At 40.1% G+C, this 288358-nt stretch overlaps 11 protein-coding genes, 1 long non-coding RNA gene and 1 pseudogene across 14 annotated transcripts in view; 6 read left to right on the top strand and 7 right to left on the bottom strand.

The window, feature by feature from the left end:
* Nucleotides 1–22019, top strand: part of LOC133443954 (uncharacterized) — a 135824-nt gene extending 113805 nt beyond the window's left edge. The window contains exons 3-4 of the long non-coding RNA XR_009782700.1: nt 6200–6258; nt 21424–22019. This is a non-coding gene — a long non-coding RNA (uncharacterized LOC133443954). The remainder of the gene's footprint in view (nt 1–6199; nt 6259–21423) is intronic.
* A 37477-nt stretch (nt 22020–59496) lies between these two features.
* On the top strand, nt 59497–81518 carry ccnd2a (cyclin D2, a). Its single transcript, XM_061721313.1, has 5 exons — nt 59497–59908; nt 61269–61484; nt 63928–64087; nt 71865–72013; nt 77326–81518. Exons 1-5 carry the CDS (start codon nt 59714–59716, stop codon nt 77497–77499), a joined length of 894 nt encoding a protein of 297 aa, XP_061577297.1. The 5' UTR covers nt 59497–59713; the 3' UTR covers nt 77500–81518.
* Nucleotides 81519–85222: 3704 nt separating this feature from the next.
* Nucleotides 85223–95988, top strand: tigara (TP53 induced glycolysis regulatory phosphatase a). Its single transcript, XM_061721314.1, has 6 exons — nt 85223–85408; nt 87357–87394; nt 87523–87644; nt 88507–88584; nt 88724–88834; nt 93426–95988. The coding sequence occupies exons 1-6, from the start codon at nt 85335–85337 to the stop codon at nt 93813–93815; spliced, it is 813 nt and encodes a 270-aa protein (XP_061577298.1). The 5' UTR covers nt 85223–85334; the 3' UTR covers nt 93816–95988.
* Nucleotides 95851–98122, bottom strand: LOC133443951 (fibroblast growth factor 23). Its single transcript, XM_061721315.1, has 4 exons — nt 97988–98122; nt 97639–97900; nt 97164–97267; nt 95851–96886 (listed from the first exon to the last, which is right to left on the bottom strand). The coding sequence occupies exons 2-4, from the start codon at nt 97847–97849 to the stop codon at nt 96467–96469; spliced, it is 735 nt and encodes a 244-aa protein (XP_061577299.1). The 5' UTR covers nt 97850–97900; nt 97988–98122; the 3' UTR covers nt 95851–96466.
* A 5061-nt stretch (nt 98123–103183) lies between these two features.
* On the bottom strand, nt 103184–113779 carry LOC133443952 (fibroblast growth factor 4B-like). Of its 2 annotated transcripts, none has more exons than XM_061721317.1 (3): nt 112955–113779; nt 112180–112283; nt 103184–107317 (listed from the first exon to the last, which is right to left on the bottom strand). In XM_061721317.1, exons 1-3 carry the CDS (start codon nt 113322–113324, stop codon nt 107141–107143), a joined length of 651 nt encoding a protein of 216 aa, XP_061577301.1. In that variant the 5' UTR covers nt 113325–113779; the 3' UTR covers nt 103184–107140. The 2 variants fall into 2 exon arrangements, with proteins under 2 accessions (XP_061577301.1, XP_061577302.1); XM_061721318.1 differs by having other exon boundaries at nt 107193–107313.
* A 1638-nt stretch (nt 113780–115417) lies between these two features.
* Nucleotides 115418–160972, bottom strand: slc45a3 (solute carrier family 45 member 3). The gene is made up of 6 exons (XM_061721312.1): nt 160898–160972; nt 132889–133254; nt 127731–127921; nt 125963–126626; nt 120050–120315; nt 115418–119957 (listed from the first exon to the last, which is right to left on the bottom strand). The coding sequence occupies exons 2-6, from the start codon at nt 133034–133036 to the stop codon at nt 119511–119513; spliced, it is 1716 nt and encodes a 571-aa protein (XP_061577296.1). The 5' UTR covers nt 133037–133254; nt 160898–160972; the 3' UTR covers nt 115418–119510.
* On the top strand, nt 140933–142840 carry LOC133444870 (uncharacterized; annotated as a pseudogene).
* A 6834-nt stretch (nt 160973–167806) lies between the features above and the next one.
* Nucleotides 167807–187558, bottom strand: ferry3 (FERRY endosomal RAB5 effector complex subunit 3). Its single transcript, XM_061721311.1, has 14 exons — nt 187474–187558; nt 186292–186480; nt 184852–184997; nt 182926–183107; nt 182443–182542; nt 182118–182242; nt 179129–179235; nt 178812–179009; nt 178430–178558; nt 177794–177862; nt 177481–177683; nt 173210–173267; nt 170615–170682; nt 167807–169171 (listed from the first exon to the last, which is right to left on the bottom strand). Exons 1-14 carry the CDS (start codon nt 187487–187489, stop codon nt 169079–169081), a joined length of 1683 nt encoding a protein of 560 aa, XP_061577295.1. The 5' UTR covers nt 187490–187558; the 3' UTR covers nt 167807–169078.
* Nucleotides 168177–240283, top strand: elmo3 (engulfment and cell motility 3). Of its 2 annotated transcripts, XM_061721308.1 has the most exons (21): nt 209763–209985; nt 216747–216858; nt 222603–222643; nt 222816–222888; nt 224057–224107; nt 225363–225532; nt 225777–225876; nt 226112–226263; nt 226469–226547; nt 228626–228676; nt 229360–229482; nt 229593–229715; nt 229806–229910; nt 230528–230636; nt 230747–230883; nt 234539–234702; nt 236381–236493; nt 236600–236704; nt 237608–237687; nt 237779–237859; nt 238727–240283. In XM_061721308.1, the coding sequence occupies exons 2-21, from the start codon at nt 216781–216783 to the stop codon at nt 238937–238939; spliced, it is 2148 nt and encodes a 715-aa protein (XP_061577292.1). In that variant the 5' UTR covers nt 209763–209985; nt 216747–216780; the 3' UTR covers nt 238940–240283. The 2 variants fall into 2 exon arrangements, with proteins under 2 accessions (XP_061577293.1, XP_061577292.1); XM_061721309.1 differs by lacking the exons at nt 209763–209985; nt 216747–216858; nt 222603–222643; ... (1 more) ...; nt 224057–224107; nt 225363–225532 and adding an exon at nt 168177–168180 and having other exon boundaries at nt 238727–240282.
* On the top strand, nt 192271–208176 carry e2f4 (E2F transcription factor 4). The gene is made up of 11 exons (XM_061721307.1): nt 192271–192683; nt 196668–196777; nt 200260–200421; nt 203491–203534; nt 203642–203706; nt 203802–203990; nt 204561–204624; nt 204805–204951; nt 205176–205223; nt 205933–205977; nt 206139–208176. The coding sequence occupies exons 1-11, from the start codon at nt 192519–192521 to the stop codon at nt 206252–206254; spliced, it is 1155 nt and encodes a 384-aa protein (XP_061577291.1). The 5' UTR covers nt 192271–192518; the 3' UTR covers nt 206255–208176.
* Nucleotides 240272–248325, bottom strand: fbxl9 (F-box and leucine rich repeat protein). The gene is made up of 11 exons (XM_061721310.1): nt 247971–248325; nt 246243–246344; nt 246010–246144; nt 244961–245140; nt 243873–244178; nt 243498–243714; nt 243025–243182; nt 242723–242938; nt 242411–242623; nt 242110–242327; nt 240272–242033 (listed from the first exon to the last, which is right to left on the bottom strand). Exons 1-11 carry the CDS (start codon nt 248022–248024, stop codon nt 241865–241867), a joined length of 1968 nt encoding a protein of 655 aa, XP_061577294.1. The 5' UTR covers nt 248025–248325; the 3' UTR covers nt 240272–241864.
* A 2382-nt stretch (nt 248326–250707) lies between these two features.
* LOC133444869 (cyclic nucleotide-gated cation channel beta-3-like) lies at nt 250708–275971 on the bottom strand. The gene is made up of 36 exons (XM_061722767.1): nt 275968–275971; nt 275766–275811; nt 275560–275665; nt 275087–275109; nt 274872–275004; nt 274485–274509; nt 273539–273632; nt 273346–273440; nt 273199–273262; nt 272403–272478; nt 272264–272288; nt 268919–269267; nt 268412–268561; nt 268262–268327; nt 264540–264607; nt 264057–264406; nt 263671–263701; nt 259283–259388; nt 258949–258963; nt 257994–258029; nt 257704–257802; nt 257460–257614; nt 256009–256197; nt 254837–255045; nt 254584–254634; nt 254411–254497; nt 254193–254257; nt 253832–253954; nt 253519–253660; nt 253201–253360; nt 253020–253117; nt 252796–252879; nt 252560–252678; nt 252326–252472; nt 252003–252201; nt 250708–251916 (listed from the first exon to the last, which is right to left on the bottom strand). The coding sequence occupies exons 1-36, from the start codon at nt 275969–275971 to the stop codon at nt 251704–251706; spliced, it is 4002 nt and encodes a 1333-aa protein (XP_061578751.1). The 3' UTR covers nt 250708–251703.
* A 7050-nt stretch (nt 275972–283021) lies between these two features.
* LOC133443942 (matrix metalloproteinase-14-like) overlaps nt 283022–288358 on the bottom strand; it is a 19763-nt gene continuing 14426 nt past the window's right edge. The window contains exon 10 of the mRNA XM_061721306.1: nt 283022–285699. Coding sequence (XP_061577290.1) covers nt 285233–285699 — 467 coding nt within the window. The 3' untranslated portion in view covers nt 283022–285232. The remainder of the gene's footprint in view (nt 285700–288358) is intronic.

The raw sequence follows: 288358 nt of genomic DNA, 5'->3' as shown, positions 1-288358 counted from the left end.
AGGAATTAGTACATCAGAGGGGAAAGTTAATGTTAGATGTTTTGCAGAGGCCAGACTGAGATGGTTTGGACATGTACAGAGCAGTGATAGTGAATATATCAGTAGAAAGATGATGGGGTTCAAACTGTCAGGAGAGAGGCCGAGAGGAAGAGCAAAGATGAGATTTATGAATCTACTAAAAAAGGACATGAAGTTAGTTGGTTTGAGAAAGTAGATACAGAGGATAGGGTTTAGATGGAGACGGACGGTTTGCTGTGGCAACCCCTGAAGGGGAACAGCCGAAAGAAAAAGGAGAATACAGAGACTGTAAATAAATATGGTCATTAAAACCTTTAAAAAAAAGTAACTTTTGTGTGCTAGCCCATGTTTGTGTGTGTTCATGGGCAGGTGTGTTTGTTTGTCTCAAACACTTGCACTTGCAGTTCCTGTTCCTGAGATCCACTGGTCCTGGCAAACAGTGTCTGGTCTTATCTCTTGTGTTTTATGTTTCTAGCAAGCCAGGGACACAAGCAGCCCTTTGTGGCCAAGAGGTTGCTGGTCTCACTCCAGACAGATCCACGCAGCTGTTCACCACTGTTGGTCATATCCATGTGTGTGCATGCTTGTGTGAGGAGACATCTTTGTGTGTATTTGACCGTGTGCTTGTATGTATCGTGTGTGCATGTTTTAATGTGGTGGCACCTATGTACATAAAAGAGACTTATTTACATTTGTGCATGTAGCCAAAATATGCTATAGATTCAAGTTCATTTCTTTTGATATTGCTTTTTGACCAGAACTGGTTTGGGTTTTGTTTGCCAGTTCTGATGAAATACAGAACCAGTTTAAAGTGAAGCAAAGCAACACTTTTGACTGCAAAACAAATCCAAGTATATTCTGTATAAAATGTCTGCTGTTCAAGAAGAGCCTTCACGCTTTATTCTGCAATTAGACAAATAGTTTTTTTCTGATGGTTTTAGAGGTATAGCACACATGATAATGTTTGGATCATTGCTGGGAACTGATATTGTATATTCTGGAAATGGTGCATGTAGTCAAATTGTGATGTAGTCATATTTGCCGATGAAGACTATTCCAGTGTGGCTAAAAATTAAATAAATAAATAAATAAAAGGAAAAGAAAGCCACTCCTGGAGAATTGGTATAACCTAAACAAATGGAGGATCTCAAAGTTCTGTAGGACTAAAATTGTGAATGCTAGCCCAGTATGTCACCAACTCATTGGTCCCTCTCCCTCACCTGAACTCTGGTGACACCACAGAGCTCCTCGGTGGACATTCCCTTCTCAATAACACAAAGTACATTGTGCTTGTGACCCATTAAAAACTCCTAAATGGAGCCATTGCCGAAGCCAGCACAAAGCCACGTGCTGTGTCTGCAGTTGAATGCAGTGAGGGCAAGAATGTGGCCCCCAGACTCAGCCTCTACTTATCCAGTTTGAGAGAAATAGAGACAAAGAGAGAAGAATATCAGACATGCATTTAGGCATTAATGATGCTTAGAGCTCAATGGCATATGGTCGGACTGAATTCTCTTCAAATCTACTTTCATTTCACAAGGTTTTGGCAGATATGTTTCATGTTCAACAGATTTCCAATTAATCACTGTAACCGGTAGTATCAACCTTTTCGGGTTAAGTGAGAAGATTGTAAAATGTGATTCAGTTGTCATCAAGATCAAACCAAAATGATATTTATTCTGGATCTTCTCCACGTCTATAGCTCAACACTAAATTCACATATTCTGCACCCTCTCTTCTCTGCCATCTATAACATAGGTCTCTGCTGGTGTTGATTGTGTTTTAAATGATCAAATGTTTGTTCATGTTCAAATTATATCATTTGTTTGTTTGTCATGTGCAACATCATGTGCAGCCTCTAAAAGACTGCTGGTCAATTTATCGTTTGTGACCCATGATCAAATTTCCTTTTATGTGTCTAATGACTAATGTGTCACCTGACAGACCCACAACCCCACCCATGGCTAAAATGCTGCTGTATAGGACATGAAACCATACATTAACCCCATTTTGCCATCCACTAAAGGGTCACAAGCCAATGTTCTCATAGTTCCCAGATAAATGGGGAGGGTTGTGTCAAGAAGGAGCATCTGACATAGAAGCGATGCCGAATTAAAATGTGAGACATGATGATCCGCTGTGCTTGGTTGAATAGAGATCTGGTCATTGTGGAGCCATTTGGGTATGGTGACTTCATTTCTAAAGAAACCATTTTAAAATATTTGACCTTTGTGGCATGGGGTGTCATCCTGCTGCAGGTTGTCATCAGTAGATGACGGTTGTTATTAATGATGGACATGGTCAACAACAATACTCAGGAAGACTATGACATTTAAACAATCCCAAGAAAGAACCAAGAAAATATTCACCACATCATTACACCACCAACATCCTTAACTGTGACAGGATGGATCCATGAATTCATGTTGTCGATGCCAAATTCATCATCTTAATGTTTCAACCCTTAAACAGCAAAGACCTGGAGGACATCTTACGTCAGCTGAACTCCTCCTCTTACTGTTTAGACATCCTGCCAACACACTTTTTCAAAAAGGTCTCAAAGATTTTGGAGTCAGATCTGTTACTAATCATGTCCATAATGTCAGGTGTGTTTCCAGAGCCACTAAAAACAGCTATAATTAAACTTCTGCTAAAAAAAGACAATCCTCACAAGACACAAATGAAAGCACAGGCCAATCTCAAGTCTCCAATTTTTAGTAAGATCATTGAAAATGCAGTTTTTCAACAGCTAAATAACTTTTTAACACAAAATAACTGCTATGATGTCTTCCAGTCGGGTTTCAGACGACATCACAGCACTGAGACGCTCTGACCAAAGTGTTTAATGACATACAGTATGTCTGAATACAAAGGGTGGAAGCACATCAGTCTTAGTTTTACTGCATCCCAGTGCTACATTTGATACAGTTGACCACAATATTTTAATCAAAAGACTGGAGAACTGGGCAAGTCTTTCTGGAACTGTACTAAACTGGTTCAAAACATACTTAGAGAAAAGAAGTACTTTGTTTCAATAGGTACATTTAAACCTGAGCAGACAAGAATCATATGTGGGGTTCCCCAAGGTTGCATCCTGGGACCTCTTCTGTTTAACATCTACATGCTCTCACTTGCACAGATCATAAAGAAAAACAAAATAGACTACCATAGCTATGCAGATGACACATATATATATATATATATATATTACAATGTCACCAGGAGACCAAGGACCTGTGCAGCCTCTTGGTAAATGCATTGAGGATATTAATGACTGGATGTGCCACAACTTTCTCCAGTTAAACAAAAACAAAACTGAGGTAATTTTCTTTGGAGCCAAAGAGAAACAATCACAGGTCACCACAGAGCTTCAATCTATACAACTAAAAACCACCAACCAGGCCAGCAATCTGGATGTAGTGATAGATTTAGACCTAAATTTGGAGAAATGCATTAAGGCAATAACAGAGTCAGCCTACCATCAGCTTAAGAATATATCAAAGTTAAAAGATCTGATGTCTCAGCAGGACCTGGAAAAACTAGTCCTTGCATTCATCTTTAGTAGCTTGATTATTGTAACAGTATCTTTACAAGTTTACCTAAACGGTTAGACAACTGCAGCTCATTCAGAACTCTGCTGCTCAAGTCCTCAATAAGTCCAGCTCTGAGGTCTTCACACTGGCTGCCTGTCCATCAGAGGACAGACTCAATTTCTGATGCTGGTCTATAAAGATCTGAATGGTTTAGGACAAAATATATCAGTGACCTCCTGATCCAGTAGGAACCTTCCAGACCCCTCAGGTCATCTGGATCCACGAGTTCACATAATCACCCTTCAATCAGAGCAAATGCTACCAACTTGAAAAACAGGACAGAAATCTGTCCCTTTGATCTGAAGTAAATTCATCTTTTACTATGTGCTGTCTTTCTCTCATTCTTTCTCCTTCTCACTGTCTTTATCCTGGCTCAATTGTTTAATGATGTGAAACATCTCTGTCAACACGGTGTCAGTGTGTTTTCATGCATTTCAGTGTTTTCAGTCTACGCATTGATCTCTGTGTATGAACATCTGTGTCGTTGTGTTAGCAGGGTGTAAAGACTAAGGGCAAATTCTTAACAGGCTCCCAAATATATCATTTGACAAAAGAGAGTGGAGAGGACACTGGAGTCTGCCGATCAACAGGTCTTTTTTCTATTACACCTTTTTTTTTCTTTTTTAAATTAACCTGAGGTTGAAAAGATAGCTGAATGTCCTTGAACAAATGATTGGGAGACCAAAGAGTTGACTGAATGTTACTTTTGGTCCTTTCTTGGGTGGCAATGGGATAGGCTGTTTACTCAGGCTTAAAACTGACTCACAAATCAAAGTGTAAGTCAGAATGGAGAGATTAGAGAGCCAAGATAGGTCTGGGATTCTACCTGCACCGTTGTGCCTTTGTTAACAGCCACCTGGATGAATTGTTAACATTGTATAACACATCCACACACACAAATAGATACACAGACAACAGAGTAAATGCATAATACCCTGATAAAATACTGTTTCTGTCTCCTTCAGAGAAAAGGCCCCTGTAAAAGCTCTTTGAAAAACTAAAGAGTGTTGCGTTGTATAGAAAGGGAGATTCCCCTTCCACTTAAGCATTCACTTGTCAGTGTGGCCTGTCCCTCCAGCAGCTGTCATTTCAGGACATGAATCACACCCTAAACCAGGTAGCACACTGTCAGCATACTTGGGTGTGGACCTAAAGTGAAAACAGACAGAAGAAAATGCCCGAACATGATTAGAGTTTCGAAAAAAAAGGGGAAGTTGCAACTGCGCAGAGTCAACTGTTGTACATATGAGATGTGTGAGATGACAACTGGTTTGTTGGTTGTTCGTTTGTTGTTGTCTGGTTGTCAAATCAGATTTGACTGAATTAAACCTCCACTCTTCTCATTCTCGTTAAAATGTTTGTTTTCCTGTTTTTTTATGGTGTACACAATGGTGGACCCATCAGTATTTGCCTCAAAAATATGAAAAGGAAAAAATATATATATACAAAATGAGGATCACTTTGCCAGCCATAAGAAGTAGATCATTGTATTTAAGAAAAAGAAAATTGTGGCTTTAATCCGTGCATGGTAACTAAAAATGTCCTGGTGTTTCTGTCTTACATGAATTTATCAAGAAGTGTGGAAGTAATGTGCTCAGCCTGGAGCTCGAGTTTCAAAGACGGCTAGATAATGGAAGATATTTAAAAAGCCATCTCAGATAATGTAGGATCTTAAGTACTGGATGCCTCACTTTTCGTTCATCTGATCCCTTTTCCTGACTTCTAAAGAATGAGGGATCTCATTGAAACCTCTGTTTTTCACCTGCTTTGTGTTCTCCGTGTATTCACTCTGCTTGGAAAAAAAAGGAAAAGAAAATTGTTTCGACAACTTCACATCTCGGTGGCTTCCCCACCTTCACTGCTCCACCTCTCCTTCATTCCTCTCCCACTCCTTGCATCTTCTTCTGAATGAATTCAACCTTGTCCAGCTTTTAAATGAAGGGAGGGGAGGGAATTACCTGTCGGAAGGGAAGCTAGCTGTCTGACTGGCTGTGGTGAAAGGACCTGTGGCTTCGCTCACATGAGATAAACTTTATAAGGAGAGCAGGAAATTATGCTTGATAGGAAAGAAAGTTTGAATAAAATCAATTGGCTTAATTGTGGAATAATCCGCTCCTCACGTCCAAGTCATTGTGATGAGTGATACGACCTAAATGAATAGAGAAAAAAACAATATCTACAGTAATCTGTTACTCCAACTTCTATACTCACTTTGCATGAAACCAATATTGTGAGATTTAGATTAACATAATGAGGCATTTTCTTGCTGCGATTTGTCTTTCTTTTTTTTTAATATATATATATTGCTGGTAAGATCACATTTGGTCAACATTGGATCCATTAGTGAAGAGGTCACAGGAAAGTATGACACACAAAGGATTTTTTTCTTTTAGTTTTGCTTTTTTTTTTTTTACAGAACTCAGAATGTGTCATTATGTCTGACTGTCAGCAAAAGGAATTTCCAGTTAGTTGACAGTTGTATCAGTGTAATTATCAATATCACTGCTCAGAATGTTAACAGCAAAACTTAAGTGTTATTATATGACATTGCTCATCCTTACCATTTCACCGTGTGATTTGTCTTTAAGGAATGGGATCCCACCAGTGGTGAGGATTGGGAGTTTTTTTTCCCAAGAATGTTTCTCAGGTAAGATAAATTTACTTGTTTTTACTGTGATCTGCTGATTTCTATGATTCAGATTGAATGTTGGAAATTTCTTCAATCATTGCCTCCCAGTGTCAGTGGGTGCCCCTGCTTTCCCCAGATGCAACCGTTCCTGTTAACAATATATCCGTACTGCCGTGTTTGTAATGTGTCTCTTTAAACCAGTCTCATTCGGCCATCTGTCTCCTCCAGGAGCCCAATAAGTTTTCTTCTGATTGTAGATATCCTCTCTCAGGGTTGTCTCTAAAAGGAGAATGTCTGAGGGAGTAGTGGAAATGTTTGCTCTTTGCAGCTTCTGTGATCTTATTTTAGAAACAAAAATGAATTTGTAATTTGTAGAAGGGATTGTACTACCCAGAGCTGGATTGATTTTGACACTAGTTTCACAACCACATGTTATATGTTTCCTCAAAGACTTTCTGCTTCGTCTATTCAGAGTGTGCTGGGTCCTTTTGACATGCATCTGTCTATTGGGGTGAACAATTCCCTGAAATAGCAGTAGCTTTCAGTAAAGTTAAGGACAACACCAAGTCTTTTATCGACCTTGTTTCTGTCATTTTCAGTATCACAATGATCTGATACTGCTACAGTGTCTTTCACAGCCATTGAAACCCCATTTGGATTCCTGTAAATTAGCTTTAGGTGTTTTTTTCTTCTTTTTTCAGCTTCCGACTCTTTAAACACATTGATTTGTTTCATTTACAATCAGATACAGTAGTACAGTAGAGTTTACTTTCATGAAATAAGTTTGTTTTATAGATAAAGGGAATGTTGTTTTCTGAGGTGGGCTAATATATTTTATATGGCCTGTTTGTAACTTTCTGGAGATAAAAAAGAACAAAACAAAACTACATATTCGTGATGTTATGTGTAAGTTTTGTGTTTCCTCATATAAAAGTTGCTCATACAGTGATCAGAAGCCCCAAAGTGGACTTGATGTGTGATAAAATAATAGACCAACTCACCTTTCTGAAGTCTTTCTTACATAGATGACTATGTAATCACTTCTTTTATCGCTGTACCTTCACAAGCATCAAAGGATCATAGTCCAACAGGACAGAAGAAGACTTACAGTGCAGTTCAATGTGATTATGCAGTCATGGATCAAGTAGCTGCTCTCAGAGTAATGTGGCAGTTTTGATACATGCTTAGCTGTTCTGCAACATCAACAGCAAAGGTTATCTCTTTGCAGCTGCCTTACTCCTCACAGCTATCCAAGCCCGGGGCTAGTATGATAGAGGTCGAACACAGCAGACTTCTTTGCAAAATTTGCAAAAGTTGTTCTCTGTCATTCTCTTCCTGTCTCTGGCTCTCTCTCTCTCCCTCTCTCTCTTGCTCAATCTCTCTCTCTTTCCCTCCTTCTCTCCTATATACACAAACATAAAATGGCAAAGATTTTTTGGAATTAGTGCAATAGCATTGTGCAAACTTGCAATGCTCTGTGTTTTATGCTGACTTGATATAAAGTGTTTCATGCATTGTCTTTCACTTTGAACATCACATCTCAAGTTCAAAATGTGATACAGTATTAAAATGTCATGATTAATCAGTATTGCTTAATTTTCAAGAATCATTTTGTAGCAGGGTGGATGCTACGGGGGCCCGCCCGAAGGATGGAGAGACACAGAGTTTCGTGCAGACCCTCTTTATTTACCCAGTTCACCAACACCACACACAGTGCTGAAGCACACACAGCTCCTCAGCAGCAGCTCCATCGGCCCCTTTGCTGCTGTCCAGCTCTGCCTTATGAAGGCTGGCAGGGTGGAGAGGCTGATTGGGCCCACCTGTGCCCTAATCAGCCTGAGTGGCTGCAGCTCCTCCAACCTGCCACACACCCCCAACGCCAAACTCGTGCTGGGGTCTGTCCGGCCGAGCCTACTCCCCCCCCGCCCCCCTCGGAGCGGGAGAGGAAGTCCGGAACCCTCCGGGCCTTCCTGGTCGGGGGGTCGTCCCCGGCGTCGGCCTGACCAGCGGAACGGTCGCGGGGGTCGCCCCCGGCGTCGGCCCGCCCGCCGTGGAAGACGCTCTCGGGGCCGGGCCCATGGTGGCCTCGGGCCAGACGGCATCCGCGGCCGTGGCCGTGGTGCGTCCAGGACCACCCCCTCCTCCATGACGCGGCCCTCCGCGGGCTGCTGGTCCGCCTCCAGGACCGCCTCTTCCCCCACACTCTGCTCTGGCCGCAGGTCCGGCCCCGTCTCCGCGGGACCCGCTGTCGCTGGCGGCTGCGCCTCCGCAGCCGCCTCCCCAGCCAACTCCCCCTCCGTCACCGACTCCGTCCCAGCAGCCGTCGCCTGGCGGCCCACAGCGACTGCCTCACGGCCGGTCGGCTGCAGCGCCGCCAGCGCTGCCGCGGCAAACCTCAGACGGGGTGCAGGGATGGGTCGCTCCGCAGGTCCCCCCGCCTCGGGAGCCGTCGCTTGGCGGCCCGCAGCTTCTGCCTCCCGGCCTCTCAGCTGCGGCGCCGCCAGCTCCTCCCGCGTTGCTGCGGCGGCCTTCAGACGGGGTGCAGGGGTGGGTCGCCCCGCGGCCACCAGGGCTTCTATGGCAGCCAGCTGCCGCTCGCCCTGGTCCCGGAAGGCGGCCGCCATGCCCGCCATGGCCCGGGCGAGCGCGTCCAGGGCCCGCTCCGTGCCTCTCTCGTCCATTCTTCGGGCCCCACGTTGGGCGCCAGATGTAGCAGGGTGGATGCTACGGGGGCCCGCCCGAAGGATGGAGAGACACAGAGTTTCGTGCAGACCCTCTTTATTTACCCAGTTCACCAACACCACACACAGTGCTGAAGCACACACAGCTCCTCAGCAGCAGCTCCATCGGCCCCTTTGCTGCTGTCCAGCTCTGCCTTATGAAGGCTGGCAGGGTGGAGAGGCTGATTGGGCCCACCTGTGCCCTAATCAGCCTGAGTGGCTGCAGCTCCTCCAACCTGCCACACATTTGAACTAAGATATTAATTAAATATCAATGTGATCCTTATTTAGTACTTGTAGATGTAACTCTAAGGCAATTTCTATTAGCGGGAGGTCTGGGTAGATTTATCAGGGATGGGCCGTTTGCGCGTGTCTCCATTACCAGGAGTGGCCCTGTAATGTGGCTTTCAGGCCTTTACCATTTTTTCGGCCTGGAGGGGCTACCTGGTGGGTGGTCTCTGCTGATTGGACCAGAGACATCTTGCTATAAGTAAATTTGATACAGTTAGAGTACATGAAAAAACAATGGATGGACCAACAAGTCGGTTCAGGTCTTGTTGTCATATTACACCAATATAGAAGTCCAGTGGGGGCATTTCATTTAATCTCAATTACTACGATTGTGGTGTATGTTTTTTTTTTAAACGCAAGTAGCATCGGTTGTTGACGTGTTTTTTCTTCTCCGTCTCGTTTTGTGAAAAGCAAAATATGCTCATCACTGCCACCTGGTGGTCATCTGTGCTATTTTTCAAACAAACGTTCTTGTGTGGCGCTACAGTGTAATAAGGTGCGTTTCCACTAGCAGGAGTTCAGGGTAAATCTGCCGGAGAGGAACCTCTACAGGGCCGATCGTCTCCTCAGCCCTTTCAGTCGGCGTGTTTCCATTACACTGTAGCGCCACACAAGAACCTTTGACTGAAAAAAGAGCGCAGCCAACCACCATGTGGCGGTAATGTGCATTTGTTGCAGTTCCCAAATGGCCAGCAAAAGAATAAAGACAATAAGAAACACATAAACAACCGATGCTACTTGCTTTTTTTTTTTTTTTAAACATACACTGCTGTCGTAGCGATTGAGATTTAAAGAAACCCCCCCGCCAGACCTCTATATTGGTATCCATCCTTTTTTTCGTATGTTTGTGCATTTTCAACTGCATCAAATGTACTCATAGCAAAAGGCTTCAAAACGCTTTGCAGTCACATGATTAAAGTTCACGTGAGAGGGCTGAGCGCAATTTCCTGCTTTTACAATACCCAATCAGCAGAGACCACCTACCAGTTATCCCCTCTAGGTCGAAAAAATTCCCTCTCCTACTACAGTAAAGGTTCCAAAAGGCCACGTTACAGGGCTGTTCCTGCTAATGGACATATGCGCAAACGGTCCGGGCCCGAAAAATCTACCTGGAAGTCCGACTAGTGGAAATGCGCCTATGGAGTAATGCCGGCTGAAGGGGCCGAGGAGACAGTCGGCCCTGTAAAAGGTTACTGTCTAGCAAATTTACTCGGAACTCTTGCTAGTGGAAATGCTCCTGACCAGCCCTTACAAGCGCTCTGACGCTTCAACCTATTATCTATCTATCATGTACCAACCAACATATAGATTTCATCATAAATCAGCCCACTGTTACTGCTCATTCATTCCAAGTTTCATCTTCATACATGTTGGCTTTGTTGTTGCCTGTGCCGTTATGTATGCCATAGGAGATTACTATTTAACATGCCTTGTTTAGACTGGTGTTTCAGTAGCTGTACAATGTCGTTTTCATGACACATTTTTCATGATCAGAGCAAAGCCAAGTTAAACTAGCTATGAAATATACTTTCTTTGTTATCCCTTAACTTTAATAAGAAAAGCACTTTGGTGGCATGGACTTCGTTATTTGTGCAAAGCCCATCTTGCCCCACTGAAGTGCAACAATGTCTCTTAAGAAATTCTTGTGATGTAAGGAATGCTTGGCTTACTCAGTCTTTAAGACCCCCATTATGGTCTCAAGGGTTGAAGTCAACCATCACTGTGAAGAAAAGTCCATTATACCCGGTGCTCCATTGGTCTTCTTTGGTCTTCAAGTAGTTCATACAGATCTCTGAGGTGTGTCTGGGACCCCACAGGGGTATGAATTCTTCCACATAAAGACGCAAATCAGAGGCTCTGGTAGGTCCAATAGTAGTACAACATATCCCGATTTAGCCAGCACCATGTGTAACTGTGGATGTAATTCACCACTTCATCCTTCATGCTGCCTAAAACTCAGACATTTCTTTCTTGAACATGACAAAACTGGTTTCTAAATATGGCAGGTTTTTCATCTTAGCCTCAGCCATTGTTTCACTGATGGGAACCAGGACTACATTAGAAACCTTTGCCCTGTAACTTGGAACATGAAACAGCAAATTTCTATAATTTCCAGACTATTTTCCTTCGGTTTACTAAATTAGGCTGAGAATTTTGACAAGATTAAAAGAAACTGGCACTGACTTGTTTTTTGTCTAGTGGTGTCGCGGTGGCATATAGTTGTTTTGTTTTTTTTTGTTTGTCTTCCATGAAAGGTTAGTAGTTTCCAGAAACTACCTTCAGAGTTATTTGCATTCGTTGGGCATTGCCATCCTTTACGTGAGGCATAAAGGCAGAATGAGAGGTCGAAGTTGATGTTCCTCTGAGCTGGCAACAAGATGATTTGGAGGGCAGTCAGAGGCAAACTGGTGTGCATGAATTAAGTGGGAGGTGTCACATCTTTTACAGCTGTTGTTGTCCCTCAGCAGATTCTGTGATGCTGGCTTTCAGTTAATGAGCACACACTTGATATAGTACCAATCTGCCTGTAAAAATTAAAACAAGAATGTCTTTGTGTGCTAATTTAATTCAACCACTGTTTGAAAAAGGGCTGCTAATTCACACATCACACAACTGGACGTTCTTGCCATGAAGACATTAAATTAAGTTTAGGCAAGTAAACAAGTAATGCTGTTGCGTTTGGAAGTGTAGTGACAAATTATGTTTGGACTGATTAACAGTGGATGGATTAAGTCATCAGGACATCACCTTGTAAAGTGGAGGCTAAAACAACAACTGTTTGTTGATGCTATACTGGATAAGACTGATTCTCCGCGGTTACAGAATTAGCTCTTGTGTCAGCCCTTCCACATCTTTAAAATAATAACCATCGAAAGGGAAAAGGCAAGGTCTATCCTTCCCAGGGATTATGGTGGGAAGAATCGATGACTTCCTCCATATTTTCCCCTCATGGGACATGAGGAAGAAGTCTCTGTTGTATTAATAGTATTCCTCTGATAAGCCAGCCAGGACTGTGTTGTGGTGTCACAGCCTGCTATCTCTTTGTTGTGAGAACCTCCTCTTATTGTATCAAAGATATCTTATGGAATATACATTTCCTGCCTTCCTGTTTTCCTTCAGCTGTTTGTAAGACGTAGAACTTTGGCACAGACAGCAAAGGTGAGGGTTAGGACTTGACTGTCCCATCAGTTGCCTTTCGACAGTTTTTGGTATTTTGTTCTCTGCTTGGGCTGGGATGCTGCCCGCTGTCCCACAATTGTTTTACTACTGGAAACCCCTGTAATAAATACTAAGGGCAGAAGTGATATTCCTGTCTGACTGGCAAGGCTGTTAATCTAAATGGGACATTTTATGTTTGCCTCAGGGCCAGAGAAGCCATTCACTCCGACACACTGTTCACAGAGGCTGTAAATGCTGCTATTCAGTTATCTCATTGTTTCTGACGTCACAGGAAACTTCATGTAACACTTCAGTGTAGTCAGAAAAACAGAGTTATGCTTAGGGAGGCTTGTTTAATAAACAGGGTTTTTCTTAAAGTCTAATACAAAGGCATTTGTGCACTTCGAAAATAGTCTGGTTAAATTGACAAAGATAATTTGTGCCTGTTCAGTTGCTTTACATTGTGTTTGCAGCTTATTATCAAAGGCTGTTTTCTTTCTTCTCAGCTGGTTTGATAGCCTAACTGCCCCAAATAGGACCTCTAAAGGGAGAGCATGGGAAAAATACTTGTTGTGGAAACTGCTGGGAAAAGTTTTAGTTCTCATTGGTAGCAGTGGAGGGCATTGTGGGATGTGAGTGAGCTTAGAAACTGTTTTACTCCCAGTGAGAAGGAGAAAACATAGGCACAAATTACAGGAGATTGAGCAGAATTAACTCTGAATGGTCAAAGCTCTGTTGGCTCCACTTTACTCAAGGATGGAATGGATGGTCAGTGACGCTGACAGAAAGCATGGCAAGATGAGCTATAGTCTTGTCTCTCAGTTCAGCTCTGGGCTATTTAAGCCCACCCCCGCCCCTGATGTCAACTTGAGCAGTGGTGGCCTGCATACCAACATACCAGGTTGATGGTGGCCAGCCCATTAGCAAGGCCCAAGCATTTTAGCCCACCCAGGGCTGCCGACCCTCTGCTGCCCACCTTCTGCCTTCCCTCCCAGCCCTGGCTCTGGATCAGAGGCAGGCCGCACGTCGGGGGACAAGGCTAATGAAGGTTGCAGCCAGGCCATCTCTTTCAAGCTCCAACCCAAGAGTACAATTTTGGCTAATGCTATTTCCTGCAGATAAGATAGACACAAACTTCTTTTACTTTGCTTTCCCCATCAGGGGTTTGGGAGGTGAAAGGAGGGTGAACAGTGGCAAAATACGTGATGTTAGCCCTCTCTCTCTTTCATCATCGGTTAGCTGCGCGCTAGTAACATCTTGCTCCCGTGATGGCTTTACATTGCACTGCTATTTAGGTGTTAATATGTGAAATTAATAGGGTGAAATAAAAAGTGGCTACTCCCTGTCCACTAAACTTAAACCAGTTAACCGTATCAAACCATTTTGGTTTCCATCAGTCCCTAAGTGGCTTAATCAAGGCTGTGTTACGTGATTATTGAACTCACCCACGGCCTCTAAATTGTTTCCAGCTTAAAACATGCTCAAGATTGTCCAAGATATTCATGTTGCATGGGACTGTTTTTCAGAAGACACAAACTTCGGGACTTTTGTTAATTTAAAAAAACTGGCCAAAAAGATTACGTCTATTCACAAGTTTTTAGAGCATTTAATCAATGTTTCATCATTTTCATGTAATACTTTCACACAATTTTTACACTACACTAATTTCTGCAGTTTGGCTCTGGAGTGCAAGAGTAAATTGATTGATTGTTGATTTAATATTTGTGGTGGGATTTTTAATTATCTGGCAGCTCCAAGGTCTTCAAAAGCTGAGCAAGCCTTTGGCATCTACAACCAAATAAGTTTGTAGGTCTTTGTTACTATTGTGGCAAGGCAAGTTTATTTGTATAGCACAATTCAACACAAGGTAATTCAAAGTGCTTTACATCAACATTAAAAGCAGCAAGACACAATTAAACAGTAAATAACAAATAAAATGATAAGAAAAGAGGTAAAATAATAAAAAGCACAAGTTGTTAAAAAATAAGGGCAGTAGAGTACAGTAGGTTAGTATTTAATTCAAGAGTACGCTTCAGTAAACAGTAATGTTTTTATCCTGATTTAAAGGAGCTGACAGTTGCAGCAGACCTCAGGTCTACAGGAAGTTTGTTCCACCGGTGAGGAGCAGAATAACTGAACGCTGCCTCACCTTGCTTGGTTCTTGTTCTTGGGACAAACAACAAACCAGATCCAGATGAACCTCAGGGGTCTGGGAGCTTCATAGGGAAGTAACAGATCCAGCATGTATTTTGGTCCAAGACCATTCAGTGCTTTGTAGACCAGCAGTAAGATTTTAAACTCTATCCTTTGACTCACTGGAAGCCAGTGTAGCGATTTCATGACCGGTGTAATATGGTCCAGTTTCCTGGTGTTTGTAAGGACTCTGGCGTTCTGCATCAGTGGGTCTTTATACCAGCTGCATTACTAACGTGTTTTGTTGTTATTGCTGTTGTTGGACAACTGGGCAAATCAGTGGGATGAAAAAACAGAACATTTACTAGAAACATGACAACCCCCCCCCCCCCCCTTAAACTAGCATTACCTTACATTCATTCTGAAACATTAGTTAGCACTAAAGGCTATAGATAGTCTTGTCACCCGTCCCTTGAAATACGGAATTGTTCCGTAATTGTGAATCAAAAGTTGCGTTCTGTATTAAACCAATACGGACACATATTATGCTCTTATTTATTGATGTCATAATATCCAGCTGAAGGTCGGAAAATTTGAATATATGGCAAAATGTCATTCGTAGTAGGTGAAACAAATACATTTTTTCCCACTACTTTCAAAGTGAGATATATATCAAGCCTTTATTTGTTATAATTTTGATGATTATGGCTCACAGTTTATGGAAACCCCAAATAAAAAAGCTAAAAAAATTTTAACAAAATTATAACAAATTAAGGTTTAACATATCTTGCTTTGCATGTAATGAGACTATGTAATATATTATTTTCACCTTTTAAGTTGAATTATTGAAATAAATTAACTTTTACACCATATTCTTCACTTGTAGGTAATATTCTACATCTTGGCTGATGGACATACATAGCATAGGAGGATATTTCAATTGCTATATGGTTGTCTGTCTGTACAGTCATGCAAGTTCAATGCTATTGAAGCACTTTAAACTTTAAATCAAAGCATTTAGTTTTTTCATATAAAATAAACACATTTCTATGCACTTAGAAGTTTTGTGGATGGCCCTTTTTTTGGCGCCTGCGCTGCTGAAATCAAGGGGTGTCCCTTATTTCTATTTCTGAAAGATGGCAACCCTAGCTATAGATTTGTAAATTTTTGCTATAAAGATGAAGATTTTAACATGACCTGCTTTAGCCCCTTGTGGTCATTAGATGAAGTACAACTTTCCTGACTTCCACAATGGCTTCAGCTTTTGTTTACAGATGAGTTCATAATATCTGGAGCATGTCTTGATATTACTCCCTCACCCGTAGTTGTTATCATAACATTGCCAATATTAAATATAACTACTACTTCTCCTTTGGTGCTCAGCGTATTTTGTTGGCATAACTGTGAAGCTAACAACATATTGTAGATTTTATTGAAACTTTTGTTTCAACTGGAAGCTCAGTCATGTGAGGCAGCAGTACAGAACTGTCCATGTCCACATTGTAATGCGTATTACAGTTCCCTGAACTCCAAACCACCAGTTTTTGGAAGAAGATAATGGAGGTTTTGGTAGAAAAACTGCGGCGGTTGGGCTGTGTGAAGTAATTCAAGTAATCCATTGTGAATTTATATCAGTAAAACAAGTCATAAAATACTTTCCCTCTAAAAGATATAGCCAGAAAATGTTTTGCCATGTCAATCAGGATAGCATTTATTTAAATGTAAAAACTGATTAATTAAATGAATGAATGATATTTTATGATCAGTTTACAAGTTGTTGAATATAAAAAGACAAAAATAAGGACAGAAACATGCTAAGTGGGCTTCCTCATCCAAGAATGTGCATTATAGGATCATGGCAGGTGTCCAAAGTAAGCTCAGTAAATGTGATTTTACATCTGTGCCCGAGTCGGTCTCACTTTCAGTTTTATTAAAGGCAGTGCTGACGGTGGAGATGCATGATGGTTGTCAGGACTGACAGGAGTGTCCACATCTGTGCACGTGCGCCTCTGATCCCAATCATTCATAAATTCACCCAAAAGACGTCGTTATCCAGCATCCGTCCTGCAGTCTTTCTTATCTTCCTCCCCCAGCTCCCATTGGCTATTATGAAAGAATGAGTTGTCAGGATACACGCTTACATAGCTGATGGCGCTGACAGCTGTTCCTCTCTTCCTGTCAAGCTCCTAATTTTGTCAAGTCCTCTATTAGCAATTTCATGTTTCACCATGAATACTCTAACTTAAGTCATCTTCAATCCCACTCTGACTTGATTTTCTTAGCTACAGTATCTCCAGTTTCTCACTATTTCTCTTTGTCCAATAGCCAGAAAATGAGAAGTGAAATTTCCCCTCAATCATTTAGCCCAGATTCAACACTGCAGGCAGGCTGTGCAGAGGCTGTAACTTAGCAGAATGTAAATAGAGCAGTGTTTTTCACATTACTTCACCATTTATTTTTAGTAACTGAACAAGAGCAGGCAAGGGTGTGCCTATTCAAGCCACGACTGTAAGTCTTATCAGCTGAATACACAGAAAAAAAGAGGCATAGAAAGTATAAATAAACGAAAAACAATAATGATCCAATACAGGAAGTGATGTGTTGATTTATGGTTTAAGTTTTTACTGTAACTGGCAAACACTACTGGTGCAGCTTTAAACACAGGGAAAGAATGTTGTCTCTCTGTCTCAGTTTTCTCTTTTTTACTGAGACACTGCACACACATTTTCATTTTGCTTGATGCACCGCATTATTTGGTGCAGTTATTTAGTAATAACAGATCAGCGAAGGTAGCAGACTCATTAGAATACATGTCCACGTCCAACTTTTACCATCTCCTCATGCTCAGGGAAGCCAATCTGTTTTAGGAGGTAAAATACATGTTGTATAGTGAACAGTGTGGCTCTTTTCCTCCCAGCCACCCCTCTCCTCACATCAGGAAATGTATTTTTCCAATTCATTCTCCAATGTACCTCCCTGCTCTCCAGCTACAAAGCCAAAAGTAAAGGAGATCAGCTGCTGGCGTTGGTTAGCTCTTCCCTAGCATTTGCTGTCTTTGCCACTGCTTGTACATTAGGATTTTCCTTTGCAGATGTTGTTGTTAAAAGGAAAGCTGCATCAGTACTTATGTTCTCTGTTGCTTTGAACATTGGACGACTAAGCCAAAACTACAGGGCCTTGCTTATGGTTACTCTTAAGGCTCAGTTATGGTTCTACGTCAAAATGGCGCCGTGCCTACGGCGTATGGTTTGGATCGACGCAGAGGACACGCCGTCACCTGCGCCGTCTCTGACGTGCACCTCCTGAAAATTGTAACTACGCGTCGAGGAGACGCCGACCACACGCAGACCGAGAGGGCTGTGATTGGTTCGTTTGAAAGCGAAGCATTTCCGGTTTCCGGTTTGAATCAGTAGTGAACTTCCAGGGCTCTTTTCTTCGTTTATGTGTGATTTTGTTTGTTTTTGTTTTTTGCACAATAGTTGTCCTTATTTCTTTGATTTACTGTGACCGGAAAAAGTCGGATAAACCATTCAGAAAAAGATCGCTAACTAGTGGCCGCGGGGGGTACTGCACCGCAACCAAATGGAGAGACGGAGAAGTCTGAAGGGTTCAGCACGGCGTCACGGCTGCGGCGTGTGCTCTGCGTTGGTTGACGCAGAACCATAACTGAGCCTTTACTCTGCAAAGATGTGCTTTTTTTCCTCTCTCATATGAGCGAAAGTCATCCAATTTTTCTCGGGCAAAAATGAATTAAAACGGTTAAGGTGCATGTGGGAGTGTTGATGTGCTGAACACTCCAGTCACTCCGAATGATGACTCAGCTGAATATCCACTGAGGCTACTGCATCACGTTCTGATGAACAGGGAACTGAGAAGCCCTGAGTCATGTGACACGTACAGTATACACTTGCATCACCAGTGTCTCCAACAGGTTTCTGTACCAGCAAGAATCATCTGAAAAATGTTTTGAATTAAGCCATCAACTTTCAACAAGTCTCTCTTCCCTCTTCGTGATGATTTTGGTCCCCAGCCATTGACGCACACACACTCTTGCGCTTGGCCTTGTCCCTGTTCAAACAGCCCTTCTATAGTAACAGGCTCCAATGAAGTGGATCAGCTCCAGCTAAGACACTCTTCCACACTTCCTCCCTTCCTTTCTCCAAAGCCCTCCCTCCTGTGTGACCGCAGGGTCTTCCTTCCTTCCTTCTAACACAGAGGCCTGGGGGAGTCACAGGGGAGTCAGGATGGCCGGATGCGCCCTGATCAGACAGACAGAGAGACATCCAGACAGGAGGATGCTGCTGCTACTGTGGACCTTGGGCTTGGTTTTATTCCCATCCGGAGCTGCAAGGAGAATGACATAATTCCTGTTTTGCTAGCAGGACAGCAGGAAGGTAGTGGGAGATGGAGTATGTGGGTGACAGCATGAAGCGGTATGTGGACACGAAAAGAGCTGTAGCCATGTCACCATGTCACTGGAAGTATTTTTGCCTCAGAACTAAAGAGGGCTTTGACTGGCTACACGGACGCTATTGTTTTCTTTTGACAGAAACATATACAACCCCAGTTCTAAAAAAAAAAAAAGAAAAAAAAAGTTACTTTGTAAGCATAAAGAGAGTGGAGTGACTTGCAAATCTCATAAACTCATGTTTTATTGGAATTTGTTCACCTGGGTTTGAGTTTGCATTTTATAATCAATCTCTTGAAAATACAACCCAGTAAAAAGAATCATTTCCAATTACTAATATGCACAATTTTTAGCTTTTAACACTTTGTAATGTTGCCATTCTTTCTTGTAACACCTTTGGCATCCGGGGATTGAGGATATCAAGGGATTTCAGTAGTTGTTTCGCCCTATTTTTTTATTTTTTACCCTATTTTTCTGCTGACACATCATTATGTTGTTACTACTGTTTTTTTTATTGGACATGTTAATAAAGGAGATTATCTCATTTACCTTATACATGTGGATGAAATCATGTAATTCTAAATAACCTGAGGTTTAAACTACACCATCTTTCCATCAAATACATTTGAGAAGTTAAAAATCTTCCTCAATTTGGGTGGCAGCTTGTCATTAAGGGGTGGTTGAGAACCACTGGTCTAAGGTATTGGGAGTCACAGCTGTGCAGGTCAGGCTGGTACCCTTCATCTTTATGCACTGAACATTCCTCCAGATTCTTTTGCACTGAAGAGGGAAAAGTGTGCAAATCCTTCCGTGTTTTTTGTGTAACATTGTTTTCAGCTGAGTCACTGATTTCCCTCATATTCAAAGACTCAGCCTTTATTGGTTTTATTATATTTATTGACTTGGTACGGAACCAAAATCCGTATTCTAACTTTTTTTGGATGCTGTTGCAAGGCTGAAATGCAGGGTTGGATGTATAATACAAACAGAACCGTGTGTGTGCGCGTTTGTGCATGTGTGTGTGTGTGTGTGTGTGTGTGTGTGTGTGTGTGTGTGTGTGTGTGTGTGTGTGTGTGTGTGTGTGTGTGTGTGTGTGTGTGTGTGTGTGTGTGTGTGTGTGTGTGTGTGTGTGTGTGTGTGTGTGCGTGTGTGTGTGCGTGTGTGTGTGTATATATATTTATATATTTATTTTACTTTAAACTGAACTCCAGTTGGATTTGCCTTGCGATAGGTCAGAAACAGAGCGTAGGGTTAGCAGGTGCAAAGCCTGTTCCTCGCACAAGACTCACAGCTACACAAAGCAACTTGATGTCACAGTGTACAGCCGCTCTGTATCCATCAGTATTATATGACTCGGGATCGTTTTAGTTTCACAGCACTTTTTTAGTACAGTTTATCTCCTCTGCAGGACAGACATTTCCTCTCCCATTCTCTGGGGGAAGAAAAGAAATGACTGCAAATGGCTGAAGGAGCAGAAGAGGGAAGAAAGACAGAATGAAAGAAAGGGGAGAATCACAATAATAGCAATCTCTCTTCTCTCCCCTCTTCTATTTTTCTTTGTTTCTTGGAAGGGGTTACAGTGAGTAGCAGCTGTGCTCTGCTGCTGCTGTACAGTCCACACTACTTCAGAGAACTCAGCCTCATTGCACTCCATCCATCCACCTCAATGAACTGCCAGCTCTGGTAATCAATTCTGAGCCTTGTGCTGTCACTGCAGGCCTCTGCACACAGCAGCTGGCTCCAGGAAGACAAGCGCTCTTCCACAGTCTGTCCAAAGATCAGCTGCACCCAGCTGTCTAGCAGCAGCCCCACTATTCAGAGTGCTGCTGCTGCTGCTGCTGCTGCTGCTGCTGCTGCTGCTGCTGCTGCTGCTGGAGAGGGAGGGAGGCCTCTTTCACTGCTGCCACCAGCCTCTGATGACCAAAGTCCCCTTCAACACACTTTCTTTTTCACTTCTTCCTTCCTAAAATCTTTAACTGCGCGGACACATCCGCCCCTTGAGCTGCACATATGTCTGTCTGGGCTCATATTCTGTCTTGCTTTTTCTTTTTTCCAAAGTCATACTGTCCATCTGTCTCTCCTTTCACCAGCCTTTTGTCCACTATTTACTTTTTTTCTGAACAATTATGATCTTGTCTTCCATGCTGGGCTCCTTCTTCCAGTTTTTTTTAAATTTTATTTCATTTTATTCTATGCAATTATAGCCTTTGCTTCTGCTAGCAGATACACATTGTGGTACCCGTTCCTCATTTCCAATGTGTTGCTTTTTCTCAGTTCTCCACTCCTTTCTGTTCCCATCTTTTTGCCACTTACTCTTATTTCCACACAATCCATCTCATTCTTCGTCACTCTTTTGCAATCTAAACTAGACCCCCTTTTTTCCAAATGTCACAATACTGTATCCTTTCTTCCCCGTTTTCTTTAGAGTAACTTCTTTTTCTGTCCCTTTTTTCTGTTGTATTTTTTTCACAGGTGTCTGTAAGGCGGGGATTTACATTTTCTCAGGACATGCAGCCCGTGGAGAGAGGCCTGCTGGCAGATCAAAGGCTCCGGCTGTAAAACGATCTGAAAGAGTCCAGCATTAGCATCCATCAGGGTACCTTGAAAGCTCCCTGATCAGCCGAAAGGGAAGCTGAGGGCCCCCCAAAGTGAAAGCCCAGTCTGGAGAGGGGTGGTGGGAGTGTGGGGGCTAAAATGAGGGTGGACAGAAAGGAAGAGGAGTGGAGGGAGGGAAAGAGAAGAAAAACTCCCATAACAAACTGCAAATGTTATAATTTCTCTATCGGCTTCACCCTCAGCTTGAGAACATCTCTGTCGCTGGTGCCCTTACATGCCGAGGGGATGTTGGATGCTGAAAACAAGTTGAGGATTCTGATCAGGAGGAAGCTAACTTACCGTACTTATTTGTTATTTTTTCCTAGCGGTCGACGAACAGGAGGCAGCAGAAGGAGGACGCTCCATCTATCCTGCTGTAGGTTCTTAACATGTGTGATAGGGATCAAAATTAGACCTGCATTCCTGGTGTGTTCCAGCACTGCAATGTTTGTCTCTTTTTCAATAATAAAAAGTAAGACCCATAAATCTTAAAAAGTAAGTCTACATCCTTCTCACCGATCTCGGGATAGAATTCCCTCAAGAAACAGGATTTATAGATAGAGAATCTCAACACTAATCTCCTTTTTTTTCCCAGGGAAGACTTTGAGCTCCATAGGCTCCACCAACATCCAGGAGTTTCATTGTTTTCTTATTTATAAAATCATATTATTGGTTCTTTTTGCTCATATCTTGGCCATATTATTTGACTTATGTCCAGAAAACCATTCATATATTCGATTGATACCCTCTCAGCATCATTCCTGAAGCACAACATCAGGTTTAAACGGTTCTATGAATGATATGATGGACTTCTAGAGAAGTCATGGTTCTTCCCTAATATCCCACAGCATAATACCGCTATTATTGATTGGTCCAAGTCCAGTGTGAGTTTATTGCTTAATGTGATTTAGGGAGGATGCCCTGCCAGGAGTCTTTACCCCAATAACATTTTAAATACAGGCTTTATAGTTGTCCACGGTGACACACTGGACGGGGAAAGAGAACCGAAGGAATGTTAGCAAATAATGATTTGCTGTGTGAAGGCACTGTTGAGGATGTTTCCTCAGTTGTCAGTCAATATCCTGTTGTAGCCACCTACACACAGAGGTTGAGGTATAAAGATGCACTGGGGATCCACTCTTTAGTCCACTTGTATACTCAAGCTGTGCGTTCACACTGATCCGATGGCAGTGCTGTATTCCCTTCCCGGTGTGTGCTTTCACGAAGCATTACAACTTTTTCCAATTTGAAGACGGAACCTGATGTCTCTGCTCACTGCTGTCATCACTAAATAAGGCACAGCACTGAATAAACTTAGACTTGAGTTAACGTTTCTTACTGGCTCTTTAAGTGCCACACACACACAGCCATGCTGGCCTTAGTTTGGTCATCACAGCTTGTGTTTGCGATGTTTCCGCTGCTGCAGGAGGGAGACGCAGGGCCAACCTTAGCTGATGGCGGCTCCTCCAAGTTGATAAGCACAGCAGAAGGGTTTACTGTCGAATCATAAGGTTCCTAATGTGGCCAGTCCAGTCGGCCTCCTCCTCCCCAACCATTGTGGTCGCAGATCTGGTCTTGTATTTCTTCTGCAGCATTGAGCTTGCCTGTCATTTTAGCGGTCCTCCTTATGCACTCACGCTTTCGAAGTGTTTAAGCCTGGCATTCTGACAACAGGCCCTTTCTCACTTGTCTCATGATGTGCTAATGGATTTCATCTTCTCTTCTGTGTTCGCAAGAATTGTTGTGCCGCTTTAATTCCTTTGCAGATCATTTCAAACATCGCTCTTTTTGCAGCTGTTACACCTCTTTTACTACAGAAAAGCAGCACAGCTTCAGTGAGACAAGATGTCACGCTGTCCCATCACCGCGTGTTTCACACAGCACAGCAAGCTGCGATAAAGAGGCAGAACGAACAAGCTGTATGAATGAGAACACTGATGTTAATGCACAACAGTTTATGCTGTGGCATCTGAACTGAGCAGACTTTCAGATCTTCCTCAGATCAATGTAGTAGGTTCTTTTGCAAAAAGGCAGGAAAAGGAGCAGAGTTATCGTTGCTCAGATTTTTCTATAACAGTTTAACTCAATTCTGAACAACTGAAAGTCAGAAAAAGCATAATATGGTGGTGTAAAGTGTTTTAGGAATTTTTTCGCCACTAATAAGAAAAAGGCTATCTCACATTGGTACCTGAAATTAGATATACAAGTATACAAGTACCTAAAGGTCATGGAACCATGATCCTGCATAGCAACTATGTATACATATTCACACACACACACACACATATATATATATATATATATATATATATATATATATATATATATATATATATATATATATATATATATATATATATAGATAGATAGATAGATAGATAGATAGATAGATAGATAGATAGATAGATAGATAGATAGATAGATAGATAGATAGATAGATAGATAGATAGTGGAGCAACAAGGCCTGAGATAAACAAAAGAAAACAAAAAAACACAAATACTTAGACTGCTCAAACTAAGATTAATTCTTAGACAATGAAGAATAAATAAAAATACTGGGATTTATCAAACATTTATTACATTTGTGAAAATTAAAAATAGGACAATTTCACTGTTAAACCAGGTATCAATTTTAGGAATATTTAAATATTTTGCCAAACCAGAATTATTTTCAAAATAATCCATCCGCTTCTTTAAATTTGTATAACCACAATGCTTCTTTATAATTAAACTGAATGTTTACTTTGAGGAAGTAGACCTGATGGTTGACAGTGCTGAAGATATCTTGTTAAAGTTTATTCCAAAAAAAAAGTTCTTTTTGGACAAAGTGTTTCTATGAAATTTATATTAAAGTTTAATAGTTAAGAAATATAGGTTTTTAGTTATTAAGTACCATGCTCATATTTATGAGCATTTTCTGTTATACCGTGTGTATATTAATGTATCAGTGAGTAACATTGATCATGACATTGATTGGGTCTTTCAGGGAAACCCAACAACCGTGTTTCCAGGTAGCTGCAGCACCTGACCTGCTCAGGTCTGACTTGAGCTGCTGAGTAGGGAATAGATTTTCTCCATGTCGTTGTCATTCAGGTCAGTTGGAGCAGTCATGACTCACCCAAGCTGTACAGTCACTGTGAAGTATGTGTCCCCTTATAGATCTCTGATTTTTGCATTTTTGTCACGCTTACTTAATATCAGACAAGGGTAAGTTGTCATTTAAAAACTGAATTTGAACTTGAATACGGGATGAAAGATCACTTTGAATATTTCATGGATACCCTTTTCTTGTATTAAAGGATTGCAAATTGTTATTTTCTCCTCTTAGAGTTCTAATAAATTCAAATATTGAACAGATGCAGGTTCTTAGATGTGTATGCCAACATGCCAATCTAAATCAATAACTGACTTTAATTCCTTGAGAAGTATTGACTGTGATCAGTCCCCTTAAATCAACAGACAATTGAAAGTGCGGCATGCCATTCTCACTGTGAAAGCACACATCCAAACGCATATTAACAAAGATTCATACTGTAAAACCCAGTTATGCAGATGAAACACGAAAACTGACTGTAACAGATGCAAAGTAAACCACACGAGATCACTGAGACAGATACACACACTCTTGGTGGTGTGCCTCAGTGTGCAGCCTGCTGACAAGTGTGGAGCCTCCTGCATGCAGGGCCAGGACTGCATGCCACTGTCTCGGCTCGGTAATGGATGTCCCGTTTGTTGTTCGCAGACACACTGTTGCACACACACAGACGGACAGACAGACAGACAGTGACGAGGCTCAGCTTGACCGTCCTGTCCACCCCAGGATGAGTTCCTTCTCTGTTTAGGGAAAGGATGTGATCTCATTCGCTAAAAATCCAACCTATGTCGCTTGCCACTCATGACTTAATCCAGGCTTCTCCTTTGTGCAGAGCACCCTCCCCTTCCCTTCTTCTCCTCTTACTTTCTCTCACTCTCTCTGTCGCTTCCTGTATCTCTTCAGTCCATCTATCAGTAAGTCAATTGGTCTCTTTTTCTCATCCCACTATTCATGATCATTTTTTTTAATTATTATTATTATAGATAGATAGATAGATAGATAGATAGATAGATAGATAGATAGATAGATAGATAGATAGATAGATAGATAGATAGATAGATAGATAGATAGATAGATAGATAGATAGATAGATAGATAGATAGATAGATAGATAGATAGATAGATAGATAGATAGCATATCTGCGATTTTTTTGTATTGTAGATATGATAAACCAGGTCATCATTTTTTTCTTGTTTTTGCAGATACTATAAATACAATCACTAGTGTTAAAAATGAAATAATTGAAATTTTGTTTCAAATACATGAGAAAAAAATGAACAAACACAAAACATTTTTCAAAAACTGCATGAAATATAACAAACATTGAAGTAACTTTGCATAAATATAAAAAGCAGCATCATTTTGTTGTTCGTCCTCTGTGTTAATCGGGTGACAGGAGCTGTTGTGTTTCCCTGCGACGTGCCGATCAGTGGGGCTGAGTTCACATCTTCAGTCTTTTGATTGTGTCCTTGCGTAAATGAAACGACACAACACAATAGTCCTGTCAGGTTTGAGGGACTCCAGGAGATCCCAGGTCTCTCGCTGCTTCTTGTCTCGGACCGTCCACTGGCGTATGTTCTCAGAATTGTTGGGATTTATAAGATAAAGGGTGGCCACAACCTATGGTGATTGGTTTCTGGTTTTTGTCTCAGATCATGTAACGTTGCATCATTTAGACCTCAACTAACTATGAATGCCTACATTTTTAAAGGATCCTCACTTCATGCCTGTGAAGATCCTCAGTGAACCAGGATAAGTAGATCTTGAGTGCTTTAAAAGATTAAAATGATCAAAATCAGCACATCCTAAACTGTACAACAGAACATTTAAAATAAAAATAGGGAAAGAAAAGAAGCACTTAAAGCAGCATTACGTAACTTTTCCACCTTAATATGATATTTCCAGAGTCATTGTGATGGTACATCAACTTCCAACAGGTTTAATGAACCTCTGTCATGGTCTGAGGGGTCTGTATCGCCTTCACTGGCACTATGTAACTTTGAGGAGCCTGGTAGGAACCCTTCCACACTACTGGTAAAGCACTACCGCTTTTGTCCAAAGGAGCCGCCAAACTCAACAAAAGCTGAAAGTTACGTTGTGCTGCTTTAACACTAAAATTTCAAGAAAGTCATTAAATCAGCGGCCGACAGAGTTTCACTTCAGTATGTGTAATAATATGTTGAATTATTGTGCAAAATATTAAGAGTTTCACAATAAAGGCTCAAAACTTGTAAAATACTTCCTGAACTCTAAAATCTTAACACACTTACTTCTGCCTTTTAAAAGCATGGCATTCCTCTTTTTCATGACACGAAACTTTCACACTCAGAACTTGTTTTTGCCACTTCACTAAAAAATCCTAATGATTATAATAAGACAAAGTCAGTTCACGCCTGCGTCTTTTCTTCTTAGCGTGTGTGATCAAATTGGTGTCAGCCACCTTCAGGGGATACGCGCTATAACTAACCACACTTAACATTTTATTCCAAAGGTTTTGTGTATAAATCCTGATTTCTTCCTGCCCATCTAAAACTTTTAATGCTGACATAAATCTTTTATTTGCAGCTCTAAAAGTCTCATTAGTGAATATGAATGTGTTGTTTTCTAAGTCCTCACAGGGAAAGACACAATCAGCAGCCTTAGAGAAGAAATTGTTGTTCCAGTTTGGAAAGAGTTACTTTCAATCTGTCTAGAGTTCAGTGTTTTACAGTGACAAAGATTATTCAGAAGTGGAAACCATTTAAGCCAATCTTCCCAAAGGTTATCCCAGCAGATTTACCTTAAATTCATACCCTGCAATGCTCAGAGGAAATACAAATAACAAGAGCTGCATATCAGACCCCACCGGGCCTGGCACAACTGGAAAAAGACTAAACAGGTATGGTTTGTTTAGAAAAGTTGCCAGGAATAGGCTTCTTGTGTCTAAAATTAACATTGAACAATGCATTCGAACCGACCACAGGGCTCCTTGAACAATACATGACAGATGAAACTAAACTGGACGTGTCAGGGCTTAATGCTCAGCATTTCAGTAGAAACACCTACTAACTATGATCATAGACCCGTGTATTGCAAAGTATTCTAGATGCAAATATGTGAGAACAACTGCTTAGTTGGGGCTGGATTTCTACAGGTGCAGTCACCACCCCCCAAAGCCGATGAGCATGAGGGGAATACTAATTGAGATATTGGACTCTTACCCCTGGGTTTCCCCGAGAGCAAAAGCACTGCGGTCCATGTATGCAGTGGTTTGGCTCCATCCTCGGCATGACTTCAAGTCCCACCACGAACATTCTCGCCTGCTCGTATGGATTTGTTGAGATGCAACTTTACCTCAAGGTTTCAAAATCAGGTACACATCATGATGTCACGCATGAGTGCATTGGCTTTTTGCTCTCCAGGTGCGTCTTTTCACGTGTTCTTGGTGTATATTGGCGCTAGGGCTGTTCGATTTTGCCCAAAATTAAAATCTCGATTTTTTTCTCTCAAAATCGGATTTTCGATTACGATTACGATTATTTTGTGAATTGACAAAAGGCAAAGAAATTATTTCAAATATGCTGTTTTTTTATTGAACATTTGCCCCATTGGGCTTTAAGTGCAAACTTTGCTCTTATTAAACCAAAAATTAATGAATAAAGTGCAAAACTCTGTAAAATAAGTTGAAAAAAAGTTTTAAAAAATATAATAAAATATAAAGTTTTATCTCTGGAAAAAAAAATCAGCAAATCAGCACTTGCAAACATACAGTAAATTATATTTCCAATTAAATAAAACAAGACATTTTCTAATTAAACTAAACTGGGTCTTTGCATGCTAAATAATAATGCAACCCATGAAGGAGGCTTGAGCATCTGGCTTGAGGGATGCCCGGTGGCATGTTACAACGCCCCCTCCTACACTAAAGAGCCTCTCCGATGGGGCACTTGTCGCAGGTATTGAGAGGTATTTCCATCAATCATTAATATGGTATCAATCATTAATATGTGTGCAGACAAGGTTAAAAAAAAACAAAAAAAACAACAAAAATTTTTTTTTTTAAAAGTGAAAAATCGATTTTACGATTTTCACGTTTTAACATCGTTCTAATTACATAATCGCGATTACGATTTAAAATCGATTAATCGAACAGCCCTAATTGGCGCACGTACCTTTGATGCTGGTCACATAAAGTATGTTTACAGCTGGCTGGAATTTATAAACTGCGGATTACATTCTGATCAAGCCATAATGCCGGGCTGTCAGTGAACTCCCAACCTCTGATATAGCAAGACCAGCGTGTTCTCTGAGGACTGCTATCAGGTCTGTTGCATGCTGCAGGCGCAGGAAGGAGAGGAAGCAGAAGCAGAGCAGGCCTACTCTGCAAGCTAAGGAAACGACCCCTAAAACGTCTGCTCCAGAATATACTGCTCACAAACGCCAGGTCCATATTACACAAAATGCATGACATATACTTGTGATTTCTACCAACAAATCAGTGCACAACTGCTGTGTTATGATCATCACTGAGACATGGCGACACTCCCAGCCGCTGCTGTGCAGCTAGCAGGCAACACATTACATGGCCAGCACTGTAACAGCGACTCTGGTACGTAATAGCAGAGTCTAAATTTGCGCTGGCTGGTGTTCACCATTTTACTTACCCAGAGGGCTAATAGCGGTGATTACTACCGCTGGTGTCATTCCACCGGATGCTAAGAATAGCATTGCTCTCAAACATCTGCGTAACGCAACAAATAAACAACAGAGCTAACCTGACACAGGTTAGCTCAGGTTTTCACGTTGAAAATTGAGGAACACATATCCAACAACGTCTCTTGATCAACAAATGTCACAGCTGCCATTAAAAAAGCAGAGCAGCATCTGCACTTCTTGCGAGTCATAGAGAAGTCTAACCTCGTTCACAGACTGTTGCTCTCATTCTACCACCCGGCACTGAAGCGTTCACTGACCTACTGTGTCAGCATGGCATGCAGGGTGTATAGTGGCAGATGAGAGGACTCTCAGTTGAGTACTTTGCCATCACCTGCTATTACAACAGAGCATCTTTAAGGACATTTCTCATCCAAGTCATCATCCTTTTAAACTTCTACCCTCGATATCGGTACAGGTCACTCAAAATGAACACTAAGAGACTTTTTTTTCCCAAAAAAAGCAAACCAGTCTCTAATAAGCCATTAAAAATAATTATTTAGGAATCGTGCAATATCCTTAGTTACTACTGGCAGTCATTGCGCTTCAAATCTTATATTAATGTCATTTTTTTTTACTCACTTTTCTCCTTTGGATGTTATTTTTTTTATGTATTTCTTTTTCTTTTTCAATAACAGTCTTGATATGTGTATGTAGCACAACTGTGTGTTTTCATCCTGCAATACCGTGATGGGCATTTGCCCTTTCATTGCATTGTTAGGACATTGACAATAAAGGCATCTTATCACAGAAGATTTATGCAGTAGTCTTGAATTTCCTGCTATGATATAATTAAAAAGGATGGTGTCAAATAAAATGTTCCCTTCAATTTCTGAATCAAACGTCTCCTCCTATATGGTTCATGTAATGGTTTAACATAATTTTGAACTTCAGTTGGATTCTCTTTATCATCCCTGTGTCTGACTTCTCCCCAGCTCAGATGAGAATTAATACAGATTTGTTGCCGCGGAGCAACATATGAGACTATTGGAGCAAAGCTACTAGGATGCTTGTAAATAGTTTCACTAGAAGGGGGGGGGGGGGGGGGGGGGGGGGGGGGGGGGGGGGGTCAGTTGTAGTAGAATAGTAGAAAATAACTCACCTCATGCAGGATATTCTCAGTAGCTCCTTTAATGACAGACTCCTTCACCCCAAGTATGAAGGAGAGATTGCAGCTCTTTCCTCTCTCTAACCATCAAACTGTTGATCAGCGCTACTCACACGCACACATTCACTTCGAAGATAATGTTGATTTGCAATTTGCATATTGTGACATATTGACATATTGTCCGTTGCTGTTATTATGTTTGTATTGTTTGTAAGATCACTGTTCAGTTTGACTTAGTGCAATATTTTCTCATTTTCTACATACGGTAACTGTTGCTGCTGCAGACGTTGCGACTTTCCCCATCAGGGGACTGATGAAGAAATTCTACTCTTATTTTTATTCAGAAAAGTAAGAAGAAGAACGAAGTACATGTAAAATAAAACAGTATCGGATGAACACTGGTGAAAGATTTCAACTTGTGAAAGTTCTGCTAGTCAACCTGCTTTTTCTTCCTTCGTTGACTTTAATCTCACCATATGCTCATGTTAGATTTGTTCAAAATAACCACAATTCCCTCAGAGAGTTACAGCATCTCTTGCAACGTGCAATTATTTAAAAATGACACGGTTTGGCAGCTGCTTGCACACAGTTTATTCTTATATAAAACAGGTAGCAGGTTTTTTGAGGGGGGGGGGGGTATTTTTTTTCTCTTGGAAAGAAAAGAGAGAATGAAAGTGGATGTATTTCAGACTCTATTAATGACCGGTCAATTTAAGTGTAACATAGAGGGTAGAGGACTGGCCCTCCGTATCTTTTTAAATTCACATTCAAGACTGATGAAAATATTTTATTCTGCAATAGCTGCATCAAATCTTGGGATGTATCTGAGAAGACTTTGATGTTTTATTGTTTATTTGCCCCTCTCCCGACGAGCGACTGATGGACAATAACGCACATTCAAACAAGTCACTTATCAGAGTGCTTTAGGGAACAAAAATCAAAAATAACAATGCTATTTATTTATTTATTTATTTATTTATTTATTTATTTATCGATGCCCCCCACCCAACTCTTTTTCCTGCTAGTTAGTACTAGAGTTATCGGATTAATGCCCATTTAAACTAACCAATCGGGTCTCAAACTGGCAATATTTTTAAAAAATTTAAAAAATATTTTAAAAAAAATAATAGTTTACAATTTTCAGTATAATTATATTCAGAATTTATCACCAGTATGTTAACCAATATAACCCACTCAGGCCTTATAAGAAAGAAGCATTTGATGCTCTTCTGTTAATCAGCCGCACAAGATGGCCTCAACAAGGGACGGCTCAAAAGGTGAGTCTTTACAGAATGTCTTCATATTAACATGTGAAACACGTTATCTTAAAGGGATACGCAATCCAGCTCCTGTTAGATCAATTGATATTTGATAATGAAGATTAAATATGAGAAAACTGATATACATATGGTTAATGTTTACCTATTTAGCTTGTAGCCACAGGGGGCGCTGATGTTTCCCCACAATCACCTCCTCCATTTGTATAACCTGGGGGATATACTGGCCCTTCCAACTGGCTTGCAAAGCCTCCGTGGGAACAAACTATCAGGCATTAAGAGCGAGCACAGTGCTGCCGAGCAGATTTCATCAGACAGAAACACTTGAGAAACTGGACCAACCAGAAAGAAATTTAAGTAGCACATGGACATACCTCCTGGGTTCCAGCCCAGCAGGTGTTTCTCCTGAGGGAACATATGTCGCATGTGTTAACATTAGCATTAACACTTTTATTAATCATATTCCAGATTCAAAATATGGCAAAATATGACAGATCATGAAGCACATATCTGAGCTTTACAATGATCTTTTCCATTTGTATTTATGGTTGCTACAATTAATCACAAGTCTGAGGTTTAACTCTTGGATTTGCACCAATTTCTCTGAACATGCACAGTCTGACCCTTGGGTTGAGGCTGCTGGGAAATCCACTCTTGAGAAGATTGGCAACATTATTGTTGATTTTTGGCTTGTGAATAATCTTTTAACTGTAGAATTATGGACTCCAAATATTTAAGCGTCTCTAAAAGGAATGATGATGTCTTTCCTCCTTGACATTGTGTTAACATATAACCAAACGCTTCAGATCAGCAAACTGCCAACACTTCTTACCCTCTTATCGCTATAAGCCATACATTGATACATGAATTTGTGGCATCATCTTAATCAAAAAAGGAAGGAAAAAAGTTTCATACAAACCAAAGAATTTACCTAATGTATTCATAATGATGAGGAAAATTATTATTTAGAAATTGTTTTATTATAAAATGTGAAGTGTTTTTTTATTCCAATACATAATTAACATTTCAAATAAAAATAATTTTGGGATTTTTTTATTATATCATAAGTCAGGCTGTAATGGGTTTTTTTTTTTTAAAGTATAAACTGCTTTGAATTATGAGTCAATCAATGTGTTTGAAGGGAAGTCCAGCTTTCTGATTTCTGGTGAAGTGCAACAACAGAGAAAAAACCCCTCCACCTGTGATTTCTGTACTTTCTGTGTTCATCAAACCACTGCGTTATTTAAATGACCATGACTTAAATCAGACAGATATCGACAGAAATTAAAGGAGAACAATACTTGGATTTTAATCCCTGAATTCAAAAAAAAATCAAATCCCTTTATCTACTTTCTGATATAAAGGGGAAAAAATTATATTTATATGTTCCTTACTTATGTATCACAGCTTTTAATCAACATTTGCGTACATTAAAAGGCAAAGTTTTGTCTACAGCACCTTATTTGCTCTTATTTTTTAACATCATGTCTTATCAGCGTCATATTTTGTTGCGAGCTCTCTGCAGACTGGTATCAGTCGTCGGTGCACTGTTGACCACACAGTGTGCCCTCATCAGTGCGCACACATTCAGCTGAGGAATGTCTCTCACATCACTCTTATCAAATGTTGTGTCTATTATGTCTGAGGGGCATCCGTCGAGGGCCTGGCATTACCACTGATAGGCTTTCCGAAATACACACCTCTCCTCTTCCTTTACTCATCTTCTTCTTATCTTGAACATGCCCTCCTTCCATCTAGCACTCTCCTTCTTTTTTCTCATACTTCTTGCTTCCTCACAGTTTCTATGAACACAAGTATTCAGTTTTTGAATTTGTAACGCTACAACTTCAATAATTCACTATGTGAACATGTGAATGATCTCTCCCCTCCCCCCTACACAATAGATACCCTATATAAAGACATATATTTACACAAGAAGCCTAACATAACAACATGTATTAATTTCATTTAATCTGGGATGATTGTATGTGTAGAAACAAAAACATGACAGAAGAGGGAAATAAAACTGACTGTCAGACTTCTCAGGTGTTTTCACTTTATTGTTTCTGTTCCTCTCAGTCTCACTGTGTTTTTTTAAAGACTGGACCTAAAGCTCAGACTTAAACATAGTGACTAAGGAAAATCAAACAACTCAATTTACATTCAATTTGTCAGATGCCCTTTAAACACTACAGTGATTCATCTCTTGTTTCATAAAGCAAATATTGGAAGACAAACTTCCACAACTCTCTCCCTGGTACTGTAATAGGTTGTCTCCTTCCCACCAGCTTTGTAACGATAAAAGACTTTCAAAATCTTCCAAGTCATCTATACACTAGATGGTTTGGATGACTGTCGGACTTGGGACTGTATACTTAAAAGAGTATATTTAAAAGAAATATGTCCTTGAATGGCCTTTGACATCCTGTTGGAGGTCAAATAAAATCGCTACAAGACTGAAACCTTTGTGATGTCACAATTCACAAGAGCACATTGATATTCCTTTTGAGATTGTTTCCCATCATGCTTTTGGTAGAAATTTCCAAGAAGAGAAGCTGTAGAAGAATAGATTTGAAAAAGAGGTATCATTTCCCAAGACGTACAAAAGCTGCATTTTGTTTGTCATGTGTAAAGAAAAAAAGAGGGCAGAAGTACTGTTGCATGACGCTTGTGCGCCTCTCTCGCATCTACTGTACCTGTCGACTTGCTGTTAGCTTTGGTACAGGTGATCATGTGATCGAACTTGACTGTTTGTGTAACACGACATTTACTTCAAAACACGAAGACTGAGTTTCACAATATTACCCCAGGAAGACGGGAAAGTGGCAAATCTTATGGCCAAGTGGCAAAATTCACATAATTTTATTCTGATATAGGAAATTCAATTTATTTGTGAAATGGAAACACTTTGGAGAAATTATTTGATTAAGTAATCTGTCGTACGGATGTTTTCAAGCCGTAATGAAATCTCATAATAAGCAGGCTAATGGTAGAGTCATTAAGACGGATCATGCCTGACTAGTGGCGCAGATGCAGATAAGAGGGAAAAAAAAGGTGGCAGTTTTCTGAGAGAGTTGAAAAAGGCAAACCCGAACTGGAGCATTCAGCTCCTCATTTGTTCTGTTTGTCAATGAACTTCATCACTAAATTCCTCTACATTTATCAGACATCTCACAAACCACACTTGTGATCAGACGCTAAAGTTAGACATTGAACTGCCTTACGTGTCCTGTGTACATTTGTTTAAAGATGATAGCTGTTACAGGAAATGAATGATGATGACTTTAAACCTTTGAATTGAGCTGCATACATGGTTATTGTCCCTGTTGGTACATGAGGAATGCATGAAATGAAAAATACCATGTATCGCTGAAGGCAAAATTTGTAACTCAGGCAAACATATATATATATAAATGTGCGTGGATCAACCTCGAAGCAAAAGACCATCAGCATAGACAGACTGCAGGACAGTCACCACCATCCACAGCATCTTGGATTTCTCTTTCACATTTCTTTTCCTTTTTTTGTCATTGTTGTTTGAACAAGAGTGAGCGACTTCTCCTCATTGTAAACTTCCCAATTGTAGAAATAAACTGATCATTCTTTTTCCTCTCTCCCTCTCCCTCTCTCTCTTTGTAGCTGATCAATACCAATTTTTTTATTCATTTGTTTCATAGATGTATATTTTAATATTCCATTTTTCTCATTTGGTTTTAGATTTGAAAAACACACAAAATAGTCTTTGTTTTCCCAATTTGGTTCTAAAATAGAAAAACCAAAGAACAAACAACTCAAGGATTCTCCATAAGGCTTCACTGAAAGAGTGGAAAGACTGAGGACAGATTAAATTCACATGGATGGAAAGTTTCAGCACAGCTGACCCATATTGTACTATGAATACATTTGGGTCAGCTTGTTTGGATTGTTCACATTTTCTTCCTTGTTTTCACCATTAAAACGCCTTTTTTCCCCTTTTACCATAATGTTAACGGCAGAATTATGGCTGTTAGTAGCTTTCTCTGTTTTTTCCTTTTACTACAGCGCTGAAGAGTTCATTAAACATTTTTGATGATACTTAGATTGGCCCAAGGCTATTCTTTTAAAGTGCTGTGAGCCAGTCTCTTGTTACCTTGTTCCCGAGCCTACCTCCTGCAGCACCCACACCCCTGACCCATAACAACCAATTGATTTATCCTCAGCTCCCAGGAGGACTCTGGTCCTGCATCTCAATTGGCCCCATATGAAAGTAGTGCCAAGAGGTCATCTATACCAATCATTTTCAGTTGCTCATTAGTCCCTGGCCAAATAACCCAAATACCCAATTTCCTACCACAAAGTTCATAAAAGTGACAGATGGCCAAAACCTGGAAAAGCTTTCCTATAATCGTTAGCCTCCTGAAACGGTCCATACAATGCTCTTTAGTATGATGAAGGTTGGATTTGGTTCCCACTCCTTTCTTGCACTCACCAACTTCTTCCACCTTCCCTATCCTGTTCATTTTTTCCAAGGTGAAGAATGCAAACGAGGAGAACTCTGTGTGTTTAATAGCTTCAGGCCATATTCCATCTAGTTCAGCTTTCCTTCTCTTCATATGGCTCATATTGTGGATCCAGCACAAATATATTTGCTAGGTAGTCTCTCTTAAGGTTCACTCTACCTTAAACACAGGACAGCACTTAAAGTCACATGAACAGACAGAGACCAAGACAAGGTCTCCTTTCATCCCAGAGACCTGCCACTCTCTGGTATTCAGGGTCATCTATAGTCACTTGAGCAAGCCTGCGCCCCTCCATGGCTGCCTGTGAGGCTCTTTTCTTGCTGGGGAAGTGCCTGGGTGATAAATGTGCGGCTTGGAACAACAGCTGAGAATAAAACTTGGCTCAGCCTTCCTACTCTCTGTTTCTGACACATGTGTGGTTTCCTCATATCTTGGCTCCTTTTCATGAATGACCTCTTTCATTTTTCCCCACCTCTGATAATAACCGAACTCCTCTAGTCAGCATTTGAGAAGAAAAAATAACTTTTTTTTTTCTTCTTTTTTTTGTCATATTTGTTTCCACTTCTGCCTTTGGCAGAGTGAAATGCTCAGTGAATTTGGATTCTGTTTTTACTGCATGGTAGCTGGTGGTGTGAGTGGTGGGTGGGCATACGCTTTAAACGGTCTTTAAACGATCACCCTCTTGCTGGTGAAGTTTGTCATTCACCATTTGTCCCACTCTTTTGCCTGATATCTATATATGGTTGTTACCAGTTTTTTATTACTCTCCAGTAGAAACAGCCTTGATTCAATAATGTCACAAAACTGTCATTGTACATGTAACAAAACTGACACTTTCGGCTTAAGTTTGATCTGTTTAATTTGTAGATCGTTTGTGGTGAATAAATCATCCACTTAAGTTCAGTCTACTCACTTGAACCACTTGCAGATTTACCTTCAGTTAGTTCATTCATTGTGGTGCCACTTCAACCACTGATTCATCTTATGAAAACAGGGGGCCTAACCCCCATCTCCTCCAACCATCTTTCATGCTGGTTTTGTGGCCCTCCCATATGTGCCTCTAATCTCTCCCTTGTGTCTCTGAAATGTCAGTGCAGAGAAGCGAACATGTACTTGCTCGCTATGGATTTCCCATGGAATGCACCATTTTCGGTTCACCCTGTGTACGTTGCCTGTTTTGATAGGAGGTGATTATGGAGTATTTATTTTCCTACTGGGTGTGGGAACCCAACCTGTTGGTACACTACCATTGTGAGGTGGGTTGCTGCTTCTTCTGAAGTTGTGACTCATACATGTTGACGCACACACTCTAACAATTAGATTAGATAGGATTAGATCATATCTGTAATTAACATTTAGGCCCACACCGAATGCTTCCTAAGGTATTTTGTTGACAATAGAAGATGGAAACCATGAACTGCACTGCTGGAAGCTACATAAATGGAGAGGGGTGAAGAGTAATCCAGATACATGATCCGGTGTATAAGATGTGATGTGTTAGTCCATTTTATATGGGAATAAGTTTGACTTTTCAAGGTCCTATTTGCATGCACATATGCATGCGTGTTTAAAAAAGTGTGTACAGGAGGGATTGAGGTTGTGCATGCCTTTTCCTGTTTGTTTGTGTTTAAGAGGGAAGAAAAACCTAGCAAGTCAGGGAGGTTAAGCCCAACTATCTAACTCTTTGGTGAATGGTGAAGGTCTGAGGCTGGCTTAGTGGAGGAGGGGTCAAAAGAAATGGAGAGAGTGAATGATGGAGGGAGGGGGAAAAGGGGAGGCCCCACAGGACAATTCCCTTGACGTTGGGTCATTCACAGACACAGGAAATGCTTGACCTCACACTCTGAGAAATATCCACAGCAGCCCACTTGTCTTAAAGGTGTAATTGGGCATAATTAGAAGCTGGCAGAGAGAGAAATAAAGATGGACATGCCCGCCCCACATGCCTTCCTTCCCCATGCCTGCCTCCGTCTGACAGCCTGCGACACACCGGAGCCAAACCCTCTCTGCACAGATTTACAGCAAACACCATCACTAAACAAGTGGAGAAAAAAAAACTTCACAACAACAAGGATCCTTTCAGTTCTGCTGGGGGGTTTTCAGCCAGTAGCACGAACTGTCTTACTTTTCAGAGTTTTTCCATAATATTTGCTCTCTATGCTCACCACAAGGGCACTGCAAGCATCCCTATTCTTTTACTACGCTGTAAACAAGAAATAACATCATCAATTTAAATGGCTTTGATGGCTTTCAGTTATGTGAAACATGTCAGAGATAAAGAAGTCTAAACCATCACAACTGAAATTAGCTCTTCGGTCTGACCCTTCACCTTAACATGGGCTTCAATTCCTCCTTTGTCCCATCCTGCAGTTCATACAAGCAGCAGCCACAGGTGGCGTGACAGCATCTCTACACATTTTCTCAGCACATAAACCTCCAGGGCTCCATTCCCTTCTTACAAATGTGCTTCTTCCTCTTCTCGCCATTCTTTGTCATATGATGCCTAATTCTCCTGAGTGGGACATGTATGTAAAACATGGACATGAACTCACCAAACGGGCCAGCTGCTTCCTTTCAGAGCTGAGGCAGGAATGCACTTTCATTTGGATCCTTCATTCATAAGAAATAAACCATCGACCCGCATGCCGGGGTTTTAGTGAGAGTAAGGGTCGTCAGCCATTGATGTGATGTGGGTGGGGGTGGGTTGTGTGGAGGCCAATTGGTAAGTGGGTGGGCTGAGTCTTAGGAATGGGAGCATGGTGCAGAAACATAAGACATTTTCAAATAGTAAAATAAATCATATTTGTCCTGTCAGAGATAAAAATGACAAAATAAGTAACATACAGCAATAAATGGAGAGAAAATAAAAGTATTGGTTATATTGGATGATCATTGTTGAAACTCAACGACTTACTGAAGACCAATGAGCCCTAACCCCAAAATATTTTTTGTGTTTTTACGGTGATTTGGTGTTTGTTTCAGAGTTGTGGCAGCATATTTACAGTATCAACCGTACTGTATTCAAAAGATGAGGATTTCAACTAATACAACGGGGACTTTGGTGCACCACTGTTGCCGTTTGAATGAACATTTTGCTACTTTCGTGTGGGAACCTGGAAATGGAAAAGAGCTGGCAGGGAGGAGGAATGGATGGCAGGTTTGTGGGAGAGCAGGGAGGGGGTTTAGCAGGGAAGTCAGAGAAGTCAGTGATCACTCAGGAGGTCTGAACCTCTGACCCCTGACCCCATAGCGGAACGGATGCCACCATGGTGAAAATGTGAGAGGTGAGGTATGTGAGCCCCCTGAACCCTGGCGGAAACCATTCCCCCTCATGATGAATGGGATGTTAGCATTGACACAAATTGGCCCATAATAATGACACAAGGCTGCTAAGCACACAGAAACAAGGTGACAGAGTGGGAATTACAGAGTGAAAAACTAACCAGACAGAAAGAGGAGAAGAAGACAAGGAGAGAAAAACAGAAAAAGATGAAAAAGTCCTGCAGGAAAACATTACCTTGCCCAGAGGGACAGAGAGAGAGGGGGGAGAAATAGATTTATGGCTGAGGGTGTCTTCAGTGTTTTCTCTCCACTTTCCTGAACGATGGGATTGTAGAAAGACCTGGTGTTCAGAACCAGCCCCCAGCCCCCATTCTGAGCTCTCTCTCTCTCTCTCTCTCTCTAACACACACACACACACACACACACACACACACACACACACACACACACACACACACACACACACACACACACACACACACTGTTCGCTTTGCATTCTTGCATGTACCACTGCTGTATATTTTTTCTTCTCTCATACTCTTTTTCTCTCCCTTCTAACCTAAGTCCAACAACCTAACAGTTTACATCACTTCCCAGCAACAACACACAGTATATGTCCTAAAAATAGATACCAACTTCCGAGGCTGAACCAGGAGAAAACTGTGGCATCCCTTTTTATAGCTTCTGCATGACACAGCATGTTGGTGCATGTCCCCCCCCCACCCCCATCTTGCCAAACAAGGCATCCCACTGTCTTTTAGGAAACACATGTATTAGATTAAGCATGTTGGGAGGCAAGGGTCACCCTCCTGTCAGTAATTGAAATGCGATTATGTATGAGCTAACATGATTACAGGGGTGAGGGGCTTGGGGGTGGGGGTGGGGGGGTGATTGAAAGGTGAATGCCACCCTGTGATGTGCGGCTGCTCCCTTAGTCCACTGTAGACATTCCAGAGGTAATGGAACATGAATGAGTCTGCCGCCTTCTTGCCAGTGGGAAATGAACACAAGTTGAGTGTATGTGTTCCTCACAGGACTTCCCAGCTCCTACGGTTTTGAATCACATACTGTGGAATTACTTTAGAGGGTATGGCTCTTGGAAGGAGAAGCTTTCGCGGGTTCTACCCATTTTCGAGAAACCAAAATTTGAGCCTCGACTTGAAACAGATGAGACCTAATAGACTAAGGGAGGTGTTATGGATACCATAATCTGTTGCATTAAAGCCTACTCCATATGAGCTGTGCACTATGTTTGCAGCTGTCTTTTAAATGTTTGAGGTCTGTCTATTCTTATCTTATGAACTACCTGTGCATGCACATATGCCATAAGCACAGCAGTGACTTCATACCCAATGTTCCCAACTACAGTACTAGAAACTAATGATGAACACATAAATGCACCAAAAGGAGGTCCCATGTAAACAGTTATGTTTCCAAGAAAAAAGTTCATATTTTTAGTCCCATTATGTTAACAGAGAGATAAAAAAATCTACTTGAAATGAAAGAGCAGGAGATTATTAAATCAATAAAAACTGTTTATAATAATGATAATGATGATAATCCTGTTTTTTTTTTAGTTGAACGCAAGTCAATTTGGGTATATACAGATCTTTATAGGTCACTCAACAAAATAGAGAAGAATTTCACCTTCTTGACATTGAGTCCCTACTGGAATGGCTTTGAAGGAATATAACTAATTTATTCATCTAATTTGATACATTTTGTGGAATAAAATCAGTATCTCCAGGAAACGTACCGAAGCTGTTTGCTTTGATTTGCAATAAAAAACTTGGACCAAAGTGACAGGCTTGAGCAGATTATGATGAATTGTTGGCTTTAACTGAAGTAAAGTTGAAGTTCCAGCTCTCTCACTATTTCATGTGCATGTAAACACAACAACAGTTGTAAGGCAATTGGATAATGCCAACTCCAATTCAGGAGCAGAAGATCTGTACCTGAGGAGCCTGAAGGCACACCACCAGCAACCCAGGTTATATTGCTCTAGATGTGGCTCAGAGTGCACTGTTGCTCATATCCGGTACTTTCAGGATCAATAACCTGTGCATTCACATGTTGCAGGTTTTCTAATTGGGTATAAACGCCGTCGCATTTGCAGAGTGCAACAGAGAGCATGTCTGCAGAGGCACAGGAGATAGTTTGATAAGAATAACTCATTATGGGCTGCCACACAACAAACAGGTGCAACCAACAAACACAGGAACTTGTCGTTTCTGAATTAGCCTAGAATGGGTTCCCCCTCACCAGCTGTTATTAGTTAACACTACCATGTAGAGTTGTGATCTTCTTCCAATCCATAGAGATGCCTCGTTTGTCAAGAGGAAATTTTTTATGCATTAAAGTTGCAATACATTTTATTTCAATTTCTATGACTTCTGAAAGTTCTTTTGGTAGCTTTAAAATGTCTTTCCTGGTTATGTGAAACCAAGGTTACAAAGCAAAACAATGTATTTACAAGTTGCTGCTTACCAAACCAATATAGCATAAATGAAATTACTATACTAGCAACTAAACTAACCCCAGTGAAGAAAAGGTCACACTAACATTTAGTTTGGCCAACCTCAGCTTTGATTACAGCACACATTTGCAGTTTCGTCATTTCCACAATTACATATGATGCCTCATCAATTATTTCTATTGTGAGTTGAAGGTTTTTTTCCCCACGAGATCTTGTATCACTGATGGAGGTGTCGGGGAGAAGAGTACAGCTCAAAGATTTACTATGAGGTTAACGTCTGGACTCTGTTGGGACCAATTTATGCGTGAACATGATGTTTCCTTCTCCTGGAAACATGCAATTAGAGCCAAGGTAATCCAGGGATTGCCATCTGGGAAGGTGCATATGCTTTCAGGATAAAAAAAATTAATCTATTGATGGAAATGACCTGTTTCTTCTGGTAGTCAGAGGCTTAATGCTGTAATGAGCATCTAATGCTGCTGAACCTCAACCTGACCAACTGAAGCAACCCCAGATCATAATGCTGCCCCCACAGGCTCGGACCATCCATCCCAGGCTTGATAAGAACATCACTATACGTGGAGTTCTTGATGCACCCATTACTTTATAACGGGGTAAATCTGGACTTATTGGACCACATTAGCCTTTTCCATTCCCGTAAAATCCACTGTTTATGCTGCCTAGAAAATGTAAGCTTATTATTTTATATTTCTCACTTTAATAGGTTGTTTTCTTAATACTAATTCATTTGTGTCTAAAATCACCTCTCCTCTCTACGCAGTGCTATTACCATTTTGTACTGCTGTCTTTATATGTGAAGAGAATTGTGACACCTTTCGTAGTGCAGTCAGGGTATCAATGCATCACAAAATAATTATAAAATAAATAAAATAATACATTTTCATGTGTGCAACAGTAATGATGACAAGAATGACAACTGCCAACAATATTATGGTGATAATGTCCAAAGGTTCGTTCTGCTGATGAGCTCACTTAATTGTGCCCTACATATATATTTTGAACTTTCCTATAAAGTGTACTTGAAAAAGTCCACTTTATAGTGAGTTTAGGGGCGGTGTGATGTCAGACATAATCTTGAAGTTGCCCTAATATTGTGCTTGTAGAAATATTTTCACTTTTGTCCTTAAACATTAGTGTGAACCCTGCTGTTTGTTTTTTAATTAGATTTCACCAAGTGAAAACCCATAATTTGAACCTTTTCAAGCAAAGTAACACAATAGTAGCTTATCAGCAACCACAGGATGTCTATGGGATGAATCTTGTGCCAGTACGAAGTGAATTTGAATTCTTTATATCTGAATCTAAATGGACTAATTTGAAATTGAATCTACTGGTTTGAATGTGTATCTCAATAAAATCAAAACTGTATTTCATTCTATTGAAAAGTTCACCTCCCTAATTAATTCTCCCTTTTCAGTTTCACTTCTCTTCATTCAGTTATTCTATTCAATTTTCTGTGCCACACATCCAGGACCTTGCATCAGGCAAAACTAGTCGAACGCAGATGGGAAGAAGTTGATTTTACGACAGTAACACGCATTACATTGTCTATAACTGGCGTTAATACCTGGAGGAGTGATGTCCAGCGACCAACGGCCCAACGCTCATGTTTGTAAATAAATACATAAAATGTGTCACAACATGTTGACAGGAAGAGTAATTGCCAAGGTAGCTACTTTCAGGAAATGACGTGCATAATATTGCAGGATAAACAGTCTGTGGACTTTAGCAGCATCAGCTGATAGCTTGGGTTTTATCCCATAGATGTTATTATTGGAAATACGCCGTGCACAGTGGTGTACTGGCCAACTGCCATACCGGGACAAACTCCTGTGGGCCGATGAGATCACTCCCGGCCCCTGGTGGCCAGACAGGTAAAGTTGGACAGATATTTACAGATTCCCACTTTTGCTGTCGATAACTCATAAATAAAGAGTTTTTTTATTGGTTTTTGTACATGTAAAAAACAACACTTCAAGAGAAGTTAAGAAAACAAAACAACAAAACAAAGAATGTCATCCTTTAACACTTGATATCTTAATTTGCATGTGCAAAAAAAAAAGCATGAATGTTGCCTCTGTCCAACCACTGAGACACAGACAGGAAGCTACAGGCCAATTGTGATCAAAATGAGACCTTAAGTGCTCAGGAACAAGTACTTGCATATCCACCGGGATGGAAAGCAATCCTTGCTTTGCAATTATATATTTCAACATACAAATAACAGCTGGCATTCTTTCTGGATGTACACCCACTGGATAATATAACCATACAAGCAAATTATACCTATGATGTGATAGAAAGCCAAGCTTAAAAAAAAGAAAAAACTCTTAAGAACGACACATTTTCAGCATGCTGAGAACTAGAGTATGCTAGGTTGTTTGTTTGTGCGCTAGTTTGGAAAGCAAAGAAGGACAGAATGATTTACAGGTTGGTGACGCAAAGCGTTAGAGATCTAAATGTATTGACAGGTGCCAAAATGTGATGGAAGGAGTGCTTTAAAGAGTTGATCAATGAGGAAAATGTAAGAAAACAAAGAGTTGAAGAGGGGACCGTTGTGGGCCAGGAGGAAGCAAAGACTAGTGAGGCTGAAGTTAGCATTGGAAAGGATGAAGAATGCTAAGAAAGCTGGTCCTGATGATGTACTGCACCTGTGGAGGTATTGAAGTGTGTAGGAGAGATGGCAGTAACAAAAGGGAGACATGCAACTATGGTAGCTATTCTGGGCAGAAGTGAGCATTTGTGAACGGCAGTATGGTTAGGGAAAATAATACAGATGCAATATCTAGTTTGAGGATCTTGATGGAGAAGTACAGAGATGGTCAAAGAGAGCTGCATTGTGTCTTTGTAGACCTTAAGATAAAGCATTTGGTCAGGTCCTGACAGAGGAGCTAGGGTATTGTGTGAGGAAGTCTGGAGTGGCAGGGAGGTTAGAATGGTGTAGACCATGTATGGGAGCTGTAAGACAGTGGTGAAGTGGGCTGTAGGCGTGACAACGGGGCTCAAGGTGGAGGGTGGAACTGCATTAGGGATCAGCTCTGATACCCTTCTTCTTTGCTACTGTATGTTGATTGGCTGAAAGATGATGTTATAGAGGACTCTCCATGGGCTATGATGTTTGCATATGATATTGTGATCTGTAGTGGGACCATGGAGCAGGTGGAGGAAAATCTAGAGGTGGATGGATGTTCTCCAGAAAGGAGAGGAATCAAGATTAACCACAGCAAGATGGAATACATGTGCCTGAATGAAAGGGTCTCAAGTGGAACCAAAAGGCTACAGGGAGCAGAGATAAAGAAGAGGATTTTAGGTACTTAGGGTTAACAGGGTTAACTTAGGGTTAACCAGACAGTGGTGGGAGCAGCAATGTTTTATGGTTTAAAGACGGTGGCACAGAGGAAAAGACAGGAGGCAGAGTTGGAAGTAGCAGAGGTAAATTGTTGAGGTTCTCTTTGTGAGGGGCGAGGATGGAAAGGACCAGGTATGAGTACATCAGAGGGACAGCACATGTTGTTTCGGAGAGAAAGTCAGAGGCCAAACTGAAATGGTTTGGACAGTGAAGGGATAGTGACAGTACCAGTAGATGGGTGGTAAAGTGTGAAATGCCCAGAGGGAAGCCTAAAGGAACACCAACTAGGACATTTATGAATGTAGTGGAATAGGACATGAAGTTAACTGGTGTGAGAGAAAAGGATGTATACAATAGGGTTAGATGGAGACAGAGGATTTGATATAGCAACCCCCTGATGCTAACAGCCAAAAAGAAAAGAACAATAAGAGGAAGTTCTCAGCACTCTGAAAACTGAATATTTTGTGTATAGAAGTACCACAATATATGTTCACCTGATTCTTGAGCCTATCCTCTTTTCCAAGATAATTATTCATCATAGCAATACTGTAGATACGTAAAAAAAAAAACAAAAAAAAAAACAGGTAACTACAGTATAATATGGCCACTTTAGAAAGAATTAAATACCATTGAAAATTATCACAAAAAAACATGTAACAGGTGTTAACCGACACACTCAAGTGGTTTTATGCTTTACTGTCAGAATTATGCACTGCCAATTGCACTGAAATGCACCATACACTATAGCTTTCCTGTGCACCACCCTGGAAATGTAACTATGTCACAGCTATCTATAGTGATACAGTTCACATTGGTTGACTTGCCTGTTTATATGACCCACTATTTTACTCCAGATATAATGTCCCTGTGCAACACGAACGTTAAATGCCAACATGCTCTAACGTAATCAGAGTATTCACCTGTTTTCTCATTCTAAAGTAGTTGAACGTTTATAGCTTCCTACTTTTTCATTGATTCACTTACATCAGCTTTGTGTTACGCTCAACATAATGGTGTGTGTGTGTGTGTGTGTGTGTGTGTGTGTGTGTGTGTGTGTGTGTGTGTGTGTGTGTGTGTGTGTGTGTGTGTGTGTGTGTGTGTGTGTGTGTGTGTGTGTGTGTGTGTGTGTGTGTGTGTGTGTGTCAAATCTTCATTTGATCATGGATATTTTATTTCATTTTTTACTTATTTATTTTATTGTATATTTTTTTTAATGAATGAATCATAAATAAGCATGCACATATGGAAATAATGGCTAGAACTTAATAGGATCAACAAGCAAATGGAAATACCATTTACGACCTAACTTTCCTCCCTTATGAATGTTTATACAAGAGTCCTTCCTTCTTTATATGCAAATTGTTTTGTGTGTTGAATGCTGTCTAAGACAAAACCACTGCACTTTGCAGGGATGTGAAAGGAATTCAGTCTAAATTTGATCTTAATTGACAAGTCCATCTCTTGACGTGAACTCTCAGGTGATTTTTCAGCAATATTTTATCAATATTGTGCAGACCTTTAACTGTTTCCCTCAGTTCTTGCCCAAAGTGTCATTTAACCAAGCCAGGGTCCCACTTACTACTTGTCCGTCATAGACTTGTGTAATATATAGATACTCTAACCTCTACCATTCACTGAAGACCAGAGATTACTGGCAGTTGGCCTCCTTCCTGCTCTCATTTATCTTTCTTTCACCTCTTCATACCCCCTAACCCACCCTTTCCCTCTTTCTCCCTCTGTAATGTCTCAGCTGTTCCCTGCAGGCAGGACTCTGACTGAGTGCCTGCTCTGTTATGGGTTCATTGGGCTGGTATGCAGTAGGAATCTTTGGATCAAGGTAATTTCACACTGTTCAACTTTTTCCCAGACTGTTAAGCTTCCCTTTACCTTTGTGCCACTCAGAGAGCTAGATAGGAAGCAACACATGTAGCCGTTAAACACACACAGCGGCTCAGTGGCTGACGCCACCACCGGAGCCAAGGGAAATACTTGAAAGTTACGCTCTATAAATTACAATCCCACACCTCAGTTTCCAAAAAAGGATCAGATTATTGCAGCTTGATCCTGAATGGTGGGGAGAATGGTGGACATTCACGTGTGGGGCTGTTTCACATTTTCTCCAACCCCTACATTTGTTTATATTACTGATCGCCAATATCAGAATCAGAGACCCTGCTTGTGTGGGTGTCTGAGCATCTGTCTGCTTTGCCTGTCTATTTTAATGCTTATCAATTTTCTGTGCCTTTTTATAAGTTGCTCCTGTTTCTGTCATTGCATCTGCATTTCCTCTGCATCTGATTTCTTCGACCTAAAACTGAGCTCTCAGTGTTATTATTAGTGACAGCAGAAATAGGTGAGCACCTGATGCTCAGGCAGCAGAAGGGGAACCCTCTGCAGTTGAAGTAATCGTGTTCTCATCTTTACTCGTGGGATTTAACCTCTTACTCTATGTACCATCTGTTACCACCTGTGGCAGGGTGCAAGGGCACCTCAGCAGTTTGTCTTAGTTTGAAAAACTGTGCCAACTTTAGTAACTTCTTTTTGTGTTAAATTGTGTATGTAAGCAGATGTTTTTGGAAATTATCGGGAGCACTATGTGAATCATAGATGTCAATGACCTGTTATTTGGTGAAAACCACCATCAGTGTGCTCTGTGTGCACTGAACTGGTTTGCATCCGTTTTGCAGAGCTGTACTTACTCAATTGTGAGTTAAGTGTGATCAGATTGGTCTGTTTTTCTAATTGATGTCATTATTTGAATACCAGCATGCTTTGTTGATAAGCTGCAAGATCTCTTTGACCTTAAGCCCTGTGTGTTTTAGTCTGAGCTTGTTGTGATCCCAGGTGGAAGTTCTCAGGATGTTGATCCTCCCAAAGCACCAACAGACACAATTTTAGAATTTTTCTTGCACAAAACGTCCTTGCATGCTGTATGTGTCAAGGTCTAAGTAGGATTAACAATGCCTTTGTTCTTAGTGTGCATAGCGAAAGAATGGGGGGAGCAATAGGCTACAACAGTGATGCAGTATCAGCAAGCAGCTGTTGAATGAGTGACAAAGTCAAGGGCTAATGATATGAACATGGGAAAATCCTGAAGGAGCCGCATGGGAAGAGACGGCAGCTGAGTCAGTCAATGAGGCAGCCTTCACTGTCGTTGTTGTTGTTATGTGTAAAATAATTGTGTGAGAAACTGAAAAGAAAGCAGTTCATTTTCTGTTAGGGAAAGGAAATATGGATTCTATTTAGGAGCTGGTTCTGCAGATCCACCTTTTACCCTTTTTTTTTTTTTTTTTGCTAATTTGGTTATGGATGTCCAAAACTGACATAATTCAAAATAAAAGCAGAAATATATATTTTTTGTTTTTCCTTGTACACGCATTTGTTGTTTTAACATTCCCTCGTCTCCTCTTTTTACTTTACCTTATGCATTTCTGCCTCATTATGCAAATGAGGAGGGCTGCCCTTCTTGGTCCAGCTCCTTTACTATTGGTCAATAAACATGAAGGAACAGGATCGAGCCACAATAGAGACTATTAGGACAACCAGCGGTGTCCACATCTTTGGCGCAGGAAGCTATATCCAACCCGAAGCCGGCTATTGATCTGATTACTGATAGGCCTGCACCGATAACTGAGCAGCCGGCGCTGGCAGCTGAGAAGACAACTGCTCACGTTACTTGGCCGGTAATTTTGGTGTCGAACCCAGCAACTCATCAGATCCCCTACTCATTCTTTAACTTTGCACTTACAAACAGCAGAACAGCCAGAGCTAACGAGTGCTTTTTCAATTTCTGGCAGTGTAGTTGATAAATGTCCTCAATATTGAATGACATTCTTGTCGATTCTACTCTACATTTCATTTAAGACTAAAACTAACAATAATAATGTCCCGATTTATAGTTAATATACACAAGCTTCTTTGTTTGTTTTATAATGTCCCTTTGACCACCCCTACACCACATAACATTAATGGATCATTTTAGAAATTCACCCATTAGACAATATTCAGTCTTCAGTGAGGCTGACTGGGTAAAGAAAAAGGCAGTGAGAGCAGCATTATACATGCACTTCAACGAATGTGAGGGATGTGTATGTTTATCCCAGTGTGTCCAGTTGTGCAACAGTCTTAGTTTTGGCCCGATCCTGCTTCTTCCTGTTCATTGACCAATAGCAGAGGAGCTGGACCAAGAAGGGCAGCCCTCCTCATTTGCATAATGGGGCAGAAATGCATATGGTCAAGTAAAAAGAAGAGACAAGAGAATGTAAAAACAAGGAATGCACGTATAAGGAGAAAGGAAAAACATAAAATATATATTTCTTCTTTCATATTTAATCATGTCAGTTTTGGTCGTCCATACAAGGTTGGATGAACATGTGCAATAGGCGATAGTTTAGCCTGTGAAAGAGGGCAGGGAAGAAGCAGGGAGGAAGGCAGGGATGAGGGGTAGAAGGAAGGTAAATGAATACCAGACGGTTTGTGTCTTCTGTTAACTGAAGGTTTGGCCAAAGCTACCAGACCTTATTGTTCCAGTGTCGCGCCTTCCACAATACATACTCTAGAAAAACGTAGCTGTCTCTCAACAAGCTTTCACCGATGTCAGTGATGGATTGAGACCTAGTACACGGCTGCTTTTCGTTATTAATGAAGCTTTCACCTTGCATTTTCAGCTCTTGTGAAACACTGGTTGTGTGTAAAAAGGTGGACTTAATCTTTTCAAAGGCCAAAAGAATGTAACTAGCTGGACTGACGACAAACAGCGAAGAGCAACAAGTCATCCAAAACTATTTTCCCACTGTCATCTGTAACTGCTGCATGATCGTTCTCAAAGAGCAGTGCAACACAGTAACAGCACCAATATATGCAAGTAGTTAAGCAGTTATTTAATTTAACGCATTCTTACTCTGTGTCATTGTGTACGGAGGAGGAGGGGGAAGAGGAGAGAACAAAAAACTCATATGCCTCACCAACTTTTGGACAAGACTTTTTGTCAGAAAGGCACTGAGGTCCTCACTGTAGTGCTAAATTGATGGCTTTTCTGGTTTTTATGGCATATTCTTCATCAGCAATCTCCCAAATTGGAGGTGGTAGTACAGAGAAAAGCTGAGTGCACATATAACTTTATACTTAACAGCAACTCAAAACCAGCACAAGATGACTTGTCCGACTCAGAAAGAGAGGGGCCCAATCTGAATATCATCATCTTTAATACCTTAGAGAGTCACTCAAAGTAATAACAATACGTGTCATAATGTCTTTGTACTCAAAGTGGTAGTCCAATACAAAAATACCACTTGTACTTTGACTCAACTTCCGATTCATTGTTGCTTGACTGAAAACACAACGAATGCTGATAACAAAAAAGCTTTAAACTTTAAAACTTTCATAGTAATTGATTTTATTGATATTGATTTATTGGTACTTGTTGCTACCAAAACTTAATCTGCACTCGCTTTGGTACTGTTTTTTTTCTTATCCAAACATAAAGACATGACATTGAAATATGTGAACAGTTTTACCACTTATACACGTATTAACTGCCTGAAAACATTTGCTCTTAAACATCCATTACATTAGAATAAGATCCTAGAGCACTAGAGGTTACATACATACATACATTTAAACGTATTTGAATAACCTCATCTGTACTTATTGCTCCCTGTTATTTCGTAGTTTTCTTTCTATTTTACTCTTGTCTGTTCATTTTTACCTGATACCATAATGCGAGCTGCAGCTACTGTTTGCTGATATGCAGGACGTCTGTGTAGTAAACAGCACAACAGACTGGGACCTAATATAAAGTAGGAAAAAGAAAAAGAAAACATTACAGGAACAGTTCTCTTACACTTGAAAATAATGACCATACCCAATACAAGTACTCAGTAATCATGTAACTGATGTTGTTAAGCAGGGATGGGAATTGATTCTGTTGCTGGTGGTGATTCTGCTTATCGATCCAATTTGTTATTATTAATTCCAGACTGAGCTTCAAAGAGTAAACAAATAGCCCTACACAGGTGTTAAGCCTCAACACAACTGCTTTAAAAATGACAAAAAGATCACTGCCAACAGTTCAGTAACGTGATATCTCTGCACGTTGCAGCAGTATCTCCACTTCAACTACAACTAAGTGCAGACTCACATGACTTTTTCTCATTCTATCGTTGCATGTTGTCAAAATAAATATCTTTTGTCTTATGTCCCATTGTCGATATGTGCTGTACATTTTTTATTGTTGTTTAATTGTAATATTCTGGTTCAAAACTTCATGTAGAACTGGTTGTCAATAGCTGCAGACCTGTTTTGAACAGATAATGTTTTAAGGTCAGAATGCTGCTATGTTTACGTCAGCGACACTTGAAGTCCCTGGAGCCAAGGGAAGGCTGTCCTGTACATGAAGTTGCAGTAGCTGCTTTAGTAAGTCAGTCTCCAGACTTTTTACGCTGACGTATTTGCAAAGGTTTTGATACAGCGTCAAGGCTCACAATCCCATGTCTTTTTAAGCTGGTTCCAATCCCACATAAATGCAGAGGGTTTTGTCAGGAAGGGCATCCGATGTAAAACCTATGCCAAACTAAACATCCGACTCACAGGACCCATGAACCCCATACCGGATTGGTTGAGGCCCAGGTTAACGACGACTGCCATCGCTGCTGTTGACCACAGGATGCTGATGGAAGTTGGGGTACTGTTGGTCAAAGAAGTAGAGGAGGAAGTCGTGTCAGTAGGCAGACAGAAAAGAGGAAAAGCATGAGGCTCGAGCTGGGAGTAGACTTTGAGTGTTTGCAGTATGACAGGAAAGGCTAAAGAGTCGGTTGACATGATGCAGAAGAGAAAGTGGTGGAAGATGAAAAGGGAAGAGTGTTGTGTGGTTTCTAGAGAGGAGTTGAGATAAGCTCAGGTTGGTCAGGAGGTGCTTCCAGATGACAGCTAATATGTTCAGGTAGACAGGTAAGAGAGTGCTTGACATGTCATCTGATGGGAAAGTAGATGAGACTTGGTGGTGGAATGAGGAAGTGTGAGGAAGTATGTGCAGAGGTTAGCTAAGAAAAAGTGGAACACTGAAGAGGACTGAAGAGAGTAGGCAGGAGTACAGGGAGATGCAGCATAAGGTGAAGGTATGGTGGCAAAGGCCGAACAAAGGGCATACAATGATTTGTATGCTAGACTGGACATCAAGAAGGGAGAGAATGATTTATACAGGTTGACGGGGCAGAGAGCTAGAGACGGGAAAGACGTGCAGCAGACTACGGTGATTAAAGACAGAAATAGAAATGTATTGACAGGGGCCAGAAGTGTGATGGGAAGAAGAAAAGTTTACTTTGAAGAGTTGATGAATGTGGAAAATGAAAGAGAATCAACTGGGGAAGAGGCAACCTTTGTGGACCAGGCATTGGACCCCCCATCCAACCCCCCCACCCCCCACCACCACCACCAAAAAGAGTACTACAGAATATTTTTCTGTAGGATGGTAATGAATAAATACAGAGAAGGTTAGAGGGAGATGCATTGTCTTTGTAGCCTTGGAAAAAGTATATCACAGAGTGTCGAGAGAGGAGCTACGGTATTGTATGAGGAAGTCTGGAGTATCAGAGAAGTAGTTAGAGTGGTGCAGGACACGTATTGGACCTGTAAGACAGTGATGAAGTGTGCCATAGGTGAAAGAGGAGTTCAAGGTGGAGGTGGGACTGCATCAAAGATCATCTCTGAGCCCCTTCTTCTTTGCTATGGTAATGGACAGGCTGACATGAGGTTAGACAGGATTTTCCAATGGACTATGATGTTTGTAAATTATATTCTGATCTGTAGTGAGAGCAGGGAGCAGATGGAGGAAAATCTAAAGAAGCAGATGGATGTTCCCTGAAAAGGAAATGAATGAAGGTTAGCAGCAGCGAGACAGAATACACGTCTGTGAATTAGAGGGTCCCAAGTAGATGAGTCTACGGGGAGCAGAAATGATGAAGATGGAGGATTTTAAGTTCTTAGGGTTTACAGTCAAGAGCAACTGAAAATGTGAGAAAGTGGTAAAGAAACATGTCCAAGCAGGTTGGAATAGGTAATGAAACGGTCGGGGGGATGTCTAATAAAAAGAGTATCAGTAAGAATGAACGGAAAGGTGTACAAGACGGTGGTGAAACTAGCAATGTTTTATGATTTAGAGACCGTGGCACTGAGGAACAGACAGGAGGCGTATTGGAAGTCACTGATGTAAATATGTTGAGGTTTTCTTATGGAGTGACTAGGATGGATATGATCAGGCAAGAGTATCAAAGGGACAGCACATGTAAGATGTTTTGGAGAGAACGTCAACATAGGGTGGACAGTGAGTTCATCAGTAGAAAGATGATGTGGTTGGAACTGCCAGCAAGGAGGTCCAGAGGAAGACCAAAAGATGAGATTGATGGTTGTTGTGAAAGAGGACAAGAAGTTAGTTGGTGTAAGAAAAGAGTAAGCAGACGATGGGGTGAGATGGAGACAGAGGATTCGCTGTAGCAGCCCTTGAAGGGAACAAGCGAAAGGAAAAAAAAGAAAATTTGTAAGATTTGTCAGGTTTATATCTTTTATGGATTGTGTGTGTGTGTTACTATATTTGGTTGTGTTTGGTTTGGGAGAGTTTAGTTAGAAATGTAGACCAGAATGTAAACATACTTTAAAGTTAAATATAACCAGCTGATGATTATATCTGCTGGTTATATCAGCTTTGTCATCAGTAGCGGATGGCTACAATGAAATTACAGTATATTCCATAAATACAAAGGGTGGTACTGTGTGTCGTGCCACCTGCCCACTGGTCCAGACCCAGTACTACTTTTGCTGCAGTTTTTCATTCCCGTCTATTTTCAGTTATTTTGAAAAGTACTCAAGGTAAATGTTCATAAAAGAGAGTATGTCATCCTGTTAACATTGTATCTAAATTATTCCTTTACCCTGGATATTTTTGCCTCCTGTCCAGTATGAGGACATGTCTCAAAGAATTTGGGAGGAAATGTTTGCATGAAGAATTTCTGAGGGAGTTTGCTAGCACTCCTTGCCAAGGTGAATTGTTATAACATTGTGCATGGAGGGGATTTACAAAATTCTCACAGGTGGTTGGTGGAGATGTCAGGGACAAGCCTCACACCCACCGCTGGAAGTATTCACATCTTACAGTATCAAAGCAGGGGAATGCTCACAACAGTGGGGGAGGTAGAAAGGAAATCCTTAATGGACAAAGATTCCCCTCTGCATTTTTAATATTGGCAAGAAATTCAAATTCTTTTTTTAATAGGTTTATGCTCAATTATTATATAATCTCCTCATTTTAGACATAGAGATTTATACATTTTATTTTATTTTTACATTTTAATTCGAATTTATCCAAGAGTCTTTGTCATTTAGATTTAGAATACAGCAAAAAAGATCTTTGTAACATTTTAAATTTCAGACTATTTTCTCTGATCAGTGAGATGCAGCATAAAAAGAGCAAGGTTGTATTAAAGTGCCTCAGTTTCAACAAAAACAGTTCATGATGTTTCAACTGGGTAGGTTTGGACAATAGTTTTTTCAGTAAAAGTTTGCATGAAGTCTGGTGTTTTTTTATCATGGCTGAGTAGCTTTTCACTGTATTGTTGTTTGGCACAGACATCTGCAGTTATTCAACCACAAAGAAAAGAAAAAATACAGAAAAAAAGATAAATGTGGGCTGGCATAAAAACATTAATTGGAATGAAATATGAGTGACATTTTTGTGGAAATTGAACTCGGATTTATCAGTGGACATAACTGTCAAGATTATTTTGAATGTGAAGACCAATTTGTTTTTTCTTTTTGTTTCTTTATATATATGTATATATATAAATATATATATATAAATATATATTATACATGTGTTTATTCAAGTGGATGACCAAATTACTAAATTTCTGCAATTAATACTTTAAATTTGTGATTCCACCTATTTTCCACCTATCTAGACAACATTTGGCATCTGAGCTTTTCTCATTTCAATGCTTAATACATTTATATGCCTTTAGAATCCCAATAAAACACAAATCCAAGGGATTTCTTTTTCAGAAAATCAAAAAAACACAGCTTGTTAATTTTAAGAATAAAATGTTGTATTTTATTCGTCTTGTTATTTTGAAAAAAATTAAATCTATGAGCCTATTTTGTTAAAGAAGCTTGGTTTTTCAACGGTTTAACAATAATCTAAAAAAATAGACAGTTTTATCACATTCATTCAAGAAATCTTGCAAAAATCCCAATAAAGATCAGTTTTTGTAAAAAGAATTATGATAATGCATGTATCATACTGTTAAAGCTTAAAGTTAGATATACATAAATATCTATTCAGGCTTTATAGACACTGGGGGGATTTTATGATTAATTTATCACATTAAAGATGTTAAAGATGTTCATTTGGTATATATATATATATATATATATATATATATATATATATATATATATATATATATATATATATATATATATATATATATATATACCAAAGAAACATATTCTAACATTTTTTTTACTTTACATTTAAAAAAGGAGTATTTCTTCTATAGCTCCTTCCTGACCTGTTGGTGCAGGTCTGTTGTCCTTTGTGTGTCTTTTCACATACCTGTGCAGATGTTATCTGCTGAAACATGTTTATCTACAAGTTTGTAAAATCTGTCTTTGGAAAAAAATAAATAAAAGGGTTTCCTTGTTCATTTTTAGTTTCACTGTATGGTAAATGGAATTTGGAAAGAAAGAAAGTCACCCTGGCTTGCAGTTGTTTAGACCTATAGGGACATTTTCAATACATTAAATAGTCACACATAATTAGAATATTTGCCTTTTAATTTTGATAATAATAGTGATATAAAATGAAAGTTACCACTGCTTCATAATAGAAAGTATAAGGTCCCTGATGTCAGTTAAATGGAAAATAAACTTCACAATGTATTTAATCTGAAAGAACGAGTTGTTTAACGTGTCAAATGTGTGTTTTACATCTCAACGTTGTCATACATGAAATGGTGTCATTTCACGACTGATTCTGCCTCACTAGAGGTCCGCCAAATTCCCCTCCGACACTTTTTTTGTCTTTTGTGAAAGTTTGTGACGGCGTCACATTCCCGTGCAGCTGTCGGTGTGAGATGAAAGCGGCGCAGAGGCGCTATCATGATCGGGACGTCGGCTGCTCACTTGTGCTGGTTTGAGCTGCTGGTCTGAGCTGGGAGAGGTGCTGATGACTCACTGGTCGAGACGTGGCTTTAAATCTCTCTCCCCCTCTCTCTTTTCTTTTTTTCTAAGAAGGCTGGGGGGAATCTACACGTGGGGGGTCACTTATTCTGCTGGTGTTGAGCGCTTTTCTTTGTTTTGTTTTGGTTCTTTCTTTCTTTCTTTCTTTCTTTCTTTCTTTCTTTCTTTTTTCTTTCTTTTTTAATTTTCTGTCATCATAACGTATAATAAATACTGATGTCATGGCTTTTAGAAAATGCAACCATTTGATGAGCCGAAAACAAGTGTTGTCGGGTTTTTCCTCCCACTTTTATCCAAAGATACAGTTTTAACCCTAGAAGCGGACCGACAGGCTTGTTCATGATTGGAAGGCTTCTGCACACTTTACAAAACTTCTGCATTGGGTCACTGTTCGCCTGCAGAGCGACTTAACTGCAATGCGCGAAGTGGAAATGGTTTTGAAGAAGTCGGGGTGTGTTCCGACTTGATACTGACGTGATAATTGAACGCTTCCGGGGACAAGAATGCGCTACTGCTGCTTCTGATCTCAGAGGAGCGCTTTTTGTCCCACCAGGGAGGGAAACTCCAGCCAGTCCTCTGGTCACTGCAGCCCTGAGCATGCTGTTATTATTGTTAAAGGTTGGATGGAGGATTTAGGTGCACTTTGTCCACTTCAGCTGGAATAGTTTCTTGACTTTGGTCTCAGTTTCACTTCAAGAAATTAAAGGCTTGAACACTGGTTAAATGTCTTTATTCCTTGGGCGCATATTTCACATATTTTCTTCCTTTGACTCCAATTAAGGAGCGGAGAGACCCCTCCTTACCCCATTTTTTTTATTTTATTTTTGTATTATTTATTCGATTTATTTATTCTAAATAAATCTTTACCTATAATGGCTCGTGCATGACTGCGAATCCTAGTGATACTGTTGAATCTTCAGAGCATCTTGACCACCTGTTACAAGCTGCTTAAGCCATGATATTTGGCTCCACTTTAACTTTGTCAAGTAAGGCTTTTTTTGTCGGTTTTTTTTTCAGCAAAAGTGCTGCATCTTTTATTTTTTTATTGAATATATTTTCTCTACCACACATCTGTATCATGAGAAAGGCGGTTGCCGACGTTTTGGAGCCTTAATGAGCTGTAAGGTATCCGTTTTAATGACTAATTGAACCCCGGGGGTGTATATCCATACCTTTTGGTTATGAGCATCCACAGTAGAACACTTTTTTTGTTTGTTTGTTTGGTTGGTTGGTTTTTAATTTTCCAACTCCAGATTTGTAGTCCTTGACCGAATTAATCATTTTATTGGTGTATGTTTGTTTGTTGATGTCATTCTATCTCCATGCAGGCGTTTGTTATTAAAGAAATGTATTTAAAATGTGTCCAAAAATGCGGTAAAAAAAAAAAAAAAAAAACTTTCATCCTTCATGATAGCAATCAAGACAGTCGAAAGGGGTTCAGGTTGGCTGTTGAGGCAACAACAACATCCTCTTAGAGCTAAGACTGACAAATGACCGCCACACTAAACGGAAGAGACACAGAGAGGAAGGTAAAGATGAAGTCTGCCCAGTAACAATCGCTGAGGAGCTATTGGCTATATGCAAATAGACCCACTGGGAGGAGGAAAGAACTTAAGACTTGGAGGGAAAAAAAACTTTAAAGAAACATTTACCCCTTCTTTTCTCACATGCATTGGCTCTCAAGCGTCGGGTGAACATGATGAGCCCCGAAAGCTGCGATGACTTTACAGTCCCCCAGTCTTCTCCTCACGCACTGATGTCTCGTTTTATTCAAGACTCTGCGAGTCTTTGAAGTTGAGTGAGAATGGAACGGGGATTAACATATTTACCCATGCAGATTCTCTTTGTGACTGTATGTGAAGCTTATTCATTCCGTAGTTATTTTTTTAATTATCTGCTTAGTGGCTCACACTCTCGGCTTCGTTTCCACCTGCTTGTTTTTCCATGAAAATGATACCAGAAGTCTGCTTAAGAAACGGAAACAAAGACTATTTAAAGCAGGACTTAATTGATATCATTTGAGTTGAGAAAAGCCTATGAGTCTCATCTCTGTGTTATCTTTGAGAAAAAATATTGCAAAAAAAAAAAGAAAAGAAAAAAAAACACCATAAAATTTCCTAGAAAGCTATCTTGTGTCACACGCAACATGTGGCTGCTATAAAAAGTAGATAGCGAGAGCATGTGTGTCAGTAAGTGTGCGCGTCCGCGTGTGTCATCGTGGGTTGATGTCCTCTGTGCGCGCGCTTGCACGCATCTCTGTGCGCTGACGTGCAGCACCTAAGGGTGCATGCCCACGGCTTCTGCATGTGTCATGTTTGCACTGATATTCACTGAAAGGCTTCCATGAGCGGTGAAGGCAGACAAGTTTAACAACAGACCAAATCACAACTAGTCGCTTCTTATCATTTAAATCAAATCTAATATACAATGATTGCTTTCATAAAGTTGTATTTTGAGTATAGAGCTGATCAGATCTTATCAAATGCCTATTGCGCTCAAATTCTGCATAATATCAGTAGGCTACTGTCATCAATAAAATGTTAATTCTTGCTTCACTCTTTGATGAGCATCATAAGTCAGTTGAGCGTCATCATAAAGAAAACCCTGCATAAAGGCAAAAAAGGCACCTAATTGTGCCATATTCTTATCAATATGAACTAATCCGGTACTTTGTCTGCTATAAACTTTATATCACTCCCCTATCGTCTGCGAATAACAAAAAAGTCTGTTCAGATGGATACAAGTGTCCACATTGTTCCATTTCTCTTCGAAAGCCTTTTGAAACACAGCAACTTCAGTGTGACTTGTGCGCACAGAGCTGACATGCAGCGGTGCAGCGCTGCGTCTGGCCTGCCTGCGCGGAGGTAATGAGGTGAATTGCGTCAGTGGCGCAGCAGGGCTGGCTTGAAATGCGCCAGGCGGATGAAAAGTAGAGGCGCACTGGGGAGAGAGGAAAAAAGTTCTCAACAAGGAGAGGCAGGACTACTCTTACGGAGCCCCTGCAGTCTCACTTTTTTATGCCTCTGAAAGACTTTCCCTGCCGTCTTCTTTTGCGTTTTTTGCTCTGCAACGCCACTTTTACGTTTCAGAGGGAGAAAGCTATACTTTTTTTTTACTTAAGCGAAAGCCACACAGTACCATGGAGCTGCTCTGTTTCGAAATGGAGACCAACATACGAGCTCGTCCAGACCCGAACCTCCTGTGCGATGACAGAGTCCTGCAGAGCTTGTTGACTATAGAGGAGAGGTTTCTGCCCCAATATTCCTATTTCAAAGGCGTTCAGAAAGATATCCAGCCGTTTATGCGGAGGATGGTCGCTACTTGGATGTTGGAGGTACATCGAAACGCCGAGTGCTGTGCTGACAAGTCTTTATTTCCGTGCCTTTAAAGCCCTCCAGACTTGTTGCTTCAAGCTCCTTGAGCGATGTTTATAAATTTTGAACAGCATATAACGATATGCGGATCGTATTTCCGATTGCCATTTCCTCATATTCATGTCGTTTATTTTTCTTTTCAGTTTTAAAGTGCGGTCCGGGGGACCGACTTTGTGAAACTGCGAGCTGTGATATTTGTGACACCAGAGGATTTCTTTTATGTGTCTCACGCGGTGTGTGTAGCCTGCGAGGCGCCTGTTGATTTTTTAATGTTATTATTTTAGATAGCCTGAATATTTCCATGCACACGTATGCACTCCCCAATGCAATGCTGCCTTGTATCGCCATGTTGGTTTTTTTTACAGGAGTTCTGGTGCTTTAAAGGGGATTTACAGTGTCACAACCGCAATAACAGCGCTTATAAACCATCGGCTATGACAGAATAGAGTCTTGGCTGTCCACAGAATACAGAAATGAGCACGAAAGTAGTTGCAAACATTTTAGATATCTATTTGAAATGTCGGAAGGGGCGAGGGCCTGAGTAGTTCTCTCTATCTTCCTCCCGTCGGAATCCCTTACTCAGGAATTATGTTCATTTTGGGACACGGCGTTTAATATTTGTGGGCAACATGTACATGTAAACCTTCCTTAGGCTTTCGGCTTTTTTTTCATATAAATATTGTCAGAATCCGAGCCACTGGATATTTTTTATTAATTTTTGAAATATATATATCGGGTCGGCGGTGACGCACCTTAGACCAGCCGCTTGCTACTCGTCTGACATTTTGACATTTTATTCATATTTATCCCCCGTTTATATAGATATGAATTGTCGGTTATGATGAGGAAGAGTCATCTGAACATTATTCTGCGAAGAAAATCGATCGGGGAAATTTATTTATATTTTTAATTATTTTATGAAAATATGACGACTGAAAAAAAGCGTGTTTCCGTGTGCTGCGCTGTCGGGGTGTTTTTTGGCTCGGCTGATTGTGACTTGAATTCATTTCTTAGTGAATGAGCTGCAGGAATGTGGCTCTATTGACAGTATGCGTCTGCGAGGTATTTAATCATATGGAAAATAATCGATTTCGAATTAATAGATGATGTCGCAACCATTTTGGGTAAGGCGCAAATTCTTGGCCGGGGCCCAACTATCGGTGTCAGTGAATTTATATGAGCTCTTTGTGCAATTAGTCTTTTATCTCAATCCACCATAAAACTCTAATATGGGCTCCAAGTTCTGGAAAATAAGTCATGTGACCGCAGTGGGCTGCAAATGCTCATCATTGCTGCATTGTCTGCTGTCTCTTTATTCAGGTTTGTGAGGAGCAGAAGTGCGAGGAAGAAGTTTTTCCCTTGGCCATGAACTACTTAGACAGATTTTTAGCAGTGGTACCCACCAAAAAGTGTAACCTGCAGCTGTTGGGAGCAGTCTGCATGTTTCTTGCATCCAAGTTGAAAGAGACTCGTCCGTTAACTGCAGAGAAGCTTTGCATCTACACAGATAACTCCATTAGACCGCAAGAGCTGCTGGTAAGCAACAGTTGGTTCAGCATCTTACACAAAATTTGCAATAACCTCTTTGGATTTATCCTCATATTATGAGCTGGTAAAAGAAAAAAACGTGTTCTACTTTTCATGTGTGCTGTTGAATGCTTTTGGTTTCATCACTTGTTTTAGGTATTGATTCACACAATCCCCATGTTCTGTTTTCATCATCAAAGCATGAGGTTACCATCCCCTCACAGAGTCTGCTGCATGTCCACTCTCCACTTTGGACTATATGGTCATCAAAGGTGCATAAAAAGTGAAAGCCCCACAGTGAATTATTCCACAAGGGGCTCTCTATACTGTATAAGACCTTCCAGGCTTGTACAGTATCCACTTCGTCTGTGCAGTGGTCTCTATCGCCATCAAGCGGCAAATATTTGCACAGAGCAATGAGGTCAGCTGAACTGCAGCCAAAGCTCTGTGTTCCTGTCAGCCAGAGAGAGATAGAGAGCCATAGAGAAAATCGAGTTTGCATTTTAAGTTTTAACTTTTATCTTAAAGCAACCATGGATGCACACATGTGTCATGCTTCACTATCCCTGATAGTTCCCATGACTGCACGTGGTTTAACACATATCCATATTGAAATGTGTAGATTTGTTGTCATTTTACAGTTAAAAAAAGATATATTTTTCTTTGTCCAGCCTATTTGATAAGACTTCCTCGGCATGATTATATACCAGCTGTTTTCAACAGGGTAAACCAATTAATTAGCCCAGTTTCACATCAGATAAGTATTTCCACACTGCTCTGTGGTGCTACATAAACATTCCTCAGTAAACAACAGTCAGTCCCACCCATGTTGTGAAACAGGCCACATATTATGATTCAGGCATGGATGATGGTTGCAGGCCGGCCTTTCTGCCTGACTTGCAGCTTTGCCCACTTAGCTGGTTGGCACAGTGTGTTCAGGTTCTCCAGAAGCAGCTGTTGGTTTTGTGGGTTTCTGATCATATTCTGGGGTGTTTCCTGCATTTAAATTGGGTGTCAGATAGAATCCCCCTTTATTAAAAACTTCAGCCAACCAATTCGATTGAAGTTTATTCTAAGCAGAATGTGCATATGAAACGCAACAGTGCAGCAGTTTGTCTGTCCTTTATGCTCAGACTGGAGAGTCCTTCAGTCCTTGAACTGGTTTGCTGAGGCCCCGTCTGTGTATCTGTATAAGGCAGTATTTTGGCTGACATGCAGATACAGGAAACAGAGATCAGCTGCTCAGGGCATGTGATCGTTTTCTGTCCTCATCTTTGGTAACAGTTCTTGTAAAAAGAACCGCAATCTTGCAAAGAAGGTGTGACCAGAGGAACTAGAAGGAAGTGGGTGCCTCCCTGATTGCCACTTTGTCAGCATAGTGTCTGTGTTGCAAGGCTTTGCACATCCTTGACTGTACTGAAGGCTGCCATGTTGCTTTCTGGCATTTATGGCAAAGGCTTTTGAGATCAGGAGCCCACCAGGGTGCAAATGAGCAGTCCTTTATCAGGAATCAGCTGCTGGGCGTTGGGATCTGTGTATGTTCAAATACTTGAGCATATAACTGCAGTGTTCCTATATTCTTTGTCATAGATATATCTCTCCTGTAAAACAAGTATTACTTCCACAGTTTCAAATTCCCCAGACAGCAAGGAGATCTGAAAGAAAGGCCGGCATGAAGTAGGTTACTCTGATCAGAAAACAGCTGGCTGGTAGGAGGCTCAGAGGTGGCCATGTTGAATTGTCTCATGACTGAGTTCATGTGGGCTCTCTCGCTCTCTCTCTCTCGCTCTCTCTGTCTGAAAGGGAAAATGAAGAGCATCTACGGTCCCAGTCACAAGACTGAGACGTTGAACCACACCAATATTATTTTCTTTCCCAAAATTAGCCACAAAATCTTCCATTAACCAGCTTCTCCTTTTGGAGGTGAAAGTCAAACAGCAGAACTTGTTACTCCCCATCCCACCTTGAATTACTCAAAAGGATTTCTGTTATCTTGCATGAGAGAGTTCAATCTGCCACAGTATACAAGGATGATATTTTGAACATTTCCATATTGAGAGATTGGTATGAGGGATAAAAATTGTTTTGACTTTTAAACATCTATTCTGATCCTACTTGAGTATACTCAATCATCACAGGCCTTCTGTCGCTATGAACCTCTACCGCTGTGGGGAAGTCACCACGTGACAGACAGCAGTGTGAGGTCACCTGGATCAGTGGCATTGCTGGCGTTAACTCTCCAGACCCAACCACACAGAGAATAACCAAACAGCAACACGCTTAACCTTCAGGAACAGCTTTTATTGTTTGATTCTATTTCAGGATGAACGCTTATAATAAAAAAAAGTGCAATATTGCCACTGTGTGCGAAATGCCATTGTTAAAAAAAAAAAAAATGTGATTTTACTTTGTGACTCATATTTTAGTCATTTCATCTGCTCTCCCTCTGCAGGAATGGGAACTGGTGGTTTTGGGGAAGTTGAAGTGGAACTTGGCAGCAGTAACACCAAACGACTTCATCGAGCACATTGTGAGGAGGCTGCCGCTGCCCGAGGACAAGCTGGCACTTATACGGAAACATGTCCAGACCTTTATCGCCCTCTGTGCCACAGGTAGGACACACTCCAAATCATGCATGTGTGATCTCCTACATCAGTGAATCCTGGCGTTCAATCAGAAATACACAAATGAACCTCCACGCTGCAACATCATCTCAATGACATCTTTTTTCCTGTGTGACACGTATCACGGATAAGCAGCCAAGTCAAGCTGAGTAATAACGGCTCATCTCAGTATACTTTCCAAAACAGAGCTAAAAAGTATGATCTCCACATTCTTCTCCATCAACACCATATCAAAGCCCTCTCATCTCAGTAACATGCAGCGACAACTGGTCAGAGGACGGCCATGGGCTAGTCTCAGCTAGCCGTAACTCTAGTCCGATGACCACTTGTGGGAAAATATTGCTCTTAAGAAAAACGCGTCATCGGAAGACATTTCAGCACCAGACTGTTGTTCCCAACGTCCATCACCCGCCTTCTCCCAGACTCGTAGCTGGTCGTGTTTTCGAGGAGTATCAGTAGCGTCCAGAGCATCCAGTAACACTTCAAAGCGGACTCAGTCTGGTTGAGAGGCATTCCCAGTCGAAAAGAGGATTGGACACGGGTGAAGGCCGACGAGGCCATTGTCTCTCTGTTTTGTTTAGTTTTTTTTTCTCCAGATGTGAGTTGTTCCCTCAATATCAACCATCCAGTCACTCGCATGAGCAACGGTGTCTTTTACATGCATGTGAAGAGATGGTGAAGTTGTCGTTGGTGGAGAGGATGCAGGATTGACCAGGGGAGTGAGGGAAAGGAGTGTTTTGTGTTTGTACTGCCAGTGCTAAGGCATGTCGTGTTTTCATATCTCTTTCTCCCCCTGCCTTCCTCTCCTCTATCTCTCCCTTAACTTCTCATGCCTCCCTGTCCATCAACTGGAGGGCATAGTAGTTTTCCCATGCAGAGATTTGTGATAGGGCACATTCGCAGCACCTCCAGCTCTACATTTTAAAGAAAACATGCTTGATAAGCAAGAAGCATAATAGAGCAGTTTTGTAATCCTTTCTCGTTAGTTTTCTGGGTGACCCCCTCCAGCGGTTTCTGCAGATCAGAAACAGGAATGCTAACGATGGCACTTCCCATGGGAAACGGCTTTTTGTGCCGCGTCACCCAGAGGAGTGTAGATAGTTAGATGAATAGATACAAGGGAGGTGATAAGTATTTACACCAATAACCACTGATTGTGCAATGGAGTAAGAAAAATATTTGCAATTTGTGTTGTTGTTTGCAAAGTTGAAAAAAACAACACATTTTTCACATTCATTGTGTCTCATTTTCCTCGGCTTTCCTCTCCCTGTGTCCCCCTACATCTCTCAACCCTTATTTTGTGTATTAATGTGTGGAATGACAGCATGTCAGCGATCAGACCGATTCCCAAAGCAACGTTGTGAAAGGCTCAGCATGCACTTTGTCCTTAATTGCTTCAATGAGGCAGTGTAGCTAAATTTACGAGCCTCCCAGAGCTATCCTCCTAGCACTTTGTATCGGGAGAGAAGCGTTTGGGACATCGCTCCAGATCAGCAACAGGCTATTTATCTGTTTATGCTCTCCTCAGACTTGTATCCAGGCAAACAGAAAAAGTGAGGGCAAAAAAGAGAAAGAAAGCATGTCAGTGAGTCAACAATTTGGTGCATCTAAAGATCTCTGGGAATTCGAAACCCCATTTGTGGGACGTTTCCCAGCCGTAAATCTTCGGGTTATCTGCTGAGAATCCTCCTTGAGACATCCCCTGAGCAGAGTTGAGAAGGTGAAAACCTAGCAAAAGTAGGAGATCTCTCAGGAGGATTTACATTTGCAAGGCAGTTGACAACAGGTCATCTGTGGCCTTCCTATTTTGTGTATTCCCATTCAGCGCACCACCTGCCTCCACACCCACTGCTGCCGTGCCTGTACTGGGAAAGAAAACTTGCATAAAACCATGGATTTCTCTTTTCAAGGGGAACAAGCGAGCGAAGCGAAGAATAAGGCCTCTCAGGCCTAATGGCTCCTCTCTTTTGATGAAACAGTTCCGTTCGGGACACTTGGTGGGATTTTGTCAGGTGGCGCAGGCTGGCTGTGTATTAATTAATAACATTGGTCGGGCTATTCAGATCTATGCAAATGGACCCAGCTAGAGACTGGAAGAAAGGAGACAAAAGACCTGGCCCTTACATTTCATATGCAGAGCCATGTGAGGGTCAGCGCTGCAGGGCCACTTGATAGGAAACACCAGCGTTTCCCTCAGGCATGCTGCCGGATAATAGCCCAGAAACAAGCTCATTAAGGGAGATTATGAACCTCCATTCCTCCACAGAGACACCAAGCACTCGGAGCTTCCTCTTCTATTCTTATTCAATTGAGGTAAAGTGGGAGAATGGATGGGGTGCATGGGGCAGACAGATGCACCCCAACCTGACTGCTTGGGTTATTGAGCTCCGTCTTCTCGCCATATTGACAGGGATTATGGTGCATTAAATGCAGGGTCCAATAGCCCTCCCAGTAATGGTATGCATGGAATGGTGACAATGGTCACAGAAGTTGATCAAAAGGAAGTGCTGGACCAGGGCCAACATCGGTGTCCAAAAAAAAGAGTCAATTGTCCTGAAGGATATAATAATGATTTAGCTACAAGTTGGGGCCTAAATAATGAGGATTTTTGTAACTGATTACTCATTCTTTTATCTCCGGATAGTATTTGATGACTTATTTCTAGTATGTGCAAGTTTCTTTGAACTATGTGAGAAGTAACTTGATCATTAACTTCTCTAACAAACTAATGATTCACCTGCTAACAAACATAAGGAAAGCAAAACCTTTTCTGCTTGGGCTCGTTTTCTCTCCGTGCAAAAACATCAGATTATCTGAACGCAGCGAGCAGAGGTTCACATTTCCTGTCAGAAATGTACCGGTGAAAGGTGAAGATTTTAAACACCTTCAGGCTTTTTTTTTGTTTTTTTTCAGGACATATTAATGAAGTATTTAGTATTATTCACTTTGGTCATGTGTTGAGTTTGTTTCTTAGCTTTTAATTAAAAAGAAAGTTAGAGGTGATAAGAAAGCCTGTGAACGACAGCGAATCCATCCAATCTGTCCCTCAGATTTACATTTTGTTGCGTTTTTCCAGTTTAGGCAGGTTCTTTACCTCCATGTCGCAAATTCTCGAGGTAAATATATGCATTTCTAAAAGACAAGTGACCTCTCAAGTACCGTCCTGTTTTATCATAGCTGTAAACTCTTAAGTGGAGCGGAGGCAGGAATTCCTCCTGGAGCTTCCTGCTGCATGGAGAATCTCCTCCAGGCGCGGCGCAACATTCAATAGATCCATGATTCATCTTTGAAGTGGTCAATGAAACTGAGGTCCCTACTGGCGTTGGTTTACATGAAACTCCCTTCGTGTTTGATGAGTCAGATTCCCGACCGGCTAAGCACCTCCTCCAGAAACTGATCTTTCCTCGACTCCCTCCACTGATGTGAGGATTCGTATGCAGTGGCAACAGATGAAGCAGGAAGAAGCTTCCTGAGAGTATGTGCCCAAATATGTGGCACACAGGGTGAATCATGCAGCGGTATGTCCTGAGTTTCCCCCTTCGTTTCACTCGTGTAATCAGTACCACATTTAAAATACCGTTGCCAGCTGACTCACACCAGAAATACACAAGTACACTTTTTTTCCTTTTTTTTAACATTGGATGTTATAATTGTCTCTCAAAGAAGTAAGAAGTTTAAAAATCAAATGTTTTTAGGCTGTTTACATTGAAGGTCATGTTAACCCACAAAGACTAATATTTGTGACTTTAGGCAAAGTAAATATTAGTGTTTGCTGGTTTGACCCAGACATTTTTGTCATGAAACCAGTCAATATTTTCGTCCTCCTTTACAGCTATGTGAAAAAGAAAGTACACTCTCTTTCAACTATAAAGATTTGCATATCAGGACAAAAAAACAGCGATTGTTACCAGGTCTTCATTGGGCCGATACAGTCTTTGATAACTAAACACACGGCACGATTCAATAGCTTGTAGAACCATCTTTAGCATAAACCACCACATGTCCACCAGCGCTTTACAGCCTGTTGGAAATGTTTGTGTTGATATTCTGTGTTTAACTGTGTTCAATTTTGATTACAAATCTCCACTTTCATTTCTCTTAAAAGGAGGTTTTTTTCTAATCATGTAGCTGAATGGTCAGGACTGACAAAACTTATGTTTTCCTCGAGGTAATCGCACTTTTAGGTAACGAGTTAATCAAAAACACTTCTTAAAGAAACAGTAAACGTTAGTTTTTCATTCACTGCTTCCACATGTTGGCTTAGATTTGGTTAAATAAACAATGACGCAAAATTATTTTCATCATTATATCGTGATATCCTCGTAAACCCTAAAGTAAATCAATGCGTAATTTCTTTTCACAATTTAAGTTGAGGTTGACGTTATATATTCCATATTAGAGATTATCCCTATAACGAAGCACAGGCCTTGATTTAGATTGCGTAAAAGCAACGTGGGTGGAGAAAGACAAAGAGCCTTTAATTCTACAGATAGATTGACAGATATCGACATCTTTAATTGCCACTTTCATCCAAACCATAACTTTTGCATTCACAACCTATAATCACTGTACTCAAGGGCACTTAAGTAGTGAATCAACCAGGTAAAAGAGCAGTTTCCAGTTTGTGCACTTTTGTAATGTGGAGTCAAAAAAAAACAAAAAGAGAACCCTTTGCCTCTCACCCTTAAAATCTGTATGCTTCTCAACCCTGACAGACCGAGTGCCTCAGGGCTGCAGCTGTGACAGCGGAGATGACTGTGAAGGGCTGAGATGAACTGTCACAGGATGCTGCAATTAAGGAGGAATTCTGTTTCAGGCAAATGAGTCGAAATGTGCGGCCCAGACTCGCCCAAGTTTGGTTTAATGTTTTTAATATTTGGGACTGCGTGACTCAAGAATAGGAATGGGAATTGGAAAAAGGCAGCAATGCAGTATCAAATGGGTGTTTTTTTTTTATCCTTTTTGTAAATGTCTTGTACTTCTTACATATGGACAAACTACAGCTACTTCTCAGGCCCAGTTGGGAGGTGGTTGTTGTTGTTTGTGTGACTTGTGGAGCAACATGAGGCAGCCTGTCTGGACTGTAGCTCTCCACAGAACTTGTTTTGACTACCAGTTTGTGTTGCACTAGTGGTGAAATATACTGTCATGCCAATCCCAAAATGATGTTTGTTTTTAACCTTAATCAGTCAGCGGGCTCTGGGTCCTCATAATGCTACTCCTTTTAATATACAAAGTCAGTACATGTACTATAGAATACAAGACTCTGATTTACAGCACTGGCGAGAGTGGAGAGGGTGAAAAGGAGAGTTTGGTTTTTGGGTTTTTTCCCCCCCTTTCCGTCTTTTGGCCGTAGTTCAACTTTCCAACTTTAATTAATTTACAATTTTAATGTGCATACTGTGCATCGCAGCCACCCAGAAGGAACGGAGCGTGTAGGGCAGCAGACTGTGTGACCAGAGGACTGGAGATGAAGTTTGAACATGGAGCAATGGAGGCAAGGGGGCAGAGGGAGGAGAAAGGGCCATTGAAGGGGGTGAGAGGCGTGCAGGCCAGGCCAGGCAGCCGCTGCTCGCAGGGAGCTTTCCATCGCAGGCGTCCCCACTCAGCTACCTACGCTGTTTATCCTCGGCATGAATATCAATGAGGGCCTCCTAAAATACGGCCATTCTTCCCCCCACATTCAGCGGCCACCAGACCGGAGTGTCAGCCCGCATCGGCTGCACGCGCACGTCCTTGTTCTGCTACAGAACTGTCTTGTCTGGAGTGTGAAAAATCAGCTTGCTGCCCACTGCCCGCCACTCAGCTCTGGCACAAAACTACATCTGTGCTCTGTGTGTCGGTCTGTCCGCGTCTTAAGGCATGCCGGCATCGGTTCATTGTTTGGTGCGTGCGTCTCCGAGTTGTCCGTCGCATCGCCTCTCGGTATGTGCTCGCCGCACACTTACAGTAAATCCATGTATGCCTTTGTACTCCTTCCCCTCTATAGAAAGCCGTGGTCTTACAGCGGTGATGTAATGCACGAGGCTTTGTGTGCTCTTTCCTCTTGGCTCAAGGTAGCCTTTAATAAATCGCCCCTTGGCAGAGGCCCAGCAGCTAACACAGGGGTGTATAATAAGTTCATTTATTTGTCAACACTGAGCCCACAAGATGAGAAAGCGCCTGGCTGTGCATGTTAAAAAGGCAGCGAGGGGCTGGCTTCGCCGCTATCAAAGGGCCTACCTCTTTGATTCCACGTATGAAAAAAAAGAAAGAAGAAAAATCTACTTCAGAGCCATTGCATGCAGTTTGCTTTGCAATTGAATATGGCAATATGTTAATGTGCAGGCGGCTTCAATGCCCCCGCGGCCCACTCCTCTTGTCCATAGGTGGCCAAGGAACAGAGAAATACTTGCAGGAAGGGGGGGGGGGGGTGTTGGATGAGAGACAGGAGGTTAGGGTCACAGGAGGGCAACTCTTTTCTTCTTCCAAAACCTCACGAGGCTCTGGACACAGACTTGAGAGTGATGTGCAGTAGAGATGTCTACCCCCTCTCCCCTCTCTCCATACCCACCACTTTTCCCCTCTTTTCTCCTTGTTGCCACGCCGTCCATCCCTCCCTCTTCATCTTCCTCCTCCCCGTCGACCCCCCATGTCCAGCCGCGGTCTTTGTCCGGCCTGTCTCTCTGAATTGGTATCAGCAGCGAGGGGATTGATGCTGTGCCTCTAAATTGGGTGAAATGAGGTGATGACTCCGGACAATGGAGTCACACTCTTCTGCCTTCTCTCTCACAGACCCGCCACTCTATTAATATGCTAAAAGATAGCAGGGCCACCAATACAACCACTGCCTGTTGTAGCAACAAAGACTGGGGCATGTGTGCCATTCACGGGCCCTTCTAAGCAGGCCATGTGTTATCCCCAAAGAAAGGTAGAAGTTGAGAAAGACATAAAGAGTGAATCAAGAAAGCTGTGTGTGTGTGTGTGTGTGTGTGTGTGTGTGTGTGTGTGTGTGTGTGTGTGTGTGTGTGTGTGTGTGTGTGTGTGTGTGTGTGTGTGTGTGTGTGTGTGTGTTTGAGGAGAAAAGCTCTCTGCCTGTCTGTCTGTCTCCCTTGCTCTCTCTCTCCCACTGTATGCCAGTTGCCTTGCCTTTTCGGGCTTCTGGCCCGTTCACAAGCTGTCTCATTTGCATTATGAATGACAGTGAGGGAAGCTAACAAGGTTATTGGTCTTTGAGACGCACGCCTGTGACCACACGTGGAAAAAGGACCTACAGCAGTGCGCATTGGCAAAGGCACTGAGCCTCTTTATTCCTCCTTTTCCAAGCGCTATGGGGCTTTTTTCAGTGAGCACACGATTTACTCAGGAGATGGAAGAAAGGGGGCCGGGCCGGGGGAAAGGGGGACTGCATTGGGGAGCGGGTGAGGGTAGTTGCTTTTCAGCTTCTTTACAAGCCAAGTGAACCCTCATTATCCCGGCCCCTGGTCATTAGTGAGCGCTGCTCTCAACCCAGTGCAAAAGAAAGAGGATTTTATTATCTGACTGCTAGATTACCAAATCATGTTGTTTCAGGGTGGGATGTACTGTAACGGCACCTTTATTTAGGGCAATTTACAAACAGCACTAGGTAATAAAGAACTTGGGGTGAATGGTTACGCATTCATCCACTTCCCCAAAGATTTTGAATCTATGATTTACCAAACAATAGAAACTTCTCTTGATGATTTACAAACCGAGCACTGGTGCAGGAGGCACATTAAGCTCATTCCTCTTCCTCTTTCACCAGATTTTGGATTCGCCATGTACCCTCCCTCCATGATCGCCACAGGAAGTGTGGGGGCCGCGATCTGCGGCCTGCAGCTGGACTCGGCTGACCAGTCACAGTGGGGTGACAGTCTGACGGACCTGCTGGCCAAAATCACCAACACAGAAGTGGTGAGTTTTTCCTCCACGATCACATCTAGAGCACTTTTGGAGAAACTCATGTACTAACACGATTTTAAACAGAGCTTCAGTGTTATCTTGTTGGTCAGATTTAACAGAAAGGTTGACTTGACTTCTGGAAACTTTTGGGGTGGTATTTCTGATTAAGATTTGGATGGATCTTTCCAAACACCGAGTTCATCTGTCACAGTGAAACAGAAAGAATCGGCTACCTTTTGAACATTATGCGTTTCATCTCTTTGATCAGCTTTCATCTCCGTTGAAATTCCACTAATCGGTCATCTTATTAACATTGAAGTCAAGTTTTATATTCTCCCACTGTGAACAAACCAGTTTGTTGTCGAAATGTTTAAAAACATATTTTCATGGCTTCACTAAGATTCAGCTTCCCACAAACTAGTTTTTGTGAAGATTTAGTGCCAATAATTGACACCAAAGGAAAAAAAAAGCATGAAACCGAAACCAAAATATGTCTTCATTTGGAAAAAGAAAATCCATCAGCATGCTGATGAGAACTTGGTTGGCATCTGTCTGTTCTCTCTTCTGTTTTACACTTGACTTTAGCATGGGACAAATTTCTTTACCCTTCAATCACTGTTAGTGCTTGTTAAAGACCCCCTCATGTAGAGGAGTCTTATAAACTCAGCCAAGCTGGACTTTTTTTTTACTTTTTGTTATTGGGTGGACTGAAAGGCTGGCCAGACTGTGGCGTTGCTGTCCGGTTGTCGTAGAGGTGGGTGAGTTGAGCCCAGACACATGCGGCCCGGCCCCTGCTGGCTCCGGGATGCCGGGCTTTCATTGCGCAGATGGCGGAGGGCTTCGGCTTTGCTCTCTATACTCTTGCATGCTGTAAGGATGAATAGGTGGGCAGAACAACAGGAGGCAAGGAGACTGACAGAGTTAGATGTTAAGTTTTCCTTTATTGGTCTTTGCCGGGAAATTAGTCGTCTGAATTTTGACTCGTGCAAACTATTCAGGAGCAGCGGGCCGCCACGGAGCAGCGCTTAGGAACCAGCTCTGGTGCTGAAGCCACTGGCTTGGCAGGAGGACTTGTAATACCAAACCTGATGAAAAAGGGCCTTTGGTTAGTAACAGCAGACTTAATACAAACATTTGAGTTAATGTGTGCACAGTGCATAGAGAGAAGATCAGCAGGCACAACACTGATCCCAAGCACCAGTCCTGGTATGTTAAATACTGTCCCAAAAGGAGGTGAAGCAGGAGGAGGAGGAGGAGGAGGATGTTGAAGAAAGCTGTTGAAGTGTGAAAAGGACACTGAGGAGGGTGTCATGCCTCTCTTGCGCCAATCAGCCTCTTGTCTCCTCCTATGTTCCATAATGCATCACTGCTGGAAAGCAGGGCTCCCTCTGGTGCGAGCTGTGTGAAATCTCGCGCAGCAGTTGAGGAAAAACAAATAGCCGGTCTCAGCAGCACAGGGCATCAGTGTGTTTGGGCTGCAGGCTTTAAGACTTGGGGGAATTAAGTTGATCCGTGTCTCTGTGATCAACTCCTTACATTCCTGGATCCAGACAAGCCGCAGCGTGCAATAAATGCAGGGGGCAAGGCGGAGGGCATCTTTCCTAGTTCAACATATACAGTCTGAGCGGCCCGAGTGTGCATCGCTAAGAGGCCAACCAAGGAGTAACTTAATAACTGTGACGTAGCTGGAGCTGGCATACACCGGTGAAAAATGCTCAGGAATATCATCCCTCTTAATAAATAGCGCTGGTGTCGCGCAAACATAGGAGGTAAAGGCGAGGCTGACCTTTTCACTTTAGCTCTTGCTCTACCTTCCTTTCTTGTAAACTCAACCACTTCCATTTCGTCATTTTAGAGACCCAAAGGCCACCTCGACCGCACCGCTGATTGCAGTCATGAACGTGGCCACGTAAGCCCGAGCTGGAATGCGTGCAGATAGATAACATGATCCACTTGATTCTGGCCCTGCGGCACAGTGTCGCTCGGCTAGATGGCAGAGGAGTATCTGGGCTAAAGAGCCGGGCAAAATATGAAGGTTTCACAGAATCACGGCCAAACATCCCCCTCACACACACACACACACACACACACACACACACACACACACACACACACACACACACACACACACACACACACACACACACACACACACACACACACACACACACACACACACACACCCCACCCCTTCCCGGCATCTGTGGTATCCTGAAACTGTGATTTTCCATTGGAAATGTGATAGGAGCAAGTCACCGTCTTGGGCCACTGGAAGAATGCGTGTTGCCACACACACACACACACACACACACACACACACACACACACACCTAATGTGGCCCGGAAGGGTAGACCGCATTGAGAAAAAGAGGAAATCAGTGCAAATGCAGTCATTTCAAGTGTGAAGTCTTAGGAGAAATGTTTGCTACTATACACATTTCAGACTACAGGAGCATGTAGGCCGAGGTTCTGAGCTTCTGTTTGTTTGTGATTAATCGAAACGGGATATTAAGGTTAGAGAAGCCCAAGATCTCAAGACCACCACTCCCTTAGTTTTATTGTTTGAACACTTGTTTTCACTCGGTAGATTAACCTTTTTTCAGCTGCTCACAAAGTCACCAGGAAACACATTTTCCTATTTCTGGCTTCGCTTCTGGTTTCTACTCTTTTTTTTTTTCTTTGTTACTATAACCTTTATCAAAAGTAATACCTTGTAGCCAAAATGGCGAAGACACAGTTGTATTTACAGGCGCAGATTATGGCCTCCCCAGTTTTCGCTGTATTGGCAAGCCGGCCGAAGAGGGAGAAAGATCACATTTTCTATCCTAACTTGTGGAAATTCGAGTCATGTTGTGAATTTTATTTCCCTTTGAAATGCTTTTTAAAGAGTTCCTGAGCTGTGTGTCTCAGTCTGAGCGATTCTTTCAGCTGGCTCACCACCAAGTCATCCCAAAGTCTCTAACAGTGTCTTGTGTGGTACAGTCAGCAGTTAAAACGCATTCCGTGGCTTCACACATTTTTTATTTTTGGTTTGGTCTGTCTGCACGACTTCCTCCTGCTGCCAGAGTCACAAAAGCTGCCCAGGATTAATGGGCACGATTTGTCAGAAGGACTCGCTGGTGCAATACGATGTACGTTTACGCCAGAGGAACACAAATACGAGGAAGGACTGAGGCGGCTGCAGAATGGGATGCACCACTGTACCTCCCGTAGCCGTTTGGTCCACCGCTTGTTGGCCCACACATTGTCCAAGTGTCTCGGTCTCCTCTGAAAGGAGCGCTGGTGTTTCCAGTAGTCACACATTGAAGTCATTAACGGTTCTCGAATAAAGCCCATGGGGTTTGGCACGGGATCCGAGACTGGATCTGAGACTGGGGGAGAATGCGTTTTAAGAAGTGAAGGCATGCATTCTTGCGGTAAGACACAGGCAGTTCCTTTACATGTTCTGCGCTTTACTTAATTTTCTCACAGGATTTGAGATTTTATGGCCAATGGGGCTCACGTTGGTGGGAAGATTTGGAGCGTTTGCGACTGTGCAGCCCTGCGTGTTATTGGCTAACTTCTTCCGACGATTAAAGGGCAGAGGCTGGTCGGGTTACCTCTACGTCAGACCCGCTGCAGAGGAAGATACTTTCCCCAAGCTGTGCAGCACAGATCAGAGCAACTTCCTCCATATCAACTCACTTCGGGTATTGTGAGCAACTTCTACAGAATTTGATGTCAAAAAGACGAAGAAGGCAGACTATTTTTATACAGCGGCCATGTAATGTAATAGTTTTTTTTTCTTATAGCAACTCAATTTCTCAGAACACATAAAAAATGTCAGTAATTCCCCAGCGCAGGAACTGGCTTTGACTTCTTTTTAACAACGCGGTGCATGTCTCGCCCTATAATGAGTCATGCCTTTTGCCCTTTGACACGGTGACCTTTTGCTGCTCAGCCCTGTTCGTCTCCCTACGAGCATTTCTGACGTGACTGGAGTCTCAGCCCTCAGTTCATCAAGGCCCGGCAGCCCACGGGGCCATAACACAAGCTCAAACTGTGGCACATCAGGTTCAGATTAGCTGTAAATTTCCAAAGAATGTCTCCCGGCTTCACAAGCGCCACACTTTCACACATCCCTCAGTCGTGATCCCCTAAGTTGCCTGGTACTTTAAAGACGGGGGGTCATACATGAATATGCATGTGTGAAGCCGAGAGTTGTTTTTTAGCAGTTCGCCACCAGAGAGCAGCGTTAGCTCCACATCAACTCTCGCCGGGACCTTTCACATTAAGTTTGCAGCCCTGCAGCAGTGTCCTCTTACCTGTGGACCTCTTTGACTACCATCACTGTTCCTCTTCTTAAAACAGTTTGACCTTTCCGTGACACCGTTGCTACTCAACCCCGCCCCCCCGCCCCTCACGGGGAGAGCTGCTCTCTCTTCCTGCACCGCACCGTCCCCTCTCTCAACCTCCCATCAGAGTGAGGATATGAGGCCTCAGTGCTGCTGTAGGCCTCGTCTCCCACGTGGATTCTCAGATTGCCACGGTCGCCTTTGATGCTGAAAGCTGAGGCGGCCGGGTCTCAGATGGATCCCCTGCAGGCGGGCAGGCACACAGACTGGCTCTCGTTAAAAAAGCACCACCTTTGTGTTCCCACAGGTGGATGTCATTAACGTAGCTTTAATACTACCTGTGTTTTCAGCTGCTGTTGTCAAGGCTACTTCTGTTTGGGGATTGTGTGTGTGTGTGTGTGTGTGTGTGGGAATGGCAAAGGTGGTGGGATGGGGGAGGCGGTGGCATGCATGCATGGGTGTGTGTATGCCTGTGCATATGCATGCACATGAGCACTTTTGGGGGTGGTGTTCACTGCACAGCCCTGGTGGGCTGATGTAATGCTTGGGTCTGGGCCATGCCTGCGCTCAATTTTGCATTAGTCAGAGCAGCTAAGAAGTCAGTGGTCATTTAGATTTGCGGCCTCTGCTGCCCAGGGGCCCCTCTAACAACACAGTAAGGGTCCCCATTTCTCATTCAGACTCCAGACATCTGGGTTTCTGATTTTGACTCCACATCTCATTGAGAGCAATCTGCCCAGGCTTAAATCTTTAACTTTTACCAGTGAATAAGGCAGTTTTACTCACTTTCTGTCATTAAGACTTGTGATACAAAGTTCTGTCCATTTGAGGAAATATTTGCAGATGTTCTGAAGTGTTAAAAAACAAGAGACTCGACTGTGGTGAAGTGTTGATTTAGAAATGACGGACATTTGCTGTGTACCCCACAACCATATTAGAATATGTTTTGTAAGCTCCTTTTTTCTTATTTTTCTTGCTTTTTCTTTGCAGGATGTCCTCAAAGAGTGCCAGGAGCAGATCGAGCGCGTGTTGGAGAGCAGCCTGCGTGAAGGGAGGCAGCAGCAGCAGCAACAGCAGCAGACTCAGAGAGGCCCCAGTGGAAAAGGCCTGGACGAGCTGGATCAGTCCTCCACCCCGACAGATGTCCGCGATGTCAACTTGTGAATCTCCGGCAGGGCAGCGTCGCACAGGATTTACAAAGCAAACAAAAAAAAAGCATTGTGACAAAAAAGAAAAAAAACCCTAAAAACTAAACAAAAAAAACAACTAAATTTTTTCTTAAAAGCTGAAAAAAAGAACAAAAATGTTAAATACACAAGCCCTTTAAAAAGAACAATGCTTGCTAGTTTTGTGAATTTTCTGTTCTTCAAGTCAAAAAAAATCACAAAAAAAAATCAGCTGCACATGAAATGGATTTTTTATGATGATCTAGCCTAAAAGCAACACATTTGATACGAGATGAAGCTCTGTGGTGCCTTGGATAAACAGAAGGGAAGCCAATCACATTTGCATTCTGCCTTTGATTGTATAGTATGATCTTTAAGTTATATTTGAACAATAGCTTGATTATGAGGCCGTTATGTGTTGATTATGAGGCTGAGATGTGGAAATCATTAAGAAATGGCATACATGGCATCACAGCTGGAGCTTGCATTTCTTTTCCTCTGTTTAGTTTTATGAGTATCATCACCATAGCATTGGTTGTTGGTGTGAGAGTGTACGCGTGTTCGAGCTCCTTGACCAGTAGAGGGTCCACACGTGTCGAGGACGTGGAGAGAACATTGTGCTTAAAATCGGTCCTGTTTCCAGGCAGTAGCTGGGATGATCACAAATATCAGTAGAATTAGTGATTATTAATATTATCATTGGACATACTTTGAAACTGAGTAGTAGATCAATAAGCTCCTTTTGTCAGGCTGCTTGTACGTGTCAGGTTGTGGATGCAGAGTGGAAGCACGTATGTTTTTGTGTGCAGGATTGCATTTGTGTGTGTGTGTGTGTGTGTGTGTATGGGGCATGGATTATGACCAGTCAATGTGTGTGTGTGTGTGTTGCGTTTGAATGTTACATGCGATCCTGCATCTATATTTGCAGTGTGGATTCTTCGGCGTGAGGCACTTGAGCAACGTTGTAGACTTATTAGACTTTTATGTTGAAAGACAGCAGAGCGAGTCGCCACACATACTTTGTCCATCCATTGTACAGGGCATCTATGCTACGTCACTGCCTTCATGTATTAACGGGGTGTCATGGTTCTTCGCTGGCCATCAATAAACAGCGTGGACCGTGATGGAGTTGCAAAGAAGACATGGGCCAATGGACTTTGATGTAGAGCCCATATATGTCTCAGAGTGCGTCACCTGAAACTCAACAGGTGAGGTGTATTCCTCGCATTGCGGTGATGAAATATCACAGATATCTTCATTCTTGGTGTTACAATGTGGCGTTTTTCGTCAGTTGTGAGAAGCTGCTCTGAGTCTGAGCAGAGGAGTCAAGCTTGTCTTGAAGAAAGATATTTAAGTTGAACCTCTTCTGCCAGGAGTGCGGTGAGGCGAGGAGGCGTTTTGAGGGGTGGAGACAGCTGAGAAGTCACTGTGGTAGGAAGGGGAGGGTTTCGGTGAGGCAGGAGCATGCTGCTGTGTAGGAGACGTGTAAGATGTTCAGCCAGTGGCTGGAAGATGATTACAAAAGACACCCAAAAGCCTCACTATAAAAAAAAACTTCTTTCTGCATATTGGGGCGGAGTCAGCATTCACCTTGTGTGATGGACGTCTACAACGACGTGATAAGGTGAATGAAAATGTTCTGGGTTTCCATTTACGTGGAAATTTCACAAGGAAGTAAGACTGTACGTTGCCAGACTATATACGGTTTTATTTTATTTTATTTTTTTATTTGGTTTGGGTGGGGGGAAAGGGTGTAGTGGGCTGGGCCAGGGGTGGGGGGGTTACTGTCAATGCATCCTGAGTCCCAGGCCGGGTCGTTTTCAGCCTCCCTATATGAGTTTAATGGAAAAGCACTTTGAAAACACAAGTAAAATGAAACGCATTGGGTGGTGGTTTGAGGGGAACAGATTTCTCTTTTTTTAATCTTTCCTCATTAGACTTTTCTTTGGTTTACTTTGTAGGGCTGGTTTCCCAAACATCACACATACCATTAGCCAAGCAAGCAACGGTCAGATTTTTCAAGGCTTTCCGCAACTTACAGTGAGCTCAACGAGAGGACATTCCTTTTAGAAGTAAATACTTAAAAAAAAACTAAATGCATACATTCCTGTTCAAGCAAAGTGCAAGTTGATGGGGGGAATTTTGACAGATTAAAAAAAAAATGCCATGATGAACCAATTTCTTCACACAGTTCTGCTCCACGGGGTCTATTGTCATTGTCAAGACATGAGAAATGTTTTTTTTTTTTTTTCTTTTTTTTTTTACTTGAATTTTTCTTTTTATTTATCTGCGTCGCAGCCATGGAGAGCCACACGAGGCCGCAATGAGCTAAAAGGCAGGGTGGTTGTAACATCCAGTATTTGCACATGTTCTTCAAAGGGCAATGATGTTTGCAATGTCAAGACGCCGCACAGCCTTCGTTTTTTAACCCGCCTTAACTGATGCGTGTCGGAGTTGTCGGTCAGGTTTTACATGGTGCTGGTTTGTGTGAGGTCGATTCAGGCAGGCTGTCTGTCCACGAATACATCTGCCCCCTGTAAGCTTCGCTGCTTTAAATCATTGGCACGGGGGCTCATCAGCCAGGCAGACATCCGCACAAAAGACAAGTTGTTTTTTGGTTACTGTTTTCTTTTCTTTTTTTCTTTTTTTTGGGGACACATTGATTTGCCATAGCAAGGTGTCTCTTTGACTTAATGTTTGAGCTGTTTTTCTTTCTTTTACATGACAGTATGTGACTTAACTGAGTGTATGTTTATCAGTCTGAAGAGAGAATGTGGGGATCTGATGTTTTTCAGTAAAACTGAACAGTTCAAAGGCATCACTGCCAAACCATCCCCATTTCAATATCTGGTTTGACCCTTTCATTTTGCCTCTGTTTGCCTGATGTAAGCTCTCCCCAAACATTGTGGTTGTGATTTTCTTTCCAGCAATTTATTGTTGCATGTGTTATATATTGACACCACAGATCAGTTTGTGTTTGATATATACTCTGGGGTGACCAGACCCACAAAAGGGTTTTTCTATGATTTAGAGATACTGTATTCCAAAGTGAAGAGAGGACCGCGGAGGAGGTGTGAAGACATCAACAAAAAGAAGTGTCAATATTTTAATGTCTTTTTGCGCTGCTAAAAGCTATGAATTTGTTTCATTTATACAAAAAAATAACATTACCTAGTTGTGATGTGTCACTTGTGTGCTGCTATTTTATAAACATTTGTATTATAATATAATTATTTTACTGCTTAAGAGATACATCCCGAAAAACAAAGTAGATGGAGATAGAAGAACATGAAATGAATATTCGACTGGAAATGTTCTTTGTACAGTTAGATAGCATGTTCATTTCCCTTTTTTGTTATCTGTTTTGCTCTCCTTCAGTCACGTTCTGCATCAGTGTGTTTCCCATACCTCAGGATTACTGGACAAAACGAAAACTTAAGTTCATCGCCTATTTTTCTGCAGTGAGGAAGCCTGTAATGGAGGAGAAACAATACGTTGGGGTGGTGTGGGGGGAAAAACAGCAACAACTAATGCATTTGCATTTTTGTGGAGGTTTCCCACTGTTTCAGTGGAGCAGCATCTTACTTGATGAGATGGAAAACAAGAAATATGCAAGGCTTCCGGATGGACTGAACGTTTCTTGGAGGGGAGGAGAGGAGAGGGCACCACTGCATTGTGTCACTGGCTCCTCGTGAGCTGGAAACAATGAAAAGCAGCATTCCTGTGGTGGCCAAAGTCAAGTTCTTGTTTAATACAACCCCCGATCACCATGAATGTCGCTAACTACGATCAAAAACATTGTGTTTGTGCCCCCAGTGGAACTGCCAACCCTGTCATGTCCACATGTCATAAATATTCTGATATCTGGAAGTTTCAATGGTGCAGATTTCCCCTTGAGGTCCCCGTCCCCTCCTCCTCCTCCTCCATAACTCATATCATGTACCTCAAATGTCTGTTGCACAACCTCTGTTCAATAAACTTCTGCTTTAAAGGGTGTGACACCACATCAGCTCTCTATTTCCCACGACTGTGTTCCTTTGCAGCCTTGTGCCTGATTGTGACTTGATCAATAGGTCCGTCCTGTCTGATGTGAATTTGAGCATGTCAGATGATGTAACGGGGTTGAGCGCTGCTGCTAACTCACTAAGAAGATTTACACAGCAGTAATGACAATATTTGTTGGCCTGGACATAATTTGACACTGTTTCCTGTAGATGTGTATGCACAGGAAAAAATCATATCAGGTATTGTTTGTTTCTCTTAGCTTAGTGTAATAAATCACATAAAGCAAATAAACCAAAATAGGCCAAATTGTTGCTCCCCCTTTAGAGACGCCGTCTGAACAACAAGCTTCTGTTTTGTCAGGACTTTGCCTGTTCTTTTTTGGGTAAATTTTATATCTCTGATAAAGTTTATTTCTGTCTCATTGAACAAATCTCTTCCAAACTCTGTTTTTCAGTTTTAATCTTTTCAATCTTAGTTTGGATGTAACTGATACAGTCGTTACAAACCGTAACAGAGAGCTCATGTTAAAACCTCCAGCCATGAGGCTTGATGCTGAACAAAACCACTGATATTAACAATAGGGTTTTCTCCTACTCCTATGTAAAACTCACAACTTATAAAATCTTGTTGGATATTACCGCAATTATGTTCAGTTAGTTCTATTAACGTTAATGCTAATTAAAGCGACTTGTTCCTGGCAAACTTGTTGGTGAACTTCGACTGCAAAAGTCCTGGTTTCATTCCAGAGCTGAAAGGTATTGATCAGTAAATAGGTACAAATGAAAAACCGACATACAGTAAGAATAAAGTCAAGAAAATATGATAAGTATGATAACGGCAATAATTGCACATCCCCCCTGAAGTGATGGGAGGAGGGTACGTCTGGTAATAGACGTCGTACCTGGGGCTCCAGGGTATAACAAGTTAAAACATAGATGACGCTTGATGGATTCGCTGAAAAATTGAGTATCTGAGATCTGGAATTCCTCTTAGATGTCCAACCGGATACCTGAATAGGGCTTACACAGGAGCTCCAGGGAATACTTATGTCTCAGCTGTGGGGGTTAACATAGCAAACCCAACCTGTGCTCACAAACCTTACAAAATCAGCTACATTTTGCAGATACATCCAATCACTGTTAACCATTTGAAAGTAAGCTAACTTCAAGAGGTGGGCTAGTCAATGCTTGTAACCATAACAACACTGCACATCGCAACCAGAACAAGATACCCAAGAGAAGACGATCAAACTTGACTGTCTAGCAGAAGTAGAGGTCGTAGCAAGGTTTTAATGGGTGTACCTTTGGGAGGATCATCAACGGTTTGGACCAATACCCAGGACGGATTGTGGATTGCTGGAAACAATAACCTTTAAGGTTATTTTTCTTTATCTGGAGATTAATCAAAGGTGAAGGTATTTACAAATATTTTCAGTCAGTTCTGGCCACATACATGCAGGATACATGCATCTGGATCATAATTATAATGTCTTTCTGAAGATTAATTATTGCAACAATCCATTCCATAATCATGTATTAGAAGAGAAAACTATTGGAAGAGTAAGTTAAGATTTTCTGTTCCTGGAAATGTTGATTAACATTTACATTATGGAACAGGTGACCAAATCCAAGAAGAGCAATGGCATAAGAAATGGGATAAATGGATCATGTCAACAGCAAGATGAAGTCTGAAACAATACAAACAAACAAACTGTAAAAAACTGTAAAACAAACACAATCCAGTTCATATGTTTTGTTTATTTTTTTTTATTATTTATGGGAAAACATCCAAAACAGTGAGGTGTATAAAGAATATGAGAGCAAAAAGATAATTAACATTGAAGTGACTATGTGCATACGTTGGAAATGCTGTTGCTGTTTGTTTGATCTAGAAAGTGTTTGGTGCAGCGAGGGGGTGTCACCTCAAGGTTTCTGGTTCATTAGTGTGTAGAGTTTGTTTTCCCAGCACCTGTGTGGGTTTACTCTGGATACTCCAGCTCCCATCCACAGACTTAGTAAACACATGTTAGGATGACTGGTGACATTTAAGCCTGTGTGGCCCTGTGTCATAGAGGTTATCTGACAGCAGGATGTACCGCCTCCCAGAGGGGGATGAAACGGTAAAGAAATGAATGCATGTACAGATGGAAGGAACATTCCTGCAAGAAAGATTAAAAAAAGACTTGTTCATTTTTGACTGTCTTGGAAATGTTCTGTCGATGAATGCCCCACTTTTCACACAAAGGACAAAATTGTCAGATATTAAAAAAACATGAGCGCTTAAGCTGGGACAACACTGTTAAACACACCGACGCTATCCTGATTTACAAAATCCTCCATGGCAAAGCACCTCCTCCATTACAAGATTTTGTGAAAAAAAATGTAAACAGATCAACAAGAGCTGGTTCTAGAGGTGACTGTGTAGTTCTTTTTAGAAAGAGTGCCTTTAGCCAAGCCACTTTTTCTGTTCGTGCTTCCCACACCTGGAATTCAATACCAAACACAATACGTGAACTCCCGAATCTGTCCTCTTTTACCAAACATCTTAAAGCTTGGCTATTGGAAGAACAACACTGTTGCCACAACCGTGCCTAAACATGTATATTTGTTTAATGTCAGCTAATTGTTGGGGTACCATCTGCAACTTCTACTGAGTACATACATAAACATCACTGCTCTATTATCATTACTACAACTCCCTCTTCCTCCATTAATATTTTCGCTATTTTTTATATCTTCATTGACTTTTTAAGTATTAGGGCTATGTGCAAGGCAAGATGCACTTTATATTCCTAAAATGGGTACTCCCAGTACCATAAAACTGTCATTGCTGGTATTTAATTAATATAATATGTATTGAGTAATGTGCATTTAAAATAGCACTTTATATTTACTGTGCAATCGGGCAATCTGCAATATAATTACGCACAACACTTTAACACTTCAGCACTCTGCACTTTAATCAGCCCTTTGATATCTAATTTTAGCATTTAATATTACTGAAATTCGTATGGTCCCCTGACCCTTGGCCTGTATGTTTCATGATCCACTATACTTTTCATTGTTTTTGCTTTTCTTTTCCTTTTCTGTCCTATTGTGTTCTTAAGGACACGTTTTCTCTCTTGTAATTGCTCCTCCTGCCTACTGGCCATGGAAGCTAACTGTTCTACTTGTCGTTACTGTTGTTTTATTGATTTTATTATTTTATGTTGTTAACCTGCCGAAGGGACTAAAGATGAAAATTAGCCGTTGGCTATAATCTTGCATATTTACATGTATATGTTCATTAATATGTATTGTCCCTGTTACAAATAAAATAAAATAAAAATAAAAAATAAACTAAAAATTCAAATGCTCATTCGCTTAAACTTGATAATTTTAATTCATTTGATTAATTCGAGGGGCAGGTTTTTCTTTGTATTTTTGGAAATAAAGTCCAAGCATGTGTAAAACAAAAAACAAAAAACACAGATCTCTTAATGAGTCTTGAAAATATGAAATTTTACAAAAGAGAAGTTATGTTAAAGGACTTCCTGGCAAATTAAAGATTGAATGAATGAATGAATGAATGAATGAATGAATGAATGAATGAATGAATGAATGAATGAATGAATGAATGAATGAATGAATGAATGAATCCAGGGAGACGGCGAACTAACTTCTGAGCAGTGTTGGAGTTTGTAGTTTATGTCTGTATCTTTATGCGTTGGAGGGGCGGCACGTTTCTTTCTGCCGGACTCAAGTCCTCCACCTGTCACTCGGACCGCTCGCGGATCAGAGCTCGTAGATCAGAGCTCTCCCAAGCAAAGTCCGTCCCCAGGTCCACTTGATGCGTCTGTCCTCCGTCCTCCTCGACGTCCGCAGGATGAAAACCCTCACGCTCGGGCTGACCCTGGTTCGGCAGTAAGTCCTTCTGACGTCGCTACTTTGTCAGTCTTAAGTTTTAAGTAGAAGAAAATACAAGTGTGTACTTGTGTACGGTGATGTTTGTAGTGAGGGTTTGGGAGATATCTCTTAAAAGTGCTTTCCGCAGGGCGGCTAATGTGCTGTAATCTGGGGTGATCGAGTTTGATGCGGCGTAGCAGGTGTAACGCTGACCGACCGGTTTATTTTTGATATGGTTGGATTTGTGTTAAAACCAGAGAAGTTATCGGGGTTTACTGAAAAGACCTGATTAAGGGGAGTAACGACAGCAAGCATTAGTTTAATGACGTTTGTTTGCTCTCCCCTTCTACTTTTAATGTATCTCAGCAGGTTTAACCGAAAGTAAACAGTGCAGTACCTCAAGATGACCACAGGAGGGCAGAATACCACGCTGGTTAACCTGATGAAACCTATTTGTGTTCAAATTTTAAATTATTGGATGACAAATGTTACGATTATTAATTGTATTCATTTATTCAGAACAGAATGAAATTGCATACAAGTTAACAAATATTATTGGATTTTCAATTTTCTTATTTTAAATTAATTACTTTTTTTTGTTTTTGTCTAGTCTGACTAAGAGTCTCTACGTATATTAAGTATTAAGGTCTATGATTATTTTGTGCTCTAGAAAAGTAATATTTGAACTAGACCTCAGATGTAAAGCTTGAAAAAATGTTTGAATGTATTTTTGGATGATTGTGTTCAGTATAACATCAGAGCAAAATAAAAAACTGCCACAATAAAAAAAAAAAGTCCACACAACAAAATTAGATCAGAAAACAAAGCAGATTTGTATTTATTAAATGACACACTGGATCTTCAGTTAGACCGGAAAAAAAGCAGGATATTAATTATGATCACATACTGTGCTAAGAAATGCATACTTTTACTTTGGAAAGATGATTCCCCTCCAACTTTCAAGTTTCTTTTGGATCAAGTTTCTTTTTTTACCATTGGAAAAATTTACTTTGGAAAAATACAACCCTGGTCATATTTTTCAAGAATTTTGGTTTCCATTATTTTCAAAACTGGAGAATTTTTCCAAAGCCAATGACCAATGAGTATCTTTATTTTCGAACTTGTGCCTTATATGTATGTATGTTTGTACTTTATGTATGGATATATATATATATATATATATATATATATATATATATATATATATATATATATATATATATATATATATATAGTTTGCTATCGCTGTTGCTGCCATTATATATGTTTTTTATTTATTTATTTATTTTTGAAATATTTATTTAATTTTGTTCTCCCTTAATGTATTTTTTTTTCCCCTATAGGGTAATTATGGGGAGGGTAGGAATGTGGGTAGAATAGAAATCGTGAATGTGAAAATGTGAATTATGAAAATTATTGTGAAATAAAAAGATATTTAAAAAAAAAAAGAAAACAAAGCAGAAGCAGAACAACATGCTAAAACAGTATCATATTTTAGTTTTGTTTTATTTTTCCAGCAAGGAAACCAATTCATGGTCATTACAGTCTTATTTCAACCATTTCTTAAACAAGTTTAGTTCACTTTCATTTAAACAGCTGGATTTAGCTAACACCATTTATTCTAGTAGTTTTCCAAAGTTTGATTTCTGAACAGCGCTCTTTTACATATTTCTAATTTTATCAAAGGGAAAAATACCTTATCATTTTGAGCTGAACATTTATTGGGCGTGTGTTATGATTTTGGGGCATTTGCACAAAAAGATTAGTAAAAAATGCTAAACTATCATACTTTTTGTTCTGTAAAAAGCTTAAAATGGACAGATGAAACTAAAATCACAATTATATAATAAATGGCATGTTCACAGTTTAGCCATGAAATCAAATGTATTATATGTGAATAGATTATTTTATTTTCTATAAAGGTTCTCTCTAAACATTTGACATTAATAAAACCTGTTTCCTGCAGTGGGGAAACGCATTACAACAAAATGGGACTGCTGCAAGGTATAGTTTGATCCAAAATATCAATAAGATAAGAAGATCATCATACATGTTTTCACAACATCTATAAGTTGCCATAGACAGCAGTTGCTGCAGTACTAAGATCCCTCCGTGTCCCTCCACCCTTGCAGGCCAGACCATCGACTCCCCTCTGTCTGAGACGGGGCTGCAGCAGGCCGAAGCTGCAGGAAGATACCTGACGGATGTCCACTTCAGCAACGTGTTTTCCAGCGACATGCTGAGAGCCCGGCAGGTGAGGTGCTTCGCTCGCACACAGGAAGTAGACTTTTAATGGCAGCGGATATTGAAAACTGAACTGCAATGAAAAAAAAATTCTGTTGGATAAAGACTGTGATGGGGTAATCGTCCCGGTCCACTTGAGATCCAGCTTAGCTGTCACTTCTGACCCAAGTCACCGCCCCTCCACCACCATGCTTGACAGCTCTGTTTGGTTTTCACTAAATATGGAACTTGCACCTGGCTGATCTATAGCATGCAGTACATCATGTAGTCTGAGGTGTAGTTCTCCAGTTTATTTTATTTATTTACTTTCTCTGAGCATTACACAGTCTGCCCTTGGAGTAAACGTGAAAGACTTCAAATTATTTGAAAATGACACATAAGCTGACAGGTGCTTCTCTAAGATCCTTTGGCATTGTGTGAATACACACATTGAGCGCTGCACAGCAGTAGACCATCAAAAGTGTGCTTTTACAGAGATGAACTGTAAATTGTGGATTAAAAGCTGATCAGTAAATCAACACATTTGATTGGAAACACATTACTGTTAATTGAGTTACTATTGTAACAATAAACTTGTGCAGCTGAGGTTGTATTTACATTTTTAAAGACCTGGTAAGGACTTGAAAGTACTTTTTTTTCTTATGTCCCGCTAGATAAAACCTTAGACTATGAACCTTTTCTGTCTTCTTCGCATCTCTGTGTGCGAGGAAAAAACATTTTCTGACTGGTTTAATATGATATAAGTTTGGGTAGATTTCAGCATTTACATTACATCTCATTAAAACCAAATCTTAGCACCAGGATACGTTTGGGATGATTAAGCAGAAAGCTTCTTTTCTGGAATGAGATCATGTTTACCTTTGCTTTTCCAGACCGCTGAAAAGATTATGGAGCACAACAGCAGCTGTTCTCATCTCCAAATGGTGTGTGATCCTTTACTGAAAGAGAAGGTGAGTGTCAGGTCTTCTTTTCTTTTCTTTTGTAATGTAATGATTTCACTAGTAAAATATATATTCTTTTCCTTGATAAAACATTTACATCAAATGCTGTAAATCGAGTTATACAGCTCAGTGACTCGTTGTTTCTCAGAGTTTTGGGATTGCTGAGGGGAAACAGGTCAAGGACGTCAAAGAGATGGCCAAGGCCGCGGGGGAGTCGTTTCCAGGCTTCACCCCCCCAGAAGGGGAGCCTCAAGAGCAGGTAAGGCTGGGGGTTGTGTGTCTTCTCAGATGTTCAGATGCTTCCTATCAGATCATTTATATGTTCTTGTTGGTTCTAGTACACGTGTTTATTCAGCTCTAGTTGATTCTCTACACAAACAGCATGACAGCAATAATAATGGCCTATATGTGTTTTTTTTACAGTTCAAATTATTTACTCATTGGTTAAGAAATATTTCTGTGGTTCTGTCAGTTCTGTAGCAGAGTCGTTTCCACTGCTGGTTGAGATATGGTTTGGTGCCAGCTGGGAGTGAAGAGGTCACCTGACATCCTGTCACATAGGTTTTCATAATATACATAAAACCCAGTCAGCTCAAAAGTCCCACTGCCAAATATGTAAAACAAGGATACAAGTTTAACTTTAATTCACCCAGTCATTTCAGCCTACGCAAGAAAACATCCGAAGCGAAACGTGGCGTTTGACATGCAAACCTATCGCAAACCCAAATTCTCTGTCAGTCCTTGTAAGATAAGCAGCAGTTAGTTCTGGTGAGAAGGGAGGATGGCGAGTGAGTCTTCCTGGAGTTGGGTGCGTGACATGCCGAAGTAAATGACAACCAGATAAGTAAACGGACAAAGGCCGTGAGAGCAGGACAAAGGATATTTTTTATTTACAACCAGTGGTCCAAAGAAACCACGGGATCTGGTACTGCTTCTGAACAGGACCATGGATGAATTAAATCCTAATCATGTAGGTCTGCTCCAGGGATGGGTTTTACTCCTACCAAATGGGGTTAACAAGAAAGTCCCTCAAACCCCGGCCCGCCCCGAACAGCTGCCGCTCTGACGGGCTTTTGTTTAGTTAATACAGAGTTCGTCTTTTAGGGAAAATGTGCTCAGAAATGGATTATACTTTTCTTTATTTTAAATAGATATTATAAATGATATATTTATTGATATTACAGTGTTTTAAGTGTGTTACAAAGTACTTCACACGAGCAGCAGTTAAAGCTTTTGTGCAAGCAAGACGATATACCGAAAACCCAAATCAGAGTATGTCGGGATGATGCAGAAAATGTATTTGTTGATATACAAATCTATCCGTATGGGTCCAATTTAGTGCTTGTAAGGAAGTGAAGGAGAAAGAAAAAGATCTGGAGGACCTGGGGTGTATAAAGTGCATCAGCTCAAGCTTAAATTGGTCATCCATCGTCTCTGATCCCTCAGAGGGAGCAGCATCAAAAACCATTGTTCATCAATAGCTGATGTAAATCCACATGGGGATTACTGTATTGTGCAAAAGAGATGCTTTCTGTTAATGCTGTGCAGACTCTGGCCTTGGAGACATCGGAGATGGACCATCACACGCTGGGAACGTGTGACGGTCAGAGGAATCCCTGTTCCAGGTCTTTTTTTTTTAGAAATCTGTGTTGATTTTTTTAAACGTGTTAGAGGCAAAGTATGAGTAGATTAACAAATTAAATAAAATTGACAGGAAAAAAATCATTAACAAACTTTCAGCCATGCCTCCAGGAGAAGAAAATGTCCTCTGTCCTAGGACCTCAACCCAGACTCTTATGGTAGTGACGTACCAAAGAAATACGATGCTGAGTTAAAAGTATGAGATTTTCTCATTTTTTTAAAGCTCAACTTGATATCAAAGGCTCTGAAAATTCAATCCTGATCTTTTCCACATCTGAAAACTGAATAAATGCTTGTGATACAGCTAATGTAATTGACAGTTACTGCCACTAGGTGGCAGAAAAGTCTCACCTCCTCAGTCAAACGGCTCTACTTGGGCATAACTGGTGTGTCGGGGCTTCTTTGCATCCACGTGCTTGTGTTTCTAATTTATCTCCAGAGACATTTCATGAATCAGAGAGATCAAAGTACATTTCCATCTACTGTCACACAACTCCTCTGTGTTTGTTGCTTAAAAGTTTGTGTTATTGTGTTCGAGGCCGAGTGGGAGGACACTGTGTGGGGAGAGAGAGGTGCTGGAGGTGAAAACGTTCTGTTTCAATGATTCCTTGTCAGACTTCATCCATTCAGTCTTGACTTGGATGTTATTTCTGGTCCAACCCAACTACAGCACATGACGATTGTGATGATGCAGGTGCACAAACATGAGACGTAAGCAGAGAGCTCCTCGTCCATTGCCTGCAAAAGGCCTCCTGCCTGCTTTCCTAGGGTTGGGTTTGTTTTTTACATAACAGTGATGTATGCTTTCACTGTTACTGTGTTTTTATAAGGACAACCTTTGACTGTCATCCTATCCCAGCATGGGGTTCCTGCAGAAAAAAGCAGCACGTAATTCCATAGTGCAGTGAATACCCTATACAGATATGGCCATTTGTTTACTGTCTCTCCATGAGGCCAGTTTCAGATGCAGTTGCTTTGGTAATCAGCTGATCTAAGCCACGTTTACGAAGCACCGTCTGCAGAGGGAAACCCGCATATGAAAAGTTACTGAAAGGGATTATAGCTGAATTAAGTTCATCTCTATCATGCAATGGATAATCTAATCTTGGTGTCTCTTGACCCTGATGTTGCCATGATTACAACATGTGGGCAGAGGTGTCAAAAGTATTCACATTCATTACTCAGGTAGAAGTATAAGATACTAGAGTTTAAAAATACTCCTGTAGAAGTTGAAGTATCATCTCAAGTTTTTTACTCGATTAAAAGTATAAAAGTACTGGTTTCAAAACTACTTAAAGTATAAAAGTAAAAGTAATGTAAGGGGGAAAAAAGCCATTAAGGACAAAAGCCATTGAAAATGAATGTATCTTAGTATAATGCAAATATATTAAAGAACCATATATGTGTACTATTGAGCATTAACATGTGTTTCAGAGAGCAGCAGATATGATGACTAGTTGCCTATAAGTATTGTAATGGTGCAAAAAAGTCAAACTTCAGAGGCATGTTATCATTTATCCTAACCTTTATTAGAATGTACATCCAAGTTTAGTTGCAGGAATCTGAGGGAACGGATGTAAGAACAAAACTGGACAAGAACATCTGAAACAACCACAGCCAAATTCACTCTATCCGGATGGAGCAATTTAACTGGATAGTTTTTTTTTAAAGGCCAAAATGAAATAGAGAAACGAGGCTGTTTTTAAAATGCAAGGAGTAAAAAGTACAGATAATTGTGTGAAAATGTAAGGAGTAAAAGTAAAAAGTCGTCTGAAAAATAATTACTCCAGTGAAGTATAGATAACCAAAATTTCTACTTAAATAAGGTAAGTATTTGTACTTCGTTACTTGACACCTCTGCATGTGGGTCATAATTGAGTACCTGTGAATACGGACGCACACACACACACACACACACACACTTGAACAAATAGATGGAGAATCAGAATCAGAACTAACTTTATTGGCCAGGTTCTCCTTACAGAAACAAGAAGTTGGGTTTGGTAAACTTGATCTTTGTGAACAGGGACAGACTTCAGAACTCCTAATTTCCAAAAGACAGCAGTGCAAGGTTAACAAACACTTGCCGTACCAGCCTGGTTCCAGCTGACATTACCAGCTACCTGGCAAAGGAAACTCATACAGCTGCTTGTATTTGCACTCCATAGGTGAGGGTTAGATAGATCACCGGTGAACAGAGCGATCTCGCCAGAGTTTCTTTACCACAGCAAACCAGTAAAGAACCAACTCTGATGCGGACGCCACTCATCCGTCTGTCCGTCTCCCACTCCACTCCCCCTCGAATCGTAACAAGACAGATACTTGAACACCTCCACTTGAGGCGGCGCCTCGCTCCCAACTCAGAGGGCATTACGCATGGCTTCAGGGTTGAAGGTGCTGACTCTCATCCCCACAGTAAACTTTGACTCCAACCCATGCAGTAAACGCTATCTGCAAAAAAAAAAAAAAAAAAGTTCTGTCCATTAAACTTCAGCATTCTGTTCCTGACCTTTGTTTACCTAATATCTTCGGAGCTGAAAGGATAACTGAGATGTTGCACGTATGAAAGTGCCTTTGATGTACAGCGTGCTAATGTAAATCACATTTCCTGCCACTAAGTGACAAAAAATAACTTACTTTCCCCTTTGATTAGTTCTGCAAAAGTGGGACCGGTACGTCATGGCTTCTTAGCATCTTTGTTTCTTATATATCTCCAGGGAACCTGTTGTGTATCACAGAGATCAAAGTACATCTTGCTTTGCTGTCAAACAACTGCAGAGAGTCCGTCACCACCCAGATTAAAAAGTCACCACTCCGGTCTTGTGTTGTTTGTGTTATGGTCTGCGTGGGAGGACATTGTGTGGGGAGGGGATGGCGCTGGAGGTAAAGATGTTCTATTTCAGAGACTCCTTCTCGGTCCTCATTCGTTTGATCTCGACTTACGTGTTAATTCTGGTCCAAACCGGCTACGTGAGCAGCACATTATGATGATGCAGGTGCACGGAGATGGCTCAGACGTAAGCAGGGGACCTCGGTTACCGCCTGCAAGAGGCCTCCCGCCTGCTTCTGTAAACAAGATCTTTGCGTAGCAGTGATGTATGTGATTTCATGATAACAACCTTTGACTTTTATCTTTCCACAGCATGGGGTTAGTGCGGTGGAGAGGGGGGGGAAAGACAGTAGTTATAACAGGTTTGTGCTCTGTTTAGGTAAAGGAGCGGGTCAAAAGGTTTCTGGAGAAAATGCTTCAGCACATTGGAGCCGAACACTGGCATGACAGAGGGCAAGATGACACCTTCGCACCTGCGTCACCGGAGACGTCTCCTGTTGAGGGGAAGGCAGACGATGGGGTCGAGGGCATCCCGGTTCACGCGCTGGTTGTCACCCACGGAGCTTTAATGTGCGTGGCAGTGCGTTACTTTGTGGAGGAGTTGCTTTGCTGCTTACCTCAGGGGTGTGACAACACGTATATGTTCTCCCTGAGTCCGAACACGGGGCTGTGCCGCTTCATACTAGGCATAAGGAAAGAGGACGACAGGTTCACGTTATCGGGGATGCGCTGTGTGTTCGTCCACAGGGGAGACCACGTGAAACAGTAGGAGCGAAAGGTGTTCAAGTGGGCAAAGAACTACCTTTCCGCTGAAGTGTTGTGGTTTGTGTGACTTAGTTGCTGGGAAGCTGCATGCTAACCAAAAACAGAATAAACAGCTTTGAGCAGGATCCTGCAGACAGGCCGGGTACAACACGGTGACCTGTCTGTGGAGGAAAAATCAACTTCTTTATGTGCTTTTACGTCAAATGTTAGAAGAATTTCTCCTTAGAGAAAAAAATTTGAATTTATCCATTTGGTTAGACTGTTAATTTCACCACGAAAGTGACCACTTATATAATTTATATTTAAATTATTTCAGCTTTGATTACATTTATGAATAAGCCAACCCAAATTGTACCAGGTACTTGTATGTGATAGCAAGAGAAGAGTGATTTAGGCCAAGGTCCGACTTAAAGCAGCACAATGGACTTTAGATTACTTTAAAATCTTAGCTTCACTTCATTTGAAGGAATATTTACTGGCTTTTAGAAAAGTCTCCCGTCTCTGCTCTTGGCCAGAAGCATTGGACAGTAAAGCAAAGGTGGCTAAGATTTAAGAAAGTAATTATGGAACAGTCCAACAACGAGTAAATCTCTGACATAAAAGCCGTTCAACCTGCAGGGGGACCCTGCTCGCTGAAAATGGCACACGCTCCTTTGCACTGGTACTTTTAGCAAATACGAATAATTTTCACATTAAATATTTACGTTTCTGAGGAAAAAATATATTTATATGTATGATTAAAAGTTGCAACTTTTCTGGAATGACTATAACATGAGTTTAAAATAGTGTAAAGATGTATTTCTATAGGGTCATTTATCTAAATGGAATTTATAGGAACTTTGTTAACATTTAAAAATTAGATTAATAAAATGGGAAACATTAAGTCATATTTACTTTAATCTGTAGGTAAACACTGGAAATGATGACTCAAGTTTGAAGTATTTATTATTTTAAAGGAAGCATTTTGAGTAAATTGAAAACATAAGACAGCAGACTTTACAGTATCGTTTACAATAGAAATGAATTCATTGTATTTATAATCTGCAATGCCACAAACAGACGTGTTATATATTCAGGCTTCCATGTGATTCACACTTTCATTTAACCTTTTACTGTTGCAGCGTAATGTCGTCATCACATTGTCTCCTGGCTGATCATTACTGTAAACATGGGCAGCTTTGTAGCCTTGTTGCTATATTTATCTCCTGAGGGTTCACAGATCTTACGCAGGAACACCGAGCCAAACCCTGAGAGTGTTTACCTTTCGGAAATCAGTGACTGTGTCATTGTTGTGAATTAACACTTGAGTCAACAAGGACAAACTGACTCTGCAACCTTGCTGCAGGACATGAGTTTCATTCCTCTCTCTCTCTCTGTAAATTGTTTATTGTAGATAAGCACTTTTCTTCAAACTCTGCAATCAAGAGAATGTACGCTGTGAGACTGCTGACCTGGAATGCATGCATGCAAAAATAAATGAATTATGTAATCGAATGCTGTCAAATTGTCCCAAATGGAGATGTTATTGATCAAATGTATTTAAGCTGCGCTGCTTCTCATTTGTTCACCTTTGTAAGACATATACATACAACTTCTCAAATAATGTAATAGGTATGAGTTTAAAGTCCATGTTTATGTGATTTGTATTATTTAATTCCCTGATGACCTGGACTAACATTGCAGAAGCAGTCGGTTGTGTGCGTAAAACAACCACGGGATTTCTGCAACTCCCAAGTGAATCAAATGTTTCACGATACCTCGGTGTCTGTAATTACCAGAACTTTCCCAGTGTAAGAAAACATGAGCAGCAAAGGGAAGCTGATAAGATGAACAATCAGTCTGCAGTGAGATGAAATGAATGAGAGAATTCTCGATGCAGAATGTCCTGACTGACTTACCAGTGTTCCTCCACCAAATCTTTACAAACTCATCCTTCTAAGATGTTCCTGGACACATCTCATATGTATGTACAAGAACGTTTGATAACTATGTTCTCTTTGTTAATCCTTATCGAAATAGAAGCAAATAGAGGTCCCAGAGAATATTCACCATTTATTTGTTCATATGAGAAACAACACAGCATGAAATATATAAATAATACACATCAGGCAAGAAAGGAAGTCATTTAACACATTTCAATAAATAAAGCATCTCATTGCTGTGATTACTGGTGTCCAGCACCTGATCGTGTCTGAGTTTTTGCATATAATGCATTTTTATTTTTTTTGTTTTATTTCAGTAACAATAGGTCAATTTATGCTTATTCTTTTTTAAGCATGTTTATGTGTGAATATTTCAAATTAGTTGTACATTACACATTTTTACATATGCAAAACAAACATTGCATCATCGGATTAAAATTTAACAGACTGAGGTTAAAGGACAGCGGGATGCTGGACCAAACTTGTGTCAAGAGTTGCCAAACTTGTCATTTAACTGCTATTCAAACACAGGACCTGTACAAGCCTCTGTGACGTAATCCAGTTCATGAGTACACCCTGGAAATTTCGTTCTAAGGACTTAATATCACAGAAAATGTTGAATGTTTTCAAAGAGGAAAAAAAAACTACTCTCTAATAACAGTTTGACTTGCTGATACTACACAATGTCCGAAAGTATCTACCCCACCATGCAGTAGCTAACCTCTCACATGTCCTATTCATGTTCTGCTCGGTCTACAATGTTAGTCTTGACTGGACTGCCGTGCCGGTTGGGCCTCAAGACTCGCAGCGGGTCATCGCAGGAGGTGATGGTTTCCTTGGACACAGCACCCGTCTGTTCTGGTTCAGTCAGGCCGTGATTTGCATCCCGTACAGAGTGCGAGGGATGCGATTGGGCTCTTAAAGGATCAGAGGGGTTCACCGCCTCACTTCTTCTCTGCCTCTTTAGTAAGGGATCCAGGAACCTCTGTAGAAGGGCTGAGGAGACCCCTGGAGGTTCTCGGTGCACCGCCTGCAGGTCGTCTCCCCCCAGGCTGAGCTGCTGGTTTCCATTCAGAGAGTAAAACACATCACGGTGGTTCGCCAGATCTAACTTAATGCGTTGGAATAAGCAATCCTCTCTGTACTTTTGCCTCTGTGGAATGGAAAAACATTAAAAAAAAAATAAATTACCAATTTCTCTGCACTCCTGACATACTTAGGTTGATCTACACTGCAAAAACAGCCCATATAGAAATAAGGCTAATATTCCACAAATCTAGTCAAAGTTGTCTTATTTTAAGTCAAAAATATCTTTTGCCATTGAAGTAAGAAAGATTTTCTTGCCTTGAATTCTGAAAACTAGCAAAATAGTAACTTAAAACTGGATCTTTTCTTTAGAAAAGAGTTTTTGCAGTGTGAGAGATACTCACAGACTTGGACAGCTTCCCCCGTACGTCCAGACAGAGGAATCGCCTTCTTCGCAAATAAAAAACTGGAACCACATTGCTTGAAGTCGTTCTTACTGGCAAACTAACTGGAAAAAAGAGGTTTAGTTTAGTAGGTATAAGTGTTGAAAATATCGCTTTAGTGTGGATTTCAAAAGTTCCAACCAGAAATGTTTCTTCAGGTGGCATGCAACAAGTCACAACTTGCATTTCTTAGTTCATTTAGAAATGTGCAAAATGTATCTACAAACATTTATTAGATTGCAAGGATAATAGCTTATGTGTGTTTGAATTTTTCAAATATTTTAGGTCAATATGTGTCGTCGCTCAGGTGAAAATCAGTTGAACTAATTTCAACATAGTTAATCTTAAAGCCATTTAAAAGACAGTTATCGTCTGAAACCGGTGATATAATCTGCAATGAAACAGATTTAGTTTGAGTGTGTAGAGGCCGACTCACCCAGGAGGACCCTGTGATTGCCCTTTCTCATCGATCCGTGCAGCTGTAAGTGGAGGCGTCCTGCGTCCGCAGACGTCTCGCCGTGAGCTCCAGGGTCAGAGGTTTCCTTCTCGTGCCGTTGGAGCCGGGGATGCTGGAGCCCCGGCCTGCAATCCACTGTCACAGAAACATGCGCAGCAATCAGGATGACTGACAGGAAGAGCCGTCGCATGATCGGTGGAGATGAAGAGCTCAAATGTTCACGTTGGTGTGTGAGCAGCTACTGGAGGAGGAGAAAGTCCAACGGGCTTATTTAAACGGAGGATCAATAAACTGGCTAACTCATTTACCCAAATGACACAGAGCATACCTGCTTTTCTGCAGCTACGGGTTCTCTACATGAAACTACTGGAGGATCTAACTGAAGCAATGGACTTTTGTATTATTTTTTTTAAATTAGCTGCACCCTGAAGGAAAGATGTAGATCTTCTACCGTAGCTGGAAGTGTAACTTTTTGTTTAGTTCAATCTTCAACAAAAAGTTATGTGCAAACGTTGACCTATCTATCGATCTAGAAGGTGGAACAGAGGAAAGGTGATGAAGAAACAGCAGAAGGGATGAAAAGCTGAGAAAGAGAGGGATTCGGCGCCACTCATCTGCACTTTGACATCTCAAGGGACAAAAAAGCTGGTAAGAATTAGAGGCTTTTTTCTCAAATATGTTTCGTCTTTGTCACAGCTTACAAAACAGGCAGCCTGATAAACTGTGAACCTTTTTGTATAAACACCTGAGACACAAACCTGTGTTTTATACCTTCAGAGCTGACATATTCATTGCTGATTCCTAATGAGGGTTTAATGCTTTGCATTACTTTATGCTGACTCATATCCGAGGAGAATGATTCACACCGAGCTTATCAATTAACTGTACACACATCCGCTGCCACTTTCACACGGATGCAAATCATGTGTTTTATTTTTAGACGGCTTGGCCTCATTCAAAATGACCTTGTGATTTCACCATTTCTTCAGCCCCTTGTGATACGCTTTACATAATTTTTTGCTTTTTTTTTTAGAAAAGTAGACATAATAAAGATCAGAGTTTCAGGTTATTGTACACATCAGTATATAATGTTTAATAATTACTATTGAGTGGACGTTGTCAAGGAAACCTGTGATTACATGGCTGAAATGCATTACTAATAAAAAGTTTAGGCCTGCTTTATAATTACAGTTCTGAACAAACCAAATGGGAAGTGCTTCAGTTCTTAAGTTCCTGGAACTTTTTTAAATGGCTTCAAATTTTAGATGATGAAATTGATCGTTGACAGTAGAATAATTTTTCTTTGTCCTTGAGGTTTTTGTGTGGCCCAGTAATTTATTTTCATCTCTCTCTTTTAACCCTCTACAGTGTGGATGTCATGTAACATAGTTCTGTGAGAGCCATGATACTCCCACCTCCGTGCTTCACTAGTCCTGGTCAAGGTCACGCCAAACTTCCCGGACCAAAGGAACGAACCTGACTGTCATCCGACCAGATCATGTGCTTTCAATATTCAGCAGCATCTTATGGCACTTTTCCACAAGTACCTACTCGGCTCTACTCATCTCAGCTCGGCTCGACTCAACTCGGCCTGGTTTCTTTTCCATAACAATTCAGCACCTGGAGCAGAAGTAGGAGGTTGGAGTGAAGCTGCTGTGACGTATTTGATTGTGTGATCTAAACGAAGAGAACAACACTAAAGATGTAGAACATGGAGGAGATGATATGTGAGATGAGATGCTGGGTCTGTGGCTTGTGTTGGATATCAAGTTAAAAAAAATGAGAGTGAGAGAAACTTCAAGTGGGGATGCTTCTTTTTTTTTTTTTAGTTCGTCTCGGCACTGCTGAAAAGTCCATTGGAAGCCACGAACAGCCATGAAGTGACAGATCTCCTGCTAGATCTTGTCATTCCGTATCGCCCGTCTAGATCCCTTTTTAATTCTCTCCTCAGCCACCAGGTTTATGAACATCTGCACCTCAGAGTTGGATCATGAAACAGATGTTTGCGCTGCCATTGCCTGTCGAATAAAATGAACAAGAAGCCGCCGTCAGAGTCGCTCTTTCGCTGATTTCCGCCTCCTGACTCAGACGTTTAATTGGCCAACCCCCGACCAATCGGTGGCCTGTAGTGTGATGATGTGTGATGAATGCAGCCCGACTCAGTCCCCTTAGAACCTCAGCAGAATAGATACAGAAAAAGTATCTACTCGGCACGTTAGACCCCTAGTGGAGAAGCGCCAAACAGAGCGAGGTGAGTCGGGTTGAGTAGGTACTAGTGGAAAAGCACCAATAGTCACTTTAAGCTCAACCTTCGGTTTTGCACGCAAGCAAGGTGTTTATCCTGAACTCCGCTGTTCTGAGGCCTCAGTCTTTTAGTCGGTTATATTTGAATTTCTGCCATTTCTTTCCCATGTTGAGCAAGGACTCAGACATGCAGATGGGCACGGCCCGTCAGTCCAGCACCGAGACAGTTCTGGAGTCTAATGAAGACAACTAGGGCCATTGTTCGCTGTTTTAACCACAACTAAAAGTGACATGGGAGTGACAACAACCGCAAAGATGAACGACGACTTCACCAAATGTGAAACAGCTTCTCAGAGACAGAGGGAAGGAGTCAGTTTTATTTAGTCAGCTCTGGATCCACAAACAAAACAAAGAGAACAGAAAACAGTCACTCCAAACTCTCAGCTCAGGACCCCGCAAGGGCAGATCATCAAAACGGTTATTTACAAAGGTCAAGTCAGAAAGCACATCTGCTCAAACATGGAAGAGACGGGCGAACTTTGTTTTAAGATGAATCAATCCGACCTGCAGGAAGGTGGTCAGGAATGAGGTACAGATCTACAGATGTGACGCAGTAAATTGTACGTCTTATTTTTAAAAAGTGATTGGAAACACAAAGTGGCACATAAGCATCTGGTCTCTGGTATTAGAATATGAGAGTGAGCTCTTGATAACTACTCTCTTTTTAAAACTAAGTTAGAAATATCTCCGAACAACACTGGGGTAGGGGTCCTTGGACATGGCCGTCGAGCACGGCTGCAGCCACAGCCAACAGCCACTATTAAATACATGATGCACTTTTCTTTGTGTTACATTAAATTTGGTTGCCTTTTCTTTTTTTTCCATTTCTTCAGGTTTCCGTTACTCCAAAGCATGATCTGAAGAATCATCCTTTATAAATAACAGTTTCCATGTAAGAAAAGGGACACGATTGTTTTGTGTGTGACCTCATCTTTTATGGATTTGGCCCGGATGTTTGCAGGTTATGTCATTAACAAGTTAACTGAAAACTTCTACTAATCACTTCTGCTTCAAACATCAGGGCTTTCCTTCTCATGTGAAGGTGGTCACAGGTGAAGTCACTTTTGTTGCATTGAACTTCTTCTTTTGGGTTCCATATCCCCCAACTTTGGGACTGGTACACTTGTGTTTGTCCGTTTGTTACTCACATATCTGGATGTGTTTACATCAGAAATTTGAGCTGCACAACTTCAAAGTGATGGACTCGTGATGTCAGTCCCTGTCTGAATGGTTTTATTCGGTTTTGGTTAAGACAACATATGTGGCCTTGAAATGTTCGTCTAAACCTGATTATTGTATTTGACAGTTATTATGAGGTGGCACAGTTTTCAATCATTAAACATTTAAGTGATATCGAACTGCAGCATGCTTTTGTTCACTGATACAAAACAAGAAGAACTTTAAGGTTTTACATCCCAACACACAATACAAAAATAAATCAGTCTTTATAACGTCTTAACATGAGGTTAATTAGAACAATGTGGCATCAGTGTCAACATAAGTTCAGAAAGTAAGTATACACCATGATTCAATGGCTTGAAAAACCATCATCACTGCAGTGATTTGAAAAACTTGTTTTTCTGTACGGCATGCTCTTGCTTTTTTCAATTCCATTCAATTCAATTTTATTTATATGCGTCTAATACAACAGATGTTATCTCTAGACGCTTTCCAGAGATCCAGAACATGAACATAAACACAAACATAAACCCCCAGAGCAATTATTATATAAACAATGGCAGGTAAAAACTCCCATAGTGGGAGAAAAGCCTTAAGCCAAACAGTAGTTTACAGTTTTTCAGTAGGACTTTTAGTCGGCTGTTCTTCAGTTTGTTGAGGTTTGTGGGTATTTGTTGAGGCAAAGCTCTCATTTTCCTTTCATTTAAAGCGGTCGCTGCAGTCCACAGCTACTCAGAACAGCCATTCTTCTGACATACACGTGGCTTTGGATGCTTCTTTTCCAAATTCAGTCACCATCAAGGAAGTCATCCCACACCAGTTCAACACCTTATATTTGATGCATTTTCTTTGTCCCCGTGGGTGTGTGTTGTGCTTCTTTAACAAAGTGAGAAAAGAAAAGAAAAGAAAACTATATTAAGAAACCCTGAAATTTTTTTATCAGACAAATGGGATGTTTTGTTGAAATCTTTCCAAGCTAATGCAAACACTCCCTCCGAGTGCCTCCACCTCTCTCATTCAGGGGCGTCAATTGGGTATGGCAAGGTATGGCAGCCGCCACCACACCTTGGCTTCAAGGGAAAATGTAAATGTTTGTTTTTTAAATACATTTATGGAATTACTCTGTGTCTATTTGTATTGATTATTCTATTACTTATTACATATAGAATAACTACAAATGCAAATCAGAACATGATCGATTTCACTAGTTATTATACACTGCAAAAACTGAAAATCTTAACAAGAATATTTATCTTATTTCTAGTTAAAATGTCAAAAAAAAATCTCATTACATTTAAGACAAGACTCAAAAACAACCCTTTTTACCTGTTTCAAGTAGATTTTCACTAAAAATAAGTGTAAAAATCTGCCAGTGGAACAAGATTTTTTTGCTTGTAATTAAAAGATAAATCTTGTCCCACTGGCAGATTTGTCTACTTATTTCAAGTTAAAATTTACTTGAAACAGGTGAAAATGGTCAAATAAGTTATTTTTCTGGTGATGGCTCTTGTTTTAAGTATAATGAGATTTTTTGACTAAAAATGAGACATTTTAACTAGAAATAAGACAAATATTCCTGGTAAGATTTTGAGTTTTTGCAGTGAGCGAGACTGCATTTGGAAAAAGTTCCAATTTTCTTGACCAGACAGATAAGCTACATAGCAGACTTCTGTGATGAGTATTTCCTGGATGTGTTGATTGATACTCTAGTTAAGTTCTGTGACTCGTAACCTTGCCATACCTTAGCTTTGACTGAATTGACGCGACTGCTCTCACTCATACAAGATGACGCGGTTCAGGTTTGCAGTTTCTATCCAGTTCTTTTCATTTGATATTTTTAGCCACAATGTTGTTGTTGGATAAACCCTTAACCATCCAGTCTCTTTTCTTTAGTTCTAATTTCAGCACACAGCACAATTCTTTCAGTAAAACATGCTATTAATTTATTACAGGGCATTGTAACAGTTTATTTAAACCATTCTTATGTACAAACAGATGGATTATAATAAGATAAATAAAGTCAAACATTGAACAACATATAGGAAAAAGCTCAAAAAGGTTTGTTTTTGCTAATGACGTTTTATGAAATTAATCGAAAGTAGAAAGAAAACTGATTTCGGCTCCTGCCCGTCAGACTGTTGCCGTCCCCCTCTTCACCGACAGAGGGCGCTCCACACTGCCTTAAGACAATTTACAGAACATGACTGACTATGTTTAAACTTTTCACTTAGACTTCACAGATTCATCCCAGCTCCCACAGTAATTCATGTTTTTACAGGATTGATTAGTGTGAAGTGAGTGAAACACACAAATCTAATGAATTCAATCACAAAAGATTTTACAAAACATCCTTTATTGTCATCTCAGGAATACAGTTGACTGCTGTGCACAGCACATACGTACAAAAATAAAAGGAAAACCATTTGTAATATAGTATTTTTTTCTTACTCGTCATCATATTTTTTTCAGAAACAAATGATTGGAGAAGTCTGTTGTTTCAAACTAATTTACAATCATTTCAATAATCGGAACTAAGGCAGAAGGTGAGGTATATGTTAAAAAAGAGGAGGGGGACTCAGAGGAAGCACTCTCCCCTCAGTGCAGGAATAGATAACTGAGAGAGAAACACAAAGGCTGCTGGTACACAGGGACACACACTCACACATGTCTGATCCCAGATCTGCCCACAGACCTCCAGTTCCCTGTGAACCAACACATTTTAAAACCAGCACAATGGCAATATCCAGACACTGGATCCTTAATCAAAGGGGTAAGACATATCTAGTCCACTCAGAACTCTACATGCAGATTGAGGAATTAAGGAAGTAATGTCGAAAAAGAGATATTTTCTCACCATTGACTACCTTCTCTTAGTTACTGCTAGACGGCTACAACTTTTTCTGCTTCACAACAGCATCATGCAAAAGTTGTAGAATTGGTAACAGCAATGTTTCCTTCAGACGTCCAACTGGCACACTTGGAAAATCTGTCACCAGCTTCACTCCCCCGCAAGATCGACTTATCAGGTGTGCCTTACAGGTCGAGAAGCGATTGTGACTTTACAGTTCCCACTCTGCTGCTCAAATCACTGTTGTGATGACAGCGTCCTCTGAAGTGCACCACGATAAGCCCGAAATAGCAGACAGTAATTAACACATCAAAACAACCAAGTTTGATATGGCACATCAGCCTGTTTTGACAAGAGTAAGAGAAAACAGTTTCTTCTCCTGCAAAGAAAATTGCACTCCATCATTTAAAAAAAAAGAAAATGTATAAATAAAATTTAAATTTAAAAAATGTCATGAAATCTGCCAAGAAAAATCTATCAGTAGTCATTTCCCAATCAGAGTGATATGATAAAGGCTCGTTAGTCAAAATGAGTAATAAGATGCTCAAGGCGAAATCTTCTAAAGACAATAATCAGTGGCGTCAACATTCAGAAACATACATGACATCCTGGGAGTCTCAAGTTGCTCTGGATCACAGTATTCAGTCCATCAGATAGTTTTGCTCAAGTGTCCTTCTCCTGGAAGCGTTTGATTCATTTAACATCGGCTTTTGCTACAAATCTACCAGCTCAAACCACAGCTTTCTCTCAACACATATTCATCAGCAGCTTTTTCCAACCCTTCGTCCTCTCCTGCGAGGGCAACGCAGTGCATCAGCGTGCACAGCCAGACAAGGCCCGTTACCCCTGATGCAGGGCAAACTGCTCAGATAGCCTCTCTATCTTCTACTCTGGCAGACAGAACATGACAGGAGTGTGTTCGGGCGGTCAAATACATACGTACAAATACATACTCACACAGACCCTCACTAGTTACTGCACATTTGTCTCTGCTACAAAACAGAAGCTCAAGCTTAAAGGGCACATCTTCTATAGCTCACAAACGTGTTGTCAGTGAATTATAGTTATAATGGAGGGCATGAGGTAAAATATGATAACACACCTACAGGAGGAGCTGTGCTACATGGTTGAAACGCTATTTCACCAAGCTGCTCTTGTACTAGTAGCTTGTTCCAAAATGAATAAAAGTCCTGCTGAAACGCACCTCATTGCAGGATTTAAAATGCTGCTCATATGTACAATAAATTAATAAATTAAACATTGCAACCATTCTTTCTCTTTCCAACAACTAGCCTAACAGGTGCAGTGTTCTGTAAAGCGACAAATAAAAGTTGCAGCAGACCAGAACTACATGCCGATGTGAGAGACAGGGAGGACGGGACGCCCACGTCTCTGACCTTGATGCACAAGATTGTCATTGACCAACGAGGAGCCAGACGCTCAGGTGTTTTATCCACATATTATTCTCATCTTCGTCAAGTCTAACAAACAGTCTTTGCAACAAAGCGCCACATAAATCCGCCTATTGCTGTTTTCTGCTGGGTTTGTTGTTCGCTTCCGTTTGTTTACACAAAGGAAAGATTTACATCTGAGAGAGCAGCGTGGGCATTACATCTACTTCATGCTTCTATCGCAAAAAATGCCTCCTGCACCTCGGTGAACAATCTGAATACGTAGCTTAAAACACTGGGATAACTTATTTATCTTATCACACTTTTAGTGACATCGAGCATTGCTTTAAAAAAAAAAAAAAAAGAAAGTAACATCATGAACATCGCACCAGTTAGTTCCTGTCCTCTCTAAGCCCAACTGGAACATTTAGATTATCTCCAGTCAACACCGAAAACGGTCATATTTACAGTGATTTGATTAATCGGTGACATACAGTACTCAGTAAGTTAAGTAATCTCTGCATCAACACAAAACTTTACTTCATCAAACAGCTCCCATCGTTGGACTGTGTCCTTAAAAACAGTAGCCTAGTAGTTTGTCATGAGGTCAGTGGCCAAATGTTTAGTCCCAACACAACAGAGCGCATTAGCTCAGTTAGAGGTGGGGGGTTGAAGAGAGAGCACGGCAGAGATGTTTTATAGTATTAGATTCTGCTACAGATTTGCCCTCGATATTGAGCAAATGACCAAAATGATGAAGTGAAGCATATCTAAATCAATTGTACACGTGTACCTACATAGATGAAGAACAGCCACACACAGTCTGGCTCGATGACCCAGCTGCTGAACTTGTGAAAGCAAAACCTGGGATTGTCAAAACTCCCTTGGACGTGACGTGGAAGGATCAAGCGCTGATCCCAGATCTGAATCTCCACATGTTAACAGGAAGCTCCACTGGGTCGTGTGTAGCAAAGAGTGTCAATTGCCTCATTGATTTATGGAAAAGAGAATAAAGTGGAGACACCTCAGACCCTCAGAGAGTTGGGCTGAAGTCCCCGGTGGCGTCTGAGGGAGTGATGACTTGCGTATCATTCCTATTTCTGACTTGAGCACCACATTTCTCGCATGCAAGGGCAAGGAAGGAATTCAAGGCACAGCCACCTCATGACAAAACAAGAAAAGACACGGACCAGTTTACAAGCGCTCTAGTTGCCCTGACAGTGACACTCAAACATAGTAAACGGGAAATGTCCGGGTTCTTGACGAATAACAACAAAACTTTTTTTTTTTTCTTTTTAAATAGAAGGGGGCTCCTCGGTGTGGAAACTTCATGCCCACTTTTATCTTTTTCTGCATTTTCTTATCATGATATGTTTCTGTGAGATATTAACATCCCCATTTCACTTCCAAAAAAAAAAAAAAAAGGTGAAATGTCACGGACTGGCGGGGCAGGGGCACGACCACTTCCATCAAGCACCCATGAAAACTAAAGGGACCAATGATGCCTGTCTATTCCCTTCATTTCACAACATGACAAAACTCATAAAAGCAGCACAGAATGGCATTTCTATCATTTCTAAAACAAAGTAAACTACCCAAATATACATATAAAGTTTGAATAAATACTATCAGATATAACTTTGTTTCTTTCTTTTGAAGTCCATGTTGTCTTTTGTTTGTTCGAACGTATATGGTATTTGTGTTACCTGGAAAATAATCCACATGTGCAAATAAGTTTGTTATTGCCAGATTTTTCTCATCATATTCGGGGTAAGAAGTGCGTCACAGTCATGGCAGTGGTGGCCCTGTTGCCTTTCTTCACACGGCCGTGCTTGCTCAGTGCTATGTAGGATCCTCTGTAAACCAGAGACTCGTAGGCGTTGTAGTTGTTCGGGAGCAAGGTCTCGTTGAACTTGCACTCATCATGGAAGACTGTCTGGAGGGAGCAAACACACACACACACACACACACACACACACACACACACACAGAGCATTTGTATTAATCAGCTGCAGACAGTAAACAGCTCTTTACGAAGACTGCTGCTGCTGCAATGTAATCTCAACTGGTGACATCATCAGTCAGGTTACAGAAGAGGGACTTCACGTGTGTGGTCAGAAATACTCATGGATCTAAGCGCTCAGGTTGCCGAGCAACGGGTGCTACAAGACCACCTAGAAATGAACAAATGTCCAGACGCTCCCCAGGGCCACCGTGCTTAGAGGCTACTGAGCAATACTGGTAAATAAGGTTTATTAAGTTTAATAAAGTGTTAAATAAAACGATACAACTGCGACTGACATCATTGGCTACATTAACCCTCAGGATGACAACATATCCCAAAAGTTAGTGTACACACTTGGATCCCCAGCAACACATCCTCTAAGTTTAAGCTGTTTTACAGGACTGGAAAGACAGAATGAAGCTGTGTACATGAGAGCAGAAACATATAAAAAGAATAGAAGAATAGAATAGAATACTTTATTGTGAGTATTGTGATTTATTGTGATTGTAAGCTGACTTAAAGGTTGGGTAGGAAATATTTTTCTGAAGCTTTTTTGTTATATTAACTGAAATTCTCTTTACATACCAATAACAAACAATTGGTTAAAAGCTCTCATCTGAAAAGAAAATAATATCAATCACCTGCGTGAGTAAAAAGGCTATAAAAACACCATCAAATCATTATGAGTGACCCTAACAAAGTGATTGGACCACTCGATATCAAAGGTGACTTTCTGGATGAGACATCTAGCGTATCATTTGTAATAACAACGCTCCTATTAGCTCCTCTGCTTCCAAGCATAAGGGGGGAAAAGGAAAAAGTCCCTGCTGAGCTTCAGCAGTATCACATTGCAGTCTCAAGAAAGGGGACCTACTGTGTTTTAGGAAATAAATTACTTGTTCAAAAGCTAGGATTCTTTTGTTGTTTTTAACTCGACACTGATGGAATATTATATTAATTTCTGCCTATAAATCATCTTCAATGATACAGACTGAAAATTTGAAGTAACATTTAGACATTTTCAGGCCAAATCTGTCGTCTGGTAATTAAATGTAAACATACTTACTCCCCCTGAACATGTCTTCCTAAATGTATGTCATTTGTGTATGCGTGTCTGAGTGAGTTGTGAGTCAGTTGTCTACTGTTAAGTGTTTTTCAAAGTGTTTTTTCAGCTACTGGATGTCCTAAATTTCCTTTTTGGATGTATAAAGTATCTATCCATCTATCTATCTACTTGTACAATCAATCTCAGAAAACTTGAAACATGGAAGTAACAAAAATCGCTAAAATTAACATATATATCTTTTGTTTAATTTGGAGCCTAAAATATGAGGAGAATTATATCATATAAACATCTTTATGTTTATATATTTTTATATATTTTTTTTTTGCTGAAATCCAATGTGTCAAATCAAGCACGCTACTAGTTGATTGATTTTAACAGACATGCTGGCTGTTTCCTATGTTTCTAAACTTTACTCTGAGGTCAAACCTGTACGAGCTGCACATTCAGAGCATTTATAAACAGACATGAGCGTGGCTTCAACCCCCTCATCCAGCTTAGGATACGGATTTAAACAAGGGTATCTACAAAAATGTAAAAACACCTTTTCTTCCCAAAATGGTGTGGAAGTCCACAACAATGATAAGATTTCAAGCTAAATTAAGCACAACATTAGTAATTACAATAATAATGCAGTTAATAATGAAGTTGAGCTGGTTGTTTTAAATGTGTGCTTCATTTGTATTTGTTGCCAGCAAAAGTTTACACTGAAGAAACAAGAGGAAGAAGAAGTATGAAAACAAATGACTTGGTAAACAGTTCAGATTTGGATATAAAAAGAGTGCATCAATCTCCATGGGAAAAAAATTCAACGATTTAAGGACATTTTTGTCTACATTACGTTTTCATCATCTATATGACTGGAAAACGTGTAATGAGAAATAGCATATATTAATAACAACTGCAAAGAAAAATAACATTTATAAACTAGTTATTAATGTGAGCTGAGGAGAAGCTGAAACTATCTTGTGGTTTGTCTAATGAAATCTTTGAATATTATTCTTTTTTAAATCATGAATTCTGTCTCCGGCTGTCAAAGAGGAGAAAAACCAGATGAGTGTAATAAACACAGTTTCAAACATATCAACTGGGATGGGATGGGTGTGTGTCGTCCACATTAGTACACCCAACGCGTCTGTGGAGGCACATTAATAAGCAGCACATGCTGCCTCCGGACAACATCCTCAGTGAAGGTCTTGCTTATTTCAGCAAGACATTTCAAACCTACACTTTGCATACGTCACAACACCACAACTCTGTACTCAAGAAGTCCAGCTGCTAAACTGGCCTGCCTGCAGCCCAAACCTGTCATCCACTGAGCACATTTGGCACATCACAAAGTACAAAACCTGCAGCAGTGGAGGCTCCGAACTGTTATGGAGCTGAAATCTTCAAGGACAGGAACATTTTTACTTTTCTTTTTATTATCATTATTGTATAATTGAAACTATTCCCAAACCATGATGCAAGGAGAAATAAACATTCTCCTCCAACAGTCTTTCGATACATGTACAACAACATGAGCGTACATTAAAGTGATAACAATAATACTATTTAAAAAAATCCAAAAAGTCAGGTCAAATGTTTTCTTTATTAGATTTCCCCTTAAACGAATGGTTTTATTTGCTAGACACTAATTTATGGCTTCATTTAATTTTTATATAGCCTCCCAGTTTTTGTGGCTTGTAGCTCAAAATAAGGAATATCAGAGAAAATAAAGCCACTATAGAAGCATTTACTATAAAATTACTATAATCATGCAGTCTCTGTCTCAAAATATCTGCCAGAGTGAGAACAATAAGCCTCTGCCGTGCCGAGCTGGTGGGGCATTTGTACGGCTGCGAAGCAAATACTCTCCAGAAACCATGTAGCCTAATTCAATCTCTTATCAGATCATCAGCCTGCTCACGAGCTAACGCTTCATCACTCATGAGCAGATAACCAGCTCACATTCTGTCTGTCAAATATGTGTCCCACAACAAGCCATGCGTCTGCGGAGCGCCACTTAACTCGATGACCTCCCTCGCCACCAGAGACATTTATATAATCATCAGTGACACTCTGCTTGAAAGCAAAAACAATTATGCCTCCTGCAAGATGAGTAATTCTACAAGTACATTTGTCATGTGTGAAAAGGATAAAAGAGCAAGTTGACGTGGACCGACAGACTGAAAACAGAACAGATATATCAGCCAACATCAGCTATTGACCCTCTTGTAACATCTCAGTGTAGAAATGTGTGAATCATTTCTGAATGGCCAGGTTTAGCATTCCTTAGAAGCCAATGCCAACATATCCGCTATCAGCTGATAGTCCAACCTCTGTACAGCCATAACAGATGTATACAGTAGAGATCAATAATGTGCCAACTAATGGTGATCTGTCCAGGTTGTATCCACACCCTGGAAAGACAGCGAGAGTGTGTCCCAGGCTGCAGCAGAGCCCCTTTCCCCCAATGGGAGTAGATGGGTGGAAACTGTCTGCACATCAGAGGAAGTTCTTAGAAACCATCAGTGCCATCTAACATCTCCAGGAATCAAACAACCCGTCCAACTCATTCGCTGGAATGGCATTTAATTAAGATGCTTTGTGGAGCACTGTTTTATTTCCAACTCAAACCTGTTATTTCCGTGACAGCCTTTGTGATAATACACATGCCTGGTAAATGCCTATGGTCAGTAGTCGAGTTGAGGGGGGATGGCATCCCCCCCTGAAATAAAAACGGTCCAAATCATCCCCCCTGTAAAACTGCCATCCCTCCTTTCCATCCCTTATGTCATTTCATCAATGAATGTGGTTTTACTGCTATTTCAACATTTAGAGTCATCACCAGAAAAATAACACCAGAAAAATAACTTATTTGACCATTTTCACCTGTTTCAAGTACATTTTCACTTGAAATAAGTAGGAAAATCTGCCAGTGGGACAAGATTTGTCTTCTTATTCTAAGCAAAAAAATATTTTTCCACTGGAAGATGTTTCTACTTATTTCAAGTGAAAATCTACTTGAAACAGGTGAAAATTGTTGTTTTTTCCAGTGATGAGTCTTGTTTTAAGTGTAATGAGATTTTTTTACTAAAATGGGACATTTTAACTAGAAATAAGAATTTTCAAATTATCTGTGCCCATATGATAAAATCCACCATCCCCCCTGATTTTCTTTTACAATTCGAGTACTGCCTATGGTGCTGGTGGCTCCTGCTCTTTCACCTTATATACAATACTTTAATAAAAGTGCTCCCATTCCTTTGTGAGGGGTTGAGCTCTTGCCTCTTCCACGTGCGTGTGGGAGGCGCACTGCTCTGCGAAATAGGTGACACCGTTTAAATCGATTTTCAGTTGTGCTGACAGGTTTCTTAGCAGCAGGGGGTTTCCCACCTCCGCGCACACAGGACCACATTTCAGCCTGGGCTCTGCACCCTGCATCTGTTAACCTCATCATTATTTACCCATAGGCCAACATGCCTGGCGCACTGGCTTTAAATAGAGCATTATACATTCCCGATGGAATCATATATATATATATATATATATATATATATATATATATATATATATATATATATATATATATATGGATATAGATTTTCAATACATTATTCAAGTATTCTCCGCTAGCAAAAAAAAAAAAGTTTATGAAAGCCATTATAAGATGACAGGGAAAAATGCAGATCGAAGACCCAATCAACTAATATTGCTGGACAAAAAATGAAATACTGAGCATACCTACCGTTCCGTATAACCTCCCACGGCTGTTCATTGCGACAAACAACTCACTCTTCACTCCGTAGAGGCTCACCACTCCTCTCTCCACCGTAGAGATCTCTATTAAACCTGATAAAGAGCACAGAAATGTTGAATTAGAGAAGTGGAGGGGGGAGGGGGAGGGCACAACCAAAATAAATACCAACCAAGCATCCTGGACAAAGTGTTTTTATCATGGTGACTGTGGCAGCAGCCTGCTTTCTCTGCGTCTTATGGGTGTAACCTTGCAGGTTGCTATGCAGCATGCCGAGCCTTTGTTCAGCATCTTTCACTCCATCTTGTATTTGCATCCAGTCCAATTAAGCGCATGCTGGTTTATGGCAGTTATTGCAGTTAATTGCATTGGCGTGCACGGCCGCCGGTCTCTGGACCGCCCTCACAGGGCTGCGTAAAAATAAGTTGTGTCTAAAAGCGTCCATACATTCATGACATGGTTGAGGAGGAGGGGAAGAGGAAAGAGAGAGGGAGGGAGAGAGAGAGGGAGAGAGCGAGAGAGGGGTACAGGGGTGAGGGGGTTGGGGGTCTTCAGGGCTGATGGATACTTGTTTTTAATAGATATGTTGCTTGTTTTTTTTTTCTGCTGTGGAAGAAATCCAATTCTCCCTCCGTGTCGGATGAGACATGGCCATGCAGATTAATAGAGGGGACAGACGAGCGTGCGCATCGCAGATCCATGCGTATTGACTCTGCCTCTCTCTTTCATATCCATTGCATTACATGGGTGGAGGTATATAACTCACTGTACTGGTTTTCATTATGTACACCGTTTATCCTGCCGTCGGGGAGGACCTGAAGGTGAAACCCGATGCCCACGTTGCAGTAGAGCCTCCGCACTCTCTTGATGCCCAGCAGATAGTCACTCTCCCAGTTGAGCTCCGGCTTCTCCCCGGAGATCCCCAGCACGGAGCGGGAGAACAGCGTCTCCCATCGCCTCTCCAGCAAAGTTGCGTTGGTCCTGCCGCCGGGCAGCGTGTGCGGGAGCGGGAGCGGGTGCGGGTGCGCGCACACCAGCCCCATCAGCACGAAGCCCAGCAGAGCCGCCGCGCGCAGCGGCCGGTGCGTGCCGGCCTCGCAGGACATACTGGCGAGGAACCTTTGCGCAACGGCCATCCGCTCTACCGTCGGGCCACGTGGTCGAAATTAATGGCCCTAAAAATACCGCTCTTCTTGTTTTGCTTCCTTCGGCATGCTGGCTGAGGGTTATTTTTGGTGAGCGGGTCGGGGCTGCGGGTGTGAGGCGCGGAGAGGAGACGGGAGAGTGCGCGGCAGAGCTGGAGGTGATGGTGATGATGGTGGTGATGGTGGTGATGGTGATGTTGGTGCTGGTGATTACCATGTTTTGTAGCTCCTCCGCGCCCCTCTCTCTCACACACACACACGCACTCTCTCCTCCTCCTCTCTCTTCCCTCTGACAGTCTCTCTCCCAGCAAGAGTTCGGAATAAAACCCTCCAGGCAATCACTCACCAAAAACCCTGATGCAACCTTTCCAAGGATATCGCATCCCTTGATGACATCATGCTGACTTCACCGCTGAGATAATACGAGGGTGGCGAAGGGAAAAAGCACCCAGTGAGTGGTGGTGTGAGCTCGGGGAGGGGAGCAGCCTCCTGCCACCGTTGAGAGCTTATTGGCGGCGTCCCGGCGGCCTGCCTGGATGTGATGGGGCGCTCGGGCTGCTCCCAAATTGGGTCGGTGGTCATATGTCTGTCAGGCCGCTTCCTTATTTAGAATGAAGGTGTAAAAACAGGCCCACTTGTCACCGGAGAGCAATGACAGGGCTCTTGTGGTCCCTCTTCTCCCAGTTCTCTGCCTTTGAAGAACTTTTCCCATCCATTTTTCCCCTTCTCCCGTGTCTATAATGACATATCAGTCGGGGCGCAGACGCAGCGGGGGCCCCGCTACAAACCCGCTACAAACCAGCCGCACGGACCAGGGTTCAGGACCCCTGTGTGTCGGCATTTCACCCCCTGTCGTGTCCTTGAGCAGGACCCCCCTCGGTTTTATTGCGCCCCAATGACGTTACAATCACGGCATATTTAGCAATGCCCACCCCGTGTTTTACCCCCATGGTGCATTGGATAGGAGGGGGAAACAAGAGGGGAAAAAAAAGAAAAAAAAACTTTCGAAAGTCGTAATAAAATGGCACACATTGTCAGCATGCCATTCCCTGTGACATGCACGCCTCTCGTCGTTTCCCTGTCAGAGATTGTGCCAGCAGCAGCAGCAGCGTGCCGGTGCGTCAGCGGGGACACCGCAGTTGCGCACACACAAACCAGTTCGTTTCTATTTCCAAAGGGTGGCACCATTTCCATAGAAAACTCACCGGCGAGTCCCCATCCGCACAGATATTCAGAAAAGCCACAAATACTCCCTTGAAACAGCAGTTTTAATGCAATTTTGATGAACCATGAAACTAAATATTTCCCCTTAAAGCAGCACTATGTAACTTTCCCACCTTATATTTATAAGGGAAATAATGTGCAATATCTTTCACTCACCGCAACGTGCAATTATGTAAATATCCATCTGTAAATATCCGTCAGTTATCTTTTTTTATATACTAGTATTTCTTATTATTTATCTTTCTTCTTATTATTATTGTATACCAGTTTACTGTTTATAGTGTGTTATTATTATTACTGTGTTATTACTTTTACTTTTTCTATTGATGCCTCTTGTTTTTGCACTATCCCCTTTGCTGCTGTAAACTGAAAATTTCCCCTCTGTGGGACTATTAAAGGTTTATCTTATCTTATTTTAATATAATATTTCCAGAGTCATTGTGATGGTACAACAACTTACAACAGGTTTAATGAACCTCTGTCATGGTCTGAGGGGTCTGTATCACCTTCACTGGCACTATGTAACTTCGAGGTGGATGGTAGGAACCCTTCCACACTACTGGTAAAGCACTACCGCTTTTGTCCAAAGGAGCCGCCAAACTCAACAAAAGCTGAAAGTTACCTTGTGCTGCTTTAAGCCTGAATTATGGTTCCGCGTTAAATCGACGCAGAGCCCACGCCGTAGGATACGGCGTACCCTACGGCGTAGGCTCTGCGTTGGTGTAACGCGGAACCATAAATCAGCCTTTAAGGTTTTTACGGCAAGAACGCAAATGACCAAGCACGAAGTATTTTTTGTCCAAGAGATTTTTCAAGAAAATTACACATTGGGAGCAAGGTCTCATTAAAAATGCAGTTTTTATTTTGTATAAAATCTGTTTGGTAACTGCATACTTATACACCATCTGATAGATTTATAATGAAGAGGAAAAACAATTGTCATGGCTAAACAAATCTTAATTCATTCAGCCATGACAATTGTTTTTCAGTATTTAGACAATGACAAAAGCAACAGAAATGTTGTCAAAAAATTTAAACATATTAAAACACATCTTCTGGCCTCCACAGTCTGACCAATGGCACTTTATTTTATTAGCAACAGGACATTGGAGTCCAGGAAAAAAAAAAGAGTGAAAAAACACTTCCACCCAACCAGTATATGATATTTGTGGTCTTTATGCTTTATAAAATATAATAAACCCTTTGATTAGAGATAAGAAGTGGTTACAAAAATACAGATAAAGAAGAAATGACAAAATAACTTATTTGTATTTGGATTTAAATAAAAATACACCTCAGTATGCAATAAGTGTTTTCAGCTCAGAAACACTGTACTTCCAGTGAAATCTTCAGTTTTATCTGACACTGTTTTGATAATGGTGATATGCTCCTTGGTGTTACCAGAACTGTGGGATAAAGTGAAAATTGTTGAAATAAATTATAGCATTGGGGATGCTTCTATAGCAATTCTATACAAATAAGTTATCTTTTTCACAGAAACAGCCTTCACAGAGTCCAATATTTTTAACACAGACCATTTTGTAGTAAAAAGAAAATAAATTAATACATATTTACAAAAGATGGATGAAAAATACACAGGCACTTAGAAAATTTTTTTTTTCTGACACTGCAGCTGCTGACAGACAATATTTTCCATTTCATTTCAGGGTGAACATGATAAACTGGCTGCTCTGCAGTAACATCAGCATGACACGACAAATCCTGTCCTCTTCCACGCTGAGTACAACTCCAGCCAGGATCATTTGTATCTGCTGAGCCAAGTTTCAAATGCCCTGTGAAAGATCAAACCAGCAGGACTGAACACGAAAAGAAAAGAAAAAAAGACAACTTTCTTGTGTCATAATAATGGCTGCATCATCTTACAGTGACACTAAATGTATGTATGTATGTATGTATGTATGTATGTATGTATGTATGTATGTATGTATGTATGTATGTATGTATGTATGTACACACACACATATATATGCATGCATGCATCCTTTAACCCTCCCTATACGGTATAGTACCCACACCCACGATAAAACAATTGTCTGCCTTACTGCAGGACAGGTGGTTTTTTTTGGCATTTTTCGAGAATGGTTCCTATAAAGTAGATATCCCTAACACATCCCTCAACGTGTTTATCACTTACCACCAGCATTATATAACAAACCCATCTGGATGTCAGAGATTGTCATTTGAGTATAAACTGAAAGACCAAGGTTCATGAAAAAGGGAAAGACAGCACTCCCTTACTGCAAGACTTTTTTGGGGTGGATTTTTCCAAGAAAGATTGCTATGAAGTGTGTATCCAGAACATATCATTCCACATTTTTACTATGCAAGACACTGAAATAATGTTCCAGGTGAGAGGCATGTGACCAGATGAGCAGGTACACTGTAGAAGATTACTCTACAGAGATAAAGATAATCTTAAGAGATGATATGATGCAGTATTCCAGTTTAATTAAACAGCTTCTTTCTTAAATCACACCACTTGACAACTTCCCCTCAGCAGGTTGCATAAAAAAATTCCCATAGGGATTGATAAAGTCAAATTGAATATCATATAGTTTCAGTAAATCTGTTTGATACTAAATTACTTTAATTGGGGAAATGCTAAAGTAATAGTAAAATACAGCTTAATTTATAAACATTTGTGAAAATATTAACCTGAATATTGCCATTAATTCCATAAGACTGCAACTTCTTTCCTCGTTAAATTGAGATTAACTCAGTTTCTTCGTCTTATCGATGTATATTTATATATAAATTGTAGATCAACTGTCTATGCCACATCTGTGAGTGAGAAATTTCATTATAGTAGGTGCAAGTCAACAGATGGTGCAACAAAATTTAAAGACAGGTTTTAGCTTTTTCTTCAGTGCTCCGTGCCAATGCAGTGGAGGGGAGCCATGTGGGTTTAACTCCAGCACATTTGATTGTCTTGACAGTGCTAACAAGACAACATTGACTTGTTAGAACTTGACAATGCTGCTCCTTTGAAAAAGAAGATAATTGGTCAGAAAAGGCTGGCACCTTTGTTTAATTCACAGCTTTGTATATATTAAAGCAGACTTTGAAAAAGCTGTTATGGAAGTGGTATTTTCACCAACGTGAATAAAAAACAAGAATACTTCCCATAACTCTAAACATCCTGGTATTTCTTTAACTCTAGGTAGTTATGACTTTATGAGCTTCTTCCCAAAACAATATTTTCTATTATAGAGAGAATCATGAGTATTCCTGCTTCTGCTTCTCTTGTGTCATCAAGTGGAGCTGCTTTGCGTCTCTGTCCTAGTAAGTTCTGGGAACAAGCTTCAACAATAGCTTCATGTAAATCACCAAGTTATTAAACTGATTTAGATGAATTCTAAACAAGAATGTACAAGGAAGTTTTCATTGATTCACAATCATCATCTATACCAGCTTAATTCTATTCTACTTTGAATTTAGATCAATTGTCTATGCTGCATGCCTGAGGGGATTATTTGTTTATAAATGATCTATTTAAAGAGTTTGGACCAATACACTTCACTTAAATATGCTGCCAAATTATTAGACTGAACAGCATCATTTTCCATTGGTATGCAGATGATAAGTCAGCCACACCTATACAGGAAGGCAGATGAAATCCCTGACATAATTGAAAATTCTTCTCCTTACATATCAATCCCTTAAGAGCCATGTTTCTTTGTGGGGCGCCAATTTATAGTGCAGTCAATTAAATGTTTGCAATTTAAAATTCCAACCCTGGAGGGCAATTAAAGAACAACACAAGATTTATTTATTTATTTTATGGCCTAGGCTGTTCAAATACCTCCCATGACTTTACGCTTCTTGTATAATTGCTGTCTTTCATTATTGCTGCAATTAACTTTGCGTTTACTTTGATTTATTTTATTTCTTTTAATTTGTCTCATTGCAGGTATCCCTGGATTAATTGCACTTATATTTATTTGAATCTTTGTCCTGTCCTCTCAGCTCCCAGCTAGTAAAAGCAGAGCGTTTCCCTTCCTGAATCTAGTTTCCACAGATGACTGACGTGCCTCGCTTTCCTAATTCTTGGGGGGTTGAATTGAAATGAAGTTTCAACGCAATCTGTTGGTTTCTTAAGCTGGGGTGGCCTTTTTAATGAATTGGCATTGTATGCATATTAATATAATGGATTGGGTTGAACTGAATTGAATTAGATTTTAAATGGGTTACAATAAACTGGATTTTTCTGGAATATAATCGGATTATAATTGGGCTGAATTGGATTGCACTGAACTCGTTTGCTCTTTCTGTAACTGCCCTGAGATGACTTTTGTTGAGTGTTAGTGCTGTAATGAAAAGGTTAGATATTTTGACCGATTTCTTTGTGCCTCCCTAAATATGATTGAGGATATCTATGGAAAGGAGATGATCTTATACGAGGTCTTTTTTTTTAAAGAAAAAAAGTTAAAGAAAAATGGTGGGCAGTCTCCATGGTACCTTAATGATGTTGCAGATAAAAGCAAAAATGATTTAAAATGTTTCAAAACTGTGTCAAGACCTCTTTTTAACAAAACTTTTAGAAACGATTAAAAAGATTAGAAGCCCTGTGTTTGAGGTGAATGAATTCTACAGTAAATCTGTTTCATTGTACCTGAGCAAGAAGAACAACAGAAATCATGTCACAAACAGATATTTTTTAGCAAAATGTCAGCTTTCAGCATAGTGTTCTACAGCTTAAACTGTGCACGGGGTTGGGATCGACTCTGTAGCTTGCAGGTGACAGTTTCCGCTGTAGCATGACAATCGCAAATCACTCAGCTTCTGTGACCTTTTCCTTTCTAAAGCTTTTTCCTCACAGCCTGCCACACTTACGTTGACTGTACAAGCACAAGGCATTCTGGCATAAGTGCGGTCAAGTTGCATCCACGGAACCTGAATGACTGATTCCCTCACTCACTTTCCCATCGAGTCTTAGCTTCTGAGGTCTTTTTGGTCAAAGACAATGTGGCTGGCAAGGTAGATGGCAACGGTGCCAAAGATGGCAGAGCAGGCAATATAGGCAGTAACAGACTGTGCGAACTGAACAATCATCCCCATGAAGAGGGTGGGGATAACCTGAGAGAGGAGAAAGGTGCTGTCTAAGATAGCAAAGTCCAAGCCCACACCACGTTTCTCAAATCCCAACTCGGCCTTGTCCGGGTCAGCCGCACTGGAACAGTGAGACGAGCCATTCTGGTTTTGTGGGACGGGATAGTATTCGTAACCGTCCTGGCTGAAGTGGGTATTCCAATGAGGAGAGCCCGTTTTATGGTTCAAAGTGCCCTCCCCCCCCTCCACAGAAGTCAAATGACCAGAATCCTGCGTGCCGGTTACACCATTTTTATGTAAGCTTTTGGTTATCTTTTTTGGCATGTATATCTGAAATGAGATGAGAAAAAAAAAAACCTTTATCAATCAGATTCATTTTGTCAGAACAGTATAGATGAGTATACAATTATTTGTGTATTTACCTCTTTCTCCTTGTGGTAATGGCAGGTGAGTGTGTAAGGCAGGGTCTGCAGCGTTGCATAAGCGTAGCCAGTGAGCCCTGCCATCGCAGTGACCAGAACAACACTTTTGGACATGCAGATGACCAGAGCTGAGATCGTGAAGGTCAACATGCTGCTTATATAGACCCGTCGTGACCCAAATCGGCAAACCAGACGGCTCATAACCAGGGAGAAGAAGGTTGAGGTAGCACACTGCAGAAACAGGCCCAGACTGCCCATACGGATTCCTGGAAGGGGAGCAATAGCAGTGTTAGACACAGCAGAATCACCAAAGGAGGACTGTCATTGGTATAATACTTTGTCCTGTGACTATAACGACTGCTGTCATATAAGAAATTATGAAGGGACTCAAGTTATTCCCTCTATGGTCATATTGACACCCAGCTCTACCTGATAGCCTACAGGGAATCCTGGTTCTCCCACACTGTCTCAAACTTAACAGTGATAAAACTGTGGTCCTGCTCGCTGGCACTAAATCCACTCTCTCCAACATAAATAACTTTTCTATTTCTGTTGACAACTCCTCTGTTTCTCCCTCTCACCAGGTTAAGAGTCTGGGTGTCATCCTCGACAGCACTCTGTCATTCCAGTCCAACATTAACAATAGCACTCGCTCAGTGGCACTCTCTTATGCAATATCTCACGTCTGCGCCCGTCTCTCACACCCCACACAACTGCTATTTTGGTCCACGCCCTGGTTGCATCCCGTCTTGATTATTGTTATTCCCGTCGGTTTGGCTTAGCTGACAAGTCCCTTCAAAAACTTCAACTGGCTCAGAACTGCTTCCCATCGCTCCTGTCCTGCATAAACTTCACTGGCTCCCTAATAAATTCCCTATAATCTATGAAATTGTAGTAATCGCCTACAAGGCCATCAACGACCTCACCCGTCTGTATTTCACTGAGCTCCTCTACATTAACAAAGCCAGTCGTACTCTCAGGTTTTCCTCCTCCATCCAGCTCCCCCTCCCATCAGACAGTTGGTCCACCATGGGGTTGAGAGCTTGTCTCTGGACTCCCTACTAGGGCTGCACGATTAATCGTTAAAAAAATCGCGATCTCGATTCATGCTTGAACGCAATCTCATTTCCAAATGACGACGATTTAAAAAAAAAAAAAAAAAAAAAGATTTTTTTTTTTTTTTTTTTTTTAAAGATGGCTGCATAAAAAAATGACTAGGCCTATGTTCTAGGTTGTTGTAGTCCTGTCATGGTCAACTATCATGTTGTCATGTTTGTTATATTTTGTTAATGATTGTGGATTACATTTGGAGAAACATCTACCTTTCTCATCACCTGACACATATTGCACATAAATATTGTTAAAATTGTTATTGTTAAAATTATTTAAAGACAAGAGAGATGTTTATTGTTTTTATGTTCAATGTCAGCTGTTACAGCAAAAAGCAGCCAGAGGAATAATTTGTTGCTTCAGAACTACAGGATCTGTTACAAGTCCCCTTTCTGAAAGGGTGTTCAACTCAGGGAGGAACAAATATTGTTCAAAATTGTTATTATTGTTTAAATTATTCAAAGGTTTGTGTAAAGAAGACAAGAGATGTTTATTGTTATTATATTTTTGTTCAGCTGTTGCAAAGTTAAAGTAATAAGTGCAATAAATTTTATATTGGAAAAAAATTGTGAGAGAATCGTGATCTCAATTCTAAGCAAAAAAATCGTGATTCTCATTTTGTCCAGAATCGTGCAGCCCTACTCCCTACCACAGGATATCAAACATTCCTTTAAAACACACCTTTTTAGACAGGCATATTCCATCTAAATCTGGGACTGGAATAACCTCAATTTTGCTTTTACTATTTTTACTATTATGTTTTACTGTGTTCTTTTTATATTTTGACATGTTATTGTAGTAGTAGAATAAACCTTTTTTTGTATATACAAATCTCAACCTACAAGGATAAACTAAAAAGCAGTTTTTACGTCAAATCCATAAAGGGGTCAGAACAGATCCAGTTTGGTGACATTCACAGATCTCTGAAGTATGGACACAGTTGAGATTGATTGACGTGGAAGATAACACACAACATTAACCTCAGATACATCTCTGAAAGGCCTGAGGAACAGAGACCTACAGGCCAGTCCTTGTTTAGAGAGGAAAATGCCATCCTGGCCTGAGTCTGGCCCAGTCACTGAGCCAGACAGCAAACATCTGAAGTCAAGTCTTACCGAACGACCGAGGTAAATGTAAGATGATCCAAAGATGCAAAGTTTCAATAATGCAGTGATACAGATATGGAGAAAAATCCACCATTACCTATTAAATAGCTGCAAACTGACACATTTAATGCCAAATTTGTTACTGGTTTAACATAAATCTATCTTTGCTTTTTATTTTAATTCAACTAAATGATTTACATAAAACAAATAAAAATGGCACAGATAAAAGTGATGGTACCACTAACAACACAACAGTAATTATTGACAACAAACAACTGCTGTAGCTCTCAAAGAGACTTCTGAATATGTCAGGAGGTATTTTGGCCCACTCTTCCTGAACAAACTACTCCAGCTGCCTCAGCTTTGAAGGGTGTCATCTCCACAATCCATATTTTGACCTTCACTGATTTGACCCATAATAAGTATATACTTTGTATTTCCTGCTAAATGCATGGTCTTTCTTTGTTGTTGTTTTTTTGTATTGGTTCACAGTTGTCCTTTAAATAAGATGTGTAGTAGAAAACTAGCTCATTGTAGCTCATTATACTGTAATATCATTTTCTTTCCATTTAACTTTTTAAGATCATTGCTCTAAAAAAGGTGCCTCATTTAATTTTCTTTTTATCTTATTTTGAAAAACCACAGACTAGTGGAGAAATATAATTGATCATTATAGTTCCAGCATGCTTTAGTCTCTGTTTGACTGGTCTTTATTGTAGAAAAAAAGCAGTGTGATGGAGCAATCTGGTGACAAAATATCATAAAAATGGCTGGCAAAGTCTTTTGGTCTATTTTCTTGATACTATTCACAAACTATTTAAGTTAACCTTGACACATCTCATGGGGGCAGAAAGGGTGTATGGCAGAAAAAGGTTGAACAAACTACCGGTACTTTAAATGGAGGGCGTATTTTCTTGAACATGATTATAATGCCATTATTTATAGTTATTTTAGTTGCATCAATAAATCTCCCCAGGCTACTTTTGAATATCCTGGTATAATGAACAAAAACATATCCTCTTTTCATACTTTTGTTGTGTTATTCTGTCTAATAGCTACTAAAATCATGTAGGTAGACATTTGTTTAATTTCATAATTCCCAGGGCCATCGAAGCGTTATCTGGTGCATTGTGTCAGTTTTTAGTCCCTGAAGTACCATATTAACAATCATTAAGCGGAGGATTGTAATCTTATTATGAGCATACCTATAGCCTCGATAATAACTTTTTCATAATACTGATTTACTTGCATGTTTTTTACTACAACAATGACATTTCCCTTCAGGGTTTATTGAACTTACAATAACTGAATTTTGTGTTTAAAACCATAAAAACACCATGAAAGTAGCACAGCCAACACTGTTAAATCGTTGAATAAACAAAGAACAATTAAAATTTGACATTAAAAATCCCAAACCCACTCTATTGACAAGAAAGCATATTTTTTTTTGTAAGGAGATAAAAAAGTGGTGTTAATTAATTTTCCATGTAATGCCCTCATACATTTTACCTCCTCATATATTTGTTCTGATTTTTAATAATTCACAAAAGCTGATTATATGTCTGGGCTTTTAGGTGTTTGTTATCATAATGATCTCAGCTTGTTTCCAGTGAAAGTGTCCGTCAGAAGTTCAAGAGCAGAGTCATCTAACCTATGTGGAAAGAATAAGTGAATCATATCATTACTCCCCCAGAGCTGAAATTTAATCCCAGGATACAAGACTAAGTGAGAATGCTATCGAATCCATGCATGGAACAACCATTGCAGAAATAGATAAATGATCTCTAAAAGACAACCACTTTGCATTGCAGTCCTCCTCTGCAGAACTGATTTCTTAAAGAATAGCAGTTACTGTTAAAAAAAAAAAAACAGAAAAAATGAAACAAAAAGGTTAAGTAACTTTAAATAGAGCAGATTACCCACATGCAGAGGAATATCTGAAGCCTGAACGATGTAGTCTAATAACATCTGCTGTGTTTCAGATTAAACAAACTAAACTCAGACGGACCTCAAAAATGGTGTGCCCTGGCTGTCTACCTGACTTGAAAGAACATGTTCTTTGTGCGCTGAATCCTTGACATTAATTCTTTGTGAGTGTGACATTCCTTGGAGTCCAGCAGTCACAGGCAGCAGAGAGAGAAAAAGTTTTTTTTTTTTTTTTAAGTATCGTAAAGAAGGAGCGGAAAAATAAGAAGAGAACTGAATGGATAGAAAAAAGTCACAATGAAAGACTAAAAGGTTAATGAGGAGGTCAGGTGAAAACCCAGACTGAACAAGATAAAAAAAAAGCAGCAGGAAAGTACTTAACGGAATATAAAGGGAAACAAAAAAGGGGAAGCTTAAAAAAATGGGATGTTAATAAAATGTTTTATCTTAACGTAATGAAAGATGGATCTGCCTTCAAGGTGCTTTGCTTTACATTCACTCTTATCAAAAGCTCTCTCTCATGTACTGTAATATACACCACAGACAGGGCTTTTATTTTGGTCCTCTTACATCACTGACAACAAACATGTTCAGGTTTATCGGACTTTAAAGCTTATATTTCAGTGTTATGATACGCCAAAGTATTAAAATGTCTGCAGAATATAGCTGTCAAAATGTTTAGCAGGATTAGTGATGATGATTTTCTAAGCAGGATTAAGAATGCCAAAACATTTTGTGCATTTATTTAAACTGCGTGCGGATAGGAAGAGCGCTCACAAGCTCAAGTAAAGTGTTGTACTTAAGTATCCATGTTAGAGCTTATTTCTCCTGTATATGGCCTATAGAATGAAATGGATACAGCAGAACGATGAATACATTTGACTTGAAATCCTGTTCTCCCTATTTTGTGCTGAAAGAACACTATTGCATCATGTTCAAATGATACGATACAAGAAAACCCAAGTGCCCCAAGCCAAGTTTATAGACCGCATCCTGCATCAAACTAGCATGACAGCCGTTGATAGGTGACAGGGAATCTTTTGGTGATACCTAGGGGTGTCAAGCGATTAAAACATTTGAGAGGTTAATTAATTAAGATTTGTAATGAATTAATCTAATTAATCTCACCTAAAAATTGCTTAAAATCGCCCTCAACTTGAGGTGTTTTCCTTTAAATTCATTACATTATTGTGGCAGATCAAAGATTGATATATAACAGCAAAAAAAGTGGCTTTATAAAGTCATTTATTTATTTTTTAACAGACTTGAACAGATGCAGTTCTAGCCATTTACATCCACTTGGCAAGAACAGTCGCCAGCCTCTCTGTCGCAGACGTGCGCATGCGCGCGGTGCTCTCCTCGAGTTTAGTCTTGAGAAGAGCGTTGCTGTGGCAACATCGTTGCTGCTAACGTTAGCTGTGGCTGCGCTCGCGACCGGGTGCTTTGCGTTTATGTGGTAGTTAAACTTAAGCTGCCTGTCTCACAAACACAGATTTCACAATAAAGGCAACTCGCAAACAGAAAAAGTAAAGTTAGAGATTAAAAAACATGACGCGCTAAATGTGCCTGTCAATAATTAATCGCAATTAACGCTCTAATTTGACACCCCTAGTGATACCATATATTGAAGAAAGTTGAAGCAGATGAAAGGAGGATACTGCTAATCGAGTGTGTGGCACATTAGATACACGTTTACAAAGACAGAATATGATCATACCACATATATGGATAGCAAAATCTTACAATTGCTTGATGAGAAAGTAGATCTGACCTTCATTGTATCTTTGTCTGGACACACTTCCTGGTAATGCACTGGGTACGCCCTCATACAGTCCTTCTCCCACAAAGTCTGTGTAAAAAAGCATAAAAGACATGACGGCCATCCAGCTGCAAAGCTGAGCCAGGCACAGCTGCCTCATCACCCGCGGGACGTGGCAGTAGCTCCTGAAGATGGCCGGAGTCATGGAACAGCATGTTCTCAGTAAACAGAGTAGCGGTACCGCCTTGAGCGGCGTCAGCTTGCACTTAAGCAGGTAGCAGCAGGAGCGTGGCAAGCCATACCAGCCGGCCGCCATTGCACCAGTCCCTGATTCCAGTAAAGATCCTGATTCTGCCAAGCTGCCGCTCACATGTGAGGGTTCCTCAGACACCTTCATGGTAATGAGCACACTGGGGACGAAGATGAGGATGAGGAGAAAAAAGAGGCACTCGGCCTGGCCTCCGAGGTAAACAGAGAGAAAGCCACGACTCCAGTCCAGCGCCGGTAACAAATAACCCACGCAGCCTCCCAAGCTGACCATGAAAGAGAACATGGCGAAGGCTTGCCCACAGTCCTCCTCGTCTCGGTACAGGTCCGACAAAAGAGCCTCCAACGGCGTGAAGCACACCTGTCCACAAAAGTCAAGGAGCCCTACACCAACGATAAGGAAGGTCACCTGGAACAAATGAAAGAAAACAAGTCATATTTTACACTAAACTCTCATCTTAAAATGGCTTTATCGTTACTTACTGTACATAAAACACACAATGTGCTTTAAAAAGATCAATACTGGCCATATGACATACAACATCTTTGGTATCTTTATCCAAATTCTTTTTTTCCCCTGATTAACATGGTGGTTTCCAGAATGATCAAACAAGTACATTTCAAGTAAATGTTCAAACACACACATTTTTTGTTTAGCGTATCACTCCCCAGCTTCATGTCTTTATCCAAACAGATGGGTTACGGTACATCACAGAGGTTCAAGTACAACTGGTGGCAGAAAACGGTTCTGATCCTGCCTCATTTGGCAGAACCAAGCCCTCAGACATGACGGAGTAGTTAACTGTCCCAACCTCCAAAACGATTAACAGAAATTGTTCTATATTCATAGTTGCCGTTGGCCAAGAGCAGAAGATGACTGTGGATCAAAGCCAGGAAAAGAGTGCACAAGTATCAAAGGCACCAAAGTCTCTGCGGCCACTTTATGGCTGAAAATGCAAAACTCTGATCTCATATCACACTACTGTAACTACAGAGGGAACATAATTATATGCATCTTAGGATTCATATACACACACACGGATGCTCCTTTCAAATCGACACTGGGCCTCTTAAAGGCAGATGTACTTCAAGCCTTACAATTACACATTTAGAAATGTATAACTTTCATTTTCGAGAACTGTGTCAGTATCTGGTAAGTTCTGCATATTTGATACCAGTCACACAGATATAATCATCACCAGACGAGCCAACAATGTAATCAGTTACAGTAACTGACTGTCGCAGACGGCGCCAACCGTCACACGTCTTATACACCATGTTTTCAGTTGGTTAAATTCCTGTTAAACATTAGAATTAAAACTACGCAAACAACTTTGTTAATTTACTTAATTTATTTAATGACGTTATTTTTACAATTTCATGGTGGGTTTTAACTCCTAGACGTCCACTTCTTCTGCACAAATAATTTAATATGCATTTATTTTCCTCGCATGATATATACGTAGAAAAATATGGAAATTAAAAGGAAACAAATTAAGTCATTTTGACCAACCTGGAGAGTCTGTCCCCCCCAAGCAAAATATCTGGCCAGGATATCAGCATGGGGGATGATAAAAAGTGCCAGGAGGACTCCCAGGGAAAACAGCCAGATGAAAGGCCGCCGTCTGCCGTAAGTGCTGTTGCAGTGGTCACTGGCTGAGCCAATCAGAGGGATGAACAGCAGGCCAAGAACCGGACCAATACCTGTGGTTACAAACAGGGATGGAAAGGGGATTTCAGAGACTACAGACATAGCATCAGGAAATGCACAGTGGATGTGGAGATGCTTCAAATATATTCAACCCATGATGCGAAAAAAAGCCCTAACTCATAAGTGTTGAAACAGACAAACCCCCCCCCCTACAAACCCCTGACACAATTTCATATGCTTTTGTTCCGCACTTGCCAAAAACATATGCACATATGAAATGTTTCCATTTTGCCTTGCGAGGCAGTTGAATGCTCAAAAGGGTTGCGAAATTCCACCGAAGAAAGAATCCATCCAAAGAGAAACCAAAAATATTCTCCACTACCTACAGATATCCATTTTAGCCTTTTACTGGCCCTCTCAGCTCCTTCTGGCTGCTGATGGTATGATGCCTCGTCCATCATCAGCGACTGCTCCTGCAGATGGGCTGCTGCCTGAAGGTAGCAGCGTCACAGGTGGCTGTCCGGCTAATTAGAACATGCCATGTTGCAGCGGCCGCTCAAATACAGACAAGCTAAATCCAAAATTATTCAATCTTAAATGTGGATTTTGACCTGTAAAACCAGTGGCCTTCTCCTTATACTGAGGAAGAACTTCAAGATCAGCATTTCTTATCGAAGCCTAAACAATCTCTTATGTCTGTCCTAATGCACATGCTAACACAGAGGCCTGCTCATAACAAATGTCTGAAAGCCCCACTGAAGTTAAAACAATACAGCAGTACAGCATGTTATGCAACTTTGACAAGAGATGTATGCACAGACAGTTGGTCCCATACCAGCACAACAGGCAGGTAAGTAAAGGGAGAGAAAATGTCAGCAGCCAAACAGTCAGCTGCTCCAGCACATTTCTCCCTACTGCAGCTGCGAAGGCCCATCATAACAATCCTGACCCTCCAGAGCTGTAGGATTCACTAGGTCACACACTCTCCCCACTTAGTAACTGCTCTCCCTGAAACACATGGTAACACACACACTTTCCCATCTCTGAACAGCTTTGCTGCTTCTAACTCGTGTTTACAGGCATGCAGATTCATCCATTACTGTACTCTCTAGAATATATAACCCAGAGAATAATATATATATATATATTCTCTGAAAACCCGATTTTCGATTTAGATTTTTTTGGTAAAACTACAAAAGACAATGGAATAAATTGTTTCAAATATTTTATCTTTATTTTTAAAGAAAAATAGCAAACAAATTTCCCTATTGGGAATGAAGTGCAATTGAAAGATACTGTAAATCCTCCTTGAGTTTAGTAAAGTGACAACATTTACAATTTTCTTGACCAAACAAAGATGAGACGGGCTGCAAAAAAGGAAAATCGATTTTCCGATTTTCCTTTTTTAACATCGATTTTGATTAATAAATCCGATTTAGATTTAAAATCGATTAATCACACAGCCCTAATATATATATATATATATATATATATATATATATATATATATGTATATATATATATATATATATATATATATATATATATATATAGACTTAATTAAGAGAGTAACATTTGGTTGTGTGCGTTTCTTCATTTGAAGACTCAGGTTAATGCACTTTTCTTAAATGATATCCTCGAAGCAAGATACTTGAGAACAGAACAACTGGAGAATAGAGCAGCCAACAAAAGGACGTTGGATAAAGTAGAAAGCAGCAGTCTGACACTTCTACCTAGGGAAATTAGTTAGAACACTCCCAAGGTACCATATCTGTCTTCATTTAAATAACGCTCCACCAATCCATTTAAATACAGGGATAAGAAAATTAGGGTGAATTCCATTTTCAGATTAGCTTCCAGCGCAGCATGTTTGGGAAGAACTCTACAACGATGACCCCCCCCCCCCCCTCCTAACACCAGCAGCTGTTTAGGAAGTGTGAAGAGTACAAGTGTATATTGTTTCATCTTTATATTTAAATGGGCACATGTGTCATGCACATGGATCTTCCTGGATTCATGGAATTCTATCCATCATCTGTAAAGTCACAAGGCAGAGCTTGAAAGAGACGCCTTTAGTGAAGAGGACCATGTGAATACCATTTAGGATAGTACAACCATTCACATCACTTACAAGTAAACTCTGTAAAGTTACACTGCATATTTGCATACCATACACAGGAGGATATTTTGGGCATTTACACACGTGCAACTAATTTCCAAGCACTAAAACGTCTTTGTAGGTACACAAATGATACCAGTTTTTCTTTTTGTTAAAATAAAATTGATTATTTTTTGCTCTAAACACTAGATTGTCAGAAACAACATATGCACAGTCAGTCAGAAGAATAAAATACAGATTTTTTTCGAAGAAAATTTTGCTCCAGCTGCACACGTTTCAGGGAATACTTGAATGTGAAATTGGATTAGCTGCAGCCCAGAGCGTGCAGCTGCAGTTAGCAGAACTCCAAACTACTCACCATTCATCACCATTATCCTGGTTAATATCACAACATAACAGAAAACTTTTACTTTCTAGGGACGAGTCATTTTCTAATATGGACTTAAAATTAATACTTTGAGTGCCGCTTTCTTCTTAATTCCATTTCATATACTGCTTAGCAGTTGTCTGCAATACTGGAACTAAAGCTTTTTTTTCCTGCATGGTTTTGAGCCATCAAATCAAGTTTTCCACAGTCTGAAGGGAAATGGATGGGCGTCCACATCTTCCCTGAAAAGACCTGTGATGTGCTAAAGGCTTTCATCAGCAACTAGATTTTCCTGTGCCTGGAACACGGTCAAGAGGATGTGAAGGAGTCTTGTTTCATTTCAGACAACATAGTTAAAATACATATGCATGTGCGCGCGCACAGTGGGGCAAAAAAGTATTTAGTTAGCCACTTATTGTGCATGTTCTACTGCGTAGAAAGATGACAGAGGTCTGTAATTTTCATAATAGGTAGCTTTCAACTATGGGAGAGAAAAATAGAAAAAGAAATCCAGGAAATTACATTGTAGGATTTTTAAAGAAGCAATTTGTAAATAAATTATGGTGGAAAGTAAGTATTTGGTCAATAACAAACAAGCAAGATTTCTGGCTTTCACAGACCTGTAACTACTTCAGTCCTCCAATCGTTACCCGTATTAATGGCACCTGTTTTAACTCGTTATCTGTGTTTAAAAAAAAAAAAAGACACCTGTCCACAACCTCAAACAGTCACACTCCAAACTCAACCATGGCCAAGACCAAAGAGCTATAGAAGTACACCAGGAAGAAAATTGTAGACCTGCACCAGGCTGGGAAGACTGAATCTACAACAGGCTGGTGTGAAGAAATCAACTGTGGGAGCAATTATTAGAAAATGGAAGACATACAAGACCACTGATAATGTGCATGTACATCTTTGGAGGGAGTTGAAAGTCCGTGTTGCCAGCGACAGCCCCAAAACTCCCTGCTCTAGAGGAGATCTGCATGGAGGAACGGGCCAAAATACCAGCAACAGTGTGTGCAGACCTGGTGAAGACTTACAGGAAACGTTTGACCCCTGTCCAACGTTTCCTGCCAACAAAAGGTTATGTTCCAAAGTACTGAGGTGAACTTTTGTTATTCCTTTTTTCCATCATTTACAAATACATTCTTAAAAAATCCTACAATGTGATTTCCTGGATTTAAAAAAAAAATAGGTTTTTCCTCTTTTTGTCTCTCGTGGTTGAAGTGTACCTACAATGATAATTATAGACCTCTCATATTTTTAAGTAGGAGAACTTGCACAATCAGTGGCTGACTAAATACTTTTTTGCCCCAATGTATGTGCTCATGCGGGAACACACACAAACTATTCCCGTGTTTGACTAAAGAAAAAAGATATTTAATATAAAATGTACATTAATAAAGGTGTGATTTCAAATGATTTGATACATTATCAAGCACTACAGAATAAAGCTTTATACTGCAGTATAAAACTGAAAACAGATCCCTGTCCAAACCCCCCTACTCTGGTTTGACCTAGATTGATTAGCTACAGAACATTTAAATGAATAAAAGAAAACTGAGTATTTGAGCTGCAGCTGAATCTTCTGCTGTCTGATAATAAATCATATTCAAGGCTGTTTTAACACAATGCAGGGTGTTTATTTGATAACTTGTATTGTAAAAAAATAAAAACTTTATTCTTGAACAATAGAGTGGTGAAGATGGAAAGATGACTTCAGGTGAAGCAAAACATCACATTTTCCTCAAGCTGATAATCTTTGAATCTTCCCAATTAAAACATCTTTTTTTTTTTTAAATAACACCTATAGTTTAGTAATCTTAAACATGTAGAGAAGACATTTTCAGTTGCTTCCACCCACTGGCCTTGTTTCACACAAACAGCAAGGCAACAACACAGCCCTTCAGGAATTTTTATGGCGATATGACATGAGACTCTGAGGACTTCGTCATCATACCTTATTTGACTAACTATTGAAATTAACAGGAATGGAAACTAAAGGAAAATACAGACGTGTCTGCACGTATAAGTGCAGTATAATAAACGATAACAGAAATGGCTGAATGCCACTGCTTTAGGAGACTGACGAAGCCATCAATGTCATATATTTCACGCCTGAAAAACGTCTTCAGTTTGAGGTAGTGTCTGCTGTCTTTAAAACACTATGTAATTACTAAACTGACAAAACAACAGAATATATGGCCACAGATTTCAGTAAAGACCTCAATTAAGTGTTTATGACTTGAACGGAAAACAGATAAGAGCCCTGAGGCAAAGTCACAAAGTCACACCCCAGTGCAACACCTCCACTCCCACAGGTTATAGATCACCAATGAAGAAAGTGACTTTTTGTGTCATGTCAATCTACACATGTAGGAGACTGCTGCTTGTTCTGTTTCACAAGACTTTTCATGACGGTAGCTAATTATTATAGTATTATTATAGTAATAATTAATAATAGTTAATTATTAAGTAGCTTCTGACTAGTATTATGGCTGATAAATAAATGAGCCTGATAGCTCCTCACTTACCTAGCACCATGGTCATGTAGCGCTCCTCTACTCCAGCTTCCAGCAGCAGTGGGGGCACGTACGTGATCCCAGCTGCCACACAGATCTCCAGGCCACAGGTCAGGGAGTTCAGCAGGACGAGACGCCACTGAGACCTCCATCCAGGCATATTTACAGGGGCTGGCTCGCCTTTCCTCTCCTATGGGTTGGCCACTACTGAGGGCTGGGGAGAGGGGAGGGATCCAGACCAGGACAAGGAGGGGGGCAGCACTGGGAGGCAGATCGTGCCCCACTGAGACACAGAGGCTGTCGGGGCAGGACAGCGGCAAAGACACTTGGAAGTCTCAGATGACCTGGAGGATTCATTCTCTTCTCTGCATTCTGGATCTGAGGAACAGAGGAAAAAGCAGCAAGATGAAAGAAAGGCTCAAATATGACAGCCACCCTGTGTCATAAGCACAAGTACATACATATATGTGTACACACACCAATTAAATAGAGGACCAAGTGTATGGGTGGTCATATACAGGTTAATACACCTGGAAGTCGAAAGCCTTACATTACATAAGGAATGTCATCAGTAACGGGTTTCTCAGTGTAGACTGCGATTTAGCCGGAATACATCATATTTTCAAGAAGGATGTAAATGTCAAAAACAGCTCTTCATCAACAGTTCGACAACAGGAACAACAAGAAACAGATAAAGGAGATGAGTCAGTTGGAGTGACGTGGCAATCAATTTGACAAGCAAAATCTCTCTGCAACTGCCGTTTGATTTTTTGTTTTAATGATCGTCAAACACAAGGTTAATGTTGTACATAATCCAGTACTTTTAAATAATGAAAGGCATGTTTTTTCTCTCCCAGCTCTCTATTCTCCACCTCTCCTTTACTTCTCCATAGCCACCAAGGAATGGCATACACCAGTTACCCAGCTGGTGATCAGAATGGACTGAAATCTTATACCATAAATAACAACTTCACTGTTTAATAGCTGTTTGTATCAAATTGCAATTTGCCTTGCGTGTGACAGATGATCATTGATGCACATGACGATGGAGGAACATACTGGTCTGTGTCAGTCACTCCAACATATGCTTTGTCTGTAAGGAATGTACTGTATGTGTGTGGGTGTGTGTGCATGTGCACACCCTGTAGTAAGTGGTTAAGTCATGCAAGTACAGCCACACGTAGGAAGAAACGATAAATTAAATATCTATCTATCTATCATATATATATATATATATATATATATATATATATATATATATATATATATAGACAGCTCAGACTGGAGGCTCTCATTATACAGCTTATAATAAAAATGCCAGTGCCATGACTACTGTGGTAAAACTGAAAGCTCACTGTAAGCATTACATTTCTCGCCATTGTATCCCTTAAAAATATTAATATTATAGATATGTTTTGTACGTTTTGACCACAAAAAAAACATTGGCTACTCCAGATAGTTTTGAAAAGAAAACTAAGAAATAACAGGATCAAGTAAATTAGAAATCCGTTTATTTGTTGGTGGCATTAGAATAGAAACAAGGAATGTCCATGACCTAACAAAATATCAGTTTATGCTCCTCACTGTGATTTCTTTACAGACATTTCATTTGTACAAATACTTCTGTCTAGTAACCTGGATCACTAAATTTTTTGATTTCCAGCGACAGAGAAAGCCAGTTCTGAAATTCCAGTCTGATTTTTAAGGAAATAACTTACACCAAACAATAACTCGTTCGGCATTTTGAGGACAGCATTGAATTTTCAATTAAAAACAGACCTATGAGGTCTCTGCATGACTTCAATTCAAATTATTTTGGATGGATGGGGGAAAAAACATGTGAGAACTGCAAACATCAGAAATCAATATCATAAATTGGTGACTCTGTAGTTCTAAACAATGACCGTTAAAACAAAAATTGGAAAAATCTCTGTGTATGTTGTTGAATAAAGTTAGAGATAAGCCAATTAACCTTTTTCAGTTCCAATTAATGCCAATATATACCTCCTACTAAATGTTGTTGTTATTATCTGTACGGTTACATGAGGCTGTATGAAACGCACACACAAAATATTACATCTTAATGTATTCCAAAGAAAAATCTTTAAATTTAGCCAGCAAGAGCAAACACGGTTGCAGCAAGTTTATTTGTACTGCACATTTCATTTACAAGACGATTCAAAGTGTTTTACATAAAAACATTTTTGAAAAATGCATTTCAAAAAGGTAAGAGTTCAGAGGCAGAATTAAAGACATCAGACTTAAGTTCAAAAGAATAAAACAAATGAAATGCAATAAATAAAGGTTACAATGCATTGTGGTAGATTGCTAAATTGCAGCAGTAAATAAAAAAGGTTTTCAACCCAAATGCATTCTGGGAATTTATTCCACAGGTGAGGAATGCTGCGTGGCCGCGTTTGGTTCTAACTCTGGGTTCAGAAAGTACACCTGAGGGTTCTGGTTGGTTCATAATGGACCAGGAGATCAGAGATGTACAGTATTTTGGTCCCAGACCATTCAGAGATTTATAAACCAGCAGGATTTTAACATCTAACACGGGTAAAGATCTAAGAACTGGAGTGATGTGGTCAGGAAACTTCTATCAATTTATTTCTAATACCAATGCCAAAATTAAATGAAAGGATCAAAAATCCACTTTTCTCTTTAACTCACCCTGGGTATAACTACGCTCTGAATGCAGCTGTACTCACATTTGAGTCTTCCTTTCAGATAATTTCGGCAGTTTTACAATTATTGTTTAGTGGGCATGAAATGGTCTTAAAAAATGTTGCCAATATAATTTGTCCAAGTGTTCATGACTGTGCATTACAAAAAAAAAATACACAAGTGAACTGCAACAGTCTTATTTTTGTTTCACATTTCACATCACACCTTAACAATAAATGACAAAACCTGTCAGTCTCCATTACAAGACATACTGTAAAGACACCATGTTCCTGTCAAACCTGTTCACGCAAAAAATTGAGGTCAGCCAGTCAACAACAGGCCACACCTGGTAGATGGGATACACACATACTTTTTACACAAACTGAAAAATGACAACTGACGTGGAACATCATAAGAGACTAATGAACAAACACATTCTTGAAGTATCACTACACTACATTATCTCAGATCTCTGATAAGTATCTAATGGCTTCGGGGAAAGCAAAAACGAAAGGGGTGGAAAAAACAGCTGTCCAATGAAGTCAACCATTATCATCACCATCTACCACTGAGATGTGTATTCTTTGAAAGCAGAAGGGAAGAGGCACAGTAGTTAAAAAAGCTGCAAACACAAAACCAGGGTGCTATATTTGCATTTGCTGTTACATTTCTCTGCCAGTGCCACCCATCTGTTCCCCTCAAGCATATAAATGGATGTCATCACACCCAACAAGACTTAGTCGATGACACAAATGTGTTCAGACAGTATTTCAGGGATCTGTACAGCTAAGCTATGTCAATTAGTCAATGTCTGACTGGAATGGCATTACTGACAAACAATGGCATGACAATTAACTATAATGTACTCTTACTTAAATTACTAATGTAATTTTAAAAACTGATTTTCAGGTGCCTGATAAACAGACCAAACTGGTTCTATGAGATGAAAGATATAGTCCTTGATGTAACATTTAACTCTGGATAAGAATAAGATGAGATAAGCCCTTTGGGAATTCACTAGTAAAGAAGGGTTAGAGGACATGAGAACTTCTAAGCTGTTTTCTAAACATCTTACAGTGTAAAGTACAGCTTGGACATTTTTGGCAAACTGCATTTTGGGGAAAAAACAACAAAAACAACCTACTAGTACTACAGTATGCAGTTTGAGAAACAACCACACACATTATTAGCACTAGCACTTCCAGCAATAGGGCAGCACTTGTGTCCAACTGGACTCACGGCAGTCTGACCAGCACTGATCCGGCTGGACCCTACTATGGGATTTCTTGCTTGTGTTGTTCTCTCAGATGTAAGTTGGTTTGGATAAAACCGTCTGCTAAATGACAGTAGTAGTAGTAGTACATGACAGTAGTAGTATTAATCTCTTATTCATGGTTTAATCCTGTTTTACAAGCTTCTTCTTGTGTTACAAGATCACTTAAGAGGAACAGGCAAAAACCAAAAGAATAAAAAATGACACTCAGTAAGCAAAGCATACACTCCCCAAGAAACATAGTTGGTCAACAATATCGCTGACAAAACAGGAATTCACCCATGAAAGTTGCATGACAAGCAAGTTTTAATGAAAGCAGAAGCAGACCCTTAACACAGTAATGTTCAGGGCAGGGAAACATGCTGTCTAACTGGAATCTTAACAAAAGCTGTTAGTCATCACAGCAATGTCTGCTCCATGGCAGAACTTGAAATGAAGAAGAACTCGATGTACTTTGTGCAATAAAAAAATGCAACACTGCAGATGTTAGGAGCTAGTAATAATACATGCTGCATTGAAGGATGACGTTGTTGACCTTGTCGACGTTATAAGACTACATATGCTGGTACTTACATACACAGCATTTGATTGCAACACAATGTGGAAATGAAGAGTCAGCATCGAAAGCATTGATGTTAGAGACTTAAAAACATACTGAGAAAACTCAAGCTACAGTAATTCAATTCAATTCAATTTATTTGTATAGCGTCAAATAACAAAGGTCATCTCATAACGCTTCACAACACGAAAAACAGAGATAAAAGTGATTAGATATAACACATCATAGAATAATGTATAAAAATATAAGCATCAGAAAAAGATCAGCATCAGTGATAAAAGTGATCAGATATCACACATAAAATAAAACACAAGCATCAGAAAACATCAGCATCGGAGAACAGCAAAACATCTAAAGACAGCCAAATGCTGAAAAAACTTTTTACACTTTCACAAGGTGGTTTTTCAGACGCGTCAATAATCAAGTTTACCGTATTTTGCAGACCGTTATAAGGAACAATATCAATCCACAGGTGTATTTTCATATGTAAGGTATACCGGGTTATAAGGTCCATGATACAACATATATAAAGCAAAACAAAACAGTCTGGTAAGTCAAACTTTATTCAACTCATTCACAACTCAGAATATCATTCAGTTGTGACAAATACACTCACATTTTAAATCATGCGTGTTCCACAAATAAAAAGTGGCAGAGGTAAGCGTAGTACTACGTCCTGTTCTCTGATTGGTTCATCGTTGCCAGCGACAGCAGACAACTGAAATTAGTGTGAGTTTGGAACAAAATTGTATTCCAACATTTATTGGATTTTGATGTAGATTTGAAAATGAGGTTTACGCTAAAAACCTAATGTTGGCTTGACGTCTAATTATAGTAAGGTAATATTGACTAGATGTTGGATGATGGTTGCTTGCCAGAGCTACATAATTAGTTTTCTAATGTTGTCTGACATTGAAACCCGTATCCAACCAAGGACTGACTTTAATGTGTCAGCTGAACGGTCCGACAATCAATCAACCGGAGCGGCTTTGTTGCAACCAAAGTCGCACTAAAACATTTTGACAGATTTTTGAGCGCAGTGTGTACCACATTAAAGTCATCAAAATCTAGTTACCAGCTGCTTTTTAACAACATTAACATGATGGTGTTGTTTGATAACACTACTTAAATCAATATATATTATCGCATTGCAAAACGCCTTTGCCTAGAGGTGGGCGATATGGAAAAAATATATCACGATCTTTTTTTTTTTTTAATAAAACCACGATTTCGATTTTATCACAATCTTAAATTGGAAAAAGAAAAACATACAATTTAGATGTTCTGAACTTTGCGTTCAATCTTTTCTCTGCATTCAGAGTAGAGACGTGGCATGGCAGTGCTGGAAAAGTATTTACGGCTGGGCAGCTACTTTAAGCAGGCGTATGAACCCCTCGTTTTCTACCCTCTTGAACGGTACCATGTCCTTTGTGAGATAAAAGGTAACAGCTCCCGTTACGTCTTTCCATTGCTTGCTTGACTTGTCATATGGCAATGCCTTTGTCAAATGCCTGTTTATGTTGTCTGTTTTGGTCTCACGCTAGCTGCTGACTCCGCCTGCGGTGCCGCCGGGCCCCTCACTGTTTGGCTCTCAGCATACTGCTCGGGGTGCTTCCTCTTCAGGTGATTAAACAGATTTGTCGTGTTACCACCCGACGTGCGAACCGTTTCTATGCACACTTTGCAAATTGCATTTGTTTGAGCTTGATCACTTGCAGAAAATCCAAACCAATTCCATATAATTGAGGGCAATTTTTTTTTTTGCAACCATCTCCTTTTGGCTTTCAGCCATCGCTCTCCATGTGCTACCACTACACACACAAACAAGTAGGCGGGTAGGAAAGTGCGGTCCTACCCATGATTCACTATGATTGGTCGGTCAGGTTGACGGCGCCAGGACATCTGGTGAGTCGGTGCGTCAGCATAGAACTGCAATTTATAGAATGTGCCTTAGACGATCCCACGTTTCTGCAGTTTGAAAGATCGTCTTCACGTTGTAAACCTTCACGATCTAATATTATCATATCGCCCACCCCTAACTTTGCCTCTATATAATCATTTGAATTATTGTCCACCGTCTTCTTCTGTTGACACTTCTCGCAACCGTAGTGGCAGCAGTTGCAATAATATGACATATGACAACTAAAAGATGTTTTTTTGGTCCATCTTCTTTAAAGTAAAGTCTCACAGGCTGAGATACAGAGAGAGAGAGTACCCAGCAAAGCATTTTTTTTTATATACTCTGTCATACTAAATTTTGGTGCATAGGTAGGTTTTACAGGATACTCTGACTTTCCCCTTTCTGAGTACAGGACACTGATTTGTCTTTTTTTTTTAAACTCTAAGCATTTTTTTCCATGTCGTACCTTGAGGTTTGTTCCAAATTACAGAGACTGGGATTGTGAGTCTTATAATTAAACAGTTAAGTTCCATTTTTAAGATAAATCTGTCTGCCCTGTGACCTGTGAATGCAGTCCATTTAGCTTGATTTAGATCTGTCACATTATCAGCACATGCACTTCGTTCATTTTTTTCAGAACAGACATCACTGGTTATAAAAACTTTGCTGGTTTTTTTAGTTATGAAAACCCAAATTCATATACTTGATTGATTCATGTTTTACTGTGGGATTAACACATTTTCTGTGATGTGAAGGAGGGATGTGTGAAATTCTGAAGGCATATTTGGGAGGTGATAACTCAAGTGAGGTGCAGTAAGCTTAGATAGCAACACTGTTAAAATTTACCAGCATTTCACAATAATTAACAGTATTATTTCACAGTAACTTGTTGTAATTAGGTTTCCCTGTAATATCCCAATGAATACCTGTAAAAAGTACAGTATCCTTGGATTTTACAGTATTTAACTCTTGTTTTACAGTAAAATCCTGCAATCTAAAACCTGCTGTTATATCACAACAAGGTCTGTAATATCACAGCAACACAGTAAAAAATGCAAGGATTTCACAGCATTAAACAGTATTATTACAGTGAAATATTGTGTTGAAATGCACCCTGGGAAGTCACATGACCTAACCGAACTACTATTTTGAACTGAAGGCGCCATATCCCACATTTCTCTTCTGGGCTGAATGGAGAAGGTAAGCAGCATGCATGTTTGCAGCACTTACACCCATGTTATTTTAATATGATAATAATATTTACTTTCAAATGAACGTTTATTGCATGACACAGTTCATATTTTGTTACCAAGGGCCCGAAATTGTTTAAAGTTCTCTTACAGCATTTGCTAATAGTAGTAAGGTTAGTAATGACGAGAGTTTCGGTATAATTTTTCATGTCACTATCACCGTTTAGACAAATGTAGTGTTTGTAAAGTTTATAAAACCAATGATGGGACAAAAATTACTAGTTATGTGTGCACATTTTTGTAATTAGTCAAGGTTATCATAGATTAGCCTGGCTAACAGTTAGCTGTTTAACTTTAATGACTTAGTGATTCAAACGGTCCATGAAAAAATATTTTTCCAGCGGATATCTTAGTTACAACGTTGTACGTTGTACTAACGTTGTACTAACGTGGTTAGTTACCCTGTGATGCCCACTTCTAGGTGTGTCAGGTGGGGCCCAGCAGATTTGCCAGAGGGGGAGACCGAGGCAACGTTGGAGAATATGAAGAGGGATATGCTGAACATCTACTCAGGCATGCCATCTACTGTCTTTTTGGGTCATTTTGTTTAGACTTTAGTAATTGGTCAAGATCTGAACATTGTGTGTGTTGGGTGGCTACAAGACCAAATTGTTACTTGGGTACTAACAATGCATTTGTATGTCTGTAAACACAGAGGAAGGAATGAATGGGGCAGAGAGAGCAGAACCAATGATGGAAAAGACATACATCATCCTGCGGAAATACCTTAACAAAGAGCCTGCTGCAGCAATGTCTGAGATCAAACAGGAATGGCCATTTCTCTTCTCTCAGAAATGCCTATTCTCACACTTTGGCCTCCTGACGGACGTCGATGTCCTTCAGAAGCTACAGGAGAAAATTAGTCGACGAGGACAGACCATCCTGGATTACTGTGCAACACTGGACAACCCCAAGATCCATGATGTCCTGGCCTGCTATGATCCAGACTCTGACAAGGCTGCCTGCATCCTGCTGCTCCTAATGTTGTACTTCAAAGAACCGAAAGAGAGTTTGATGCTTGAAGTTGATGTAAGATTTTTTATTCAAATATTTAAAATGCAAAATGAGTGATTACATTATCAACATTTACCTTGTATGATATGCTACCTCTGACCAATGAACAATATTTATCCTTTAATTTATCCTAAATCCATGCCATTGTGTGTTACTATGTTACAGCCATGTGCCACTTCTGTGGACGTCAATACTTCAGAGCTCCCCAGCACCCCCTGCTAGATCATTCAAGGTAATGTTAATTTCATGTAGTATCGACATTTCTAACAAATTATTTTGTTTTCATTCTAGAAATCTACATGATCACAATAAATAATAAATATTATAAGAATTACATTTGTATAGCCCTTTTTATCTGAAGCAGATCGCAAAGTGCTCATAACAATGTTATATCTGTTCATTTCAGGACACGATGAAGCCCTCTGGATGGCTTATATCCATCGAGGGACATGTGATGGGCCCACACCCTTTCTTTTTGAGTAGCTGCTTTCTTCAGCAGCTATTACGTCTTCAACCTTGAGTATCCTGCCACTGGATCATCAACGCTGGAGTTCATTCATAGGTATTTTATAAAGACCACATTTAATCTTCTAATTCACATTATAGTACAGGCTTCCAACTAAATGATTGTCTTGAGGTCTAAAATGCTGACAAACGAGGTAGCTGAGGCTAGCCTGGTGAGACTATCCTGATCACGCAAACTCATATTCAGTTTCGCTCTGCAGATCAGTATGGATATCTACACGTTATGCTGACAAATACCTGCTGGTCCAATCACAGCTGTGTATTCTGTTTTGGGGCAGGCTATGTGATTTCGAAACGTCTATTGCAAAATGTGAATGTATTGAATGAAGTAGAGGACATTTTCTTTAAAAGCAGAACAAAATCCTCTCAGACCCTTAATTGACAAGGATGTATTTGTCATACTTTGAACAGCGTTTAGTTTAATTTACTAACAGGTCAATTGCGTGAAGACGCATTTCAGTGGCGGCGCACGTTGATATGGCCTCTCATCAACCACTTGGCTACAACAAATTATGGTGACAGGAAGGTCTAACAAGTTTGTATTATAAATCTACCAGGGTTTGATGTGGGAAAAGGCACAGGTGAACACCTTGATAAGTGTTGCCTGCAATACATATTGTAAGTCTGTTTTAAAACTGAAACTATCTTTGCTTATTAACAGGTGCTTCCTGGGCATCAATCCTGAAAGAGGCTCAAAGACCAAGAAGCGGACAACAATGAACCCTCATGTGAGCACCCTTTGGAGGAAACTTGTTGACTTTGAGTGGGCATCATAGTATTTTTTTGCAGCAGTAGTTGTCAGGCTCAGTTTTGAGTAGCCTCGTTCTTTATGTAATTTTTTTTAAAGACAACTTTGCACTACAATATTTTTACACAATGCTGTTGCGTGTGGACTCATTATAATGTTTGAGACTGAGAAGAGCGCCTGATTCCTTTACGACATCCCTTCATCGCTCTCCCTTCCTCTCTCATCTTGCCATGAAGGCCTCATGCCCATCCTGTCCATTACTGTTTTTGTGACACAGCTAGTTAAATAGTTGAGTTGTGAGACAGGCAGTTGAATTGCAAGTTTGCACAATTTCTCTGCATTTTAAGGTGGCTTTTATGACTAGAAATTCAACCTTCTAGTCATAAAAGCCATCTTAAAATGCAGAAAATAAAGTTCTTGGCATCTGCTGTATTCATATTGTACATATTGTTCTGTAGTGCTGTACAATGTTATTAAATATGCCATTGGGCTAACATTGACTTTACCTCAGAGTTGTTTGTTTACAATGTTTGTAAATTCACAGTAAATGGAAGCTTCTGCATTACTTTTACAGTAAATTACTGAACAATTTTAGCACGACTTCCACAGTATACATTGTAAATTCACAGTAAATTATTGTCAACTTGTACATTACTTTCACAGTACACAATGTAAAAGTACAGGGCCTTGTTGTAATGATGTACAGCAAAAGGTTGTAATTCTCCAGTAATGTACTGTAATATCACAGTAATTGCTTTGTCATTGAAGCTGTAAAGTTACAGTATTCAGTTGTGTTATTACAACAATGCATTGTAATCTCACAGATATAAATTACAGTAAATTTCTGTGAGTATATTTCACAGTATATTGCTGTAATCCTTACTGTGAAAGTAATGCAAAATTTATCCAATTATTTACTGTAAGTTCACAACAAAAAAATTTACAGTGAATGATATGAACCAACTGATTGCTATGATAGCAAATAAAAGGCTTTCCCACTGACTACTGAGAAACAATATGAATAACTGGAGGAGAAAAAAGTCTATCAATAATATCTACAGCACAATGCACTTCTAAAGTAGTTCCTGATACTAAAGAGTCAATCTAAAACGTCTCAAATGCCATCAAATACAAAAGCATTCATACATTTCCACTTTAGTCACAGTCTTAGCAGGCTGGACCTACCAGAGGCCTAGGTCAAAGCGAGGGGAGCATTTCACAGCCGTCACTTCTCATTCCCTCCCAGCCTGGGCACATTGAAAGACACCCATCAGGGGACCAGCCACAACAACCCCCTACCCACATATTTTGTGAGTACACACATTCATTATCCTTTTCTCTTGGATTTCACCCTGATATTTCCTTAATGCCAGAGGTCTTAGCGTGTTTGACTTGCATTTCTTTTTAAATGAATCTTTTGACATGCTTTTATGGTTCTGAATCTGTATGAATGCTTTCTATTACAGCCCCAGCTGACTGTCAGACTTTCTCACTGAAACAGAAGGGTCCCTGGTGGTTAGAACAGAGATATCTGATTCGTATACCTAAGCAGCCAAAGCTTTTCTCAATACTTCCAGGGGTTTGTAAGCTGAACGGTTGCTTGATTCTTGACCTAACCAGCATGAGTCAGAGGGAGGGTGGAAACACTGAAAAATAATGTCATGGACTGAAAAGTGGGCCAGAGGGCTCATCATTCACCCATTTGTCCATCGCAAAGTTAAATATAAAAAATAAAATCAATGTGTTTGCCCCAAAGCCATACACACATGCCCACCCTGCTCTGCTCTGATTCCACAATGTATTCTAATCAAGGTCTATCCTTCCCTATAGCTTTAGAGATGGAAATGCAAATGAATGCCCTGACAAACAACAAACAGTGCTGGTACTTATCTGATGAGTTTTCTTTTCACACCATTCTTAAAAGGGTTGTGATCATGGAGATTGGAGGACAGTTTAATTTGTCATCTCTCTCAATGATCCCTTTCCAAGCCTTGTTTAGCCAGAACCTTTTGTATACATTGTTGTGTGAGGGAGCACTGTGATTTATACACATACAAATATGGTTCAATGCAAGCTCTACATAGATAGGTGGGGTGTCACACTATGTAAGACACAGATAGTGTGAGAGTGTGAGGTTGCTGGGGATCTGCCTACAGACACCAAAGTTTGGAAGAGAAGCTGGAATTGCTGTGAGATGACATCAGTGTCTCAATCATGGTGGAGGCTGTGAAGGCAGAAACCTCAGCTGGAGGGTCTGGTTTTCTGTTTGGCTCACGCTGAATGGCTGCAGCACTGTGGCCTTTCACTCCCTGCACATCAATGCACACAACTATCAACAAAGAAAGACAGCAGGACCGGCATTGAAGCACACTGCTTGCCTGACCAACTTTCTGCAAACCTGTCTCAACACCGATGTTGAGAGAAGAGGGAGGGAGAGACAATACAAAAACCAAAAAAAAAACACCCTGAGCTAAAGAGTATCAGAGTGAGCAAGTGCACTGCTTATAATGCTGTCCTAATATCAGTACCTCAGCTTTTCATAATAATGCCTATTTGATCCTGGGTCAAAGACGTGACGCTTACTTTTTCTGTCCGATGGAACTTTTTACCTAATAATAAACATAAAAATGAATAAAAAATATAACATGTATGTCTAATACGTTCCTTCTACATGTGCCCACTCTTATTTTATTTAAACATGTTGGTTATTGGTCATTTTCTGCCATCTGAAGTGTGAAAACATCATGTGGGGTGACCGTCCGGCCTTGACTTCTGTTTGGACAACTGGTTTTAAACCACATTAAAACAATTTAAAAATAATGCTTGCCCTATTGGGCATACTTTCAAACTTGTTTTAGATTTATTGACAAAGTTATGGAACATTTGTACACACATTTCAATCATAATACACAAACTAATCTTGTCCGAATATGTTCATTGTTCATTGAATTATCATCTGGGGTGACCATGAAAAAAATACAATTGAGGGACTTTTATATTGACAATCATCTCAAAGAGGATGTTGCATCAGCCAGTTACTCTATGAGGGTCCCAGAGAGACAACCTGCAGGTCAGTAGTCTCTCTCTCCTTTACAAATAAATCCTCTTTCTAACTGCTGCAGTGTATACGTCACATTTTGATATCATGTGGGGTGACCACCCTAAAACTGTAAATAATTCGTTTTATTTGCAAATCTATATTTTGAAGGTAAATTTGTTAGTGATATGTGGTGAGAAGTAGCTAGCTTAGATCATATAGCTAACTGTTAGCCTGTTATATTTGATTAAACTTGAAAGCATCATGTGGGGTGACCACCTGTCATGTGGGGTAACCAACAAATGGCAATTCTGTATCAAATTCAAAATTGAATGTCTATCAGTTTTGGTTCAAATATAAATTATTGGTATAGCATGCATAAGTGGATACACCTTGTACACATTTTAAATCAGTTTTATGAATTTTAGAGTAAGTAAGAGGGTGACCCTGCCATTATGGATAGAATGTATTTAAAAATGGTTTTTAATGTTTTTTTCTGGTTAGTAGAGGATGGCAATGCCCAGGACTGTCACTTAGGTAGAAGCACGGGGTGGTAAAAATGGGGAAAAAAAACGGGATAAAAAAAATGAGGAAGGAAAAAAAAAAAAAAAAATGTTTTTTAAAAAATGAAAGGAAACATGTGTCTATCTTTCTTGAAAAGTTAATTTAATTACTGATACTTATTAAAATATACATTTTGTTATGGAAATCTATTAATTTTGAGATAAATTACGGTCGCCCCAAATGAGGCCTTATACGTCTTTGACCCTCCTAGCATTGTGCTGGAACTGGTGCACAGAGACCCATAGGTGATCGACATGATCAGAGGGCCCCAGACATGTTACATCCAAAACTAGGTCCATCTCTAAAAGACATAATTGTCAGAGTCACCTGAATGCTGGCTTTAACGACCAATGCACGTATCTGATCAAACACAAATCAACATCTTGTACATTTTTCCATTACAACCTATATTTTCAGTACCTCTCCAGACACTCCACTTATCATATTAAAATTAACACTTCCTTCATTTCATCTCTTGCTCTTTGAACGTCATTTTCAGGTAATCATGCCCCAGTTATTAGGTAATGGGTTACCTGTTTAAAAGGAACTTTGTTCAAATATTAACTAACATATCAACTGTTTAATCCTTTTTTTGTTTCATCCTAATCTGGAAATGGTTCACCTGCTTAAAAGTCTGTTCAAATTCCAGTTATCTATCCCCATCTGTTATGTTAATGTTTTTAAACTGTTGATAAACGTTTAAACGCTTTCAGAGATTTAACTCCAGCTGCCCCTGTTACTAAGATATATTCAGCCAAAGACTATTACAAGCCTACATTACTGACAAGGAGCTCATTTATGGGTTTTATAGCAATCAAGACACATTTACGATGGAAAGTGCCTCTGTGCAAATTTTTATAAAGCATACTGAGAGGATTTATGAAGCCGTTTCATTAAAACTTGGAATAAGGAAATTCTTTTAGGTGGAAATTATTTTTAACTCGCATGTATATGAGCTACTGGCGTCATCCCTGCCGATTATAACTGCATTCATGAAAGAATTAAATGACATTGGTTCATTTCAACCATCAGATCACTAAAAGTGAATCTGTCTGGGACATTGCATGTCATTATAACTCTCATTTTTAAAATTAACAACACAAATATTAGAGTCAACATGTCCCACCAGTTTTTTCCAATTCTCAAACATCAATCGCTGCCAGGTGGCTACATCATTCCCCTCGGTTGTCACCCAGCCAGGACTGCTATGTGGAACTGCTCTAAAGACACTTCAAATAAAATGTAAAGTTCTGATTTATCCGTGGCCACCTACACCAAACAGATCTAACCCGTTTTTGCACTACACATCTGCACAAATGGACACACTCAGGTGAATATGGGAGGGATTCAGGCTAGGCTGGATTAGCCTGGTGTGGGATTACAGTGCATTAGGGTGATGACTGAGGAGAGTGGAGGACGAGCACCCCAGTTCACAGCCCACTTCCACTGTCAGCAATATCTGTCTGAAATTGAACTCGGCTTTGAACTGAAGTTATATGACATAAGCTGTAGCTCTTCAGTGTTGTGAGTGGTTGTACATTGTCCACCTAAGTTCAATAAGGATTTAATACAGAACGTTAGAGACTTCTTGGTAGGGAATATTTCAATAATGACTTTTTTTAATATAGAAAAAAAGTAATTATTGAGAAAATCTACTCCCCACTTCAACTTAAAATTGTGCTGTGGTTGCTGTACCTTGGAAGTGAGAAGCTTAAACTCTGGCTGCTGCCTTTTTAAATAAATAAAAATTTTCATAATTTCAGGTATATTTCTGAACTAGAAAATCTGACTTACTCTGCCTTATTTAATGTTTTTCCTTTTCAGAAGTTGGAATGTCTGAACCTTGTGCTTCCATATGGATTCTCTGCAAGCATCTGTAAAATGTGTTACAATGTGTTGTATGAAACCAGCAAGTCCAGCAAATCATCATGTTTTATTTACTGCCATGGTCCCTGGTTCTCCTGTTAAAAATTGTGCTCTACAGCAACACTGACTTGTGATTAAGCTTTCAAATTCCCTTGTAATTTTATTTTACTTTTCATAACTGTGGAGTACCATGACCCTGCACCAGTTAGGAGTTGGCCATGCAAATAACACAACGACTTGCGGTACAGTTCAGCTGTGTTGCCTCTTGTAAGTGTATAACTTGCTTTCCCAAAAAACTGGCTTTCCAGTCAAAGACTTATTGAGTCAAAGTGAATGGATGAGTGAAGATGGGATCCTAATGCAAAATATGTTTTATTCAACCTTGATCTGATCCGTTTTCATTTAGCCCACATAGCAGTCCGAATTTCAATTAGTTATAAATAGACAGCCAGTTGACTGCATAGCCATGTTATCAGAGTTCAACAGTGATAGTACAAGTAAACATGACATTTAATTTGTAGGATACAGGGAAATGACAATGTCATTTCATGGATATATTCTCAGCACAGCTGTAGTTTATCATATCGTCACTGGGTCAATATTTGCTTGTTTTCCATTCCAACTAATCCATGCCTTACGAGAAGCTGTTCCTTAATCACATTCAGATTATTGTCACTTACCTTTTCTTTTTTTTTTTAAAGAGTATTTTAATTTCAGTTTTTAATGTACCCATGCTTGATTTTACTTGCATTTAGGTCCAGAACCTAAATGCAGGTTCAAATTTGAATTCTAAGTTTTTCTGAAAGGTAAAAATAAGGAAATTGTTTATCTGATATAAACAAATGGTGACAGACAGAATAACTGCAGCAAAAGTAGCAAGTAAGAAACCAAGAATGAATGAATATCATTAAACACCACCATACAACGTCCATGCCCCTCAACTCCCATCTTTCACCATCTATACCCACTTCCTAAAAGGTTCTTTCTGAAACGTCCTGACCCTGTATCATGTTCAACTGCCTATTAAGCCTGGGCCAGTGCTCCCATCCCCGGTCTCATTACCTCCCTTCTCCCAGCCCAATCTTAGCTAAGCCCATACCCCTGCATGACAACTTGCCTTTGGACTGATTTAACCCTTTTCCTGGTTCACCAGCTCAGCCAGTAAAACCTTATTTGATTAGACATGAACATGCACACAGGCGCAAACACACACCCCCAGTGGCTTGCAGACACACTCACGCATGCCCACAACGCCAGCCAGGTGCCTTGCTTGTACCCACCGCCTACATACCAAGGCCAACCCTTCAAAAAAAGAAGAAAAAAAAACATCTTTTACTTTGATAACAGTGTTAACAGTGTGAGCAGGAGGAGAAGTGGATGTGGGGAGATCTAAAATGGGGAGGGCTGGTTGTTGAGGGAGGCATATCAATAGAGCGTAGTGCAGTGGCTGCTGGCAGCTCTTCTTCTCTGCAATCAGGAGGGGCTACCCTGGAATTAAGAGTATTCTGAAAATCCCATTTTGGAAGAAAAAAAAAAGGAAAAAGCTGCACCCTACCAACTCAGCTATTCCCCCGACTTGCTGAAATATTTCTTCCTTTTAGCCCTTTTGCTGTGCCCTGTTTATAACTCATAAAAGTACATACAGATTCATGTCCCTCTTAAAACTGACTATCCTGTGTATAAATGCTTGTGTTATCTCATTGTGACATTGCCCAACATTTTGCAAACATAAATGTCTCGAATCTACACCCTCAGAGTGTTGTAATAATTAACTAAGAGTGGAAAAAAGACTACTGTATGTTAGCCCAGAGGAACTGTACAAGCAAGAATAATGAGGTGCATACTGAAATAACAGAAGCTCAAGCCAAAGCACCTAAAACCTCAAGTTCCACACATACCAGACACTGCGCTGTCTACAAATGGCTCAGTTACTTCTTCAGCAAAGAAAAAAAACTGCAACAAATCCTTGCATATCTACAAGCCGTTTTGGTGTGCTATTGAGATGTTTCTATAGTTAACATTGCGTGTGTGCTTGACTACAGCCTTGACTGAACACATAAGCATTCTTGCCAGGCCGAGCAGACTAATTCCATGGTAGCCCTTTCCACAAGCCTAGCTTCTCCAGCGCCAGCCAAACCCAGCATGTCCATAATAAGATACAACACACAGGCCTCTCCTATGATAAACCATCCAAACCAAAACACTGCAACATAAATAGAACTCAAGGGCCACTACTCCTGGCATAACAGCAGAGACCCAATAAAGCCTAAATGTCACCAGTATTATACAGAAGAGGCAGGATGGAATGGGAAAGATCAGTCACTCACCATGTGCCTTCACAGCAAATTAACCTTTAAGTAATTACGTGATTCTGATGCTTAAACAAGAGCTGCTCTACATACTCAGTGTCTTTTAATGCATGTAAGGCTTTCAGAATTAGCTTTGCTCCAATGACCATCAAAGAGCACCACATTTATCTGTATTAGGACACACCATAGCTGGTCTGAACCATTTCAGTATTTTTCCCTCGGACTGAAGAGATCCATTAGTTTGATTCAATGTTTCATCCCATTAAAAAGGTAAATGTAATACAATAGTAACTACATATTTTTGCTCCAAGTACTGGGAAGATGATGAGGCAAAAAGCAACAAGTCAAGCACAATAGGTCAAGTTTATTCAGAAACCACATTTAAAACTGATGTAAGTGCTGTGATTCAAATTTGCCCCATTCTATTTCTATAAGATACAAAATTGACTCGATTGACTCGACTTGCAAGGCAAGTTTATTTCTATAGCACAATTCAACAACAATGTGATTCAAAGAGCTTTACAAACAGATTAAAACAAATAAAAAACGTGAATTAGAATTTTGACAAAAGAGAACAATAGATAAAAGTCAGAGAAAATCAGTAAGAACTGCAGATTTAATTGTTTGACTACTCTTAATTCTCATCAACAGCAGAATCTGAGAGCCATGAAATCTGTGGACTTTCCAAAGTAAGCAAATTTATCATGTTCGAAATAAAGATTTTTTAATTGAATTTGACAAACCTTGCATATTAAAATGTACCACATCTGACTCTCTTGTTCTGAACATTGTACAAATGCACCGAAATGCTTGGCGAGTGAGGAATGGTTGTATTTCCTGTGTAATGTCTTATCAAACCATAGTGAGATCAGGAAGCCAACTTAAAGATTGTCTATATACCAGCAATCTGAACAACTTCTGAACAGTCTGGTTAAAAATGAGCAGCAAATTTCTTGCATCCTGAAGCATCCACAATAAAAATTCAAATAGTATCAAGATGGAAACCCCCAAAGATCAACCCTCAACTTTATCAAGCAGAAAAAAATTACAAACAAGTAATGTATTATGATTCTGAATCTTAGAAAAAGAATTGATATCCCATCTAAATTAGGCTTTTCTAACACCAATAATTACCAATAGTAGAATTAGTGCTTGACCCCTCAACTTCGTACTAAGGTAGTTTATCTGAGCACGTCCAAAACACCAAAGTGGTACGACTTGCCTACCACATCAGTATGATCAGTGATAATTCTTTAAAATGTGTGGAGTGTCAATCACAGCTGAGTATTTAGCATGTTATAATCTTACGGCACAATATTTTCCTTCCTAATAAATCACAATGTGCAGTGTATGACAAATCATCACCATGATTCACCACAGCATTCATTGAGGAATGCGACAAAAAAAGGATGAGAGGAAACTAGAATGCCAGAGAAATCAAGGAATTGTTCACAGCTTGTTATAAGAAAGACATTTCTTTGGTGACAGTGAAAAGTCTCCAGAGACATTGGGGCTGGAAACATATCCCTGCCTGTCTCTGCATCCCGCAGACTGGGACTTATAGACTTATAGACCCCAGCCAGGACGAAGAGCCCCAAATACGCATCTTAATGTGATTTGTCCAGCTCCTACCACTTCTCCCCAAAACACGCCTGTCCTTCTAGATTAGTCATTTCCAGAATTATTTTCTGTATTGAATATGGCACAACCAGCTCCAAAGCTGACTTGATGTCAGTCATACGACTCAGTGCCATCTTAATAGGCCGTAGTAGGCCCTGGCACAATGTTTTGCCTGACGCATATTAGGGCAATATTCCAAGCAATGTCTTGCTTGGAAGAATAGGAATAGCAATCCCCTCATCAGAATCATAATTTAGCCAAAGATAGTCTTGGTCTTCAGACACATCCTCCTCTACTTCACTGTCATGATCAATGAAGACTTCCAAAGCCTCTTGGACTGTCATCGTTTTGCTTCGACTGCTTGTTTTGTAAAAGTCTGCCTGACAAAGTGTAATATTGGTAGGACTCCCATGCAGATAATGTTTTATATGTTTTGTCCCTCCCGTGTTGAATGTCCACTGAATGTGGGTAAAGTTTTCCCACGAGAACATAAATGGTTCCCGTCAAAAGTCATAACATATGCACCTGTGTGTGTGTGTGTGTGTGTGTGTGTGTGTGTGTGTGTGTGTGTGTGTGTGTGTGTGTGTGTGTGTGTGTGTGTGTGTGTGTGTGTGTGTGTGTGTGTGTGTGTGTGTGTGTGTGAGAGAGAGAGAAAGAGAGAGATTGGGGTGAAATATGTCTCACATTTGCAAAGAAAGACATACTCTGACATTTCCGACACCCTTTTACCTCCAGTTTGACTGGTGAACTGAACAGTATCTATGTGATATAAACATGCAGGGTTAGGTGATATAGGCATATGTGAGATGAACCATTTTCATGTTAACGTATATGTGGATTACACTAATTAAGGCAAGCAGAAGAAGTTTCATACTGAAAAAATACTTTTAACTACCAGTATTTATCCTAGAACATTAAAATGGGTCAATTTGACCCGTAACATAACATCTGTGAAGGCACAGAGATTGACGCCCTTGTCAAATGTTACACAAACCAGATGGTTAAGATAGAAGAGAAAGAGCAAAGTCCTTTCTCTTCCTCTCAAAAAGCACACACGCGGCTCAATTAATATTGTGTCCACATATGATGTTTGAATAAATTTCAGTAAACATCCTGCCATCTGTCAAAGATTGTTCCTTGGTGGAGCAGTAACCAAAAATCTAACCTTTCCTTAAAAATATTTTTAAAAAAAACAAACAAAACAACAACAGTACAAAACACCATTGCACAGCAAGAGAGGGGCGAACGACATTTATAGCTTTCGCAAAGGGTTACCCCTGGGCCTTCTGGGTAAAGGAGAAATGTCAATCAGCAGCACTAAAAGACAAAAAGCCTGCAAACAAATGATAACGTAATCAAAATAAATCTTTCCTTCCTTCGTTCTAATCATGTCCTCTAAACAATAAATGGGACTCTTATAATCAAACTCCCCAAACAAGTCAATCCTCTACAAAGGCAGAAAAACAGTTCTAATTGCGGATGTTGAGTATGTGCAAATTCTTCTTACTTGAGCTGTATTGTTGATCCCACAAGCCTGACTTTCATACAAAGTTTGAGTATGGCAAAAACAGTTGTCAAAGCACAACAACTGAAATCACAGGCTTGGTCCTCCAACAAGAACACAGAACAGCTCACATATCAAAGGTCTCCCTTGAACACTCAATAGCAATAGCATCCCCTTCAGTTTGCTACATGAAAGAGAACACTGTTGTGTTTTACAATATATCTTTTCTGTCCATTCACACAGCCAAACTTGAAAGAGGGCTATATCAAGATGGTAGCATTTCACTGTCCACTTAAACTGGGGTTTCTGGTTAGGTCAGTAGGAAGTAATTGTGGGGCAAGGACAATCATAATTTGGCAGACTAAATGTCTCACCAGATTTACTATTTCAAGTCTCCCATTTTACACACAGCAGGGCTTCTCCGACTGCCAAGGAGGTCAAAGTGAGACTCAATATGTATTGCCAACATCTGGGTAAGTCCTTATCACCATGGGAAAAGGACAAGCCAGTGTTATCCTTACTCCAGGGCCTGTGCTTGTCCCATGCTGCACATACTTTTACTGTGCTCCAGCATCCATGACGAACTATCACGCCTGTGCTCCTCATTAATGGGAAGTTACAGAAAAGTGATATGCTCATTTGCCATCTGTTCACCACACTACATGAGAGCTGGACCCGGGGCTGTCTTCTACAGTGCCACACAGTCTCTACTCCATATTACACTGTGTGGGCAGAACTAAGTTAAGTCAGAAAAGTTAATTGAAACAGCAAAATGTTTGTGAAACAAACACAAATCAACTTCAACGATCGGATGTGTCCTTTCTCCTCACCAAAAGGCCTGCCATGTTAACTGCAGGTAACTTTGGTTTCTGTTTTTTTTTTTTTTTTGTCCAAACGTTCAGAATGAAGCTTTCCCTCATTTAACCATATGAGGAGCCAGTGGCTAAGTGGTTAAGTGAGAGAAGGATTAATTCATTAGAAAAAACATTTCATGTTTTTCTTAACCCATTTAGACCTTAAACTTTGTTTTTAAAGAGGCTACTAAGTTTTGAGGGTTTTCTGAAAAACTTGAAACTCTCCGCTTAAACGTTTCTTTTCCCAGCCTCTGGAAAGTTGAAACAAGGCACACAGTGAGTTCAATGGTTGACAAGATAAATTACCAATACTTAAATGTACACATGATATTATACAAGCACACACACTATATAATAGCACTCCAATTTTGTATTCATCTTGGAACATCATTCTCACTGTCCATTATAAATCCTAGGCAGAACAGTTAAAACCTTTCTTGGTTTGCATGTCCTGCTGGATTGTGCTTAATCAAAAGCATTGATGGAGATCGCTCCAGGCTTCTAGTTCACAGCTTTTCAATACTCTGCAAGCACCCAGACAGCAGGATGCATGACATTCACTGTCAAGATTAGTGATAATGCCCACAGGGACCCAAACAAAACCAGTAACTAATGAATAATACAAAAACACAACCTAATTTAGACAAGGGGTCTACCACATGGAAAAGAAAAAAAAACATGCACACATTATGGGATTGAATGATGGATTCATGCCGTATGGACTGGAGACTGGTCAAGGGTATGCCTTTGCCCATTGCCTCAGAAGAGCTGGGAAAGGCACCCGTAGACCCCCATGAGCCTAAATAGGAATGAATGGTTGGATGGTTGTATGATGGAATTACCACGATTCCTGGGTAAAAGTTTGTTTACTTTGTTTTAAATGTAATGTATGTCCGTGGGATGAACAGCTCATGCCTCCAACATGTTTTATTTGTTTACCAAGTGCATGGACCTCATTAGGGCAGCACAGTGGTTTAGTGGTTAGCACTGTTGCCTCACAGCAAAATGTTCCCGGTTCAACTCCCTGGCAGGAGTCTCTGTTTTTTGCATGTTTGCATGTTCGTTTGTGAGTTTGTATGTTCTCCCCATGCTTGCGTGGGTTCCCTCCGGGTACTCCGGCTTCCTCCCACAGTCCAAAAACATGCATGCTAGGTAAATTGATGATTAAATAGTGTAGTGTATGCAGAATTTAATTTTTTTTTTATTTGCTTTGTTTGTTTTGTTCTTTGTTCTTCTTGGGAGAAGAAACAGAACAAAATATATACATCATGGACATCCCTGGAAGGTACAGTTAAAGGCAGCAAATTTTGCTCAAAAATCTATGTGTACTCTTATGCTATAATCACAAATCTCTAAAACTATTTTTGCTTATACAAGGGCATCAGTAAGCATAGAGAAAGACAAACATCCATTCACGCATACACACACACCTATGGACAGTTTATAATTGTCAGTTAACCTAGTCATACATGTTTTTGGATAGTGGGTGGAAGCCGGAGTACCCGAGAGAGTGGCAATGCAATTCCAGTGGTAACAACCAAGCCACCATGCGGCCCAAATAAATGTCAAGGTGCAACATTAACATGTGCAATGAAGAGTATGATGAACTCTGGTTATGATGAATTTATCTTAGTATTCAAGAGGTCAGATTGATCTATAATTTCGCTTCATGTGTTTTACAAAAAGACAAGGTGAACATCAATGTATAATCTAACCATCTCTGTAACAAATGAATCCCTATGCATGAACAATTTCACAAGATCCTTTAATTTTTTTATGCTGTTTAGGTGGCATATTTCACCTATATAAGAAGGTGCATTTAAGTTTGAATGGCATACAGAACAGCACATTAAGATTAAAGAGGAAAGCAGCTGGCCAAGGAAGCCACAAGAGAACTGATCCAGTGCCAGTGCACCCACACACTCTGGCACACATTGATTTCATGCCAGACTGAAGAGATGACTGGGAATATGTATGCCTCAATCAGACAAGATATTAAAAGGAGAAGATAACTTAGGCAGCTAAAAAGAATATTGCTTCACATTTTCTCATCAGTTTAGACTTGTTACGATCCAAGGAGTGATCAAGTGGACTCAACTTGACAAAGACTTAGCCATTCATTGTCACCACTGATCATAACAGAAGTTTCATTAGTGCCACAGATAAAAAAAAAGATTTAGTGATGTTTCGAAATAACACACGTTTGACAAATGTTGGATGGTGTTACGGTGGAACAAATAACTGAAAATCTCAGTTAGGACAGAAAAGGCAGGTAAGATTCCTGCAACAATCATGACACATAACCACAATATTAAGGAAATAATAATGCTTTATGACAACAATGTCAAAAGGGGAAATTCCTCTGTGATAGGATAGCTTTCTTCATAACCCACCCCCCCTAAAAGAAAAAAACCTTGGGCTCATTAGGGGAGCCGGCTAGTGGTCCTTTTCTCCGGTCCAGCCGGCTGTGAATCATCGTTATAGAGAAGCCGTTTGTACTTTGACCCCACAGCCCACAGAAAGCTGGGAAAAAAAAACTCAAGCTCCTCTGCTTCCCGTCAGCAAAAGATACAGGAAGCAGACAGGTTGCTTAATATGAATCCATTTTCCCTGCTGTTAGAGTTATAGCGGTCTAATAAAGTGCATTCCAGCACATCCAACACTCTCACATCCGAGACTCTCACACCCAAGGCGCAGGTGTCGTGTTGCTTTTGATTGGTGGCCAGTGTACTCAAGAGAAAAACAGTCAAGAGGAAATAAATAAATAAAAATAAACTTTTCCATTTTCTTCCTTTTTTTAATCATAATCATTGCGCTCCCCCCCAATGTTCCAACAAACAATCTCGCTGTTGTCACAGTGATTAGCACTTAAAAGGAAAAATGCAGGATCTCAGTGGTTTGAATGTTTGCCTTAAGAAAACTACAAAATGCATCATGCAGATCTGAGAAATTGGCTTCACTTAAAATCTGAGTTCACACAGAGACAAAGGAAACAGAGGCAACCAGAATGGATTTTGTCAATGTAAAGGCAACAGCTCGAATGACGTGAACCCCAAGGCAATTGGTTCAACTTAACTGCAGACAAGGTTACAACCAACTTCCTTGAGGGAGAAAATACAGGACATTTAGCTTCTTTTTTTTTTTTTAATGAACAAAGTTTAAAAACAGTAACAGATATGTTATATAAAAGCTTATAATTAACCAAACTGATTCCAAGAAAAAAAAATGAAGCAATTTGCTATAATCAGGATATGTAACTCAAAATATGGAAGCAATGTAAAAACAAAAGGGGTTATGAGGAAGAGACAACTCGTCCACTGAAGTGAATGTCCCCTGCACTTCTCTGATCCGAGACAACCATTGTACAGATCGCGAAGCTGTGATTGTTCATGGCTACACATGATATCAGTGTGACAGTAGCACACAATGCTTTGAAGAACACACAGAGCTAAAGAGGATCCCCCGCCCTTACAAACCCCTTCCAGAAAAAAAGAATAAAATAATCCCTCATGAAAAAGTAGAAGGAAATATTTACATCGCATTCCACTGCCTGTGTTAAATTACAAATCAATGACAATAAAACAGAGATGTAGTTCACTGAGAAGTTAGGTACGTGTGGAAAGAAAGCAGAAAAAGCCCTCCAAAGATAAACAGCCTATGACTGATTAAAACAGCAAAGCCGTCAGTCTGCCTAAGTAGCTCGGTGTCCTCGACTGTGGGTGATTATCCTTCGCTTGGCTTGGGGGTATATTAGACTGTCAGAGAGCAGAAAACAGCCAGCTGGTCTCGCAACAACATCCTGGGTGAAGTAGCATTTCTATCACTGTGAAACAGATGAGCTCTGCAGAGAGCTGTGCATACCCCTCCTGGGGCAACGCACAAAGAATAGCAAGTGGTAACTTTTGGAGAGCTTGGAGATCAGACAGTCAGATCACAATAAACACTTGCCACTGATCAGCTATGCTCGAATTTCAAAAAAATATTACACCAACAAGAACCTAAGCCTTAAAAAAAAAAAAAAAAAAAGGAAATTATAAGGTTTGGTTTGTTTTGAGTTAAATTCCTGCAAGGAACAAAAAGAGCTGCCAGAGCAAACTGGGTTTAAGAGAAGAGTCTATTTTCCAGAGTAGAATCAACAACATACTTTGGCAGTCCACAAGGAAGGCAAAGAGGTCTTTGTGTTGTGGCAGAGTCACAGTCACAGTGACAATAAAAGTTCCTCTGTCATGGGTCAGAGCTGGTTAACCTTTTGATCTTCCTCCTCCTCCTAATATGGTTTTTTAACATTAAAAGGTTTTAGAGCAAGCCAAAGAAACCAGACTCATTACCAGAGAAAAAAAAAAGCAATGGAAACTGTGTGCTTGAGAATTTTACTGAGAGAAAATATAGCTTACATTCGAGATGTGATATTCTCCAGTTAAGAAGTCACACTAGGAGGAAAACAAGAAAAGTAAACAAAAACGTTTCCCAAAGCATTTCATTTTTGGTGAAATTTTAAATGAATTAATCAGATTGCAAATGGATCACAACAAATTGTCAGGAAAACAATTTGATGCAACAGGACTTCTACTGACTTGTATTTTTACTTTTGCTGTAAAGTGCCCTGGCTTTTCTTGTGAAGTGGTCCTGCACAAATAAACTAAAAAACTCATAAACCAATTAGAGTTTTAGTGTTTCTTTCTTAAATTAAAACTTGAAATGAAATGACACAGTAGCCTAGTGCAGACCAATCTGGTAAGGATCAATTTGTAAAATCATAAACAAGTAAATAATTTAAAATAAAGTTTAAAAAAAATCCACAACTACAACTTGGAAGTAATCTTGTGCAACAAATGATTTCCCGATTAAATAATTAAAAACTGTTGAGTCTAGGTCAATAAGCAAAGGTAACCGTGTAAGCCCACAGCTATCAGTTGTAAAAAAAAAAAATATGTGGACTTAGAACTGAAAGTGTGATTCATAGAAATGGTCTTGAATGCCAGCAGTGGCGTTAATTCAGTCGAAGCTAAGGTATGGCAAGGTTACGAGTCACAAAACTTAACTACATCCAGCAAATACTCATCACAGAAGTCTGCTATGTAGCTTATCTGTGTGGTCAAGAAAATTGGAACTTTTTCAAATGCAGTCTCGCTCACTGCAAAAACTAAAAAAAAAGGAATATTTTTCTTATTTCTAGTTAAAATGTCTAATTTTTAGTCAAAAAATCTCATTACACTTAAAACAACAGTCATCACCAGAAAAATAACTTGTTACTTTACCATGTTCACCTGTTTCAAGTAAATTTTCACTTGAAATAAGTAGAAAAATCTGCCAGTGTGACAAGATTTATCTTCTCATTACAAGCAAAAAAATATTGTTCCACTGGCAGATTTTTCTACTTATTTTAAGTGAAAATCTACTTGAAACAGGTGAAAATGGTTGTTTTTGAGTCTTGTCTTAGATGTAATTAGTTTTTTTTTTACTAAAAATTAGACATTTTAAGTAGAAATGAGATAAATATTCTTGTTAAGATTTTCAGTTTTTGCAGTGTATAATAACTAGTGAAATCGATCATGTTGTTCTGATTTGCATTTGTAGTTATTCTATATGTATTAAGTAATAGAATAATCAATACAAATAGACACAGAGTAATTCCATAAATGTATTTAAAAAACAAACATTTACATTTTCCCTTGAAGCCGAGGTGTGGCGGCTGCCATACCTTGCCATACCCAATTGACGCCCCTGAATGCCAGTAATCAAAGTTTGAAAATACATGCCATGAAAACGAGTCCTGAAAACGCCTCAACTAAGTGACAGTTCCTGCTGAAATAGTTTGGCAGTAACTTTTCCAGAGGGGTTTCCTCCAACACCTCCCACCACGAGTCCCCCAGAGAGGCGCCGGCTCCAGCGGGGACAGAAAGGGCTGATACCGGTCCGCGAGCCTGGAAACTTATTGCCACTATGGCACTTGGCAGCACATCAGCAGCCAGCCCGCTGCTCGGGCTGCAGGCTGGAAAAACTTCCAGAGCAGCAGGCTGCTCCAGCCCGGCTAACAGCACACCTTTCGGCCGCAGGCTCCAACACGGTCCCCTGAACCCCGAGGGCTCAGCTCGGCTCGAGCAGCATCTCTTTCAGGGGACACGGCCAGAGTTTGGGGTCCAGATTAAACCCGCTGTCTGCGGTTCCGAGGCGGTGAAGCGTTGCAAGGCAGACACATACAATGAACAGATTCAACAGCGACGTCAAGTTGTAAAGTACTGGCTTTAGTCCCGTATAACAAAGGCTGAATGAGAGTATGGTTCGTGAAATAGACATGTAATTCCAGTGACTTTTTTAAATGTAGTATTACCTTAAATTATGCAGTGCCCGGAGAAATCCCTGAAATAAAGCACCCTGCCGACGTACCGCTGTTGCTCAACTTCTCCCAACTGCCTGCAGTGACAACAGCTGTCAGGCTGGCTGCAGCCAGCACACGTACTTCCGGGAAGGATTTTCAAAGTATACAAACATGCTGTTTTTTCTTTCTTTTTTTTTTCTATAACTCACAGATCGAAGCTGAGGGGATACATTATTGCAGTTTCGAAATAATAACGAAAAGAAAAACATTTACCTATAAAAGTTGTTCCAATGAAATGCCATTTGAAATGTGTTATGAGTAAAACTCACGCTTTTATTTTGTAAGCAAAAAACATGTGTCATATACCGGCAGCGGTCGCAGTAATAAGGGGACGGCAATACGCTACAAACAAAACAGACAAGTTCAAAACTGGGATTTTTTTATTTTAAAATCAGAGAATTTGCAATTAGGCGCAGCAAAGAAATCTTTTTTTTTTTTTATGAATATCCTAATTAATCAGTTGCAGCTGCTAAGTTCCAAACACAACTTAAGTCAAGTCTGTCACTTTTTCTTAATGATGCACTCTGTGAAGAAATCAATCGTTTATTTATCAATTTTGTTTGGAAAAATAGATACCACCATCTCAAGAAAGACATTCTTAGTTTAAAGTGAGCAGAAGGAGGTTTAGAAATTTTATTTTTTTTAACTTAAATTCCACATTTGAAGTTAAATGGCTTAAGGAATGTTTGGAACCAGCAGAGTCACTATGGAATTTTATTCCACACAATATATTTTAGAAAGTAGGAGGCTTACGACTTCTGATGGGCTGCAACCTCACAGTTTCTAAATTACCGGTGAAACTCTCAACATTTTATCAACAGGCTCTAGGGAAATGATGTTATCTCCACATGATTGTGTATGTGAATGTATCTAAAGGTGCATGCATCCAATCTCGAGCCAAGTGGTTAGAGAAAGGAGAAAAGAAATAAAGTTATATCTCTTGATATAAATGGTGTCATAGGTTCTGATCCTAACAACATCTCTAATTACATCAACTCCTTTTACAATAAATGAAATACATCTGAATTTGGTCAATCAAAGTGTGACACGTTTATGAAACACATGCAAAACTTTACGCCCTTAATTTTTAAGAATTTCCAAGAGGAATGTGAAGCCAGACCTTTATGCTCAGAAACTACCAATGATGTGCACTCAGTGAGACTGAGGAAATCACCTGGAAGTGATGGCCTTACTGTGGAATGTTATCAGTGTTTTTGGGACCTCAAAGATAATCTTTTATAGATGTATAATGAATGCATAGACAAACAAGAAATTACAACAACCATGAAGCAAGGACTGATAACTTAATTCCTAAGCCAGAAAAAGACCCTTTGGTTCTAGAAAATATATCAAAAATCTAGCAAACGTTTATGCCAAACGACTAAAAAATAATTTAGAAGAGATCATTAGTAAAAACCAAAATGACTACATGGCAAGGCGTCATATTAGCTCTAATGTCAGATTAATATTGGACATAATTGATTATTCTAATTATATGAACTCCAAAGCACTGATGATCTTTCTCAACTTTTATAAGGCATTCAGTTCGATGGACACGCCTTCATGATGCAAACCCTACAAACCCCTTGGTTTTGGAAATAAATTGATCAACATAATTGCCATGTTATATAATTACATAAATAGCTCAGTCATTCTATATCCTAAAATGTCTAAAAGTTTTTCTAGAGGTTTACGCCAATGCTGCCCTATTTCCTTTTTTTTGTTTTCGGTTGTTGAACTTTACGTTGAAATATTTCGTGCAACCCAAATATTCAAGGCTTAACAATCTTTAAGACAGAAGTTAAAATTTCACAGCAAGCCAATGGCACAGTTTTTTGTTTTTTGTTTGTCTGCACACATATTAATGGTTAATACCATGCTGGTAAGAACCTTAGGCATATATACACATACAAACCCAATTTATTTTTTTATTTTTTTTTGGGGGGGGGGGGGGGGGGGGGGGGTGACGGGGGGTGACATCCGCTGCTCATCCAGGACGCGAGAACAGACATGGAGGCACACATGGAGCACTGGAAATCTGCAAGAAAGAAAAAAAAAGCAGAGAAAAAAACAAAACAAAAAACAAAACAGACACAAAACAGACACGGAACCGGCAGAAACAGGAGCAGCAACCGTCCCAGGTCCCGGGACCCAATCACAACTAAGCTAAGCTACCGCGATTAACTAAGCCCCAAAACTACAGAGCGAGCATGCAGGTGAACGGGCCGATGTATATGTCTGTATGGCTGTGTGTGTGTGTGTGTGTGTGTGTGTGTGTGTGTGTGTGTGTGTGTGTGTGTGTGTGTGTGTGTGTGTGTGTGTGTGTGTGTGTGTGTCTGTGTGGCTATGTGTGTGTGTGTATATGTCTGCGTGGCTATGTGTGTGTTTATATCTGTGTGGCTATGTGTGTATACTGTATATATCTGTGTGGCTATGTGTGTGTGTGTGTGTGTGTGTGTGTATATGTCTATGTGGCTATGTGTGTATGCGTGTGTGTGTGTGTGTGTGTGTGTGTGTGTGTGTGTGTGTGTGTGTGTGTGTGTGTGTGTGTGCGTGTGCATGTGCGTGTGTGTGTGTGTATATGTATATGTCTGTGTGGCTATGTGTATGTGTGTGTGTGTGTGTGTGTGTGTGTGTGTGTGTGCGCGCGTGCGTGCGTGCGTGCGTGCGTGCGTGCGTGCGTGTGTGTGTGTGTGTGTGTGTGTGTATGTCTGTGTGGCTATGTGTGTGTTTATATCTGTGTGTGTATGTGTGTATGTCTGTTTGGCTATGTGTGTATACTGTATATATCTGTGTGGCTATGTGTGTGTGTGTGTATATGTCTGTGTGTCTGTGTGGCTATGTGTGTGTGTGTGTATATGTCTGTGTCGCTATGTGTGTGTGTGTGTGTGTGTGTGTGTGTGTGTGTGTGTGTGTGTGTGTGTGTGTGTGTGTGTGTGTGTGCATATGTCTATGTGGCTGTGTGTGTGTGTGTGTGTGTGTGTGTGTGTGTGTGTGTGTGTGTGTGTGTGTGTGTGTGTGTGTGTGTGTGTGTGTGTGTGTGTGTGTGTGTGTGTAATAGTCCTATCAAAGCTCCACCTGAAGTGTATCTATAGTGGGGGAGGGAGCAACCCCGCTACCCGAGGGACCAGAGGCCGACAAGGAAGAACCCGGAACCCAGGCCACCAGCAACCCCACAGAGGGCAAGAAGAGTACGGGAGGAGACCCACAGCCTGAGAGGTGTTGAGTGCATGTGGCTAATGCAATAAAAACAGGGAGGAGGAGGTCAGGGTATCGTATTTCACAATAACCTCCCCCTCCAAGACGCTAAGTATTCTTATTAAGTGTATCTATTAAATGTTGAGTGTGCGGTGTCTAAGATGTTATTAAAATCGTGGGGCGGGGAGCACCGGGGCACGTGGGACAGTGTCCCCCACGCCCCGGACCCCCACGACCCCTCTGACCTATGTGTGTGTGAGTCGTGTAGGGGGGGCAGGAGGGGGAGTGGAGGCCGAAGCCAGGAGGCAGGGCCAGCAGAGCTGGCCCCAGTAGGCGCCCACGCTCCCCCGCCGGCCGTCCAGGTCGACAGGGGCTGGCCCACCGAGCCGGGCCAGGGCCCCACCGCACCTGCAGGAGCGCGCCAGGCGGAGGGGGAAATGGCACAACATCCTTCCATTCACACTGACGACATAAGACATAGACACCTGAGAATTATGTTTTTTCCAATTGTTTCCAATTCATTAGAATGGTTTTCTTTGCGATACATAAGGCAGTGAGAACCAAGTGGACCAAGTTAGATCCCATGTGAATGTCTCCCAAGTGACCTAGTATGCATAGTGTGGGGCACACTGGAATTCAATGACACAGTTTTATTCCTCAAAGATAAATCGCAGATACAGATTGCGCTTCAAGTAACTGTGACTTTTCAGAAGCTTCAGGTATAAAACTTAATATCAATAAGCGTGAATTTTTTTGTGTATATATAAGACTGGTGGAAAGCTTATGTTTAATATCCCTGTTAAACAAACTGTTAAATATCTGAGAATTCACACCACAAAGGACATGGAGCTTAGACAGCAACTTAATTTCCTCCCAAAGGTTCAAAAGACTAAGTCCATTTTTCATATGTGGCAGCAGAGGGACCTCTCTATTTTTGGGGGAGTGTTATTATCAAAAGCTGAAGGTGTATCAAGGTTTGTTTATCCTGGTCTGTCACTTTTTCTTAATGATGCACTCTGTAAAGAAATCAATCGTTGATTTATCAATTTTGTTTGGAAAAATAGATAGAACCATCTCAAGAAAGACATTCTTAGTTTAGAATGAGCAGAAGGAGGTTTAGAATTTTAATTTTTTAACTTAAATTCCATATTTGAAATTAAATGGCTTAAGGAATGTTTGGAACCAGCAGAGTCACTATGGAATTTTATTCCACACAATATATTTTAGAAAGTAGGAGGCTTACGACTTCTGATGGGCTGCAACCTCACAGTTTCTAAATTACCGGTGAAACTCTCAACATTTTATCAACAGGCTCTAGGGAAATGATGTTATCTCCACATGATTGTGTATGATTGAGTTCATAAAATGTCACCTACGTTACCAAAACATTAATGTTCAAACACTTTCTCTAAAGGTTGATTGGGTGGACATCATAGATAGAAAATGTACAAACAAACATCTGCGGAAAGTATTCCAGAGATGTAATAAAATTTTACCCAGAGGAAAGTTTTTTGGGGATTCACAGTTGATTGATATTAACTGGCGCAAGAAATGGATGTGTCCCTTGTAACAAATCAATCTCTAGGTTTGCTGAAGTAAATGAAATCTGCACCTTATGTGGAACTGAGACAGACAATCTTGCATTTGTTTTGTATTTGTACATTGTCGCCATGGAAACATTTGTTTACAATAAAATTAAATAGTACATAACAATTACACCCAGGATCTGCTACTGTTGTTGTATATACCTGTAAAATGAAATCCAGGAAGTGTGCCACAGGGAGGGTCTTTCTTATTTCAGTGGGACAATGCAAAATCACTTTCAATGTACAAAAAAAGCATGACTATGCATTGAAAATATGTCTCAGTGTTTAAACCAGCTTGTTTTAACTCCAGATCATTCTCTGTGTAGAAAACTATTAACACACTTTGAAACAAAGAATACAATAAACCAGTCTGAAAACCTTTGACCAGCTCAAATACTATATGCAACAGTGAATAAATATTTGTGATGCAATTTCTTTTTGCTGAGCCATATTTATAATTTTTGCTCAATATGCTTGACTTTTAATATACGATTATAACAAGACAGTCATCCAATGATGGTCCATTTATGGTATTTATTTATCTTTCACGTGGCTTGTGGCATGTAAAGAAACAAATAACCACAAGATGATTTCACTTATTTTACTCGAGGCTGCAGAGTGATGTGGTGGTTATCTCTGTCGCCTCACTGTTACTGGTACCTGACTTAATACGAATGTTAGCTGTTGATGGTAGTTTTACTTTGTATGAGGGATAGAGAGAATACATAGTTGTTTGTCTCTGTGTGGGTCTGTGACGGACTGGAGACCTATCCAGGATAAACGCATATGGCCAGATACCAGCTGTTATCCAGGCTCCAGCCTCACCAGCAGGCTAAAACTAGGGATGTAACACTTTGCTCTGAAGAAGAGGGATAAAAAAAGTCCTGAAACACATAATTTCTCATGTTTATATTGTCTTGTGATGGATATATATACATGGTGTGTTCCAAGTGACAGCTGGGATAAGCTGTAGCATACCCCTGTGAGCCTGCATTGGAATAACTAGGTATGCGTGATGGATGATGGATATATGGATGGATGTTTCTACACTGTGTAAGAGTTTAAGACAGTTCATATTAACATTCTCACTCATTGTACATATTCTACGAGAAGCATTTGTTTGATCCAGAGCTCATTCAGTGGCATGACAATGAGCTTAACAGACTCATCTCCAGTGGTATGACGAACATCCAACAATAGACTGTGAGGCTAAAACTAAGACCTGATTTCAACCCTGAGTAACTCCTGGATGCATGAAATCACAGTGTCCACTTTTAATGAAGTTATCCTCCATTCTTCAATCTGCAGTCTGCTGTATATGCCATCTTCTTTTACACATATCAGTGCTTTTCGTTTCATTTCAGCTAAACGATGTGGTTTCACATGAGTTGAGCTCTTGAATCACTTGCTGTCTGTCTTTTTGTCATGTTTTTTTCTTTTTTTTTTCTTTTTTTTAAATTTGTGCTGAAGAGAAATGCTGGCATGTTCACTAATAATTTGCATATTCAAGTTGTGAGTGTTTATGTTTGATGTTGTAATGTGAGATAAGTCGCAGCGGTGAACTCTAATGCTGAACCAGTGTCCAGCTCTCTGCCACCAACACTTGACAGCAAGACCGATCCTGGGAATACAAAACACTCAGCAACACACATTCCCACAATTTTGGTCTTTTTGGAGCAGGGCACCACTGTAATATAGGCAGATGAATGTTTCAACATGGAGCTTTTAAAAAGCATCATAACGCTAAGGGAAGATGGTGATCTTGTTTATTGCCACATTTTGATTGCTCCAAATGTCATGCATCTTAATTAGACTAATACCACAAATAAACGCAGCTGTGGGAAACATTCGGATGAGCTGGACTGACATGCACGAATTTAATGCCAATGTATTACATGGATCATAGCAGCGGAGAGATTATGTCCCTGTAGATAAGACACAGCAGTACATCAGACTCTGAAGTGAATGCCAGTCTAATTCCAACTAGTGACAGCAGGATTAATGAAAAACTTGATATCCTGCGGGCAAACCTCTCATGTGCTAATGATAACTTTCTTGAAAAACATGCATCACACCATTGTTGTATATAATTATCATTTTTATTTATTAAAAAATACAAATGTAAACACAAAGTCAAAGTACAGATATAAATCTAAGAGCGGTGAAGCATATAAGTAAAAAAAACTAAACATTAGCAACTGGCTGGACTGAGGGAAGTGAAAGAAGACTTGAACATCTTGAGATTAATCTCAATAAGCAGTAGACACCCATTAAAGTTTCTTTTAATATGCAAAGTGTGCATGTGTGGCAATATTATTCAAATCTTTTTCTTCCGGGGGGGTGTCAGGTATGATTTTAAATCAAATGGTGATCTCTGGTTCGATTCTTGGACATACAGCATTAAAATGAGAATCACCAATTATCATGTCCAGTGAGTTGCCTCTCAAACGAGTCGTCCGTCTGTGATTTTCTTCTTTTTTTTTTAGGTTGGGTCTTCCAAAGAAAAGTGCATAGGATATCCCTTTTCTGTGGAATCCCAACCCCCAACAAGAGGCCAATTTCGCAAGAAATCAAACTGGTAAATCTGTGACATGGTTGAAATGTGCTGTCATCTTTCATGATCAGATAAATATGATTAAAGGATTTTCATACATCAAAACTAAAACCAAGATCTGTGATGTTGTTTTGTTCTCAAAATAGTGTAATTAAATTCATCTAGATTATTATTTGTGGTGAAAACACATCACAAGTTTGGGTAGCGGCAAACAGTTACACACATTTCTCAGATTTATTGGATCAAATATGTTTAACTGACATTGATAAACAACACTGTATTTTCCTGGGGGGGTTTTTTCCCAACTTTCTTGGTCATTGACATTTTTAGTATGTCCCAACTCCACAGAGCCAGCACTAGATGCTCTTCTTCATTGCAGCTTGCACATGAACAAAGCCACAGATTACAGCTTTAAAGGAAAACTGAAATATTTGCAGCTGATGTAATAAAATGCTGCCACCAAAACCACACCCGAGAGACTTGAAATGATAATTGCAGCAGCTGCTTTGGTGAGCAAGAAAATCCAGTTCTCTTTCAGCAGGAAATATTTTTGTGTAGCTTTGGAAAGTGCAAGAATAACAAAGCTCGTATGAGTCAAACATCCTAGTTGCACGTCATCCTTAAGTGCCATAATTTTTTTTTTTTTTTTTTAAATGGCAAGTTAAGTTGCCTCTTCTGTGATTTCAAACACTCCACTTTTCCTTTCTCAAGTCATCTTCATTTCCAGAAAGTAAGCTGAATGCATCTCTGTTCGTCCACCCAACCCGAGGATCAAAACTGGTGCCCATCAAGTCATCAGGCTTTTGAGGTGAGAGTCAGTGTAGAGGAGACGCGGAAGATCTGAGGCAGCATGCTGCTCAACTGGTAGAACATCTCCTCTGAGATACTCTGGCAAAATAAAAGCAAGACAAAACAAAGACACAGCCAGGGTTACAGAGCAAAGAAGAGGCAGATTGTGCAGCAAGGTACAAACAAACATAAGTCGACCACATCTGTCTACTTCTCCTGGACAGACTCTTCTTTTAAAGCAAGCTGAAATATGCACAAGTACACAGAATGTGTGAACCTTTGTTAAACTGCATGTTAAAAGCCCCTGTGTTGTCCTTTAGTTCACAGGGTCATCTTTCCTCGGGGTACAGTAGTAAAATTGCAGCTCCAGCAGCTGTGACTTTAACGGAGCACATGCCGTGTCGCTTTAAGCGTTATCACCCAACAAATAGGAACGTTAAGTAATCTGGAAGCTAAGACCCTGCCACACAAGCAGCATATATTTAGACTCTGTATATCTTTGAGCAACAATGGCATTTCAGTCGCAGCTATTTTGAATTATGTCTGAGCATGTACCTCACAAGAAGCTGAGGCAGCCAGATCCTTTTGATGCTATTCATTTTATCATCTCATCCTGTCAACACGGGATCACGCTGCAGACTCGCCTGCCTTCTTGACAAACCACAAAGCCGTAGGTGTACAACATCCAGCTAAGCTCAAAGTAAAGCGGCAACCATGAGTCATCCAGCACTGTTTTCAAGACTTTGCTTTGAACGTAAACCAGGAGATTTCAGTCTATTACATGTAAATCCACATCTGCAGAATTTTTACATGATAAAGGACAAGAATTTCAGATTTTCAAGAAAGTGAAAACCTCAGTACTGGGAAGTCAGACTTTAATCCATGTGCTTATTGCACATTCATGTGATTGAGTTGGAGCTTTCTTTTATCACAGCAGTGTACGTACCGGGCAAACGAGGCTAAAGCCTCATAAGCTATGATTTACGGTGAGCTTTTCAAACATTCAACCCTTCACTGCCTGCTTTCAGAGGTATGTGCTGAGGCCAGGTGTGCCTTTTGAGAGGGCAGGTATAAGTGGGGCCTTAAGTATACATTTCTTTTGAAATAGCATAAAGCAAGTCCTGGAAGGTTATTAATCAAAGAACAATTATGCATCCTCAGTTTTAAGATACAAAACCAAAAACACAGCTAGGACAGCTAGGACTTGTGAAGCAATCTATGCTTTGGCTGCTCTGAATAGCGGGTCACAGGTCAAATGTGTAAATAGGGAGTCACTCTGAGCCCATCGACGGGTTGCGCTAGATAAGTTGTTGGAGCAGTTTTTCCCATGGCTGCACACACATCACCTAAAAATAAACAATGGTTGCTCGTCTGCCTCAGCCAGTCGTGGAGATATGAGGACCCTCTACCACCCAGGTTACAGTACAGTATATCTGAGAAACCAACTTTTATGGGCGTTTGATGAGCTCTGAGTAATCAATTTCATCTGCATGCTTCCAACTAGCTCTCACTAACGTCAATCCAAGCACGTTTTCATCTCACCTTTGGGACCAGAAACTGGACTGTGCGTGATATTCCTCCATCCCACGAAGCCATTTCCATCATAAAACCTGAGAATAAAAGAAATTTATGAGTAGCTAATATTTAGATGTCAATTGATCTCCTTTTTTTTTTTAATTGAGTGCATTTCATAATTTTTTTTCTTCTTCCATTTTTTTGTATTTAAGATTATTACTTATGTTTTTTAGTGAGCCCATTTCGGCATAAAATGGGTCTTCATCTAACTCACAATAATAAGAGAAATACAACATGCTTAACCTGATGATAAACTATTTAGCATTTCTTGTCCCTTTATGAAACACACCCATTTAGCATTAAAAGTGTTGGTGAAAATAGTAAGTCAAACCTTTGCGTTAATAGCCGGTCAGACCTTTTATTGATAGCAATGACATTAAACAAGTCCTTTTGATATCTTTGGATCAGACCTGCAGCACACTCGGGAGGAATTGTTGACCATTCCTCTTTAAAGAACCGTTTCTTCTCAACCATATTTGTGGGATGTCTGGTGTGAACGGATCTCTCGAGGTCAATTTAGAGCGTCTCTGAGGGGTTAAGGTCTAGGCTCTGACCAGGAGACTCCAAGAGGAGCATTTTCTTTTCCTCAAGCAATCCTGTAATGGATTTATTCAAATGCTTACAGTCACTCTTCTACCGCATCACTGAACTTGAACTAAGCTGGCAGACAGCCACGCTGACATTATACTGTAGGATATTTTGGTAATGAACTGGCAACCTGTCCAGGGTGCACCCCTGCATTCACCCGTAGAGAGCTAGAACAGGCTCCAGCAGATCCTCGTGACTCTTCATAGGAATAAGCAGATAATAGATGGATGGATATTCTGGTACGGTGGGTGACAACTGGTGTTGTAGATTTCCAAGATATTCTTTGAGAAACTTCAGGTGCACAGTAATGTTTGTTTTGTGTTTGTTTTTTTTACTAGAACGGCCGTTTCTTGCATGGAACGCCCATAACTTACGTATAGTACGTTCAGAGATCTCCTTTTTTGTGAGGCTTCGTTCACAAACAGTGTTTTGACTATCTTTCACGGAAGAAAGTAGCTCTAAACCACACATCCAAGTCATTTCATTAACTGGGATTCAAGTGTGCAAATTACTCCAATTAGCTTTAATTTTAGTAATTGATTTGTAGGTTCAGTTGGTTATTCTGCCAGGTGCCTTTAAGGGGTGCATTTAATAAAGATATAAGGAAAAATATTGGTTTATGTGATCTGATACCATTTCGATTCAGTTCGATTTCATAAATCACAGAAGGGAGACCCCCCCCCTTTGCAATAACTGTCAGTATTGTAGTATGTTCAAAGAGCCATCAAAGATGGTTTATTGCTGTGAGCAGGAAGGATCTCCTGCAGCGCTCTGTGTTGTAGCACATCTCAAGAAGCCTCTGACTGAAGACACTGTTGCTGAATTACTGGCTCGTGAAATGGATTTTCATTGATTCCCATTATGTTTTTCATTTCAAGATGCATCATACTTTGCAAAATTGGCTCTAGAGGCTCCTGAACAACAACCAAATGTACAGGACAGAAGACAAACTGCCGGTTTGAATATGTATGAATATGAATATGAAACTGTTATGCTTACTTTGACTGAATTATGTTTTTTTAGTCAATAATACCTCATCATATTCTATTTTTGTTGTTACACAGTGTCTTATCTTTCTGAGTACAGCGTTGCACTTTCATGTTTAAATATAAGTTAAATATACAACACGTTTGTGCTATTAACCATCAGGTGATTTTGCTCTTCCCGTGGCAATGCTTCTCCTCAGTTGGTATCATGAATTTGACTACTGTGTCTTTTAATCAAGATAAATACTATCAATGATCATAATTACTGCTAGATTATAACTCAGAAGCCATGCAATCTCTGAAATGTTGCTTAACTGATATAACAAATAAAGCTGCACAAGGCCAGGCTCCAAGAGAGATGTTATGATCTGATAAGCACTCCAAAAAATGAAAACATAAAAAAAAAATACAGCTTCATAATGTAAAAACTATGTAGAAAGGGGAAACTAATAAAATTGTTTTCCTCTCTAGTCTGGATTCGTGTTTTACACATGATAATTATAAGTCCATATCAAATGTTTCTATATTTTCTAGAAAAGTGATTTTGCTTAATTTTTTTGTAATCATTGGCATGATCAGAATGATAAGTCATGACTCTAAGCTATCCATTACTGTATCATGTCATTTTTTGAAAAGTTCAAATTGTTTGAGGAAATTAATCATTGCAGGATAAGTCCACCGTGTATATTTACATCATCAGAACGATAAATAGAGATAATAAAGCAAATATTTATACATCATTTATCAGCGTATTTATTGAAAAATCATAACAAATACTGGTCCTAACTTCTCTCTGAAGCATGAGAGCAGGCTCAAACACACTTGTGCTTAAAAAGGTGAAGAACAATGCATCCAACAACACATCTTTTTTTAAGTTTTACTGAACTTTATTCTCTTTTCCATAATTTACTTCTGTGATTTTAGTTAGTGTCTGTTGTGGTAACTATCCATAAATTATCCAGCACATCATTTGAAATGATCATCTTACCTTTGACACATTTGAATACCAGCTCAGCCCTCTTAAGGCACCACGGTATAGTCATCTCCTGCAGAGAAACAAGGGGACAATGTGAGCACTGATCAGCTGTGCTTGTGTTTGGATTCAAATGAACTCACTTTTAATTTAGTTTCTCTTTTACGTTTTTTTGTGGCTCTAGCGGCCTTTATTTTGAAATTGGCTAGACAGGAAACCTGGGTAGAAAGAGAGGGGGTCAGAGCCACAGGCTGGGATTTGACCCTGCACCGGCAGGACGAGGGCGATAGCCTCTGTATATGGTGCACATGGACAAACGGATAGGGACAACAAATCTCTGACATGCACAGTGACGTGTGACAGTTAGATGTTTACAAACTGTTAAGAACAGATATAGATGTGCACAAAGTTCCCAAAACATTTTTAGACCAACTACTCTGAAGTCTATAAATGTTAACATAATTACTATGCATTATAATTACTTCTATTATTACATACACACATAGTAGCACAACTAAATATTGGGCATTTGTTTTGTTTTTGACTATATTTCTATATACATATAATTGAGTATTATATCACTATATTGAACAGTTATTAAAGTAGGGGTGTTTGGGTATGTGTGTTTTCTAAGTAAGCTTATTGAAACTCGTCTTGTTATATGTAAGAATGTATGTAAGATTCAGGGGTAGGACTCGATAAGTGGCTACTTCATTCCTACTCTGTTTCGAACATGTTGGTGGATCCGTGAGGTCTGCCCAAGTGCTGTACATATATATATATATATATATATATATATATATATATATATATATATATATATATATATATATATATATATATATATATATATATACATATATACACACACACACACATATATTTGTATTTTATTTTTTTACTTTTTTGTATTCTTTTTTTAACATGCATGTTCGAAATCTAATCTTCAAATCAAATCAACATTTAATCAGGCAGATAATGTGTTATTTGGTTAAAGGTAATGAGATGCAAAAAATCAATACAATGATAATTAAAGATAATTAAAAGAAAGCAGATTTAATTTCCTTTCACGTGAACTGGATAAGGGCGTATCAGTCACACCAGAGCATAAAACACATAATGAACACTTTAATCATGTCCTTTTGTGTCTAAGTGGCTGTGCGTAAGCAAAATGAGAAAGAAATTCAAGTTTAGTATTACAGCACTACGAAGCTGATTTTATTTGCCCACTATGACTTATCTTTTTCATAACAGAGAAAAACTAATAGACCAACAACTCGGGTGCATGTTGTGTGAAGGTTATCTAAATGACGACATATCACTGACACAAACGAACAACACAATCCATCAGCACGCTCATTCAAGATTGCTACATAACAACAAAAGATTAATAAACTGTCAGTAAAAGAACTGGACATATTTTGATATGTGCAACTCAACATGGGGAAACATTCTGTCAGCAGGTCCTTATGACAGGTTGGATAGGGAATCATGAATGCAGGTGACGGGAGCAGCCGGCCACTAAAGGTTGGAGGTGCTGCAGTGTCCTGTTTAGTACAAGTGAGTCTGAATACTGGCTAGTGTGTTTAAGGCGAGGCAAAAAACATCTGCAATCTCTTCTGTCTCTTCTTATTTCTCTTCCGTCTTAAGTTAACTTTGAATGAAGTCCAAAGTCAGTTAGTTGTCGTTCACTTGTGGCACACACACAGCTGTTGAACACAAGTCCAACATTTCTCTGGGTGTTTTTTGCTGATATTAGAGATAAAAGACTGCAAAAGCTAGATGTAAATTACTAAAAATAATCAAATATGCTTCGAGTATGATTTGAAACTAATATTTTAACGTGAAAAGAACTGTGCCATAGAAGTAGAAGTGTCTCTATAAAAGGTAATTTTCTCTTTCTCGCTGTTTTGGAAACTTAAATGAAGGAGGTTTAAGTCTGAAAGCAATATATGAGTAGCCAACAATTCAGGCTGTTCCACATATTTCTAAGAGTGCCTCCAAGTGGCAGAAAGATGCTATAACCTGTAAATGTGCTTTTGTGCAACCACAAAGAAGTGGACTGGAAAACTAGGTTCAATCCCGTGGGCAACCACGTCCAAACTGAACAAGTCGAGATTTTTATTAAATTGAACCTGCTCGCTTTTTGACAAAAGACAATATATCACTGCCTCTTTACGCACTTTCCTACGTATGTTGCATCTCCTCTCCTTTCACTTTTAAGTGTGTTTGGCTCCAGGCTGCAAACACTGACCTCAGAGAGTAGTCATCTCTGCAATGCCCCTTTGATCACAGCGAGGAGTGTCACATAAGTAAACGTACACACACAACACACGTACACACAGACTCCTTTCACACTGGGAATCTGTTGCTCACATCCTAAGTCATCAACCTGCACACAAGAACTGGAGGCGGAGGTGTCAGCAGGGCTCGTCTTTAGATACACGTCGACCGGTAACTACACTGCCCTGGGTATAAACAGTACAGAGTTGAGAAATGGATCTCTGACGTGTGACTAACAGGATAGTATACTCTGGAGTTTTTCATTATGTCTTAAGCAGGTGAAAGTGAGGAGTCATGCTCTTCACAGAAGCATGAAAAGCAGCTGCTGTTTTTAACAAGCAGCAAAAATAAATATAATTCTTACAACCGGGGGAAAAAAGAGTGGTTGTGAAGTAGTACAAGAGAAACTGTGCAAACTGGTGCTCTAAAAATCATTCTTAATTTACCTGTTTAAAAACATTTAACAATCATCATATCATTAAGCAAATCTTCAGATTCCTGTTTTCCTCAAACCTGAACTGCCTCTAAAGATAAAAACCACCAAAAAAGAAGAACAGCCCTTGAATCTTGTGATTGCAGTCTGCAGCTCCTCTAAACAAACTAGACCAGTTTGAACAAGCAGAGCTCTCTCCCTTAAATGAGAAACGCCTTCAACGACTCTCGTAGATGGAAAAGGTTTCATGTAAAACCAGAAGCTTTCAATTAAAAGCCCATGGCTCTTGGGGTTTCAAAAATTGGAACACTTTGGTTACATAAACAATCAGCTTTTAATTAGATGTGAGAAGAAAGACTTCACTGGGCATGTTGTGCCAGGAGTACACTCTGGCGGCTCGGGAGAGATTCCTTCCCTATGGGATCCTCGGTTGATCACCGCTATTGTGGATTTTTAATCAGCCAAATAAGTAACATGACATTTTAAAAATGTCAAGACATAAAAGAAAAACAACTCCAGTTTAACCAGATATTAATGTGAGGTCGGCTTGATTTAGAATATGTCCATCAAGCGCTGAGAAATTCCTCCTTCAAGGCAAGTATAATTAATTTAATTCATTAATTAGATACTTTATTAATCCCCTTGGGGAAATTCAGGACTCTGCTTTTAACCCATCACTAGTTCCACTATGGACTACAATGGTTCCCCTCTGTTGCCCAACCAGAGTCTTCCAGCCCCAAGCCCACGTCTGTAACTACCAGGCTCCCACTCCCTTATAAAAATGAATAAACAAGCAATATGGACACTTGCTCTGTTAAATCTCACAGATCAATCAGAACTACGGGATCAAAAGGGCAGCACAAAACATTTTGGAGAATTAAAGATGCAATATTCTTTTTGGAGCAATAAGTAAAGGAGGAAACAGTGAGAGGCATCTTCACGCTTGTTGGTCCTATAAAGTAGGACAACATCAAAACTAATGCTGCACGTTGACCATACCAAAGGTCCTCAGAGAGAAGGACTAGAATCTGACACCCTGCATTTGCATCGTAGGAACCAGAGCGTAAAAGAACTGGGGAGACCCTGCACAAGCAGCCCCGGTAGCGAGGTCATGTTTTCAAGTTCTGGTCGTTTTAGGGTTCGGGTTTCAGCAGTAAACTTTCCAGTCTAATAATCCTTATTTCCCTCCTTTCTGTCTCAATCATCTCACAGTCATCTGCTTAATTAGTGTTGTTATTCTTCCATTGTAATTAGTGTTGTTCATTTTTGGAAAACACTACAATTGAATTTGGCCATTCACGCTCAGCTGTTTTTGATCGGGAGACAAAGACAGCAGTACAAACTTCAGTGGAAAGCTGGAAAGGAGAAAAATGAGGAGAGAGAGAGCTGTGATTGTGAGAAGAACGAGGCGGTGATTATGAACTGAATAACTAAAGCTTGACGTTTCATATAAAAGCATCTGCTAAGTAACTGGGTGTAAAGGAACCAGGCACAGATAAGGGGATGACTCTGTAGTGCAACATCATTCATGTATAAATAAGTATTCCCAGTGCTCGTAACCGTGTCCTACCTCTGACATATCATGTACCAGCAGCAGCGGGATGGTGACGGTGGTGATGTCATGCGTACAGCAGACTTTCAGGATGTTTCTCAGACCCATGATCGCAGGGTCTCGGGCTGTAATGTTGCCTGAACGAAGGTTGTCGTCCACGCACAGATGAAAGACGACATGAACCTCCGACAGGTTGGAATGCCGGGTGATATAAAACTCACCTTAAAAGGGAAAAAAAAAACATACTGTCAACACATTATTTGAGGGAGAGAAAAAGCAGTTCAGACTAAGTGTGTATGTGTTGAATTGCTGTACAGTATGTAACCTTTACCTGGCAGGATATTTGAAGGATTTCTTTCAACGCTTTTGCTCTTATCATCACCTCCATTCCTTTGAACTTCTGTAAGCATTCACAAGTCCAGAGTAAAACAAAAATATATCCAATCGTGCAAGGTTATTAGTCAAAATAGTTCCCCAGGACACACGGCAGCTGTAGTATCCCTGAAAGGATTCCCAGATTATGTTTCTTTGCACTGAAACGTCTCAATCTAAGATGTGATGAGATTCTGAAGAGAGTTTTCCTTTAGTGCAGTAGTGGTAATGTAACATGTGTCCCTTTTTCCTGACTTTTTAACCCACCCTGTCATGTCAATGATATTTTCCAGCAATGAGAAGGATTACAGTCTAATCTTTTAGCAATACAATGCTAAACATTCGAGAAGGAGCTTGAATTTCACTCTCACTTCTCTGGTATAAAAACAAAACAAACATCCTCCTTCTTTTCCACCTAAACATGAAAGCAGGCAAGTCAGGGATAAACCTAAATGAGATAAACTGTATAATGAGAGGGCAGCCAAACCCACAGCTTTAGGCCTACGCAGTTGTGTCTTGTAGTTCTGCCCTGATGACAAGGCCAGTTTTACAAACACCTTCAAAGTCTCATGTAACGTTGAATAAAAGGACTAACCAGGCTGGTGTTTTTGCTTGCTACTCCTCTGGGCCCTGGCATACAGCACCACCTGCTGCACCTCCTGTAGCTGCCCCTCCAAGAAGGGAAAGTGGAAGTCTGTGCACTCCTTTGCCACGGTTGCAAAGTCTGGGGGGGTTGACACAGAACAATGGGTGCATTAAATGATGAAAGAAAGCTGCCTAGGTCAGAACAAAGGGTTAGTTATCTTGTAGAAATAAGGACTTCATTCTTTTAATTTAGGAGTATGTTTCCCTACGACATAGCCCTAGCACCACATTGTATCGTTAAGAAGCAAAATGCTGAATAAAACCCAAGAAACCGTTTACTGAGATAAAACTGATGTTTATCTAGAGCAGCAACCTGAAGGACTGGCCCTGACCTCTTTTGATGCCACTGTAGGAGTTGACCCTGTTGTCCACCAACAGCACCAGACCGCACAGGGAGAAGGAGTACAGCGAGAGGGCCGTCTGCAGCCGCTGCAGCTTTGCTCCGCTGCTGCCGTGTCGCCGGTGCTTACAGAAGTCCAAAACGTCTGCTCGGACCAGCCGCAGGTTGTGCATCGTCTTCAGTTGTGCTCCTGATAAAAGAATGACCACATACAGTAAGGCGCTAAGTACAGACACTGCCTTCAAACTAAAGCAAAATACAAAAAAACACTACGAATGACTGGGAGGGAGCATGTTAGAAGTCAAGCACCTAGGTGTATGGTGAAGCTTTCCTCCAGCAGAGGTTGCTCTTCAAATATTCTCGTCCCAGAATCCGGGGCCTCTGAGAGTTGGCTCGGCTGCACCTTAATCTCCTCACTAGAAACAAATCACGCAAAGAAATCAATCTTTACGAAAACTAGCAAATGCAGTAGAGCCATCCATCACTTTTGACTGCTAAATGACCAGAAAGTTTGTCCAATACAAAAGTTTTACAGTCTCTCGTGGAGCAAAGAAAAAAGACGAGAGGTTAATTTTGTGCAATAAAACATCATCTAGAAAAAAGGCTTCAGTGGCAGTAACAAGCTATCAATTATACACATGTTACTATTAATTACACATCAGTATAAAAGGAAACGTATATTACAATGTTTAATTCAAGGATTTAAATAGACTTCTTTTGTTTAAAAATATAAAAATAATATATAATAAAACAAAACTCTCTAAATGCTGTTAACTGACATGGCAGCGGTAAATCGCAATTATCTGAACTAATTTTTGAAGTTACTGGATCTGCTATTAACACATGATCAAAGACAGCCAAAGTCAACAAATTCAGGACTCAAACCTTTATCTTATTTTTTTTGTCAGTTTTCCCTTACAAGTTAAGGCTTTAACTAAAAATGCATATCTATTAAACATTCAGAGTGCTGATGTAGAATGTTCCACCCACACATAATAAGATGATTTTTATCACGTAAACTGCTGGTGCATAATTACTGCAGAGTCAGCAGATCGTCTGAGAAGCCTTGGCATGCAGGTCCTCTTGGTATTCCGTTTTCATGCATTTTCATCCCATAAACCATTAATAGAGGAATGCAATTGATTCATTTAAACAAACATTCTGCAGGCTATAATACTGCCCACCGCCATTGCATTTCTTTTTCTTGTCTTTCCCCTCGTCTTGGCCTGTGATGGCCATCATCTTTTACACTGAAAAGCTAATCATCAGTCAAACCGAGATTAGGTTTTGACTTCTTCAGTAACTTTCTGTTCTACTTAAATGCAACCTGCACTTAAAAAAAAAAAACACATCCTGTTGTGGATAACTTGAGACTGAGTAAAGGGCGAGTTTCAGAAAGCCCACGTGTAGAGCCTGTACCTGTAGCTCTACTGCGAGGGGCAACAAGCTTTTCTTAAAGGTTTGACGCGTGCGTGTCCATCAAATTCAATGTCCTTTATTTGCATAAATGTCCATCCATTTATTTGCACCGTCCATCAAGAAATCCAAAAAATACGTATTCCTGTTACCGTAACACACAACGGCCGAAAACTGTTTGCCTTCTCCTCAATTCCTTCACCTGGCTTCCATCACCATCACAGATATAAATCAGCTAGAATAGCAACCAGTTTCGTTTGACATGACGTCATAGCAAGCCCATCCAGTTCACAAAAATAAAGAAATAAATAAAGAAAAGAAAAGAAAACATGTATTTGGCTCCAACACCATGTTTCCAGTAACAGTTTAAAAATACATCAAATAAAGCAGCACAAGTTGTTATTGTTATAACCAAGATAGATTCTGCTGCTTTGTGTTCTTGCCGAGTTATTTTTATTTAATTTTAAATCTTAATTTTTGAAGTGTGATTTTTAGGTTTTATCATCAGCTGATTTCATAACTTTAATAAATAAATAAATAAACCTACGCATGTCGGGTGCCTCTGAGCCCAGAGAAACCCAAACCGTGGCACCGAGGCCACCCTGTCAGTGGCAATTTCCAAATCTACAACATGCTTAAGTGCAGGTTTTTTCTCTTTTAATCACCTCAAGAGTAAACTCCACTTTTTACTGTCCATAATCTTAAACAGATTTGCTCTTAAACCCTGTCAAACTGTGTAGAAAACAACTGTCAGAGAACTGAAAAGGTCTGTTCACCTGTTTTTGGGTGTAAAGTAGGTCTACACGAATCATATGTGCAAACACAAAAACTAAAACACATACATTGGAAAAGGTGAAGGAATGTTATGCCATGTTGGATGTTGGAACATGAGCGCCATCTTGTGAGGATTTTGCTCCGTTACCTGCATCGTCCATCCATGTGCTTCCTATGCTGCTTCCATTGTTACTTGGGAACCTTTTGTTTTGTTTGGCGTGAGACATTCTGGCTAACTGAGGGCATAAAGGAACCTTAGCCGGAGAACATAAAGTCCAATGCAATCAAATGTATTTGATTACCCATAACAGTAAGTAATTGTTTATAATATTGCCAGAGAAGGAAGCTTGATAAAGACCTAAAACATGTACTTGATGCTATAAAGTTTGAGATGAAATTAAATGAATTACAAATGAGTTAGAATCAAGTGCATTGAAATGACTTTTGTTGTGAACTGGAGGTGTAAAATAAACTGGACTGAATTTGAACGATATATTTGCCAATTTTCCCATAGGCAAGTTCAATCCAAGGTCAGAAACATGTCATATCTAAAAAAGAAACTGGAAGGAAGCATCAGGTTTGGTATCAAAGACCAAACACATCATATCGGCACAAACACTGTTAAGCACAGCGGAGGAGGGCTGATGATCTGGACTTGTTTTGCAGCCATAGGACCAAAGCATCTTGTGCAACAAAGTATTTTTGTTATGTATTCTTTTTAATGGCACAATGGCAATAAAGACTTCTCAAATCTAGTCTAGAATGCACTTTGGGAGAATCTGTCTGACATCAAAAGCTTTTTCCAAATTGGGACACACAATAGAAGCACGTGACCAGTTTTGCATTGGCTGTGTTCAGGATCTCCCAACTCACAAGCTTGTATTGTGATAAAATCTTATTATCAAACTAAACCAATTACCAAACTTACAAAAGCTGCAGCTATAGCATGAGTCTTAGGTAGTGTGTTTTATTAGCTGCTATATGGATAAAAAGATTTGCTGCATGATGTAACTTTACATTTTCTATCAAAACACACACAAACTAACAGACTTAATCAACTGTTATTATTCTGAGCATATATAAACAAAATGGTAACAGACTGGCTTACTTGATTTTGCTGCTGTTGTTGGGCTTCTGCAGATCCTGGTGCAGTTTGATGACCCACTCTTGATACTCCTGCTTTTGAATGCCTGTCACTTGCTTGAGCTCACTGCTCCACTTGTTCTCCAAGACCTGGCCAGAGACGACAACCTCAAACATTTTACTACTTTACCATTTCAAAACAAAGAAAAACATCTTTTCACTTAACAGACTGAGACAGAGCTGAAACTTTAACTGGAAAAAAATCCCCTAAACATCCAAGTTGATTTGTACTGAGATAACGGTAACCTGTTTTTTTAACAATTTACAGAGCTGTCCAGCATCGTTTTTACCTGTTGTGCATCAAAGTGTTGAGATGCGACTGCATTTACATCCTGGTCACTCAAGGTACTTCCCAACTCATGCATCACTTTGTCCATTTCTGTAGCTTGCCTAACAGATATGGAAGAATTCAGTGGTTTATTAGATATAACAGGGAAAAGTTATTATTTACACAACTAACGGTGTGCCATAGCCTGTCTAAATAAAAAGTGTCTTCCGCCGTTTTTTAAAACAATCAACAGATTTGGCAAAACACAGGGGCAGAGCAAGGCCTTCCAAGGTCTGGGGGGACTGCAGCCTGAAGTCTGTATATTGATTGACAAATAATACAACATCTACCATGGTAATGTTGGGGGTAGAGTTTTCATGTGGCGGAAGAAGCACCACGTAAATAAACTTGGGATTTAACACTGCCTAAAAATGAACAGTATATCTGTCAATGATACATGCAGAAATGTACAAATTCTGATTCTGAACAATAGCCCCACACCAACCTTTCTTGTAGTTTCTTAATTTCCATGTCTCTCTCGCTGAGAAGCTCAGAGATGCTAACGAAGTAGTTGTGCTCCAGGTTGAGGAGGGTATCAGAGGCAGGGGAGTGGATCAGCTCATGGTAAACCTCAGCAAAGTCCTCATCCCAGCTGGGTTCTTCGGGACGAGCATGTTCCAGTGTAGTCTGAAACACAAGGTCACAGCAGCAGTGTGGAGGATTTAGTGAGGTCTAGTGGCAAAGTTAGGCCTCTGCCTCCTTTCTAAGAGTGTTTTTGAGGAAAGAGGGTGGCCTTTAAAACATGAAGAACACACATGGTCCTTACTGTTTGTTTTGTGTGTTCATCATCATTAGACTGTTTGGATCAGCAACAGGTTATCCTACTTTGTAAATAATCACCTTTTTCCCTAAATCAGTATCAGTCGACCACTACGCATAATCAACCAAGGTTTAGTCATACAAGTTAGGCAAAAGTAAGCTGTGCAAAGCAAGGTAATCAATCAATAACAAATGTCTTACGGATGATGATACCCTGTGTAGTGTTAAAAAAAAAAAGAAAAGAAAATCACACAACAGAAACTGGAAATCCTCTGTGTGTGTTCCCGTGTGTTAAATGTGGTCAATGTTTGAGGGCAGTACGAAGGAGAAGCTTTACATCAGAGGGCCAGACAGCTTAAATGACTAACATACTCCCAACTATGTGGTGGCAGTTTAAACTGCTGAACTTTTCAGTTTGAAACTCAATTGCAACACTGACCATCATCAAACCTGGAAAAAGAAACAATGGCTGTCACAGCTATATGCCATGATTTCATTAGAAAACCACAACCTCCACCTCCCGCTCAGTGGATTGCCTCATACTGATTCAGAAAAGAAAACTGATGACTTGAGTCTTATAAATGTGAAACTTAAAGCACGGAAAGAGCTCTGTTGCATAAAAATGTAACCAAGTAAAATGAGAAAGTGAGACATTAAACGCAGCATGTGGGCCCATGTAATTGGATTGTTTTTCTTCAGAACTCATGAATAATCAATTTTCAAAATCACTGTTTGAATTATTTTAATGATCCATGACTGTGTCAAAATTGGATGTAATATTGTGACTCTGCTTTGATACTTCGGCAACTGTAGGTAGTGGATATGCACTCGGGGAGAGAGAAGCAGCATGAAATAAAGCATCCCATCCTCAATAATAGTTTGTTTTGTTGTAACCTGACATTATATGAGATTTAATTTGATTTGGCAAAGAGCGTTTTGAAGTAATCGCACAAAGAAATCCAGGACCTTGGCCACACATATATAAGTACAGCAATCCCTCATTTTTCGCGGGGATTACGTTCCAAAAAGAACCTGTGATAAGTGAAATCCGTGAAGTAGTAACCTTTATTTTTTTTACAATTATTTTCGAGAGAAGAACATAGCAGAGGAAGCGGGGAGACTGTTTCAGAATGCAGAACACAATGCACAATGCAAATCCGTGAAGCAGCGAGACCGTGAAAGGTGAACCGCGTTATAGCGAGGGATTACTGTATTATTTTAAACAAAAGGTTTATTTTTTAGCTTTAAGTCAAAATGCAGAAAACTCCTTCAGGCAGCATGATGATCTTGAGGTATGTTCTTTGTAGCAGTAATTCAACAAAATGTTTGATTCACTTCACGCGTCATGCTTTGGTTACAGCCATGTAACATCTTTGCAGTCAAACTTTTGTTTTTTCTTCAAACTCACACAACCAGTGACATGAATTTTTTAAATGATGAAGATAAATCTTAATTAAATGGTTAATACATTTAAGAAAATACATCAGATAACGAATCTGTTGACAACCTCCAGTGATTCCACATAGCAATACATAAAACGTTGGCGTTTAGCTACAAAAGCATTGAAACCCCCCAGAACATTACTTTATAGACACAATGACGGTGTTTTTACCTCGACATACGACCGAGCCCACGCGCTGGTAAGCTGGTTCACATCTACGTCTCCTGCTGTGAGTCTTTGCAGGGCCAGCTCTGCCTCTCTGTCATAATCCAGAATGGTCTCCCTCTCAATAAAGTAAGAAAGCGAGGCTTTTAGCTCTGCAACAAGAGAAAAAATTGGAGGACATATCAGTCATTTATACAATTTTTCCATTTCTGGTGTTTTGGGCAGAGCCAAATACTAGAGCAGGGGTCACCAACCCTGGTCCTCGAGGGCCGGTGTCCTGCATGTTTTAGATGTTTCCCTGCTTTAACACACCTGATACTAATTAATCATCGTCATCAGCTTGTCATCCAGGGCTGCACAATTCTGTTAATGACACAGTCACTTGTATCATGGTGCAATGAAGCAGGGAAACATCTAAAACCTGCAGGGACACCGGCCCTCGAGGACCAGGGTTGGTGACCCCTGTACTAGAGTATACTCCAAAATGATTGGTCTGGAACTTATTCATTTATTCCCTTGGAAGAACACTGGTATGCTGAGAATGCCACCCGATTATAGTTTTCTGTACATTAAACTGGAAGGAAGAAGTTCTGCCTCATTTTCTACCCTCTTACACCATGGAGATGAAGACAAAGCAGGATTATCAATAAAGCTTTTCTTGATGGCTGCCAGAAAACTTTACTTAACCTCTCAATGAGGATGTCAAACAGCATAGGTAGAAACATACTGCAGATAAAAATGTAAAAGTTGTAGAAGAGGGACTGTTGTGGTTATTAACAACAAATGGTTTAGTTCTATACTTGTTACTATGAAGGAGCTTCTTTACTGATTTCTTGTCCAACAAAAAGAACTTAATTGTAAATCCATGGATAAAATGAACTTTATTAAATCATTACACGAGAGTTACGGAGAGATGTCCGTCAAAGACTGTCGCCGCCTGGAAAACCTCAAAAAAAAAAAATTCTTGTCCGACAAAAAGAATTAGCAAATTAAAACGCTTCCTTAGTCCTTCACAGTTAGGCTGCTGTTTGATTTGTTTACATCCATGCAGAGAAAACTCAAGCAGCACACAATCCGTTTACCACAAGTGTCATAACATTGAGTGTGCTTACCTGGATGGAAATACAGTAGAACAAAAATAACTGAATGTTTTGCTTTAATACCAATTACAATTTATTAAGATGATAAGATTCCCCAATCAAATGAATATTTGCAATTTTTACAAATGTAAAATGGATATAGTTGTGAAGTTTGGATATAGTTAAATATTTGCCTGGTCCCAGGCTTTAGAACGGGTTCAGTCCAAGAGCAGATTTAGTCAGATGTGTAAAAGTAAAATAAAATAGAAATTGCCTATCAAAACTTTTTGTGAGCAGCAATATTCACCAAATGAACTAGTTCTGAGTTAAGAGACCTGAATTGGTGTAACCGTGTGCAGGATCTCACCGTTTTCCATGTAGCAGGGTATTTTATGCAGCAGCATCAGTCGTCCGTGCAGGTCACTGATGTTTACATGGACAGGAAACTGGAGTGGCACCTTGAGGACGCACTTGTTTTTTCCTGCCCTGAACTCAAACACAAACTCCTTGTCTGCAGTACTGTTTGTTTTACCTTTGCTTTTCTTCATGATCACGGCTGGAAAATTAAAAGGCAGAGCTTAAATAGTTTAACATCACAACCGCGGTTGAATTGGTTTGATATTGGATATTGGATATTCGACATTCAACACCCATAAAACTTGATACATACCACTGATTTTGGTCAAACCACTTGTGATGTGTTCATGGTCATCTAGACTATATATCACAAAACAGTAATTATTAAAAAATCATATAAAAAAAATCATATATATGGGCTGATTTAAAAATCATATTATGGGCTGATTTAAAAATCATATTATGGGCTGATTTAATGAGGTTTAATGAATTCAACACCCATAAAACAATCGGTGTTATGTATCACAAGTTTTATGGGTGTTGAATTCATTAAACCTCATTAAATCAGCCCATAATATGATTTTATAATAATTACTCTCTTGTGATATATAGTCTAGATGACCATGAACACATCACAAGCAATATGACCAAAATCAGTGGTGTGTATCACAAGTTTTATGGGTGTTGAATTCATTAAACCACATTAAATCAGCCCATATATATGATTTTTTAATAATTACTGTTTTGTGATATATAGTCTAGATGACCATGAACACATCACAAGTGGTTTGACCAAAATCAGTGGTATGTATCACAAGTTTTATGGGTGTTGAATGTCGAATATCCAATATCAAACCAATTCAACCGCGGTAACATCACATCGCCTTCTCAAACATATACCTTACACACTTGCATCTTCGCTAGACTGCCGTTTTAGACTACAGCAATGTATAATTGATACGTTTCAGTTAAAAGCAGACCTTTATTTAATGAAAATCTAAATGCCACTTGCATGTATGTCGACAGTATTTATGTATTAAATATGTAACATTTGCTCAACGTTAGCTAGATGTATGCTAACGTCGAAGCTAGGGGTAAAGCTAAAAATAAATATCAATCTTAGCCACATTGGGCTGATCAGACATTTTTAATAGTAATAATTTGCATATATCGTCTCCAGAGGCAGGTTTACCTGAGTGTGAAGGCATGAGGAGGAGATGAAGACCTGCAGGAGACTGTTTGGTTCAGTCAGCTGACTGGTTCAGGGGGAGGTGAGATCGCTAAAGCACTTTCGCATCACACATGAAATGACGCGATATAACAACCACAGGGCCACTGCTAAACTCACTTTTAACTTTAATATTCATCATTTATTTTGTATCATATGAATTTAAATATTATATTAAATAATTTAATTAGGTTTACAAATCAACGAATCTGTTATCCCTAAAGAGGACATTTACTTTGTTACTTTTACGTTGTTTTCTTTTCTTGAACATTGTCGCCCCCCACTGGTCAAAAATAGCACCTGATGTGGTTTAAAAAGGCAAACTTGTACTGAACAGAAAGCACAACTATTTGTGTTTTTTTTTTTTTTTGTTTTTTAATGAAGCACCCCAGAAAAGACAAATAAAACTTGGAAAATAAATGGAAATAACAATGTACGTTGTTAAGAGGAAAATAATTCCAATAAGAATAAACATTGATATAAGAAGGCAAACAATAACTGAATTAGTTTACATGACGATTTTTCTCAGCAAAAAGACTTATGAATCCTGAGTTCGATGAACAAGTCTATAAACAAGTTGCATCATCACATTGTCAGTTTGTTATTGCAGCATACTTACTTAATCTTCTATATGACAAAGACTGGAATGCAAATCTTTTAAAATTACTATTTTTACATGGAAAATATCTACAAGGTGGCACATCATCTGTTGAATACGCAATATTTACAGCTGGACAAAAAGAAATTATTGTAATAAAAAAAATAACACTGACATGTCTTACAGGCAGGTCCTACTTGAAGAACTTGTCAATTTGTAAAGTGCGTTTGTGAAAATCAAATCATCACAAATATCCTATATGAATGTGTATAGGTATGTGAGAATCACATTCTTTGATTTCTCCAGTACCTTTAACACCATCCAGCCGCTGCAGCTGGGTGAGAAGCTGCAGGTGATGGTTGTCAATGTCTCTGTGATCTCCGGGATGACTGACTACCTGACAGGCCACAGTTTGTCCATCTGGGCAGTGTTCTGTCTGATGTGGTGGTTAGTGATGCTGGAGCTCCTCAGAGGACTGTGCTTTCTACATTTCTCTGTCTTTCAGTGCAACACCGAGTCATGCTGCCTACAGAAATTCTCACATGACTCGGCTGCTGTAGGGTGTATAAGAGGGGGAGAAGTGGGGGAGTACAGGGAACTGGACAGATTCGTGGATTGGAGTGAACTGAACAACCTGAGGCTAAATGTGAGAAAAACAAGAGAGATGGTGACTGACTTCAGGAGGGAGAATACGCCTACAGAGCCTCTACAGATCAGAGGGAAGGAGGTGGAGGTGGTGGAGGACTACAGATACCTGGGTGTCGTGATTGACAGCAGACTGACTGGAGATCTAACGCTGAGTCTGTGTAAAGAAAAATAATGAGTGGAGTACTTTATGTGGAAGCTCAGATCCTTTAATCATTAACATTAGTAATGTATGCCACAAGATGTTGGAGATATTTTATCAGTCTGTTGTCTCCAGCATCATCCCGTTTGCAGACTGTTACAGCTCTGCTGTCAAACAGACAGAGACAAGAAATATTTCCTACCCCATGCCATAACCTTGTGAAATAATTCACTTTAATTTATTAATCTTTGCACATTGCCACGTTTGCACATTCTTAATCTCTGCTGTACACTTACACTTTATGTATATGATGTAAATATGAATAGGCATTCTTACATAGTACTTTTATACCTTTTTTATATTTTTATTTTTTATTTTGTTTTTTTCACTGTCTGTTCCTTGTATATTATGCTGCTGCTGCCCAATAATTTCCTAATTCTGGGATCAATAAAGTACATCTTACCTCTTATCTATAGAATAGAATAGGATAAAGTAGAATAGAATAGAGTATAATAGAATAGAGTAGAGAAGAGTAGAATACAATAGAATAGAATAGAATAGAATACAATAGAATAGAATAGAATAGAATAGAATAGTCCTTTATTAATCCCAGGGTGGAGAGATTTACTTGTTACAGTAGCACAGTAACAATATACACCCAAGTGATATAAAAATATTTAAAAAATATTGTGTCTTCCAAAGTTTTGATTTCATGTTTAAGACATATGATAAACATTTCATAAAGTAATTTATGACAATGTACCTAACTACACATTTTAAAAAGCCTACATAAGTGTTTTGGGTTCCTCGTTTTACTAAGTGCAATTTTATACAAATACAGTACACATTTTAGTTCAGTAATAGAAGAGCAATAAGCATTTGCCAGTATAACATTCAGGTGGAAAAAAAAGATCTAAACTATTTTTCAAGTTTTTCAAGTTTCAAGCTTTATTGTCAGATATCCTATATGTTCGACATAAAGTACAAATGAAATTACAGTCCTCTCTAACCGATGGTGGAAAATGCAAGTAAGTAACAATAAAAGCATAAAGATAAAAATAAACAGTCCACAATTTAAAATGACATAAACTAAACTATGTCTTTTGTTTCCTTAATGAGCATTTGACTATCAAGGAAACATACGTTGTTTATGTCACTCATTCAAATTGCTTTAACTGTAACGTATACTATAATGTACAATATTACTGATTTCAAATTAGTTGTGTATTTAACATTCCAATCCTGTAACTTTTGTACAGACTCATATCCGGCACTTTAAAAACCTAATATTGTACATTTCTGTTTTTACATTTTATCTGTCCTAATTCATCCTAAGTCACTTTTTGTACAGACTCATATCCGGCACTTTAAAACCTCATATTGTACATTTCTGTTTATACATTTTATTTTATCTCTTATATATTTGTTTTTATATTTGTATTGTATTGCACCAATCACCACAACAAATTCCTTGTGTGTGTTAACAAACTTGGCAATAAACCCTTTTCTGATTATGATTCTGATTCTGAACATAAATGCCCACACATGGCGTAAAAATTGAAACGTTTGTGAACAGTGCAAAGACAAACTTTCTGGCTGCTATGTATCAAACAGACACAATTCAAAGTATGTTTGTGTGCGTATGTACTTAAACGGGCGTGTTGTACCCGCGTGTGTTTTCTTTAAGTTTGAGCTGGTAAGGGTTTGTGTAAAACTTATTTCCCCAACATCAATTTGGAAAAATCCATAATTCAACATAAATAGAAAAATGATTTAAAAAATACACATTTACAATAACTTACAATAAAGATACAAAATATGCGTTAGTTAGCAACACTCTATTTTCTTCCAATGTTTCGCTTGTTTGGGGTACAGGCTCTTTCAATAGAATAGAATAGAGTAGAATAGAATAGAGTAGAATAGACTATTCTACTCTATTCTATTCTACTTTATTCTGAATAAAGTAGAATAAAATAGAAGAGAGCAGAATAGAATAGAATAGAATAGAATAGAATAGAATAGACAATTTAAAATGACATAAACTATGTCTTTTGTTTCCTTAATGAGCATTTGACTATCAAGGGAACATACGGTGTTTGTTTATGTCACTCATTTAAATTGCTTTAACTGTAACGTAATTTGACGTAACGTAACGTAATTAATGTAATGTACAATATTTCAAATTAGTTGTGTATTTAACATAAATGCCCACACATGGCGTAAAAATTGAAACATTTGTGAACAGTACAAAGACAAACTTTCTGGCTGCTATGTATCAAACAGCAGAGGTGGGTAGTAACGAGTTACATTTACTCCGTTACATTTACTTGAGTAAGTTTTGGGAAATGTTGTACTTTTAGGAGTAGTTTTTAATCACTATACTTTTTACTTTTACTTGAGTAGATTTGTGAAGAAGAAACTGTTACTCTTACTCCACTACATTAGGCTACTACATTGAGCTCCTTACTTTTCTTTTATCCCTTTTATCCGCGTACGCGTCAATCTCATGACATCACTGAGTGATTCTTTGGGAAAAATGTTTGTTTTTGCATGTTTTGTCACATATACACAGACTCAAACACACAGAGTTTCTATGAGTTCATGGGCTTGTTCTAGTTCTGCCTGGTTAAAAAAGAAAAGTACAAAGGCTTAATTTATTTTTTTATTCTGTTATTATTTTATTTATTTTACTATTTATTAAAGTACTTGAATTTACTTTAAGATTATTTTAATTTAAGCTATTTTTTATTCATTTTAATTAATTTTATTGATTTAATTTTCCTGAAGATGATTATTTTGTACTTTTGTCTGTTTGAATGGTTGTGTTAAAAAAATAAATCAGACGTTACTCAACAGTTACTCAGTACTTGAGTAGTTTTTTCACCAAGTACTTTTTTACTTTTACTCAAGTAATTATTTGGATGACTACTTTTTACTTTTACTTGAGTCAAATTATTCTGAAGTAACAGTACTTTTACTTGAATCATATTATTCTGAAGTAACAGTACTTTTACTTGAGTACAATTTTTGGCTACTCTACCCAGCTCTGTCAAACAGACACAATTCAAAGTATGTTTGTGTGCGTATGTACTTAAACGTGCGTGTTGTACCCGCGTGCGTGTTTTCTTTAAGTTTGAGCTGATAAGGGTTCGTGTCAAACTTATTTCCCCAACATCAATTTGGAAAAATCCACAATTCAACATAAATAGAACAATAATTTAAAAAATACACATTTACAATAACTTACAATAAACATACAAAATATGCGTTAGTTAGCAACACTTTATTTTCTTCCAATGTTTCGCTTGTTTTGGGTACACGCTCTCTTGCTCGCTGAGCATTTGCAGTCGGTCCCTGGCGCGGCTGAACTGTCCCGTCATCCCTCGCGTGGCCAACGGCTCTTCTCTTCTCTTCTTCTCCGGCTCGTCTCCGGCTGATCCGCCGCTTTCAGCAGCCGATATACGGGGGAAATACCGTCTAACCGGCCGAGCCAAGCACCGTCACACGACGCCGGGGGTCTCCGCGAACCTGCCTTTCCTTGCGGCGGCGGAGCGCTAACTCCTCGGGGCTCAGAGAGAGAGAGAGAGAGCAGGGCTGGAGGTGCAGCGCTGGTCCCGGGCGGGGATGGAGCTGGAGCCCGCCGGCAGCAGGGGCGAGCTGGGGCCCGCGGGGGGGGACCCGCTGCAGCCACAGACCCCCAGCAGGCACGAGAAGAGCCTGGGGCTGCTCACCACCAAGTTCGTGACTCTGCTGCAGGAGGCGAAGGACGGGGTTCTGGACCTGAAGGCGGTGAGATTCTTTGTTGTCGCTAGCACATGGGGCTAGGCGGCTAGTGGGCTAAGGGCTGATTTATGGTCCCGCGTTGAATCGACGCAGAGTCTACGGCGTAGGGTACGCGGCGACGCACACCTTACGTTGCGCGTCGCCGCGTACCTTACGCCGTAGGTTCTGCGTTAGTTACCGGTGTGAATGAATGGAGCCTCGCAGCTCTTCCCTAGCGAGCTTTACTAACATCTGGGCTGCGGTTAAACTCCACATCCGTGCCGGGTCGTAGTATTTTCCACCTTTCTGAGAGGACAGACGATCAAATCAGCCCAGTGAATTTTGAGAACAGCGGTCAACTTCCCAGACTCTGCCCCCTGCAGTTTCAAAGTTTGAAAAAGTGGGTCAGCTTTTGTGGTTTTCTTCATGGTAAATGCTCCTGCATCTCCACTCAGGAGCTGCTTACCCCCTCTGTTTGTATTGATTATGCATTTGCCTCCTGCGAAAGGCTTGAATTCACTAAATTCGTTTTTGGCATTTACCCAAAGTTTATATTTTAAACGATATAAACTTAATTTTCATTAAGAGGATAATTAAATAAACTCTGTATTTGTCCAAGTATTAAAATAGCTCCCCCACTATGATCTTACTTCTTGAGGAGCTGGTTTGTGCATCTATGCCCCCAAAATAGTTTCTGTTTCTGTCTGCTACTAATGACACAAGTGTTGAAATCAAATTTCCTATTTAATTATTTTACATTCAATTAACTCCACAGGGTTCCTACGGGTGCTTGAAATCCTTGAAAGTGCTTGAATTTTAATGTTGTGTTTTCAAGGCCTGAAAAGTGCTTCAATTTTAGTTTAATTGCTTGAAATTATAACTCTGTTTTTCACAAAATTGGGATCAGACTGTATAGTTTAGTTAGTACAAGGAGAAATAAAATCAGTAAGACGAAACATAACTAGATGTTTACAGCACGATACAATGTACATAGTTGTGATAAAAAGCGGAAAAAATAATTATATTCCTGTAGATATTTTACCCCAGCGATAAGGTGCTTGAAGATTTTGAAAATGACCCTTGAAAGTGCTTGAAAAGTGCTTGAATTTTGACCTTGAAAAATGTGTAGGAACCCTGCCTGCATCTCCACTCAGGAGCTGCTTATCCCCTCTGTTTGTATTGATTATGCATTTTCCCCCTGCGAAAGGCTTGAATTCACTAAATTCGTTTTTGGCATTTACCCAAAGTTTATATTTTAAACGATATAAACTTCGCTTTTCATTAGGAGGATAATTAAATAAACTCTGTATTTGTATTAAAATAGCTCCCCACTATGATCTTACTTCTTGAGGAGGGGGTTTGTGCATCTATGCCCCAAAAATAGTTTCTGTTTCTGTCTGCTACTAATGACACAAGTGTTGAAATCAAATTTCCTATTTAATTAACTTAAATTCAATTAACTCCACAAGGTTCCTACCGGTGCTTGAAATCCTTGAAAGTGCTTGAATTTTAATGTTGTGTTTTCAAGGCCTGAAAAGTGCTTCAATTTTAGTTTAAGTGCTTGAAATTATAACTCTGTCTTTCACAAAATTGGGATCAGACTGTATAGTTTAGTTAGTACAAGGAGAAATAAAATCAGTAAGACGAAACATAACTAGATGTTTACAGCACGATACAATGTACATAGTTGTGATAAAAAGCAGAAAAAATAATTATGAGTATATATTCCTGTGGATATTTTACCCCAGCGATAAGGTTCTTGAAGATTTTGAAAATGACCATTGAAAAGTGCTTGAATTTTGACCTTGAAAAATGTGTAGGAACCCTGCCTGCATCTCCACTCCGGAGCTGGTTACCCCCTCTTTTCATATTGATAATGCATTTGCCTCCGCGAAAGGCTTGAATTCACTTAATCTGTTTTTTGGCATTTACCCAAAGTTTATATTTTAAACGATATAAACTTCGCTTTTCATTAAGAGGATAATTAAATAAACTCTGTATTTGTCCAAGTATTAAAATAGCTCCCCCACTATGATCTTACTTCTCGAGGAGCTGGTTTGTGCTTCTATGCCCCCAAAATAGTTTCTGTTTCTGTCTGCTACTAATGACACAAGTGTTGAAATCAAATTTCCTATTTAATTAATTTAAATTCAATTAAGTTCAGTTTCATATAATTTAAAGTAGTAATATTATCATGATCACCAACTAGAAATTACTTAATGCCTTTTTTTCTACCTTGATAGTCTTATAACTCAATTACTAAGTCCAGACTAATACTAATAACAAGACTCTGCTCCATGTTTTTTTTCATCAGCTAAAACCAGAGAACCAGGTTGCAGCTTGACCAACCATGCATTACTTTTGCATAACAGAAAAGTCTTATTTGTTGGTTTGTTTTTCTCCTCAGTGACTTGATAGACAGATTAGTATCTTAGCATTTGACACCATAGTAACACTGCCCTTTGCATTGAATGCCAGACGGGGTTAGGTTTTTCTTTTTCCTTCTGAGTTCATCCAAAATCCATCTTTTCCTTTTGATAAAGTACAGACTTGTCAGTGCTTGCCTTGTTGTTGTCATATTTTTAAACATGAAGAAGTTGGACGAGAAAATTAGTTTTAGCCAATGTCAGACATGAGTTGTGTAAAATAAATGGCCTCATCAGTGAAGGGTTGGCCCTCAGACTCTGGTCACATTAACATTCATGTTCAGCAAGATTTAATTTGGATGTGTCTCTGGAAGTGACAGAGAGAGAGCTTTTGCTGGAATTGTTTCCAATTCATGCAAGATTGGATGGTTAATCCACTAAGTTACAACACTAAAGTCTTCAGAGCACCATGTTGTAAATTCATAATAGACTGCCTGTGCAGTGGTTACGTGACGCATAATGGTAGTGAATGGAACTGGCTGAAAGTTTCAGTTTTCTATATGTCAAAGCAGGTTGAACGTTTAGTGAGGAGTTAATTGCACTGCAATAACAGTGTAGTTGTTACAAACTAGTAACAGGTAAACTTGTACCGTACTTCACATTCATTTGGTTCAGATGCTGTGTAATTCATTGACCTGTTCAGATTTAGGACTCTTTGGCTTCACAGAGTTTCTGTGGGTCAAATAATCCAACCTCACTGTTGGTCTTCTGGTACAAGACCAAAAGACCACTTTAATGAGAGGATAAAAAATACTGATTTTACCATAATGTGGTACTGTATGCAAACAGTTGTACAATCTATGGTATTAAAAAAAAATACATAAACAGGTGATATGCTACTTCAAGAAAAATCTCAACTAAGTCTGTCTTGCATGTTGTATCTCAAGTCAACTTTTTTGTCAATTCTGACATGTGCAACACAATACAGGGTCGATTGTCATCCTCAAAGACCTTACGGTGCAGCAGCTAAACAAAAAAAAACAGAACATTCAAATATAAAAAAAATATGAAGAAGAAAAAAATTATTTTAAAAAGATAATATAATGTAGTATACATCCGTAGTGGTCACAACACTGAGGTGTTTCAAAAGCCAGCCACAAACGCTGTAGCATAGTATAAATAACAGCATATTTCCGACTGCTGAAATGCAATCAAGATCAGTTGAAGCACAGGCCAAGTTTCTTGCACAATGTAACCTGTATGTAATATTACACATCCTTGTGTGTTGCATTTTTTTTTTTATGTTCCTTGTTTGGGTTTCGCAAAAATGCAACACAAATTTCAAAAGATGCATGCAGAGTGGATACAATTTACGTGGCTGACCCCGCCTCCTAAAACCGGCTGTAATGAAAAAAGCTGTAAAGATATGTAGAAAATGTTGCTGCGATACAATCACTGTGGTATGTGGTCCAGTAAATGGCAGACATTTCCTGACACCGCGGCATGTTGCACATTTTTTTTAATATAAGGTAGAATATAATGTCACTGCAACAGTTTAGATTTGTATGATATAATTGTTGGTTTTCTTTGCCTACTCGCATGCATTTTGAAATAAATGGCTGTTGTACTTTTTTCTGTCATTTAGGCAGCAGACACCTTGGCAGTGCGACAGAAACGACGCATCTACGACATCACCAATGTCCTAGAAGGAATTGGTTTGATCGAGAAAAAGTCTAAAAACAGTATCCAGTGGAAGTAAGCATTTCAAGTGTTTTTTTTTTATGAATTGCCTGTATGGGAAAACTTCAACCTCAGAGCCTTTATTACAGAAAAGTCACATTTGGGTTCAGAGAGGGGGAATTATTTGAAATGTTTAAAGCCACACTATGTAACTTTTCCATCTTAATATAATATTTCCAGAGTCATTGTGATGGTACATCAACTTACAACAGGTTTAATGACACCTCTGTCATGGTCTGAGGGGTCGCCTTCACTGGCACTATGTAACTTCGAGGTGGATGGAACCCTTCCACACTACTGGTAAAGCACTACCGCTTTTGTCCAAAGGAGCCGCCAAACTCAACAAAAGCTGAAAGTTACATTGTGCTGCTTTAAAACAGGACAACAATTAATCCACAGATAATCCACCAAGACCAATATACTTTTTAACATAAAAAAAAAACAAACTGTTTTGACCCAAACGTTTATGGGTTACTCTGATGCTCCACCTCTCTACCAATTTTCAGGAAACGTGGCCAGGTAACTTTCCTCCATCCTGGCAGAGGAAATCTGTGTCTTTTAAGCAGTTACAGTAGTCTCATCCAATTGATATCAATCAATCAATCAATCAATGACTTTATTTGTCCCCAAGGGGGCGATTAGTTTTGCGACAGGAGAAGCACACAATGGGTAAATATACATAAAATATACATAATAAATTACAATAGTAGTATAGACCTAAGCTTCCCCCACTACCTTTTCCATCCCACTACCTTTTCACCCACTACCTTTTCCTTCCGGCATTTAAAAGAACAATAGCGGAGGGAACAAAGGAGTGTTTATATCGGTTTGTCTTTGCAAAAGGGAGTCTAAGCTAGGGGTGGGCGGTACACCGGTGTCATAGTCATCACCGGTGTGACACTGCGCCACGACATGGATTTTGCAATACCGTCAATACCGTAATAAATCAATTATAAAATAATAAGCCTAAATAAGGCATTAAAAACGTCGGTGATATGCAAGGTTTGCTGCCGTGTTGTGAAAGCAAGAGGTGGAAACACAAGCAACCTGTTTCATCACTTAAAAAACACGCACGCCTGTGAATATGAAGAGGCCAAAACGAGCGCAAGTGGGACCAGCTGCTGGTCCCGTTGGGACCGCTGCTCCGCTGCTCCGCTGGTGCTGCTGAGCAGCACCAGCGGAGCACGTCCCAAGACTACACAGCTTTGACTGCAGGCATCGCTTACTGCTGCTACACCTTACAACAAGAGTAGTAAGAAATGACAGGGCTTAAAGTATCCCGGCACCGTGCTGGATCTCTGGCGTACGGAGTTTTTTGTCTGGGTGTGCGAGTTTGAGTGCTTTAAAAAAAAAAAAAAAAAAAAAGGTTTGAGAGAAAAAAAAAGTCTGAGTCAACCGAGTTCGTCTACCAATGGAATGAGAGGAAAGCAGCTCTGGCTCAACCAAACTAACACTAGCCAATCAGAAGTGGAGCTGGGCGGGTCTTTGACGACAGCGGAGCGCAGAGTGCTGTTTCAACCTGCCGGAATAAGAATCACCGACTTCAAGATGGAGAAAAAATTAATGAATGTCGGTTTAAAAGAATCTTTTTGCCCAGAAGAAAAAAAGAGTGACAAAAAAATACCCATAACCATGTTCTTCTCTCGAAAAAACACACCTGCACTGCGGGCTTTAGAAGAAAAAGACGCTGCAGCGCGAGTCGGGATGGAGCGGCTCAGAAGAGCAGAGAAATACGTGCGAGGCGGTGTTGAACTCCGCAATTTGAAGCTTTGTATAATAATTGTAAAATAAAAAGGGTTGCTACTATGTGAATATCACTTATCACGGGTTCTTTTTGGAACGTAACCCTCTCGAAAAACAAGGGATTACTGTATATGAATACTCATGGCATAAACCTGTCAAGTTTTGGATTTAAAATGAAGGGAAATTTTCCACCACCCGCTGTCCAACCAGCCCAACCGAGGTCCAGTATTACATTTTAAGACAGGTTTACAAAATATTTAAAATATAATATAATAAAAATAAATATAATATAATATATATATATATATATATATATATATATATATATATATATATATAATATAAGTGTGTAAGATCTTTAGGTTTTTTGCCAAATAAATATGTTGAGAATGCATAATACTCTCCCATGTCTCTTTTTGATAAGGATACTACCATTTACTTATTATATTATAAAAATATTAACCTTATTCACATAAAGGGACAGGACAGGCTACTCCTCCCAAAACGTACCAAAAAATACCGTGATATTATACCGTCACCGTTCAAAAGATGAAAAATACCGTGATATTAATTTTAGGTCATATCGCCCACCCCTAGTCTAAGCAGTGTACCTGATGGTAGAAACTGAAACGGTTGATGTAAGGGATGTGAGCAATCAGACAATATGGAGTTTGCCTTCTTGATCAGCTGTTTGTTATAAAGTTCTTGTAATGTTTGTTGAGCCGACCCAATGATTTTACTGCTTAGACTGACAACCTTATTGAGCAAGTTTCTGTCTTTGACTTTTAAAGATTGAAACCAACAAATGAAAGAAAAAGTGATGACAGATTCGATGAAAGAACGATAAAACATAGACATCAGGGAAGAATCAACCTGGTATTTAGAAAGTTTTCGGAGACAGAAAAGGCGCTGCTGGCTTTTCTTATATAGCGAGTCTGAATTTTTTCCAAATGACAGTTTGTTGATTGATCAACATTTAATGTGTTGCCTCTCAGGATGACCTGTTTCCTTATGTTCCTGTGCTTGTTTGTGTGTTGACAAAGATTCTCTTTGCTAAGCCACATTCATTCTTTTCACGTTACAAGCAAATTGAAATGGTTAGTAAGGAAGAAGTTTCACAAAGTAAATGACAACATTTTTTCATCACCACCATAATCTTACACAAACTATATGAGCTGTGATAAGACGGTGCAGCTACTTCAATGTCAGAGTCGTAATAGAAGATTCTGAATCAGTAGATTGTTTAGACTTGGAGAAATAACCACATGCAGTGTTTTCTATAAACAGAACTTTGTTTAATTTGATGTGACCAATTATAAAGCAGAAAAAAAGTTTGAATCATGCCTTGGTTGTAGCCCAGTCCGTACCAGTGTTGATATCCTTCATTTCAGGAGATGTTGGATTCTCTGCTGTTTTTTGTTCATGTTTACTTAGGATATAAATTATTTTATGGTACAGTTAAATAGCAATAAAAAACTGCGTAAAGTATCATTATGTTTATTTCAATTTGTGTTTATTTACATATTTGCCTGGATAGAAAAAGGCTCTCGTCAGTGCAGTTGCATTATTTTTCTTTTTCCAATTCTCAATATGAGGCAGATGGCTAGCTGCTGTCGTGTTATAGTGAAAGTGAATTAATTTGCCTAGCTATAATAAAGCAGGCTGATCATGGAAAAGCATGTTTGTTCGTGAGAATATAAAGCTATTGTTGCCTGCTGCCTGGAAATGACCATCCAATTGTGTGTGCTTTTCAGGGGTGTAGGTCCAGGCTGCAACACCAGGGAGATAGCCGATAAGCTTATTGATCTGAAGGCTGAGCTAGATGACCTGGCTCTCCGTGAACACGAGCTAGACCAGCAGAGAGTCTGGGTCCAGCAAAGCATCAAGAACGTCACAGATGACTCCAACAACAGCCCATATCCTTCACTGCAAAGTCTGTCTGTTTCTACTTTGATAGGAAAAGGTTTTTCAGTAACCCTTTTAATACTGGCTTTTCTTTAAGGGATATTTCTACTGTTTCCAGGTCCTGTTGTGTGTATGTTACTGACATTGGCTGAACAGGTGAAAGTTCAGATAACCCCCCTTTTTTCACCTCCTGGGATGGACAAAAAGGAGTGAAAAAAGAGACAGTTTATGTTTATTATGTACACCCCCTCATTCTGCAACTGAATGCAACATTCTGATCATGTATGTGTGCGACACCATCGCAGGGACGCTGAAGGAAACATTTATTTGCACATATTTTTCTTCACTTGTTCTAAGTAACTTTACAGTTATGATATTGGGGAGATGTTAAATAATAGAACTTCTGAGTCTTCAAGCAGGAGATGAAGTCGAAAAACAGATTTTAAAAAAGGGCTACGTTTAAGCCTCATTCATTCTGTTCAGCTTACAAGTAAATTGAAATGATTAGTAAGGAAGAAATTCCACCAAGTAAATGACAACATTTTTTCCACCACCATAATCTCACACGAACCATATGAGCTTTGATAAGACTTGCAGCTCCTTCAATCCATCCCTCTTTCCTTCCTGCCTCCAGGAGCTTGTTGGTATTTATCTAAATGGGAAAACTTATTGGTGTAGGTTGTGTCAACTGTAAGAATTGGCAGAGCATTCCAACAAAAACAAATTCTTAATATGATGTTAACTTCCTGTACATGTTACCTTTTTTATGTCACCTTTCGTCCACTTTTGAGTAATAATCCATCATTCATCTGTTTCAGTTCTGCTATTTGTAAAAAATCCCCAGTAGATCATGAGGCACCACAGTTGGTGACATATTTGACCTTACGGACAGTTACAGTGGTCAACAACAGCTTAGAGGGTCACAGATCTGTCCCTTCCAGTTAAAACAGGCTTGTGCATTTTCAATGGGAACGTGAGTCCCATCGAGGAGACCAGCATGTTCACTAAACCCGTGGATTATCAGTTGGAAATGGTCCCCTGTTGGCAGGCAAACGAATTGGTCACAATTATGTGAGAGATTAACATGGTAAGAAAACTGATTATGTTTTCACTAAATGACAAACATGTACAGGGCTAACGGTGGGATTATTGCGTCCTCCACCACTGTTTTGGCTTCACTGGCACACGTGTACATCACGGGTTATGTCACATTTCCCGCAGGCGATGTTGAATCACCCTTTTGCCACCGACATGCTGGTTTTTTGTATGTAAGGGCATTTGTTTTTGAAAAATGTCCTGCCTTGCTCGGGCCAGTATGGGAAAGGCAGTGGGCTCAGATCTGTGGCGGATCTTTACGTAAATATTACAGAATGTCCGTATGAAAGCACCTAGTGATGCATTTCATGAGCTCATATCCATTGTTGCTGTGGTTCTCAGACTTTACTTTATATATTTATTTATTTATTTAAAACATCCTTCCTATGTGGTCTTACACTGAACTGCTTTATTATTATTATTATTATTATTATTATTATTATTATTACTGTGGCGATTGTGACTGATATATTTGAGACAAAAAGCTGGAAATAACCAACCAGAAATAGAAATATTAGCCTCAACCTGAAAGTTCCAGGTCCTACAAGGGCTCTTGCTGTGGTAAACTTTCTCCCCCAGAACTCAGTTTAGTTCCTGGTTCCTATGGTTGAAAAGAAAGGGGGCAGAGAAAAGGATCCGCCAAAAGACTGGCTCTAGGATACGGTTCCTGCCTTAAAAAATATTATTTTGCCTGTTGATCTGATATAGGACAGTAAGTCACATTCTTTCTTGGATTTATCAGGCTCCAGTTTTAAAAACTAAGTGTCCCTGAATAACAACAATGATTTTCTATGCGTCATAAAACCAGTTGATGTGTGAACTATACCACTCCCAGTACCGCAGCCTCAGTAGGGATATTTGTTGATGTGAATCCCCATTTACTCTCTGCTCTGTCAGCTACCCTGCTCATATATGGGAAGGCTCGTGCATACTGGCGTTCTGCAACATTTCTGTAAAAGTGGGCCAGCAATTTTACTCCACTGGCCCTTACATACTGGCCACAGGGGGGAAGAGAAGAAAACCCTCCAAACATGTGTCCTTATGTAACCAAAGTGGAATGAAATGAGATGGAAGGGGTTAATCACGTTCATTGTGCTCATATTAATAATAATTTAAAAAAACACAGCAGAGGAGTGTGTCTTAGTGGGATGCACAATGACACAAGAGAGGCGTGTTGACGAGAATGTGCGTAGCGCACTGATGCGTTGAGAAGTTGACTGAAGGATTTGAAAGGTGTAACTAGGCAGATTCAGCTGCAGCATCAGTACAGTAAATAAAACTGCTGCAGTTCCTCCAGGTGGAAGTCTACAGGTCTTCCTCACCAGCTGCTTTGTCATTCATGAGCTGGTTTTAACTACGAGTGCGGCTCATCACTGGAGCAAAGTGCGGCTATGTGCTTATGACTGTGGTTGGCACATGTACAAGATCAGAAAGTTGTTGAATCCTCACTCTGTTACAGTGTTACGGGGATGGCCCTTGCATACACGACCAGTCTCCCTTTTCTTTTTCTTTTTTTTTACTCCTTTTGTCTCCCTCAGGAGGCTGGAAAAAAGGTGATTTAAGGCCTAGACATAGGCACCATGACCAGCAAAAGGTGGAAATGATCTGCAAAGAAATGCCAGTATGGAGGCACCTGGAGACCTAACAGTGTTTGCTTATATAGAACTTGATTGTTATGTACATATTTATTACAGAATAGCCTTCCTCCTTTTGCGTCTGTCGACAGTAATTTCTGCAACATTGATAATCAACCTCTATGAACTTTTGTCGTTTGTCTGCAATGAGCCAATACTACTATCAGTATATTTTAATTTTTTAGGACTATTACCCCTAGTGCTAACATTAAAAGCCGTTTTGTTGCAAACACATATTCCATTCTAACTCTGAACTGTGTCAGTTCAGGTTATTTTAATCCCTGATGAAAGTTTAGACCCCTTAAATCTAAGATGATTGTAACCTAAATTGGACCCTTAACACATTCTTACTATGGCATATATAAGACACGAAGACCTTTGTGGCGCTTTCAAAGGTAATTGTTTCTCATTCTCAGTTTTATACTGGAGATTTCTACTCTTTTTGTGGCAACTGTCTTAAAAACCACCTTGCCTTTTTTTTCTTTTTTTTTTACTTTCACAGGTGACACACTCCTAGCAATCCGTGCTCCCATAGGTACACAGTTAGAGGTGCCAATACCAGAGGCTGTAAGTATGGATGGTTTGTGTATTTTGTGTACTATGAGTTTCAGCTACTGTTCAGTCCGTCTTAAACTAATACATATTTATCTGTGTGCCGTTAGGTCCACAATGGACAGAGGAAATACCAGATCCGTCTCAAGAGTACAGCTGGTCCCATTGAGGTTTTATTGGTCAACAAAGACCCTTCCAGTGCCTCTCCTGTTGTTTTGCCCGTCCCACCTCCAGACGACGTCCTCCAGAGCCTCCCAGCACCGACACCTACCTCCCAGCTGCCCACTACTGCCTCACAGGTTTCCACAGATTTGTGTTTTCGTAAAAACGCTGACAATTGGATGATTCAGTTGTTGTCGCTGCGCATGCCTTTCTCAGACTGTCATTCTTGCATTAACATATGAAACTCCAGTGCTCTTAATTAGGTCTCTCCCATAATTTATCTCTTCTGCTTTGCAATCTTGTCTTGCTTTGTCCACTTAAAATGCATGGCTACACTTTAGATGTTGCCTTTATGTTTAGTTTGAAAAACACTAACAATAGATTGTTTGATCTGGGGACTTCGTGATGCGTTCAAATGTGCTTTGTACGGTAAACTTAGCCTGCAAAGACTTTAAAATATGGAATTTCCTGTTTTTTGTTCTTTATTGGTGAAGCACCCATCATGTTCACTTGTTCTTTCATGCCCTTTTGTTTTTACCATAACATCATTATCACTTATGAAATTACATGTTTTTTGTTGCAGAAAAAGCAAAGTACAGACAAACGTTACAGTAGGGTGTTAGAACCTAACCCTGTTAGTCATCAAGTTTGTTTAGTTCAATGCCATGACTTTCCTCCTTTTGCTCACTCCTATTTCTATCCGTCAGATCACCAAAGCACCTTCAGTTGGTGCCACAAAACCAGCTCCTGCAGTCAGCCAGACGGTGTCAGGTAGGTGTTCAAGACTTGATGAATTTACCAACACATAATATTGTTAATTATTGTCTTGTACAGAAAAATCATTGACTTTTTTTATTGGACCTCTTCTGATTCTCACACAAAGAATGTTTTGATTCAGCATTTATTGCCAACATTATCTTGGGTTAATGTCCCATGGTTGTGTCCTTGCAGATGCAACAAGCACCACACCACTCACCCAAATGACAGAAACACCCGCTGCAGTTACCCAGCAACTGCAGTCCTCTGCTTCTTTGGATGGATGTGTGTCCTCTTCTACTTCTGCAGTATTTGAACCAATTAAATCGGATCCATCTCAATGTGAGTGTGTTTCTTCTCTTGGGCTTCTCTTTGTGATAATCATTTGAGATTCAGTGTTTTAATGGCTTTGGTGGCAGAGTTTGACTGGTTTCTCTTCTCAGTCTGCAGAGGTGTGATATTAATGCAAAAATGTATCCTGTTGTTTTCTGTTTATGGCTTCTATGTAATAAAAAAAATCCCATTGGAGGCAGCAACATTATATGTTTCTCATTGTTTCTCCGCAGTGCTGGACTTCTCCAAAGAGCTATCTGAAATGTTTGATCCAACAAAAGGTAAACTTCACAAACCTGCATAAACACATGCACATTCTGTACATAAGTATTTGTTGGTCAGTTTGAAAGCACACACATCTAAATTTTTCTCTTGGATTTCCTTTTCTTTCTTTTTTTTGAAACCTGTTAGATAGCAAACATCAAAACGTTTTGACATAGGTGGTATGACCAAAAGATAGATAGATGGTTTTCTATGATATTATCAAAAATAGTATTTTAGAATTCCTTTTCTACAGCTGTCTATTATTTCATAAAGTACAATTTTTAACAGGATTTACATACATCTTGTCTAACATTACTACATTTAATGTTTTTTTTTTCTCTTTCTTAAATCGATCAAAATAGATTGGTGATCATGACAAAGTTTTCAAGTTGGCAGCATTGACAAGAAATTGGTAAACCTGCTGCTGAATTTGCTGCAGAGAGACTGGAGCGGTAGGGCTCTGCCATAGGGACAAATACATTAAACATGCTGGTGTGACCTTATTAGGTGCTATAGTGTTGGATTATATTATCAAGAGTAGAGACAGGGTTTTTAAATTACTAAACATACTCTGACAAATTTTCTCCATAAAACCTGGCGGAACGTCGCTAAGCCCTGCTGGAGATATATAGATTTTTTTTTTTAATAAATAGGATCATATTCACTGGTTTATCCTTGTCAAGCTTACCGTTTTAAACACGTCTTTTCATTTTATTTCCTTGACAGAGATCATGAGCGGGGATTTGTTAGATGACTTGATGTCGTCAGAAGGTAAATGTACTACAGATGCACACATGAGAATAACAGTAAAAACATTTTAAACTCAGTATATATGTTTGTTTTCATATATATATATATAAGTAACTACTACTAGTAATTGAGCTCATTACTATCCTTAATAACTTCTCAGCTCTTTGTTGTTTCTTCCTCAGTGTTCTCGCCTCTCCTTCGCCTGTCCCCTCCACCCAGCGACCACGACTACATATACAATCTGGATGAGACAGAAGGCCTTTGTGACCTCTTTGATGTGCCCATTCTCAACCTTTGACCCTGAGATTGATGAAATCAGTTGTCCAAATATGCTAAACCAGCCTCGTTTTTTCCAAGTTTTCCCCTCTCACTGATGGTGACGATACAAAGAGGGACTGGAAAACAAGTGTATGATCTGATGAGCATTTGAAAGACACGACTACATTGTCACGGTGAGCTCCAACTTAGCTCAGACAGAAGCTTAATGTACAGAAATAGAGACAAAAACAAAACATTTTACTTAACTGCTTTTCAAAGAAAAAAAAAGAGTCAATTCTATTTTTGGATTCTTGTGTATAAAAGCATTATGTTTGTGTGTCAGCTTTCCTGTGTGCTTGTGAGGAAGTGTGTGTTTACTTGATATGAATGTGGTCGAGTGTTTTTTGAGTGTGCTTTTGTACCAAGTTTTCTCTGAACTTGAGTCGGACATCTCCAGGGAATTTAGAAATAAACTAATGAATAGAGAGAATCCCATTTTAATCAGGTCAGGTGTCATATGAGATGGGCAGAGCTTCATGGAGTCCAAACACAGCTGGTCAAATATGCACTGTCCTCATGTACATAGAGAAAATATATTTTGTACTCACAGTACATGAGGCTATCGTTTCATTATTAATTAAATGTGTAACACAGAGAGAGTAATAGTTTTCAAATCAGGCACCAAACGTAAACATGCCTTTTTCAGAGACCTATAAGTGTTGGAGACTCCTTGATTTTTAACTGCAGTTTTCAGTGTTGAAGAATTGTGTTCCCTTGTAAGAGAGACAAACTTGAAGCTAAGTTGCTGAAACCAATAAACCTTAAAGAACCAAGGACCAAAATGACCGTGATTGAAAGGGATTTTTAGAATTTGATTATTTCATATGAACCTCCTATTAAAAATAAAAGCAAGGTCTCCTGTAAACTCTTTATTATAGTTAATGAGTACTTTTAGAAGACATTGTATGCTAAAGTCTGTTCTTTATTCAATTTTAAAGATGTGCAAAAAGATGTATTTTTATTCCCCACTCTTCCTTTGGCCAACCTCCATCTAAGAAACAATCCTCTGCCTTGTCAAAGAACATTTGTATTGTAGTGTCATTTTCTTTAGGACCTTTGGACTTTACAGTTTTTTTGTTATTGGCTTGGATACAACTTAAGAAGTTAATGTGAGAGGAATAGCTTCTGCCCCCTTTACTGGACAAATGGATTTCACCTAATATATGTATATGAATACCACCGTGCTGAGTTTGTAAAATGAAATGTAAGTTCATGCTGTGAATGCAGTCGTTATAAAATGTGCTCTTGTTTTGCTTAATTTTGTAAATGTGGCACCGATTCCTATTAAGTTTTAAGTTTTTACACATTCTTTCTGTGGTAAATCGCTTTAAATTAAAAATTTCAGCTCTAATTATTTTCTCTGTGCAGGGGGGCAAGTGAGTAACAGTTCACAATGATTTGTTATTTATCGCTCTTCTGATGCAGCACATCCACGTTTTATCTTTCTTTGCCTTTTTCTTGTGGAAAATCCATTTGTGATATGTCCTGTTTTGTCCTGGATGATGTGTATGTATGTAAAGTATGTACTGTGTATATCACTCTACTGCTTGTATAGAATAGCATTTATTTTTTATACCAGTTAGATATATTATAACAGGATTGTTGCTACTAATCTGGGGCTACATTTAAGAGTCAAAGGAATTTATCGACAAAATCCTCTTCTTTGTCGGAGCATCCTGTCTCACTGCACTTTTGCATCACTGTGGACAAACTGGTTGCCATTTATCCTCCTTAATTTGTCGCCTGTCTTGGTGTTTGGACAGTGTTATGAGCAGCCAGGGAGCTCAACAGGAATGGATTAAACGAATCCTGTCTGTGTGAGACTCGAGCATACAGACTGTTTTTAACAGGTGCAAATTTGATCAACTGTAGTTGTGTCAAATTAAAGTAAATACTTTGGTATTTTTTGTGTGTTGTCTGGTTTGCTTTGGTTTCTTATTTTAAGTAGAGTGCTTCATTTCTTGTCATGGTTTTCCATTGTTGTACAATGAGAATTTGGCAGCTGGAAAACATGGTACAGCCAAATGGGTTTTTCAGATTATGAAGTAAACAGCTGACTTTATGCAAATAACCATTTTATGGTTTTAAAGCATTTTAAGTTTCTATTTGAAGTTCATCAATTATTTAATGCATAATAAGACATGGCAGATATCCTGGGATGTAAAGATTAGTGACATTCTATCTCTTCCTCCTCACATTTCCTGCCAGCGCTGTCATCTATGTATGACAGAGTTGTGAACAAGCTAGAAAAATTAGAAAAAAAAAATGTCAGAGAAGGCATGAAATACACCAGTCCCAATTTTGGCAGTGCATCGTGTAAAAGCGATTCAGTTGGATCGTTAATCCACCCTGATTCGTTTTGGTTTAAAGGTAGTGATGTAATGAGGAGGACAGGGCCAGCAGGGGGCAGCTGTGACCACATGCACATGAAGGGGTCACTCCGTTAATTCACCACAAATGTTATCTTAGGGTGCTTTATGGGAAATTAACCCTTAACCCCTGACCATAACGTTAGCCACTCATTATTTTTTGTCGTGTGTGTGTGTGTGTGTGTGAGAGAGATAGAGGGAAAGAGCGCTTTGACAGGATCTCTATTTTATTTCAAAATAAAAGCGCATTTCGCTCAACGGTTTGTTTATTGGTTTTAGAAAAGCAATGTTGTGAAAGGATTGATAAATCTACCATACGTATCTTTCAATATTTCAGAACGTCAAAATCGGCAAATTATCTGTTAAGCTTTATTATTTTTATTTTTTTTAAACATGTTTCTTTATTGGGTAATCCATGTAAATTATATTACACAATAAACATTTCTTTTAAAGGGTTCGACAGAATACCCCGTTTTATATTTTACCATACACACAAAAATAAAATATATATAAAAAAAAAATAAATAAATAAATAAGGACACAAAACCTAACAAACACCCCAAAACACACACACTGCAAAATACGTAATTATAAACAGGTCCTAAAGTAAGTACCGATTACCAATCAAACTCTGACTGAAGACAATAATAATAGGAAAAATAAAGTAATAAACTAAAATACAGAGACACGCAAAACAGCTGCAACAAAAAAGATAAAAAATAAAAATAAATTAAGAAAACAAAATAAGATAAATAAAAATTAAAATAAACTGACATAAGAGGAACCCTAAAAAAATTAGACATGGTTAGCAATATCATACTTCCCTGTAATTAAATTAAATCAGATTAAATTAATCTTCCAAGGATGCCAAAGAATTAACAAAAGAAAGAATAGGTTCCCAAATATAAGAAAACCTATCAGAGCAACCCCTAATACCGTATTTAATTTTCTCTAAATATAAAAATGACATCAGGTCTTTCAACCAAGAGTTGGGAGATGGAGGTTTTTGGTATTATTTTTAATTCAATATCGCAATGAAAAAAAAAAAATTCTCGGCAGTGTGGGTTTTATTGTGGAAAATCAACCGGAAACAGTAAATTTGTAAATTGACAGCAGAGCTGCGCGTCCTGAACTAAACCGCTCCAGCTAACCCGGAACTTTTCGGTCAAGTATTCATCCTCTATGAAGTGGTTTTCTTCGGCTCAGATGTTTTTATAAAGTTAGACAACTTGCGGGACTCGTGTCTCCCCCCCTGGAGGGAATAAGCCCAGCTGCAGATGTTCGAGGCTCCGACCGCAGCGGTTCCTGCAGGACAGTAGTGTCGACTTGTCTTTTCTTCCAGGTAGGTCGGACAGGGGAAATAAACCTCTTCAACTCACTCACTTTCTTTTCTTTTTTTTTCTTTTTTCTTTTTTCTTTTTGTTTTGGACCACTCTTATACAAAGCTTAGAGATACCACTTTAAATGGTTTTTAGTTTGGGATGTAAGCACTTTAGTTTAGAAGCCTCACTTCTAACTGAAATCAAATAGTTCAATTGGAAACATAATTAAGCGACATGTGACTTTGGTCAACTAGTATGCAGTGTCCAGATTAAGGTTATATCTGTTAAATGTATTGATATTCAAATGACCAGGTAGAATACTAGTGTAAAATCTGGATGTTTCTTATTTTTTTCTACAAAAAAATAACAAAGTCAGGATTTATTTATTCACAGAAGACACCTATATTTGAGTTTGATATATATCATATGGTTTGTCCTTCTCGGAGGAAAAAGTGTGTGTGTGTGTGTGTGTGTGTGTGTGTGTGTGTGTGTGTGTGTGTGTGTGTGTGTGTGTGTGTGTGTGTGTGTGTGTGTGTGTGTGTGTGTGTGTGTGTGTGTGTGTGTGTGTGTGTGTGTGTGTGTGTGTGTGATCCTCTGTCAGCTCAGGAATTTGTGGCAGCTCACATCCTCCCCCTACACACACACACACACACCGGGGAGGGATCTGAGATACAGGCGGCTCTGCTGCTGACAAAAGGTCCGGTGGTGCTTGTGGTTTTAAGCCTAATGAAGCAAACAGCTCAAAGGAGAATACAAACAGTGACAGCTGCTGCTGAACGGGCCGCACTCTTTTACTTTGATTTCCTTTCTCATTTTTAATGATCTCTTTAAGGTGGGAGTCTATTTATAGCCCACTGGCTTGACAAGTAAACTACATAGATGCCTGTTTATGGTAACTTGTCTTGGCTTCCTTTATTTTAACAGCCTATTTATTTTTGGCTGGCTTGTAGCAACACTTGTAATAAAACTGTACTTAATATGGTCATTCGTTCCTTAATTTCATAAGAGTGAGTTTGTTTTTTCCCCATTATTTTTAAACTTGTGATTTTTTCTTTCCCCCCAAGTAGTAATATCTTATCCAATAAAAGAAGCTGCCAAACACTCAGCCCCAAGACTATTACACTTATTCTTGCTGTAACATCACTGACAATCGGTTCATAGGTTCATATTTACGTCTGACTTGACAGTATGATATTTCTTTTTCTGCTGGCTCCTTCCACTGTTATATTTTTATGTAACGTAACTAACATTGATGATATTTATGGAGTTAGTTCTGCAGGGCTTTAACCATTCAGTGGTTCTATTACAAGTATGTCAATCTGTTTTAAAAGCAGACACAGTAGCAGAAGGTGTGGTTTGAGCTTCATCTTAGAGAAGAGGCATCATCGTGAACAGGCACAGACAGGTACAGACACTGACTGAAACACACACTTCGGTGGTTAAAAAGCTTTTGAGGGACTGAGGTAAAAACCACCACCATCTTTTTAGAGCTGACATGAGAAAAGGAAATGGCACCTGTATTTGTTCTCATAGTTTGTGTCTCTGCTGAATTTGAACAGAAACATCCGTTTCAACAGTTTAATTGAGCTAAAAAAAAGAAAGATCTAAGTTTAAGCAGCTGAAACATGTTTAGTTAGCACACCGCACTGTGTCAGGTGATGCTACTTGTCTGAAGGAGAAAAAATCTGAATTTCTTTGCTATGTTGTATCTGTGATAGTTTCCTGTTTGTATTTGTGTCAACGGCTCTATGAACCAACCAGTGGCGTCTTCAAGTATGGAGTAGCATCGCAATAGGTGCCTTAGCTGCATTTTTTTACAAGGTTGTTTTGATTTGCAGTCAAGGAAATAGCAGATGCTTTTAGCGCCAACTTCAGTGTTCAGTGTCTGAGGAGGCCATTGCAAGCTGAGCTCCATTAAATATTACACAAGGCCTTAAGCATGTACAGACAGGTTGTGATTAGCCCAGACTGAGCAAGCTCAAAACACAGGAAGTCCTGACCAACATTAATGCGTAATCCTTTATTCTATCTGATCTGCTTCTCTGATTTGAACACTAATCTAGTATTATTACTGCCTTTGAATATCAGATTCATTTATTTAGTTTTCTTGCTCTGTCATGTAAGTCACTGCTGGATAAGAGAGCATCCTCAAAAACCTTCTTAGGAAAGTTTTTAAACAGTTTATGTTTACTTGAATGTCTCATCTAAGTATTAGAGAAACACAGTGATATGAGCCTGGTGTGAGTTTCTTATCGTCAGCCTATGTATCAAAACAAAAGACTGCTATTGCTCTCAGATAACACAATCTGAAAGTGAGAGAAGATTTCCTGTCAGCGTTATGGTTCAGTTTATGAAGAACACTCAACTCTACTGTAATTTAATACACAAAACCTGCAATAATCTTAATCTGTTGAAGTTTGTGATAGTGAATGTTTTTTAAAACAAGCTTAAAACTAGAAACTGACTAGTGACAAACTAGATCTATTGAAAGCCTTTCTCACTGAACGTGTGTGGGTTTTCTGCAGCTTTTTCCTACATTAAAAAAAAACAGTTGGATAGATGGGTGAAATGGGATAACTCACAAGCATGAATCAGTGTCTCTGTGTGGTCTTGTGGTGGACTGGGGACTTGTCTGTGTGCAGAGGTGAGAACTGAGCTCCAGTTCCACAGTGAATGAAGAACTGGAACCACCTGCCTCTAAACGGATCACTTCTGTCATCGGTGCCTTTGGGTGCTGGACACATATGTCTTCATACGTTTATTTGTGTTGGTCCATGATGGGTCCCTCTGTGGAACTGGTGCTTAGCTTAGGTGTTTGTGCAGGGCCATATCTGGGGAGTCTCTTGTCCTCTCTAAATAACTGATACCCTCACAGTTAGTAGCAGTAACCTGCCAATGGGATATGTTAATGTCCTGTTGGCAGTGCTCTTGTTGAAACTGGAAACACAAAACGGCACCAAAGGACTTTATTTCATGTTAAAGGGAAAGTTCAGTTTTTTACAACCTGGACCTTATTTCTGTCATTTTTTATGGTCGTATACTCACCCAGAAAAGTTTGGTGTCATTTGGAGTCTTTCGGAAGATATTAGGAGTTTTGTGCGAGCCGCTTCTCCATATAACGGTAGTGAATGGGGCACAGCGGGACACAGACGATGCAGCGTCTAAATAACACATGATTGCCGCGAAACTCGTTCATTTCTTTTATGAATCACTAGATCTGCTTCCAGGACCTGTTGTCTACATGCGGGGCTGTGTGTGTAACAAATAAATCAGTTTGTAAACAAGACCTCTGAACTCATTACGTCATCTCTGTGCGCGCATCGCAGACACAGCTCTGTGTACAGCTGGAGTTCACTACTGTTAGTTTACTGTTAGTTATTTGAAACATGTCTGAATATTTGTCAAATTCTGAGGTTGTGGACGACGACTTTGAATATGATGGACGTCCTTACCGTTTTGAGCCAGAGTATACGTTAGCAAAGTCTAGCTGTACCTGTCCGGGATGCGCGCACAGAGATGACGTCATGAGTTCAGAGGTCTTGTTTACAAACTGATTTATTCGTTACACACACAGCCCCGGATGTAGACAACAGGTTCTGGAAGCAGATCTAGTGATTCATAAAAGAAATGAACGAGTTTCGCGGCAATCATGTGTTATTTAGACGCTGCATCGTCTGTGTCTCGCTGTGCCCCGTTCACTACCATTATATGGAGAAGCGGCTCGAACAAAACTCCTAATATCTTCCGAAGGACTCCAAATGACACCAAACTTTTCTGGGTGAGTATACGACCATAAAAAATGCCAGAAATAAGGTGCAGGTTGTAAAAAACGGAACTTTCCCTTTAAGATTTCAGTTCCAATTTCATTTGAAGGAGTATTTTTTTTAACATTTAGGAAGTCTTATTTGACTCAGGCCATCTCCCGTCCTTACAGTCGGTCAATAATCAGTCACAGTAACTTTGGATGCCTCCTCTGCTTGTGTCTTGCATCATCTGCATATTTCTTTATGAGATAACACCAATAAAGAAACAAGCTCGCAACTGAGAGACTAAAGGAAGTTAAGACGTAAGAGAAAACATGTGAGCAGACAAGACGCAAACAGCACTAAATCTTGAACAGTATTGTTATAATGACTACACCTTCACATCTAAGGTGGGGGCTCTTGGAAGCATTTGTGTTGAGGAGAAACATCTCTGTAGGTGTATTGTTTCCTCATTAAAACTTGGTCTATAATTGATAAGGGAATCTGTTAGCAGAATCAAGTTCCCATCCCTAACAGTATTTATGCCATCTCTAACCTGAGGACAGCTGGAATAAGCTTCATCTTCAAAAATCACCCCGCCCTCTGTAACCCAACACCTCACCTTTTACTATTATTCTGAGACAATAAATTAGCAGTTTAATTCCATAACATCCATCCATCCATAATCTATACCCAATTATTCCTAATGATGGTCATGGGTCTTGTACCAGGTCTCCTCGGGTGAAATATTTTTTTTTTTTTTTTTTTTTTTTTTTTTTAAAAGGAGGCTCAAGACACACCTTTTTAGGTTGGCTTTTGTCTGATCTCATTTACCTAGTCTTTTCATCTAGTTATTGTGTTTATTTATTTAGCTCTTTTATTATCTTTAAACCTTTAATCCATTTTTAATGACTTTCATTCTATTTTATGTTATTTATTATTCATCTTAAGTTTTGTATAGATTTCTCTAAAATTTTACACCTTTAGGCATTTTTTACTTTCTTTTAATCTTTTAGTTTTTAGCTCCAGTGTTTCCTCAGGGGGGTCGTATGGGATGTTTTAAATTATGTTTTCTGATTGTTATTTTATTCTGCGTGTAAAGCACCATGTGTTGCATTCATACTGTATGATTTGGTGCTATATAAATAAATTAAGTTTAAGTTTAAATGCAGGGATACAGCCGCACAGGTTGCCAGTTCATCGCAGGGCCACATGTAACAAACAACCACACACACCTAATTCCATTACTGCTAATATGATATTCTGTTTAAACCTCTTTCATAAAAGCTGGAAAGCCTTTATGAAACCTTTCTGAGTTCTGAATTATATATCCATTGTGGTGGTGTGCAGAGGGAAAATTAAGAGTTCATGAAACAGCCCATTGTTCACAGTCAGAAGCTGATAGAGAAACTATGCTCTACTATGCTCTCACTATTTTCCATCGAGGAGTTTTGGGTGGATAATCACATAAAACGTCCGGTGAGCTGAAGCTTCTAAATCAGAGTTAATCTATTTAATAAAAACTCCTTGAAGCACAATGTGTTCACAGCCTAAAAAGCCCACAGCTGGTCAGCATCATTACAAGGACATGCCTTTACCCCTCGGTTTAACTGACTCATAAGCCCTCCACTCCTGCAAATCTCTTTAAGATTACGTCTGGTAACTCTTTTGTTATTTGTTAGAGGGAAGTTACACTGCAACATGAGCCAAAACATACCAGGCTGATTTCAACATCTGCCTTTACATTTAATCCATGTGAATGAGGTTCAAACAAAACAGAAGTTTGTGTGATTTTTGTTGATCGGTGTCTCTGATTTTTGTATAGCAGAATCATAACGTAACTCTTTAAGGAGGAAACGTTAACCTTCAGTGTGAGTCAGATGGGCAGGTAGCACATTCAAGGGCCTGTTTTGACAGAAGCAGGAGTGCTGCTTTTCAGTGATCTGAACTGTAACTGGTCCTCTTGTAACTGGAAGTGAGAATCATGCAGGAGATCATGCTGAGAGTGGTGGTTATTAATCACACCGACCACAAGCAGGCACCAAGCTCAGCCTCTGTCGTTGTGAGCTAATAAATGTAGAATGAAGAGAGAGGAGTGTAGATCCAATTGTATTGTTTCCATGTGCTGAAAAGGAGGGAGGCACGGATGGAGGGGTGGGGGTGGGTCCAAGCACAACAGCTTCTTCTGTATCTTCTGGGAATGCTGTCTGAGGAAGCGTGCATGATGTGTGTACGTGGAAGAAGAAAGAGAGAACAATCCAATCTGCCCGTACAGACAGTAGTTTTGCATCCTCAGCGTTGCTCAGTGCAACAGAAATGCAGAGTAAAAGAGGAACACAGGCTTTTACATCTTCACATGGAAAGTGATAATTGGATTGACCGAAGCCTCAAGACATTCTCAAGATGAATGGGTTGTCGGTTAACCTTGAGTTGGTTAGCTCTCACTTTATCACATTTTCTAATCACTGAATAGATTTGAGACATCCTGCCAGTCCACGTTTCTCTCGCTAAATTATCTGCATAGAATGAATAAGTTCCTCCTGAAGAAACTATTGAATCTGTTAGGATTTTTGTATTTTAGGAGAGGTTTAACAAATCTTCAGATTTGTAGCTTGACTCCAAAATGACGACATTTACTTTTTTCTGTGATTTTTTTCCCATTACCTGTTGAAGAGTGCAGCAGTGTTATTTTATTTTTATTTTTCTTACACCCGTTTAACCCTGACCAGGTCACCAGGTCATCACAGGGCCACATCTATAGACAAACAACCATAAACACTCACAGCTACAGGCAATATATAATCATCAGTCAACCTAATATACATGTTTTTGGACTGTGGGGGAAGTACCTCGAGAAAACCTGCACAAACGCAGGAGAACATACAGACTCTACACAGGAAGACTCCTGCAGTGTCTGGGATTCAAACCAGGAACCTGCTTGCTGTGAGGGAGCTGTGCCAACCAGTGCTGCCATTAACTACTGGAATATATTTGTGACTGATGTTTTTCTCTGTCATATTTTTTTTTCTTCCTTCAAGAGCTAAAAGAAAGGTGGAGTCAAGAGGGGCCAACATGCCGCAGCAGAAGGATATAGTGAAGATAGCCATCCAGATGCCTGGGGCCTATCCCCAGCTCATACAACTGGACCAGGTAATACATGCTCAAATGTGTCACATAAGTCCTTTTTTGTAGCCTCTAAATGGCCATGAAAAGTGGATGTGGTAGGTAACGTTTAACTCTAGTATTCTAGTCAACTCTGGAGTCTCTGAGGATTTCTTCTCAGTATTTGCTGCAGGTAGCTTTTGCATGCAAAGATAGTGAACCGCAGTGGGACTTTTCCCTTTGTTGAGTCTCACGCTTCAGATGCTTCTCTTCATAAAGTTGAAGATGGCAGGCGTGACCTCAGTCCTAACCTTTAAGAGCTGCCTTGAGTTTAACAGGCGGCGACAGTGCAAGGATGTCGCATTGGGAGGTCTGTGGTTTGACAATAACCCAGGGGCTGATAAGACGCAACGCTGCAACACCTGGAGTATAGCTGACAACACCCGAGAAGTTTTAACTGCGCACATTGGAGTAAAGTAGGTTTTAGGTAGCTGGTTTGTACCAAAACAAACTTTTGAAATGTTGCTTCCTAAAAATAATGAGACTTGTTTTCATGTAGTTGCGTGAAGTGGATAAACGCTGGTGTCGCTAGGTGGTGGAGGTGTTAGATACGTTTCACTCAGCTGTAATACTTAGGAAGGTATTTACTAACTGGAAGTGACACTTGGAGGAAGAAGGTGCAGAGAATATTAGATGCTAGTCAGAATTTCTTACACAGTTGGGTTTTTACTTGTGTTTGTGAGAATTAATTACCATGTTTGATACGTGTTTGATACGTCAAGACCAATTGGCTTTGGGGTCTGGGGATTAAAATAAATAAATGCATAAAGAAATCCACCCAAGAACTACAAATCTTATTGGCAAAGATTCAGATTAGCATCCAAATTATTTTATTTATTTATTTTTTTTAACCTGTATTTTTTGGTTGGACAAAGCTGCTCCGGCTTATAAGAACTTGTTTCTCTGTGGATGTATATTAACTGGCAATATTGTGGGGAGAAAAAAGAGAGCTACTAGATTAGGCGTAATCATTTTATATACAGTACCAGTACTTGAAATGCTACCTGTTGACTTTTAAACACAACATGATGGTAGTCTGAGGCTTCCATAGTCCAAGCGCAGTGATTGCACTCGGACATTTGGAACAAAACAGCCAAAAAGATCCCCAAAAAGAGGGAAATCTGCTTTACAATTATTCTTGGGTTTTTAAACCTCAAGATTATTTTTTCTAAATGGTATGTTAATTCCATTCAATGTAGGAAAGATCGCCCGCACAATGAAATCAAGATGTTTACTTTCATTTAAAAGGGAAAGAAGGAAAAACAAACAACTCACTCAGCCTTCCAAGAAGGAATTATGTTTCTATGATTTCTGCAGCAAAACTGTTCATTTTTACACTCAACATCTCGCCACTGACGGCATTTTGAAATCACGTGCCATAACACAAACCAAACAAATAATCAGTGTTTACCTTTCACCCTTTGTTTTTAAAGGAGTGGACCTAAGTAGACTGAAAGCCACTACTCTCTCGTTCATGCTGAAAATAAGAATTAATTTTGAATCAAACTGTGACCCAGAGGATCAGAATCATGTGAGACATAAGCAAACACAGTCCAACCAGGCTCTTCTGTTCCTGCATACTTTGCAACAACTGTTACATAAAACGTGTTTGCTGTTTCAAACAGCTTTGAAATGCACAGTTTAAAGAAAAAAAAAAAGAAAACAAAAAAACCCAACATGCATTGAAGCTCATCTGATATATTATTACAAACAAGAGTGTGTTCAACGCCATGCTGTTTGTTGATGCTTGCATAGCTGCATGCACTTGGCCTCAGTTCAGGAAGACAGCTTATCTCTGTCATGTGTATGCTGTGCATCTTCTGAACATATGTTTGCATACCAGCAACTTTGTGATCACAGCTCTGGATCTCAGAGTGAAGCCTACATTACTTTATTTCATCATGCATTAGCTCTCCTTTCTTTCTTTTTTGGGGGGGGGGTAAAAATAAATACATAAAAATTCAAAAATTCCATGGTACAGTTTTAGTCGGCATCACACCAAGAAGTCACTCTATTCACTTCAAGCTTTGTGTTTCATTTCAGAAATCTGGAAGTGATTACATTTGTATTATAATGGGTTGAAGTAATGACTCTCCGCTTCACTCAAAGTTTCTGTGATCAGACGGCTCTTTGTGTCTGTTGTACGACAAGAAAATCCACATTGGTTTATTTTAAATGTTGAGACAATTTACCACAATATTCAGATCCAAAGTAAAGTGCTTTAAGAGACCAAAAGTAAGTGATCAAAGTTGCAGTATACCAGTGACTAGTGCGCTCTGCAAGAAAATACCACCCAGTCTGGTCTTGGAGTGACTAATATAGAAGTGTAAACGGGTCATTTTCTTTAGTTGTATGTATTACATCTTTCTACCAGTAAAGTGAAAAAGGAGTTTTTACTTTTGTAATTAGGCAAATGCGCGTTCCCCAAAGTTTGTGGGGGCGTGGCTTTGGACGGAGCGCTGACGGGAGGGGGAGGAGGGGGCGGGGCTTAGAGGAGGCGCCACTTTCAAATCTTGCTAGCTCTTAGAAGTTGCACATAATACCTTTTAAACTGACCCATCACATGTGAACTACTTATTGATGTTGATCCATCCATCCATCCATCCATCCATCCATCCGTTACGGGGTCGTGGGGGCAGCAGCCTCAGCAGAGATGCCCAGACTTCCCTCACCCCCCCCCCACTTCCTCCAGCTCTTCCGGGGGGACTCTGAGATGTTCACAGGCCAGTTGAGAGACATAGTCTCTCCAGCGTGTCCTGGGTCTTCCCCGGGGTCTCCTCCTGGTGGGACATGCCTGGAACACCTCCCTAGGGAGGATCCAGGAGGCATCCAATATCCGATAACAGAGCAGCGCTCTGGTTCAGATCGAGGAGGCCGTTCCTCCCAATCACACCCCTCCAGGTATCACTGTCATTGGCCATGTTAACGTTGAAGTCCCGCAGTAGAACAATGGAGCCCGGCTACCCTGCACTGCTGTTCGACATTGTAGACACAAACAACAGTGAAAGACCTCCAACGCATGGCGGTTGAACTGGAGATGGTGATCCATCTGCAAAATAAAATATGGACTGATGAACTGAGTTTTATTTATTTTTCCTTACACTTTAGGCCCATTGTCTTCATTTGGTGTATTATCATGTATGGGATTCGTATTCATTTGACAGTTTTGTTTTATCTTTGACTAAATGTGATTGTGGGGAAGTTTTCCTCACGTTTCCCAGAAACTTTGAGGAAGTTTTACTTCCTCATACGAGGCACATATGAACATAAGCAGAATAGCAGATAGCATGGGTGTTCGTCACATACTGCACCACTGCGCAACGCTGGAATATATACAACTTTCCCATTTGAAAAATTTCAGAAAAAATAATTTATAAAAGCACAAATCTATATATATATTTATTTTGCATTCAATTTCTTTGCAGAATGTATGAACACAACATATATTTCTTCTCATATATTTGAATTTGTTAGAGAGGTAAAATAAAGAAAGTTGTTATTTTAAACGTATAGGTCTGCAGGTTATGGTACAAAAGTTGTATCCATGAAAGGTGGAGCATAGGAACTCTACTTTTTCAAAAGAAAACAAAATGCCTTAAAGAACGATCAGAAGCTATGTGCATTTTTCCTCCTTCTGCAGTGCATGGCAACTTAAAGTTTTCAAGGAATCTGCAACAACTTTAGGGGAGCTGAACACCTGCGATCTCCAATCCTTCAGACACGGCTGCATCAGGTCATTCCTCAGTAACTGATGTTACCACATGGGAATTACTTTGGGAAACCTTTGTCCAGCCCAACATTATGGAGAAACATTCACAAATGCCACTTAAAACTAATAAAAACTGGAAAAAAGAAGCTGTATGTTATCTGTGGCAAGCACATCTTTGGGCTTTGGAATGGACCATCACAAAAAGGAAATATGTATTGTGGTCAGATCAATCCGTTTTTTGTATTTAAATCCAAAAGCCAGGGTGGACGATGGTACGTGATTGTATCATTACCCTTGGCAAAAGTAATTTACTCTTCTGTGATTGAAGCATTAATGCGGAAAATTGAATTGAAACAAATATTTCCAAATCAAAATATTTGGGTTTTTTGTTAATGCAAAGCCACATTTTTGCAGTCATCACAAAGACATGGCTGAGGAAGTAAGGTTCAGGTACTGGACTTGTCTGCCCACGGTCCAGACTTGTCCCCAATAAAGATGTGTGGAGAATTTGAAAAGAAAAATGTGAACTACAACCCCAAACACTAGAGGACGGGTTCGTAGGAAGAAGGTGCAAATAATAACTTAAGTCTTTTTGGCATTAAGGTTACCAAGGGATTAATTGTATTAAGTCTTGTGAGAGGTAATGGCAATATTATAAAGTGTCCCAGCGTCTTTAAAAAAAAAAAAAAAAAAAAGTATTTTAATTGTGAAATCCAATAAAGGCTATATATTACATTATATGCTTAAGTAAATGCACAACATTTCAGTTTAAATTTTCTGTTTAGTTTGCATTTTTCATGTTGTTCAAACCTCTGATTTGGGGTTGTAAAGGACATGTTGAACACTAAAGCAACTACATGCAATTTTCTGGGGGAAACTCCCAGTTTGATGAGTTTTGTTCACATGTAGTACATTGGCAGCATTTTTAAAGCTTGGTATTTTATTGTTGATCACAGTTTTTTTAAGATCAATTTAATGACGGTTATTTCAAAAAAAGAAAGTATGCGTAGACATGAAACAGAAGACAAGATATATAAGGGTCAAACTTCCCATCACCCCTCCTTATACTCCGTCTTTGTAATGCAAGGATCAGAAAAGATTCAACTAAATATAAAATGGAACATAAAGATTTTGGTCACAAGCTACAGCAGTTTGGGTAAGCTTCATAAAAGGAAAGTTGAAAGTGCATGTCCTTTATGTTTTAAACGAGGGCCCCAGACTTTACGACAGACATCTATGAACAAGTTAGGACAAGTCAATACCTTGAAATACCTTTTTAAGTGTTTTATTTATGTTGTCCAGGGTGTTGAACACGAACAATAAAACCTGAAACAGTTGGCGTCACCTGGAATAGAAAAAGATGGTACAGTTGATTCAAAAATCCCGTAGGTTCAGCTAAGACCAGAGATGGTGAACATAGTCAGGAAATCACCACATTTTAACAATTAAGATTACTGCTTTGGATTAAAATGCCCTTTCTCCTCTCAAAACGTATATATGGGTTATATTGTCAAGATCACAGCCAATCCTCTTAGAACCAAAAAAAATCCTTTCCCTGGACCAAACATTTCTACCCAACACGTCGGACTGGTTGACCCTCTTAGCTGCCACTAATAACAGACCATCCAGTGGGTTTACCACAGAACCTGAACACATTTTGACTGTATAACCACAGGGCTGACCGCTAATGGCAGGATAGCTGAGAGTCAGACATGGAAGTAGTCTGGCTTTTATTTACGTACAATATGGGCTTTTGGCATGGAGGGTAACATTGTTCAGAAAGTGTTTGAGAGCTCAAGGGTTTCCTCTCTCCTCTTCCCAGCGAGCAAGGTCTGCAGCCAGCACAAATAGCTGCGGCGTCGTGATCCCATAATGGCATGTCATTACTGAAGCATGTGTTTAGCGGGAAAACCGTTTGAATAGTTGAGTGTTGTTGTTATGACCCGCATGCATGCAGCAGGTGTGTGTTTTCATAGCGCATTTGTGTTTTCTGACTACATTGTCATGCTGTGTTTCTGTGCAGAAAAAGCCCCTGTCAGCCGTTATCAAGGAGGTGTGTGATGGGTAAGCTTCCTCTTTCTGCTCACTGTTTCTCATCATTATTGGTCAGATGTGTTGGTGTGACAGTTTTACTCTGTGTGTGTGTGTGTGTGTGTGTGTGTGTGTGTGTGTGTGTGTGTGTGTGTGTGTGTCTGTTTGTGTGTGTGTGTGTGTGTGTGTGTGTGTGTGTGTGTAGCTGGAATCTCCCAGGTCCCGACAACTACGCCCTGCAGTATGCTGACGGGGTGCAGATGTACATCACTGAATCGGTGGGTCACGTCTGAAACTCAAATCAACATACATGTTGTTCTGTACTCTTGAATCAACCTGGTCAATGTCTGAAAACATTTACAAATGTTCAGCAACAGGTTTGAGCCAGTTGCTCAGTTTTGTTTGTAAGACAGGTTTCAGTCTTGAGAGCGCAGCAGTGAATCACTGCTCGCTCAGCTCTTTTTCTTTCTTTTTTGTTTTTTTCCATCGAGCCCAGAGGAAGATTTAAGTAAACCGCAGAAAGTTACTGATGCTATCAAAAATGACTGTGAGACACAGTGATGAAGCAGAGAGAGAGATAGAGAGAGAGAGAGAAGCAGCTGGATCTTGACTCAACTTATTGGTAAGCTTTTGAGAAAGTTGCTGCAGCAACCCCCCTCGCTGAGCTCCGTTCAGGACTGTAGAAGTCATTAGATCGTGATACATTTGGGAAAAACTTTCATGACAACACTGTTGTTGGAGTGAGAAAGACGCATCCAGCATTTCCATGCAGATCTCCTCTAGCTGCTAGAAGGCTATTAACTTCCAGGCTTTGAAGTGGGTTGGTAATTAAATACAGATGTTTGAGTTTAAGAACGGTTTCTTGATGAGTCTGCGGAGTGTTTGGCTCGATTTTGGTGGCGTAAATTAGTGATTCAGATTACATCCTGCTTTCAACAGCAGCGTGTTCACATATCTCTCTTTTATCTTCCTCATAAAGAGTCAGTTCAAGTTCTCCAGGAAATTTCATGGATATGAGATGCATGAATCTATGAATTTTCTCTCATACAAGCATTTCTTCATATTGTGCCAGTAATACTGAAACAGAATCCAAAACTGCTTCACACACATATAACAGTTAGATGCAACACTGACAAAAACAAGAAAAACGTGTGCATTGCTTTACATTCACAAAAATCATTGTATAATTCAACTGTTGTCTCTTTCTTTTAATAATAAATGGTCAAAGCCGATTAGCTTTTAGGGGCTGTTTGGGAGTGTACAAGTCCATATGAGTGTTTTGTATGTAGGTCAGCAGTAAATAAATGACTTCTCTCCACTGTAACTGCACCCTGTATGTGTCAGTATCCCTCATGGGTGTGTTGCTTCCTTATACCTTGTGGTTTAACTACAACCAAAGCTGCCATTGGTGTTTAAACACTTCTTCCTCTTTGTGGGCTTTTGTAGAACCGTCTGGACATCAAGAATGGCTGCATCCTGCGCCTCACCAAGGCACCGGTGGGTCAACAACCACGAGGCTGTTTTTATAGTTCAGCTCCCTCTTCTCATGCTCTCGCTTTCTTTCTAACATCTCCCTGTATTAGTGTTTTATTTACATTCCACGTGAAGCGCAACAGAATATACAGTCATGCTTGAGTTTGTAAATTCTCGAGAATTATCTAGTATTTCATAAATACCGGTACTATCAAAGTCCTGAAAGCAGCTCCAAAGAGCCAGACAACACTGAGCTGACTTGTAAACCTCCAGGATTAGCAGCTAATTTGAAGGTGAAGTTATCGTGAGTTCAGTAAATTAAGGAAATTTGGAAGTCCACAGAAATGCAATTTTGATCCTTAGATATATTGATCAAGCACGACGGTAGTAATTTTATTTGAACTGTGACCGACGTTCTGAAGGAGTTGTGACATCAAGCAACTCCTGTTTTCTGTGTGCTGTGGTGAGCAACGTTTTTGGGGGTCTTTGAGAGTCAGGAAAAGTATTATATGTGTCAATTAAGATCATAAAGTCCCTCCTCATGGTCTGTATCTGGATCAGGACATCTTGCTGAATCACAAATTCTATCTGAGGTTTTTATTAATTAATTAATTAATTTTATTTATGACCTCCTTCATCCCGTTTGGAGTTGCAGACAGACCGGAGTCTAACCCAGCTGTCATTAGGCCGGAGGCGTAGAAAAAACCCTCAACAGGTGTTCAGTCCATCACGGGGTTTCATTCTGAATTGTAATAAAATTAAACGGAAACGGCTGGATCTCAAGGGGCCGATGGTCGAATAAGAAAATACCCTTAAGCACTGCAGTTGTTCAGGAGGAAGTTTGAAAAGGAATAAATGTTTTGAAATGCCAGAGTTGAAGTCCTCTCTTTATGGAAGGACGTGATGCGAGCAGATCATGTTGGAGAACCCAACAACATCCAAACGTTTCTCTGTATGGAGGACTGGGCTCACATCTCCTCGCTGATGTCCACCAGTGGGCACAAACTGAGACCACTTAGTTATTGATGATCTTTCCCCGCATGCACTTAGTAGGGAAATATCTCTAAAACTAGTTGAAAATCTGAAGATTTTGTCGATTATATTGATTAATAAACAATAACAAAACCTTCAACCAGCACTGTACAGCAGGTGACCCCTCTTGTGTATTTCCTCTTGCAGTACAGTTTATCAAATGAACTTTTAGGAAGTGAGAGAACCTCATACTCTGCTGCTGGTGAGCCTGTGTGTTTTTCTTTCTCCCCGACGCTGGCGGCCTCAGGGTCGGTGTGCCGAGGACTTGTACAAGGGTATCCAGAGCTCAGATTCAGGCGTGCGCTGCGATTCGCTGAAGGAATTAGCCGGCGTCTCCACGGATGTGACCTTTGCTCAGGAGTTCATCAGCAGGGACGGACACCTATTATTGGTCAAAATAGTGGAAGACTCAAACGAGTGAGTTGTGTGTTCTTGAGTGTTGGTTGTGATAGTATTCTGCTTTCTTTATCTAGAATAATACTAAAGGGAAAGGAAGTATGAAAATGTTTCCACTAATATGTTTGATTATGTATTTTTTTCATTTGAACAGTTTGTATCAGTGTAACCCGATTAGCTATGAGGGGCGGGGATAACTAAATTACTACAGAGATTTAACATTTATCTAAATGATGTTTAGCATTTGTGTGTCCTTTCCATTCAGGAGTAATGTGATCATGACGCACACGCTGACCGCTTTCAGGGAGCTCATGGATCATGGGATAGTCTCCTGGGAGAATCTCTCCTCTGTTTTCATCAAAAAGGTTCATCTGTCAATTTCTCTTCACTGTTTTGTCGTCTGTCTGTCTGTCTGTCTGTCTGTCTGTATGTATATATATATATATATATGTGTGTGTACGTACGTACGTGTGTGTGTGTATATATATATATATATATATATATATATATATATATATATATATATATGTGTGTTTGTGTGCATCTAGCTCTCATGTTGTTGTCCTCTTGTCTTTTTTCTTTTCTCTCTCTTTTGCTCAGATCGCCAGCTTTGTCAACAACAAGCCGACCGATGCATCGATACAGCAGGTGTCCTTGGACATCCTGGAGAGCATGGTGCTGAGCAGCCACGGTCTTTTTCTGCAGATCAAACACGAAATCACCATGGAAAGGCTGATCGATCACCTACAGGTGTAAGTTAACAAAAAAAGAGGTCATCATCTGGGTCTGTTTAAAGTAATTGAATATTAAAAGGGCTGCAGTGACATTTGCTTGATGCTTAATTATTATTTTGAAAGTCTGCATGATCTTCAACTGTACTTTCAGTTTGCCTTAAAGATGCCTTCAGCATCTTTCAATTTTCAATGCTTTACTTTTTTTTTCCCCCCTTTCTTTCAGAACAAATCAGCAGATACAGACCAAAGCCATGGCCCTCCTGATGGCTCTTCTACAAACGGCCGGAGACTCGGACCGAAAGGTGCTTCTGCTGTTTCTTACTTCCTAATACATTTTAACCATCACCTTCTATTCCCCTCAAACTCAACAGCCGCTGTAATCAACATGCTTATAATTAAGCTCATGTGTTTCCCCTCATCTTTGTCTACATCTTATTCCCGCAAAAGAAGAGAAGAACGCCAGAAAAAAGTGACTGAACAAGCAAACAAACGTTGACCGTGTCTGAATTCCTCATTTTTCCCAAGATGTTTTCCAAAAGTGAATTGAGCTTGGATCATAGCTCTCATAGTCGTTGCTCCTGGGTAGAGCACACAGGATGATAGAAAAAAACAACCCTGTGGAAAGTGTTTTATACTGTGGAGAAATGCGGACAAGGCTCCTGGATGAGGTTTTGTGTTGCTACCAGTCTCACATGTTCATAAGTGGGCACATTTGTTGGTGCTGTTCCCTTAAAGATGGGAAAAACCCCACAGTGATGAGTAAAAAATCATTTACTGCACATCGACTAAAATCAGAGATTGCTTTTTATTTGTGGTTCAACAGAAACTACCAAAAAACCAAACTAATAAAACTGTCCTGATTAAAGTGATGGGACCTTTAGGGTACTCTTCTTTTTCTTTTTTTCCCCCCCTAACCCTACAACCTTTTGAGGCAATCGCTGCAATCAAGTGATTTCTGTAGCTCTCAGTGAGACTTCTGCACCTGTAGATGGATATCTTGGCCAAATCCTCTGGAGCAAGCTGCCCCGGGCGTCTCAGGCCAGTTTCCCAGTAGCTACGGTGACTCGTCAGAAAGCTCCAGCTTTGTTTCATCTATCAAAAGATCATTGTCCCAGAAATTTTGGAGCTTGTCAACATGCATTTTGACAAATTCCAGTTTCTCTCTCTCCTCTGCCGTCAGCGTGGTAAATGCCATGATACCAAACAACAGGCTGACGACTTTTAACCCCTTTAAATATGCAGAACTACATTACACCATGGTCAAGTTATCTTCAATCTTTTCTAAGGATACCAAGTTGTTTGGGTTTTTTTGAACGATTTTGTTGAACCATAATATTTGATTTTCATTTGCCAGTTAATTCTTGTTTATTTCTTTTGTCAGTTTGAATTTATTGTGGGTTTTTTCTTTCTTTAATTGAAGAGTATCAAACAAATTTGACAGCATCCACAGTTGTGTTGAGCAAGTGGAAAAGCAACATAACACATCGGGTCGACGGGAGAGAACGCATTTTTATGAGCACGCATATTTGTGCGCAGTAAATGCCACATTTGCACACCGACTCACCCTGCAATCTCAGAGAAATGTTACTAGAAAGCAGGCTGGAGAATCTCGCCAAGGCATCGGGAGCAAATGTTGCAGGCTTTTACTTTCTTACATGCAGGCCCTCCAGAAAATCTTGAATACAAAAAACAACTAGTTTTTGTTTGTTTTTAATGTATAAATGTTGAGGATCTGAGAAGGATCTTGTTGTTAAAAACATACTGGATCAATGTATTATCTGAGGGATTACTTCATTATTGATTATTATGTTTTTATAGTATTTATTTCAGACTAAATAATAACATCAGTGATTATCTGACTCCTTAATAAGATGCACTCTTACATATCCTTATGTAAAAAAGGAGTACAGCGTGATTTGGAGTACAGGATTATTGGGAAAGTCAGAACAAAACCAGCTCCACGTCTCCCAGACAGTCAGCAAGGATCCAGCTGTCATATTCTGTCTCTCCATCTCAGCTTTCCTCCTCACAGTCCAGGCTCTCTGCCCCTATTCTCTTCCTGCTCCTCCTTTTATTTTTCCAGAAACAGTTCCTTCATTCATTCTGCCGTCTCCATTTTCGTCAGCCTTGCTTTGTTATCCATGTGCACACACTTGCTCACTTTTACAATAGTTCAACAAACCCACCCTTCTTATCAGCAAATTAGTAGCGAACAAAAGCGGCTGAGTCAGAGATGCGTGTACCATGTGGAGGTCAGAGTCCCCGCTCCGACCTGCGTCCGGCCCGCTCTGCCGTCGCCGGCCCTCTGTCGCCACCGCATGCTAGAAATGTGTCTCTGCAGCCGGTTCAACATCTGTTTTCTTGCTCTTCTGCTTCACAGGAGATGTTTGCTTTTCTGAACAAGAAGAATCTTCGTCAGTACATCTACAAGGTGATTTATCTTCTTTCATACATAGTAATCATTATTTACGACGGAGTATTAGGGCCAAACTAAGACAAAAAAAATGGAAATTACGAGAATAAAGTCATAATATAATGAGAATAAAGTCGTAAAATTACGTGAATAAAGTCGTAATAGAATAAAGTCGTAATATTATGAGATTAAAGTCGTAATATTACGAGAATAAAGTCGTAATAGAATAAAGTCGTGTTATGAGAATAAAGTTGTTATATTATGAGATTAAAGTCGTAATATTACGAGAATAAAGTCGTAATATTACGAGAATAAAGTCGTAACATTACGAGAATAAAGTAGTAACATTATGAAAAATAAAGTCGTAATATTATGAGAATATAATTTATGAGAACTCTTCTCCCTGTGTAAAAATGAGGAATATTGAGGAATATTATTCACATTTTGTGAAGTTATATTTATATATTTATAATATATATAATATTATGACTTTATTCTCGTAATATTACGACTTTATTCTCGTAATATTACGACTTTATTCTCGTAATTTTACGACTTTATTCTCGTAATTTCCTTTTTTTTTTTTGTCTTAGTTTGGCCCTAATACCCCGTCGTAATTATTTGATGTAACAAAAACAAGAAAAAGTCAGGCCTGTATGAATAAATATGTTTTATTTTTATCTTTTTTTTTTTTTTATCAGAACATCATCCACAGTTCTGGTTCGGTCCAGGACGAGATGGCCCACTACCTCTATGTCCTACAGTCGGTCACCCTAAATCACCTGGAGCCTCGCATGAGGTCGCCTCTGGACTGTTACAGCCAGGTGAGCTGGAAAAGATGCTTTACGAAGCCGTATCTAAAGTCCACGTAATTTACGAGTAACTGTCTTTGAACTGACCACCCCTCTCTTCTCTCTTTCCCCTGTCACCTCAGGAACAGAGAGACGTACTTCATAACTTGCGGCAGACTGCTTTCGAAACAGAAAGCGAGAACAGTCTGAGTCATGAGAGGCGACGTTCTCTTTGCGCCAAAGAATTTAAGAAACTGGGCTTTTCTGTAAGCTGCAGCTGTCAAAATGCACACTATAATGTTACTGTGGATGTTATTCCTCAGTGTGGTGAATAGTCTTGGACTTTCTTCTTTCAGAACAACAGTAATCCCGGTCAGGACTTGGTGCGAACTCCTCCTGGCCTTCTAGCTTTGGACACCATGAATTATTTTGCTTCACGTTATTCTGATGCCTACAGCAGGGTGAGCATCGTGCATCTGTTCTCACATCAACAATGTAAACAGTTAGGAGTTTTGTAGTCTTTTTTTCCCCTTTAACACCTACAGTATATAACACATATTTTCCCTTAGGTTGAATTTAAAGATGGAGATCTTTCTTTAATTAAGAATATTCGGTTATCAGTAGAAAACATCCTTCACAAGAGAGCAGGCTTATAAGAGGCTTATAAGAGTTCAACAACCCTGGAAAATGGGAAAGAAATGTGTTACTGCTGCTTCATTGCCAAAGAAATAAAAGTCCACTTATGGGTGCAGATTTGCCCTAAATGCACTGAATGTTAGTCATCATATGAAATAGAGGGTTCATGTTCTCTCAGGCACTTTAGGCCCCGTAAAAACATGCTCCTCCTAACTGTGGCCCTTGCACGAGATGATGATATTCATCAACAGCTTCCTTCAGTAATTCAATTCAATTGTATTTATATAGCATCTATTACAACAGAGGTTGTCTCTTGGCGCTTTCCAAAGACCCAGAACATGAGTAATGAAAAGCTGACATGAAGGACTTCCCACTGTCCTGCACACTGTTTTTAGTCTGTAAACATTACAAGAGCCAAGCGTCTGTCTGTAAACGGTTGCAGTTTGTCCTGGAGAACAGCAGCCGGGAGGACAAGCACGAGTGTCCGTTTGCCAGGAGCAGCATCCAGCTCACGCTCATCCTCTGTGAAATCCTTCGTATTGGAGAACCACGTAAGCTGATATACCTACATGCCGCTGAGCACTTTCTCTCTCACTTTTTTAGATCTTCATTTTTATCCTAATTTTTTTTCCTTCATCAATTCTTTTCTCCATTCCACCAGCGTCGGAAACAGGATCCGATTACCACCCCATCTTCTTCAATCAGGACCGGCTGATGGAGGAGCTCTTCTGCGTCTGTATTCAGCTGCTCAACAAGACCTGGAAGGAGATGAGAGCTACGCAGGAGGACTTTGATAAGGTAGATCACCTAGATCTGCTCAGCTGTGGTCAGTGAGGGATGCATCGCTGCCCTCCCACCCCCGGTTATAAGATCAGCTTCAACACGGATGGGACAGACACATCAGCTATAACAATTTATTTGCAAATTCTTCTCCTTATTTTTTCAGTTTCAACTTAATGATTGAAGTAATTGATTTAACTTTTCTCAGTGGCTTTTGACAGAAGTATCAGCACTACTTTGTGAGGACGCCTATCGTGTGCTTTACAACCTCAGTTCAGACTGCTGCATGAACAAATCAGTTAAATTGTTGGGATAGTTTTGTGTCTGTGTGTAAAGTAATAACTTAAGTAGTATTTCAGATCCAAGCTAAATCTTGATCCTACCCATCAAAGTATCAGACACAATTATAAAAGGACAGACCATAAATTAACTTGTGTGATCATTAACTAGTTGAAGTTCTTGTGGCTTTATCCACCTTTGATCATTTTTCTCCTCAGTGCCATGGTGAATTAAAGCCTCAGGAACCGATTGTAATTCTCTTACATGCTTTAAAGGTGTTCATGCAAGTCTTTTGGGAAATCAGTGCATTTAAAACGGGAAAACTCCAACAAACCATAAAAGATGAGACACGGAGAGACCAACTAAAAGCAGGATGGTTTAAAGATGTTTTTGTGGTGCTCTTATATAAGTTATTTATTCATTTATTTGTTTTATTGGGATGGGCTACCTCTTCTGCAAACCACCCCTGACCTGCTCCGTCACACCCAGTGACCTTAACACTCACATCGTAGTACTCGTAGTGTTTGTTAATAGGTCAAAGCGAGCCCTCGGCAGAGAGGTCATCTCTGGGAGAAATCTTGAGAATCCAATCATCCTGAAAACAAACCGAGGTTGAGCTTTCTCTTCCAACCCCCACCTCATTGTAACATCCGCCATCCATGAAAAGCTCTTCCGATGACCATAAAACCAAGCGACCTCCTGGCCTTTTTCCGGAGCGGGCCGCCGCTCTGAGCGTCAGCCCGGCAGACCGGCCTTTTGTTTTCGCTCGCGGCCAACTACCCAGGGTGCTCTGGGGCCAGGACAAAGGGGCATTAGATGGACAAAGAGAAGTGTGGTGAGCGGCAGAAACTTAGAGAGATGGAAATGAGGAAAACAAAAGCGCCCAGGGCATCAGCAGTAATTACACAACAACGGGGGGAACGTAAAACCTCTGGAGACTGTGTGAGAGGGCTGGACAGGAGGAGGAGTGGAGATGCCAGTGAAAAAGAAATGTGATCTTTCAAATATAGGTTTAGTTTCTCAGACAATGGGAAGTATTTGTGCATGCAAGCTGTAATGCTCCACACACACACACACACACACACACACACACTCACACACACATTCTCTCCATCCAGTCACATGAATGTATTTGTGCAGATCTGAACACCCCCTGTGGTAACGGTCTCATCCTCCACACACACACACACACACACACACACACACACACACACACACACACACACACACACACACACACACACACACACACACACACACACACACACACACACACACACACACACACACACACGCGCTGCAGGGTTTTAGGGAACAGAAACAGCTGCCAGTCATCACTCCTATTGGCCGGTCCAGCTAAATGACAGTGGGGGTGTCACATGTGTGTGGGAGTATCAGGGTGTCTGTTTACAAAACACCCAAAGCCTGCACTTCTGCTGTCATGTAGGAGATCTCTGCGGCTCACTTTCACTGCCTAACGTGTGACATTGTTCTTTGATTGTTAAAGACAGGTGTCGGTAGCATTTTTAAAAAAGAAAAGGAAAAAAAAAGAAAAAGGTTGCTTCTGAAGGAGGAGAAATGGAGGTAAGATGGTGTTTGTATTATTTCTTGGTTAAAACAGAGGATTATAATTCTAGTTGTTTTAGTCCGGGATTTACATTTTGCTTAAAAAAAGCACAAACTGAGATTATTCAGCGGTGTGAAATTGGCATCTGCAGCTTATCTTGACGTTTGAATACTTGGGTGACAACACTGTCTACATATATACTTGTTTTGTATTCCTGCATGTTCACGTAATATAAAATTACAGTTTTGGCTTGTTTGAAGAAGAACAGGGTCGCTCTTTTTCATTCAATGGTCCTCGTAGCCGTCATTGAGTTCATCTTACGAAGACACATCTGAGTTTGAGATGTTGGATTTTCAGTCATTTGTATTTGCTGCGTTGAGAAAAGTCCGGACAGAACTTTACTGAATGATTCATATTACACTTAAATCACTGATTGTTTGCAATCAGTCAAATTGGGTGTGAGCAGGAATGATCTAGGTCAGCAGAGTGTGTGAGCGTGTGTGCGTGTGTGGTGTGTGAAATGACATCTGCACTAATTGAAGCTGGCTTGGTCCGTTAGAAATCTATAGTGCTGTATGGATTTTCCTTTATTTAAACACTGCACATGTTGACGAAATGGCCTGAATTCTTATTTCAGGACAGTCTGGGTCAACTCCCCGTCCCTCTGCGTGAGCGTCACTTTAACAAGTCACGTAGAAAACTTACACAGTAGTGATGAATGAATTTAAGACTGATGACAAATGTAGGTGGAAGAACGTGTGAGAGGATCCAAGGTAAAGTGCGTGATCGAGGATGGAGAAGTGAAGTACTCGTGGTAACTGAACACCCAACAAGACTTACAAGTACACTACCAAAACAGCTGCTCTAGGAATAAGCCTAATAAATCTTGTCAAAATAGTCGTTTTTTTAAACAAAAAAATATTTGCCAATGGGGTAAGAAAACCTTTTCTAGACTAGAATTCTAAAAACTAGCAAAAAAGTCTAAAATAATATTTTAAGTCTTGAAACAAGGATTTTTTTCTACTTTGTACAGATGAGTTTTTGCAGCATATACCATGTGCTTCCTGGATTTATTGTTCTTTTATTTATTTTCCCTATGAGAGTACAGCTTGACTGCTACCAACATTATTCTCCTGTACCGTAATCGTGTATGTTGAGTTTACAGTGACTTTATAAGGCTGAGTGGTTAAAATAAGCTTTTTCTGTTGATTAATGACAACTTTAGCATTTCACCTGGAGGCGTTGGAGGGAGCTGTAACGTTGCCGAATAAAGAGGGAGTTTCAACTCATGAATGCTGTTATGGAATATATATATATATATATATATATATATATATATATATATATATATATATATATTACATGTGTATTAGTGAATTGTATTATACAGTTGGTTGTTGTTTTTGGGAGTACACGATTATAAATTCATCCTCAATAGTCACAACTAAATCCTTGAAAGCTGAAATTAAGTTGAAGTAATTATACTTACCCTGTAATGGGTTAGATTGTCTCGTCTCCAGATAAAAGATAAATGAATTTTCCTGTTGTACAAAACAAATAGATTTGTTTTCTCATTGACCAAACGTTTACTCGTGACTGCAAGTTATGGCACCAAAAGAAAGGACTGTGGGCATGATTCCATGTTTCCCGCCATGTTCCGGCGTGAATGACAGTCAACGATGAGCAAGAACTGGATCTTTTGCTTAAAGGAAGAGGATTGCAATAAATTGCTTCTAACAAATATCTAAAACACTGACCGTCTTTCCCCTCAAACCCTCCGTATGCGGGACACACCCTGATGCTGTGTTTCCATGTGTCCATCCCCAGGTGATGCAGGTGGTCAGGGAGCAGATCACCAGGACGCTCTCCAGCAAGCCCACTTCCCTGGAGCTCTTCAAGAACAAAGTCAACGCTCTCAACTACAGCGAGATCCTGAAGCTGCGGCAGACGGAGCGGCTGCACCAGGAGGAGACGCTGGCTCCACCTGTACTGTGAGTGTCCCAGCGCAGCTCCCGCTCAACCTGAGCAGAGGGAAATCGCTGCTTTCAACCCTCTCGGCATGTTGGTAGGATGTGGTTATTATTTTAATCATGTTTGGTACAAGTATCGATTCAACAACGGGCTTGATAAGAAAAGAGGGTTTCATTGTATCCCAGGAGTTCATCGACGTGGTTGTCAATCCACCGCTGTCTGGAGCCTAAATGGTGTAGAAGCTTGCAAAGCAGAGCAAGTCTTTGTCTTACAGTGAAATAGTGGATGATGAAGGCAGCTGGTTAACTGTACTTGCAATTTAAAAAGCATGTGACCCTTATTTTAACTCTATTGTAACTCCATCAAAATGTTGCTGTAGACCAGGGGTCTGCAACCTGCGGCTCTGGAGCCGCATGCAGCTCCTCATCCTCATCGTAGCGGCTCCCTTTGGCCTTGGAAAAAAACCTGAACATAAATAAATTATATTTCTGAATTCATTTTTATTGATATTATTAGTTTATTTTGTTGGGCAGTTATCTTGGAGTTTGAGTTAATGCCATCTAATTTCAAAAGAACAATTTTTAATTTCTAATTTGTCAACGAAAATATACGTCAGTCACATAACGTCATCAGCCATATTGATTTGCCTTCATCGCCAATGATGCTGGCTTACCTTCCTGCTTGATATGTGGCGACAAGATATCGAACAACATAAAATGTAAAGTTGAAAGACACTTCCAAAACAAGCACTCTGCATCTGCCGAAAAATACCCAACCGAAGATGAGCGAAAAGGAGCAATTTCAGAACGGCTACGAAAAGCTGTAGAGAGCAAACTATCTTTCCCCACAGTCAACTAGCACTGCTGGTTTTGTAGCAGCTCTGGAGGTCGTAAAGACGCGGAAGCCGTTCACAGACGGAGAATAAATCATAAAAATATCAGAGCATCTATTCTTTTATTCATCTATTATTTTATATTTATTTTTAAAGCTGCTAAGCTGCAGCTACATTTTTTATTTATATTAAAATGGGGTAGTTTTTATTTTACTTTTACACAAATATAGACTTAAATAGGCCTGGAGTTCACAGTTTAATTTATTTCAAAGTACGCCCACAAATGCACACTGCACTTCTGTTGTTATATTTAGTGGTTGTCTCTGTTATTTTTTGCGACTCCCGAGAATTTTCTTTTGTAGAAGTGGGAGCAAAAGGGCTCTTGTGATAATAAAGGTTGCAGATCCCTGCTGTAGACAAAGAAACCGTTTCCACAGTTGTCCTTCTGTTACACGATTACCTGCTGTAGTTTCCACCCCTATGAACCGGCTGACTGGTCAGCAGGCGTAACATCCATATTTCAGGCGCGTCACTGTGTTGTCGGCAGATGGGCAGTAACCGGTTTGTAGGGTTCATGTTTCCACCGGTGGGATGGAGAAGAGGGCCTCGAGTGCTCTGACACGCGGCAGAATGGCGGCGCGCTCGTCACGGCGTGCCACATTCGGAGTTCAGCCGAGTCATCACAGGCTTGCCAGGTTGCCCGCTGTTTTCCACTGTGTTGCCCGGCAACAAACCAGCTCTGAGTGGGGAAACGCATCAATGAAGGGCTTTCACTGACACCTTCGGTCTGAAACGGTCATAACACCCTGCGATGGATCATTTTTGACGATTTGATGTCGAGCGTGTCTTTGTGTTCCTCTCCCCAGCGAGCTTAAAGAGCGGCTGAAGCCAGAGCTGCTGGAGTTGATCCGGCAGCAGAGACTCAACAGGCTCTGTCAGGGAACCATGTTCAGGAAGATCAGCAGCCGACGCAGACAGGGTGAGAGACACACACACACACACACACACACACACACACACACACACACACACACTCAGTAGAGTGGGCTGTGCAAGCTTAACCCCTGTGTTTGTCCCGTCTCCAGATAAGCTGTGGTTTTGTCGCTTGTCACCCAATCACAAAATGCTTCACTACGGCGACGTAGAGGAAGATGCGGAGAATCCAACCATAGAAACGCTGCAAGAGAAGAGTGAGTTGGTGCCATTGTGAGAATAGTAACAGTCCACGCTTTCAAAAGCAGCTGTCAACACATCAAAACCACCACGCACATCTTTCCCTCAACACTATTACTTTACATTGATATAACATGTCAACGGTTCGAAATGAACAGATGTTAAATCATGACTTCACTGACTTTAAGAAATATAAAATGGATTATCACAACATTACACAGTTAATGAAGCTTAAACCTCTGTTCTCATACACTTGTCTATTTATCCAATTTAACTAACTGCATGAAAATAATCACCACAGGGAATATGGTTCTTGAATGACGGCTCGGCGTTACCTGTATTTAAGGAGACGATGGGGGAGGAACGATCAAAGCTCTTTACCTGATTACCTGAGCATTTAAACCAGGTCACCACTTAAATACTTCTGGGTCATTTCACCCAGTCGCTAAACTTCCTGAGCTAAAGCAGCTATTGAACCACTACCTCGTGTTTGGGGCTCTTCTAATTCAGATTTACTCTACACATTTGTTTACCTTACCACTTTGATTACGTTCGCTTTGTTTCCTTTGAAACCTTTGCATGAAACTAAAACAGCCACGAGAAACTAAGCATTCGGAGCAGAGAACAGTCACAGAACTGCGTTTCTTCCTGATTAATTGATAAAATCATTACATACATTTTAAGAACTCTCAATTAAACAAATGAAAGTACCACAAATATTTTGAAAGATTCCCCCTTCTCTCTCTTTCCTGGTGACAGCTGAGATTGGCTCCAGCAGAACCTTGTGACTCTTAATATGATCAAAGCAGAAAATGAAGCAGTTAATAAATGGGAATATGAACGCAGCTATTTCTTCATGAAAATCATACACCGGAACTATATTCATGTGAATTCTCTGCTCGATCTCCGTCTTCTTTCAGTTCCAGTTGCAGACATCAAAGGCTTGCTGACGGGGAAAGACTGCCCTCACATGAAGGAGAACAAAGGCAAACAGAACAAGGTCGGTACGCTGCTTATCTTTACTGTGCCTGCGCTCATCTCCCGCAAGTCTTTGTAACAAATGGGATTATCGCTGTGCTTTCCTGCTGCAGGAGGTGCTGGATCTGGCTTTTAGCATCTCGTACGACGTAGAGGAATACAGCCTGAACTTCATCGCCCCCTCCAGGACTGATGTGAGTCTGAACAGAACCCTACATTTCCTGAAGTTACACCAATAGTGATGTGAGGGCAAAAAATACACCTTCTTTCAAATCTAAGGTTTCAAGGATAAAGGTATAATAATGATTTAACAAAAAAGGTCGTTACCAGTCAAGTTATTATTTATTTAACAAAAACAAACAAAAAAAACAGCCAACATGCAGAAGCAGCATGTGAAAACATTCATCCTGACGGATTCTGCAGCCATCGCAAGAGTAAGTAGCTGTTAACCCTTCCCATTGGGTAAATTGATCATCAGCAGGTCTTTATAAAAGCAGCAGGTTTGGCTGTTTACTGGTCTGGAGCGTCCAGATTTATGTTAATACAATACAAAGAGAAAAAATAATATCACCAAGCATCTTAAAGAAGCAAATGTTGCTACCGCTTAACTGGAGAAATGCTATAAAATCTCTTTTATTCTACGTTTAGAAAGGGAAAAAAAACTGTGGATGTCCCAGCAAGTTCACTTGCATTCAGACTGTGGCATGTTCAAAGAAAACAAAAATAAACAAAAACAAGCCGACAGCTATATTATAGCATGTTAGTTGTTAAAGTTTGTGACTTAACACGAAGATTGTACAAATCTGACTTTTTTTGCACTTGAACAAAACACATGACTTCTTGAATAAATGTCCTGTGGCCATTGTCCATCCTTCTTCCATCCATCCACTTTTCAGATCCTGCTTCTACATTTTCGCTTACTTTACTGAATAGATCATATCTGTTATTATATTATGGATTGTTGCTCATCTAAAATTGTGTTTACATTTCTTCATGTGACTGTGTGTCCGTACATCTTGTTCTACGTTAATACAAACTTACTGGTCGATCCCGTCTGTCAGTTCTGCCTGTGGACAGATGGACTGAGCGTCCTGCTGGGCCGGGAGATGAGTAGTGAATCCATGCGCAGCGAGCTGGAGATCCTCCTGTCCATGGAGATCAAACTCCGCCTGCTGGACCTGGAGAATGTGCCCATCCCTGACAGCGCCCCCGTCGTCCCCAAACCTCCCAGCAACTACAACTTCTGCTACGACTTCAGCCAAACGGAGCAGTAATGCACGTGGACAGGCTGAAGCTTCAGGACGTGTGAATGTGTAAATAGGTGTATGTCTGAAATGAAATGAAGTGTGTGTGTGTGTGTGTGGCATGGATGTGTGGTGAGATCTAAAATGTGCAAAGATGCACTTTTTTTCTGTAACACAGATTTATAACTTTTTATGTTAGTTTCTCTGATGGACTGGTCCTTTAGTTTCAAGTTGAACAACAGAAGGGGCAAAAAAAACATGAAAAAACTACATCTGGAGTTGTGGGTGGAACTGTGGCTGCAGATGGATTCATCGGTACGAATGCTGCAGACGGACTCTCGATGGTACGAATGCTGCAGACGGACTCATCGGTACGAATGCTGCAGACGGACTCTCGATGGTACGGATGCTGCAGACGGACTCATCGGTACGGATGCTGCAGACGGACTCATCGGTACGGATGCTGCAGATCGGTACTCTTCTGTGATATTCTGTTCTTCAGCTTTCAGCCTCTCCTCTTCTTACTGCACTGATTTCAAATAACAGGTACTTCAAATATTTTTTACGTACATAATGTAACCACTTGGTAATGGTACTTTGAATTTGTTTTATAATCATTTTATAATTTCAAACGTATTTGAAGTTTTTATTTGCAAAGAATACGCCCGTGTGTGGTCTGAGACTTGAGGATGCTCCCGTCTGTCATCCCATTTATATTATACTGGGCATTAATTTAAACAAACTGCTTCCTCACAACATGGTACAGGGAATCTATTTATAACATCTGAAAGAAAAGCAGCATTTTTCTGTGTCTTTTTGGCCTAATGTTCCAGACTGCAGCAGAGACGGTAGATTAACTGTGTTGTACTTGCAGTTGACATCAGTTTTTTTTTTTTTTCTATTTTTAAACAGGTCTTTGCCACAATCTGATTATTGTCACATGTTTTATATAATTTCTGTAAATCTATATGATACCCTATGCAATTTGTCTTGGATCAAATCCTGGTTTTAACTCTAAACGGATGCTTTTTTTGTACCTGGTACTTCTTGTAATGTGACAGAGGTGAACGGTTCAGCCCCGGTGTGCTGCACTCACCGAGCTTTCACCTGTAACACTCGAAGCAGCTTCCCATGAACTAACAAAGGTCTGCAGTTAGGTTGTTTAGAGCGTTTTCTGTGTTTCCTGGGGGCATTTGGTTATTTCAGTTCAGCACAGTCACAGCGGTCGTCACGCAGACCTGAAGCACAAACCTCTGTGGGGATATTCACTCCGAGTCATGGTCTCTGCGTGACTTCACACAAATAAACAGTTTGATTTATAAGGACACAAACCACACAAGTGCTTGTTTTTCTTTCGGGATCGGATTCAGATTGGGGTTTATTTACAGCCTCAGGTCAGCAGGAACTTGTATGATTTATGCTATAACCTTTAAATCATTGCAGTGTTATGACCCACAGTTTTTACTGTTGACTCAAACAGCACAACTATATATATATGTTTTGTTTTATTATTCACAGGATATCTTTTATTAGAAAACCAACAAAAAACTGTTTGAAATGGGCTTGTTTTATACTTTATTGTCCATCATGCCAGTTTTCACTTCTCCCTTTCTCATGATGCATCATCCAGTGTGACATCAGTACAAAGGTCTGTAGTAATGTACATAAAGATATGCCTTTAATCCGATGAGAGGAAAACACAGCAGAAGCCATGGAGTATCCAGTAGTTGTAAATGTTTACAGATTTCTCCTTAAAGGGAAACATACATGCTAGTCTGCCCTTTGTGGGATAATGCTCCCTTTTCAATAAAATTCAATATCTTTAAAACTTTTTTTAGGAGGCATCACATTCACGAATGACGTGGACACATTACAAAGACCTCATAGATGATGCAGCGCATGCAGGCTGACTCAGACATGCTCGAAACAAAAAGCAAAGCTGGACCAAGACTACACATCCTGCTTTCTCTTTTCCGAAATGTTTTTTTTGTTTTTAAGGGTATTTTCTTTACAAAAATATTAATGGGAACAAAGAGACCAGAGTCATTTGGTTTGTAATTTCAGTCTTAAACTCCTTAGTCAGTAGTTAAAGTCCGTAGTTTTGTAACTAATGTCAATGTTTAACGGTCAACTGGTTCATTTAAGTGTAATTTTGTTCAAAGGGAATATACGGTATATAATATATACTTATTAGTTGTTGACTTTTAAGGATTAACTTCCAACATAAGGGCAACTTCTGCTTTGAGTCCTGCTAAATCTTCAACTATAAATATTCAGACATTTAGGTTTATTAAAAGCAATTCATTTACATTAAAAGCCTCTTTCTACTGCAACATACGGTGAAAGTAAAATGCATGCATGAAAATGCATGCTAGATTTTTTTCTTCCTCTTTTGCACTATTTGCATGGCTATAGTATCATCTGGGGATCTGTGGTGACTCAAAATTGACACCCTGAATTGTTATGTGCACCACATCCACACGCAAGAACTCAATTTTAATATTCCAGATTACAGATAGTTTAACTTCAGTGACAGCAAGTCACATTTTAACAGGTGAAAACGTGAATACATTAAAGATATCTAAATGTGGTTAAGTTAAAATACAATACAAATGATCAAAGATCCCCAGGTCCTACTAGTCCCGCATGAATAGGGCATTTGTGACACCTGTATGTTTATGTTTCCTGGATACAGCAGCTTTAAAAACCTCTCCATGGTGATGCACCACATATGTAGAACTTAATTATTACTTGCAAATGTTTCCTCCTTGGGCTTAATTTAACCATATCAGAGTCCATCCTGCAAAGAAGAGCAGTCTTTAAAAAGTTGCCTAAACAATTAGGCTCGACATTTCTTCCAGTTACAGTGCAAACTGTTTAAAAGTGCAAATGCTCAACACTCTGAGCAGGCTTTGGTCAGCAGGTTCTTGTTTTGGAAAAGCTCCAGCAGTCGTGTCAGTCAATCAGTGGAAGGTCGGCCCCACCTATGAACTTGTAGTGGATGTTTTCCAAAAAGGGCAGCTGGGATTGTAGCAGGTCCACCGTTGTAACCGAGATGTTTTTGCACCTTGAGATGTCGATTGTTTTCAGGCACTTGCAGTGCTGCATCAGAAGGAGCAAGGACCTGCAAGGTTTAAAGAGGAGGTATTTAACTGCAGCGCCTCAAAACGCTTGGGTGGACTGAGACTCATGCCACCCACCTGTCAGTGATGTTATTACAGCAGGAGAGGTAGAGATGCTGCAGTCGGTGGAGGTACGGCACGGCCTGTGCCACTCCACGGTCAGTGATACCCGGGCAGTGGTTGAGCGCCAAACTCGTGAGACTGCGGCAATGCCATCCCACCGATGCCAAGCTGGCATCAGTGATTTCTGGCAGCATGGAGAGAGACAGTCGATGGAGATCTGGGTAACAGATCACCTAGGGAGAAGAGATGCAGCATAACATTCAAATAATTTGCATTCCTGCTAGCCTGGATCGTCCAGCTCTGCTCAGCCTCCCACCTGAGTGATGCTGCTGTCGGTAAGCTTGGCACAAGCTGAGAGGTCCAGCTCCTGCAGCCTCTTGAGAGCTAAAAGTGAGGCTCCGGCTTGTTGTTTGAATTGCTGCAAGTCACTCTGAGTCACCAGCTTGGGTCTCTCCTCAAAAGGCATTCGAGGAGGTTTGAAGAAGCCCATGTTGCCAAAGGTCCGGGTAAACCTGGGACCCTCATCTCCCTGAGGAAATGCACGATTATTACAATGACATTTTTAGCTTGCAATTCACTGTTAAAAAAAGATATAGATAAGCAGATAACATGTCAGCATGGCTCTCACCATCTCGTCGTCTGGCTCGCATTGAGTCTTTTGCACCATCCCCAGAAGACCCCAATCTGTGACTTCTTTACACCAGCCGAGTCGCAGGACCACCAGCTTCTGCAGGTAGGTGGCCATGGCGCACACGGATAAGTCGGTCACGTTGACGCACGATGTCAGATCCAACTCACGCAGAGAATTCCCAAGAAGTTGAGTGACAGAAAAAACTGCAAGATCCTGAAGGGAGAGGATACACGAGCTGGTTGTTTTTCCTCGTTTGATTTGTTCACAAACGTGCAGAACAGAGACAGAATTGGACGGACCCTAATGTACGTGCAGCTCCTGAGGTTGAGTGTTTCCAGCTCTGCTCTGCCGGCACTGGATCCCTTCAGGCCTTTTACTATCTCTGCTCCGCTGATGTGCAGACACTCAGACAGGTCCAGAGACTTCAGGCAGGTCAGCGACAGCAGGTCAGCAAGCCCTGTGGAGACATGATGAAATAGTTCAGATGTATGGAAACAATCAAAAAGTGCATGGAGTATTTAAACCTTAAACCTTTATTAACTGTGTTAAACCACACGAGAAGAGCATAACATGGCAAAGTTATTCATGTAAAACTGCATCTTTAAAAACCTTCCTTTATTAATCATGATCATAAATAAAGATCCTAATGATTTCAGTGACCGGGTAAACTCTTATTCAGCAATATGTGGTGGGATGAAAAGAACATGGGGCCTCTAATCACAATTAAGACACAAAGGTTGTAATTTAACGAGGTAAAAGTTACCACACAAACCCTTATCAGTGATCCTCCAGTCGCGAGATAAAGACAGGTGCGTCAGTGACGTCAGGCTGGACGCCACCGCCTCCACGGACCTGCTGGTCAGCTCGGTGCAGCCACTGATGTCCAGCTTGAGGAGGTTGGGCTGATGCTTCACCAGATTCTCCACTGAATAGTCAGTCAGTTCCTTACATCCCTGCAGGTACAACTCCTCCAACACCAGATCCTGAACCTGGACAAAGAATTATTTGAGACCTACCGCCTTTATCATGAATCTGAATAAGTGTAATTGTATCTTGTTCCTGTGTAAACAAACATATACAAGCCAAGTTACAAGTCCTTCTTCAGATTTTGGAGAGTCATACTCTGATTCTGCATCAAAAGGCTGACCTGTGCTATTGTACGCAGTGACTCCGGGGTGATGCAGGTCCTGCTAAGGTCCAAAGCTACAAGGGTGGATTTCTGCTCCATCAACAACCTCTTCAAGTTCCTAAGTGACAGCAGCGCAGAAGAGTCCTCGACGGCTCCCGCGGGGCATCCTCGGTACGGGTCGAACTCAAAAGCGATGTGGCAGCCGGCCAACGAGAGTCGGCGGAGGCGAGGGGTGCACCCCGTGAGCCGGTTGAAGGTGAGGTCGGAGAGGTAGCGCAGGTTGGAGAGATCCAGCTCCTCCAGCCCACAGAGAGCTGATCTGACCTGGAACAAGCAGTACAGAGGAAATTAACGGGGAATGAAAAGTAATATTACAAAAGGTTAATGTTATTTTGTTCAATTTATGACATATTTTTTGACCAAAATGAGTTAAATAACATTTCCCATGTCATCCAACCATTATCTATACCTGGAGCCTATGCCAGCTCTCTTTGGGTTAGAAGTAAGAGTTACACCCTCAACGAGCCACATCCACTCCTATGGGCAGTTATGATCATTAATCAACCGTATGTGGTTTTGGACTGTGGGTGGAAGGCAAAATACCCAGAGAAAGGCCACACAAGCACAGGGAGAACATGCAAACTACACAGAACGTTCCTGCTGGGATTCAAATGAGGTATTACCCCAAAGCTGCGGTGCTGACATTTTTGTTTAAAACAACAACTTGTAGTTCAAAGAAATCCCAGTAAAGTTTACACCAGCAAAGTTGTGGCTAGCTCATGAACTGTCTTAAACTTGGCACGCCACGTCTTCTAAGCAAGGGTTTGATCAGTTTAACTCAGTTTAACATTTATATTTTGGTTTCATCACATTCTTTTCAATCAACTTTTTTTTAATTAATGCATTTTGGTTTTATGTGTGTAATAGAATTTATTTTTTATAATATTATAATATATATTATAATATTTATAATATTATATTTTTTATATTTAATATATCTGTGTAATAGTTATTACATTTTGACTTTATAGACGAGTAAAGAGAGAGAAAGGCTGACCGGGTCAAACTGAGAGGACGTCAGCGCGCCGTCACAGATGACACAGTACCTGCTGTCGTTGCTCCTCCCGGGAGAGAAAAGCCCCGGACATGAAGAGACTGTCCAGGCCTCGGAGGTCCAGCCTGCGGAGGGAGGTCAGACGAGGGAGGAGGGCCAGCAGAGACGCCTCCGTTATACTGCTACCGGGCAGGGCCAAGCTCTCCACCTTGGAGCCCAGACACAGACCCACCTGAGATGAAAGGAGACGCCAAGAAGAACAAGAAAGATAGAAATACGAAGGATATGTGTAAAACACATTGTATGAATAAATGACTTATCAAATATTAAAAGAAATATGAAGGTTAAGGTGAGATGAGGGAATGCTCCTTCTTTCACAAACTGTACATTGCATGCTGTAAAGAAATAACACAGTCACCATGCTGGTGATGACCTATTATGACATAAGCACCTGCTCTGATAGCCTAAATCTAAATCTAAAGTCAGCTAAATCTAAGTCAACACTGGTAAATTAGACTTTGTCCTTGTATTTCCAAACATTTGTTAAGACTTAAAAGTAGATCTTTATTGCCTTTTTCAAAAATACAAGGCAGTATAGATACGTTTCTCTTTGAGTCAGCTTCAAAGCAATAATTAAAATATTCAAAGTACGTAGATAAGTCTATACAACTTGATTGATGGTGCACACTAACCATGCAGAACAACCTGCATGTAATATAAAGGGCCTGCAAATTCTGAACTACAATATCTGCCCTAAACTTTGGACCAGGATATGCCTCTCGTCTATAATGGCATTCATACAACTTTTATTACTCTTACTTCCCATAATACAGACCAGATTGTGCCACAGCTGTATGCTTGAAAGGCTATTCAAAATATTTTGTTGTTCTTTTTTTTTTATCCCCCTTTCAGGCGGGCAGACTTTGCCGATAGCAGAGTTTAACAGAATAAGTTCTACTTTGTTTCCCTCAACAAAACAAGTGACTTGCATGAGCCCTGGAGGTGGAGGAGTTCTGCTTCTTACGGGAAGGTTTCTGCACATCAAAGGCCAGGATTTAAATCTCCCAACATCAGCATCTGGTTTTAATGTCAACAGCATACCTCCAGAAGGAGAGATCTGGAAATGCTGAAGCCATCGAGCTGGCTGATTTTCAGGCTGCAGCGTGACTTTCTAGTCAGACCCCTGACAAGCTCCAGGGACGAGGCTGAAGCTGGGAAGCTGAAGGTGACTTTCTTCTGCACAAAGAAAAAAAAGGAGAGTGGTAACCTGAGGCTGCAGGCCCTCCAGGACCATAGCAGTGTTTCATTGTGCCTGAAAAGCGTTTTGTGAGCACCTGAAAGCGCTGTTCCTGGGTGGCAGTGTACCAGCTGCGACAGACTAGTGAGGCATCCTTTCTGTCTGAAGCCTGAAGAAAGCCCAGGATGTAAACTATGATCTACAGAGAGAGGGTGAAAACAGTATTAGATTTCATTAAAGGAGATACATCCCTCCTGGAGTTACCTGTGAGAATGCTGTCACTTCATATGACATGACATCCAGTGGTGGACAGTAACGGAGTAAATTTACTTGAGTACTGTACTTAAATACATATCCAGAGGATTTGTACTTTACTTGAGTATTAGATTTCTTTGGTACTTATTACTCTTACTTGAATACATTTCCAAGACAAATATTTTTACTTTTACTCGAGTAAATTTCTAGGAAGGCTAAAAAGTACTCGTTACTTTCAGGTCTGCTCTTTTTTCTTCTTCCCTAAAATCCTATTGGACACAAGCTGTTTTTGTCAAAGGAGGAGACCTATCACAGTGCACGCTCTCCACTGGGATGTACGTAAAGCGGAAATACGTCAAGCCTCCCCCTGAGGGGGATCCAGACTTAGTTGGATGGTGCAGGTTCATTTGGTTTCAGTTCATGATTGTTAATAAACTCTGCATCATCTGCTGTCCTCTTATGATCCCATTCATTTGATTTGTTTTTGGTGTTTCTGCAGGTTTTATATAACATTGTGGTTCTAAAAGCAGCACATCAGTGCAGCTGGTTTCAAAGAGTTAATTCTCAGAAACAATAGTTAAAAGATCCTTAAATTAATTTAGAAAAAATATAGTAATTTACTGATGTGGAAAATAAGAAATTTACTCTTACTTTTACTTTTACTTAAAGTAAATTTAAAAGCATTTACTTTTGGATACTTAAGTACCTTTAAAAGCAAGTACTTTTCCGCTCTTACTCAAGTAATATTTTGACTGAGCTACTTTTACTTGTAACGGAGTCAATTTTGACCAGTAGTATTTGTACTCTTACTCAAGTACTGGGGTCGAGTACTCAGTCCACCTCTGCTTAATACATATAGAATAACTACAAATGCAAATCAGAACAACATGATCGATTTCACTAGTTATTTTACACTGCAAAAACTCAAAATCTTAACAAGAATATTTGTCTTATTTCTAGTTAAAATGTCTAATTTTTAGTAAAAAAAAATCATCACATTTCAGACAAGATTCAAAAACAACAATTTTCACCTGTTTCAAGTAGATTTTCACTTAAAATAAGATTTTGTAATAGATAAATCTTGTCCCACTGGCAGATTTTTCTACTTATTTCAAGTGAAAATTTACTTGAAACAGGTGAAAATGGTCAAATAAGTTATTTTTCTGGTGATGACTTGTTTTAAGTGTAATGAGATTTTTTGACTAAAAATGAGACATTTTAACTAGAAATAAGACAAATATTCCTGGTAAGATTTTTAGTTTTTGCAGTGAGCGAGCCTGCATTTGAAAAAGTTCCAATTTTCTTGACCACACAGATAAGCTACATAGACTTCTGTGATGAGTATTTGCTGGACGTGTTGATTGATACTCTAGTTAAGTTCTGTGACTCGTAACCTTGCCATACCTTAGCTTTGACTGAATGGACGCCACTGGAGATACATCCCTCCCGGAGTTACTGGGAGAATGCTGTCACTTCATATGACATGACATTTATAAGTGCAGCCTTCCCTCAGCAGAGTCCCATGGTGGCTCATCTGCACTGAAATCTGTTATCAAGAAGATGAACTGACCTCCAGGGGAAGCTCAGGTGTTTCTGTGCCGCCTTCCCCATCGCTGTCTTCCATGTCAGCTTCTTCTTCGAATCACAAAGACCTCCAGACCATCTCCAGCTGATCCGTGTTTCACTATTAGCACAAGTCACAATCCTGCCATTCATGAACGTTCAAGCTAAATCCTACTACCTAATGCGGAACACCAGCCGACTCCTTTAGTCTTATCGTTAACTCAACTGTCAAATAAATTAATGCATACAAATCAGGCCAGTGGACGCGTCTACAGCGCTGTGTTGCCGGCTGACATTTAGGTAAAAGTAACTTTCCTCTCCAACGACATGTTTGTTTCCGCAGACAGCCTGATCTCCGCTGGATCAGCTGACCGCAGTGACGTCAGCGACCAGCGGGAGAGACACGCCTCAGGGATTGGTTGTTGCGTTGCTAGGCAACGGCTGTCGCTAAACGCTGTCGTCTGATGCGTTTGGGTTCCCAGAAGTGTGACGGAAAACAGAGGTGCGGCGGTTACTTTCAAGTCTGATTACGGTTCACAGCACTTTTCTCTGTTATGGACAGTACTGGAGTTGAGGGGGGATGAGGGGGGATGAGGGGGGATGGCATCCCCCCAGAAATAAAAACGGTCCAAATCATCCCCCCTGTAAAACTGCCATCCCCCCTTTCCATCCCTTATGTCATTTCATCAATGAATGTGGTTTTACTGCTATTTCAACATTTAGAGTCATCACCAGAAAAATTACTTATTTGACAATTTTCACCTGTTTCAAGTAAATTTTCACTCGAAATAAGTAGAAAAATCTGCCAGTGGGATTTATATTAATTTATCCTCTCATTACAAGCAAAAAAATCTTGTTCCACTGGCAGATTTTTCTACTTATTTTAAGTGAAAATCTACTTGAAACAGGTGAAAATTGTTTTTTCCAGTGATGAGTCTTGTTTTAAGTGTAATGAGATTTTTTTTACTAAAATTAGACATTTTAACTAGAAATAAGACAAATATTCTTGTTAAGATTTAGAGTTTTTGCAGTGATCCATTTTACTTATCCTGTGAAGGACAGAGTCATATTGATAAGTTCAGAAAAGTGTTTTTTATTGTTGTGTTTTGATGTATTTGATGTAAGCCCAGTGGATATTTAAAGCTTACAGAAGGCTGCATTTAACTGCTGCTATGTCATTCCTGCAGTATTTCTGCAGGTGCTTTGGTCAGTGCTATTATTTGTAATATATTATATTATTTGTAATCAGCACAAATTATCTGTCCCCATATGATAAAATCCACCATCCCCCCTGAATTCTTTTTACAACTTGAGTACTGGTTATGGAGATGCAGACGGCGCTACATCTACTAATATATTCGTTTAGTTTTCATTTGGGCACGGTCAGATTAACTATAACGGCCGTCAAATCACACTTTTGTTATGTAGGTTTGAATACAAACCTATATAAACCTACACCAAACCTCAGTTTCAAATGTACATGGAAAGAAAATAATCAAAAACATAATTAACCCAACAGGAAGTGTGACATTTTATTGAGAAGATAACCATACATTTATTTATGTTATTATTATCTATTTTGAATATTTGACCAAACTGTAGGCTTCTCAATGGATCCCTGAAAATGTAATTGTACTTTTCCTGAATGCTTTCAGATTTTAAATCAGATTAAATTACAGATTGTAGTTACTCCTAACCTGTAGTAGCTACACGTTTCCACTTGTGTCTGTAAGAACTTTCCTTTGCTCTTCTCTTCTCAGTAAGCCATGACCTCTTTTTGGTTTTGGGTTTGTACCCTTTGTGTTGCATTTATGAAAACGCCTTGACCCTAAAACCAAACCACTGGATTTCTGTAAAACATCTTTAGCAGAAACAGAAGAATTTCCCATGAGGTGAGACAGAGGTTGTCAGCTCAGTGATAGAACGTATAAATTAAAGAACAATAAAAACTATATACTGCACATATATTCACAAAATAAAACTTACAATGTAATTCAGAAATAAAATTCCTCCAATGAAAAAGAAACTTATTTTAAAGGGAAAACAGCTGAAATATTTTGAGCAAATATTTGAACTCTTCCTGAAATTGTGACGAGGTTTCTCAAAACTGTAAACACAAACAGGAAACAATTAACAAGTACATAAAAAAGCTGCTTTTTCAAAAGTAGTTTTTTTTCTCTGCTGTCACATGCTCATGTCTCACAAAGCACCCTGTAAACCTAGATGTAACTTTAAAGTGCAATCACTAGAAGTGTTCATGCAAATTTATGCTTGTTAAGTATGTGAAAATAAATGTATTTTCTAATGCTGGTGATGTGCATGTTTATAACCATAGATATCATACTTTCTTAGTTACTTACTCAATCTCCTCGTTAAAGGCCCAGACAATCAGCTGAACTCACTGTCCAACTTTAGGCGTGGATGTAATACCTCTATCTGTTCCCTGAGCCCGCGTTTAAAGTCCGACACATGACTGATGTGTCCTGCCAGCTCAGCTAAACAGGAAAAATAGGAGTTCATGTCTGTGTAACTCGACTCAAAATTAAGAATTGTTGGGTTTTTTTGTGCATAAACAGTAAAAAACTGTACACTGAAAAGCTATCACCTCACCTCTAAGGCTCAGCAGCAGATAATCATGTTCAGCATATGGACCATTTGGCCCAGGTTTGACCTGTCCTGGCATAACTCATCCTATATATCTAGATTTGCTCATTTGCCATGACCTAAGTGGAAAAAAACAGTGGCCTGATTTCTTCACGGGGGAAGAGATCAACACTTGACTGCGGTTAGCTGTGTAAAAGAGCAACCGGTTTGCGTCTTAAAGGAGAACAAGTAGGTGGCACACCTGCATCTCAGTTAGTCAGTCGTGCTTCTTTTTCCGAAACCTCAAAATAACCCAAACCATACTCATCATTAAATAGATGATAAAATGTATTTATTTAAATAAAAATGCACATATTTCTACAATATGTACATACAAATGAAATCAATTTGATCTAAATTTGCCTGATAAATGTACATGTATATGGAGAGCAGAGAGCAGGAAGATGAAATCAACAGTAGTACAAATGTAAAGCAATGTCAATGAATGAGTTACATTTGACTGAATAGTATTGTACAGTGCAGTATTTTGCGTGAATGGTGTCCAGCTTGCTATTAGCTGCAAACAACAGCCAAAGGAATATCAATATAAAACATTTGTGGTTGTCTTACACTAAGCTGCTAACATATAATATGTACATTATAAATATAAGTGAAGGTAACTTTACAAAGTCTCAGCTGTTTTTCAAACCAGCAGTTAAAGTCAAAAAAAGAAAAATAAGGCAAGTTATTCATTTAGGATTATAAAATAATCTGTAAACATTTAACAAACAACAACAACAAAAACAGTTTCTTATTTTGTATGTTGCAAAACAACAGAAGCTCATTTTTGTAAGAATGGCTGATCTGAGTTAATTATGACAACATTTGCTTTATGCATCACCATTTACATGATCTGCCCCTCGGATGTTTTACTCTCATTTTAGTGTCATTTATTCATTCAAATCTCCTTGTTCTTTGAGGGATCGTCCCCCTGCTTGTCTTTACTTTCTCAGGTTCAAACAGAGACAGAATGTTTCAGTTTTATGTCCATTTCCACCCTCATGACTCGTCTTTGTTCCCCTTGTGGCTCCTCAAACAATCCTACTCTTATCACTCTAGAAAATGATCACAAAGTCTTCTCTGTCTTCGTTACACTCTCATTCATCATCCTCACTGGCATCATCTTTTTCAGTCGTGTCACAGTGGAGCTGTATCGCAGACGGAGGCACTACAGTGTTTCTGCAACGGGATGCAGAGCGAAGTGCTGTGGAACTGGCAGAGGTGGACGACGGCGAATCTCTGTCTCTGTCTCTGTCAAGTCCAACACTGGCCGTGGGAGATGGTGGAGGTAGAGAGGAAGAGATGGTTGGCTGGAAGAGGAGAGAAGAGAGGAGTTAATCTAATGTTTATATGAAAAAACAACGTTTCCCTTTTGGCTTGCTTGGGCTTTGTTTACCTGCAGTGAAATACTGGACTTGTTGGTCTTCTCTTTGACTTTACCCATAGCTCCTTTAAGTCCAGAGCATCTCTCGGTCATCTCTAGTGCTGCTCTGAGCAGTTTGGGAGTCTCTGACCTGTGAGATGCTGCTGGCACTGGAGGCTGTTCCTTTACTTCTTCTTTGGGTTCAGGTTTCTTTCCCTTGTTCAGCATCTTCCTGTGGTGGAGACAGTGAATAAATACATGCTCATATAGCTGCTGCTTATCTTCACTGTCACTTTATTAAGTGTTGCTATTGTTTCTGGACAAAGATGATTAGTAATAACTCATTCAAGTCAAACCTGGCTTTCTTGCGCAGCAGCTTCTTGGACTCAGGATAATGGATCAGGATCTCATTTAGATCTTTTTTGTCCAGAATGAACAGATTAGCGAAACCATGAGCGATCACGTTGGCTGTGCGCCTGTTAACCCCACCGACTGCAAGTAAACTGCAAATCAAACAAGATTATGATCAGGCACATAAGGTTAGACTTGGGCACATCTCGCCTACATGGGCTAAGGGAAGGTGTCTCTACCTTATCTCTCCAAACACCGAACCTGCTCTAAGAGTGGCAAACACCGTCCTCCCATCAGGCCCTCCAACCACCTGAACCTCCCCCGCTTTGATGATGTACATCTCCCGACCTACTTCACCCTGAAAAGGACAAAAACCAGAGACTGGTTAAGAGTGCAAACAAAAAAAAAGGTTCAATAGTACTTAAAAAAGGAGCAAACAACTTTCTCCTACACATAATATTTGGGACACATGTACCTTTTTGCAGACATAATCCCCTGGCAGGTAGACGACAGAACGTAAACTCTTTAGCATGTCAAAGATCATCTGTCGGTCACAACCCTGTCAAGATGAGAGACAAATAAAAACATTTCTAACACTGTGTGTTTTTGTTTTAGTGTCCTTCTCAACTTTAGATGATAAACAGACAGAGTCAGTATTAAAAGATTTGCAGAAAGTATTGTCATCCACGTGATCTTTACCTGAAAAAGAGGGACTTTGCTCACGATGGAGTAGTTGACATCTACAGCTATGTCCAGACGCATTTTATCTGGCAGCTGAGTGAGAAGCTCCTGCTCATCTGGATAGCAGACGGAAAAAAAGCAAGTGTGATCGAGAGCCCAGATGTATTAAATCCATGTGAAAACATAGTGTCCTCCTTACCCAGCATGCCCTGTGATTGCCAGGTGTAGTTGTACCAGGTTTTGACGCGGTTCTGGACATCCTTTGGGATGCGATAAGACGCCATATATTTAATGGTGTGATCCATGCAGGTGCGGTAGTAGGTCTGACCTGCGGTTGCTGCACCAACCACATCACGCATCTGACAGACAAATGAGCAACATGTGTGTATTTATTGACTCCATCCATTTATTTAACAGCAGATTTAGTTTTTTTAACACCGTTTCCGTGTTGAATATACGAATACAGAAGAATGAAGCTGTTAATGCTTCACTACTCATGTTGGAGGGAGACTTTTACCTGTCCAATCATAATAGAGAAGGCAAAGACTCCCACAAAATAGTTGATGAGTTGAAAGACTGTCTCGGACAGGGAGGTGGGGTCTGGCAGGCCTCCGATCGTGATCAGAGTTTTCACTGCAAAGTAGTAACAGCGGATGTAACTGAAAGAGGAGAAAGAAAAGTGCTGTTAGAGGAACCTGAATTGACACGTTTGCCTTTTCTTCATTTTGTAAAATAAAACAAAATAAAATATGGCTTTTGTTATATTACTGTCAAAATTAAACATCTGGCCTCATCGTTGAAAGTGACAACAGTGTCTGGACTCCACTCACCCGTTCCCGATGCCGTTGTACACCCACTGGGTTGATCCTATCCCTATGTAGGCCGAGGTCCAGTGGTAGAGGCAGGCGTTGCAGTGGAGACAGTAGAGGAGATAAGTGGTGGTTCGAATCACCCTTGAAGACAAACAACACCTTTATACAACATGAACGAGGTGCTTTTTCACCTGAATCATTGCCTGAACTCTTCAGAGTTGTGATGTTTTATGAAGAGGAGGGGAAGTATGGACAGTCCAGAGTGTTATCGGTCAGTCCTCACTGTCCCTGCGTCTGCTGTTCTCATATATAAGGTATGTCTAAAGAAATAGAAGACCACGCAGTAGCAGGACAGAAGCCAAGACGAGACGCAACCTACCTGTAAATGAAGGCTTTGGTCAAAATGGCCTCCAGACGGTCGTTGAATTCAAAGAAGGAGTTGATCTGCGGAAGTTTGGATAAAAAAAAAATGTAGATGTGGAAAGAGTTCGTCTGAAATTGTTATGTGAAGGTCACTAAATTTATTACAGATGGTTATTTATTGTTTTGGTTGCAAGAATGTGAGTGGATTTTGGGGGAAAGATGTTTGGCTCTCACCTTCAGCAGCCTGGGTAAACGAAGCAGCGGGTTGATGCCGACTTTGAAATAAAAGAGCTCAAGAGGAACAAGGCTGATCACATCAAACTGAAAAACAAGAAGATATGACGTCACCTCTGTGTTTTACTCCAAAATCAGAGGCCAAAGTACAATCGTCTTGTCTTATAATTTACCTTAAATCGGACTGTTTTCATATAATTCTTTCTCATCTCTGTTTTGTCACACTGTAATTAAAACAAAACAACCACAGATATGAATTATGATCCTGGTAGATTCATTTCTATGTTCATAGAAGTCATTTTTGGGAGTTTTTTTTGGAGACGAGCACTATAAAGCACCGTGTCCGGTTATTTCAGAGGTGGATGTTTCTTTTTGAGGACTTTCTCTCTCTGAAATGGTGCTAAGATACAGTACGACTCCACTCACCACTATGTCCCCTTCACGCACAAACTGCAGGCGCGGCTGGAAAACACTGATGTCAAGGATGTAAATGAGGTCGCACACGTAGTCGACCAACAGCCAGTAGTGAATGTTGCCTGGAGTTTGGTAAGGAAAGGCCCAGCGCACGGGGATGAGCCACACGTTCCAGTTCCAGGCCAGAGACACCCAAAACATCCACAGCACATACATCAGGTCTGGTGAGAGACAGAAGAAAGGATGAAGGTAAAATAGAAAATAATTGGTGCCTTCCTACACCCAAAGTCATACAGGGAAAATAAGAAATCACAAAAGCAGTAACAGGTTTTAAATAAAAAAAAAAACTAAATTAAAAACACTGGTGATATGTGAGAGCTGTGAGAAGGAATCTCAATTAAATGCAAGAATCGTCCTCTTATCTTAGTAACCTGACACAAATACACCCTGCACAATGCATGTTTGGGTCCCCACAGGCTCAAACATCGGCATTACCTCATTAATATGAGTGCTTATAGTTGCAGGATGCAGGATGTATTCCTGCTAGAATTTCCCCTCTGGGGATCAATAAAGGACTATCTTATCTTATCTTATCCTAGAACTCATACTGAACCATTCAGTATGAGTTTAGCATTTTAGGTTGATAATTAAAGTATTTTGCAGTTGTTTGGATGTGTGATTGTACTCTAACTATGTTGCTGCTGCTCCTGATAACTGGGATGTTTTTCAAAAGAGAACTTTCTTCTCACTACGTCTTCTGCTTAAAGCCTATAAAACGAAAGAGTCAGTTGACATCATACATCAACAAAGGTGACTGATGGGGAAAAAGGCAGATAAAAAACCACCTCTATTCTGATGTTTTAAGCAAATGCTGCTGCATTTGAAATATGTAAATATACTGATAATGTGTTGCCATAGTTCCCAGTCTGACACCATTCAGTTACTGGCCCACCAAGTCCTAACAAGGTAACTACAGTAGTAGTAACTTAAATATTTGGTCTATTTTATTCTACATTGCTTAACACCCAAATAAATGTTTTTTATGTTGAATAAAAGTATAATTTGAACAATTTGAACCATTTGGAAGAAAACCAGAATGGAGTTTGGGTGTTTGTGAGTAGTTTGATTCCTCTGTGCAGAGCAGAAGTGAATGTGACAGTAGGAGTATCCAGCTGGGTTCTCACTGGTGAAAGGGTCGATGCTGGCAGGGAAGCGGAAGTGCGCACAGGCTCGTATCCATCGAGGAGTTTTCACCTTGCAGCAGCGGTCGGACACCGCCTCCTCTGAAACGGTCTCCACTCCTGAAGGGCCTGGCTGCTTATCAGCCGGTTCCCCGTCCCGGGGCAGAGATCCCGGAGCAGGCTGAGTTGGAGCTGAGCAGAGATGAGACAGGAGGAAACAAGCGGTCAGAACATGGCAAACAGAGCTTTAGTTTACTTTTTTTTAATAAAAAAAGGAGGAGAGGAGTAAATACTGCCTACATTTTTTTTGCTTCAACAGAAAATTTTAACTTCATGAAAAAAACTATTTGAAAGAAGTAAAGAGCACCTGATAAAATTATAGAGCTTTATATTCATAGTTGGCCTCTGATGTCAGTCTCACTGTGATTCTTTGGAGTAACTTTATAAAACAAATGTATTTAATATTTAACTTACTTTGTGATTGTGAAAAGCAGAAATATTACAGTTCATGAATACAGACTTTTAATTGCTCCCTAATGTTTTCTGCCTAATGTGGCTGTCCATCTTTACTTTAAATGACCCGTGAGATATCAGACCAAATCTTACTGATCTTGTTTCATTCCAAAAACATCTCGTTTTGAAGTCACATGAGAAAGAAACTAATTTGTTTTTGTTTGTTTTTTTTTCTTTTCTGACAGATATTTTAAAGCTTTTTTATGCAGATAAACTGTCTACTAAATCCCAAAGCCCTGAATCAACACAAAAATATAGTGTCTTTTGTAAAAACCCACTCCAGAATAAGCTGAAACACTTGTCTGGGAGCTCCACCCTCACCCGTCTACATCTACATCATCATGCATTTGTCTTGTGGATTGTTTTGACTGCAGCTATTTTTCAATCCATCATTGCTCACTAAAAGGCTGGCCAGTCAAAGCTGGGCTTAAAAAGATTCAAATTGAAACCCCTTTTACAGATGACAACAAGAGGAGCTGCTATTTGAAATCAAATAGTATTAGGGAAAACACTGTTATTTGAACATTGGAGCAAAGAGGCCTAGTCTAGTAATCCACCAACTGAAAGCAGGAAGTTGTAAATGAACACAGTATGTGCTCTTTAAAGGAGCTGAATGAAGCTGCTTCTGGGGACGTCAAGCCTTTACTGGGGGAAGCAAGAGGGACACTGCTGGTACATCTTTAGGGGTGAAGGAGGAGAGGATGGTGGTCCACTTCTTCTACTCACCACAGGACGGTTCGGGTAACTCATTAGGATTTTTCTGTGTATAGATCTGTCCAGAGTTTGAATGGGTTTAACGAAGGAAACTCTTTCAACCTGAAAATAAAATGCACTGTGACATCTCCCTACGTGTTTCGTTGTTATCCCCCACACTTGTTGTAAACATATGCTCAGTGCGTGTGAAGAGACAGAAGTTAAAACACAGGGAGATTCTCCCTTACAGGTGATGACGCTGTCTTCGTCTGAGCTGTCCAGGTCCACCAGTTTCTCCTTGGCCTTCTCCGTTCTCTGCTTGAACATCCTGACCAGTTCTTGAAGTCGCTCGTTGACCATTGCGCTGGTCTGACTGGCTGAAGACGACGGACGCTCTTTGAGACTTGGAAATAAAATGGGTAGTAAAATGAATTGATGTATCAATGGACTTAATTGAAGGTGTGTTACTTATGTGTGTTGAGTACAGCTCACGCGTCATCTCCACTGTGCAGGCTGGACTGGCTGGGCCAGGCTCTGGCGGGGATGCTGACTTCATCATCGTCATCCTCACTTTGAGACTGTACCAGCTTGCTGTTAAAGTAGACAAAGCGACATCATTGGCCCGCCTTTATGACAACACAGCCTTATTTATGTAACCAAAACCCTCAGTGATGGTGATAATTCAAATGGGAAAATAAATGGATTCATGACTGGTGATAAAACGTGGGCGCTGAATTGACAGGGTGAAGAAAAAGATGGACACCGTGGACTGGATTTCTTACGTCTTTGTCCAGATAGTCCTGTGATTCCTCCCACTACTGTTGTGAGTGGTCAAGCAGGGTTTGTGTTTGCACCAGAAGGGGAAAAAATGACGTTATTCCAAGAAATAGTATAAGAAAGATAAATCAGCCACAACACTCCGACAAGCAGGGGACACAGTGACCATGCAAGTCCAAGGCTGAGATGCAGTTTTGTTTATTGACTTTTGCTACGTTGTAAGAACAACCGTACATTTGGCAGAAGCTCAAAGCTGTGCAAAAGTGGACAGAACCATCACACACCACAAGACAACAACACAACATAGAGGAACACAAAACATGAAACACTCAATGACTTTCCAAACACTTCAGGTTCCACAATGGTTCATAGACTAAACAGGTTATGTTCTGCATAAACATCCATATTTGGCAGCTGTGCTTAAAAAAAAAAAAGAAAAAAAAAGAAGATAACTTGTGAATTTAGAATAAAAATTTAAGACTCAAATTTTATTTGTTTAATTATTCTTTTTAGTTTTGGTTTCGGCAGGACACAAAAACATAGCCCAACTCTTTAAAGAGTGCATAGCAAGAAGATGAACAGCAGAGGGCAGTGGAGTGATTTTCAAACAAAGGTGTGAAGCTTTTGAATCCAAAAGTACACAGTCATAATGGATCAATGAGACATGAAAGACACAGTCATCTCACTCAATTTCTTAGGAATGAATTTACTTCAGAGAATTCCTTCTGTCATCCGTCTCTGTTTGATTTTAGGGTCTCTTGGATTAAAACGCTGCAATTGCAAAGTTGATTCTACTTTCCCTTGTCTGTGATCTACTTTCCCAGATGCTGTGAATGCATACATGCTATGCAGAGATATATCTATGGTACCACTGAACAAGATTGGTCTTGAAGGAGAATCAAAATCACAAGGGGCCCCAGGATTGGAGCACAATTCAAACCATGCATGCAGTTTCCTTACTCTTTGTCTCCTTTACTGTTAATGCAAAGCATGAGGAGGGAGAGAGAGAGGAAGACCAGACATGTTTCAATGCATATCCACATGAACTAGAAACTCAGATTTCTTAATTTCTATTTAAAAAGGTCAAAATCCTGAAAAATGGGTACCTTTCATTTATTGCTTAATTCTTGGGCGTCTCTAGGTATTGATTATGTTGTTTAATCCATTAGAAATAGTACAGACACTATACAAAATTCCCCAAACAGGATGTGGGCCCTCTTCAACTTTTTTAGCTGTAATAATGTAATAAATGCTTAATTTTATGTGATTTGTTATCAAAGCAGCTGTCGCTCACCTCTGACGACCTCCTGATGGAGTCACAGGGACAGTGAGGGTTGTTACTTTGGGGTCCTGGGTGGAAGGAATTTCACTGTTTTCCTCCCCTCCATCCCCATCGCCTGCTAATGAACACAAATACGGTGTATTAGTTACAACTGAGGAAAGTCCACGTGCAAAGGTACAAATAAGACATTGGAAGCACGGCAAGGGGCAGAACTGATCAAAAGCAGAAGCAGGACGAGCAGATTCAGCAGGGCCTACACCAGGCTAATGCAAGACAATCCATCTGTGAACTAGGTCATGTATAAAAGTACCCTGAAAGATAGGGACGAGCTTACTCATCTGCCAAGCGTTTCAATCTCACTAATCTGGCTGGTGAGACACTGGCACACGTGCATCTTGTTCATTACTATAGACTGTCAGCAGTAAGTGAGCTGCAGTTTTAGCATGCTCAATTGTAGATCAAAACAGAGTATTTCAGAAAACACACCGTCTCTGAAAATAAGGAGCAAGGTAGTTGACTGAATAGCTGGATAAAACTATTTATCTCACATTTTACAATTATGGTAAGATCAAAAAAGAGCATCTTAAACAGCCAGGGTTTTATCTGACATAAGAAAGCTTAGACTGTCTTGGATGCTTCAAGACTACACTTGCTTGTGTTGTTCTCTGAGATGTAAGTCGCTCTGAATAAAAGCGCCTGCTAAATGATAGTAGTAGTAGTAGTAGCTACACATGATGAAATAAAAGTGCAAGACTGTAACTACCTACTTGCCTTAGGGTGCAGCAATGATATTGATAAGCCAATTTATTTATTATTCACATACTGTGATTGTTTTTGTAAGCCTTTGTCCCTACTGTGGCTGAAACAACAGTAACATTTTTAGGTATTTAAAAACCTAAATATTCTTCTCCGACGAAAAGAATCAGCAAGTTAAATAGTAACATTTTTAAACTGCATTTAATTGAATTACTAAAGATATTTAGGGTGTTCCCACACTTAGGTCCTTTTATCTGTCCTAACGAACTCTGAACCACCACAGTGTTTTTCATACACATAAAAATTAACTCAGATCCCTCTAGCAAAAACAATACTGAGGCCATTTCTGCAGATGATCTCAGTTCGGTCGACCGTAAGACCTAGGAGTGGTTTGTTAGCACTCTAGGATCATTTCTCTGTGAATTCTATCCAGATCTTAACGTTTGCACATCTTCTTGCTCGCCTATCTCCAAAACCTGAGCAAAATGATGGCTTCATCTACTTAGCCCATTCGTAGAAATGATAGAACACATAGACATGAAAAACTACACACTCCAGACAAAACAGCTACTGGCTTCTTCATGCCTATTCTCCACAAGACATCGGAAATTAACCTTCTTTTCTGAATTTAAAGGGGACCTATTATGAAAAACACGTTTTTTCTTGTTTTAGCATATATAAAGTGGTCTCCCCTCACCCTGCCAACACAGGAAAGATGAAATCCCATGAATTTCTGCAAGGTCTGTACCCCCCACCCTGCTGAATCTTCCAGTGTCATGTGACTTTCTACAAGCCGTTCAGAATCAGCGCCTATTGTTACGTAACGATAGGCGCTCATTTCCATAGGTCGGCCTCCACTGCTGAAACCACGCCCACAACCAGCTCTCTCTCTTATTTTTTTAACAATGAAGTTGCCATTTGTGAAAATTCAGTGTTGTGATTTCTTTACAGTTAACATGATTCATTTCTCTTGTAACATAAATGAAATGATGAGGAATTGGAGTAAAGAACTGTGGTGTAACTGTTTAGAATTAAATTAAATCTTCCTCTGTGAAGACGAGGTGACTAAAGGCTGATTTATGTTTCCGCGTTACACCAACGCAGAGCCTACGGCGTACGGTACGCGTCGATTTAACGCAGACCGTAAATCAGGCTTTAAGATCCGTTTAAACCGTGTAACTGAATGAGAGCCTCCGACTATCACGTCAAGCTGCGGGACATCGGACGCTCTCTGTCCACACTGAAACCGTTTAACTCGCGGCTAGTTAAGACAGTCCAATCCAAAAAAAATAAAGCAATGGAATTTATTTTGTCGCTGAAGCTCCCTCGCATGGGACACGCTTTGCTACGCAGCTGGCTCTTCTCCCCGGAGCGACGCTTTGTCCCCTCCCCTGCTACACGTCATTCAGACAGCCAATCAGTGCAGAGCCTCATTATCAAGCACAGGGATTAGAAGCGGTAAAACTAGAGACATGGCCCACGGGCTGAATTTCTGATTTATGTAGAAAAAACAAGCTTTAGATTGTTTTTAAGACATTCAAGGGCTTTTTAAAATATACATTAAATGCCATAATATGTCCCCTTTAAATGTTTTCTATTTAATAAAATGGAGTCCCAGTTGAAATTCAGAGCTTGGCCATGACCGAGTTCAGGTAGTTCAAGGAATGTCTAAATGGAGGACACTACTCTTTACTAACATGGATTCACCTGCAGGTTTTATTGGTGAAATATCGGATTCATCTTCGATGAAGAACGCTGGGTTTGAGAGACCGGAGAGACCGGACAGCTGGCGAGGCAGGGAGCTGAGCTGCTTTGATGGCGGGCTGACGATGGGTGGCAGGCGTGGATAGGTTGGCACGTTGGGCAACTCGAGGGTGCTACCACTGGGGGAGGAGGGAGATGGGGAGCGAGACCGCAGATGAGGATGATGAGGGGGAGGGAGAGATGAGGGTCGCACAAACTGGTTGAGTTCTACATCCTGCTGATTCTTGTCTTGTTTTTGCTGTTGTTGTTGTTTCTTAGGCATCTTGTGGCATAAGGCTGTTGAGGCGGTTCCGGATGTTCAAGAAATACTGTTGCGATTGGCTGGGTAGTCGAGACAGCTGTCCGGGGATATTTGAGAGGCTCTGAGAAATAGTGGACAGTCCCGGGCCCACTGCACCCTCTGAATCTTTGGGCAAAAGCTCCGTCAGAGTCTGGGCGATATTCCGAGGGACCTGAGTGAGTCTGATCTGGGAGAACTCTTGGCGCAATTCAGGGGGCAATGAGGGCATGTACTTGGTAACGTCAGAGAGCTGGGTGGGCAGGTTAGGCATGGGAGGTATTTTGGGAGGAGTGATGCCGTTCTCTTTGCAGAATGCGTTGATGTTGCCGAAGCACTCTGAGGTGGCAGGAAAGCGCATCAGGCAGCTCTTAAATGCATCACAGCTGGCTGGCGCTAGAGAGGAAAGAGGTGGATAAGCAGATAAAGTCAGGTAAGGAGGGAGATCATAGTCTACTGACAGTCAAACAGCAATGTCATTAGTCAGAATAACAGTATGTAGTCGGGTTAGACCAGGGGTCGGCAACCCAAAATGTTGAAAGAGCCATATTGGACCAAAAACACAAAAAACAAATATGTCTGGAGCCGCAAAAAATGAAAAGTCTTGTATAAGCCTTAGAATGAAGGCAACACATGCTGCATGTTTCTATATTAGTTGGAACTGGGGAAAGATTTTTTTTTTTCGTTATGCACTTCGAGAAAACATTCGAAATGTCCAGAAAAAAGTCGAAATGTCGAGATTAATGTTGAAGTACAATTTTGAGAAAAAAGTCGAAATGTCGAGAAAAAAGTCGAAATGTCGAGAAGAAAGTAAAAATTTAGAGAAAAAAGTCGAAATGTCAAGAAAAAAGTCGAAATGTCGAGATTAAAAAGGAAAGGAAAAAGGAAGAAAAAAAGAAGAAAAAAAGAAGAAAAAAGAAGGAAAAAAAGGAAAAAATAAGAAAAAAAGGTCAAACATTTTTGAAAAAGCTCCAGGAGCCACTAGGGCAGCGCTAAAGAGCCGCATGCGGCTCTGGAGGCGCGGGTTGCCGACCCCTGGGTTAGACAATGATCATCCCAGCAGTGAGCATGTAACATGAACAGTGATGCTGACATTGAAATTAAATACAATGATGTGTCTGTGGATGCTGACATGCATTTGAATAAAAGTAGGTTTATCAGCTGGTGAGTTCAACACAACCAGATACGAACAGAACATTATTTAAAACCACATACAGTGTACTGCACATGTAATGCAGTATACAGTATAGACTGCACAATTATATGGCATTTGGTACATACTAACCACTGTCAGCCAGCCATGTGACCGCTATTGACCAACTTTGTCTTTAGTAACCAATTGCTTTTTAGGATGCAATGTTCAAGATACCAGAGTGGCAGACCATCCAGATATTTTTTTTGCATACCCTAAATTGTGCAATTGCTCACATGCTGCATACTGTGAACTATATTTTGTCAAAACCAGGAAATACCCACAATGCTGTATGTGGTTTCAAAAACAGCAACAGTAATCAAACTGCTGTTCATAACTGTGAAATATGAGTCCTAGCCACAGTCACACTGCAGAACCCCCCCCAAAATAACAGGAAAAGATTTTACATACCACCGCAGCCTTCACCAGTAGCTTCCGCCTCCTTTAAAAACAAAAGCACATATGGTGATAAAAGTGTTGGCAACAATTAACATTCTTTTAAAAAGCATTTCAAATCAGTCTACACAACCTTCCACCATCGCCATCTTCATTGTTCTGCGACTAAAGTACTATATTTCAGTTGTTTCACTAAGAAGGGCAGAATGAGAATTCTGAGAATTTCTGCATCTTCTAACCGTTTTGATTAAAGCCTGTTACTGACATAAGATAACATGTGAGACCTGGAAAGCCTTCAAAAGTTTAAAACAATAAACTATTTTTTCACCAAAACAGGCAATAAAGTGTAGAATAAGTGAGTGATGATTATTTCTGTAATATATCATCACTTTTTCACTTGCCTTCTCAGTATGGGCAACTTGATTGTTTTCTGCTTTCTGGGGCTGCTGGGTTACAGGCTGAGGATCTGAACCATCTTCCTGGGTCTTGGTCTCTGGTTCTTCTTCTGATGCAGATTCTGGCTCAGAGGTCTTTTCTTGTTGAGAACTCGCAGCTGAAGACGATGTGATCTCCTTTGGCTCTGGTTCCTCTGCCGATTCTGCAGATGGAGACGGTGAGATCTCTTTTGGTGCTGGTTCCTCTGCTGGTTCTGTTGGTGGAGACGGTGAGATCTCTTTTGGTGCTGGTTCCTCTGCTGGTTCTGTTGGTGGAAAGGATGAGCTCTCCTTTGGTTCTGCGTCCTCCGTTGGCTCTGGATTTCATGAGATTTACAAAAAATGTTAAAATACTCAAGATCCAAAAATGTAAGGTATGTAAACTACAGAAGAGATTCAAGATGGAAACAGTTCAGAAGTCTGGATTGTGCTTCAAAAATTGCTTTCTACCTGGTTCCTTGTCGGTAGGTTCCTCAGTCTCCACTTTTTGCTCGTCCTGAGGAAGACTCTCTTCGTTTCTGCAGGACAGGACAGTACAAGCATTTGAAGGTGACACAATGCAAACAACCTGGCAGAAAAACAGCAGTTAAAAGATGACCATATGATTTATAAAAGGAAAATACAAACTTTTTTATTTTATAATCTCTTTTGAATTAGTTACTTATTCAATCATTATTAACCAGTGATCAAAAAAGATTACCACCATAATACAATATGAGATAAACCGGATTCGGTTGAAGTTGGGAAATTGTGTAAAATGTAAATAAAAATAAAATACAATGATTTGACAATCCTTTTCAACCCATATTCAATTGAATACACTACAAAGACAACATATTTAATGCTCAAACTCATAAACTTTATTTTATTTTTCAAATAATTAACTTAGAATTTCATGGCTGCAACACGTGCAGTAGAAGTTGGGAAAGGGCATGTTTACCACTTCGTTACATCACCTTTCCTTTTAATAACACTCAAACGTTTTGGAAGAGAGGAGACTAATTCTCTTAGCTTCTCATGTGGAAGCCGCTTCAGTTGTTCAACAGTCCGGGGTCTTCTCTGTCGTATTTTACGCTTCATAATGCGCCACACATTTTCAATGGGAGACAGGTCTGGACTGCAAGCGGGCCAGGGGAGAACCTGGACTCTTTTACTTCGAAGCCACACTGTTGTAACACGTGCAGAATGTGGCTTGGCATTGTCTTGCTGAAATAAGCAGTGGCGTCAGCTTTTATGTTGCCTTCACAGAAATGTAAGTCACCAATGCCATGGGAACTAATGCACCCCCAAACCATCACAGATGCTGCTTGTGAACTTTGCGTTGATAACAGTCCGGATGGTCCGCTTCCTCTTTGGTCCGGAGGACACGACGTCCAGTGTTTCCAAAAACAATTTGAAAAGTGGACTCATCAGGCCACAAAACACTTTTCCATTGTGCATCAGTCCATTTTACATGAGCTCGGGCCCAGATAACCCAGCTGCGTTTCTGGATGTTGTTCATAAACGGCTTTTGCTTTGCATGGTAGAGTTTTAACCCGCACTTACTGATGTAGTGACGAACTGTATTTACTGACAGTGGTTTTCTGAAGATTTCCTGAGCCCATTTGGTGATATCCTTTACACACTCATGGTTTTTAAGGCAGTGCCGTCTGAGGGATCGAAGGTCACGGTCATTCAGTCTTGGTTTCCGGCCGTGGCGCTTACGTGCAGTGATTTCACCAGATTCTCTGAACCTTTTGATGATATTATGGGCCGTAGATGTTGAAATCCCTAAATTCCTTACAATTTTGCTTTGAGAAATGTTGTTCTTAAACTGTTCAACTATTTTCTCACGCAGTTGTGGACTAAGTGGTGACCCTCGCCCCATCCTTGCTTGTGAATGACTGAGCATGTTTGGGGAGGCTCCTTTTATACCCAATCATGGTTCCCACCTGTTCCCAATTAGCCTGATCACATGTGGGATGTTCCAAATAGGTGTTTGATGAGCTTTTCTCAGCTTTCTCAGTATTCTTTGCCACCTTTTCCAACTTCTACTGGACATGTTGCAGCCATGAAATTCTAAGTTAATTATCATTTGGCAAAAAACAATTAAGTTTATCAGTTTGAACATTAAATATGTTGTCTTTGTAGTGTATTCAATTGAATATAGGTTGAGAAGGATTTTCAAATCGTTGTATTTTGTTTTTATTTACATTTTACGCAATTTCCCAACTTCAACCGAATCCGGTTTATCATATAGTAGGCTATTTATATAATTAAGAAATGTTTAATAAATTAAATAACTATTTTTTAAATAACCTGTGGCTGTATCTAAGCTACAGTAGTCATGTAAAGTAGACATGGTAGGCTAATGTATACAGTTTTTGTCAACACATTTACTGAACTGCAGGTTTTGTTACAAATTTTAAAAGAAAATGTTTTCTTTAAAATTTGATGGAAATGAACAAACATTTTGAGCAGTTTGGTGCTCTGTTGTGGCTGTTGGCCTTTAGGCTACAAAACGAAACACAAAAGGAAAGGTTGCGTCCATTTAAAACCCGTTTCACTTGATATTGTGGAGATATCTCTGCCGTCAGGATGCATTTACTACCATCTGTTAGCTACAGGAGATTTCAGCCTACATACACATAACTAGTTATCATTTCACACCTCAGTAGTTCAAGCTACTTAAAAGTGAAATTCGTTGTTTCATAATGTATACTCTGTAATACACGACTTTATCAGTCAATACTTACTTCGTCCGTCAATAACGGGGTTTATCTTTAATATTCCCGACAGAAAATATCCTCAAGCACTGACAAAAAAATAAATTAAAAAAGCAGGAGCGCATATTCCTTCGTGGGTCTCGTTCACCAGATTTTGTGGTTCAGAAATATGAGGAAATTATCCCCCTGAAAGTATATTTTATCACGCTCCAGTCCGGCATCTTCTTTGCTACGTGAGCAGCAACAACAGGTGCGCTCCGTTACCTTGGTAACCGCTGAGCGGAGGCGGGGGGAGGATGGTTGCCATGACGCCGTGTTATGATGCTGCTGAGGCAGCACGGGATTTAAAAGCCCCAGGGGGACAAATGAAGATCGCAAGCATGATTGGCACGATTCTGTGAACTTAAGTTTACATTCTTATTAGTTTCATTTCTGCCGTGAATGGTTACATTTCTTAACCATCTCCTCCTTCATAATATTGTATTCTATAATTAGGGTCTATTATACACTAACGCAATTCAAATAATTTGTACTTGATACAAAGAGTCATCTTAAAAGAGTTAAATCTTTGCATGGTTCTTATGGAGGTAACCAAATACTAATTTTTACATGTAGAATAACTTTGTTCTGAACATTGCACCATTCTGTTTTGTAGCAACAAACAAGTCACAAGTCAACAAGTCACTCACAAGTCAATCATACAGCTAATCCAGAACGCTGCTGCCTGGGTCCTCACCAGAACTAAGAAAGTGGACCACATCACTCCAGTTCTGAGATCTTAAAACCAGCTCCCTGTACCTCAGAGAATAGACTTTAAAATACTTCTGTTAGCTTATAAATCACTGAATAGTTTAGGACCAAAATACATCAGAGACGTTTTGGCATATCAACCATCCAGACCTCTCACGTGTTCTGGTTCAGGTATGCTCTGTTTCACCTGAATCAGAACCAGACACGGAGAAGCAACATTCATCTTTTATGCTCCACAGATCTGGAACAGACTTCCAGAAATCTGTAGGAAGCTGAAACCCTCAGTTCCTTTAAATCAAGATTAAAAACTAACTTGTTTACAGCTGCCTTTCACGGAATTAATTAATTAACTATTCTGAATTTAACTCTAAACAATGTTAATTTTAGTACTCAGTTGTAACTCTAGTTAAACTCTAAATGTTCTTTATTCTGCCACTGCACTGTAACCTTTTTTTTCTACTATTCATTTTTCATGAACTCCACACAGAAAGAGCCCTACTGGGATTCAAGCCAGGACCCTTCTAACTACGAGACAACAGCGTCAAGTGACCATCTTTCCCATAATTACTATTTTAAAATATTGGGGTAGTTTTTAAATTCCAATTTAAAATGATTGCAAAAATGCAACATAAGCTCTAATGAATATTTTCAGGCACAGCACAAAGGGACAATGAGAAAATTGTTTGAGAACTTAAATGCTCCCATTTAGATTCTTACTCTGTGTCATCGTTTGGCTCCACATTGCAGTTTTCCTCTTCTTCATCTTCTTCTGGCACTGGCAATCTAAGCACAGGGAACAATCAGCGTTAATATATCTTCACTGCCAAATCCTATAAATGCCCAAACACAGAAACGTTGTGGTCTTACTCTCCCTCGGGTTCGTCCAGCAGCTCCTGACTTCCCAGTGAAAGCTTGATGGATGTTCCCTCACTGGCCATCTGCCTCACAGCCATCTCAGCTGTCTGTCTGGCCACCTCTTCTGCCAGGCGGGTCATCTCTATACGCTCCTGAATCAGACTGAAGAGGGACGGGACCCGCTGATATGACTGTACGGTACATGTCCTTCAATGTAACTGTCTTCTTTAACGCTGGATGGAAATGCTACAGCCAGGATTAGTTCTCCTTGGTAGATTTTAATCTATGTGTGACTGTATTTGTTAAAGGAAACTTTTATTTTGAATCATTTATTATTACTTTATTGCTGTACTGTTTACCAGTATTTATGTAATATATGTTGAGGGTTCCTGCATTTGTCACTAGAAATCATCTAGTTTCAAATTGAATAAGTGTTCCTAAACAATGTCCATTCAGAGATGAATATTCGATGCAGTCACATCTACAAGTCTGCACTCAAGTGTTCTCCATCTTCCTTACCGCTCCTCCATGGTAGCCAAGGCCACATCCTCAGCCTCCCTCTTGATGCTTTCAATAAACGGTGTCCAGCGGCCCGTCTGCGTCTCAGCATCTTCCTGAGGTAGTTTCATTTCACTCTCGGGTGGTACTTCGAGGGTGGCCTCATTACACTTCTGAGGCTGCGGTGGACTGGGCTGTGCCGGCTGTTTTTCTTGCTGCTGCTGCTGCTGCTGCTGCTTTGCTGTGACTTTCGAAGGACTTTTGGATTTGGTCAGCGCTGCAGTTTTGGTGCGAGCTTCACATTTCTGTTGGACCTCGTTGTCTGACTCCACATCCTCCAGCACCATGTCCAGTTGCAGTTTGGATGAAGCTATGAGAGGGCAGCAAGGATCGGTATGTGTGAAAGAAGTAAGTTAAATATGAAAGATGTGCATAAACTAGGGGGTTTTACAATGACTGTGTAACTGATGTGAGCAATGTTTCATCTTCATCACTGGAGAAACATTGTTAAACATGGAATTTTAAGAGCTGAAAATAAATAATTGTCCTGGCTGGCAGTATTAACTGTATTTATTAGCAATTTTATTTATAACGGCGTTGATATCCTTTCAGTTAAAAAAAAAGCTTCTCAACCTCAAATCTGTGTGTTAACAAGAACAAAACAAAAGTAAGTTTTGTCTCTCATCAGAAGACATGCAGTAAGTGTGCAGTTATTCATCTTTCTATCCATCCATCCATCCATTTTCTATTCTTTATTCCTGCTGGAGCCTGTTCCAGCTCTCTTTGGGAAAGGCAGAGGTCGACCCTGGACAGGTCTCGGGTACACTACATGTAGACTAATAACTACACATACTCATAGTTCATAATTATTAGCCAAGTATATTAAATGTATTGTATGCAAAAAATAGTTATCTATTTTTATAGTAAGTGTAACAAATAAATTATTTAAAAAAATGATCTTATACACACATAATAGAGTAACAAGACTTTCATAAGTCTGCACAGCTACAACAAATATCTGTGTACACTATTTACAACTACTTTTTACACCTTCTGATCGTTTATTTCATACAGATAAGAGCATCATGGGATAAGAGCGCTGTACTTGCATCAGGAGGGTGTGGATCACCCGTATTCACATCCTCCATTGTTGCGCAAATATTAATCAGCTGAATGTTTTTAAATTCAGCTGAGATTATAAAATTAAAAATGTTTATAGAGCAAATGCCTTACAACTGCATGTTTCATGTATAGGCCACAACAGAACACAACAGGAATCCCTTTACACATAGTACTTTTATTTTGGCAGGATACTTTACAGTGTGTTTACTAGATTCTCTGCATGACAAAAGCTTCTTTTTTTTCTCTGCAAGCAAGTAGGGTTTTCTCAAAGCTAGTCAACCCCTCTGGAACAAAAGTACAGAAGCATACAAAAGCACAGCACACCTGCAGGCCACAGTTCACAGTTCAAATGGATCAAAATCGGCCTTTCATTGCATCTACTGTTCTTACATTTATGCATTTTTGGACTGCAGCGTAATACTCAAAAAAAAAGTTTGAACTAAGGTACGATGAAATAGATAAGCTGTTATGTTGCGTTCCACGTGGGACCTTGTGATAATTGTCACTCCCTTGACCTTTCCGGCTATTTCCTGCCTGTCTTCACATTATCTGACCGTCAAATAAAGGCTTGTAGTAGTAGTAAATAACCAATGAAAAAAGCAATGTCAGAATCTGGACCCAGGCTGCACTAGACTGTCTCACAGTCACACCACATAGCAATACCACTGCTGACCACATGGAGGCATGCGCATATGCCTCAGACAATAAATACTGTGCGAGTGAGTGGGGATGGGCCGGTACATCATCGAGTACATCGGGTAATAGCACTTTGCCCCACTGTAGGCACACTTCATGTCATTTACGCTGGATTCACCTGGCGTATGTTGTCTGCGTCCGTCTCCATACACTTTGAATGGGGTCCATTGTGCGAAAATGAATTATGGGTGACTTGACTTAGCTGTGTTGCTTCCATCAAAAAATTGGGGATTTTCAATTTTTCACGCTTCAAAAATTGTTCAGCCAGTCAAGTGGCATCAACACAGCAAGACCTTTAACAATGATCTCGTACACAGAGCCAGATCAAAAGTGAAAGCGGATCATTTAGATTATATTGGAGGACAAAGGAGGAGAAAACTCAACAAAGCTGAGTTCAACCGTTATATTTATTGCTCTGCCGGGATGTTTGGCGAGGAGAATGCATCCAAAGCAAGGCCAGGGCCGGAACATGACCTTTCATTAGATATACTGCCCCCATGTGGTCAGAAGTGGCATTGATACATAGAGTGGTTTTAAGGAGCAGAACTTACAGATCAAGCTTTAATAACTCTTTTATCTACAGAAAATCAATTATAAACACAGATACAACAGTAGCTTATATTTTGATCACTTGTAAATCAATAGTGAAGGGACATAGCTGCCATTTAATTAGTATTTCAGCATTTATGCTGAAACAGACCAATTTATTATGTACTTTTAATTGTTTATGTTTGAACTTGTAAGCAGTGCATCTTTTTTTATTAACTCCCTGCTCTTCTTTTTCTGGCAACATGGAAATCGAGTGTATCTCAGCATAGCTTAAAGCACAATAAAGTATCAGAAATTATCATATATCCAATCTTTTGTGCATAAAATCTACAGCAATGCGAAATAAATGGCAATGAACTAAACATTTCTGTCAAACAGAAAATGAGACTGCAAGCAAAAACACAGCTAATCGTGCTAGAAAGAATATTTGCATTGTAGTAGCGTTATTATTAAGTTATAATACATTCATAAGAGACTGCACTTAGTACAGTAAGGTGAGCTTAAAAAAGTATTTACAGCTGCCTATAATGTCTGCCCTGAACTGCACGGTGTAAAGCATTATTATCCCAGCCAAAGGTCTAACTGTATCTAGCTGTGTATCTGTGGCAATCAGAGCGCGCCCAGTCGTCTCCTCCTGCTGTTTAAGGGGCTCGCAGCGCCTTCCCCCCTGAAACAGAAGGAGAAGAGGGACTGAGTTAGGCTCCGACCGTCCGACCAAAACACCTCTTCAAAGACTATGGGGGGAAAAAACAAGATGGTACTTCAATAGAAAGCATTTACAGAATATTTTACATATTTAACACGACTCCACAGCAGCTGCTTTAATTAAAATGTATGTGGGCAAATTTCCCCTGTTACTTTATTTTTAAGAAAATATTATTCAGTACTGATCCATTCATGTGAACTGTGAAGTGTGGCAATATAAAGGTATTTTACATCTATAGAAGAGTACGACAATAATAATAATACATGAAAAATAAACCAAATCATACAACTCACCTTTTTGTAGGACTTCAGTTGGACCCTAAAGCAAAAAAAAAACAACAACAACAAAAACAAAGACAAATGTGTAAGCTACCATGTGTAGAAAAATGATAAACAAAGCAACATTAAAAAGATGGTAAAAGACAGTTTTCACCTCCACTTCATCCTTCGGTGCAATAACAAGCTGTGGCATCTTCAAACCCAGTCCCGACACAAACCAGTCAACCACACTGTGGGGAAGCAAAACAATGATCTGAACACACCTCAGTGAAAAAGTACTTCACTTGTTTCACTCAACGTTTTCGTTTGAAGTAAACAGACATTTTTAGTGTGCTTAAACAGATTGATGACGAAAAAGGTTTTCTGACTTTCCTGGCCAGAAACCACTTCTGTCCTGATATCACTGCCAACCTCAGGGGTTAACTGAAATTAATTTTCCTTAAGTAATCAAGGTCATTGTGTGCTAAAATGTGATATTGGACAGAAGTGGGGATACGTGACTGGGATGGAGGAGATTTTTTCAGAGATGTAAATAAATAAAATAATTTTTTTGGCTCCATTTTAAAGACACTGTACATGCTTGCCCGCCGTCTGCAGCGTCATCCCACATGCATACTAAAATATATTTTAAATATGTGAATTTAACATACTATAATAGAATAACCTCAATAAATGTTGAAATAAAATTGCAATTGCTTTGGGAAACACAGAGAAACAGATTCCACTCATCATAATTCTGTGTGTGAGAGTGACTTTAGGAAGCAAATCTAGGAGGTATGGAAAATGTACTCCATGCCTATGTTTAATACCTAGCTGTGGATAATCTATGGCACTAAAGTGATGAAGGAGAAGAGTAAATCAATAAAGAGCTGAAGATCTTTGTTTTTCCTTATAATTCTTGTGTCATCAAGTTTTGTTCAAAGAGTGAGCCCCCCTCCATCCAGACCTACCCAGAACTCTTGCTGTCAGTGTCCAGTGAGATTCCACTGAGAGATTCGGGTGGAGGAGACAGAACTGCAGAGGAGAGAAATGCATTCAGACTACACAAAACATGCAGGTTTTTTCTGGTGCAACTGTGATGTAAAGACGTGGCATACTTTTGTCGAGAGAGCGGGAAGTTTTGGGTGGGTGCTCGGTGGATCCACCGGGGGGCACAGGTTGAGGGATCATATGCTTTATCCAGTCGACCACACTGCAGTGGAGAGAGAAATAGATCTGAGCTGGCTTGCTTTTCGAAAGTTTACTTCCATGAAACAATCTCTGTGTGCTGTGAACGCAGCTCAAACTCACTTGGGAGGAAACTGAGAGTTCAAGCTCTCTACTTCCGATGCTTCGACCTCTGACACCATCTCCACCACCGGGATGTGTGGGAGAGGATCGAAATCTGAATGAATAGACCGACAAGCTAGGTATGAGAGTCGAGAAACCAGTGGCGTCCATTCAGTGGAAGCTAAGGTATGGCAAGGTTACGAGTCACAGAACTTAACTAGAGTATCAATCAACACGTCCAGCAAATACTCATCACAGAAGTCTGCTATGTAGCTTATCTGTGTGGTCAAGAAAATTGGAACTTTTTCAAATGCAATCTCACTCACTGCAAAAACTCAAAATCTTACCAGGAATATTTGTCTTATTTCTAGTTAAAATGTCTCATTTTTAGTCAAAAAATCTCATTACACTTAAAACAAGAGTCATTACCAGAAAAATAACTTGTTATTTGACCATTTTCACCTGTTTCAAGTAAATTTTCACTTGAAATAAGTAGAAAAATCTGCCAGTGGAACAAGATTTATCTTCTTATTACAAGAAAAACAATCTTGTTCCATTGGCAGATTGTTCTACTTATTTTAAGTGAAAATCTACTTGAAACAGGTGAAAATTGTTGTTTTTGAGTCTTGTCTTAAATGTTATGAGATTTTTTTAAAAAGAGACTAAAAATTAGACATTTTAACTAGAAATAAGACAAATATTCTTGTTAAGATTTTGAATTTTTGCAGTGTATAATAACTAGTGAAATCGATCATGTTGTTCTTATTTGCATTTGTAGTTATTCCATAAATGTATTTAAAAAAACAAACATTTACATTTAACCCTTGAAGCAAAGGTGTGGCGGCTGCCATACCTTGCCATACCCAATTGACGCCCCTGCGAGAAACCATCCAGTCATTTCTACAATTATTAACAATCACTCTTCTCAGGCCAGATAATGACAGAAGGTAATAGATGAAAACCATACCTGGCATTGTTGCCACTTCATACACCTGTAAGGGCGGGAAAAGAAAGATTTTGATCACATGATCTGAAACTGGAAGGCCTGAGTGTTTGTGCTGCAGGATCAAAGCCTCCAGGTGAGGTGGTTTCCTCAGGTGGAGCCTGGCTTGTGATGTACTGAAGGTAACGGAGGCCTTTAACTAAGATAAGCCCCCCGGTAAATTCCTTTACAAGCTTAATCCTTACACATGATTAGTCTTACAGTCTTAAATTGCCTCAGTCAAGTGTCACACATGTCAAACACATATTCTCATGTGGTCATTGTGGAGGAGAAGAAAAACAAAACATGAGGTTATAGACTGCTATAAGAGTCTTTTACTTGATTTATCTCTTTCCTGAAAAACAATCTCACCTCTGTATGTTCCTCTTTGGGGGCGGCGGCGGCATTGGCGGCGTTTTGGATCTCGATAACCTCTTTGTATTTGCCTTCAGGCTGAGGCAGCACTTTGGTCAGACCCTGAGCGACCCAACCGATCACGCCAGACCTGGCAGAGCGACAGCTGCATTTACTTTCCACAGAGCAAAAAAAACAACCTTTAGTTAGACAGTCACCGGTTTTAATGATACCTTTCTCCATCCTCTTCTGGCGGCTGCATAGAAGAAAGAGAGAAGAATGGACAGAATGAACTGTAAATCTCTTTGTTTCTGTCACAGTTTTCCACAAACATTAATAACTGAACTTGGCATTACTCTAGATCAAAACAAATGCTCATGTGGGCTCCCTTTACAGACAAATAACACACCACAACCCAGTAATAATACTGTCTTGATGCAACTTCACTCACATAACTTGTAAGTGCAAAAAACATTTCTAATGTGTCATCAGTGCTTTCACTCATTTTTACCAGACGACTGACGTGTGGAGACGGTATTATAAGGAACTTTCTCTTAAAAGTGTTACTGAACTGTGCTCAGGATACTGGCAGAGATCCGACACTTAAAGAAATCCTGATGGGTTTGGGAAGGAAAAAAAAAAAAAAAGCCCCTAAAACTCTAATTTGAAACACACTTTGAATCCACGTGGTCATCTGCAGACTCACCCTGGCGTCAGAGTTGGCCCTGCTGAGTCGAGGGGAGCCAGGAGGCTGCGGCAGCGCGCTGACAAACCCGTTGGACAGCCAGCCTATCACTCCAGGCTGGGCCTGGCTGTAAGGGGAGGCGGATGTTGGTATACAGATCTCAGCATCGATGCAAACACACATTCACTGATGCATACTGTATGTGGAGACTGAGGAGGGAGCCTTACCCGTCCTCTGAAGACTCTTCTGGATTTTTATGAGAACCATTCTTCACTGTAAGACATCAAAATAAACACAACTCATCCACACGGAGAACACACCAAAACATTGGAAAATGACAAATAAATCACAAATAATCCTCACCCTCTTTATTCTTTGGTGGATCGTGTAAGATTGAAGACAAAAAAGTAAAAAGAAATACATGTAAACACATTTGCGTGCAAAGTGAGAGCAAATGCGTGCGTGTGTATTTGTGTGTTATCGTACTGCAGTAATGGCTTGTTCATCAGTCCCAGCGTCAGTGGGTTGAGGAACCACTTTTACCACCCAGTTAAACATCCTGTTAAACACACATACGTACACCCACACACATAAACACACAGTCAGCCTCAGAAAGGCCTCCATTGAACATTGTTGACAATGCTGATGATACTGTAATGATGACGAATCCTACTAACTTATCAAAGCAGACGCTTCATGTGCCCAGAGAGCCCTCAGCTGAAGCTAATGTAGTCCGATGAAGGACTTTCACCTGCTGAATTTATGCTTTTATCTCTGATGAGGAGGTTTCTGGATCAGCCTGAATCTTCACCTTCAATCATTTTTCCGTGGTGATTCTTTTAAATATATCTTAATATTCTCTTGCATGTTTACCAGCTTCCAACATATATTATAGAACTAATTTGTCACTCAATCAGTTAACTCATAGCAGAAAAGGAAACCATAATAATGACAGTGATACAAAGCAGGCGGCAAACGTTACAGGCCATCAGAATGAGATTTAGCCTCGCACAGGTTTCACTGCATCACAAGCTGCTTTAGCGAGACACTCTGCAGGGGGTCGAGGCTTCAGTACGTTTGGGAGAAATCGGTCACAAAATGTAACAGAATAAGTTTTAATCAGGCGAGAGAGGGCTACAAAGACACTTGTCTGAATTAATCTCAGATCTGTGTATTATCCTTTCTGACAGTTCATCATCCCTTCGAGATAATCCACTTCAGCAAAAGGGCAAAGAGCCGCTGAACCTGCGAGACATCCTGCAGGTTCACCTGACCGCGGCTGACAGGTCTGAGGCCACCAGGGCGGCTGACCAACGCACTGATTAGATCTCCGGATGCACAATCTCCGGGTATCAATTAGTTTCCACGAATATTTAGTTGCTTCTCGTGTTGTTGTGACTGAAAACCCATACAGTATCTGATGCTGTGTTTTGATTAACTCGCCATCAGAATGCCACAAAGGATGGAGATAGTATCCTGAGCTGGCTGCTGCGTTAGTTATTGAAGACAAACAACTGAAACAAACCCAAAGTTGAATTAGAAAACCGATACAGAGTTACAGTTTCACATATAACGTCTGTCTAGATCATTGGATGTCCATGGAGAAATGATATTCTTTTTAATGACAGTGTACTGTAGACGATGAAAAAAAGAAAAGATCTGGCAGGACTTTTATTATATTGAGCAATGCCATCCCTTTTCTCTGTGGGAGTCTTTCTCTTTGAAGACTCCTCTCTGATTCTTGATACCCTGTCTCAACCAGCAAAGATCAGAGGGGCCTCCTTCTTGTCTAAGCTTAAATTCGTTGTATTGGATTAAATGCTGCTTTGCCCCTCAACTAATCTACATCCCATTCTCACTGCTTAACTCCTGGATCAACCTTTGATGTCTCCTCTGATCATACAGAATCAGTTTCAGTCAGCAAATGCAAAACTGGCTCCAGGCTTCCAGAAACATCCCCGAACACCCTCTCTGGAGGAAACCACACACTACTACAACATAATGCCATCATTTCTGCATTTCCTTTCCAGGAAATCTAGTCGTGTTGCAACTGTCTCTGCATCAATCAAAACATTGACCTCTTATCGGGGGCTCATTTTACCTCTGAAACGCATCATTTATCCGCGCGCAAACGCGTTTTCCTTACCTGGTTGTCTACAGGTGGTGCTGCATGCCGCTCGTGTGGAGGTCCAGAGTGTGGCACGGCCAGCACAGATCTGCTGAGATTTCCACACTGGCTCCCTGGAGCTAACGGGATTATCCTGCACCACTTGAAGGTCATGGCACAGTACTTTGTTGTGAGCAACTGCAGATTAACAGCAAAGAAGCATGTTGTGAAAAGCAAAATTGCACGTTTTCTGACGTACAATTTGTTGTGTCCACTTAAAAGGAAAGAGTTTAACATTTCCTTCCAAGGGTGGATGGAAACATCAAGTATCTCCTGGTAGATGTTTCTTTAGTCGACTTCTTCTTCCAAAACTGCTTCCTCAGCATGCAGGCCTTTCTACACACACTTTTTCTTTCTTCTGACGAAAGGAGGGTCTTTTTGCCCCCCTAAACGTGCCCAAAAAGTCACCAAATTTTGCATGCAAGTCAGGCCTGGCAAAAAATTTGATATTTAATGGTTTGCATTAATGGGCGTGGCAAAATGGCTCAACAGCGCCCCCCGGAAAACTTTGTGCCTCAAGCCCCACAATACGGTTTGACGTACATGCACGAAAATCGGTACACACCTGTATCATGTCGCAACTTAAAGAAAAGTCTCTTGGCGCCATGGCCGAAACCGAACAGGAAGTCGGCTATTTTGAATTAGTTGTGTAATTTTGGCGCAATTTATGCCATTCCTTCGGCGATTAATACGGCCCGAACCGTAACGCGCACCCAGGTGTTTTATACATCAAAATGTGCGTCTCCATCCTGCAACAACACGCATTACTTTTCTCTTTCAAAAGCGTTACCGTGGCGACGCTAGACGCCAAAAAGCGCGCCCACCCTTCATCTGATTGGTTCAGACAGAAAAAACTTTGCGCCTCAAGCCCCACAATACGGTTTGACGTACATGAACGAAAATTGGTACACACCTTTATCATGTCGCAACTTAAAGAAAAGTCTCTTGGCGCCATGGCCGAAACCCAACAGGAAGTCGGCCATTTTGAACATTCTGAATTAATCGCGTAATTTTGGAGCAATTTATGCCATTCCTTCGACAGTTAATAATACGGCCCGAACTGTAACGTGCACCCAGGTGTGTTATACATCAAAATGTGCGTCTCCATCCTGCGACTACGCGCCTTACTTTTCTCTTTCAAAAGTGTTACCGTGGCAACGCTAGACACCAAAAAGCGCGCCCCCGCTTCATCTGATTGGTCCATATTTGATAGTTCCCCAAAGTCACCAAATTTTGCATGCAAGCCAGGCCTGGCGATAAATTTGATATTTCATGGTTTGCATTAATGGGCGTGGCCTAACGGCTCAACAGCGCCCCCTAGAATACTTTTATCTGCCATAACTTTTGAATGGTTTGACATAAAGAGTCGTGGGTGGTGTCATCAGACTCGGTATTGAGTTCTTGACCATAATTGGTGAAAATTAGCCACGCCCCTTCTTCTGATTGGTTGTCCCTATTTTCTGTAATAACTTTTGAATCGTTTGACATAGAGAGTCGTAGGTGGTGTCATGTCTGATATGCTTATGGGGGACGGTAGCCATGAGTGCGAGGGCCCGTTCATCGCTGCTTGCAGCTTTAATTATTATTATTTCTGTAGAGGATGGTCAGACAAGACGAATGGGAAGAAAAAGTCTGTGCACGGCTTTGACAATCGTCTCAACAGTACATGTAAATAGTAAATCAGTAAATACAGCCTGCCATACTTTTTGTACTCAACTTGTGTGACAACGCTGTGATTTGTTTCTTTTTTGATCCCCTTCACCGCACTAACAATCACTTAGATGCAGCTGAAAAGAAAACAACTGAGACGTTGCACAGCGTTGCACCTGATGAGAACGTCGGTCTCAATCTGGCCTGTTCATCAGATGCTGCAGCAACGATGCCGCTTGAAAATAATCTTAATTAGAGGTGACATATTTAAAAATGATGCTATTTTATAGAGTAATAAAAAATATCTGGGACCTGAGATCTAAGACTCCCAAGAATCTGGAAGTGTTCACTCATTAATTCATCATATTTCATTACTTTATTTCTCTCTGCTCATAATTGAGCACAACCTGCCATTTGATTGAAAACAGTACATTAAGACATCATTAAAAAGTAGATCAATAAATTACATTTTCATTACTGTGGGCTCTTTTGTTACTTTCTATTTTAAGTCTGCTGCCATTTAAAGTTTATTGAAGGTCCAGAGATGGTCATGTGGAGGCCTGCATGATTTGTAGGAAGAAATCATGGCATTCACAACGAGTCTTTGAACCACTTCTATTGTTCTTTTTTCTGGATTTGTGTAATTATTTATCTCCCTATAAAGCCTCAAACATATATTTCTAATTACCGTATTTATTTATTGTTATTATTGTTTAAACAGCCATTGAGTAAAGCGACTTAACGCGTCATCCATTGTTTTTACAGTTTATGGTCTTAATTGTTGTCATCTGTGTCTTGTCAGCTCCTCTGTGTGTGTGTGTGTGTGTGTGTGTGTGTGTGTGTGTGTGTGTGTGTGTGTGTGTGTGTGTGTGTGTGTGTGTGTGTGTGTGTGTGTGTGTGTGTGTGTGTGTGTGTGTGTGTGTGTGTGTGTGTGTGTGTGTGTGTGTACTCAGTCTTGCGTTTTCTTTCGTCCCTCTGCAGTTCGTTCATCATTCTTCCCAGTTGTGCTTTTGTCATGTTTCTTATGTTGCTTTGAGAACTAATATTCTCCTGTTTGTTCTCTGTCCGTCATCCTTCATTTTTAGTTAAACTGTTTATTTTGTGGAGATCCTGCAAGTGTGCTGCGCTTCATCTAGTTGTATCACTGATTTAAAAAGGTTTGATTATTATAAAATACCAAAGTTATCAGCTTCACACTGTCAAATTCAATAGAATTCACAAAATCAATAAAGACTTTTGCACTAACTGCACTAACTGTAACTATATATATATATATATATATATATATATATATATATATATATATATATAAAACAGGTTATGTTAACATAACCTGTTGTTACATTTAATAAAAAACAATTGAAGTACCCGAAAGTGTCAAATAAATTTGGTTGAAACTACCAAATGAAGTTGTGTAAAAGTGAGTTATTGAGTATAAATGTGTAAAAAAAATGTTGTGTTTAAGCACCAAACTTGAGTAAATCCATCTCACTTTCTACTCCTTATGTGAGTTGAGGAATGATGGATGAAGGGGAAAGAGAGCATGGAGCCAGAGACTGTTCAGCTCAGACTCAGGACAAATAAACATGACGTTGTTGTTGTCACCGAGTAAACTTCCCGGTGAAGCCGAGAAACGACACCTGCTCTGGTGTAAAATCCATCTAATTCCTAAACAAACATGAACACTTGATCATGAGCTGGATGTTGGTGGACATAGGCAGAAAGTGAGAGGGTCGGGGGCATGTGGAGAAACAGCGACCAGCCGGGAGTGGTGCGGGCAGATCACGCCGCACTCACATGAGGCCTGGCTTTGTTTTTGTCAAATGACAAGCGTTTACGGCGCTGAGGAGGCAGGAGACAGCCGGCAGATCCCATTATCAGCTCAGGCCAGGATAAGCTGGGACGACAGGTCGTTGACACAGACCCTTGGTCATTGGCTGCACTGGCCTCAATCCTAACTGAACATCTGGACAAGATCTGGCAACGGGCCCTGCCAGACAGAAAAAACTAAAACTGTGGAAGAAATGCAAACAAGTGCCTTTAAATCTAGCTGCCAACACCTGATTGTTCATTTTTGTTCAATTTTCTATTTAATTTAACACACATTAAAGGGAAGAAAGAGGAGAAGATGAAAGAGAAAGCGAGCATGGACGTAAAGCTGCAGTGGATGATCTGTGATGGAGGCTAATCCTGATTACCTGCGACATAAAGACAAGAAGAAATGTGCTCTCTCTCTCTCTCTCTCTCTCTCTCTCTCTCTCTCTCTCTCTCTCTCTCTCTCTCTCTCTCTCTCACACACACACACTCACACACACACACACTCACTAACTCACATCATACAATCCCAGAAAAGTTGGGAGGATACAAGAAGTTGGGACAGAAACATTTCTAACTTTCTGTTGTTTCATCCTTCCCTTCATTTACAATTTGAGTTCACTTGTAGCTCTAGCGTTGCCTCAGGGATAGATGAACATGAGATCTGAGCTGCTCTACAGTCATTATTGTCTAATTATCCTCTTCATGATTCTCCAGACATTTTCAATAGGAGCTGGACTGAAGGCAGACAGTCCTCCCTCATAACAGATACAAATTCTAAATGAACAATAACAATAATACTACTTATTATATTAATACAATAATTATTGCGTATTATAATGGTATAGTGTATATCATAGTATTTTATAGTATATAATAATAATACTAATAATAATAATGTCAATACTATAGGATCATTTCTGCAGTGTTGATAGAGCGTGGGTTTTTCTTGCACTCATGGATACAGGAGCATCACTTTGATGAGTAATAGTGAACGCACGAGTTTGTCTTGAGACATAAACCAGCAGTAAGAATAAATAAGATAATGGCAAGATTAGACCTCCCATTTCTGATTAATCAAAGCTAAAACGTTTGCAAAGAATAGATAAGAGAAGGAAAAGATGGACTCGCAACACATAATTTGTCAAATATTGTTACGACTGCGAGGGCAAGGTCAAGTGGGGCTACAAGGGGAACTGACTGGGTCAGTGGTTTTTATTGATGACGTGACTAAATGTACAAGAACCACCAATAATTCTAATGAGTACAAAGTTCAGTTTTCTGCAGAGCCTCAGTTGAACACTGAAATTTAAAAAATAAAGGTTATTTATGGTCAAGATTGCAGAGAGAGAGAAAACAGAGCTTTTCAGGGTAAAGAAATATAATAATCTTCTATGCCAGAATTTTGTTTGTTTGTTTGATTTACAGGTGCAGCAAACAAACCCCCACCCCAGAAGCAACACTGTGTGGTTTCCATTGAGTTATATATTACCAAGCACTTTAGTTTGTCCAATTACCTGTAAAGGGATGATAATGAAAGAACCAAACGTCTACACTTTCATTACACCCTGACTGCTTCATTTCAAATTCACTGTGGGGGTGTAGAAAGGCAAATTATGACAATTGTTTCTGTCCACATGCCAGTGAATCTCACAGCAGTGTGTGATACCAAAACAGATGTTTCTGCCTTTTGCAGAACTCACTCATTCTGCTTTAAATAATTATCTTTCATTCTGTGTCGTGTTTGAATCAACAATGCCCTCCTGTGGTCACATAAAAGGAACTCATTGAACTTGGCGCTGTCATGTGGAAGAGGGCTCATTAGATACTGCTGCAAAGAAGACACGGGTCTCAGTTTCAGCTGTGAGTTTTATTGTGAAATCTTTCATGTACTCTATGCTAGAGTGCACAGGCTTCACAGAACATGCCCTGCATGCATCAACACTGTTATAATCATCTACTGCTGCTCTTTAAGAAAAACCTGAACAGAAACAAGACGTACAAAACTACAAATGATAAGTAGACTAGAAAAAAAGAAGTAGACATAAAAAAGTTTCCCTAATGCTATTTATAGTTTTTTTTTTTTAATGGCAAAAAAAACAAACCCAACCATGAAACAAAGGTTAAAAAAATAGTACCATGTTAATGAAGGTTTTACAGGAAGACAAATACAGACAAGACACTGGAATGCCCAGAGAAACACAAAATATAACCAGACTGAATCACATCCTGCTGATGTTTCTGTGCATTCAACACATTTCAAAATGCTTGCGCAGACTTTGCACAAGAGTGGCGGGGAACGTTAATACATTTGGGAACAGTTAAGTACACTAGGGAAGAGCAATGAAATAAAAATACAAAAAGATGGAGAGTGGGAGCAAAAGGGGGGTGTGGAAAAGCAGAGAAGGGAGCAGCAGAGGAGGTCGTTTCCAGCTCGGGACAAGGGGCACAGAAACTGAGAGAAACTCAAAAAGAAGTGGAGCTGAAAAACTCAGTGAACCAATCTAGGTCAGGAGGCACAACGCCAGCATTGCCCTTCCTCTCAAAATCCTTCCATCCTCCCTTTCCTTTCCCCTTCCGTCCTTCCTTCCCTTGCTCCTCCTTTCCCAGAGAAGACTGGAAAATGAAGACAATATCTCCCCCCCTGCTGCACCTCCGTCTCATCTAAATCTCTCTTATTTCCCCTTTTCCTTCTTACTCACAACCATTCCTATAATTGTGCTTGTGGTCTATTTTTTTTTGTTGTTTTTTTTTTTTTACCCCAAACCCCCTCCCCTCTCCTCCTCCGCTCATGCCTGACACTATTAAATCAGCAACATGTGGATTTAATGGAAACCAGACCATGACCCATTCCTCTGCAGCCTACTGGCTTCTCCCCTGTACTTACAATTAGCTTCAACTCTATTTACTTTAGCATCAAAAAGAGAGGAGGAGCGGAAAGAAGAGTAGTGTTTGCTACATTTTTACTTTTCACCTTCAAGGAAAACCTTGTAGACATTTACGGAGCACAATGCTACACTTTCTTTTTTGGTTCCTTTCATTAAAAAAGTGAATCAATCCCAACACTGGCACTAGTATTATATCAATATGTCCCCACTGGGATTGTGTTTTTAGTGCTGCAGTCTGAGGAGTTAGCATGACTGCGGTGGGAGGAGGGGAGGCTGGAGCCTGCATGTCTGTGCACAAAAAGTCCATGTGCCTTTGTAAGTGGTCTGCATCTGCATGTGTGCACATGCATGCACGATGGAGTAGTGATTAAGCTTTTTGTTGTTGTTTTTTTTTAGACCATGTGACACTGGTGCATGTGTGTGAGAGGGAAAGGGGGAGCGCGGAGGACTCAGTGGGCCGTCACGGACATGCAGCTGTCCAACATTCCTGTGTGAGTTGGAGCGTCAGTGAAAGAGCTCTGCTTTGCACAAACACGCTCATCGCTATAGGGAACAACGATTAAAAAATATAGATTTCAAAGTGCAAATTAACTGCTCTGCACAGAAACAGGTTGAAGCGTTTTAGTCAAACATATGGAAGACATTTTACTGCATGGCTTTGTTTCAATAGCGGAAACACTACTGTACGTACAGTCTGGGTGCTTCTTCACTCTAATGTATGTGCTCTTTCGACTCTGTCTGCATTTATCACTCAAATCACTCGAATCCCTCCACCGGCAAACTAAAATTGATAGAAAAAAGACATTTTAAGTGTGCAAACTCAAGAGTGGCATTTTATTTACGTCGTGGCGTATTTAAGCAGGTTTTGTAGTATAAAAGAAACGTTTAGGCACTTTTTCAGTTGTTTGGAAAGGCACAGAGAAAAACCTTCTGCCAAAGCTACATTCAAGGCCAGAATGAGGGAAACTGTGGCTCCACAGGTGCTGACTTCACTACTTTTTAGCGTTTTACTGGTGCAATAAAAATTCTCACAATGAAAAACTGGGCACAAAACGTTGAGATAACTCACCATCAGCTTTTTTTTGAAATGTTACTAAATCTTCCCCTCCCTCACGCCTTAAGCTAATATTTGTTGGAAAAGACAGCACTAGACAAATGCTTCCCTTTCTGTGCATCACACCCACTCCTGCATCGAGCGCTTGCAGTGCACTAAAGCCCTCGGTGTCTCTTTGTTCTGCAGAGTCCTGAGGATTACGTAAATTAGGACGAGAATGCAGAGGATGAGCACCAGAGGAATGGTCACTATGATCAGAGTCATGACCTTTGATTCATTATCGGCCACCTTAATGACCAAATTCTTGTCGTCCTCCTCTTCTGTGCTGTCGGGCTTATTGCTGTCATCTTCCACCGATGTTTTGTCTTTGTCCTGGCCCCTGTCCGGCTGTTTGCCCTCATCCTTGCCCCGGTCTGAAGGGTTGTGTGGTTTCTCCTCTACTTCCTGGTCGATGTCTGGCTCCGGGTCTGGGACCCCAACACAGCCCATGAAATCCTTCAGGATGGACCGAGGATAGCCTTTGTCTGCTTCTGTTTTGGTGTTGTCAAACCTCCAATAATTAGAGCCTTTGTAGAAATAGGTGAAAGCTGCAAGAAAGGAAAATGCATGCAATTTTAGACAACCACTTTAGTACATGTGAAATATTTACAGCATTAAAGATTCCATATTATGCACATTAATCAATTTATTTATTTATTTAGGGGGGTTTTGTTATGAAAAAGTATGTTCATTAGTTTTAGATAATATTTCATTTTTGTTAGAACATGCTGAAAACTGCTGAGGCTCCTCTTGTCAACACCTATCTGAAAACATCCCGTCTTCTGCCACTTCTGCTGGTCTATAAAGCTCTGAATGCTCTAGGACCAAAATACATCAGCGACCTCCTGACCCAGTATGAAGCTCCCAGACCGCTCTGATCATCTGGATCCAGTTTTTTATCTGTTCCCAGAGTCAAAACCAGACATGGAGAATCTGTGTTCAGCTTTTATGCTCCACATGTCTGGAACAAACTCCCAGAAAGCCTCAGATCAGCTGAATCACTCAGTGTATTTAAGTCCAGGTTTAAGACAGATCTGTTCTCAGCTGCCTTTGAATAAAAACTCTTAATCTGCAGTCCCAAAACGTCATCATATTTTAACTACTGATTTTATCTAATGTTCTTATTTCTCTTTTTTGTTTAAATTGTAAATCATGCTTTTAAGTTTTTACTATTTATTTCTACTAATTGTCTCTGCAAAGCACTTTGAATCACCTTGTTGTTGAATTGTGCTACAGAAATAAACTTGCCTTGCCTTTAAGGCTCCTCCTCCAAAAAGCCCAGTTCATTCTTCTCATTTAACACTAAACCTTTGCTAAATGGTTATTGGTATTTATTCAAAACACATTAAATACAATTAATTTCAGTAATATCCAGGTATTTCAGTCCTTTGATGCAAAAAGCACCTAAGCTTCAAAGCCGTAGCTTACCACAGCTGATAGCAACTAACAGATTTTACAAAATATCTTCATTCATTTGCTAGGTTACGTGTCTTTTTATGGGAATATTTATACGGTAATCAAATATGAAACTATCCCCATAGGCTTACTTCAGAACTAAAACTTCAAACAGGAGGAAACAGCTAGCGTGACTATGTACAGGGCTACAAAAATACACTCATTAGCAGCTTTATAGCTACACGTATTTATGGATATTTAAATGTTATATTTGTGTTTGTGACTGAGCTTTAAAAGTCAAAGATATTTGGTATCTGTTGCCTGCCATGTTTATGCTAAGCTAATTTAGCTTCATATCAGCTATTGGCAGATAATTGTTCCTTATAATACATAAACATTTTTGTTGATACTTTTTCTTGACAGCATAAAAACAACCTACATTCACTTAGTATCTAAAGAAAGAGCAGACACAGGAATGTCTCCGTAGGGAGCAGTTAAGCTCTCCGACACTCCCCACCATGAGCAGCATTCCTACGTTTTGCAGAGAACTTAATTTTCCCGTAAATATATGACCTTCATCCACTAACTAGCAATATGATGCAAAAAGAACAGAACATATACTACTTGAGGTAAATTTCTGTTTGTGCATGTGGCTCTGCAGGGGGAACCAGCCTGCCAGCAGAGACATCAGGGTTGTGGAGATGAGATCCGACCGTTACTGAGTGCATCTGGAGCAGCGCGGCTACAAATCTAATTTCCAAAGGAAGGACGAGCCAGCCCTCAAACCAGAGGCCTCATTCCGCTCTATTCTCTCCCTGTCATCCCCTCACCCTTCTCTTTGCTCTGTTTCCTTCAGTCTAACCAGTCTCCAGTGTATTTTTTCCAATGCTACCAGATAGACGATCACAAATCAGGAAAGGTTTTGATGATGTCGAAAATGCATCTTACTTTGATTTATTTCTTTGCTGATAGCATAAACCCAAAATATTAACTTTTTTCTCATTAAATGAATTTGTTGATGTGCTGTATAGCTATACAAGGTTAGTGTATATGTCCATGCAGGTCTGCAACATGTTCCAAAGTAAATTGGAGTAATAAAGCTTTAACCACTTTGTGATGTTGCCATTCCTTCTTGCAAAAGTTAAAAGGAATTGTGCAGTTGGAAATGCCAAGTAATTAAGCGTTTTTTTTATTTTGTTAGATTTTTCCTACTGAAGCACAAGACCTGTCATTCATCAATAGCTGATGTAATCATGTGGCCATGGTACAAGGGTATACTCTTTTTTTTCCATTTTTCAAAACTCTCCACACATTCTCTAAAGGAGAAAGGTCCGAACTACGGACCGGCCAGTGCGGTTCATAACCTCTTCTTCCCCAGTCATGCCTCAGCTGAATGTTGCTGAAAGCTTTTGGACATTTTAGAGATTAATGTCAGGATGCTCCTTTTTACCTGTAGTATAGAGCACACAGCCTTCATCTCTCCCTAAAAGGATTTAGTATTCTGATCCATCTGACCACGTTTCTACTGTGTGATGCTCCATCCCAAAATGCCTCTGAACCCAACAATGTTAACGCCAACTCCGGGCAAGGTTAACGTACAGCTTCTTTTCTTCAAACTAATTCCTTAAGTGGCAGCTGTAAATGTAGCGCCACATCGTAGCACTTGACAAAGGTTTTGAAACCATGTGTTTATATCAGCTATCGATGAAAAACAGTCCTTGATGAAGTGATGTATGATGGATCAGATGACAGGGGTTCTTTCACACCGAAATCCCTCCATCATTTAATGATTTTACACAGTGCTGAAGGCGA

The sequence above is a fragment of the Cololabis saira genome, chromosome 5 (genome assembly GCF_033807715.1).
Source record: "Cololabis saira isolate AMF1-May2022 chromosome 5, fColSai1.1, whole genome shotgun sequence".
Classification (NCBI taxonomy): Eukaryota; Metazoa; Chordata; class Actinopteri; order Beloniformes; family Belonidae; genus Cololabis; species Cololabis saira.
The sequence above is the reverse complement of the archived record's forward strand: the minus strand, read 5'-3'. Positions and strand labels throughout refer to the sequence as shown.

Excerpts from the sequence above, each read along its gene's own strand:
- slc45a3 (XM_061721312.1), bottom strand. The coding sequence starts at position 133,036 with ATGCCTGGATGGAGGTCTCAGTGGCGTCTCGTCCTGCTGAACTCCCTG. Across the intron at positions 127,922-132,888 it reads CTACATGACCATGGTGCTAG|GTATTGGTCCGGTTCTTGGC; the intron begins GTAAGTGAGGAG and ends TTGTAACCACAG. Across the intron at positions 120,316-125,962 it reads CAGACAAAGATACAATGAAG|GAATCCGTATGGGCAGTCTG; the intron begins GTCAGATCTACT and ends CTCCCCTTCCAG.
- ferry3 (XM_061721311.1), bottom strand. Across the intron at positions 179,010-179,128 it reads AAGCTTCACCATACACCTAG|GAGCACAACTGAAGACGATG; the intron begins GTGCTTGACTTC and ends TTCTTTTATCAG. Across the intron at positions 173,268-177,480 it reads TGGTACATGATATGTCAGAG|GAGATGACTATACCGTGGTG; the intron begins GTAGGACACGGT and ends GTTTCTCTGCAG.
- fbxl9 (XM_061721310.1), bottom strand. The coding sequence starts at position 248,024 with ATGGAAGACAGCGATGGGGAAGGCGGCACAGAAACACCTGAGCTTCCC. Across the intron at positions 242,624-242,722 it reads GCGAGCCAGACGACGAGATG|GGAGATGAGGGTCCCAGGTT; the intron begins GTGAGAGCCATG and ends GCATTTCCTCAG. Across the intron at positions 242,328-242,410 it reads CCGACAGCAGCATCACTCAG|GTGATCTGTTACCCAGATCT; the intron begins GTGGGAGGCTGA and ends TCTTCTCCCTAG.
- ccnd2a (XM_061721313.1), top strand. The coding sequence starts at position 59,714 with ATGGAGCTGCTCTGTTTCGAAATGGAGACCAACATACGAGCTCGTCCA. Across the intron at positions 59,909-61,268 it reads TCGCTACTTGGATGTTGGAG|GTTTGTGAGGAGCAGAAGTG; the intron begins GTACATCGAAAC and ends CTCTTTATTCAG. Across the intron at positions 72,014-77,325 it reads AAATCACCAACACAGAAGTG|GATGTCCTCAAAGAGTGCCA; the intron begins GTGAGTTTTTCC and ends TTTTCTTTGCAG.
- tigara (XM_061721314.1), top strand. The coding sequence starts at position 85,335 with ATGCGTCTGTCCTCCGTCCTCCTCGACGTCCGCAGGATGAAAACCCTC. Across the intron at positions 85,409-87,356 it reads GGGCTGACCCTGGTTCGGCA|TGGGGAAACGCATTACAACA; the intron begins GTAAGTCCTTCT and ends TGTTTCCTGCAG. Across the intron at positions 87,645-88,506 it reads ACATGCTGAGAGCCCGGCAG|ACCGCTGAAAAGATTATGGA; the intron begins GTGAGGTGCTTC and ends TTGCTTTTCCAG.
- LOC133443952 (XM_061721317.1), bottom strand. The coding sequence starts at position 113,324 with ATGGCCGTTGCGCAAAGGTTCCTCGCCAGTATGTCCTGCGAGGCCGGC. Across the intron at positions 112,284-112,954 it reads ACATAATGAAAACCAGTACA|GTTTAATAGAGATCTCTACG; the intron begins GTGAGTTATATA and ends GCTCTTTATCAG. Across the intron at positions 107,318-112,179 it reads GTGGGAGGTTATACGGAACG|ACAGTCTTCCATGATGAGTG; the intron begins GTAGGTATGCTC and ends TGCTCCCTCCAG.
- LOC133444869 (XM_061722767.1), bottom strand. Across the intron at positions 272,289-272,402 it reads CACCGAAGGATGAAGTGGAG|GGTCCAACTGAAGTCCTACA; the intron begins GTGAAAACTGTC and ends TTTTTGCTTTAG. Across the intron at positions 252,880-253,019 it reads GCAAAGTCCCTCTTTTTCAG|GGTTGTGACCGACAGATGAT; the intron begins GTAAAGATCACG and ends TCATCTTGACAG.
- e2f4 (XM_061721307.1), top strand. The coding sequence starts at position 192,519 with ATGGAGCTGGAGCCCGCCGGCAGCAGGGGCGAGCTGGGGCCCGCGGGG. Across the intron at positions 204,625-204,804 it reads AGTCAGCCAGACGGTGTCAG|ATGCAACAAGCACCACACCA; the intron begins GTAGGTGTTCAA and ends GTGTCCTTGCAG. Across the intron at positions 205,978-206,138 it reads TGACTTGATGTCGTCAGAAG|TGTTCTCGCCTCTCCTTCGC; the intron begins GTAAATGTACTA and ends TTTCTTCCTCAG.
- elmo3 (XM_061721308.1), top strand. The coding sequence starts at position 216,781 with ATGCCGCAGCAGAAGGATATAGTGAAGATAGCCATCCAGATGCCTGGG. Across the intron at positions 216,859-222,602 it reads AGCTCATACAACTGGACCAG|AAAAAGCCCCTGTCAGCCGT; the intron begins GTAATACATGCT and ends GTTTCTGTGCAG. Across the intron at positions 229,911-230,527 it reads ATTCTGATGCCTACAGCAGG|TTTGTCCTGGAGAACAGCAG; the intron begins GTGAGCATCGTG and ends AAACGGTTGCAG.
- LOC133443951 (XM_061721315.1), bottom strand. The coding sequence starts at position 97,849 with ATGCGACGGCTCTTCCTGTCAGTCATCCTGATTGCTGCGCATGTTTCT. Across the intron at positions 97,268-97,638 it reads CAATCACAGGGTCCTCCTGG|TTAGTTTGCCAGTAAGAACG; the intron begins GTGAGTCGGCCT and ends TCTTTTTTCCAG. Across the intron at positions 96,887-97,163 it reads GGGGGAAGCTGTCCAAGTCT|AGGCAAAAGTACAGAGAGGA; the intron begins GTGAGTATCTCT and ends TCCATTCCACAG.